The following is a 272,988-nucleotide window of genomic DNA, read 5'->3' on the forward strand; positions in this document are numbered from 1 at the left end:
TGTGTGTGTGTGTGTGTGTGTGACGATGAATTACTACAAACACCGAAAAAAAAACCGCGCGAGCACATTCGTCTCGTTAAGACGTCTTAATTTGTCATCATTATGGCTTCTATAACTGGTTTATTCCACTACTGACCAACAATTTTCCTTTCGCTTTCTCATAACATACTGGCCTAGTATCGACACAAGTTTACTGTTGTGTCCTAGACAATTTGTTGAATTTCTCGTCACGCTTTTGGTTACAGTATATTTATCCTCTGTTGATCCGTGTGAACCAACGAGCGACACATTGTCCGTGAAAATCTTACGCAGACAATGCTTTCAGCAGCGGCATGACAAAATGAATCACGGATAATCAGTACATGCATTTCAAAGGATATTAAGTATAATGGATGTCAGTATGCTCAAGAATCTAAGCTGATGTTAAACCCTAAACCACGCCTTTGGCAGATATGTTTCATTGGCTATGCATATGACAGTGATTATGTAATACACTCGCAGAATCACAGAAGGCCATGGTATCTTTTCTTTAAAAGAGGATTTCAAATGCCATTCATCTGTTGTAATAAATCCTGTCAATGAATATTGCATCTATTAATTCCATGCGAAAAAATGAGAAAGCAATTGGTCTGCGAGACTAACAGACGCTAAGTCACTCATGCGGAACATGAATGAAGAGTCAATAAAATAAAAGCAACCCCGGCTGGTTGGGTGAAATCTTCCCTGGCCATTTTGATGACCTGACGCGCTCCAAACCCACCGGGCCCCCAAACAGCTAGGCAAACATTAACTGCACCCACCATATCAAAGCCAAATGCAGATTCAAGAAACTTAAGGGATGGTATTGGTTGAGGTGATAATTCAGCTTTTAACTTTTTGAAAAATGATTACAAAACCACTTAAAGGGATGGTACAGTATTGGTGGAGATGAGAATTGGGCTTTTAACTTTTTGCAAGATACCAAGAAAACACTTATGATATAGTACAGAGCATACAATTCTAAGAGGAATTCAAAGTTTACACTCTCTTTTATGGAAATTGGTTTTGAAATGGCTGAGATATCCAAATACAAAGTAAAATATAGAGATTGCCTCATTTTGGATGTCTCAGCCATTTCAAAACCAATTTTCTTCAAATAAACTTTGAGTTCTTCTCAGAATTGTATGCTATTTCATATTTCATAAGAGGTTTCTCATTATCTCACATAAAAAAAGAGAGAAAAAGATGGAAACCTGGAGCCGGCCACCTCAACCAAAACTACTACATGTATATCATCCCTTTAAATCATGGAAGTATTAATGGAGTCTTGAAACAAGATATTTCAGTGTCACATGAATACTGTAGTTATATTATTATGCATTATAAACTTGTTTTTGTGATTTTCACACAAACTTTTTTCTTTCAAACCAACTTTGTCACACATGCAACTTCTCCTCTAAACAAATTGGAAAAGTAACTGCATTAAACAGATACAAACAATACAAGTACAGCTGTAATACTTAGTCAAAAAAAAATCAACAAGTTTATTTACATAATTATACATAAAGTTGCACACACATGCAAATTTACAAATGTGTAAAGTTACTTACATATGGAACAACTTGTGGTCTTTAAAAAATATTGTTCAGTAACATAGAGCATTCTACCAGCAATTACCATCGCCACATACATGTATAAACATTTGTATACATATGGTATGGATTCTGTGTTTTGATTTTCACATCATAAAAGATACTACAAGGGTATTTATATACACATACTATAGACCTTTCAAATATACAATTTTCTTTATAAAAACATATTATACGTATATATTTATATAACTGGACGATTACATGCATTGTAATGTGAAATATGTGTACCGACATATTCACACAAACCGTCATTCTCATTACACATTTATTTCACTCACCAGATCTTGGAGAAGTTTGTTGAAGCCATATGCATGAGACAGAAATTTGCCAACAACCTTGTTTGCATTCTTTCACAAACACACACACACACATGAAACTCCATTAAACTTGAGTATGTGAAATGGTTGATAGTGAGTACATAATGTTCCAAAATCGTTGTCTTTCCTGCTTATAGATGTTTTCTATCTCAGAAAGTACTTTGGCACACCAGTAGGAAAACACTAGTATGTATTTACATGTTGTACATGTACGTATGAGCTGGTTTGTACATTTATAACACAAAGGCTCAATTTTCAGTAACATCTTAATTAGCTTTTATTTTCTTTCAGTGCTTACCCTACCAGAAGACCTACAATATTTCCAAAAACAGAATTTGCCAGAACAGTGAAAACTTGATATAATGAATGTATTTCCTTTGTTTTGAAATGTTTAATGACTACTGATATAACACAACATCTGATACAGTGCACTCCCGTTACAACGAACACGGTTATAACGAAATTTCGTTATAACGAAGTAAATCTTTTGGTCCCAAAATTATCACCATTAAAGTCTATGGTACAAAATTCGCTTATAACGAACACGGCTATTGCGAAATTTCCGTTATAACGAAGTCTTTTCCGAGCTCCACAGGCAAAGAGAAACAAAAGAAATGTGCTCCGTTATAACGAAATGCGAATTGCTTTCGAAAATACGTAGCGGAACAAGCATATATAGCGTCTCTGCGTGGGTGAACGCTTCACACCACTGTGAGTTCGCTCCTTGTGTCACGCACAGTTTCTGAGGGGAACTTGCATTTATTATTGTAATACAGTTACCCCATCACATATCACATAGCTTTCTAGTGTATGAATAGTATGATGACTATTCAGCAAACAGGATATGATATATATACGTGGTTTCCTTGTTTTCGTTATAATATTGTATTTGTTCGGTTATAACGAAATTTCGTTATAACGAAAGAAAATTGCCGGTCCCGAGCATTTCGTTATAACGGGAGTGCACTGTATAAAGAACAAATTGTCTCGGTCTCAAGGATCTGGTTATACTGAGTTTCCACTGTAATACATGGACAGTCTATATTGAGTTGTTAATCTATGCTAAAATGTGCCTTAGTCTATTTGAAAACCCAATACTGCTTCATGAATGAAGGCAACACATACTGCTAGCATTTTACACTTAATTCCCTGAGTTTTATGTCATGCTTATTTTGCGAGTGCCAAAGAGTGGTCAACAAGGGGCTTTATCCAGTTGCAGTTATTGGAAGAGGCTAAAATATTAGATGCTCAAGAAAATGCACAACATTGAAGCCTCCTACCAAAAACAAATCTACACAAAACAAAACAAAAGGCAACCTGCTAAAAGTAAGAAATTTGCAGATGAATCGTACTGGTGTGTTCGTCTGCAAATCTGGCTTTTAAAAAATAGATGAATTAAAGAAAAAAATGTATACATGTACTTGGAACACAGCTTATGCACTGTGGTCAAATGTCCAAACACAACAAAGTAAGAGTATCCAGGTAACTCTAGAGCTTCAAGGACATTTCAGCAGGCCCCGATCCCTTGCCACCAGCAATGAACATGCATGAAGTTTGGGCAAATACATGTACATGTTTGCACAACATCATTTTTTTTTTCCACGCAACCTGCTAAAATGACACATTGTGGACCATCCTGATATCAACTACAGTTTTTGACATGTCAGTAAAATGTAGAATCAAACCCACAGTGTGTCAACAGTGTTAAATCCTAAACACAGTTTGGTATTTCACTACAAGATGCACTTGAAGTTACTCTTCGGAATGGAAGATTTCATAACTTGATGCTTTCGAGAGCAGCAACGGCCATCTTGGCGCTAGGCCTCTTACTTGGGTCTTCATGAGTGCAGGCACAGAACAGCTCAATGAGTGCCTGGTATTCTGGGCCTAGGTTCTCCTTTGGCAGTGGAGGTCTGGTCCCGAGGGCAGCTTCGTACTCGGATTCATCGAAGCTCGTTTCGTCATCGTCGAAGTCCCCATCAGTGTCATCACCACCAGAGTCTATTCACACAGGAGAAGGTTATGTGACAATTCTTAGTGATTTCAAAGGGTGAGATATTTTCTCTTGAAGATTTATAGATGCCCTTTGTCAGTATCAACATTGAGATACATTGTATCCTTAAATCATCCCCTTTTGCTCATTTCTATCAAGGCCGCTATATCATATGCAAGTGTATTATAGCAAAGTCCAGTACGAAGTCCTGTACAAATCTCTTGCTTGCCCACAGAGGTGTCTATATACCTTGCCTATACTGTACTGACCAATAGTTGACCATAAAGCAAGCAAGTGATAATTTGCATTAATACGGCATCATTAGACTTAGGAGAGCAATACAACACCTGGAATTTTAGACTATAGGTGTACATGTACTTCCAAATGCACACACACACACACACACAAACATACACATGCACACACTATTCAGACAAAGAAAAAAAGTTAAATAAACACATACACCAGGTACACCAGGGTGCAACACTCAAAGAGAGAGAGAGCACACCAAAGTACATGCACACATGATCACACCCACATGCATAGATTGAGATACAGTGCACTCCCGCTACAACAAACACGGTTATAACGAAATTTCGTTATAACGAAGTAAATCTTCTGGTCCCAAAATTATCACCATTAAAGTCTATGGTACAAAATTCGCTTATAACGAACACGATTATAGCAAAATTTCCGTTATGACGAAGTCTTTTCCGAGCGCCACAGACAAAGAAAAACAAAGAAATGTGCTCCGTTATAACGAAATGCGAATTGCTCTCGAAAATACGTAGCAGAACAAGCATTTATAGCGTCTCTGCACGGGTAAACGCTTCACACCACTGTGTGTTCGCTCCTTGTGTCACGCACAGTTTCTGAGGGGAACTTGCGTTTATTATTGTAATACAGTTATCCAATCACATTTCACATAGCTGTGCAGTGTATGATGAGTATTTAGCAAACAGAATATGATATATATATATGTGGTTTCCTTGTTTTCGTTATATATGGCATTTGTTCAGTTATAACGAAATTTCGTTATAACGAAAGAAAACTGCCGGTCCCGAGCATTTCGTTATAACGGGAGTGCACTGTACACATTATTGAGCCTTTGCATGCTTTGAGTGCAAATTGGCACATAAAACCCCTGGCGCATAATTGTACACACTGTCCAACTAGGTCCCTGGCACAGAAAGGGTTAATCTACATCAGTCACAGTAATTCAAACACAGAACCAAACACATGCAAACACAGAGCCACAAACACACACTAAGGCCTGAATACATGAAGGTGGTTTAAATTTAGACCATGGTTTATGCAGATTTCTTCTGCGTAAATATGATGGACAGATTGTGTACACCAACAGATGTCCAGTAACAAACTCCCGTTGATACGCACATGCAAAAGGTATGCCTATTTCACGCTTATTTTAGTCCATGGTCTAAATTCAAACCACCTTTATGAATTCAGGCCAAAGAGTCAAATTTCAATGAGAACTAACAGAGAAGATCAAGGTGTGGGACAGAGAGGGACATCATCTCCCAGATGACCAGACCGAAAGAAAACATGTCTGTCTTGTGGCTGATTTCACCTTCCATGTGAACCTCCATAGCATTCCAGGGCTGGGAGCCAATGTAGGAGTCCTTGGGGTTCTAGGGAGGACAATTTGTACAAATACACACACACTGTCAAATTGGTGAAATGTAATAAGGGTGTTAAGGCAACATCAGCACTCGCAATTATTATCATCATCATCATCTTTATAATACTGTGATGATGTTAACAAATAGCTATGAAAATGATGATGGTGCGGAAAAATAAATGATTATAAAACTTCTACTTTACTGCTAATCTAATAACTATGATAATTATGATGATAAAATAAGCAACATTATTGTTATCATCATCATTATCAATATGATGGCGTGACCATACTAGTAAGCTAGTAATCATAAGTTATAACCTCAATGTGACTCATCACTTTTATAAGCCATATTGCCCGTCACATAGGATATAAAATGTAAACATTTCCCCCATTCCTTTGTCTGATGTAACTGATTTCCTACATCTGAAATTCCATTCAAACGAGCTTGGGATAAATTGTGTGGAGTATATAATCCTAGGGGTTACCATCAAGAAAGAATAGGCTCAGCATGGTCAGAAAACAGCGTAAATGACTAGTAAGTCCTATAGATCTACGACCCATACCGCTAAACCCTCCATGTCGTCCTTGAGCTTGAGGGCGACACCAAAGTCGCAAAGCTTGATGGACTCAAAGACCCCCTTGATGAGGACGTTGGCACTCTTCAAGTCGCCATGGATGTACTTGAATTTATTGTGGAGGTAAGAGAGAGCCGATGCCAGCCCCATGGCCACCTTGTAGATCTGTGCTGCTGGGAAGGGTCCTGGAGGCAAGGGGTGATAAGAACAAAAACTTGCTCAAATTTGATCAAGCTAAAAGAAGATCCTGTCTGGACAGTACCTCTAGTTGACAAAACCATCATTTAAAAAAAAAAAAAAAATTGAAACATATTTCAGCAAAAGTTGAGATGTTTGTTCCTTTTTGTGCAATTGAAACAAGTGCAAGAATATAACAAACTAGATATATCGCTACGGCTACTGATATGCCTCCGCCATAATGCATGGTTCTCCTAATAGGTCTATAGTACAATGTCTTGACAATGTGTGATGACAGTTTCACACAATTGGCAAAATATTAAAGGGGAAGGCTAGTAACTGATCAGTGGGAATCAGTGGAAATGCTGGGAGATGATTGTTCCAATCCTTATGGGATTCATTCAAGAGTTCATTGTTTATCTATTGTTGTGTGAAAATGATTTGCTTCAGAATGGTCTCATATTCAAGTAATGTGCAGATTAATGCTTCCAGGTTAGCGTCCCTGGTCAGGGACGGAGCATTAATCTGCACATTACTTGAATATGAGACCGTTCTGAAGCAAATCATTTTCACACAACAATAGATATACAATGAACTCTTGAATGAATCCCATAAGGATTAGAACAATCATCTCCCAGCATTTCCACTGATTCCCACTGATCAGTTACTAGCCTTCCCCTTTAAAATGACAGGTTTGACACAAATGTGCTGACCCTTACAAAAAATAACCATGAAATTTACGGTATTACCATGGTAAAACCTCAATTGCCATAGTAAAACCATGGTATCGATGGTATTACTACGAGTACCACAGAAAAACCATGGTGATGCATGGTGATACCACAGAAAAACCATGGTAAAACCTCAATTGCCATAGTAAAACCATGGTATCAATGGTATTGCTACGAGTACCACAGAAAAACCATGGTGATGCACGGTGATACCACAGAAAAACCATGGTAAACTATCAATACCATGACACGACCATGGTACTGATACGTATACTATAGAATAACTGTGAAGTCTATGGTATTTCCATGGTTTTACCATAGGCGACACAAAATAACCATGGTAATAGTATGTTATAATTTTTATACCATAGCACTACCATGGTATTACTACCAGTACCATGGAAAAACCATGCCATCTACTGTATTTGCCTGGTATAACTATACAGGTACAATAAAATAACTATGGTGATGCCGGGTTATGGCCATCATACCATGGCATCACCACGGTATTACCACTTGTACCATAAAATAACCATGGTATATAAGGAATTTCCCCAGTATCGCTGCACTAATTAATCATGGATATACCATGTAATAACCATCATACCATGGCACGGTTCTGGCACTACTAGGCCTACTTGTACCATAGAATAACCACGGAGATACCATATGATAACCATCATACCATGTACTACAACCACAGGGTCTTTAATCGTACCGCAGCATATATAACCATAGTCTTTTTGTCATCTTCTGTATTTCTAAGGGTACACAAAAATAGCCTTGGTGATACCATGGTTCAACAACAACATATCAATTATGATATTCTTATAGCTGAAAGGGACTGTACAGTAGGTACTGGTTGAGATGAGGATTCAGATTTACAACTTATTTTTTTCTGTTAGATGATAAACCTCTCATGAAATAAAGTGTATGAAAGAGCATATACAGCTGTAATTTCAAGAAGGATTCAACGTTTTGAAGAAAATTCGTCTTGAAATGGCTGAGATTACCAACCCCCCCCCCCAAAAAAAAAAAAAAAATCAAAATGAAATTGACAGGCCCCATCTTTTATTAGGAGCTCTTTGTTTTAATTTGTTTTTAGATATCTCAATCATTTCTCAGCCTGTTTTCATTAAATAAACGTTTGAGTCCTCTTCTGCTCTTTATCATTTCAAAGAGTGGTTTCTAAATATCTCGCAAAATGTTACAAGCTGAATCCTCATCTCATCCAGTACTGTATACTCCTTTTAAATGTCAAATAATGACGAAAAAAGGTACATTCTCCACTGGTATCACAAGGAAAAAATGGTCCCATTATAGCTATCCGTTTGACCCAACTTGTTCAAATAGTTGCAAACTGGAAGTAGGCCGATACTCGTTCACATTACCATGGTGTGAATTACCATACAATTAAAGATGAAAATTAATACCAACTCACGCCATTCCAGCTGACACTAAATTGAATGAGCTGGCACACTCTGAAAAAAAAAACCCCAATCAATTCCAGCTGAATATTATGGCCTGGCTCTAAATCATTGATTATGAAGTTTTATTTGTACCAACTGGAAAACATGTCGTTCAACTGGCAGACTCACTAGTTGACTCCACTTAGACAAGTTGACTCCAAACTAACATTTCATTCCAACTGACAGACTGAAACAAATGAAATAAACTAGGCAATTGTCTACCAATTAGAATTCATTGACATAACCTACAGATTCACCACTGGATTCCAATTGCAAGAAACGGAATAAAGTGTCATACTGAAATATCAACTACCCGATTCCTGTATAGATACAATAATTGTATTGAACTTGACTAGACACAACTGGCAGATTTACCAGTTGATTCCACTTGAAAGCGATGGAATGGACTGGTACACTGAGAAAACATAGATGACTCCAGTTTGAACAAATGGATCAAACTGTGATGAGTGAGTTACATGTGTGTAATAACAACATACCTAATAGTATTAGCATAGTGGTACTGGTGATAATAATGATGATGATGATAATGATAATAATAATAATAATAATAATAATGATAATAATAATAATAATAATAATAATAATAATAATAATAATAAGGTCTTATCCAGGAGAGCCTCTCGAGTGTTGTCGCTGCTCTATACCACAGGGCCCTGCCATACCATTAACAGTTGAACTGTTCTAATGAAAATGACAGATTAAAAAAATTAGATCTATTGTGTAAACTGGAACATTAAAGCCTATTGGTTGATTCCAGTAGGAAGAAATAGACCAAAGTATGCCCTTAGACAAAGTGGGATCAACTGGACACAACAAGCAGATTTTTCAGTTGATGATCCACTTGAAAGAAATTGTGTGAAATGGCATACAACAACCAGTTGATTACAGTAGAAACAATGAGTGCACATTCGAGTTCGACACCCACAAATCATACAGCCAACAAATCAAACAACCCATGAATTTGACACCTAGCGAACAAGGCCCACATGACTGCGACACTAGGTAAATAAGGCCCACGACACTTTTACAATAAGCCCCATGATGCAATGTCGAGCTTGTGGGCCGTATGACTTGTGGGATGACCCCGAAAAAATTGGACCAATTTAGTGCAGGTTGAATCGACTGGACACAACTGGCAGATTTACCAGTAAGAACTGGCATACTAAAACATCAACTCCGTGATTCCAGCAGATTCACCTTTTTTGAACCAGGCTCTTGTATACCTGTTGCAAATGACTTGACACAACTGATAGATTTATTCAACTTCAAAGCAATGCAGATTTAACCTACATGCACTTTGATAAAGTTTAGGCTGTAACAGTTAGTAGAACCCAGCCGGGTAATCAAACTGGCATGACTGGGGAAGTTCATACCAGTTCATCAAATCTGGCAGTTTTACCAATTGATTCCACTTTTTAAACGATTATAAACGTACCAATACATTACAGTCAAAACTATTGGACCATTATGAGTATACTTGCAACGAATGGGAAAAATCAAAATATATAACAACCGATTCTAAAGGTAAACCCCTTAAACTCTAAGGGACGTGGCAGGAGAGGGAAGGGCGGAATCCACCCTCGATGTTTCGAGTCTGCGATGGAAGAGACCCTGTCATGAGACATTTTCCTGACTTTTTTTCAAGTTCAACTTCAAATTCATTGTTGTTTTTTCCGCAGCAAAATAATCTATTTGGTGAACATAAATCTCGCTTTCTTCAATGAAAGTAGAATGCATGTAATTTGTACAGAGAAAGCAATAATTGAAAACCTAAAGTAGGGGTACAATGCAGTGGTTGCTGAGGTAACAAAAGTGAAATAAATGAAATATGCATTGTGTGAAAAAAGCAGGGACCCACTAAAAAGACAAAGCTTGTGAAGTACTGTCCCTTCTCCGATTGAAAAAAAAATCGACGCAAAGATTGATTGAAAACAGCAACAAAGAAACTCTTTAAAAATCTGACTATTCTTTATCGGAGCAGATCCAGGAATTCCGTAAATGGGGTGGGGGTGGGGATGGGGGAGGGATCTGTCATGGTGCCACTTCCGCAATTAAAGGGGGCAGACACGCCCATTTTCATTTTGTTTTCTTTTTATTTATTTATTTTTATCTTATCAAAAATTAAAGAAGGGGCCCCCTGGAGCTATCACTGCTGTAACATTAATCACTGCGATTGATTGATCTTATGCTAATTATGGTATAAAAGTGGTCAATGAGAATCTCATAAGAAAACAAAGGAAACAATAAAAAAACAAAGAAATACATTTGAAACTCAAAAAAAATCATATACATAATAAATTGGCTTTTGGAAGTCCTTTAATGTCTGATGCATGGTCTTTAAACATGTAAAAACAGACTTACAAATGATTAAGAAATAGACTCTTAATGCTTTTAATTAGGCTAAAATAAGATGATGGACCTAATTTGCACAAATAATTAATTGATGAATTAAAATTAGAAATTGACAATAAAAAAAATATTATAAGATACATAACACATAATTTTGTAGATTACAATGTGGTTGTAACTTGGGCCAAATTTCGCTACGATCGTAATACTAATGGTCGAGATCTTGTGGGGGGGGGGGGAGGCGAAATTCCCTCCCAAAATGCAATTTTTAGCATTTATAGCCAAATTAGCCTGGCCCGTTAAAGATAAGCAAAGTTTTGGAACTACTGTAATTCACATTGTGTGTTATCTCATACAAATTCCAAGTACGACCCAAAATATTATACCGGTATGTTCATGTAATAAATGTACTACAGCCTGTATTTAGTATATGTGTGAATGTGTGTAGTGTGTGTATGTGTGTATGTGTGTATGTGTGTGCTTGTGTGTGTGGGGGGGGGGGGGGTGTGGGTGAGTGCAAACACCCGGTTAGTACTAATATATCCATGGTACCAAGAACTGACTTCTTCCCATGCAGTTTAAACCTCATTAACCCAACTGGAAAATGTAACACAAGTTGATTCAAGTTGCACGAACCATGTTTTGACTTGGTTTCTGTATCGCTCATGAATATTCATGAGAGAGCATCTAACATGCAATAGGTGAGAAAATAGATAAAAGACATAAAAACCCAAAGTATATATTCTGGGTTTAAACTTTGAAGTATGTTGGGAAATTTCTCTTTTGTTACCAACTATTTTGACTTGTGTTATAACAATGCATATTCATATTTTGATAGGACTAATATTATGCATGACATGTAGTTAGTAACCATGCCTTAAACCTTTTCAGATATCAGCCCATATATAAAGAACTGATACACTAGCAATGTATCTAGGAATAGGATGTATACTCTAGGTATACAGATAGGTAGACCTGTATAGATTAGGATGTAGGTCTTGTACAATAGTGTAGAAACAGGTGTATGTGATTCGAGGCCAGGTTATGTAGGTAACATACTAGTACTGCATGCTGTAAATACATGACCATTAATGTTATTTTTCTTTTCAAATTGTAAATACCATGGTAATACCAGGGTAATACCATGGTAATACCATGGTAAAATCACCTCAGAAATACCATGGTATTGTACCATGGTACCGGTACCATGGTATTTGGTAAGCACAGTAATACCATGGTAATATACCATGGTACATGGTAAGAGCAGTAATACCATGGTATTTTGCCATGGTAATACCATGGTAATGTACCATGGTTTTACCAGGGCAAAATTACCAGGTTTCCATGGTTCATTACCATACCATGGTATTACCATGGTAAAACCATGGTTCTTTTTTGTAAGGGGAATGTTCACTTTTTCTAGAACTAGGTTCAATTGGATGAATGATTAAAATGTCAGAGTGCAGGTATTTGGGGAACTGATGATTTTTACTTGACTTTTGACCCTTTTATAAGTCTATGCATTGAGTAATTTTCAAGGTATTGAGAAAAAGCATAATTTCAGTATCAAATGGGAAAATACAGTAAACCTCGCATGAGTCGAAGCTCTCGGGACTGACAAAAATGCGTCGACTTAAGTGAACTTCGACTCTCGCGAGAGTCGATTTTTTTTCGACTCACAGTTATGTACATGTGTTATAGTACATTTGCATGCATGTGTGTGTGTGTGTGTGTGTGTGTGCTTGTGTGTGTTTGCATTCAAATTTGTCTGTTCTCGAAGATAATGTTCTTGTTCTAAATTGAACATGGAATTTGCATCAATACTGGTAGTTAAACGTAGTTCTGAGAATGTCTGCGCTAATGTGGCAATGTGCATGTGCTATATGTCTATGGTGCAACATAGGTAGCCATCTCTGTTGACCTACCCTGAGACAAACACTCTCCCAGGCCCATCCCACCTCCATTGAACAAAACTAGACAGCCAGCCGGGCACGCACAAACAAGCTCCGCCTACTTGGCCTGTCACCAAAATATTAAAGCAGCGATTGGTTGACCAAGGAGTTCTGGCTTAACATGGATAGTATGGATGTGCTGTGTGTATATGGATAAAGTATGGATCGATGTGCTGTGTGTATACATGTACAGATGTGTATGTATTCGACATGCGTGCGGAGCGGTACGGTGAGTGTGCATGCTTACTGCAGCAGGTCAGGGACGGGGTTCTGCAACATGCCGATTTTTTTGTTCTCCTCTAAATGTAATGAGAATGCCAGATAAATTTTCTTCGGCTCAAGTGATGTAAACTACGTGTATTTTGTACAAAAGGGACTGAATGTTTTACTTCGACACATCCGAAATTCGACTCTCGTACTTCGGCTTATCCAAATATTTCTTAGAGAATATACATAGGGAAAAATCGGGACTTTTTATTTTACTTCGAGTTAAGTGATTTTCGACTCACTCGACGTCGACTTATCCGAGGTTTACTGTAGCTTTATCTAAACCTGGCCTTTGACCTTTGATCTCACAGTTCCAAAGAGAATCACTGTTAGGTTGAACATGCATAAATATGTAAGTTTCATAACGATACCTTGAGTTACTTTCGAGATATGGAGGAAAAAGTGCAATCTAGCACTTTCACTTGACCTTTTACCTTTTGACCTTTGACCTTTTGGCAAGAAACTTCCCCAAAAATATATATTGGGTAATACATGCCATACATCAAGTTTGAAAAAAAAAAACCCTTCAGGCATATTGCATTTTAAGGAAAGTAGTGATATTTTGAGGAGTTGACCTTGACCTTTGACCCCCTGACCTTTGACCCATGACCCCAACTTCCCTAGATAATCACTGCCCATCGGTACAAGCATATATACTAAGTTCCATGAAGATACCTTGAACCATTTGCGAGATATGGAGAAAAACATGAAATTTCAATTTTTTTTTCACAAAATAACCTGTGACCTTTGACCTTTGACCCTGTGACCTTAAAATCCACACAAAGTATCATCCCCCAAGGATATACCCTGATACCAAGTTTGATGTAAAACCACCACACGGTTCTTGAGATATCGACAAAAACAAAACGGGACGGACGGACGTACGGACGGACGGACGGACGGACGGACGACCCGAAAACATAATGCCTCCGACCACTTCGTTGCGGAGGCATAAAAATTGTATAGTTTAATGTACATGTTATATGACACTCTCTGGACACTATGTACATTATAGTTTGATTCTGCAGATTGAAAACATGCAAAATTCATCTCACCCTATCAGAGCATCAAAACTTATTCACATGAAAATGTTCACTTGTACAGTAATATGAGAACTCTTGTAAATTGAATGTAGAGCACAATTAATCACAAACAAATTTTTGTTGACAATATAGCATTTTATAAAAAGATTCTATTTTGTGAGAATGTTTTGCTGCAGAAAGTCACTTTGCTCACCTTCATCTTTTCCATTCCTGTCTTCAATCATGTCCATTAATGACTGTTGACCGTTTTCCATGGACAGACACAACGTTCCATCAGCAGCATGGCTAAGTGCCTTGAACTCAACAATGTTGGGATGGTCCAGTTTCTGGATTTTGTTATCAAAAATAAGCTCAGGGTAGGATTTGGTTGTGCTATGTTCTTGTCTTTTCGTTCACATCATTTTGCATTCAAAATAGGAAAGACATACACCCATATACAATTAAAAATGTCATGATCAGAGCACAAGTACATTAAAATTTGCCATAAGCCCCGAAAGGTGGACTTGTGCACTATACAAGTGCCCACAATTATCTTTATTATAATCAAGTATTTCACATAAGAACTGAGCAGATCCATAAGTCATGGCTATGCAGGTGAATTAATTTCTAAAGATCATCAGACAGAAAAATTTGTGTACATTGTCACATTCTCTCTCCCTACAAAAGGTTGCATCTGTGTACGTATTTGCATAGTAAAAGTGAAATTTCAGGGACATCATAATATTTTTTTTTTTACCAATGTGCATTACCCCCCCCCCCAAAAAAAAAAAAAATATATATATATATACATATACATTCTGTATTATATACGTAACTAATTATTTTTTGTCTTTAACATCTAACATTATCTATTTTAATGAGAGATAACTTTTGTCCCAAAACTGCTTCAAACAAGCAATTAGTATTAGAATTTTTGCCAAAATGGAAATTTTGGGGCAAATGTATGTTATGTTGGACAGACATATGTACTAACATACGAAGGTCAATCTGAAACATTCAATGAAAACTTTGTTTTGACTGATTGGCCTGATACTGATTAGAACAGATTAGAACAGCTCTAAAATATGTTGAATATCGTGTTTTATACAATTCCTGGACTTTGTGGTGAACGGATGTAGATGTACTTGGACTGACTTAACTGTTGCATTTTGATCACATTGGAATGAATACTAGTAGTAGCCATCAAAAAAAGTTTGAGTATGTGCATCACAAAATTGACATCTAAAAGTCACTAACCTGCAATATTTCGGCTTCTCTCTTCATTCTCCCTTCAACATCAACAAGGCCGCCACCACGCTGATATTTACTGCGGATTTTCTTGACAGCCCACGGTGATCGCATGGTGCCATCAGGCCTTGGGCTTCTACAGGAGGGAAATTGTGTCAAAAGCAGAAATTCACAGCTCTAACTCTTCATCATCATCATCGTCATCTGTACGGGAGTGTAGGTAATTCCTGTCAGGTCTCCCGGTCGTCAGCGCTTGGTAGCACGTGTAACAGTCTATATTGAGCGTGGGCATGGATGTCAGACAATTTCAAAACATTTGTCTGACCAGAACTTATTTATGGTGAACAAAATAATCAGTAGAACCATCTATTACAGTAATTATTCAAAAATTGGTTAACTTCAGTACCGTACCAGCATATATAGCATAGAGGTCTTCTGCAGTATTATTGTCATGTGGCAAGCAGGGTGGTCCACAACTTGAAATTTTAGCATGTTGCAAGCTCAGAATCTGAGAATATTGCAGAAATTAAATATGCGCGGAGCGCACACGATGAGTACGTAGTACGCAATATTTTGCTGCTTATCTCTCTTTGTGCTGCTTACATTCAATGTTCTCTCTCGTGTTTTGCACACGAATATCTAAAGTACCTGGTAGTTTGATGTTTCTTGTGTTATGCACATGTTTTGCACATTTTTTAATACTTTTACTTTGAGCTTGTTGCAAATTCTTAAGGATGTTGCATAGCATGTTGCTGGCTTTTTAGGATGTTGCACAAGAATTTTAGCATGTTGCAGCGACATGCTAAAACCCCTCGTGGACCACCCTGGGCAAGTATCAGAACAAAACTGATTTGCAGTTGATTCAATTTTACAAAACATCTTAATATGGTATCAATCATTTACATATAGACTGTGATATTGAGTGTGAGCCAGTGGCAGTGCACTCCACACAGTGCATAATGAGAGGATATCACTAGTGAGTGTAGTATCACTGATACTATCAGATTCATAAACAGTGACACAGTCCTGTCTCTGCTCTGAGCTCAGCCCTGATTAAATACCGGCGCCTGCATTCTAACCAAGTAGCCACAAATATAAACTATGGTAGCATGACCCCCAGCTTACTCACCTTTCAAGAAGAAACACGGAAACACCAGTTCCCCAACCCAACTTCTTCATGAAGGGAGAAGCGGGAATGTTCACGGCATGAGCGGGGGAGTTCCGGGTGGCATTGACGGCGGCTAGTCGGCTCCGCTTCGCGGGGTGTACTGGAGTAAGAAAATCGGGATTTCCCTTCTTTGTTGTGCTGGCTGTTTTCTCCGTCGTTGACATGTTTAAAGAGGTCTTATTCAGGAGGGTATTTGCGAAACTAATTTGGGAAAGTGAGCAGATATTTGAAGGTGGGATTCAGTGTCGTGAAAATGTTTTTTTAAATTCAACTAGGGAACCGCCGAAAAGCAATCGCAACAAATGATTGGACTTCTGCGCATTCCAACAGTGGAGGGCGTTTTTTTTTCTCAGTTAATTAGTCTACAATGCTAAACTTTGGTGACAGATTAGGGAACATTTTTGCTCCATTATACTCATGCTGAACTCATGATAGCAGCTTTTGTCTAAAATTTAGCGGATCTAAAGTACTTGATTTATAGTGAATTATGTTTCAAGCATAGGTAGTCCATTTCGCTCGATCTAACTTTTGCGGATTCGGCAACAAAATAGAAAGTGAATTGAGAAAGCTAGGCTAAGTCTGATGGGCGGAAGGGGGATCCCCATAACAGTATACAGTAGAATTTCGAAGTTTCACCTCACACCCCTGGTCCAAGTGCATGATTCTAAGTGGGTTTGCTGTAAAAACGCCTCCAGTTATTTTCAAGGGGAACCATTCAGTGGCGCTTCCGGCCGGACGATTTTCGATGAGAAGCACATCTCGATAAGAACGAAGATGTTTGCCTCAAAAGTCTACAAAATGGTGACGAGGTGTTCGACGCTGAGCACTCGCCGCATCTCGGAAGGGGTGCTGCCTTCACTACCACAGTGTGCGAAAGCTCGAACTCTTCATGGCCGTACGCTCTGGAGGAGTTACGCCAGTGATGGGCCTGGTGTGGGGCAGAAGACGTTGAACGAACCACTGTGTGGGACGAAATTCCCGAGAGTTGGTGGCATTAGCACTATGATGCGACTTCCATTCCAGCCCAACACAGAAGGTGAGATTTCAGCCTAGAAGTTGAACGCAGTCAGTCATGAGTTTCATGCATCAACAACAGATATCACAGTTTGTTTGTTTCAGAAATGGAACTCTTGCCTTTGACTTTTAAAGTCTTCACTTTTGCATAAATAATTGGTCTACGATTACACTCTACTCATCGTATGTGTATGTTTGTACCACAAGTTACATAAGGCCACAAATTCCAAGAGAAACTACATGTTTGTTTATGTTCCTTTTTATTTGTATTTCTTAATTTAGGGAATAAACTCTTTCTACTTCCCTCAGCTGGTACAATGAATAGGACAAGGCTATCTTGTAGTGAGGATAAAGATCTTAATTCAAATGCTTAAAACCACAAATTTTAATGGCATTTTCACCAACTGTCGTGTGGTTAGCAGTGCTATCTCTTTTTTCTTTTTGAGGACTTGGAGTTATGTTCATTAGCACTTCCCACATACAGGTTTGGATGCATGCTACGTTGGAGTACCTCTGGACATTGGAACTTCTTACAGAACAGGAACTAGACTAGGACCGCGTCAGATCCGATATGAGTCCTTTGTTCTTGGACCTTGCAATTATATGGGTAAGATACCAGACAACATTTTAAAATATGATTTTTTTCTTCAGGTAGTCTTGGTTCCATACTTTTGCATCCTTCAGCCTTCAGACTGTTCAGTATGGAGTGGATGAAAGTGACTTGCCTACCTTTAATTTTAGATAGATTTGCTGTAAAAGAAACAAAAGATTCAGACTGAATCAGAGGTTGTGGTTCTGATAAAAATTGTTTCATAAAAAGCAAATTGTTTTAATGTGTGATACACCATGTATACTTTAATGTACACTCTATTTATCATCTCATCATGACACAGCTTGTAATAATAATGATAATTGTCATGATTTAGTGATGAGTCTGTACTTATATTCGGGTACAAAGATTGAGAAACATGTTGCAGGGGCAGATCCAGGAATTCTGTAGAGAGGGAGCACCTTTACAAAATAAAAGGGGAATGCATGCAACCCCACTTTTCTTTTTGTTTCTCTCATTTTAAACAAAAATGAAGATGGTGAGTGCTCCCAGAGCGCCTCCTCCTGGATCTGCCACTGGGTTGTATGTCTGTCTGGTGAATGTTGGCCAAAAGCTGCTTTGATTATTCAGTGACTAATTTAAAAGCAGAGATACAATATATTTCCTGCAGGGGCTGCCCCTTTTGAGATGCTTCAAGTAGCTGACATCGGGGATGTGACCCTTAACCTTTATGACCTCAAGAAGTCTGTTGAGATGATTCACCTGCAGTACCGGGACATCATTGCCAATGGGTGTAAGCCATTAACCCTGGGGGGAGACCACACCCTTACCTACCCAATCCTTCAGGCCATGAAGGTAAACCTTGAACCAACAGCTCAATTGGAATTGTGTTTGGTAGCCCAACATATACAGTGCACTATAAAGAACACGGTTATAATGAAATTCTCATTGTAAAACAACAAAATCGAAATTCAGGTTCCCAAATTATCATCTATATTTCTTGATACACTGTAGGCCTACTGTTTGGCAATATTAACAAAATTTAAATAAATGAAAGAAAACAGCCCATCTTGAGGACTTTGTTATAATGGGTATGCACTGTATGATATAAATTCTTGTAAATGCCTAGCATAGATGCCAAGTTCAAAAAATTTTTATGAGTGAGATTTTCATGACTCACCACATCTTGGCGCACGCGCATGTGTGTGAACGAGGGGTGGGGGTGTCCGCCCTCCCACAGTCGGGAGCTTTTTCAATTTTAAGCTCTTAATGGTGCAAGCTGGTGCATACTTAAGTGACTATTTTTTACTTATTTTGAAAGGCAAAAGGGAAATATGCCTTCAATTGCAACTCTCACTATAATCCTTTAAGTTATGCTCCCAATGCGTGAGAAAAATGGGTGTCATGCGTGAGATCGTGAGACAGACCCTAAATGCTTGAGTCTCACTCACAATGCGTGAGACTTGGTAGCTCTGGCCTAGGTGAAATCCAAGATCAAGTTACTGAAACTACACACATTCGTTAACAGAATATACATCTTGTCATGTGTGATGGTAACTTCCATTCCTTTCCTATTTTGCAGGAAAAGTATGGACCAGTTGGTCTTGTCCACATTGATGCACATGATGATGTTGCAGACTTGATGCTGGGAGAGAAAGTGGCTCATGGGACTCCATTCAGACGAGCCGCTGAAGAGGGTTGTCTGGACTCTAACCGAGTGGTCCAGATTGGCTTGAGAGGGTCTAACTACAGTCCCCCAAATGAACTTTACGACTTTCATAAAAAGATGGTAAGTAATCAAATAAGTACTCTGAAGCTAGACTTGTACCACTGTAAAAGACAAAATCAAGATGAGACATGCGTGGGCATAAACATGTCCTTGTTTTGGAAATGGGTCTATCATGCTAGTACCCGTTTGCCATTCATCGTATAATCATTAGTTTTTAAAGAGCAGTTACCAATTCTGCTGAACATTTTCATAGTGGTCTAGAGTATGGTTTGTATTATATGTTGATGATACAGTGCACTCACATTATAATGAACACGGTTATAACAAAATTCCGGTTATAATGATTTTTTATTGTTTAATTGTACAGTTATAATGAAATTTCAATATAACAAAAGAAACGTGCCAGTTCCTAGGACTTCGTTATAACGGGAGTCCACTGTACTTCTCTTGTGGCCATGTACAAGACAGTTATTGAATGGACATTTGACATGGTGACTATGGGGAGTATTTTGAGAGGTCCATCATTATTCATGAAAAAGATTCGAGGAGGAAGTATTGACAGATTAGATCATGTGCCTCTTTCACAGGGATTCCGTGTGGTTCCTGCTCACCAGTGTTGGCATAAGTCCTTGACTCCACTGATGGAGGAAGTGAGAGGAATTATGGGAGATGGGCCTGTCTACCTCTCATTTGACATTGATGCCATAGACCCTGGGGCTGCTCCAGGAACTGGTATGTGATTACCCTGCCCTCAATAAGGCAAGAGTGTAGCCCCTCGGATTGAAATTGTGAAGATTCGCAAGCATTATATTACCTTTGACACAGTTTCATACTCACTTTAAAGAGAAAAACAAAATACAGTGTACTGCCATTATAACAAACATGGTTATTCTCTTCAATTCACTAAACCTCAGGTCCCAAACTTATCTCTTTTCTATCTATGGATTATATGTATATATATATATATATATATATATATATATATATATATATATACTGTATATATATATATTTATTTGCTTAGCTCTAGCAAAATTTTGATGTACAGTGCACTCCTGTTATAATGAAGTCCTCAGGACCAGCTGTTACCTTTTGTTATATCAAAATTTCATTATAGCTGAACAATAAAGTACGTAAATGTATAGATGAAATAACCTTTTGACATGTAATAAGCATTTCGCTATAACTGTTTTTATTATAACGGGTGTGCACTGGAGTAAACGAAAACTTGCCGGTCCTGAGGACTTCATTATAACAAGAGTTACTTGTATTCTGTTGCTTGTATTACAGTATTTTAATGTAATTATTATATTTTTTCCAATACACCTAGGTACACCAGAAGTGGCTGGATTGACAACCATCCAGGCCTTTGAGATTGTGCGTGGCTGCAGAGGACTTAACCTTGTGGGAGCTGACTTGGTGGAGGTATGCCAAATGCAAATCTTTAATGTGTGAGATATGATAATTTTTGTGTATACTTTTCATTTCATTTCTTTTCTTTTCATTTCATTTCATTTCATTTATTTCCACTTTCATAATTGGTTTACAAAATTTGCATTAAAAATACAAACAGACAAACAAACAAACAAGAATGCATGGTATCAAAATACTAATCTGATAATGGCAGAACCATGAGAAGCACAAATTAGGCTTATTGAAAATTATCCTGAAACAAATATCATGGTGTAAATATGTATAATCATTTATAATCATTTGTAATGATGACTGAATGTCAAGTGATGTATTTTGTCAAGAGAGTGACATGTGCAGGAGTTCATTGAATTCTGTTCAAAGGATAACTACAGACAGAACAGATGCTTTGCTTTAGAAAGGATTGTTTCTGATTAGTTTTGTGACTCCACTCATACATGTAGGTCTCACCGCCGTATGATACAACAGGAACTACCGCCCTCATAGCAGCCAATCTACTCTTTGAGATGTTATGTGTTCTTCCTGGGGTGAAGTATTATGACATGGAGACAATCACCTGGTAATGAAATTGTAGACATAATTTCCTTTCCTCGATCATTGGCAAGATAAGAAATACTTGTCACCTGTCATTGGTCCTGAAAAAAGGTCAGATTTGTGGATTCCTCCCTCCTGAAGACAAAATCCAGAGCCTACCTCACATTACTGCCTTTTTTTTTTCAAAACTGACAAAGATGCATGGAGGGGTATAAAAGAGTTTGAGTCTGCCCTTTTACTGATGTCCATCCTATCAAGCCTTCGTCACTAGTGTGGCAGCTTTTGCTGCTAGTGAGATGTTATAACGCAAAAATGAAGCGTTACTTCTTGGGAGTTTTTTCCAACATGTATTCAAGGCAATGCTAAAATACTTTGTGTCATAGCGTACTCTTGTTATAACGAGCACAATTATAACAAAATACTCACTGAAAATTATCAATGTGTCTTTCTGCTTTAACCAAAGTTTGATATAACGAAAGACAACTGCCAGTCCCGTGGATTTCCTTATTATGGGAATCGCCAGTACACTGCACTTTGAAATTTATGTGCAGATCAATTATGCAATAATAAAATTGTTATATGAATATTATGCCGCTGATTGCTCCTAGAATACTACATGTATAAAGACATTCAAGAAAGCCATTACCTATTTGACATAGATGCCTTTATGTAGATTGCAATGAAATAATGAAATAGATTATTTTGTGCTTCACTGTATCTGAAATAATGTATTCACCAGCATATTGACAACTTTTTTTTTCTTTCTCTTTTTTGTTGGAACACCAAAATTCCAATGAAGTGTGATATCCCCATACTGTGTGACATTTCATGATTATGGTATAAGACTTTTCATATGATATGTAGTGTTCTTCATGGAGATGACTGTATACTGTAGGTAATGAAAGCATGTGGGTACCAATAGAGTGTATAGAGTACATGTACTAGTATACAATGTACACTTATCATGCAATCTGACAAAGTAGGGATTGTTGTAAAGGTGTGTGAAAACCCGTGGGTGCCATTTATGCTCTGGCAAATTCAGAAATACAATGTATTAATTGTGTGTGTGTGTGTGTCTGTGTGTGTGTGCCTGTATATTATTTTCCTTATTACCTCCGCCAAAGGAGGAAGCTATGTTTTCATTACCGTTGGTTTGTTTGTCCATGTGCAAAATAACTCAAAAAGTTGTGAACGGATTTAGATGAAACTTTCAGGAACGGCTGAGAATGACGCGGAACAGATGATTAAATTTTGGAAGGGATCTGGGAATTTTTATGGATTTTATGAAGGATTTTCGATATTTTGGCCCAAGATTTGCTCATGTTACACCACTTTTAAAGGAATTGCACGGGCTGCCCATTCGCCAAAGAATTGATTTCAAGATATTGATGCTGGTTTATAAAGCTCTGAATGGCCTTCTCCAAGGCCTTTGACACGATTAACCATGGAATACTTCTCGCCAAATTATCTCATTATGGCATACGTGGAAAGGCCTTGGAGTGGTTCACGAGTTACCTATCAAAAAGATCCCAATTTGTACATGTCAACGGCTTTGACTCTCAAAATAAAACAATTGCATGTGGTGTTCCTCAAGGGAGCTTACTAGGCCCACTGTTATTCATTATTTATATCAATGATTTTCATAGATCCTCGGAGAAACTATCTCTCATATTATTCGCGGATGACTCTAACCTTTTCTTTTCCCACCCAGACCCAAATATCTTAACAAGCAAAGTAAATGATGAATTGAAAAAGGTTATACAATGGATATACGCAAACAAATTGTCACTAAATATTCAAAAAACAAAATTTATGCTTTTTAGTAACTCTTTAGACAGCCTCCCAGGCAATATAACATTTGATACTACTCCCCTAGAAGAAGTTTCTTCTTTTAAATTTCTTGGTGTTTGTGTTGATAACAAGCTTTCATGGAGGAATCATATCAATAACATATGTAAAATCATTTCACGTAATATTGGCGTCATGAACAGATTAAAATATTTTCTTCCTTCTTCTGCATTATTAACTCTTCATTCTAGCTTAATATTACCTTATTTAAATTATGGAATTCTTGCTTGGGGTAATACATATCAGATATTACTAGATAAACTTCTTTTATTACAAAAGAAAGCGCTCAGAATCGTTTTTAATCTACATACCCGAGAACACACAGATACTTTGTTTTTTTACCATAAAATACTAAAAATAAAAGATTTGTATGTGTTTCAACTTGGTCAGTTTATGTTTAATTATAACAGTAATTTTTTACCTAAAATATTTCATGACTTATTTCATCGAAACAGTCATGTACATAATTATCCCACGCGACGATCCGATGAATATCATCTTCCATTAATGAGAACCGCACATGCCCAAAGTACATTTCTTTATACCGGACCCAAACTTTGGAATAATCTAGACAATAGTTTAAAAGATTCCCCTAAATTCGTCACATTTAAATACAAATTCAGAAAATATTTACTCTCTACCTATAATTTTAGATAATTTAAATTGTTTTAATTCATGTTTGAGAGCTTTCACCTGTCCTGATGTCGCAGCACTTTGCGTGTTCTGCATGCGGACCTCTCTTCTTTCTTCTCTCCTCTTCCTTTCCTGTCTTTTGTTCTTCGTAGACTTGCATTGTTACCGTCTTCTCTCCTCTCGGTACTGTCTCGCGTCTTATATGTGTGTGAGTAATGTGCGTACGAGTGTGTTGTCCTTGTCATATTTTCTCGGTACACGTGGTTCAGTGAACAGTGTCCAGGCATTAACATTGATATTTCATACACTTTTCTCCCGACCTGCGTATCTCAATATAACTACACATATATTTTTTACAAATGATTTAAATAATCTATATCAAATATAATAGCTATAAAAACCCTCGAAATAATATATTATTTACTCATTATTTATCTAGCGATCCACGTCCCACAAGCTTTGCTTTTTAGTGGATCACTATTTTCCATAATCGATTTTAATTTTCGCACGTCCACGAAGTATATTTGTATTATTGTATATATATATATAAACATATGTTGTTATATACATGTAATTTATCTCGGATATTACATGAATCTTTTGCAAATGTTCGAACAATATCATTTCATAATATGTATACTTTGTACTATGTTTTGATTTCTGTTGATTGGAAATTTGTACTACGTTTCTTGATTTTCGTTGAATGGAAATAAACTATGATTGAACTATGAACTATAACTATGAATGGTCAGGCCCCTAGTTATATCAGTGAATTATTGAACTTTAAATCTCAGACTCATAGCCATAATCTCCGCAGTACAAATGATAGATTGACATTGCAGATACCCCAAATCAAAACAAAAGTTACCTTAGGTGACCGATCATTTTCTTGTGCAGCCCCTAGGTTGTGGAATAGATTACCATTAGACATTCGGAAATTTCAGACTTTAGACAGTTTAAATCAAAAGTGAAAACTTTTTTGTTTTAGCATGGGCCTATTTCTTCTTGAACATTCCCATGCAGCATTGTGCAACATAGGAATTTAAGAGCTCTTGAAGCGCAGTAGAATATATAGACATACATGTAGTTTCTGCGCTTAATAAATGATTTATTATCATTATTATCATTATCATATGCACACTAGAGTGTGTGCTCTAGTTTCTGGTCCAGGGTGAGGCGTGCCGCGCAGCTGGCATTGATGACATAACAAAAGGCTTCTACGTATTTTGGGAAATTGGGCGATTTTCAGGATGCATACGTATGGGTAGAAATCCCTGATCTCTACAGAAGAACAAGATCAGTGGTTGAAATGAGCTGCTTGGCGGAGGTCTGCGCTCTCAGAGTGCTTCTCTAGTTCATATTACAGTGTATTATGTGTTTTACCATGCAAATTATGACAAGGCAGTGAAGAAGCAGGATAACACTAGAAGTTTTGAGATGTTTCAAAGCTAGCTGTTTTAAATGAGATAATGAACGTCACTGAGGAATTGTGGGATACCATCAAGTTCATCATTGTGAATACATACTGATATTAAACTACTTCATAGTCATAATGTCACATCAGGGCCCTGTTTCATAAAAAAGTTGATGTCATAGCAACTCTTGCTGGGATGACAATTGTCATGGTAATGACAAGAATCCAGCTTCTTGATTGGCTGTTGCTACTGGAAGTTGCCATTCCAGCAAGAGTTGCTATCCTAACATCTTTTATGAAATGGGGCCCTGTATGAAAGACCATTCATTCTAGCTCTACTCCTAATGCAATTGAAAACAATACAGGCTGTCAAAGGACAGGAAAGGATTTACAAGCAGGGCCCAGCCACTTTCCTTGTTCATACTTGCCATTTTGGGGGCAAGTACATTGAAAATTTAGGTTGCCTGAAAGCAGCTCTTGGCAATTTTATGCTCTTGGTACATGAACATATCAACTTTTCTACCTCAGTATTTGACACAAGGTGAAGTCACTTTACAGTTTGAGAGTCATGTTCAATTGATTGTCAACTGACATTTAATGGATACATAGCAGTATGTATAAGAATTTTCCCATAGACCATTAACACATTACTGTAAAAAAAGGATATTTTCGTGCGACTAATTTTTCGCGCTCAGTCAGATAAGAGTTTTGCGTGTTTTTAATTCTGTAATATTAAGACATCAACTACAGGAACATGTGGCAAGCAACATGTTTTATTTTCGCGCTAGTTTCTGATTGCGTGAAATGCGTGAAAATTTCAACACCGCGAAAATTTCCACTTTTACAGTATTACACAGAGGTGTAGAGCAGAAGTTTATGTACAGTAGCTGTAATTCCAAACATTGTACAGTATTATCTTCATACCATTAATTCACATGAGAGTGTTCAGGATTGTCTTTTTTTAAGCTATTTTTTTAAATTACTAACTCTTACATTTGATGAGTGCATTAAATTTCACTTTGCTGAAATAAATCATGCTTCTGGTTTGTTTGTGTGTTTGTTTGTTTGCTTGTTTGTTTGTCAGTGTGTGTAAAGGTTGCTCTCCTTCATGAGAAGATATGAAAGCATGAACTACAGCACAATTGTACACAGAGAAAAAAAAGTCATTTATTTCTTCCAAATCAAGAAACGTCTTGTGTCATCTAGTCAGTGACAATATTGCACTATATCATTGTTACGCATCTACATGTACAGTGTACAGAGGAATTTCCTTACAAATAAACAGTGCATTCCAATTATAGTGAACACAGTTAAAAACGAAATTCCAGTTACAATGAAGTAAAAAATTCAGGCCGCAATATTATCCTTTCTATTTATTTTCATTGTTTATTTGTTTAGTTATAACAAAATTTCGATACATCGAAAGAAAACTGCCAGTCCCGAGGACTCTGTTATAACGGGATTCCACTGTAATGACATATTGAAACTCTCATAAACAGTAACTGATTTTGCACCAAATTTTCAAAGTTCCTTTCAAACTTCCTTTGAACTCTATTTGGATTACATGCATTTCAGACTCCAGAAACAACATCATAAAAAACAAATGACCTCACAGGTTCCAAGGAGTTTGTGCACTTTGTATAGGAAGACAAGTGTATAGTCACTTCTCTTTTTCATCAACATTTAAAATTTATCATTTCAAGACACTCAAAACAGGGGCAGTTTTGTTATGTGAAATTGCACCAAATTGCTATGAAACATAGAAATGACGAAGAAAAAAAATCTCATACATATCACATACATGTACATTGTAGACCTTGTTCCTCACAAAGGAATTTGCCTGTGAATAACAGTAGATTACAATATTGTAGCTGCAGCAACACTGAAGGAATCATATGAGTGAATTAACCTTTGCTTCATACACCTGGAATAAATTATATCAAATTCATATTGCAATTGAACTACACTGTACAATTTATATGCAATCGCATGAATCCATCAATGGACAGATGGATCCTGCCACAAAAACAAACAAACATACGTGTATGTCCATATAATGGTAGACAATAAAAAAGATGGACCTAAAACATCGAAACAAAGTTTTGTTAGGATTATCCACCGACCTGCAGAAATAATTCCATATGTAAATAGAATTGTCAAAATTGTCATAACTCTCTAGGCACATTCGCTATGAATTACCGTTTTCCAAAGATTTTGTACTTGCACCTGGTAGGCCCTACCTAGTTGATTGCATTCATATAGAATGGAAGACGTCAACAATGTGTGCATATTTGTGGCTGTGCTAGCAATCATTCACAAACTTACAGTCGCCTGATGATTTAAATGTGGAGTTTTTTTAGTCTTCTAGCAGCACATGACTGAACTGCGATTTACAAGAATAGCCATGGATAGCCAGGTTTGCTTAGGATTATTGCCATACATAGCCTACAATGTATTTCAGATTAATACATGTATAAGCAATGAATGATTCTGGTTCAACATGACTATTGTATTTACATCGTCACACGAGTTGGCTTAAGTCCAAGAACCCTATCATTCCCAGGTAGCTATACATGTACTCTCATTGGCATGCCATAACAATGATAAAGATTCCATGGATATGGTAAACATGAGAAACATGGTACATGTATGACATAGCAGTTGCTTTCAAAACCATAACATTTTTGCACTATTCTGGCTACCATTTTTTTTTTCTCAACACCTACATCGCCTTTTCCACAACAAGTACTGTAAAACCAGAAATTTGTGCATGCTTGACACTAATTTCGAGAACATCACAAGGAGCCAAGATTTGTGAAAGTAAAATGCATGCGAAAGCTCTTGTCTACACAATGCACTGAATTCCAAGGGCAACTCACAAAAGTTTTATGCTACGAGCAGGCTGTTGGCTTTAATTTGTGGAAGTAAAAGTATTACAGTTTTCAACAAAAGTTACACCTTGTATCGGCTATCTGCAGAATACTGGTAAGAGGTTTGGAGTTAATCTGTGAGAACTCTTTATGCATTGTCTGTATATTATAGTGTCTGCAGAATGTATGCTAAGTGTCTGTCAATCTGTATGATGTATTTTAAATGTCTGTAAGGGTGTATTTTGAGTAAAATGATGTAGATTATTATTCATCCTGTTGAAGTGTACTCTCCAAAATTCTTATGAATCACAAAACTGGAAAGACTTCACACACAGAAAGACCATTCTTCCACGGAAGGACACCAGAAGTTGATTGTCAATCGGCGAAACGATGCACGGTGAAGTTCCTTTCCAGTTTTGTGATTTATAAGAATTGTTGACACGTACAGGGCATTTTTAACGTCTGTATGCTTTCCTCCCACTTGTTGGATGTTGATTAATTCAATTAATTAATTAATTCAATTGATCAATCAATTCACATGTCACAAGCGTCTACAAACAGTCCAGCTCTTGTCTCACAAGATGACATCTTCTAGTAGTACTTTACTCCTGGGAGCACACATAGCATTTCAAAGAGCAGATGGGCCCCTGTGTATGCTGTGATACCGGTAGTGTCATAGGGCGGGGACACCTGTCATGGTAACAACATCATGCAGAAGAAAATATATATTCTGTGAACAAAGGATGGGGGGAGAATGAAGAAGGCATATATACTGATATGAAGGCAGTATTCCACCAATCTTATTCTGTGGTGGCAGACTTTTATTTTTCCTTATCTTTATCCAGTTCATTGAATTTATGCAGCAATCTTTTCCCTTTCATATGACACTTTCAGTATACTTTAACCATTCATGTTTAATACAGTGCTGTTAACCCATTGAGGACAAGTCCCGAGTATACTTGGGCAGCTATCTATGGGAAATGTGTGTTGTATCAAAATCAGTCCATCCTCAATGGGTTAATAAGAATTAAGGTACACATAAATGAAGTTTTTGCATACAACTATTACTTCAATATGACAAATGACTAATGGGCCAGCTTCTCTCGCTGGATGTTCAACAGTGAAGTCTGCACAAGATTACACCTAATTACACTGGGCTACACTGGTTTTGCAACTACACTGTACCTCGGTATATTAGCTCTATCATTGCCCCTGCCATCTATACCTCACAAGATGTCAATGGCATTAAGTGCCGATGTCTAGTCGCTTAAGGAGATGGAGACTGGTCTTATACCAGTGGCGGATCCAGAGGGGGGCGCGCCCCCCCTCTTTATTTGTTGTTAAAACAAAAGAAATACAAAGAAAAAAATGAGATGAAACCCAGAAGTAGCATCAGAAATATTGTTTGCGCCTACCTCCCCTTTACAGAAATCCTGGATCCGCCCCTGTATACCACTCATCCCCTTCCATCTCTCAGCCTTGATGTATCCACTAGCAATCAGCTTTTATGACATATAATGGAGGGAAGAGCTTGACAAGAGACTTGTTAAGTTACCATGACAACTACTAACCTCTACCAGATCACACCCGACCAAGTTCAGCCCCCTGCAGCCACGAACAATCTCAAGAGCTTGGACAGATGTGAGCCCACCAATCTCAGGGGTTCCTGTAAAATTATTCCATGGAAATTTGATTTTGAAGAATGCATCAACATTTTTGACAAGAAATTCACTGCTGTTTCAGCATGTTTATACACTTAAAAACATAATTGTCATTGAATATAATTTCATAAAGTATTCACTCTGTGCTATATCTATAAATTTAATGTGAAACACGAAGAGGACACAATTCACGCCACAGTTTTCTGATAATCCATCTAACGTAGGGAGTAAAAAAAAAATTCTACTGGCTTAAGAGTTTATAAAGAGTCATCTCTTTGCAGTTTGCAATGTCCTCTATGCTTTAGCATCCATACGATTGTAGACCATCCATTCATACAGCATCATTTGATTGAAACTGCTTCCATCATGTTTGTGTATATAAATTATATGCATCATTTACAGCTTGTCACTAACAAAGAAACTGTCACTTTTACCTGTTCCTGGAGCTAGACCTGGATCAATGGCATCAATATCAAAGGAAAGGTAGACCGGTCCACTTCCCATCATGCCCCTGACTTCCTCCATCAAAGGTGCCATAGACTTGTGCCAGCACTCCTCGACTGGGACCACTCTGAATCCCTGTATGAAAACCAGGGGCCCGTTTCATAAAATTTGTCATCAGTGACAACTGCCACATTTCTATGACAAAGTTGCTCTCAGCCAATCAGATGCAAGGATTTCAGTAGCTTGTCACACCTATGACAACTTGTCACTGATGACAAGTTTTATGAAACAGGCCCCAGGCCTAAAACCTTACAGCATGCATCAAATATGAAACAGAATGAGTGGATTCTCTTTTGAATTAAGGAAGGGACAGAGATAAAAACTAACTTCAAATAAGAGCGGCTTCTCCTTCTTTTTCTTCTTCTTTACCTCCTCTATCCTTAAATGCCAATGCCAAGATTCTCTCAGTAGGACTGGAGTGATGTCTAGCGTGTTTCTTGATGAGACATAAAAAATTATTGGTATCATCAACATTAATATTTGTGTGTGTGTGATTTCATTCATATATCTCTTAGTCTGGTGCTTTCACAAACTCCTATCATATCAACTTCTTTTAATTCATACTTCTGTGAGAACAGGCATAAGAAAGTAGAAAGAAATAAAGCTACTGGCATGCATGACAATGAGATGGGCTCCCTCTATTGTCTGTTATTTACCATTTCCTTCTGGAAATCTTCACTTCCAAGAGAGGGGCTATACTGTGAGCCCCTCAGCCCAATCTGCACCACCCTCTTACAGTCCAGACATCCGTCCTCCACCGCTCGGCGGAATGGGGTCCCATGAGCTATTGGCTCCCCAAGCATTGATTCACTGACATCTGCGTGGGCGTCTACATGAACCAGACCAACTGGGCCATATTTTTCCTGCAACGAGTCAAAATTTTGTTTGATGGGATAAACTTCTGAAATATATGATACACAAAAAAGAAGAATAAGTGTAAAACTTCTGTCAAACCCTCTGTCAATACACTTAGATGTCAAATGTAAAATTCCACAGTCAATGTCATGGTTTAATTGATATTACAAGAAGAAATGCTGAGATAGCAGAGCATTTATGATGGAAATCGAATGTGAAAGCTATTGTGTGGACAAGCCTTGAATACCAGCACCAGTATACAGAAATGTGATATTTCATTTCTTACATCCAGCCACCCTGAAATATAATAATCCATTGTCATTTCACTGTCCTTTTCATACTTTGTTGTTGCTCTATATTTAATAATCATAATCACCATAATCATCATACTCATTATCAGTCCTTTTCATATACACACAGCATTTATTTGTACCTTTACTGCCTTGAGAATGGGGTAGGTAAGGGTGTGGTCTCCCCCCAGGGTTAAAGGCTTGCACCCATTGGCAATGATGTCCCGGTACTGCTGGTGAATCATCTCGCAAGACTTTTTAAGGTCATAAAGGTTGAGGATCACATCTCCAATGTCTGCAACTTGGAGGGACTCAAATGGAGAGGCACCTATTGAAGAATTTAATTCAACAAGAATCCAAACTTTTATGACTCTTGTATTATGTTTGCTCAACCGGAATATTGGTTATGAAATTACCGTAAACTTAGCATTATTGTCAGCATATACGGAAAGTAGAAAAATCTGTATTATACTTGAATATACTTACTGTTGACTGATGAGCAAAGTCTGCAAAATGCAGACTTTCATCATGCATTACATGAGCTTATACTGCATATACTTAACTGTATCTTGGTTACCCTTAGTTGATGAAAGCAAATACTATGCTTGTAGGATACAACTTTTGGAATAAACAACGGAAAGGCAAATTTAGGCATGAATCTTAAGTCAATTCATATGTTCACAGGTTGAAACATATAAGGTATATGATAAACTTACAACATTGACATCTGCCTCTAATATCTTGCAAATTTATGTTACTTGACAAAACCAAATCTACCACATAAATTATTTTCTTACTGACATATACTTGTAGTCAGATGGCCTAAGGGAGTTTCCTCACCAATGCTGTTGCAATTTCTGAGTAGAACAGATTCAGTGCGGATCTGACGGGGTCCAAACCTCGTCCCAGACCTATTGGAAGTGCCGATGTCAAGAGGGATGCCCACGAAGCAGGCGTCAAGATCTGGAAGACATCAATGCATCAGACAGGCAGAGCTTTAGCAGCAACATTTTGTATTGGTTTTATGCAACAGAAATGAAGGGGCAAATCTATGATGGAAATACATCCACTTGTTGGAATCAAAGAATGCCCAATGTGCTAAATCTTCCTTTCTATCTTCAGTGTAAAACAACCTAATTATCCTCGGCACTGAAACATCTTCCATGTAAAGCATAATATGTTCCATTAGAGTATTTGAAGGGTTTGTTTGCAAAAACCAATAAGTCCATTTTTGAATATTTTGAAGTACGATCTCTGTCATAAAGAACAAAATAATACCTTTTAAATGATATATTGGTCACTATATATACAGGTATATTTTTAAAGTTATGGTCAAAAGAAACAAAATTTTTTTATTATTCTCTTTATTTTTCTTTACCTTTAATCGCAAATATCTCCATTTGGCAAATATAGACTTATAAGTTTTTGCAAACAAATTCTTCATTTCAAGAATAAAAAAACAACATTGTATTAGTGGGTAGTTGGCACCCATATGTTCCATTAGACTATTTCAAGAATAAAACAACATTGTACAGTTGGGTAGTTGGCACCCATGTTATGTACAGCAAACAGCACTGATTCAACAAGTAACCTTTGGATAGCAAGTTTTAACTCTACCCCCCCCCCCCCCCCCCTTTGTCAGTGTCACGTTCTAACAAAGTACACAGCAAAGTGCATCCCACTATGATAAGAGTTTCCTGTGGTATCATACAATGCCATTACACTCGATATCAGACAAAACCCGAGCGTCAAGGTGTTCCTTTAAGTGAATGGGAAGTTTATATGTTGTAGATAGATATAACGCAATATCAACAACAGATTTTTCAAACTTGTGCGTACAATAAACTAAAAATGATCAGAATTATACATGAAGCTCAATATGTGAAAGCTGTAATTCCACACAATGAGTTCCAATTATTGAATCTAGGTATATGAAATGTATATATCTCTATGATCATAGCATATGACTTTTCTGAAGAGCTGTATTTGCCATTCACCCCTCAAATTCTGGTTTATACCCAATAACCAATCTACTTTTTGTTTGTTTTTTGTTAATTTGTTTGATTTTTCAGTGAATGCCATAGTGAGTGGTCAGGTAGGGCCCTACACCGCGAGGGATATACCTTCAGGTATTTCAACCAGCCAGAAGTAAGAAAAATTTGAATCTTGAGAAGGACAAATCATTGCAAGATATGCCTATAAAACACTAAAGTTTGCATTTTTTTTAAGAGCATAGGATTGAGATCATAATGTAGAGGCGGGCTCTTTTTCACTCTGTCAAAATGCCAGAAAATGCATGTCTGTCAAGTTCGTCCAATGCTGCTTCTGCTATTAACTCACTTCTATGCTTCATTTATTGCTTAAGTAAATGTTGTTGTTTTTTTTTCTCTCTCTATTTTTGATATGTTGACTCTGATCTTTACCCTAACTGGTACTGTACACAAAAACACCCAAGGCTACATTATGTTATCATACGGGCCTACACTTAATGTACAACAGCTCACGGCTCTGGTGACCCCAACACCTTTTTACAGTTTGGTACACACCGAGACAGCATCCCGAGATTGATATACAGCTTGCTTTAATTACCAATTGATTTGAATGTGTGAGAGAGACATCTCCCTGCCCTGGCCATACCAAACTAGAAATCAGAACAGCTGCTTATACCTTGCGGATGGGTCCTATAGAACTAGGCCAAAAAATGCAAACAAATCCCATAGATGTTTAAAATAGTAGATAATAATTTAATAAAGTTACTGCACAGTTTATAGTTAGTAGTCTAGATAAACAAACCAGCAAGATGCTTGCATTTAGCCCTCTGTTTTTTAATTGGCACCTGCTGACCTGGATAAATATTAATGTCTGTATAATCTATATCCTACCCGGCACCCCCCCCCCCAAAAAAAAAAAACAAACAAACAAATCGATAGCAAAAACATAACCTGCATACTTTCGGTAGTCTTCTGGTATGGAAGCCGCATCATTGTGGCGATGCCACCAGCCCTAGGCACTTCCAACCCCGACAAGGGCTCGTTGAACTTGTCGAAGATCGAGGTTCGGCGAACGAGCACTGGCCCGGACGAGCTCAGTGATCGGAAGAGCGGCTGCCGATTCCACAAGGCTCCGACAGCACCTCTGGACGACGACATCAGCCGTAGCATTCTGGTTCCAGCTATCAAACATTTCCTTGCAGCAGCCATACTTCATCGGCGACTTTGATCTACGCTCCACGTACTACGACTTGCCTGCCGAGAATACCTCATACGCTGGACTGGTACGACGGTCCGGATGCTCTACGCCTGCCGAGAAAAAAAAAAGGGGGGGGGGGGGGGGGGCGGGGATGAGGGCGGTGACCGTGTAGGCAAATATCCTATCCCGGTGATCTTGCACTGATCAGCTCGCGGGAAGAGGTGACGAACGTAAGCTGGTCCCCACACTCCACCCCTTTTGCATTTGCTGTCTGTGTGTGTGTGTCCCTGGCCCTGTGACTGAGCAGGGAGGTGAACCTCCCTGGACTGAGTGAGTGTGACCCCCCCCCCCCCCCCTTTCTCCTCCTCCCATTCTCTGACTCCTCCCCCATTTCCCTCCCATATTCTCCTTCCTGATTCGTTCTCTCTCCATGAATTCCCATCTTACTGGAGTAGGCCACCCTCTTATTTCTCATAATTACACCCCTCCCCTCCACCACCACCACCTCCTCCTCCTCTTCTTCATCATCTACTTTTATTTCTTCTCCTTCTAGGTCGTCCACCTCATTCTCCGCCCCCCCCCCTCGTAATCTTCTTATACCTCCTCCTCCTCATCCTTCATGTTTAATAGGCCTAAGTATAGACTTCGAAAGGGGCAGTTTTGGTGGAGATAACATCTTTCATAGTACGTTTTCTTCTTTTGTGAAGTGTTGCGAAACTACATATAACATTGAAAAAAAACCTCTCAAATATTACAGCCAAAATAAAATTCATTTTGCTGAATTTTAGGTTTGAAATGACTTGGGCATAATAAAGACCTGTGGTATAGTGTAAGTGCCACCGAGACGACGAAAAATGATTCTTAATTTTTTTTCTTTTTCTTTCTCAAACATCCAAGGATGGTTGCCTCTATCGCATCGTCCCACTTATTTTGTTACATCTTCGTCATGCTATCACCAGTCTTATTTCCTGTCATGTCGTCAAGTCAGTTCTTTTTTTTTACAACATTATATAGTCTTGTTGCTGTCCCAGTCTTGTCTCATGTTTAGTTTGTTTGTTTGTTGCAATGTATCGCTACTGTACGTTTTCAATTATTGTTGTTTTCTCTGTACAAATTTAGGCCTACACGCATTACTTCTGCCATTAAAGAAAGTGCATTTTACGTTTACTATTTTAATGTGGAAAAACGAAATAAATTTGAACTTGAACTTGAAATTCCTCTCCTTCTCGACCTTTTCCATCCCGAGAACGCAAAACGGAGAAGCGCATCACACCTTCTCCTTGAAGCCTTTTTCTGGTTCGAGAACGAGAGAAGGTAGGTTGTGAGTTCGGATCGTCCTCTCGACTTTTTGAATCTGTGAAGGCAAGAATTAAGACAAAATTTCATGTCCAATAGTCGTATCTCACCTTCTCACTCCTCGGGACGGGGAGTTTTCATTTGTTATGAAATTTCCTATTAAAAAAAAAGCATAAAGGGGATTATGTTACGGCCTGCATTTTTACTTCGTTGTAACCGATTTTCAGTGTAACCGATCAATCTCGGAGGCCCCGGGCCGTTCTCCATATCAATTCAATTCAATTCAATTTATTTCACATCTTTCAAAAAAAAAAACCACACACACACACAATGATAGACATACATGTATGTATAAAATGTACAGAACAGAACACAGAAATATACACAAAACAAAGCATAAGCAGTACAAGCACAGTTACAGTGAAGTATAAACACAGTAAAAACGGTAAGATCTGCAGCAGAGGTGTGGGAATGACAAAAGGCCATTGGCCTGTCAAAGGTCAAACCCATGATGGACTGCATATTACAAGTTTGCATTTAAAAATGTGTGCTTAAATCACAGAACATAAACGGAGACAAAAAGAAAGACAGTAAAGACCATGGCAAGAATAAGATAGAAGCACTGACAAGATTTACATGTACTAAACTCAAAAGACAAATACAAACAAGCTATATATGAGCTACAACAATAACAAACAATACATGAACAAACAACAGGCAATCAACAAAACTTAAAGATACCTCACAATATATTGCATATTATTTTTTCTGTAATAAATAAAATTCATACTTCCTTTTAAAATCACTTAAAGCGGAACACTGTTTGAACTTATCTAACATATTATTCCAAAGTACAGGACCTTTATAAGAAATCACTGTTCTTGAGAATTTATATCTATAAAAAGGAATATACATTTTATGGGAATTTCTAGTAACAAACATATTCACATCAAAATTATAAATGAAATAATCATTAAAAGCATAAGGTAATAACTCTTTGGTGAAGGAAAACATAAAAGAAGCAATCTGAAATTCATTAATACTAGATATCCAATAATTGCAACTTTAAAAATAACTCTTTAGTGTGTGCCAAATAATGTGTTTTAGTTATATCGACTTGCTAAGCATCACAACCGCGCCAAAAGAGGAAAAAATAGCATTTTAAGGATCGATGTGCTATCTGTTTACTGAAAGAGTTACTTTATCGGTATTTCCAACGATTAGAAGTATTGAGTGTCATTTATGGTATGCATAACCTATATTATTGTATTGAGTATTCGGGGTATGTGACGTCCTTATCATAGGTTCCAATGAGTACAAATTTGAGGTGCCGTAATGAATACGCCATTTACCTGCAAAAAGTCAAAAGCTGAATTCGCACTTCAACCGTATACCATCACTTTAAGAATCCATTTCTGCGGTGTTTGGACGCAATGAGAGCGAACCCATCACACATGCACATCACCGGCACATAATTATATATGAATTGATAGTCTGCATGGATTGTGGACCTGAGGGGTTCAAATATACAAAGAAATTAATTCGGACTATCATATGTCGACATGTCCATCCTAATAAGAGATGGTCATTATCATTAACTCGTTAATTCAAAATAATGTCATTTTCCATATAGAATTAGGCTAATAACGCAATCACGGTCCCTGCTAACAATGATCAGAATTATTCGGACCGCACAACGAACGCGACAGCAATGAATTTACGCTGGCCAGTTATAAGAGCTTGCTTCCAAAAGGCGCTAAATCCATCATTTTCAATGGATTTAGCGCCTTTTGGAAGCAAGTTCTTCATTTCATAACTATTAATAACAGCCTCCGGAGTCAGTTTTCTAGCTTTGTCGAAAAATGAAAATGAATTTGATTTAAACTGAGTTGAATAACATGTGTATATTGAGGCTTTTCGAGGAAAGGTCTATGGGCACCATATTGCAAAAACAAAATTGATATCGAAATAATAGGCTATTATCAGGTCTACATGATATCATAGCTCATACGTAAAAAAGAAAAAAGATTCATAACACTCAGTGTAGACCTATACCTCCAGCTATTAATAATTCATTTTGCAGATCAAGTTAGTGCTGTCACATTCATCTTACAGAATGTTACGTAGGCCTATAGTTATAGCTGACAAATCTTTGAGTAAACTGATACTGTACTAACACAGTCAACTTGTCTGCAAAACGAAGACTAAAAAAAAAAAAAAAATCGGGCCATTTGAATACGCAGTACGGTCACCATTGCAATCATGGGTGTTCGAAATATATTCTTATAAGCGGGAAACTGTTTTGTCAAACAAAGAATAGACTATTGACATGAAATGAGATCTCGAAGTTTGTTAAAAGAAAAGGAACATTTAATTTTTTACTCCAACCAAGACACAGATGTTCTCCGACACATCCCCGAGCCCCCGTTGGGGGTTGTACAGTATATTCTAGGTGGAATTCAAAGATTTGTTTTTGATGAAAATTACTTTTGAAATGGCTGACATATCCAAAACAAACTGAGTAAAGCGATCCTGATAAAGGGTAGGTCCCAACTTATACTAGGATCACTTTGGTTGGGATATATCAGCCATTTCATTACCAATTTTCAAATTTTCAAATAAACTCTGAATCCTCTTAGAATTATATTCTCCTTCAAATATAATTTTCATAAAAGGTTTATCATTATCTTAAAAAAGCCCCCAAGTCATTATATATTTAAAAAAAAAAAATGTTGGAAACCTAAAGCTCCATCTCAACCGAAACTCTACAATCTCTTAAACGCCATAGTGTTACAATCCTTTAGATATTATATCGTGTACATATTTCACAAGTGTTCACTGCAAAAAGTCCGGTGTTAGATAGTGAACACCGAGCTGGTGTTAAATTTTCGGTGCTCATTTATGGTGTTAAATTAACACCTCCGGGTGTCATTTCCAAATTTTAAACTGTTTTTTGAAGAGTTTCTTAGTAACTGCACTTCTTGTTGATTTTTAATTTAAACAAGACGATCAAGAATTTTACATTACAATACTAGATTTTTGAAAAAATGTGAAAATAAATTTACACCAAAGTAACACCAGCTGATGTGGTCTCTTATTGAAGCTGGACGGGTGTTAAACCATTGATATTAACACCAACAAATATCAAATCAACACCATGTGGTGTCATTTTGAATTAACACCAGTACAGTGTCAAAATAACACCAGGTACAGTGTCAAATTAACACCACGAAGTGTCAGGTGAACCCTTTTCAACACCATCACAGTGCATTTTTAACACCTGTGGGTGTGGTCCTTTATTGAAATTTGATAGGTGTTAGATTTAACACCCGTGGTGTTAAATCTAACACCGATGTTTTTACAGTGTTTAAACCGTCCTGTAAAAAAACAGAAAGTTCGGAGTTTCCTAACTACAGTATGATATAGTTTCTATACTGCTTTGTCTTTTCTTACAGTGTCACGCTTGTTGGTACATAATGAACATAACTGGATTTACACGATTTACGCGATTTATAACGGCCATCATTTTCTTCTAACTTCCACCGGAATCGTATTGTTCTAGCTTTTGCACTTGAAGAATCCATTGTTTTTGTTTTGTTGATACACTAATATTGTATACAGAGCCAAACATGACAGCGACTTTTACTCTTGTATGTCCCAGGCCAACAATATGCTAGCTGGGTTTTGCTGTAGACGCAGTATCATCAATTAGATGTTTGATTGAATATCTTTTCATTTAACGATTGAATTTTTCACATAGATACATTGAAACAATTAAAATAGTATATGAAATTATTCTTTAAAAAGTGATTTATCAAATATTACATTTTTTATCTGTAAATTGTCAATTATATTACAATTAAAATGAAGACGACTGGTTTTGCGGCTAAATCAAGTAATAAACATGCACAATGGATAATACAAGAACGGGACAGAAGAGCAATGGCGTCCGTTCACAAGTTTCCCGATTTCGCCGTAATTTGCTCCTTTTTGGAGCGTTATGGAGAATTGTTGCAGCTGCCTGACCTCACCATACCCGAACTTAAAGAAGCCATAGAGGAATCAAAATGTGGTATGTTATGAAGTTATACGGTTTCTATCTCAGCTAAGAAATAAGTGCTGTATGAATATAATTTTCATGTGTTGTCCGTGGCATATAGGGGACTGGCGCTGGCAAGCAAGGTACAGTGAGTGTAGTATCCGCAATGCTGTGCAAGCAATAGCGCCACACACGCACTCAGGTGAACAGCACAGTTTCGTACAGAATACTGGTAGAGAGTGGTAGATAATATACGGTATCGAATACACTCAGTCTCAGTATGGTTGTTGATGCTGGAGTTGTGCCAGCGTCCAGATTTTTCCCAGTAAGATTAAACTGTACTAAACTCAAATATGAATTTATCAGTCCATTCCTGAAAAAGTTAGTGGTCCGACGGAGTGATTTTTACTGGTCTCACTCTCACCTCGGTCTTTATAATAATTCTTTTTCTCTATATTTTCTCCTCGCATGACATTTCATTAGAAACAGACTTTTGTTGATAATAATCTAATGAATAAAACTGAATGAAATTAGAATCTATTGATTCAGTAATATTTGTCTAGATGTGCCTACAGTGACTAGTGCAGTCCGGGAAACCCGCTCATGAGGACCGCCCCCGCGTACGAGGATGGTCCCTCCTCATGAGGACCTCCCCCCTCCTCATGAGGCCCCCCGGGGAACGCCTCATGAGGCCCCCCCCCCCCCCCCCCCCCTTCACTTCTTATTCATCTCACATCTGACGTATAAAATGTCGCAACTTTGCACGGTGATTTTTTGTTACACACACATGTCCACTATCCATGATGAAAAGAAGAAAAAATCCTGTCTGTTTTTTTTTTTTAAATCGAGTTTTAATCACCCGATGCAGAGCGCCCATCAAAACACGGGCGCCAGCGCGTTCGCACAATGCAAGACTGCCGCACCTAGCGGCCTGATCCGACTAAATATTTTCGATGCTTTTTTCTGCGGCTCTCACCTCTCCGCGCATGAATTAGCCTCGTGAAGCTGAAGTCTGACATCTTTTTACACAAATTCGTAACGAGAAAAATTAAATCAGTACCAACCTGATCTTGTCCATATATTCCAAATTACTATTCCACACTGATAGAGTAGGTGGGTAGATGACATACTCCAGTTTGTTAGCAAAATAATCACTTTGTAGGTATGACGAGTTCACTTTCTTCGTCAATTCCGCCCACGATTCCGCCGCCCGCTTACCGTTTGGGCGCTTTCTCTGGAATCATCCCGCGACGCGACGTACGTCGCATCACATCACGCATCCAGCACATACCAGTCTGGTACTTAGTATGTGCTGGATGCGTGATGTGTGCGACGTACGTCGCGTCGCGGGATGATTCCAGAAAAAGCGCCCAAACGGCGGAATCGTGGGCGGAATTGACGAAGAAAGTGAACTCGTCATACCTACAAAGTGATTATTTTGCTAACAAACTGGAGTATGTCATCTACCCACCTACTCTATCAGTGTGGAATAGTAATTTGGAATATATGGACAAGATCAGGTTAGTACTGATTTAATTTTTCTCGTTACGAATTTGTGTAAAAAGATGTCAGACTTCAGCTTCACGAGGCTGATTCGTGCACGGAGAGGTGAGAGCCGCAGAAAAAAGCATCGAAAATATTTAGTCGGATCAGGCCGCTAGGTGCGGCAGTCTTGCATTGTGCGAACGCGCTGGCGCCCGTGTTTTGATGGGCGCTCTGCATCGGGTGATTAAAACTCGATTTTAAAAAAAAAAAACAGACAGGATTTTTTCTTCTTTTCATCATGGATAGTGGACATGTGTGTGTAACAAAAAATCACCGTGCAAAGTTGCGACAATTTATACGTCAGATGTGAGATGAATAAGAAGTGAAGGGGGGGCCTCATGAGGCGTTCCCCGGGGGGCCTCATGAGGAGGGGGGAGGTCCTCATGAGGAGGGACCATCCTCGTACGCGGGGGCGGTCCTCATGAGCGGGTTTCCCGGACTGTAGTGGGGGGAAAGAAAGGAGAATGGCAAAGAAAATTTCCTCTTCGTGAACTGTAAACACAGAAATTGTCGCGCTACAATGTACATTAATATCCCCATACTTTTTGCTACTTCTGGCTAGCACAAACTTTAAAACCCATGAAAATATCTTCACAATTTTCTCTGCGCTTTGTGCGTGGGTTCACAGTTGCGCAGCGCAATTTCTACAACTTGCAAATTCATGTTTTTGAGCCGTTCAGCGCAAGAAATTAATCACTTGAGAATATTGACTTTACACTTCCGACAGTAATACTTTAATTATGTCATGATTATAATGTCTTACACATGAGCTATATCAACTGCTACTGGGTCACACATAGAAAGCTGTGCAGACAAATGATTTACTGTAAAACGAGGAATGTTCGCGTGCATTTTAGTTTTGCGAATTTTGCAAGAGCCAAGATTCGCGAAATTAAGATTCACATGAAAGCTCTTGTCTACACTACACGCATTGAATGTTAGAGGCAACTCGCGAAAAAGGCCGTAGGCTCCAATTCGTGAAAATTTCATGCCGCAAAAATATTGTGTTTTACAGTAGTTGATATACAGTACTCTCCGCTTAATCAGGTACCACTTCATCGGGTACTCCACTTATGTGACTTACAAATTAAAAAACAGTTCCCGATATGTGTTACATTTACTGGATAATCAGGTAGGAATTTTCCAGATTAACCTAATCTATTCCCATGGTATCATGCTGGAAGGCTTTAAAATTTGTGAAGATAATAAAGAACTGTGAGATGCTGAAAGTTGATAGAGAGCTTACATTTGTAGGTTGATGTTTTGACATGTTAAATGTGCTGTGTATGACCGATTCATCGTATGACTGTTGCAAGTGGACACATTTTCGCATGCCTTGTAACAAACCCTTGCACCAGCTCTACATACAGTACACTACTCAACACACATACACAGCGACACATTAATCACTATACATGTGCCTGTGAGCTATGACTAGCTCTCAAGAAAAATGAAAAATAAGCTGACTCCATGGAGACTCTAACCTTTCTTCAGGCCGTTAACTAAAAAAAAAAAACAACTTACAGTCCCCATGAAACACACGGGGATGCTGCAGAATATGTTGCAGCATTTGGCTTCTACAATGTATATGAATATAGGAATCATGTTTCAAAATGACAGATGTTAAAGGACAAGTTCACCTTCATAGACATGTGGGTTGAGTGAATACAGCAATATTAATAGAACACATCAGTGGGAGTTTGAGCAAAATCGGACAATCCGTCAAAAAGTTATGAATTTTTGAAGTTTCTGCTCAGTCACGGCTAGATGAAAAGACTACTATAGCTTGTGATGTCACATGAGTACAACGATATAAAGAAAGAATAAAGAAAATTCAACATATTTCCATTTTTCTCACATAACAAAAGAACACTCGACTTCTCTCTTTCAGAAGGCAGGGGGAATAATAATGCCCTTAACATACGTCAGTAGCAAGTCGAAGAAATGTGCACTTTATTCAAAAAGTAAAGTTTTGCGAAATTCTCTTTTTATTTTCCTTATATAGTTGTACGCATGTGACATCATACACTGTAGTAGTCTTCTCTTCCAGCAGTGACTGCGTAGATACTTAAAATATTCGTAACTTTTGAACGGATTGTCCAATTTTCCTCAAACTTTCACTGATGTGTTCTACTAATATTGCTGCATTCTCTCAATCCTTATGTATATGAAGGTGGACTTGTCCTTTAAGAAGCATGCATGTGGCTTGATGAGGACTCCAGACTGCAAGCAAATTGTTTGCAGAATTACGCTGCAGACACTAAAACTAAGGCTGTTGTGTGACTTTAGATGAGCTGTGGCTGTAAGTAACATACATTGTACTGTGCTGTGTGTCTGATGCAGAGAGGTGTGTGAGTAGAATGTGATATCTGATTAATTGATAAAAGCTGATTCTGTATGTTATCTGGGTTGTGAATTAATTAACATGCATACCGGTTAGTCGGGTACTCCGCTTAATCAAGTAAAAAATGCTCTGCTAGACACTGCTCGCTTAAGCGGAGAGTACTGTACGTTTTACAAAGTCTTTATGTAAACAAATTGTTCTTCCTTCCTACTGTAAGCTGAAGACATATTCAGTGTTAAACTGGTAATCAAGCTTTCTGTCTTTGTGAATAACATTTGATTTCTTTGTTGCAATTTTGTGTTTTGTTGTAAAAAAAGCCTACAAATGATTAAACTTGTGTAGAAAATGTTGCTATAAATGTACATTTTACATTCTTTCATTTTATGTGTGCTGCTCATACTGTTGTCAGCTTACATTAAAATGCAAGTTTACAGAACTTATCAAGTCACAGCCGCTTGAGAGTGGCAAAATTGATGAACTTTCACCTTTAACTGCAATGGTATGTCTGTGTTTACAGTGTAGCTCTTTGCACTCTTTGACATGTCCATTTCATTTGCTATTGCCACATCCCCAAAGTTAAGGGGTAGCTGAGACTTCATAAGCAAACATCATACTCTACATGATCTGCACTATAAAGAACTTGAATTTTTGGTGTTTTTTAAAATAGTTTTTGTAGTGTATCACCTTTCTCTTTCTCATAAAACAACTTTTGTGTTATATTCTTTATGCCACCATTAATCATAAGTTTTCACATGATTATACTAGCACCTCAGTTGCTTCTGTTATTGACTTACTGTAAAAGTGGATATTTTCGCGCGACTAATTTTTTGCGCTTGGCCCGGTACGAAGAGTTTTGCGTGTATTTAATTCCGCGGAATCAAGACATCATGCGCAGGAACATATGTCAAGCAAAAATATTCGCGTGCTTTTATTTGCGAGCTAGTTTTTGGTTGCGCGAAAATTACAACACCGCGAAAATTTCCACTTTTACAGTACTTGTATGGATCAACTTTCTCCATTTGATTCCAGATGTTCCTATCCTGAAAGAGATGATCATTAAGCTCATGAGGCGGCTGGTGAAAAATGTCAATGTGGACAAATGGGAAAGGCATCTAGTCAAGGTGAGGCAATATTTAATCGATCTGATGCTTGAAGTATTACTGTAAAACCAGAAATGTGCGTGTGCATTTTAATTTTTCTGAATTTTACGAGAACCAAGATTCACAAAATTAAAATTCACCCTAAAATTCTTATTTACAGTATTTGCATTGAATGCAGAGACAATTCATTAAAACTTCACGCTGCAAAAAAGGCTATTGGCTCCAATTTAGGAAAACTTTTTGTAGCAAAAATATCTTGCTTTAGAGTACTTGACAGAGAAAGAAACAATGATATCAGACTTTGCTGTTTTTATTTTATCTTGTATCTGTGGCAACATGAAATCTAATGGATCGGACTAAAGCTGTTGGTTCCATGGTTGCTTATGAGCATTTGTTGCTTTCCAAGCAGCCACATAAACAAATCATTTCAATATTCAATTCAGTTCTGTGTAAATTTGTTTAATTTTGAAGTTAGTATGTTTCTTAACAGAGATTTTGTAAATATGATATTCTTTGTATGCTACAACATTGTACATGCTCATGTATCTCATTTTGTATTTGAAGTCATGTTTCTCAGCATAAATTTCAGAGTATTATGTGTATACTCTGATGATATACTTTGTATGCTGATACGTGTTCTAGTATAAAGTCATGTTATTCAACATAAATCTCAGAGTATAACCATAAATCCACTCTGATGATATACTTTGTATGCTGACACATGTTCAAGTATGAAGTCATGCTTTCTCAACATAAATCTCAGAGTATAACTATAAGTATACTCTGATGATATACTTTGATTGCTGATATATGTTCATGTATCTCATTTTGCCCCTCCTAGATAAGCCGCTACTATTCCAGTATGGCTGCATGGGAAGTGGACACTCTTGGATACAGCCAGAGCAAACTGGAAACCAAGCTTGGGATTCTCAAGGTACAATGTGGTGTCGCTGTATTGGTGATGTACTCTATAATATGTCATGTATTTTGTGAGAATATTTCATGAACTGGGACTGGTAAAGCAATTTTGTAAGTGGTCTAATTGAACAAAACTATCCTTTAACATTTCTTGACACTTAAAGGATGAAAGTAAAATTTGAATATTTTGAGCTTGTAAAGTTGAGAGAAAATATACTGTTGGGAGAAAATTTTTTAAGGCCATGTGAATTTGATCAAATCTCATAAGGTTATCAAAAGGTGGCCATATACATGTATAAGCTTTAAGGTTGATTTGCCTATTTAGATGGGAGTCCATAAATTTCACATTATTATGAAAACAGCTGTTTTCTGCAGGATCTATATTGTTTCTTTTTTTTTTCTCTTTCTGTTTGAACTACATTCTTCCGAGGTAACTATTTGATTTTCTTTTAGAGTAAATTACTTCAAGACATCTCACTTTGGCAGTGCAAGTGGAGGTTTCACTCATGATGACTTCTTTTGTTGTTATTGTTGTTGTTGGGGGGGGGGGGGAACTGGTTGTGTATTTTGTCTTGTCTCAACTTTTTCTTTTAGTTTTTAATGAAGGCTTGATTGATATTTTTGAAAGGTAGACAGCAAATATGCTGCTAATATACAAGATTATCATTGGTACATAACGAGGTCTGAAGACAAAAAAATTGATGTTCTTTTTCATACTTGACATCTGGACAGAGGCACATGTATGTCATTGTGAACTTTGACCTTGTTTCCGCAGTATCTATGTGACTCACAATTTGATGAGAAGTCCAAGTTTAAGGCTGCTGTGAATGAGATGGACCCAGAGCAGATGAGAGTGCAGCCCATTGGTAGGGACAAGATGGGGCTGGTGTACTGGTACCAGAAGGTATGTCCTTTAAAAACTATATCTCAATCATTTCAGTGCAGGTGAAATATGACCAGAATTGAATTTACTACAATTTTAAGTGAAAATATGTGCAGGGATGTTTGTTAAAAGCCATAGATCTGACAGGCATTGATATGTTAATCTTGATGTAGAGAAATTATTACAAAATACTGTAAGTTACAGCTATTGAATTGCAAAGCAACATTTGTAAAGTGAGGTCTTATCCTACAAACAAGGATATCCTAATATGATTTCTGCAAACAAAGTGACTGTTTACCCACAAAATTTTGTCATGGAACAACTATCAAGGAAATTTGCTCAGGGACAAAATCCACATTCGTGTCGTTATCACAGTGCCATCATGCTGAGCTTGTAGAGTTACTCCAGTTTCATCAACATTGTTATTGCATTATCTTTAAGCTTTATCCTGCAGTCAGTGTTTTCATTTGTCATCTGACAGTGCTGAAATACATGTGTCACTATAATTTCATTTCCGTTGCCATGGCAGGACCATGATGCCAACATCCGGGTTTACCGAGAGGAGCAGGATGACATGGATAGCTCTACATGGGAGATGGTGTCACAGTAAGAAATGTCCCTTTTTCATGCCTTTTGTCAGTACTCAGGGCTTAATATTAGTGGTGCCCCAATGGCCCAGAGCCACTACAAGTTCAAATTCTGAAATTTATACTTTCTAGAGACTTGGATTGATACACATTGTAATTCATATCTTAGTTGTGCCTGCAAACATGATGACAGATCCGTCACGTAAATAATCTTGGTTGCAGTCAGGGATGGTGGGTCACGATCAAAAATTGCTGTTATCTACTCTCTGAAAGCAACATTGCTATATAGTGAAAGGACAGAACTAGGCTAAGGTGCATATTGGAGTGAAATTTGTGAACTGAGCCATTGTGCTCTTTGCAGGGATCGGGATGATCTCGCTGGACTTCTTGCAGTGTTGAAGAAAGGATCAAATAAACTGAATCCTTTAGAGTTGAAGACAGATGACTCTGAGTCAACAACAACATCAGTGACCAACGAGGAGGAGGCAGATGTGGATATGAAGGAAGAAGGTGAGAAAATATCTTTTTTCAAGTGATTCACAGATGAGAGTTCATTTCCATTAATGTCATGAACCTGAACCTGTGCATTATTACCTCAACGAAAGAGGTTATGTTTTTGCCGGCATTGGTTTGTTTGATTGGTTGTTTTTCTGTTTACAAAATAATTCAAAAAGTTGTGAATGGATTTGGATGAAACTTACAGGGAAAGTTGATAATGACACAAGAAAGAGATGGTTAAATTTTGGTAGTGATCCAGAAATTTTTTTTTAATTTTTTAAAGGATTTTTTCAATCTGTTTGGCAAATAAGGTCAATGAACTTGGAAGTTCAAGCTGCACATACTTGAGGTTTGCATACGCACAATAAAGTGCATACTGTGCTGCTCGAGGCGCCTCACAGCAGGAAGCTAATGAGGTAAACACAGGGCTTTATCATTGATAGATTGGGCAATTTTCAGTATGTCTATGGGGGAGGAAATGAGCTGCATGGCGGAGGGCTGTGCCCTCTGAATGCTTCTCGAGTTTGTTTGATAAAACAGGTCTATGAACTAATTTCATTTACCTTTGTGGGTGAATACCAGTCAGCTACATGTAGAACTTGCTCAAAAGCCAAGAGGTCAGAAGAAAATTAATGTTAAAAAAAACACTGAATTCTACCATAGAATGTTTACAGTAAATTAATGATCAAACATGTACTGCTAAAGTATGTAAATTGTGAGGTCAGTGAGTGTGCATTATGCTTTTTGTGCTGCACATTTTTTTTCATGCACATGCATGTAAGTATGAAAATAGAGAGCACCTTTGTGACTAATTTCAGCGCTTCTGATTGGCTACATTATTGAACCTATTTTATTAATTACCCTATCAAATGAATGGACCCATTACAAAGGTGGTAGAGAGCCATGCTATGACTTAGTCCAACAGTGAGACCAGAGTTAGGGAAAAATTTGTCACATGAACTACTCTGACATCTTTAATGACTGTGAGGAAGTGACAGTGTGTTGGTAGGTACAGCAGGTAATTTGGCCTATTTTTGTCCCCGCCGAACGAGTTCGAGCAGGGGACTATGAAACGGGCTCCGTACGTGTGTGTGTCTGTGCGTCCGTGCGTCCGTCCGTCCGTGCGTCCGTCCGTGTGTGCGTCCGTGTGTGATCAAAATGTTCAATTTGCTACTTCTCTGTCATTTATGAGCCAATTTTTATTCTGTTTGCTTTATATGATAGCACTACATGGGAGCTTCAAAACTTCTACACAGAATTTAAGTTGTGACCTTTGACCTTGACCTTTGACCTATATTGTACATTTGCTACAAAATGCTACTCCTTCCCCATTTCTAACCCGATTTCGATTCCGTTTGCTTTATGTGATGGCACTAGGTGAGGGCTTCAAAACTTCTACACAGAATTTTGACCTTTGACTTCTTTGACCTTTGACCTTGATTTTTGACCTATATTGTACATTTTGCTACAAAATGCTACTCCTTCGCCATTTCTAACCCGATTTCGATTCCGTTTGCTTTATATGATGGCACTAGTTGAGGGCTTCAAAACTTCTACACAGAATTTTGACCTTTGACTTCTTTGACCTTTGACCTTGATATTTGACCTATATTGTGCATTTTGCTACAAAATGCTACTCCTTCGCCATTTCTAACCCGATTTCGATTCCGTTTGCTTTATGTGATAGCACTAGGTGAGGGCTTCAAAACTTCTACACAGAATTTTGACCTTTGTCTTCTTTGACCTTTGACCTTGATTTTTGACCTATATTGTACATTGGCTACAAAATGCTACTCCTTCGCCATTTCTAACCCAATTTCGATTCCATTTGCTTTATGTGATGGCACTAGGTGAGGGCTTCAAAACTTCTACACAGAATTTTGACCTTTGACTTCTTTGACCTTTGACCTTGATTTTTTACCTATATTGCACATTTTGTTACAAAATGCTACTTCCGGCGGGGACATATATTACGCACCGCGTAATTTCTACTTTTCCTTGTATCACAGAATAGTGTCTAGGAAACTACAAATCTTCTCCATCATGTTCAGTAGTTTCAGTGAACAGGTCATGTGATCTGTTTATATCATCTTCCTCTCTGTGTTACCTTTAAAATGAGAGGCTAATGCATAGTGCCTACCAGACCTCGTTGAAAAAAAAAAATAATAAGTTTTTCTCCAAAGATTTTCAGTTTTCCAGTTGAGTGATAGTGCTGAAGCAATTGTCTTTCATTGCATTTGGTTTGAAGTACAGTGCACTCCTGTTATAATCAACATGGTTATAGCGAAATTCCGGTAACGACAAAATAAAAGTTCAGGCAGGATGAGCTGTATGTATTTTTATTTTTTCTTTGTTCGGTTATAACGAAATTTCGATATGAATAAAGAACACTGTCGGTCCCGATGACTTCGTTGTAATGGGAGTCCACTGTACTTCAGTGATGTCATTTTTTACTGGTATTTTCTTACAAATATGATTTCTTTGTCATGTCCATAGCCACAAAGCCATCGCGCTGTGGAACACCAGTTCCATTTAACATCAAAAAGGAAACGGTGAAGGAAGAGACAGAAGTAAAAGAGATGGAAGTCAAACAAGAATCTGGAGATTTGAAAATTTCTAATCAAACTCCGAAGGAAGAATCTGATGAGAAAACATCTGCTGAGGTCAAAGATGAGAAGTCACCAAAGGTCAAGGAGGAATCGCTAGAGGTCAAAGAGGAATTACCAGAGGTCAAGGAAGAGTCACCAAAGGTCAAGGGGGAAGTACCAGAGGTCAGGGAAGGATTACCAGAAGTCAAGGAGGAATCACCAGAAGTCAAGAAAGAATTACCAGAGGTCAAGGAAGAGCAGCAGGTCAAAGAGGAACCACAGAACACTGAAAATTCGACAGCTGAGGATACAAAAGACCTGCAGGAAAAATCAGTTAATAGGATCAAAGATGCTGTTGAGATAAAGAAGGATGATGAACTTATCAAAGAGGAGATGACAGGGGATGAAAAATCAGTAAAGCGTGAACAGCCAGTGATGTTTGCAGAAAAGATGGAAGCAGAAAGAAGTGTGTCTCCAGCTGAAAGAGCATCCCAAGAACAGACAATCCACATCAAACGGGAGTCAGTGATTGTCAAGGCAGAATCCAAGATTAAAGACACTCCACTAGCTTTTGGCACAAATATAGCCAACTGTGATTTACCAGGCAAAAAAGATGGTATAGATATTGGTGATGTCGGGAAGGTAGAGAGTGAAATTAAAGCAGAGAATGCTCAAGCAAGGGTAGATTCTGTGAATCTTGACAGATCATCACCCAAAATTACCAGTGAGACAAGAAGTGCAGAAGATAAACATGCTGTCAGCGACCAGGGTCAGAAGAGTTCAAAAGATGAAGAAAATCAGGAAAGAAAGGACCTGGATAAAGATAACAAGAAAAGTGAAGATAATTGTAAACAAATGAGAGATGGAGAAAACAAGAAGCCAGATGAAGGAAAGACGGAGCATTCACAAAGGGTTGTCCCTGGAGGAAGATCGGTACCTCCTCCAGCCCCAGCTCCTCTTGCCCCAGCTCCTCCCAGGAGCATGTTCATGAGACCTTGGGAGACCACTCCTGCACAACTTGAGCGAGAAAGGGAGAGGAAAGTGAAGGAAAAACAGGTTGAGGAGAGACAGAGAGAGGAAAGGGAAATCTTGGACAAGTCAAAGGATGTTCAGATGCCAGGACTTATGGGGAGGGATGGTGCCAGGACAGAGGAATTGAAGAGTGCACCAGTAGAAGACACGAAGTCAGTCCTTGATGTCGTTCATGGAGAGGTGGTAGAAAAATCATCAGTGTCTAGCAAGGAGGAGAGTGTAGAGAAACCAATGGAAAAAGCTGATGGTAGTAGAGAATCCTTAGAAACAAACATCAAGGACACTGCAGAGAGAGGACATACAGAAACTTGCTCTCCTGCAGAAAGTAACAAAACAAGTGATTCAAAAGATGATTGTGAGATGGAACAAGAAGGGGAAGCCAGTGGTGCTCAACCTGCTGGTGACGATAAAAGCTGTGACATTGCCAAAAGTGACACTGAGAAAGAGAAAGATATATCTAGTCCAGAAATAAAGAATAAAGAAGAGCATTCATCTGAAACTGTTAATAAAGATGAAGCAGCTGCAAAAGAAGGAGAAGAAAATGTAGACACCAATGAAAATACAATAGAGACAGACCCAAACCAAACAGACACTACCAGTCTGAAAGACTCTGGAAAAGATGGCCTGGATAGTGAAGCAAAAGAAGATGTGGCAGAATCTAATAATACAGGCATTGCAGATGAAGACAAAGCAGTATCACAAGATACAGAAAGTACAGTAGAAGCAGAGAAAGAAAAAGTGGATAGCATACAGGGTGAAGGACCTCAGGACTGTAGTGAGAAAGATTCTGATAAACCAGTTGGTGATGAGTGTGATGGAATAACAGAGAGAGAAGAAGGGGCTGTCGAAGACCAGCAAACTAGAGGAACCCGTTCACTGAGAGCCAGGAGAATTAAAGAGGATGACAAGAAAGAGGAGGATGAAAAGGAAAAGAAGAAGACAGGTCCTCCAAGGAGAAGAGGAAGACCAAAGAAGAAGACGGCCGCTTCCAGTCAGGAGGAGAAAACTAGTCAGGATGATGCTACCAGTCAGGAGGAGGGGGAAGAGACCAGCAAAAAACGTGACCCAGCATCAGTTGTCTTTCAGGAGGAGCAGGATGACATCAAGAGCCAGGGAGATGAGGATGAGGAAGAAGAAGAAGATGATGATGACGATGATGAAGATGATGATGATGATGATGGGTTGCCCAAGAAACGTGGTCCAAAGAAAAAGGGTGTCCGCACTGCCAGGAAGAAAAGGAAGAGGAAGCCAGCCAAACTCCGTTTCACTCCAAAGAGGAAGGCATCCCAGAAGGCTTCTACCAAGATTGTGGAGATGGAGAAGGATGATTATGAAGAGAATGATAACGCTAAGAAGACTAAGAAAATATCAAAGAAAGATATTGACAGTGACTGGTTGTCAGAAGAGAATGATGATACACCATGTTGCAAATGTGGTCTGTACAATCATCCACAATGGGTAAGTCCGTGAATTTAAAGTACCCTATCAATTTATTTTATGTGTTTCTTCCATCATACATGACATGAACAGCAGCAACTGCAGAATTGATACAAAGACCAGATATTTTGACAAAGTGTTGCTTTCTATTATTGGTTGTTGGCAATCTTTAAATGTTTTCATGGAATATATCAATCGTTTTATATATTTCACTATATTTTGAATAAACATCCAGGAAAGATAAATTTGTATCCTGCATAGGCCATCATACCATGTTTTGATTATTGCAAGATGACATTTCCTCCAATTTGCAAAGTTTGTTTGGACCAATTCTTTATAGACGTACAGTTGTGTGACCTTGAACTCCCGCAATGTTACATTATATCTTACCATAATCCATTGTTTCCATTTAACTTAGTTGAGGTTGGTTAAAGTTATAAAAACCAAATGATCATTTAGGAAACATTAAAATGGCTGTAGTGAGACTACTTGTAACAATAGTATCTACGACAAATGATATAATGAGCAGCATTAATAATAATGATAATGATAAAGGACATTTATATTGCGCAGCTACTATAATAATATACTCTACTGCGCATTACAAAGTAATATACATAATTCAAACATAAAATGCATTACTTCAAAAGATGACTATGCAACAGAAGATTAGAAATCACGAGTCAGTCTTAAATGGTAGATTTGAATGCTCAGTCCATTGCTCATGGTGCAGTGTATATGTGAAGCAACGTTGATGGTGGTTAATCCAAACCTACTCCTACCCCCCCCCCCCCCCCCCCCCCAACCTGGTCTCCCTGCCCAGATCTTGCTGTGTGATAAATGTGATGCTGGGTACCACACTGCCTGTCTTCGCCCTCCTCTCATGGCCATTCCTGATGGAAATTGGTACTGTCCCAAGTGTGAGCACGTAAGTCTGGAATCGTCCTTGATTCTTACTCCACATCCAGCACAAATCACTGAAGAGTTAGCACTGTTACCGCTGTTGGTTACATTGTTTGTATAATGAAAATGGTTGTTTAAGATGACGATCGCAAGAGATTTTAAGGCTTACATGCAGGTATGGAATCCCATAATCTGTTATGGTGTATAATGACTGCCAACGCTTCTACACGGCAAGTTTTTTGCTAATTTTGTTTCGTGATAAAAGTACGCTTGATTGGTTTTGACAGAAAAATCGTCTGGTTGTAAAATGATTTTATTTATAATATGTAGTGCTGTAGAGCTTACTGTGTTGTCAAGGCATATACATGTACATGTGTCCATGTATAAAGTAGTATTTATGCAGTTAGTGACCTGTCCCCATGCAATGTATCTTTTGTAATTATTTAAATGCCTGATTGTAATAATGATAATATTTTGTGAAATGTTCATAGTATATCCTTACGATGCTGCTTCACCTGGAAGGCATATTGCCCGTATTTCTAGAGTTCACCATAGGTAGACCACTCTCCATTACCTTTGCTTTGGTTGCTATGATCATGTTTAGGCTTGTACAGCGATGGGATGATAATATTGCAGAGATCACTTTTAAGGTTTCCACATCAATCCTATACTCTATGGCTTCCATCTTGATCCAGGAGTTGTTATTCTCTCACAGCCTTACTCTAATCAAGTTTATTGAATCAAGCAAGGCACGGGATGTGCATTCTAATGAGTTGTTCAAGCTTTTGGGTGTAAAATGACTAGTTTCTAGTTCAAATATATTGTTCATGCTGTTGTCACAGTGGTATATGACAAGGAACAGAATAAAGGAGGACTATTTCTCAGTCCCACCTATGTATGTTCCTGTGTGTGTGCCTCTCTATTTAAGTCCCATTGATTGCACCTGTGAACATCGGTATGTCTTCTCTCCACCATCTCTGCCGACAGGAGGACCTAATTATCAAGCTGCAGGAAAAGTTGGAGGACCTCGATGCTGACCTGAAGAAGAAAGACAGACAGGAGCGCAGGTAAGACTGACCAATATGCAACGCTGCACACTGGCACTGACCAGTAAAAATCACTGTTGGACCAGTAACTTTTTCGGGACTGGACCAGTAAAAGATGGAAAAACTGGGTACCTACTGGTCCTATAGACATGTCCAACCAGTAGAAAAAATGGGTTAGTGTGCAGCCCTGCAATATGTAATGAATGATGATGATGATGATGATGATGATGATGATGATGATGATGATGATGATGATGATGATGATGATGAAGAAGATGATGACGATGATGATGAAGATGATGACGATGATGATGATGATGATGATGATGGTGGTGGTGATGATGATGATAATGATGATTATTGTAATCGAAATAATTATCCATTTTTACAAAGTGCATATAACAATATGCCCCCAAACACAATATTGTGTATTCAGATAAGTGATGTGTTTATGATTGTGTGAAATTTTTGCTAGAAATTAAAAATATATGAAGTGAAATTACATGTAAATATATATTTCATCTCTGTTCTAGGAAGTGAAAGGACAGAGGAAAGGAGACAGTTTGATGGTCAACAAAATCTTGTTATTCAGTTATTCAACATGAAAAAGTATTTAAATTCATGAAGTTCTTCCGTCGAGATGTTTTCATTGCAACTGATTGACAAATTGCCCTACATCGACGTAAATAAGCACTGAATTGATCAGTGTTTTAGTAGTAGCCATGATAAAAAATCATGGGCGTACATACTCGAGCAGGATTCAAACCTACGACCTCCTGATCACTGGACAGGCGTCATTTCCACTAGACCACCGAGCTTTCGCCCGACAGCAAGTGTTGGTTCTAATCCTTATAGCATGCAGCGGGTACTGCTTTGTTATTTAAATTCATGAAGTTCTTCCGTCGAGATGTTTTCATTGCAACTGATTGACAAATTGCCCTACATCGACGTAAATAAGCACTGAATTGATCAGACCACTGAAGCAAATCGAATGGGGTTTTCTGTAAAATGTGGGAAATGAGTTACAGTTTCATACCCTGAAATTGTATTTGGATTGATTGACTATTTTGAAGTTATCATTGGAGAGGGTCCCGTTGTAATTTTTTTGGGGGACATACGGTATTTGCAGATTCCAACCATTTTGAACTTGGAGGAGAGTATCTGAATTTTGACCATTCCCCACTCTTGTTTCATGAAAACTTTCCTACTTTTCTTGATAGTTTTACTACACACTCCAATGAGAACTGCTTTTTCTTTCCTACCTCTGAGCCAAATCATCCCTGTTTTTTTCAGTTACAAAGGTTGGGATGCTCATATCTCTTGTTTTGAATGTGTGTGTCTCAAGACAAGGCATGGCTTCAGAGTGATCAAGAGCTTCATCAGTTTTTACTCTGTGATTTATCTTTTCTATGTGTTTGGAATGCAGGAAGGAAAGGAAAATCAAATGGAAGTACACTGAGGTGTGTGCAGAGAACATCTTACCTGAGGTATGTTTTGAGAAGTCTTTCAATAAATAGACGAGTGTAACAACTCCGCTGTGAGGTCTTATCTCATTACAGCGCTCCCAATTTCATATATTCAAAACTCTTGTAGTATAACGTAGGAGAAATGGCTTTTTTGCCCCATGCCAAGAGGCTTACACAATCATTTTGGGGACCATCTTCTTCAAAGTTCGGCAGCACGCAGTATTTTCACATGTGACCATCACGAAATGTTGTGCTGGTCACATTTCAATTAGGCTAAAAATGCTGACTGTAGGAGTAAGTCAGTATCCTTTGATTAATCTTTAGATTTAATTTTCTTTTTTGTTTTCTGCTAGAAGTGTTCCTGGAGGTCATAGTTTCTATCACTTAAATAAATAGCCAGTTAGGAACATCCAGTTACTATTGTCTTGTATGGTAATTCTAAGCTCAGAATCTTGTCTGTCATGGTTTAACTTAAACTGAAATATGGGATATAGCATCTTCCAGTTGGTTTATTGTTTGGTTTGTATGAACTGAAGTAAAGTCTATTTGTTATCGCTTGATACCATCCATTAAAAACAAAAACTAATGAAGCAAAATGAAGCAAGCTTTGTCGCTAGAAATTTGTTACAGGGTAAATAATGCAAGATTTGCAAACAATGTTTCATTCCTTCAGCTGGAGACTGTGGTGCGTGCCAAAAAGCAGAGAGAACCAGAAGAATCAGACGAACGGTCAAGAGAGGAGCGTCACCGTCACCATCACCGTCCCCGTAGCCACGCGTCTCGCTCACACCGCTCCCATGGGTCCCGTGGCTCACGACATCATCGACCAAGGAGGCGGCGGCATCGGCCTCGGAGTGACTTTGTTGTGCCTGACTACGAAGATGACTACGAGGTAGTGAGTCGACGGTCACAGCGTTCACGAAAGACCATCGACTATAGCTTTAATGACTTTGACTCGGCAATCAAATCAGCAATTCATGAGGAGGTGGAGGAACACAAAAAAGGTGAGTGTGTCTGTCTTTACAAATGTCAACAGTGCTGTGTCCCCGATACCTGTCTTTGGCATGGTACAAAGCATATTTGCACATATACTTTCACTTTCAAAGTTTTGTAAAAGTCTTGTCTATTGTATACCTCTTAAAACATCATTATCAACATTTGATATAAATGACTTGAAAGCAGACTCTCATACTGGGTGATGTTGTCATGAAACGTCATGCATTCCGAAGGGAAATGGCTGAACCTCTGGGGGCAGGCTTGATTTTGTGTAATACTGCTACTGTACATACAAGAAAGGTATGCTCTTGAGATGGAAATGATTCGCAGCCATAGTAGTGATTTCCAAAATCTTTGTCTGTCTTTTCACATTCATTTATTTGTATAATTTGATGTGCGAGACACAGATGCATTATCTTATGACACACTTAAAATTTTGGGATGGTTTTATTCTTGTGAATTTTGTTAGTTGATTTTTACTGTAAAAGTGCATATTTTCGCATGAGTAATTTTTCACGCTCTGCCGAGCAAGATGAATTTGGCTTTTATTTTATTCCGTGGAATGAAGACATTACATGGTGGTACATGTAACAAGCAAAAATATTCATGCCAGTTTTTGGTCGTGTGACATGCACGAAAATATCCACTCTTACAGTATATTTGCAAAATTATCAACACACCAACTACTGACCTCTGTAGCACAAATTCATTGTTTATTATTTCCAAGGGAGAAAATGACGAACTTCATTTTTTTGAAAGGGGATGATACTTATTTCTCTTTCCACTGCTGTGGTTCTTACTTGCAAATTTACTTTTCACAGATACAAGTCTTGATTTGTTCAGTATTATGCTCATGACATATAAAACGGTTACAGCAGTCATTAAGTTGTTTGTGTTGTGATGATGTACAATATATACCATGTGCTCATTGGAGTCTGTTTATACCTTCAGATCTGTCTATTATGGCCACCCAAAGGCGACAAAAGAGTGGCCATTATAGACAGGTGGCCACTAAGGAGACACCTGTCTGACTAGTTTTTTTTTCCTGTTCAATCCCTGTAGCGGAGCAAGAGTACAAATCAAGGCGTGGCATCAGCCGGGGGAAAGACATGTCTACCATCATGGGAGAGGAGGAGGAGGAGGAGGAAGAGAAGGAGGTGGGGCCTGAGGGAGGCAGATTAGGGGCGGGGCGTCGTAAGCGGCGGCTTAACGACCTTGACTGGTCAAGTGATGATGACAAGAATAGTGAAGACTTCCAGTTAGACAGGTAAGATCACAATAATTCAATTTGATATCTGAAAAATTAATGTCCAAGCAAACATCACTTTCTCTTTAAACACTTGCAGATTGCAATTATTTTGTACAATAAACTTTTTATTGTTTTCATACTCTCTAATGAATGAAACTGATACATTTTTGCTTGATTTTCAGTTGTGAATTTATTTCGTGCAGGAATAGCAATACAATTTAATGCTGAGTTAGTGAAGCAAAAAAAGAAAAACACAAAAATACTTGATTTTCCATCTTAAATATGTAATGACACCATAGTTTTTGCATATAGATCAATTTCTCAGAGTGGGTTTGTACTTCTGTAACTTGTCCATAGTCACAGACATAGTGTGATAGGTTGACATGAAGGGTAAAAACTGTGTAGCAAAAATAATGCCACTAGTGTTTGCACATTCAAACTAGATTGTATGTTCTTTGTATGCTCAAATTGTATTTCGACCACCAGTGAGAATGCGAGTGAGTCTGCTGAAGAGAGTGCAGTCAGCAATTTCTCCGATGCCAGCGATGACAGCTTCGCCAACTCTCGCCGTCGGGCTAGTCGGAGACAGGGCGGTAGGAGGCGTGGCCGGCGGTTCATGGACCTTCCTCGCAGGCGGAGTGAGAGGGGGAGGAAACGTGTTCGGTATTACAGTTCGGCTGAAGATGATGAAGAAGGCAGCTTTTACTCCGGGAGTTCAGCTGGCAGCTACTATTCAGGTACGATCTGCTCCTATGTATTTTTTTTTTTCTTTCACAATAAAGTACAGTGACCCTCATCTTGACTATCTATCCATTGCCTTCTCAAATTCCTCCGGTGTTTGTTCATTGCTGTTTAAAGACCTGTATGAGTCAGTAGCTCATATTCCTCATAAAGTGCGAAGAAAGCCATCGACATAGCTGTCTGTGTGATTAGATATTTTTTATTCTTTCTGTCCTAGCCCTAAATGATATGATTTGACTGTTGGAATATACCTTTTCTTCTGTCTATATCAAATAAATTCTGTATTGAGAGTAAAACCAGAAATTTTGTAAGCATGAAACTCGTCAAGATTTGCAAAAGTATTATGCATGCAAAAGTTCAACAAGTCCTTGTATTGATAGTAGACATAGTATACTCATAATATTTTTCATGGTAAAAAGATTGTGAAAATGTCATGCTGTGAAGAAAGCCATTGGCTCCAATTTGTTAAAATCTGATGCCATGAATATTTCAGGTTTTACAGGAATGACTGCATGTTGTAGGCATGCAAACTATGCAGTTCAGCAGTTTTATAATTAGAATGAACTGCTGTCCTTGGCACCATGCACTGAGTCATCAAAGTGAATGACTTCCTCAGTCCTGTTTGATGTGATGTATTTAGCCATCTGTTACTAGACAAATACTGTAAACGCAGATATTTTCGCTCTATCTTTGGCTAGCACGAATTCTAGATCCCTCAAAAATGTCCTCATAATTATCTCTCCACATTTTGAATGGGTTGAATTGTAGCCTTCAGTGGTGCCTCCTTCATACAAGTGTGTGTTTGCATGTGCATGTGCTCTAGCAGTATTCATTTGAGTGCATGTGTGTGTGCAGTACTTGCAGTTTCTACACATCCAAATAGATCAGGCAACATGACTTCTGTGTGAATGGATGAAAACATACGAGTATAAAGGGATTGCGCAGCTAGAATAAAAAAAACCCCACAAATACTGTATGTTTCTCGAGCTCTTCAGCGCAAAAAATCAATACCACGAAAATATTGACGTTTACAGTAATGCACACTACTTGGAATGCTTTTAGTAAGAATTATCCACGCAGTAGTAACTTCAGAAAAGTCATAGACACACATGGTAGAGCAGATGGTGTTTTGAACTATTCACAAGTTAAGGAGGGGTCTAATTTTGCCACCACCTGGTTAAAGGACAAGTTCACCTTCATAAAAGTAAGGATTGAGAGAATGCAGCAATATTAGTAGAACACATCAGTGAAAGTTTGAGGAAAATTGGACAATCGATGCAAAAGTTATGAATTTTTAAAATTTTTGTGTTGGAACTGCTGGACGAGGAGACTACTACAGCTTGTGATGTCATATGAGTACAACAGTATAAAGAAAATGTAAAGAAAATTAAACATATTTTCAATTTTTTCACATAACAAAAGAGCATTTGACTTGCCTCTTTCTAAAGGCAGGGGGAATAATATTACCCGTAACATATGTCGGTAACGAGTCAAGGGAATGTGTACTTTTTTCAAAAGATGAAATTTTGTGAAATTCTCTTTATATTTTCCTTATATTGTTGTACGCATGTGACATCGTACACTGCAGTAGTCTTCTCATCCAGCGGTTACTGCACAAAAACTTCAAAAAATCATAACTTTTGAACGGATTGTCCGATTTTCCTCAAACTTTCAAAGATGTGTTCTACTAATATTGCTACATTTTCTCAATCCTTATGTTTATGAAGGTGAACTTGTCCTTTAAGTTATGGGCATTATTCATCTTATACAAGGATGACATGATTTGAATTCTGTGTCGGCCATTGCAAAATTCCCAGGCCAGCACCAGCTCCAAGCTACATGAACTGCATGCACAAACAATTCAATGCATATCATACTTGGACAATGCAGCTGAGTGCAGACGAGCGGTTGTTATTACCGGTCATTAGTATGATAATGACCAGTGTAAAGTAAAGTAAGGCCATTAGGCAACATAAAAGACTGATCACGTGACAGCACTCAGCCAATCATATGACTTGCTTCCATAGCATGTAATATTCTTGAAAGGCTCATTGCGGCTTTAGCCTGAGAGTACATTCTGATTTGTTTCTATCATCACATTGAACAATTGTCTTCCTTCCAAGAGCTTCCAGAGTAAGATGTATCATTTACAACATTGTAACATGTTTAAAGGAAACCAAACCCCAAAGATGAATGTGGATTGAGTGAAGTACAGTCACACATGATCACATTGAAACATGGATATTTTTTTTTCCATGAAGGAAGAAACAGCAAATTCATGCTCTCATGAAAAGTAAACTTGATATTCCAGTTTTGTGACTATAAAAAGATTTGTGCAGGAAGGAAGGTAGAGCTTACATAAACTTGATGGATCAAAACAGGAAGGTGAAGGGCAGAACACTAAATCTTTCACTTTTCCAATCATGTTACAAACCTTTCGTGCAAATTTTCCCACAATTGTAGCCAGTAGATGTGAGATACAAATACTGATTGTGTTTGAATGTTGCCGCACACTTTAAATGTTTTAGTGATTGGAAAGGCAGTAACGAGTCAGTGATGCTGAAATGGCCTTTATCTGCATAACTTTATTAAACATGCATTATGTCATAGAGTGTAATGAATTCAGCTACTGAAGTGAAATCCATGTCATGAAACTTCCCTGATGGTTTGAATGAATAATCTAATTCCTTCCTCAGTTGAGACTGTTGTCTACTGTAAAACAAGATATTTTCGCACATTGCCACTGGCATTCAATACATACAGTGTAGACAAGAACTTTCGCATCCATTGAAGTCCTCAGAATACCAATTTTGCACATGATTAAGGAGTTAGTAACTTCCCGATTTAATTATGAATTCTATAAAACACTTAATTGTCCCCGCCGAACGAGTTCGAGCAGGGGACTATGAAACGGGCTCCGTACGTGTGTGTGTCTGTGTGTCCGTGTGTCCGTGTGTCCGTGTGTCCGTGTGTCCGTCTGTCCGTGCGTCCGTGTGTGATCAAAATGTTCAAAATGCTACTCCTTCGCCATTTCTAACCCGATTTTGATTCTGTTTGCTTTATATGATAACACTACATGGGAGCTTTGAAACTTCTATACAGAATTTCAGTTGTGACCTTTGACCTTGACCTTTGACCTATATTGTACATTTTGCTTCAAAATGCTACTCCTTCGCCATTTCTAACCCGATTTTGATTCCGTTTGCTTTATATGATGGCACTAGGTGAGGGCTTCAAAACTTCTACACAGAATTTTGACCTTTGACTTCTTTGACCTTTGACCTTGATTTTTGACCTATATTGTACATTGCCTACAAAATGCTACTCCTTCGCCATTTCTAACCCGATTTCGATTCCGTTTGCTTTATGTGATGGCACTAGGTGAGGGCTTCAAAACTTCTACACAGAATTTTGACCTTTGACTTCTTTGACCTTTGACCTTGATTTTTGACCTATATTTTAAATTTTGCTACAAAATGCTACTCCTTCGCCATTTGTTACCCGATTTAAATTCCGTTTGCTTTAAGTGATGGCACTAAGTGAGGGCTTCAAAATTTCTACACAGAATTTTGACCTTTGACTTCTTTGACCTTTGACCTTGATTTTTGACCTGTATTGTACATTTTGCTACCAAATGCTACTCCTTCGCCATTTCTAACCCGATTTCGATTCCGTTTGCTTTATGTGATGGCACTAGGTGAGGGCTTCAAAACTTCTACACAGAATTTTGACCTTTGACTTCTTTGACCTTTGACCTTGATTTTTTTTACCTATATTATACATTGGCTACAAAATGCTACTCCTTCGCCATTTCTAACCCGATTTTGATTTCGTTTGCTTTATGTGATGGCACTAGGTGAGGGCTTCAAAACTTCTACATAGAATTTTAACCCTTGACTTCTTTCACCTTTGACCTTGATCTTTTTACCTATATTGTACATTTTGCTACTAAATGCTACTTCCGGCGGGGACATATTTTACGCACCGCGTAATTTCTACTTTTCCTTGTTAAGACCTCAAAATGCCACCCCTGTCATTATACTTTAGCTATAATCGTTATGAGCAGAATTAAGTCATAGGCAAAATAAATAACTGGTCAGGTCACGTTAAAGCTCTCAACCAATCATTTGATTAGGATCTGCGTCATCAATTTATATTAACCTTTACCCTTATTTGACTGACAGGGAGTGAATCGGAGGGTGAGGAGTGGACGTCAGGGAGGAGGAAAGCAGCAGCTAAAGTCATCTCCTACCGGGAGTACTCCGACAGTGATGCCTCCAACAGCAAGTCTAAGAAGAAGAGACTGAAAGTCAAGAGCTCTAGCTCACCCTCATCCTCCTCATCTTCATCGGAGGAGGAGGACTATACCCAGAGGAAGAGGAAGTTCCGCATCGACAGTGACGATGAGGATGAGGAGGATGCGGAGGACAAGGGAGTGGAGGAGAAGCCAAAGGCCAGGAAGATGCTGGACTCTGACAGCGATGACAGCGACAGTCGCAGGAAAAAGAAGAAGAAAAGCAAGGATCTGCAGAGGACGTCTCTGCGTAAGATGTCAACGCGAATTGATTACAAGAAGATGGCTGGTGAGAGCTCAGACTCGGAGGAGGAGGGGGGTGAGGATGGTGAAAGGTGGCAGCAGGATTCCAACAAGGAGAATGAGGAGGACTCGATGTCTGAGAAAAGCAGTGAGGGAGTGAGCAGCCAGGATAGGGTGAGGACTAGCAAGCAGGAGGGTAAGGCAGCCAACCCTTACTCTCAAGTGGGACAGTCTTACATTCCAACTACAGTCAATGGTGGTGCCAGTACTGGAGAGTATTACAGTGGGACTGCTCCATCAGGCCAGAGGGGTGCAAATAGCGGTGCTAATGGAGGGACTGTCAATGGTGAAGGGGAGGAGGAAGATGACCTTCTACAGGTCACTGACCTCATTGACTATGTGACTCAGGACATATAATGTCAAAGGTTAAAGGCTGTATTTGCTGAATAAGTTATGTGTATATCTTGAAAAAAGCCATTGTGCATATATCTACATTTCATCTAGTTATGCATATTTTTGAGAGTAGTTTATGTTATGTTAAGTGGATGTGATCGTGGAGTTAATATCTAGAAGTGGGAAAGGATGAAATCGTAATTTGATCTGATTTGGAAGGTTCTACATTTATGTCCCTCGTAGTGTTGTACACCATTGCATTGTCTTGTCGCCTTCCAAAGGGAACATATTGTGTAAGCTGCAAACCTGCCTTGAAATTTCATCTGAAATACCTGATTAAAGAGACATGATAATCATGAGTATGATGAGATTGATCAGGGCTAAAAAAATTATGAAAACAATAAGTTTCCTCCATATGATTTTCTAGGAGTTTTAATGCAGCCAGATATTGGAATACCAGTTTGTCATGAAAGAGGAAATTGAGTGGATTAGTAATCAAGGCGAAAAGCCTTACCCTGTAATGAACTTTTACATGAGCAATACAGATTGTAGCATGAACTGATGATCTGTTTGGAAAATTCATCATAGTATTCATGTCAAGGTACTCATTTTACTCTTCCTGAAAGATTAGACTGTTGTGCCACATCAGCTGAAAAACATCGAAAGCATTTACAGAAAGGCTAGAATAATTGAGTCATAACTTTGTTTCGTATTGTCAAGTCCGAGAATAGTTAGTTGGAGGTAAGATTTCACCAATAATTTCTTCCTGTAACCGAATGCTGTCCGAGATGAACTCTGTCTGCGAAGTAGAGGAAAATTTACGAAGCACGGCCGCTCCCATTCATTTTATCATAGTAGTTATCACTATCAGGACTAAGGTAATGATCATGATGATGATAGATGAAATAGACATGGTATTTATAGTTCTTCATTTTATAGTGCCTTTTCATGAAGTCTTGTGCGAGATATTACTTTCTTACTCCAGTCACCAGAATCAAACTTACCCTTATGGTACACTCGCTCTGCTCCCCTTATAGCATTCCAGTTTGTACTGGGAGTGCACGCATGGTGTAACAACCACAGTGAAGTCAAACTTTCTACTGGGCTCCCCATAAACTCACTATAGCATAGGGGAGTATTGTACAGTGGTCTATGTTCCTTCTGTTCCATGTCCCCCTTGCTTGTGAAATAAAATAGGAAATTATTGTAATGGAATGAAGTGACAATTTCCTTCACAATCTTATCAGCAGAGTAAAAACTGTTTTGACATCATATGGGAGAGGATTATTCTTCCCACATTACATTACTGTCTAAGAGCCTGCTTGAGAACCACTTGTGTTCTTACTTGAACAGCTCCTTCAGATGAAATCAAAATGTGTTGTCTCATGTGCACCCTCTGAGGTAGATGATGTTAAAGTACTCTGATCTCACTGAGATGCTGAGAATTAAATCTTGTTTTATTTGCCCTGTCCGGAAATCAACATCTCAAACATTTAACGTGTCCACCTGCCTGCCCAAGGAAGGAAAAACAATTAGGTTAAATGACCCTAAGATGATTGCCATTGGTAGGTATGTGGTGTGTGCTTCTTGCTTTAAAGGGACACAACAGGATAGCATTTGATAACACTTATTTTGTATGTTAGTTACCGGTATACTGTGTAAGATACACTGGTATGTGCAGGTTTTAGCATTTAATTATGCTGACACTCATCCAAATTGGAACTTGTCTTATGCCCTGCTTTAAAGTCCCCAGAAATGCAGCAGCACCACTTCTGGAGGTCATTCCATACCTCAGACACTACAGACTCTATAAACGGACATGGCACTGAGCGCAAAGCATGAGTCTGAGGTAAATCTCGTGCTAGACAACCTAGCACAAGTCTGAGGTAACCTCTGGAGGTTGTGCTGTGTTTACCACGGACAAGAGAATTCTAAAGAGTCGCAGGGTAAATATGGGACAAACTTCCAGTGACCTGCGCTGTCCTTGGCATGAGTAAGCATATGTTCTCACTGAAACTTCCTGCCTGTTACGAGGAAAATTGCACGGCAACTTGTTTCCATAGAAATGTCTGCTGACTTCTTGCTAGACGACCAGGAACTCTAAATAGGGGTTTTTCTCACACCCAGTTTGATTACTTCCGTTCTACAACTTGTTTGTGTCTAGTATGTCCTCCAAAGATTTTCCTGAGGTTCTGGGGGTAATGGGGACTCTAAACAGGGTACAGGTCTTTACCCCGCAATAGATAAATTCTAGTTTTTCAATCAAGCAACCCAAATTGGCTAATAATAGTAATAATGATATGGTGTTCTTTATCCAGGGTAGCCTCTTCAGTGCTGTCAATGCTCTTACCAGAGGGCCCTGCCATTATTATAACCCTAGCATTGCCAGGTACCCATTTATGTACCTGGGTCGAGAGGATCGTGATGGGTAAAAATATCTTGTCCCAAGGACCTGGGCACTTGACGGGATTCAAATTCTGGACCTCAGATTGAAAGTTGAGGAATCTTATCCGCTATGTCACATTGCCCCCGATTCATTGTTGCATGGCATTCATTTCAGCTCATCCTTTACCACCTAACAAGTGTTTGTTTGGAGAACTCGGTGTAGAAGGTGTTGGCCTGGATGTTGATGTATCGATCAGACTCAAGAAATGCAGCGCTTGTCCATGCATGTCTATGCTTGTTCATGCTTGTTCATTTAGTTTATCTTCAGTGACAGGATTTTTTCTTTAATATGACAATAATTATGCGCATAACACTCGTGAGTCCTCAATGACTAATCAAAATCTGTTTCACATAAAGTGTTTGCTTTGTGTGCTAAATGCAGATATAAAATGTGCAGTGACTCATGGAATAGTGAAAATAAAAACCAACTGTGAAGCTGCCAAGTTCAATGCACTGAATGATGCCGTGTTCTGAGAATTAATTCTCTCCAAATGAGGAAAAAGCATTTCTAGTTATCGTGAATTATGTTATTGTACCTTTCTAACCATTAGGCAAAAGTTTACATTTCTATTTCTAATTGTTTCAAGAGCAATTCCTTGAAATGATTTAACTCTTCTCAGAAATTTCATGCTGCCAAATAACCATTAAGCCAGAATTGATGCAGCCCAAGTCTGTTTCTGTTCGTCCCAGGGCTCCATTTCATGAAAGTTGTCAGCCCTGACAAGTTTTTATTCTGACAATTTCAGTAACATCCTTGATTTTGATTGGCTGAGAAGCTGTGATCACTGACTGTTACTATGGTGATTGTCAGAGACTGACAGCTTGTCCGGCAGAACAAGTTTCATGAAATGCTGCCCTAATAATGATTTTGTTGTTGTTGTTTTTGATGGGGGTTTTTTCGTTGATGGTTCACAGAAATGAACTTCCAACCAGATGTGCTCAGCAAAAGTTGTTCATCAATTTGTCTGTATGTCTAATATATGCTATAATGGATTTTATACGGAAGAGAAAGTTGGGGTGTTTATCAGATATGGCTTTAAAGGGGATGGCTAGTAACTGATCAGTGGGAATCAGTGGGAATGCTGGGGGATGATTGTTCCAATCCTTGTGGGATTCATTTAAGCGTACATTATATATCTATTGTTGTGTGAAAATTATTTGCTTCAGATTGGTCTCATATTCAAGTAATATGCAGTTCAATGTTTCCAGGTTAGCATGTCTGTACAGTGACAGGGCGATCGTTTTTAGCCTAAGTCCAAATTTAATTTTTTTTCTATTTTTGTGCATGTGATGAATTTTAATGTCACACTTCCCACTCATTTGTGCTGCATTTATAATTCTGTTCACAAATATCTCACAACTTGACAACTCTATTGGAATTGGATGATCTAAAACCTTGCCTTCCCACTTAACATGTTAAAGTGTGCTTTGTGACAGATGAGGTATAATGGGTGAATAACTAAAACCTTTTAGGCAGACTCGAAGCAGAGTCATGTAATGATGCTATCTGATTTTTGTTTCTAATATGATTCGCATATTTTACATCTCAAGTTTGAAATTTTGTTAGAGGAATTTAAAAGTGAAAGTATTGAGCCACTTGCACTGTGTTTGACCTGTGTGTACAAATGCTTGGAATTATTTACACTGTGCATTCAATGCATGGTCAAAGGATAGGCATATTTTATTTTTAACCCTTTGAGGATGGACTGATCTTGCTACAACATGCATTTTCCATAGACATTTGCCCGAGTATACTCGAGACTTATCTTCAACGGGTTAAGTGTATATTGAATGGCTATAGAAAGTGTTCGAGGCCTGTGTAGTACTACTCAAGTGCAGGTTTATTTTGATTTTATCAGCTCTTGAGTTTAGTGCGATTCCAGATTGTGATGCATAGGCAGGGAATGTAAAGTGGCCTGAGCAATCGGTCAGGCCATTTGTGTGGGTGTGTGTCAACAAATACAAAACATTGTTCTTAACATATGTCCACTGTGCAATTGAAGGCATGGAAACCAAAATAACATTACTGGTGGAGATGAGAATGGAGCTTTAAACCTTTTTTGGAGATACTACGAAGCCACTTGTGAAATGTTACACAGCATACAATTGTAAGAGGAATTCAAAGTTCCTGTGATAAAATAGGTTTTGAAATGGCTGAGATATCCAAAAAGAAAGTAAAATAAAGCACTCCTAAGAAAGAGGTCGGTTACACTTTTTATTCAGATTGCTCTGTTATTAGATATCTCGGCCTTTCAAAACCAATTTTCATCAAGTAAGTGTTGAATCCCTCTTGGAATTACATGCTCTTTCACATTTCATTAGAGGAATCTCATTATCTTATCTAAAAAAAGTTAGAAACTTGAAGCCAGGTCTCAAATGAAACTATACCATCACTTTAATGTCAGTGAGTTAGATGAACAACCTGTGTGCTGTGATAGTTTGGTGCACACTTCATACAAGATGGCCAGAGACTCCAACCCCAAGTACCTTCGGATCGGGAGATTCTCCCGCCTCAAACCCCTAGCAAACGGGAGACTCCACTTTGGCGCACATCATGAGCACAAAGCGCGAAGTTCCTTGCGGCCGGGGTCCAGGGCCCGCTTAAGGGCCCTGGAAGCTCTAGGGTTCTAGATACTCTCTTGTGCTATCTAAGGCTAATTTTTTGACATACAATGATATTAAGTAAGAAATCATTTTAAGCGGGAGACACAGAGCCAGGGCGGGAGAACGGGAGATTTTGCAAAAATGGGCTTTCGGCGGGAGATTTCCCGTCGAAAACGGGAGAGTTGGAGTCTCTGGATGGCTGACTTGCAATGTGTTAGCATGAGATTCAATCCCGCCTCCCAGGAGAAATTGGTAGGCCATTGCAGAGAACTGTTCAGTTGTCAGACATGCATGAAATTCCAGATGATGCATGTACTGTACAGTATATGCAGTAATTTTCGGAAGGTTGTTCTTGTTTTTTTGTTTTATTTTGCGAGTCGGCCCCCAACATGAATGTGAGGTGTACACATACATTTCCCTATTCATGTCATACTCCACAATCGGGATTTCAACCACTGTGCAAAATTGTCAGTACGTCCCAGTTCGCAAAAAAAATTAGACTTTGCTAAATATATGGTGTATACAGCATGCTAAATGTAGGCTTTCATGTTAGAGTATGACAAGATGCAGATCTCCCAACAATTCCAAATTTGGAGGAACGACTCAAATTGATTTGACCATTTTCAGCTCTTGTTTCAAGAGGAGTTTTGTATTTTTCTTGATAATTTTACACACACTCCTTTGGGAACTGCTCTTTTTTTCCTACTTTTTAGCCAAATCATCCCTATTTTTCAGTCAGAATGTTTTGGGAGGTATTAAGATGTTTCTCTTGTTGAGTACAATCTGTAAGGCTTTTATTGAAGGTGGCTAGCCCCTCCCTCTCAGTAATTTCTTTGTAAGCTCAAGCCTCATCTGCCCAATATTTTGCTCACACCATTAGTACATGCTAGCCATTCAATGTACCTTTTTCTAAGATCATGGTATGTGAATGAAATTCATGTTGCTATCTGATGTCATTTATTTTGTCATATTGTGGTGGCGTCACAAATTTGTACAAAGAAATGGCACTACTGAAATGACCATAAGAATTACTGTTCACATGGCCATGCTTAATATCTCCTGTGTTGTGCATTGTGGCTAGTTTTGTTCCCAAACTTTTGCAGACATCCTGTTTTGAGAGCTCAGTTTACACACATGCAGCCTAGTCTGTATACAGTATGTATATGTATATAAAACTTAGTTTTGGGTAAGAAATGTCACTGTATCACAGATTTTGGAGGGTAACTCACAGATCCAGCCAGTTTTGCAATAGAGTGTTGTCATTCGGTTTAGTTGATTCAGGTATGATTGCTGCGGAATTATGAAATGATGAAGCAGATCTAAATCAAATGATTGGTTGAGAGCGTACATGTGACGTTGCATTTGTTTTGCCGAACATGTGATTTTTCCTAGGACCAGTCATTAGCACTTTCACGTCACGATACATGGTAAGCCAACACTGCATACTGACACTGGTCCAATGGTCTGGGACCAGTAAAAGTCGCTGTCGGACCAGTAACTTTTTCAGGAATGGACCAGTACAAAATGGAAAAACTGGGTTCCTACTGGTCCGACAGGTGGGTCAGACCAGTAGAAAAAATGGATTAGTGTGCAGCCCTGGGTAAGCCTATGTGAATGGGCGAGATTTCATGGTTTGGTTTACTCTAAAAAATGGCTGCCGCAGAATTTCATCAAATGACAAGGATCTGCTTCATCATTTTATAAAACAAATAATACACATTTTGTTCACTTCACTGACATGTGTTATTTGCATAATCTGCTTTTTTTTTTTCTGAAATCTCAAATCTGGTTTTGCCAAAAGCGCAGTAGTTCAGTTTGATACAAGTACCATGAGAGCAAATCATGGATCCTATATGGGTCTAACATGTAACCCTGCCTTATGACTATAATGTTACCTCTTCCACTTCTCAAGTGTTCGGTCATCTTTAAGGGTTTACGTTTACTCATTGACGGAAGCATGCTGAAAAAATTGGGGGAAATTTTGCCAGCTGTCCCCTTGTATATAATGTGGGCTGTGAAAACCGGATGAGTTCAGAAATCTTATCGTTTCTTTTCTGTTGGCTTGATGTCACACAAAAAAAGACAATGTTATTGCATATATCTCAAGGTTTGGTTAAGGGGAAAGGCTCATTTATTTTTACATGCAATATTAATCTGTTGATATTGAGATATACTTAGCCCCCAGTGATGGATAAGATATGCTACAATTATTGCATCTTCTATTCTGATATCTCAAGTCATGTATCGCCGGAAGAGTGTTGTTCTTAACGCGAACCACGACAGGATGTTAAGGATTCGAGCCCAATACGTGACTCCGCAATCATGACTGTTTCACCGCTTCAATTGTTGACGTTCCGTCATCTTGATTTAGATATTGGGTTTATATTTATCCATTGATAAAGGCTCGTTCTAGCATGTAACCCTGTCTTATGACTATAATGTTACCTCTTCTGCTTGTCAAGTATTCCGTCATCATTCGATATACTTAGTAAGGGTTAACGTTTACTCATTAACGGAAGCATGCTGAAAAAATTGGGGAAAATTTTACCAGCTGTCCCCTTGTTTGTAACGTGGGCTGTGAAACCCGGATGAGTTCAGAAATCTTATCGTTTCTTTTCTGTTGGATTGACGTTAGTGTATATTTCTCAAGGTATGGTTGAGGAGAAAAGCTTGTTTATTTTTACATGCAATATTGATATTGAGATATACTTAGCCCCCAGTGATGGATAAGATATGCTACAATTATTGCATCCTTCTATTCTGATATCTCAAGTCATGTATCGCCGGAAGAGTGTTGTTCTTAACGCGAACCACGACAGGATGTTAAGGAATCGAGCCCAATACGTGACTTTGTGAGCATGACGGTTTTACCGCTTCCGATTGTCAACGTTCCGTCTTCTTGATTTAGATATTGGGTTTATATTTTCTCATTGACGACGGCATGATTAAAAAGTTTTGGGGGATTTTGTGAGCTGTACCCTTCTTTAAGCCATGAGCTGGGAAACCCTCACAAAGGCATATACCATTTATTTCATTTAATTTGTTTTAACGTTACGTCATAGAATAAAGACATCATAGTTTCTCCAAATAGGGTTGATGAATAAGTCACGTCTACTTTCATATACTCAAGAATTTGTTGATACAAGTACAGAGATATGCGTAGCCCTGGACATGACGGAATTCTCTGACCACAACTAATATCCGATGGCTAACCACATAGTGAGATTGATACTTGACAAGCAAGAGCAATCTACGGTAATGTGCGTGATTAAGGCCTTATTTAGAATATTTACACAACGTGATCGTATTTCTTCAGACAGTTTCGATGCGTAATGAAACCGGATGGTCAAATGTACAGAGACGTCTGATGACCACAGTCTTTGGGGATGGTCAGTTGTGGCACAAGTCCAGTGTATCTGTACTAAATACGCTGGTGAAAAGCTGCCACGTTGCCATGGTTTTCCAATACTAACTATTTCATTCCATTCTAGATTACTGTAAAAATCCAGAGTCCTGATAATTAAGCCATCATTTAGTCAGTTTGACTTCATTTCATATCCTTGTTTCTGGCAATACCCTGAAAAGTTCCTTTATGAAGGATGCCAGCATAATGCTGTGTTATAAAACTATAGTTGCATGATCAGATTTTGGAGACGGTAGGTTGTTTTGTTGATTTTTTTTTTTTTTATTGGGAGGGTGATCAATGTCATCATTTGATTTCATTGAAACCATTCCACCATATTTTTTTTTCTTCTTCTTCTGGAGTGATGGAGAGTAAAAAGTCTTCGCTGCAAATTGAGCTGAATTTATGTCCAGATCTGAGCAATTCATCCTCTCAAACAAGGCTTTAAGTAGCCTGTGACATTGTCAATAGTGAGGGCTTTCTTTGAGGATCATGTTTGCTATTTCTAGTATTGGCTTTTAAATTCTCCCATGCCTGTATAGTCACTTTGTGTGACATACACATGTTAACTAGATTTAACACAGGAACAACTGGTGCTAAATGTTAAACCACCAGTAATATAAGCGTTTCTTTATTTCTGCTTATTTTTGTGGAATGTTTAAAACACATGTTTAAGTACAAATAAGCAGAGGATAGTACAAATAAGCAGAGGATAGGACAAAAAAAAAGGAAAAATATAAATCTTTACTCTCATGGTAAAATCATGTGTAATTTGATTAAAAACTGATTGATTTGGGGGCAATAGCTTTTTGAAAAGTTTGCTCTCATTGATAACTTACCTCCCCCATTTCTAGTTTTGAATTTGGTTTCCAATCTACATGAAATATATATAGGGCCTATGTATTAGGAGGTATTTCAGTATTTCTGATTTTTCTTGATTCCCCTCATGATGAGAGTGTATAGCAGACTTATTGAATCAAAGCTTTGGCAGAATTTAGCCAGATTGTTTCAAATCAGTGATGGTTCACCTTCACAATACCATATCCCAATGCTGTCACAAAATATTTCATTTCTAGCATCTTTGTAACAGATTCACCCATATCAGTCTCCATAGCAGTCTCCCATATTCTGTAGGAGGCTTCCTGAAAATGTAAGATGTATCTCCATAGCCTGAGGAGACTATACAATAACCTCCCTAATTAAGATGCAAAGGGCACACAATTGCAGTTGACCCCACACAAGTCGAAAAATTGGCCGAGTTGAAGAAATGTTCTACCCTGAATGGATCTAAGATGTGTGAATTCCATTGTGTAAGCCAATCAAAGGATTTTCTCATGTCTCTTTGGGTTTGATGTAGTCAAGGTTGACTTATCTCTCTGACTTGTGAATATTGGCGGCCCTGATATAACTTGATGTAACCCAAAGACTGCAAATTGAAAGACATGATGTGTCTACCCGGCAGCATTTCCTGTCATGCTAAAACAAGCATATGACCAAGATATCCCATGATGCTTTGTTCATGAGGGTCATTCCCATGATGCTTTGCACTGAGAGTAATCCTTGCCTTCACTTATTGAATACCAGTATCCAACCTTTTCATCGTCTACAAGTCTGTATTTTATGCTTAGTCGGTAATGACAAAAAGGAGGAACACTGGAAACATGAAAACTGGGTATTACGGCAAAACGAAGTCAGTTCTTTGATCTCGTACATAAGTATGTTAATTGTGTGCAACTTCAGCTTCATGCTCAATATGCAAAAACTTCATTGATTGTATTAGGCAGTTTGATGTCATATTTGAGTGAACAAACCTTGAGCTGGACATAGTCTTACATGTGGTTGCAACAGATGGAATCTAGTGTAGAGTTACTTCTTTTTTTCTTTTTATTTTTCTTGTGCTGGAGGTGAAAATTTTAGGGGATTCCCTCTTCCATGGAGCATCCAACAGTTTCTTGGATGGAATGATGTAATGCAACAGAGCTAGACTTTCTGTTTAAAGAGGAAACTCACATTTTTTTTACTCTAACCAGTGTTTCCTTTTTGTAGTTTCCTGAGCGGACTGGGCATTCATAAATCTACTGGTACATGTATATTGTATTTGTAACACCAGTGTATGTGTTGCTTCAGAAGTCAGGTGATTGATGAATGTGCACTTTTCTATGGTATGGATCCATTTCCATAGATCAATTTCTGTAAATGCCAAATATGTTTCAGTTTCTACAAATGGAAATTTTGTATTCTCAAAGAGAAAGACACTTGCAAAAGGGTGGTAGGACTGCAGCCGTTCCAAGTTTCATCATCTTGTCTCAAATTTAGTAGCATGATTTTTTTTTCCACCACTTAATTTGTGATGCATGATGCTCATATGATAATGATCATTGTCATATTTATTCAATAATATGTTACAATGATAGTGATGATGACTATAAAGATTAATCATCATCATGAAATTATAAATATTTCAACATTTTATATATGTGCTGGATGAATTGCTAAACAAGGCATTACTTGGAGCTTTCCTAAAACAGGATTTCCATCATGTGATTAATATTTCTTTGGCTGATGCAAGACGATGAATGATGTCCAGACAGTTCTGTGGATAGTGTGTAGGTTTGTTTGTAGGCCTAGAGAACCAGTCTTTATGGTATGGAGTGGAAAATATGTTGAGAACAATTCTTGCTTCTCCTCAAGATATAGCATTGCAATAACACTGCCACTTGTATTGCCCTTTTCTGTCAGTGTTCTGAACATGGCAAAGCTTTACAAGGTAGTTGAACATCCAAGTCAGTCATCTGTGTAAAAAAAATAAGTTTGAACAAAATGTGTCCAAAGTGCCAATTGATGTAACTTTTGGAAGTAAGGGAGATTACTGTCTGTCTGTCTGTCTGTCTGTCTGTCTTTTTTTGTTTGTTTGTTCGCTTGTTTGCTTGTTCTTCTATCCTTGTGCATAGAAGTCTTCAAAACTACAGGCTCATTGTGATTGGTCAGAATGTATTCAAACTTTCATTTTGCAGGTCTGTGTCAGTAAGACTTTGTCTGTCTCGTAGTATATTATTTCCTTTCTCTAGTTTCTCTCTTGGCCCAGTCCCTACGGCTTCCACACTAGGGCCAGACACAAATTTGACCATTAACTCTAATTTAATGCCCTTTGTAGGCATTTTATGTACTGTGGCATTCTCTCCAATGTATTTGCCAAGAAACTATAATTCAGTATTTTTCTTTCATTCATTCATTCATGATTTCATTCTTCATTAAATTAATGATGTAATAAGCCCACCAATGCTTGTTCTCAGTAATACAACTCGAGAAAAGGATTGCATATGTTTGTGTAGTATGCAGGTTGTTTATGCAAAATTCCTCACAATGAACATGTAAGCACATCTCTAATCTAATTTTTTCCAATGAGATTTTAATGCCTGTAAATATTTGTATAGTACAATGGACATTAGTGTGGTATCTGTCTGTAAATGGTGTTGTATATATATTTAGTTTTGTAGAAGAGAAATGTGACGATGTGTTTGCGATTGTAATGATTATCTGACATAAATAGCAAGACAGGAACCTCTGCCAATAAAGCTTATTTGTGCAAAAGTGTCTCTTCCCTTAATTCAGTGTCGAGTTAATGGCCTAGAGTTCTTGTACACGCTTCCTGCATGTGGTGTCAGGAAATCAGAGGGAAGTCCCCTTTTTGCTGGCAATCAGGTTGATACAGTGCACGCCCATTATAACAAACATGGTTAGAACAAAATTCTCGTTATAACGTAGTAAAAATTCAGGCCCCCAAATTATCATCGATTTATCTTTATACAGTTAAATGTTCAGCTATAACGAAATTTTAATATAACGGAAGAAAACCACCTATCCCGAGGACTTTGTTATAACAGGAATGTACTGTAGTTCAAGTTTTGATTTTATGTGAAAGTTGGCATGGTGAGTATCTCTGAGTGTGTTGAGTGCAATAAACCACGGTGAAGAGTCCTTTCGAAGCCAAGTGGTGGTTCCTATAGACCTACTACATGTACATTCGGTATTAAAACCCCGACACTTATGTTGGCCATTAGAAAGAAGAAAAGATATTCAATGGGTTAAGCACTGAGTCGGGTGCATTACCATGGACAGTATCATAACAATCAGCACTCACACCAAACAGGTCTGTAGAGAGAACCTGTACTCTAATGATGTGTCATATTACTGACAGTATTATCTTTTCATCTTCAGGGTGTCAACAAGCAGACCGGAAGAATCAAATGCCAGGGTGACGAAAATCAGAACATGATAGGAATAGATTTGTACAGTTTACTGGGAACATGGGATGACTATCTGGTAGGCCCTTTCAGGACCACCATCACCAACAACAAAATTTGCCCGGAAAATGATCTTTATAAATTATTAAGTTGGACAACTTTTTTTTTTTAAACCTCCTGTAAGATTTGGTAGCTTCTTCTCACACCATGGCCCACCTCAATAAAACGAATGAAAGAAAGAAATATAATGAAAAGGAGGCTTTTCAACTTAAATTGTACTAAAAGAAGTCATATTTTGGGACGTTCTTTTTATCTGAATAAGTCAAAATATATGTAGAGTGCCCCAGACTGCATGATTTACAGCTTTAAAAAGCTAAAGCTTCGTACCGTGGGAGGAACCCCCTTTCTGGCTCCGTCGCTTCGCTCCCTTTATCGGGGGTAACGCGCCGCAAAATCTCACGTCCAGCTGCTCTCCGACTTTGCACTCCTTGGGAATCTCTGTACATGCGATTATTATCATACATCTCAAAAGTGACCGGAAGTTGCTCGACTGGACCTTATGTGCGGGGAGGGGGAGGAAGTGATTGGCAATGTATCATTAGGAATATATACTACACTGTATATTATCTAAGATTAATATGGAATACATCGTAATTCGTAGTTTCATCTAACCGCCTGTCCCGGTAATGACATTCTGCTGTATTTCATCTTTCGTGAGTCGATTTTTTTTTTTTTTTTTTTTTTACTTCGTAAGTTCGCTTCCATGACAGACAATATAAGAGAGGGAGGGGATAAACTGAAGGGCTCGATTTGAGAAATGTTACAACTTGCCCTTCTAAAAGTTCTGCTTGGGCAGATTTCCGAAGTCATGCGATATACTCGTATATGTGAACAAAACATTGCCAATTCGTACAAGTGTGTGTTGACCTGCTATGTCTGTGTGCAAAAATTATGTTAGGAATTTTGGTAGAAGTTTGAAGGTTTCGTTGTTGGTTTCTAAAAGTTTCTTGCTGATATCATGCATTCTTGGAAGGAGCATGAAAAGAAAGAGATGGTCACATGCAAATTCACGGCAGTGATTTCTAACAAGATCATCATTATTGTTATTATTATTTGGATACTCCCCCCCTTAAATTTTCACTGTCAAGTAAACCAACATCCTTGTTGAGTGAGTTCGGTGTTAAACGAAATGCAAGCTTGCCTAAGTGAATATTTTCAATCAAAAGGACCAATATAGTAATGGTAATTCCCAGGATACCACACTTACGTTCACAATAGACCAAAGGAAGACGTTGGCTTCTTGGACACGTGGGATGTGGCATTAATCTGTAAATGTTGAGTCTGCATGTTGCAATGTTCGATCAAATTTCGTTCAATGACTGGTCTATACTTTTATCAATCCTATTCATATTATAGACGAACACAGTCATGCACAAAAATCATAGTACAATAGCAGTCCACCACTCACTACTGCTGCTTGATCACTTGAAAATGTGTACGTGCAAAGGAAGAAATGATATAGATTTATGCCAAAAAATACAAGATTTGCAACAATGTGTACTTAAAACTCATTGTTCAATATGATTAACTACCATATCACAGCCAATGCTGCTACTTCATCACATAAAATAGGCCTAATATACATATAAGTACTAAGAAGAAACTGTGTAATAATATGCAACAAAAAGTAGCTAACATGATTCGTTGATCAAACAAAATTCGCCTATCTAAACATTTCACCCTACCTTATCCCTCCCTTTTAATGATTTGTTTCTTTTTCTTTCTTTTGGGGGGGATTTTAATTGTGAGAAAAAATATCATAACCTTATGTGTGTTTGTTGTGTTAACTCACGGAACTGTCCATATCCCCATAACGAATGCATAAAAAGACTTTCCCGTATTAACTCTCCCCTCATCGCATAAAATTAATACGCCCGTGTCTCCTACATTCCCCCAGCAGCTCACATCCCCAATTATGCACAAACCCACACACAGAGACACGCACAAACACATGCGTATGCATTTTGCATATCACATACCAACATATTATAGAGATAAAAGTCTATGTAGACCTAAGTCTTCAAACGGACGAAGCGTTATGTCATCGTCAAACGCTCTTCATTCTGCTCTTAAGTTTCGACAGCCACGATAATTACGATGGTTTAATTGATAATGAAACGAAGAATTATATTACGCACTCCAGAAGTGAGAGTAAGGCGAGCCGTCATTTATCTTGCGATGTGAAAGTGATAGGCCTCTTCGACACCCAGACACATCCTCGTGCTAATCATTACACAGTAATGCAAAGTCACAGTAAGGTGGGTGGGTTAATATGATTTCCAATGTAGTAAAATCCGTATTTACACAAATCCTACGCAGTATAAGAGATAACTTGTGCCTCATTTATATAATTTCATATTTGAAAAAAAAACAACAACAACAACACCCACATAACCAGGCATCTGTGCCTGTGATATACTGTGGTCTAGTGGAATCTTGTCTTTGAAATTGAGGGCCCGAGTTCGAGTCCTACGAAGCGCTTACGTCCGTGGACAAAATTCCTTCACCCACGATATCCCTGTCGATTTATGGAATCTCTACAGGTTTATATCATTTGTAATTTGAAATGAAGAACAAAACAAAAACAAAAGCCAATACGATAAATACTAGAATTTAGAGAAACATCAGAGTAATGAATAGGCTAAAAATTATTTCATTCCCATGCATCTGAATCACTGTAATGCTGTTTGGGTAAACATTCATTCCTCAACCATACATTATCCTTTAAAAAAAAAACCACACACACACACACACAAAACAGCTATCTAATACTGCACAAATTCACATTATAAAGCAACCTCAAACCCCCGGTCTCTGAAAATAAACGCCTGAAATAATAATTGAATAAGTTTGATATGCTGATGTATACTATATGTTTTAGCATAAACTTCATCTACTGCGGAAGATATTTCATTTTCTGAAATGTTTTAGTTTAATCATCCATTATAGGCGGTGATAGTTACGACACTCAAAATAGTAATAAATATGACTTTATTTACAGTAGGTGAGGTATTTATAAAATGCAATCACTTAAAGACTTTACCGTACCATCATTGTGGAATTCTTTACCGAATATGTATGTATAGTTCGAAATGTTCCTAATCCTTATAATAATTATCTTTATGAAGAATTTCAAGACACCTGTTACATGCATGAATTAGGACTATACGGTGATCAAATGTATTTCTCTGTGTATTTATTTCTTTATTAATCACTATACAGTGCTATAATGCAAGATTTACAGACATCCTCATCACCATATTGCACTCCTTTCTTTTTGTTTTAATGTGTTCCTTTGTTTAATGTTGTATCTGTTACAGAGTATTATTTCACTTTCCTTTGGTAGAAAACTAGCCTAACAAAACCTCTGGTCGTTTGTGGTTTTCATTTTTAGTTTTATGAATATCATATGTTATAATATTACATGTCTTTACATTCGTTTCCTGTGTTCTTCTTTTTGTTTTGTTATGCTTTTTTAAATAGAACAAAATAAAGTTCGCAGTTCAAAGTTTGAAGTTCAAAGTTCCAGGTGTAAAAATAGGTATACCTGGCAACGCTGTAAAGGGGTAATAAGGGCCGAGCCCTCTGTAAGAACAGTATTCTACTGAAAAAAAAAGACTGCCCTATGAGTAGGTATACAATTGTATACAATGTATATTGATATAAAGTAATGTTTGGATGCATGTGTTTACGTATTCATGTGTGCGTCTATAAAGTGCGGATTTTGAAGAGACTGAAGAATAATCCAAATAAACGTGTGTATATACTTGTAAGCCAAATTTGATTTTTTTGTATTGACAGAAAACGATCTCCAAGATGTTTACAACGTGTGACTGCACGTAAATCAAAATTTCGTTAAAGCTGGGGTATGGGGACAAATCAACTGCCTTTTCCCGCTCTCTCCTCGACTATCTCTAGGAAAAATGACATTCAAGGAGCAGTGTTAGAGATATCAGAGGAAGAGCTGGTATTCCCCGCTATGTACATTTCAGTCTTCTAGATAAGCAATACATAACGGGTTATGGTGACCAGTCTCCTGTCTTTATTTCATTCATTATGTCGTATAACTCAGGGATCGACATTAGCATTTTTCTCTTATAGCCTTTTCCGTGCACTACAATCTTTGAATTTTAGACTTTGGTGGCTCGAAAAATAAATGTATAGTGGCCTGAAATAAAAGGGAGTATGAAATTTCATTTCGAATTGTAACTGCTCCATCGGGCAACCAATTAATGATTACCCTTTTGGAAATTTGGTGGCCCGACATCAAGTTTTGAGTGGTCCCTTGTCACCACTAATGTCTATATAGTTTTGCCATAAATGGATTGTTGGTGAATGGATTAGATTTAGTGGAATCAAGGAGGTATAAACTTCAATTCAATTCAATTCGTTTATTCATCTCATTTTCTGATAAAACAATACAACAGTATTGAATTTTACTACTAAACAAAAAGATAATCAATCATTTACATATATCTGTGAAAATGAAAAAAGAGAACTTGAATAAAGCCAAAAAGGCCTTGTAAAGTAAGTTCCCTTATGTACGAGTATACACAAAATAATTGATTTTTAAGGTACAAAGTGTAGACATACAACAAAACATAACATAACAAAACAAAACAAAAACATACATGAAATATTATGAGGTAACATATCTTTGAAATAATAAAATCCAAAAACAGCAGTATTATAAGTATACAAATCAATTATATTCAAAGTATTAAATTTACGAAAAAGAGGAGCCGAATGAGCAAGGCAATGACTACCAGTACATACGTAATGCTTTTTTCTGCAATTTATGTAAAACTTCTAACTTTGTTTTATTATATTTGCCCCATACAGTTATACAATAATTTAGATACGGAAGCATAAATGTATTATGCAGCAAAAAAAAAAAGTGCAAACTCCGGAAGAATAATTTTCAATCTATATAATATGCGTACAACTTCCTTTCATGCAAATTAAGACACGTGAAACAGATGTATCAAACACTCAAATAAAGCGAATGAACGTCAAATTTTTATGTGTGGTTTCAATGAATGTATAATTGTTGTTACCATTTTCATCTCTTCAGTTTAAGAGGACAATTTTTCTTTTGAAAAAAAAATGATAAAAGTGAATGGCTGTCATTCAAAGATGGATCAACCTGCTGTAAATTGATAGCATCACACTACGTGCATCGAAACACACACACATTATCATAATTATCATGTATATCCGAGGACGGGTGTTTGATATCCCAGGCATGGCATTCAGCTCAGAAGCTGATTTTTTTTTTTTTTTTTTTGGGGGGGGGGGGGGAGGGTGGATGGGATTTTGATCTAATGAAGTGGGAATCCCACCACACACCTAGATAGTATCTCCATATTGAAACACCGGACATGTTCTTATCTTTCTCTCTCTTTCTCTAAAATGAGTTGGCCTTGTCGATCGTTGCATGACGAAATAAAAAGTGGACATTACAAAGGAATACAGAAAAGAAAAGATAGCATATGACTGCAGAGAAAGCGGGGAAGGTGATCGAAAAGCGATCGGGGTGAGGGTGGGCGTGGGGCTGAGTGTTCATACGTCTATACTTGAATGACACGGTATATTGACATGTTCGACTATTTCTTGATAAGGGTAATTTCATGCTCATCTGTCTGGAGCCCAGAAAGGTTTTATCCATTTCTGCAAACGTCGTGAAACTATAGCTTAGCATGAGTGAAGAATAATGTCTCCCAACATCGTGTATGACATCGTACAGTAATACACCTCAGAGTTGTTTTTTAATGAAAAAAAAGGAACCAAGTTTCACTCGAGAATACGCCCTCCTTTTGAACAGAATGGTCTTTTTTCCTTCTTTTTTTTTTTTTGGGGGGGGGGGGGTCCGAATAGGTTCATTAGAAATCTATAGTGTGTTTTCCCTCTCCATCATTAAGAAGTTTCCAGTTTTATTACTCTGATGAAAGGTCTTATACCTATCGCCTGTATGCCTGTATAATATACTAACTTATGAAAAAAAAAATATTTTCAGGGTAGTGGAGAGGACTTTCCCTAGTATTCTTACATGGCCATGGTGACGACTGTTTGTTGAGGGGGGGGGGGGGGGGTCACTTTCGAGCTGGGAATCCCGCCACGGATCTGGTTTTCCCCCTCCAGGTAAGTTTCTCTCTTTCTCTTCTTCTCTCTTTGTGCCCCCTTTTCTCCTCTATAGATTCTTCAAGATTTTGTTGTTGTTGTTTTAAAGAAAGAAAGAAGAGAGAGAGAAAAATAAGATGTATATAAATAATGATTTGAAATGGCTTACAAAAGAGAAAGAAAACATTGATTCAAAGATAGTGGAGCGAGTGAACCAAAAAATGAATGAAAATGAAATTATTCAAAATGTGTCAAAGTATTTGAATACATCTTCATGCATGTGCATAATAGAGCTATCATGGCTCATCATTATCTTATATCATGATATTGATGACTCCTTAGGGACAAAAATAATTATGCAATGTGTGCAGAACTTAAAATGGGGATGCAGCAGATGTTGTTGCTATTCATTAGTAAAACTCCTTCCATTAACATCATCATGTATTGTTAAGTTATTAGGTGTAGGATGGACAAATAGGAAATGGGGAAAATGAATGAGCGAAGACAAATAGATGTTAAGGTTTAACAAAACACCTTGGACATGTTAAATATTCCATTATTGCATCATTTGTTTTCTAACTTTCACCTATTTTTACCCACTGAGATGTTTATTTTACTTTCAATCATCAAAACAATATGAAACTGAAACTGAAACTGAAATAAGAAAGTCACAAGTTGGACAGACATACAATAGACATGTGATGATAAAACAGGGTTTTCACCGTTATCTCGTTGTGTGAAGACGTAAACATATAAACTTTATACGTTTCCTGTACAGGGTTGGTGTGACGCTCTCCTGTTCCTTTTATGACGTAATTTTATGTTTGTACATACGCACACACACACATACACACATACACACACACATACACACACACACACACAAACACACACACACACACACACACACACACACACTCACACACACACACACACATAGTATAGTTATTCGTTTGTTACTCTTACATTCTTTATACGCTCTGTTATTTATATATGCGAATATGATTTAGTGACATGGAAATCATTATTCACAGTGAAACAATTGGAAACTTGTAGGTAATAGTATCCCTGCAAGGTGTCTAACACTTAATCTCTCTCTGAGGCGGCATAAAGCAGGTGGCCACGTCAGACAGGTGGCCGTTGAAACAAGGTTGGCTGTAGATATATTAAACTTAAAAAAAAAAAAAAAAAAAAATATATATATATATATATATATATATATATATATATTTCGTGCGCTATGATAATGCTTTGCCTGTACGTTCCGTGTTACATCACCGTACACCCCATAACCTTTTCTCATTGACATATCTTTGTGTTCCTGTTCCTATTGTGTCTATGACTTTCTCATACACTTCTTATAATCTTGACAATGCATATCGTTTATCCTTTTAACGATAGATGTTTTCATGGACAGAACGTGATAACGATAGAAAATAGAATCACGTGACCTCTCTGGGAATCCCAGCTGCATTGTTTAAGAACACACTGCATCGTTCGGATGACGCTTTTCCATCTCAAAATAGATAGATAGAGAGAGAGAGAGAGAGAGAGAGAGAGAGAGAGAGAGTGAGTGAGAGTGAGAAAAAAATATATCCCATGTCATCTGGTTATACAGGGGCCGCGAAACGTGTATGTATTTTTATTTATTTTTATTTATTTTTTTTTGGGGGGGGGGATGTACATGTAAGTTTTCATGAGGGGCATAGGAGCTTCCCAGCAGGGGCCCCCATACGTTAACCTTTTGCAGCATTTGTTTTGCGTTGTCTGTTGCTCTTACGCTTATCATCATTAATTAATCCAGAAGAAAAAACGCACAAAAAGCCTTTGATACCGTTCTAACAATTATCTCAATCGATTAATCGTTGCTATTATGATTCTGTAGCATGAAAAAAAATAACCTTGTCTTAACGAAAAAATAAACAAGAACACGAGTATGTGGAACTAACATGGTTTTTTGTTGATTATTGAAAACAAATGACGCGCACACACATTCACGTTTTACACGTGTGCACGCAATACTCTCATTCCATTTTCTAAAGATCACAATAGAATATTGTGATTTTTTTTTGTGAAAGAACAAACGTATTGTGCCTTCAAAGGAAATCACTTTCAGCTTTGTTCTTTCACATACACATTAGATGCCATACCCGGTCTGTCGAATTTTCGTGAATTTTATTGACAAAATATTTCAGACTTATACAATTGTTGTAGTTTCCATTGAGGAAAATTGTAATATCAGAGTGAATATTGATACACATAATATGAGTAATTAGTCTTTGATATTACCTATATAATTTCTTGGGTTTTCTTTCAGTACTTTACATTACATCAATAGGTTTGCTCGGCTATATATGAAATCTAATTAATATTTTTCACATTCAGTAGTTTATCAAAGTCTGCATCAATCAAACTTGAATCCGGTAGGGGAAAATGAAGAGTTAGGTTACTTGATTCAATGTACAATCTATCAATCATGTCTGGTTTAGTATAGGTCTATCAAGATCGTCCTTATCGCTGTCTTCGCTACGATTTATTTTCATGACCAAACAGTCTTACATGTGAAAAGTTTTTTTTTTTGTTTGTTTGTTTGTTTGTTTGTTTTTTACTAAATGAGCTAAGCGCCATTTTAAAAAATTTCCAAGTAAGTCCAGCATCAGATAGAGCAAAATTAAACCTTTCCAGAAATACATCACTTGTAACATAACAAGGAATATTCTAGAAGTTATGACTAAGAATTTCCTGTTTTTCGTATTCTTTCATTTTAGGAGCTGGGAGCCTTGGAAGACTTCTACAGATCAATGACGCTATCACGCTGTTTTATCATCAATCATCGTCATCATTATTTTTTGTGTTTTAAGGAGCTTTAATCACAAATATCTCAACTTAACAAGAATAGAGTTAGGTCGTTTTGCGATAAACTCTTCATGGCTTGACTTGTGCATCATTGTGCTGCATCTGAAGTGATATTGAAACGTGACAAGTGAGAAAGTAAGTGACAAAAGTAGAATTTCTGGGAACGCTTAAAACACTGGACAAGTGTCGAGCAAACATCGCATCTTAAGTAGATATCAAATCAGGGCCGTGTGGTGGCTCCTTTCCGAGTATTGGCTCTTATGTTCTGTAGATATGCTTTCAGTATTTCCATTTTCGTCTTATTCATTTTGGGTTTCTTGTCTCTCAGAAGTATTGCCCTTATGCATCATGGTTATGCAAGTGTCTTCCTAGATGGCGGTTTTCACAACATATAGTGCATGACATTAAACCTTTCTTCTTTTATACTATTCTCAACCTTTTCCAACCTTAGGCCCACTTTGGCCCCTACACACATACAGACAGACAGACAGACAGACAGACAGACACACACACACACACACACACACACACACACACACACACACACATATATATATATATATATATATATATATATATATATATATATATATTAGATATGTATATATATATATATATATATATATATATATATATATATATATAGGCCCAGTTTGATTGAATACGAATCTTTTATATTTCATTTTTTTACTGACATCGCGGCCCACTGGTTGAGAAGCAGGACTTTACAGCATTGAGCCAACTGTTTCGAGAAATAAAACTTTAAATCGGCTAGCAAATATCAAGCGTTCATGCACGTTGGTTGGGACCGGAGGGTCAGAGTTGTACCGATTTCGTGACATTGATTGTATAAGCGAACATTTCATTGTATATCCTTAATTTGTTGGAGATGAAATATAAATCAACTTGAACAACTTGGATTATGTATCGCTCCATATACTTCACATTAATTGTTTCGAGGGATGAGTCGTTACAGAGGATCAACCTGATAAAACATCTCACAAAATGGTGTCCTGAATGTGGAATCAATTTTTTTTTTCTGAGATGAAAATAGGTATATGTTTTCAGGATTGATGCAACCATCATAATGATAGCATAGTACACAAAGTCATTGCCCGGCTGCACTCGTTTACTTACATCTGGTGTGGATTTCGGGTGCACATATCCTATGCGGAAAGCATATTACATTGACGAGAAAGTTTGGTGTTTTTATTTTGTGTATCAAAGCTATTTTTGGTACTTTTCACTTGTCAAATTTCCTTGTCGCTCTTTACACAAACAAGTTTCAGTAAAAAGGTGATTCTTTAAAAAAAAAAAAATCTGATAGACACGTGCGTACTAGACATGACAGGAAGAATGTAAAGTGCATGTTCTATTTTAGCATATTTCGATGAGAAATCAATTGGATATTATCTTATTGATCAGGAAAACTGAAAGTGACTGCGGTGTAAGTTTCTGAGAAAGTAATACTTAAAACACAGACACCAGACACTAATAACATTAATTACTTAGTATTAAGATGAGTGGGAAAGGAGACGTGCAAAGACATATAATACATCCAAAGCAAAATATTGTGAGCAATTTCTGAATAGAAATGAATTAAACGATTTGACCTTACGAAATCCCCTTTTCCTCCTCGTCTCAGAAACTGAGATCTGTTTTTTATACAATTCTAAAGATCAATTACTTCTATTTCTCGTCATTCTATTTTACTTTCGTTTCCTTTGTCTCATTCCTTTGCTCTTCTCAGTCATTTTTTTTTTCTTTCCCTATTCCTTTCTCAGAAATTTAAGTCTGCCATCGGTTGCCCGGTTGGTTGCATGAGAGCCGAGTTATCGGTTATGCCCGGTTGGTTGCATGAGAACCGAGTTATCTGTTACGGATCACGATTCAGATTATATTCGCCATCGTTCGAGCATGGAAAAAATACATTCTCTTTTCTTGTTAACACGTGCATCTGCGGAGATTCATTTAATGGTGTAAGACCTATAGAGGGGAGGAAAGTCATGAGATTAAAGTAACACTGAGCTGTACGTTTCTCTTTGGTACTGCTCACACACACTGTGATGCGAGCCAAATTTAAGATATAAGTATATATTTAAATTATATATATATATATATATATATATATATATATATATATATATATACATATATATATATATATATATATATATGTGAAATATCAAGATTGACTTATATTTGCATTGCGTTGCAAATATATACAAAATATGATAAATGAAATTTATAAATATACAATTGTCATCGGAGATGACCTTCGACCTTTAGAATCCATGAACTCGGAGATGTCTGCACATGTCCACATTGTGTGACGAAAATGAAAGTGACAGAAATGTACAATAAGCACATCACGAATATACCTTTCACCGCTCTATAAGTATGGTTTTGTTGCAGACTTGCTCGTTGCACCACGTATACGAAAACTAACATAGAGAACGTGACCAGAGTTTTTCCGGGGTTTAAAAGTGATAAACCGAAAGGATGCCCAACTTACTGAGATTACCTCAGCAATGACTTATTATGGACGTAATCTCTCCTACCGAACGCTCCGTTGCTAAGTGAATTCTATAGAACACCCGGAGCAAACATTTTGATAATCCCCCATTGGTTAATACAGCGTTGGTAATCCCCATACCAGAAAGTTCGTTCCTCTACAGTGTCGTCACAATGAATATCCTGCTGGAATGATGAATCCCTCCGCAAAGAGAACTCATCTCCAGTTTCAAGTTAAAGAAAGAGAATCAAGTCACACATACAAAGGAAAATCTGACTAGCTAAACATTGAACGTTTCATCAAAAATGAAAAGTGAGTCAGCTTCAGAATTCTAGATTTCAAGTAAAGCATAATTATATATCCTGACCAGCAACAACAGGTTCGGTTTCTTTCGGCAGTCTGGACGACCGAACAGCGCTCGCAACATGCAGCAGCTCAACGGCAGCGGCTGTAGACCTCCCGGTTTACTTATAGTTTTGTTGGCCATAATTATTACTGCATTCGATAAATACCGCTAAGCTGAAACTTGTCACGCAACTTTCAGACAATCGGGGATCACTGAAAGGGGAAGAGCGATTAGCTATCACACATCACTTTATATAGGAGAATACATGTCGTTCACTTCAGTTTCTGTTCAGTATTACTTTATTCTGCATTTTCCATGAACATCATACATGGATTAACAGTACGTTATTGTATTTGAACAAAAATGTACATAATGGAGTCACAATAAAAATTAATGACCACGGAAATTTCTTAAAGTATTTGAACAAATACGAAGAAATCAAAGAAGCCAATGACACACTTATTGAAAAAATGCAGGAGTTTGTCATCTTAAGCAGGTGATTGATGATTGATTAAAAAAACACAAAGAACTTGAAAATTTGCCATTGAATATTATTTTTCACTTACGTAGTGGAATCAACAAAGAGAAGCTATTATAGTAGGCCTATGTTGGGAAGGAAGAAATGACGCAAAGTGAGAAGCTAAGTGTGCACAGAGGTGAATGAAGGGAATTATAGGTGCATTTTTATTAAACTGAAGATCAATTAAAATGTCCTGCACGAGTAGACAGGTATGTCAATTCATAACATTCAAGAAAGCAATTAATGTTGATCACACAGTATACCAGTGATGTTCTATAGAAACCCTAGCATTCATTCTTCACTCTATCTATTTTTATGTCTTTATTCAACATTTTTTTTAACAATGTATAACAAAATACAAATTGAGTACATAGAATAAATCTTTTACAGTGATAACTTTCAGTTACATGATTATGTAGACAAACTACATGTATATCAAGATGACAAAAAAAATCTTAATGACCACATGTATGTTTAAGTTAATCAGAAATCAATCTACCACTTATTAAAGTGAGTGTGAAACTGACCCTTCCCTTCAGCAATTTTGTACTCTACATTACGTTTCAATTGAACCAAATAAAAAAAAACACTTTAAAATCGAGTGAGGAATCTTGAAACTTTGGTCTATAGATATAAAATTTCAAATATAAAAATAGAAGATTTATACTCACATCTTTGTGTGAGTTAACATCAATTCCAATTTATATGTGTTTCTGAATCTTTGCAAGTGCAGATACACCTGCTGTATGTTGCACTCCTATTATTATAGGATTCTATCTCTGTTGCTTCTTATTCATGCTATGTCGGGCAAACCATGCTCCTCTACGCCCTGAAAAGTCGACCTTTATATTGAATTACTGAAACTGCACTGGTCTGACACTCGAGAAACAGTGAACAGTTCCAGCACATTTATTTTCATATTTACTTTACATCTATAACATGTACTAAAAAAAAAAAATACAAACAAGCAATTAGCAAGATACAAAATATTATATAAAGTTGGTCATGACAAGAAAGTGTGTCAGCATATTTTATGAACATAAAAGACAATTCTCTATGATATGTGAAATATGAAGGAACCGCAAAATCAAAGCTTGTGACCGCGGGTTCCAGGAAAAAAAAAGGCTATGTAAATTCGTTTTGCAAATAATGGAGATAGGACACAAAGTACTAATGACGAAACTATGTATATGAAAGCCAAAATAGCAAGGTACAAAGGGCAGAAGAAGAATATAATGGTAGATGCTTCTTAAATGATTTTTTTCTTTGAATGTGACTTCAATGGCACTTTTACATGCAACTGACGATAACAACACTGTATTGTATCATAATTACTAAATACGTGAATTCATGCATCACTGTGATCTATGAGAGTGTAATTTTGTATACGCGTTTGTATGTAGGCCCTATGTATGTATGTATGTATATGTATGTATGATAAGTTGACTTGGCAAGACTAGTGTCGGGATGTTTTTATCATCCCTCTCTTACTCCCCCTCCCCCACCCTCTCTCTCTCTCTCTCTCTCTCTCTTCTTTTTTTTAACCCTTTATTCCACGAACATCATGTTGGACCCCCTTCTTTGCTTTCTTTTGTAGTATGAATGTTATTCATTATTAGTTGCCAAACAGTCAATATTTGTACATATTTTTTTTTTACAATAGTTCTGTATGGAAATCAAGACGTAATGAATACATATATAAGGTAATTACTAAGTAAAGAAAATCTATTACAATCACCTGTTTACAACGGCCACATTTCGTGTTGTTTCTACAGAGCGGACGCTGCACATAACTTTGGCTTCATATACGTGTATTAGGCCTGCATACAATATACATGTACTTGTATCTATGGTACAGTCATGTGCTCACGCGCGAGTAGGCCTATTATGTGCAGCAGCAGAAAGAACAAACAAACATAACAAAACAAAAAACGATTCTGAGGCTTGCTAATTAAAGAGACTATATACTCTCAACGCAAAAGTCTGTAAAACACTACTATTGAGTTTATTATATGGTCGCACTGATTCTTATACTGTGCCAAACATGTAAACTGCTCATTGACATGAATTAAATGAATGAAAATAAGGTAGATATTTCTACAGGAGGCGACAAGATGATAAGACCCACCATTTTGTGGTATACTTTGTAGTTATCTTCATTCAAGTTCGTTATCAAATAATTTAAAGTTTAAATTTTCTGATTGGCTGGCATGATTCCGAATAACATTAATTCATGTTTCTTCTAGCAGCCCAGACCTGCACGTGTTATTCTTACGTGTTATGTATTGTTTTGAATTGTACGTGTAAATAGGCCTACTGATACACTGCATTGTTTTCCGGTTGAAATATCAATATTGATAATAATAATGATAATGATAATAATAATAATAATAATAATAATAATAATAATAATAATAATAATAATAATAACAATAACAATAACAATAACAATAATAATAATAATGATGATAATAATAATATTAATAATGATAATAAGAAGAAGAAGAAGAAGAAGAAGAGAAAAAAGTAGAAGATGAAGAACAAGAAATCATATTGTGCAAAATAGTGGATTCTTCCACAAGAATTACACAATGGTGATAACGCCGAGGTATAGATCTAAATCATCCCCCCCCCCTTTTTTTTTCTCTTGGCTCGAAAATTCCCTAATTTCACGTGAGCTGTCTGTGGATCCATAAACTTACAAAGGTAAACTGCAGTAGAGCTTCTGTTCAACAACAGAGCTACGTCATCGCACGGTAATTCCCTAAATAGCTCTATTTACACTCCCAGTTAAACTTTTTTATCAATGAAATCGCACAAAGTGTATAGAAATGCGCGGGGCGGTTTGTTTGCCGCATAGTTACTAGCTGACGGTATTTCAATGGGTAGATATTACGGTTCAACAGTATTGTTTGCTTCCCTTTGAATAAAGACAGGCTTTGAGTTAATCGCAAGACGAGACTGTAAAACACACACACACACACACACACACACACACACACACACACACACACACACACACACACACACACGATGTTCTATTTATTTTTGTATTTGTCCCGTTCATGACCCGAACAGAAAAGCTGTCAGGAAAGAAGAAAGGAAGAAACGTCTTCTTTCCGGAGGGGCAACGACAAGCTGTTCAACACTTTGTTAACTGTTCTCTCAATTTTCTGTGTTAAAAAACAAAACAAACAAAACAATGAAACACATAAACACATAAACAAAACAACAACGTCCAGAAACTTTTTAAGCACGACTGATAGGCCTATATATCATAAGTCTTGATTAGATGATTAATCAACAAAAGGCTCTTGCCATTCTTGCCTTGGATGAAACCATACATAATTAATGCCTAAAAGCAGGCTGTAAAAACTTTGTTGCCAGGATGTGTACATACACGTATACATGTCACACAAAACAAAATATGACCTTATGTTCGGGCAAGAGATGTTCAGTGATTTAGGCGTACCAGGTAATTGATACGTAAAGATGTCATTACCAGAGTACATAATGGTATTATAGATCGTGATCATCTTCGTTGAGGTTACTTGATTGGTATTATGACGTCATAGTTCTAAGAACACCAAATACACACCAATCACGATCTCCCGAAATCCATAAAACTTCCAGGTGTAGTAGGCCTACTATGTTATTCGCAGGAACTTTAACTCAACTGCAAAGCGACCAGTGATCTGTTTTGTCTGTGGTGTATTATTTATGCGGTCAGCCGCTAACCGCGGTATTCATATGTATTCATGCGTGCATTTATGCCTGATACTACGCTTGTCACAAACGGATGTATTTATGTACATTGAATTGAATGTCAAAACAAAATTGTTGAATACCTAACAATCCATTTCCCATCATATTTTTTCCTTCAACTGCAACTTCACTTTTGTTCCTCTCTTTTCATTTACATTGAATATTTTACCTCATTTTAACCTTACTGTGATCTCAAAATCTCTTTGCAATCCTTTTTCTGCCTGTATAGAATTATTCATCATGATAATATAGTATCTCTATCGGTATAATGCATAAGCTCCCGTTCAGTATTGCTGTTACAAGTACATACTCTTTTTATGTTGTATAATGCCTTTATCTTGCCTCATTTTTATACTATAGTCTTGTACGGTCTAGAACCAGTTTAGGTAATTTACGTCGTTTATTTATTTTACAGAAAAAGGCAATTCGAATTTGTTCAAACGCCAACCACTTTGACCACACCGCTTTATTTAAAAAATGAATACTCTCACACTGTCTGACAGGGTCTCAGTCAAACTTGGTCTTTTTATGCATACATATTCGAACGCAATTTTACCTAATATTTTTGATGGTTGTTTCACAATGAATCTTACATTACAACATTGAAACTCGAAATAAAGATAATATTGTGTTGCCATTTTGTCGCCTGAATATAAAACAAAAAACATATACTTTATATAAAGGTGCTAAGTTCTGGAATGATTTAGATTAATCTTTTAAGAATGTATCTACTCAAGGTACCTTTAAGTCTAGATTTTAAAAATATCTTGTAAATGCCTATTCAATTGTATATCAAAATAACATATAAGTCCATCTTTGTTAGTTTTGTTCTCTCTGTTTGTTTTATTTGTTTAATGTATAGCAGCATGACTATGTCTTTTATTTCATTTTATTTGTCTATGTAATCTGTAACTGTCATTAAGTAGTTTGAATATAATTCTGCATCTGTATTTGTACATTTTCATGTATTCAACTCTACAAAGGGGATCACATTTGTCTTAAGCCTTTGGCTTTCTGTGTGAACTCCCCGGCACATTTTACACTGTATATACTTCTGTTTTTTATGATTATCACTAAAGTGAATTGAATTGAGTTGAATTGAATTATAATACTATACAGCCCTGGTATACAAGAGAGAATCAAGGACATGCTATAATACTATGTGCCATGTGAGATGAGGGGAATCACTACGCCGGAGAGAACGCGAGATATCGGAAGTCCGAATTTCCGTACTTCAGTTTATCACGTAGATAGTCTCTTCCAGAGCTGGAACAACTTTCGTTTTTCTTTTCTTAGATCATTTTATTAATAATTCTTGCTTTTACCTAGCGAGACGGCTGTTATACGTCTTTGAGGGAATACATTTCCCGTGATTACCCCGGGCTGAGTTATTTTAAGAAAACATTGCAGGATGCGTCTCATCGTCAAAAGGAATTAACATACTTGAACAATGAAGTTCATCAGCACAAGTCAACTTTGGAATGAGAAAATAGATTAAACGGGATATATTCGTGCAGTAAACATTATCTTGATCAGTTTGATGAGAAGGTAACATTGTGAATAGGTTAACTGTGAAGCCCACAATGCTCTCATTAAGTAAATCATTGATGTCACATATAAAGAATGTGTTATAAAATTGCAAAGGCATATCATATATTCATATATTAACAATATTAAAAAATATTCAATATTATATGAGAAAGGGTGAGCATACTAGGAATAACAAATCGTAACAGTAAACCAATGGCACGCAGTTCAATCTTTGGGCTCCTATATGTACCATGCATTTCCGTTTGACTAGAATAAAGCTATAATTGCAATAACAACAAACTAAAAATGAAACCCATGCAGACACACACATACAAGACAATGTCTAATATGCGTATACGAAATGATATCCCACCTATAACCGTTACTTCTTCGTCTAATTGTCCTTAAATTACTCGAGCTTTATATTATACCCTATGTAGGTCTTCATCGGGATCGACATTATGTAATACACATAATATTTTACTAGTAAATAACTATTACTGTTTGAGTTCTGTGTCATATAATAATGCATCCTGATGAGGCCTGTGGGGCCGAAGGCTGTAATGAACTAATGAAGATAAGGGAGCTGCGCCTAATTTCTTACGCTTATGCAGTATGTAATAGGCCTATACGTATACATAAATCATAATTGGTTTCGCCTTGAAGTAATTTTCTTATACATGGATGGGATTTAGTAGAGCGTGCAATGATGCCAAGCCAAATTGAGACAGGTGGAAAGAGAAATAGAGATAGTATTTGGAGAATTATTACAGCAAGAAATATATATGTCAATTCATTTATTACCCATCAATGCCAAATCATATTTCCATATCGTATTTTATAACACCGATAGATCCGTGTAGCATATAGGAAATCATATACAATCAAAATCGAAAGTCTGGTGGATATTGCCTCTCAATGGCTCTTTAGTTTAGTTTATATCATTTCTTCAAAGAGCCAAGTTTCTGCTTAATGGTTTCCTTAAATTACAGTCAGATACGTGAAGTATGCAATCTAAATGGAATTTACTCCAAATTATTCTTATGTGTAGGTTTAGTGAATGCATACATAATCATTACATATAGTATACAGACATCATTGAAATTTGATGAAAATCGGATTTTTTTTTTAAAGTTATAAAAAGTGTTTGCTTTGTCACACTAAAAAGACAGGTTGAAGGATTATGCCATTAACACAATGTCAGTGATAAGTCGAAGTAATGTTTACGTTCCAATAAAAGTGACATTTTGCGGAATTTCTATTTCTTTTTTTAATGACGTTGTTTCATCGTCACATCAAGAATTGTTAGTGTGTTCTCATCCAGAGACAACAGCTCTTGGATTTAATCAAAACTTGACACACACACAAAAAAAGTGTTTATAGATTATTCAATTTTCCTTGATGCATCACTTAGGACAATCAGTATTTGCTGCATTCAGTGAGTGTTTATATGAGAAAAATTCCCCTTTAAAGTTTGATCTGACGATCATAATTTCTTCGTAGGTAATCACTTTTTGATTTTATTTTGTTAATCTTAAGTGCAAACCTTTCTAGATGGGCAAGTTTGTGATCACACCAAAAATTGTTTAAGATATCCCATTCAGCGTGAGCGTTCATTGGACTTAACCAAAACTTGTGAAATTCAATAACTAATTGAATAATTAAAAGAATCAGTTTTCATCGAGTGCTCAATAAGTTTCTCTTTAAGCCAAGAGGGTGACACAAACTGTAATGGTAAAATGAAGTTTCATTTCGTTTTATTTTGTATGTTCTTCTATGAGTCCACTTAGTTGTGTTTTCGCGCAATAATGAGATGAATTAATCGAAATGTACATTGGTATAAAATGATTGAAATGTGCAATTGTAAGCAATAATGAGTCTATATCCATTTCCGGCGGATATCAGACAAAAATTTGATTAATGTATTTACAAGGTCAGCCTATATTCCGGGTCATACTGAAGGCGATTTATATGCAGCAACTTTCGGTTTTATTTTTAGCACGACTAAAGATGCGTGGATCCTGGCCTATTAAGAAAAACCCAGTTAAACAAATTATCCAAAGGATGCAGAACGTTGTAAAGTAAAGCGAAAGCGCGCGAGTGCGCTCAAGTAATAGGACAATAGACCGGCTGTGACGTACACTGAGCTTCCTTATACGATTCTGTAGTTTGTTAAGTTTGTCGTACAATACAGTGATGTATATGAATGTGTATTCTTGCGTGACATTTTTATTCTTTGGTTCTCAATGGAGTGGACATCGATTTATTGACATCAGCTTGCGGTTCGTGCGAGCAAAATTCGTAAACAGCCATTCAGCAGCACCTTGACAGGCTGAGAATTAATACCTATATCAAGAATGAATTAACGTTACGAGTTTGTAAAAGACAAAGTCCATGGATCTGTGGTCAGCATGGCCGAGCATGAGTCACACACTATACGGATACGAGGGGCTTTTCTGAAGACAAAAACAAATATCTGAGTAGAGCGCAGATCTGGTTACACTACAAATTTAGATAGTCATTTTTGTTTTCATTGCTTACACACGAGGCTATACATTTTGTGTCGCAAATAAGTAGTCCTGTGTATTAACATATAAAACCCATTTTCTTTGCTCAAAGTTTTCACTATTTATCATTTGTTTCTGGTCAGTTTTCCCTTTCTTTATTTCAATTATGTGTATATATATATATATATATATATATATATATGAATCATTTCGAATATTAGCGGCCCAATCGGGCAACCAAAAGATTTCCTTATATGGAAGTTTGGTGGCCCGATATTCAAGTTTTAGTAGTCCAGGGCCACCGGGCCACCGCTATACCGGTATGTTATGACCCATGTTGCCAACAAAGGCCTCATCTGTCCACACGTCATCTTTGTATTCATGTGGTTTCGCATGCAATCACTTAAATAAATTTTGTTTGCTTTTCTGCAGGATGTTGGTCGCTCTGTGTATATTTTTTTCCCGCAGCAGATTCTCAAACCAGATCGAACTGATGGCTCCATTAACTTGGTTAATTAGATTTTCAAAACTCTTTGAAGAGTTGTTTAATCGAACCAGACTCGTCTTCAGTTTGCGCTGAATTCAAGACCAAAGCACATTGAGCATGTGGAAAAAATCAATACGAGATCTGAACAATTCTGTTCCCGCCATAGAAAGATATATACATACCGGAAGTTACAGCAATAAATGATCATCTCAAAGTCAATTTGAAATAAAAAAGACATCTGTACACTGTAAAAACATCGGTGTTAGATTTAACACCACGGGTGCTAAATCTAACACCGATCAAACTTCAATAGAGGACCACACCCACAGGTGTTAAAAATGCACTGTGATGGTGTTGATAAGTGTTCCCCTGACACTTCGTGGTGTTAATTTGACACTGTACCTGGTGTTATTTTGACACTGTACTGGTGTTAATTCAAAAATGACACCACATGGTGTTGATTTGATATTTGTTGGTGTTAATATCAATGGTTTAACACCCGTCCAGCTTCAATAAGAGACCACACCAGCTGGTGTTACTGTGGTGTAAATTTATTTTCACATTTTTTCAAAAATCTAGTATTTTAATGTACAATTCTTGATCGTCTTGTTTAAATTAAAAATCAACAAGAAGTGCAGTTACTAAGAAACTCTTTAAAAAAAAAAAACAGTTTAAAATTTGGAAATGACACCCGTAGGTGTTAATTTAACACCATAAATGAGCGCCGAAAATTTAACTCCAGCTCGGTGTTCACTATTTAACACCGGACTTTTTGCAGTGTAAATATTTGCTATGCTCAAATCTTTTTTTTTTAATGTAAAAGATTAAATTATACAAAGAATTGAACATCTTTCTTTCTTCTTTTCGTCTTGTCCTGATTTTCATTGTTATAAGCACTGCTGCTATAACAATTGCTGCCTTTTCATTTTTATCTGTATTAGCCTCGTTATTGTATTAGTGCTAATCTATTATCATTATGATTATTTTTATTATAATTATTATCATTATCATCATCATTACTCTTCTTATCATTATTATTATTATTATTATTATTGTTATTATCACTATCATCATCATCATCATCATCACTATCATCATCATCATCAGTTTCATCACTATCGTTAACATGATCTTTCATGTTTAGTCGTAAAACTGATATCTCATAGTCACAAAATTATCACTTGTGAATTTCAGAGTCGTCCATAGAATAATACAGTGTTCAATTAAACTGCGGTGATGTTCGACGTGCGAGACTAAACCGAGCTTAAAAATTCCCCTCAAAGGAAATATATAAGAGAAATAAGAAGGAACAAAGAGAACAAGCAGGGGAAACAGAATAATCTTGGAAGGAAAGGAGATCGTAGGAGGAGGAGGAGGAGGAGGAGGAGAAGAAGAAGAAGATGAAAAGAAAAAGAAGAAATTACACATGCACATGACTAGCTTCTTTTTAGCAGGATTTTGACCTGATGCCAAATTGCTCTGGGAAAAATTCCTGGGGCTAAATTTAGCTGACAGAAAGGGATGAATTCTTTGTAATTTTGTCTCATTCTACAAACCCTAATAGGGACACTATCATACAGATAAAGAGGGATTCACGAATGGGTTTACATCATGTAAGAGTAATTTCTCCTTTTCTGTCCCACTTCCTTCTATTTGTATAAAACATGATGTGTATGTGTGTGTGTGTGTGTGTGTGTGTGTGTGTGTATGTGTATGTGTGTTTCTTCAATCTCTTTACCTCCCTCTGTCTGTCTGTCTGTCTGTCTGTCAATCTGTGTGTCTGTCTTTCCAGTGGTGGATCCAGAGGGGAGCGCGCCCCCTCTTTATTTTTTTTTTAAACAAAAGAACTAAAAAGAAAAAATGGGGGAGGCGTGTTCCCCCTTTTATGTTATAAAGGCGTCCTTTACAGAATTCCTGGATCCCGCCCCTGTCTCTCTAAAACTTGAAACAAGTAGCCGATTTGTGCAAGGAGATAAATGATTTACGTGCTCTTTCAATGCGTGCTTTACGCCTTCATGTGAAACGACAAAGCAGTGACGTAAAACTCGTCATTGTGGTATCTGAGCAGTGATTGGCTGGAGAGAGGCTGAGTGACCATCGACGGTCAGTTCAGTCTTATGTCCTCGCGCGTTTCCAATCGCTTCCTTCCGGATTCCAAATATAGAATATCTAAACGAAACTCTGTCGAGTATGGTGATCTCTGCGATTTGAACAGGAAATATCAAAGTAAGATAAGAGATTGACAAGGCCGTTTTCAATTATATTTCATGGAATTAATAACTTGAAATATCCAACAATGAAAGAATAATACCCATTTCTTTTACATTCACTGGATGCTTCTAAGTAAATCATATAATGTAGGCCCTATCATGAGGCATGATTCAAGAAACTTTTCATATTTCCCCCAGCATTGTCCGTATAGTGATATATCATCAATTTCTTTGACCATTCAAGTGAAAATACAATAAAAGAACAATTTGAAATTGGTATTCAAAAGTTATAATTTGAAGCATTATCATAACATAATAAAAAAAATAATAAATGGCCAATCTTCTGAGGGTCATATTAAAGCTTTTGAATAAAGCAGGGCCATAACTAACAATTAAGGTACTAGTACCTATGCTACATTCAAGCGCGTTTGACACAAGGGGCGGGCCATTTCATCAAGCGGTTTGTCCTGTATCTTTTTTTCCTGAAAAACTTTTTGAAGTTACTGAAATCCTTACATCTGATGGAAAATAAAAATGTTTGACAAAACGCCTGATGACCACCACCCCCCCCCCCCCGTACGTATACAACATATAGATAAAAAAGTGGGCGGAGACAAAGTAAGAGAACCTGGGAACGCGAGACTACAGCTGTGACGTGCGTCATTGATTCCTGTGGTATACAGTAGATCGAGCCGCGTGTGGGGAATTCCCTTTTCAACTGTGCCTGTATGCCTGTACTAGTACTGGGCAGGCATTTTTCCGCACTGAAGATTGAACTCTGAAGTGGGGAAAACCACACTCGGTTACTGAGTATAAATACTGGTATGGTCTGCAGTGTTAGGTCAGTCTAAAAGCTGGGAAGACAAGAAGAAACACTCTCTTTTAACTCAGAGAACTTTGAGGAAAAACGTATCAACTGCTTCTTACAGTTTATTTCGACTTCACAATCCTGACAACAGTAACGACTATTTCTTCCATATCGTCGTGGTAACTGCTCTTTCTTTTCACTGTTTAGCGATTTGCTGAATTTGATCAACGTTTACATTGTGCTACGGAGTTTGAACAGATTATGCACAACGCCTTGTGACATTCCTCGTGTTTTAACTATCTGGTATTCCCCATTGCCTAAGATATTGGTTAAACATATCTTTCGCAATCATAGAGCTGTGAGCACTGGGATTTCCATAAGCGTGGTACCTGTGTTCATGGAGAGCTGCTTGTTTGCGATTGGAGTGGACATCTACACATAATCGCTATCGACGAAAGACAGGGGGATTATTTATATCCCAGACCTGTTCTACTATCGTTCCGTTGACAGGACACTTCAACTATTACCATCACACAAATACCACCGAGTGAAAGAGATAAAGCTCCTTCGTTTTAACGTACTCAACTAATCAGTTTACCAACCATATCAGAACTTGAAAACAAAGGTAAAATGGCTTCTTCAACGGCTGTAACCATCTTCGACGAATCAAAGCCAAACCTTTCTCACAGTAACACACATCTTTTACACAGCATCCCCCATCCTCCCCAGACCCACAGTCATCAATATTTCAACGCTCCGCGCCCAACCCGCCAGTTGAGTGTCAGGAGGCAACTTTCGCGTAGTCTGAGCAAACGCGCAAAGATCATCCAGTCAGCATCTCCGTGTAACATGACAGCATGCATCATCGGTGTGTGCTTCGTCCTCTCCATCATGGCTCTGAGTCTGTCGCTCCTCAACTTCTACTCAACGTTTCACGGCCACGGTGCACTCTTCCACAAGCCAGCCCCATCAGCCAACGAGGAGGGCAGAACGGAGCCGAACACGGAAGGAGACTCCGCACAGGTGGGTCATTTATTGCCAACTCAGTGGTTGTTTTTTTATGTCTAAATATCCAACGTTTGTAGAGAAAATCATAAACAAACGAGTATTTCATTATGACGTATATTATATTCGGCAATAGACGGAACGCTAAGAAAAAAAGGGGGAGTGAATGACGAGCAACGAGGCTAGGCTGTGGCTCTTTGTACAAAGCCATCCGAGTTTAGTGACGGGTTAGGAAAGTAAAGAGAATTGAATTAAAAATATCCAATGACTATTATATGATGATAAACACATCGTAGCATTATCAATGCTGACGGTATAATAGAATCACATTTTGGAGTGTGTGTGTTTTTTTAAGAAGATAATGGACAACTGAGGTCTTCCAACAATTCCCCATACTAAGTGATAACAGGAAAATGTGTATCTATTGTTCTCAGGAATTGACGCAGATTGTGCATTGGAAGCACAAAGTTATAAAGCCAATTCTCAAAATAGATTAACTCTCTTCAAATAGCATCACCCAATCTACAGTGTCTGCTTGCATGTGAAAATAGATTTTCGGTTTCTTTAAGGGGGATGGTCATTGTACTTATGCGCTCGAGCGTGACCACGTTGAATAGAGATTATGCCCGGATGCCGAGGCATTGTACCCACCCAAACCTCTTTGTTGTGAGATGTGCGTAAATCACGCCAGGGAGACAAATGTATACAGAGATTGCAACATGGGTACAACTTTTGGGGGATTTTTACCAAAACTCCAAGGTGACCATGCAGTAAGCAGACTGAGCAGGCAATCGATTGTATACTTCGTGCAGTCAGGCACAGGTTCCAAACATTGGCATCAAATTCCTTCAGTGTTAGTGAAGCATCAAGACTAATACTTTTGTTTTCTTTTTCTTCTTTTTTTTGTGGAATAATTTCCCTGTTTCGGGAAACGTAATCAAATTATTATTCAATACTTCACATCCAACATTCAACATTAATTAACATTGTGTGCGCACCTGTTTCTTTGGTTTTATTTTTGTTTAGATGACTGAAGATGAGTCTAGCAGTCTCTCGACATTGACTCCTCCTACCATGGCGCCCGAGGGATGCCAAGCCTACGCCCACTTGGTTGGCTTCGACCAACAAGAAAGAATGAGTGACGACGATTTGCTAGGTAAGTTTGATCACGCTCCCTCTCTTTATCCTCTTCCAACTTTTAAAATCTTTTCAGCTGTGATGATAACTTTCGTTATTACTTCTTCTAGTGCAACTATTGGTATAGTCTGTATGGCTTACTTCTTTTCTTCTCTCTCATCCTCTCTTCCCTGTTAAACATGTTTCCACCAATGTCACGAGGGCCGCTTTCAATGCAATGCAAAACCTGCCCAAATTTGCATCTTTCTTTCAAAGGAGCCGAAGTAGTGTATTGTAATTACTTTGAATATACCACTTTCTGTTTATCATCGTATAACCTGGTACATTCGTATCCATACTTTCACCTATCTAGTATTCTACCTAGCTGCGTACCGGTATTGCAAATGTTCCCCCTTTGATTATCGATCTCGACTTCTTTCACCCATTCACAGGTCGCCTCCTGATCTGGAAAGAAAAAGCCAGCCAAAACGTTGAATTCAGTCAGAGCAGAGGAGTACTGACAATCCAAAAACCCGGCTTGTATTACGTCTACAGCCAAATCTACTTTAGCGACAGTCCAGATACTGCCCAGGAGACAGACAGAAACGACAATGTTTCACCCATGGTGAGTAGACTTTATATCAAGTTTTATTAACAGCATAGTGACATTTTGTCGTATGGTATTCTAATTGAATTAAAGACTGCTTTTCAAATACTCATCATTGACAATATTAAAGTTAGGCTTATGTTTGTAAGCATTATGAAGAAAATTAAGAATCATGCCTGTATCTTTGCGTGAACTCTTTAAGTGCCAAAATAAATCGCTCCGTCGTGAGATACATGTCGAAACACAACAACAAACAAACAACGCTAACTTGGTGTCAGATGATTTGATAGTTTTTCTTTTGATCTTCCATTAAAACGTCATTGTCCTTTCTTTTCGGTTGTTACAGACTTTCAGCACGAAGTTGAATGGCGAGCACCTGATGCGAAGCGTGGTTCCTTTCGGGCGGTTCTCCACCAAGTACCATGGCGGAGTCTTCAGGCTAGATGCTGGTGATACCCTCGAGGTTAATGTGAAGAACACACAACTGAGGATCAACACGCTGCCAGAAAACTCCTTCTTTGGAGTGTTCATGTTGAGCCCAGTCTCATCGTAACTGTCATGGCCCCTTCTGTATGCCGTTTAAACTCTACCCGGAAGTCACGCCAGAATGAGCCATTGTCAGGTTTTGATGACGAGAACTCAAATTGAATGCATCGAAAGAGATAGTGAAAGTTATGAACTCCAGATACATTTTTGAGGGCTGATCTATTTACATCTCTCTTCTTCATGACGCTGCTTTGAACGATGGGAAAAAGACTGAGCCATCGATTAAACGACAATGGACGTTTGGCTTGATACTGATGACATACCAGTCCAGTGACAGAAAATACTTTCTAATCATATAAAATGGTGATAGATAATAATGACTGTATTTGCATACACATCAGCCTTTTATGCTTGTAATAAACTTCGCTTTGACATAGAGTTGTAAAACTTTTTTTTTTCTCAAAGAGAGATTATGTCTATGGCCCAGACATATTTAACTTTACAGATAGATGACCCTGAAAGTAGATTGATTTGTGTACAACGGTAACATGGTTGTCGGATCCATATAAAAGATAAACATGTCGAATTATGGCTATGTTCAAATGTCTTGCGTGCTTGTAGTAGTCTTCGTTGTATAAGGCATGTATGAAGCACGACATCTGTTTGGCGAGAGTGTCGATGACGTTATATACGTCACATATTATGACTCTGATATGTCTGGAAAAGGATTTCTACAGAGGTATTTTACATCCATTTCAAACGAGAACGAATTTTATTTCATTTTTGTTGTGGGATTGAAAACTTTTGCATTGTATTTGTCTTTATCCTGATGGTAAATCTTGCACTTCTTGTATGCTCTTGTGAGCAAGTTGATGTAACATAGACAGTATTTTGAGGAATTTAAGTCATGTTTTGTCCAACATATACATTATTTAACAATGTAACCATGTACTAGTACTTGTATCTAATCCAAGCTCCGATAATTTAGCAGTAGCTGAACAATTGAGTTAATTCACTAAAAGGAAATGGTGATATTTTGAATTGCTTGTGATCGCGAGGTCTGTGAATCGTTGCCTCCTAACTTGTGTACAGGAAGCACCATCATTTTCTCTCAAGTATCACCCTCAAAATTAAGTGATGTAGCGAAGTAACCTTTTATTTTTATTATTTTGAAGTTTGTTTGTTTGTTTGTTTGTTTGTTTGTTTGTTTGTTTGTTTGTTTGTTTGTTTTTGCTGTTATGTTTATTTGTCGGGAAAGATATAGAGAGAAACAACATTTTGCTTCCCAGATATCTAAAGTGGTGAACTTAGTGCTCTTTAAAATTTCTAGTAATGTGTAGTATAGATGCATACCTCCGTCGTGTTCGTAGAGTAGTATACTTGTAATAATCAAATGAAGACATGATCGTGATTTTCATGTGATACGATGAGTGTATGCAATAGAGTTTGTAGTTTCTAGAGTTTCTAGAATATGTTCCTAGTGACAGCAATCTTCGTCTTGCTCTTGCCAACAAACTACACTGCCATGTCATGTTGTGATGGTTGATCGCTATAAAAGGGTTCATGAAGAATGGAATGACGAAAGATTCATTGTCACTAAACTTTCTTGCTGTCAGACAACGCAATATTTTATATATTCCAGTTTTCTGTCTAAACAAAAGAGACTGCGATGTATCATAATGTACAGAGAGATATTATTGTAAATAGACGTGTATAGATGTGGTCATTTAAACTTTGAGTATTAAGCTTAAAAGCAGAAGAAATATTCAGAAATGCCTAAATGTCCGAATGTAATGAGCAGAAAAGAATGACCAAAAGATCAGTATGCTTTGCTTGTGCATGTTATTTATTTCAAGTGATAAATCAGTACTATGTGTATTGTGAATTTCAACTGTCAGAGATCGCAGAAAAGCTATCTGTGTATGTCCATACTGCTTTTGCTAAATAAAGGATGAAAAGAAAAACGTCTTATTTCGTTTAGGTTTGTTCATTTCAGAAAATGAACTGCATATTTCATTTAATATCTTTCCATTTTATTTATTTCATTTTTTTTTCAGCAAACGTAACACAGAATAGATATTTACAGAAAAAGAAATATATATTCCCCTCTCTCAGCACTGCAATATTACACGTTCGAATTATACACACAGAAATGCACATACAACATTATATATATATATATATATATATATATATATATATATATATATATATATATATATAATCATATATGTATAGGCCTATATAGTCTTACTATATATATATATATATATATATATATATATATATATATATATATATATACACATATACAGATAAATGTGCATATTACATAAGTTGACATACGCACACAGATACATTATATATAGATGTTCAAGTAAGGGGAATCTGAAGAGCGCGTGACACTTTGTTCGAAGCGGCAACAAGACAACCTCTTGACCGATATCTCGTTAAGAGCTGTCATTCAGTGAGACACACTAGGATGTGAAAGTAATGACGAAACGAGACTACGTATGAAGAGCTTGACCAGAGGTCGCATATCCTTTATAGCAAGATATATCACCAGACTGGGAGTATGCAGGCACAGTGGGAAGTTTGTACTGGGGGTGAGGGATGGGGGGGGGGGGGGTAGGGGGAAGAGGGAGGAGGAGAGGGAGTACGTTTCAGAGCAGTCCCTCGAATTAGTAACGCCCCATCCAGCCCCTCGAGGGTTTAGTGAGTTTGTGATATTTGTTTATATGTGTGTGTGTGTTGTATTGTCTTTATTGAGTGTAAATGTACCATCCCTTCCGTTTTTGTAACCAATTGTATCACATTTTCCGTTTGTATATAGTCATCAGTGTCTATAGATTGAGGCTGGGGCTGCGTGTTCCGAGAGAATAATAATAATAATACATTATGTATTTCAGAATAGCAGATCCATTCTACCGGCTTACTTTATAAAGTATCTTATATTTCGTATTATGTTTAATAAGTCCCTGTCAGGTTCATGATATAACGCTCGCAATGTTTCAGAGTGTACAAACTGAACTTACTTTGATAAACGATCGGTTCTTTCCTTTGAGTGTGATTCCAAATAATGTTGAAGTTAACTTTTTCGAGAAAAATGTAATGACACGAACAGAAATGCACTAGCTCCATTAAAAACAAACCTGAATTAAGAAAATTTCAAATCTATTTAGATAACAGTGATATTGTGAACAACCTAGCTGTACAAATCAACTTCTCGGGGCGAGTACGTTAAAACATCATACTGAGTGAGTATCCCATTGACCCGCAGACAAAAAAAAATATATATATATATCGTTGGCATTTTTTTTTTCTTGTTTAGCATTAGCCTATACTCATCAACGATAATCTTCTTTTACTCTACTTCGCAATTAAATGGCAACTACAGAAACTGCATAATTGGAAAGTTGGATCTGTGATTGGAGTGTCGGTTATCATAAATATCAAAACCACAGTGTACACAGGTTGTTCATATTGGCACTTGAAAACGCAGGCAAACTATTGATGATAATGTTATGGTATCATGACCATGATGTTGTGATATCATAGCAATTACATATTCTTGACCGACATAAAACGACATCCCTCAAAATCACGGATGTTTTATTATAATGTTATAAAAGTCTAATTAACATTCTTTTTTGTCTCATCAGGAATACAGAGATGACTCACTACCGCAATTAATTTTGCTCGTGACGGAAATAAAGGATGTACGCCGGAGGCAATGGCTATATAAAGCACATTAAGAGTGAACTGGGGAAAGTTCGTTTGGAACATCAAATTTTAGGCTGACATTTTATGAGCAACATGGAAGGTGATTTGGCTCAGTCGGTAGCGCGTCTGCATCCAAATCCGAAGGCTCCGGGTTCGATTCCCGAGTCTAACTGATGAGTAAGTAATGTTGTATGTAACCAGACCGTTGATCCCTTCTTGTAAGAGGTAAATGGAGGTCCCGTGTGTGAGCGAGTCACAACTCTTGCACGTAAAAGATCTTGCTCCATTTATTCATCGCAAAGAGAAGGGTGCATAACCCGGTGATGTAGACCCACCTCACATCTAACTGTACCCCATGGAAGACCAGCTAGTGCAGATGAATGCGCCCAATCCAGCCATCTTCTCAGATAGAGAATGAAACAAACAAAAAAGAAAACAAACAAAGACAAACGTGCATAATGTCATAATTCACTCATCTATTCGTAAAGGGAAATTCCGGATCAGATTAAGAAAGTTATAATCTTAAAAGAAATATTAAAAGCGTACAAGCACAACCGTAAAAATGTGACCGAAATCTCAGGATTTCAAAGATTCACTAATTTTGGCAAAATCGTCCTCGAAAAAGTAAGTCTCAAAGTACAAATGAATGAGTTGGTGACGTCATCACCTCACAATTTTTCCATTGACAGTGTACAAAAAAAAAATGACAAAATTTTGATTCTGCTACAAATGTATATAACATGTTCCTCCTGGATGAATAACTTCAGAAATAGCAAAAGTAATGAAAAATTAGAGACATTAGGATCTGAGAGTGGGTTATAATATTGTATTTGAACAAAACAAAGCAGAAAAGAGGAAATTTCAAGATTTTATTTACAAACAATGTGGCAAGTTGGGAGCCAATGACATAGCAACTCATGCATTTGCATATTCATATTGACTTGCTGTTAAAGAGTTTTTGTGAAAATTAGCAAAACTTCACAATTTTATAATTTATCTAGTTTTTATCCAACTTTGTTCAAATTTCACCATACTTTTCTCTCTCACTTCAAAAATTACTTTATTTTATCATACTTGCTTTCAAATGGTCCGGGACTGAAAGTTTTAACCCGATTAAAAATGAATTCATGCACCATGTTTCCTGAATTGGCGCGCAGTTTGAGGGCGCTCCTAATGTGTTATGGTTATTTTGTCTAAGTGTATCTTAGCGTGTGTGTGTGTGTGTGTGTCTGTGTGTGGTGGGGGGGGTTACCTTGTATACATTTGTTGATGCGCATGTCAGTGTTTGTGTGTGTGTGTGTGTGTGTGTGTGTGTGTGATAATTTGTCAATTACTAGTAATGTTTGCAGTATATGAAAGTTGCCACGATATGTAAGATTATAACTTTTATACAAAGCAGTATACCACATGACTCGGTATGGAGATAAATATAACAATTGATTACAGCGTGTGAGAATGAGCTGGGAAGCGGAGTTCAGTATAAAACTGGTAGCAATGAATCTTGAATACTTGTGTACTAATATTCCTGAATAAACAGGGGTATACCTATGGCTCGCAATTAAGTGAGAGTACAATATGAAAGATTTGTGTAGTTGCCTGTCAGCCTAGTTGCTTTATGAGTAGAATTCTAAGTTTAGCTACAGTTGGGGTTGCATAATAGCGACGAGAACAAAAAACAAACAAACAAATAAAACAACTACAACAACAACAAAAAACAACAACAAAATATTCCCACTTATGTCTATAACAGGCAGCCATCACCGGTGATTACGAGGTCGGTGACATCTATATTGATGTTGATTCTCTTCAGGTATCCATTTATTGGCTGTATGGAAACAAATCATGGCGCCAAGTGAATGGGAACTTGAGGTTACATCAGTATGTCACTAGAGGGCGTGATGTTACTCTGAACTGCACTCCGTATGAAGCATTCCTCTCAAACTCGGGGCCACTTGGCGACGTTTCATGAAAGTTGTCAACCCTGACAAGTTGTCAGTCTCTGACAATTTCGTAAAATCCATGGTTTTGATTGGCTGAGAAGCTCCAGTCACTGACTGTCACTATGGTGATTGTCAGAAAATGACAATTTATCAGAGCTGACAACTTTCATGAAAGAGTGTCTCAGGGATGCCAAGTTCAAACAAATTTTATGAGTGAGATTTTCATGACTCGGCATCTCGGCGAGCGAATGTGCGCGCAAGCGAGGGTGTGGGAGGGGTCCCCCCCCCCTCGCCCCCCTCGCCCCCCTCGCCCCCCTCGCCCCCCCCCCCCCCCCCCCCGTGGCCTCCCACGGTAGGGAGCTTTTTCAATTTTTAGCTCTTAATGGTGCGATCAGGCGCATACTTAAATGACTATTTTTTAGTTATTTTGAAAGACAAAAGGAAGATATACCTTCAATTTGAGCTATGCTCCTTATTATGGGCCCAAATTGCAGACTTTGCCCGATGCGTGAGAAAAATGGGTGGCATGCGTGAGATCGTGAGACGACCACTAAATGCTTGAGTCTCACTCAGAATACGTGAGACTTGGTAGCTCTGGTGTCTACATCTCACGCTCGATATTTTACTTCGTACAATGTTGGCTGACAATCCTGGAAGGATGAACATCGAATGTGCATTAATTGTACTTGACTTTAGCTCTATCAGAGGGGGAGTTGTCAACAAAAGTAAGCAGAAATGCTGAATGGGTTCCTGCACTCTGACTAAATCACCCTTTCAAAATGTTCAAATACAAAGCTGTAATTAACTGAATATAATAGATCCTTTATTTTCTTTTCAGGAAATTTTTGGTTTTAGCAAAATATGAAAAATAGTTGTCAGGACCCTGTTGCATAAAAGCATACAATCAAGAATAAGTCAGAAAATGAAACATAAATCAGGTAGCCACCCTATCAGCCAATCAGCATGGAGCATTCAAATATTTACAGGTTTGATTTTCTAACTTATGTTTGATCTCAACTTTTATTCAACATGGCCCTAGGTTTCCAGCATTTTATGTTTGCCTCCCCAGCCCCACCCCCCCCCCTAAAAAAAAAAAAAAAAACCCTTGACAAACTAAATTGTGGGCATGGCTCTAGATATTTGATGTCACGGCTGGAAGCTCAAGCTTCTTCATTATCCTCCTCTGCTTCAAGTCAGTCTATAACAGCTGTACGTGTTATTTTGGAGCGCTTTCATCAGTGGCGGATCCAGGGGTGCACCCCTTCTTATTTTTTTTTTGTCAAAACAAAAGAAATAAAAAGATCATATACCTATGTGTGTATATATATATATATATATATATATATATATATATATATATATATATATATATATATATATATATATATACACATATATACAAATGTATATACATATTTGTTTTGTTTTGGTTTTTTGCTTGTCTGCCAATGAAACCCGGAAGTGGCACCAGAAATGTTTTTTTTTGCTCCCTCCTCCTTTACAGAATTCCTGGATCCACCCCTGTTCATGATTACAAAATGTCAAAGGACATTTTCATAATAATTCCTTGAGTTTTGGCAGAATTTCGAGGAACGTTCCTATTAGTCTTCGATTGTTTTTCTTTCTCTGCTTTTGGGTCCTGTTGGATAAAAGTTGAAATCAAACATTCAGAAAATCAAAGATAAGTCTCTGAATACTCTATTCTGATTGGCTGACACCAGCATTGTGTTTAATTTTCTGACGTATATGTGACTGAATTCTTTTTTTAATGCAACATTGCCCTGGTTTCTTGTTAAAATGGCCAGAAATAAGTGCTGAAATGAAAATCAGTGAAGCAAATTATCAATGCAGATGTATACAGAAAGAAATAAGAAATTCTTGATTTCTCTCACCTTGAATTATGAACCCAATTTCCACCTACAATTCCAAAGACACATAATTTTGCATGTTCCACTTTCTTTATTCTGTACTTTCATGTTTTTATCCCCAATGAAATGAGATACCCAATATTTGTATAATGAGAACATCTTACAATGTAGTTGTCCAGAGCAGGTGGTTATTACAAGGTTACCTTTATCATATTCAGTATGCATCAGATTGCATGATTTATAGTTAACAAATGTGAAAACACTTTTTATCACGAGAGAGGGACACAATCCTCCCCCTCCCCCCCCCCCCCCCCCCCCCCGCACCACTCTGTCACTTCATTCCCTTGGGTGGCGCTAGCACATCACAAAATTTCATTCCACGCTACTCTCTGATCTGGGCGTTTGTGATATACATGTACATGTATACAGCTGGAAACATGGCCGGGAAATAAGTTGAATTGGCAATTCCACTGTAAGGATGCCCGTTCAAATGTTAACAATGTTAAAACAGGCAACAAGCTTTAAAGGGGATGGCTAGTAACTGATCAGTGGGAATCAGTGGGAATGCTGGGGGATGATTGTTCCAATTCTTGTGGGATTCACTTAAAGGGAAGATAAACCCTAAGAGCAATGTGGATTGAGTGAAAGCAGCAACATTAGTAGAACGCATCAGTGAAAGTTTGAAGAAAATTGGACAATCAATGCAAAGTTATGAATTTTTAAAGTTTTGGTGTTGGAACCGCTGGATGAGGAGACTATTAGAAGTTATGACGTATGAGTGGACAACAATGTAAAGAAAATATAAAGAAAATTCTACAAAAATCCATTTTTCATGGAAATTACAAATTCCGTCAACTTGATACTGACATATGTTAAGGTAGCAATTATTTCCCCTGCTTTCTGAAAGCGGTTAGTCAAGTGCTCTTTCATATAATGCTACAAAATGAATTTTTGTTGAATTTCCTTTATATTTTCTTTGTATTGTCCTCTCATACGTCATAACGTCTAGTAGTCTCCTCATCCAGCGGTTCCAACACCCAAACTTTAAAAATTCATAACTTTTGCATCGATTGTCCGATTTTCCTCAAACTTTCACTGATGTGTTCTACCTATGTAGCTGCTTTCACTCAATCCACATTGCTCTTTGGGTTTACCTTCCCTTTAAGAGTACATTATATATCTATTGTTGTGTGAAAATTATTGGCTTCAGAACGGTCTCATATTCAAGTAATGTGCCGTTTAATGCCCCGTCACTGTACAGGCATGCTAACCTGGAAACATTAAACTGCACATTACTTGAATATGAGACCGTTCTGAAGCAAATAACTTTCACACAATAGATTCATAATGTACTCTTTAAATGAATCCCACAAGGATTGGAACAATCATCCCCCAGCATTCCCACTGATCAGTTACTAGCCATCCCCTTTAAAGGGGAAGTCCAGACAATTTTCATATTTTCAAATCATGCAATAAATAAATCAACACCTCCATGTACAAATTAGAGGAACTCATTTTGGTCCTTGAGCAAGAAACCAACACATGTACTCTGAAAAACCCTTAACAAATAACAATGAACAAGGATGATGATATAGGAGACTGACATATTTCAGAAATGTAGGAATGTAATCCTATTACAATGCCACTTGCTTAACAATTAACCTGCGTAGAATTTATGCATTTCTCCTTTGTTTCTGCTTCCTCGAGCCCCATTCATGCATTCTTATGGTGAGGCTGCCATGTCATCATCCTTGTTCATTACGACTTATGAATTTTGAAAACATTCTTATTCCCAACCAAATCACTATAAACGTTGAAACTCTATGCCCAGTATAACTACTTATAGTTGCTCAAATGCAAATGTCTGAATATCACCTGTATGCCTCCTTTAAGAGTTTTCATCCACTAGTTCTCTAGATTTCAAGAAAATGAGAAATGATATGGACCTACATCAGCATGTATACACACTCATACATAAGGCAAATAGACACACTTGACAAACCAATGAACGAATAGAAAAGTGTCACTTCAATATAAATTGATTTATTCCAACCTGTAGTCCAAAGTTGATACTCAGTATCATTGTCTATTCCCCCCCCCCCCCCCCCCCCCGGTGCATTACTTGGTAATTTGTGTGGCTGGAATGAGTAGCATCCAATACACTGTATGTCATTCTCTCAGTCTGAAGTTCTTCTGCTTCCCTTTGTCATCCTGTGGCACCAGGTACACGATCCTTTTAAACATTTCAAAAAACTTGTTTGTAAACATGTTTACATTTAAGACACATTTCATGGTTGTCGAGCTAAGTTTGTGTATAGGAGCAGTGTAAAAGCGGAAATTCTCATGCAGGTACAGTAATTTTTTCGCACTTGGCGGGGTAAGATGAATTTTACATGTTTTGAATTCTGTGGAATCAAAACATTAAATATTGCCACGTATGAAACACTAAAATATTTGTGTACTTTATTTTTGGCATTAGTTTCTGGTAGCGTGAAATGCATGAAAAAAATCCACACTGCGATATATCCACTTTCACAATACGCTAGAATCATGCTGCTCAAACGATCTTGGTCCGATTGTGTGTCTGAATCAAATTTTGTTACTTTCTTGCTGAGCATTTTGACCCGTTTAAGATGGAGGGTGGCGTAATGTCCCAGATATCCATACCAACTGCTCAATTCAGATATATGTGTATGGTCTGCTCACCTATGCATTTACTCTCTCATACACGCATGTTGGACAGTTGTCACTCTAACTGACATGTCAAGAACAATCTGAGCAGGTCTGAATACTCCACAACTCTAAACATGATTAGAAACGTGTTCACAAACAAGATACCTTCAGGCGTCTGAAAACAGAAAGAAACCAAAATATCATCCTGAGAATTTTGAACAGATCTGTTTTTTGTTTTTCTAAAATAATGTTTTTGGCAAATCTTGTAATAAACACATGGCAAAGTACATGTACAGACATTAATGTATTAAGGACAAGGTGAAAATGTGCTGGGCATTGCAAAATAATTGTGTAGGGAAATGCTTTGTAAACAATAATGATTTGATGAATGTGCTTTTAAGATTTTAATTCAGTGCTCAAACCATCACATCTTAACCCTAATCAGGCTGGGGGGGGGCGGAATCCGCCCCCCTCAACGTTTCGCGCAATATCTTCGCAACGCGATAAGCTCGTGCCGCGATGTTTCATGATTTTTTTCTTTCAAGTATCGTGCAAATTTTGAGACCCAAATTGTTGCGCCCGCGCGTACCGTTTTGACGTTACGCCCGTTCGAAAAAAATTTGTCAACCTCAAAATTGCTCCAAAACGTGATTTTGTGTACAAATCCAATGCAAATTGTGTTTTTTTCAATTAATTCACATAAAAATTCATATCTTCACTTAGAATGGCCGAAATTAATTTATTTTAGCATAATAATGCTCCAAAAAATGTCTGTGACAAATTTTGGCCAAAAAACAAACAAAAACAAAAGGTCAAAAACAAAGAAATACATAAGAAATTCAAAAAACAATAAAATACATAAGAAATTAATTTCGATACAGATTTTTTTTTTATCCTATGTCTCAGAAGAATGATACAAGAAACATTTTTAAAAAGAAATTAGCTTAATTGGAGCATTAATGAGTGATTTAGAGCCCAAAACTGATTTTATGCATAAATTACAATAATTAATTAATATAAAATATAAGAACAATTTTTCGGAGAAAGCAACCATACATTTTGATAGAATACGTTGCGGGCGTCGCGTGTGCCGATTTTCGGCGCGATCGCGCGTTCCATAGGCGAGATCTGAAGGGGGGGGGGGGCGGAATCCCCCCCCCCCCCCCCGATATAGCATAGCCAAAAAAGCCCAGCCTGATTAGGGTTAAGGGCCGTTAGGTCTTGAGAAAATACATGTAGATATGAACAAGGAGAAAGAAAACATGATCTTTATAACATTTGTTCAGTCAAAAGTTTGCTATTTATTAGATGTCAATGGTCCCAATTTGAACAGATGCCAGGTTCAAGTAAGGAAAGTCGCCTCTTTGTTTGGGAAGGAACATTTTACTATTTCAGTGTCGCTGGAGGCCACAGAGCACAAGGACAGGTCCAAGACAGGCAGTTAATATCTGCACATCATGGCTGTCTCACTCCAAAATCTAGGCAGTTTTGTTACACTTAGTGGCAAACCTGTCTGATTGAACAGTTAAAGGTATAGTACAGTTTGGTTGAGACTTAACTTCAGGTTTCTAACATATTTGAATGAGATAATGAGAAACCTCCCATGAAATATGAAGGAGTATGTAATTACAAATGGAATTCAACATTTAGTTGATGAAAATTGATTTTGAAATTGCTGAGATATCCAAGACAGAGCGATCTAGGTAGGACTCACCTTTTATTATGATCGCTTTGTTTTACTTTGGGTTTTTTTTTGACGTCTTGGCCATTTCAAAACCGATTTTCATCAAAGAAACTTTGAATTCCTCTTAGAATGGTATGCTCTGTGTTATTTCATAAGTGGTTTCTTGGTATCTCACAAAAAGTTAAGAGCCCAATCCTCATCTCCACCAGTACTATACCATCCCTTTAACAATACATGATAAATATCAGGAGTTCACACTGTTGTTAGGACCGGAAGAAAACTCAAGCAGGTAAAATTATAAAGTAGCTCTAGAAATTACATTTGATGCCAAGAAGCCAGGACCGGCAGCTTAAAACATGAAGCCAGTCTGTTAAAAGAAAAAAAAGAAAAAAAGAAAAGAAAAAGCCACAGTCTGCTGCAAACCAGGGGCTAGACCAAGGAGAAAACAGTAGTCAAGAGACCACTGTATAGTGCACAATACTTGAAGTAGTTAAGACAGCAGAAGAAAGAGATAGGAAGAGAAGGAAGAGAACAAAGAACAAACATTCATGAAAGATTCGGGGTCTCCATGCTTGCTGGAATGGCAAATCAATGGAATATTTCAGAATCATAAATTTTCACACATGCAATATTGCCCACAGGTTCTGGTGCCATTGTTACAGGACAAACAAAAAATCTGCAAAAGAAACCTATGTCTTGAGGTGGCATCACCTAGGATTCCATCCACCAATGTACAGTCCATTTCATGGAATAGATTTGTTCTAAACAAAATGCTGTTATTCAAGATCTTCATTGATTCCATGAATTCTGATTAAAAACAAATGACAGGAAAAGATGAAGGACATGACCTGGTATACGCAGACAATCTCCAGGAAAAGTATTTTCACATTGCAGGAATATGAAGACTGCTAGCAGGATAAAGCTATGCATACTGTATACGCCATGTATTTTGTGCGTTTCCATTTTCAAGAATTTTGTGAGTTGGATGATACTCCTGAATTTAACATGCAAAAACATTAACTTTGATCCCGGCATGAAGATGATGTGCACACACATATTTCTCCTTTCATTACTGTACTCCAAAATGTGCAAATTTTCCCCGTTGCAAAACTGTCAGGAAGTTCTGATTCCCACCAAATCAGTCCCGCTAAATACATGGCGTATAAAGTACTCTTCATGAAAATGTCCTTACAAGAGAAGAGTAGATTACTTCTCAGATGCACAGATTCCATCAGCAAATAGTGACACTGAAACAATTTTGTAAGCAGAATCTACTAATAGGACGTTGCATTGTTTTGGCATTGATTTTGGTCTCCCACTCTTAAGGTTTAAACTGATTCCTGTAGTATCATGGATGAATCATGTGTCGTAAACTCTGACCTTCTTCAATGTGAAGGGAAAGAGAAACAATCACGCTGAATTGTAATGATGACTAAAAATGTGACAAGGTATTTTCAAACTGCCAACACGATTTCTTTTCCTCCCTCAAGATTAGCTGACAGATGTTCTTTTGCCGACAGCTGGAGATTGACTTCCTAAAATAAGCTGGATGGCTCTCCTACCACATATGAGGAGAACCAATGACAGAGGGCGCTGCTGACAAACGATGAAGTGACAATTAGATGATGGTCTCCATATCATCAACTTCAGGACAGATCCACAAACAATGAACTCTTCCTCTCCTTTAATACTGGATCACAACACATACCACTACTGTAAAGCAAGAAATTTTTGCCGATCGATGGCTTTTTTGGCGGCATGAAATTTTCCCAAATTGCCACTGGCATTCAATGCATCTAGTGTAGACAAGCACTTTTGCATGCATTTTAACTTTGTGAATCTTGGCTCTCGCAAAATTCACAAAATTAAGGCGCACACAGAAATTTCAGGTTTTACAGCATTTGCCATTTCTCATCCCCCCCCCCAATTCCTGTTCTTCCCAAGTATGAGCTCCCTCTCTTTATGATTTTCTCTTGGAGGGAATAACAATTCTGTCTCTATCAGTTCACAGTGAGTGCACAAGGGCATCAGACATCCAGCGAGACAATGCTATCTGACGTGGTTGGACCGGTTGACATGGTTCTTTTCATACTTGACAAGGGAGTTGCGGTATGTCTGCAGCATGTCTATGAGGGTCTTGCGGCGGAAGCGTTTTGCCTCGTGAATGATGCTCTCGATGAAGAGGTACTTTGTGTCCATGCTGCCTTGCACCCTGCTCAGCTCCTCAAACAGCCTCCTGAAATCTGTGGATGAGGAGGACGACAAGGACATAAGCCACTTGTGCAAACAGATAAAGTTCCATGTCTTACACACTAAGCACCTCTATCAAACACTCGAAACAAATTCACACTCTGTTAACAGGCATTTTGGTTTCCAGGGGAAACACAATACTTTGATGACGAATATTGGCTTAGGATAACATAGTAATGATGACCTTCAATCATGATGTGTCATTTCAAACAACCCGCGGCTTGAATATTTTGGAAATTTGCTTATCATCTACAGACCAATGAGTGGTCTTTGGCAAAGTTTGCTCCCTGAAAATTAAACTGAATATAAATGAGTTGAACCCCTGTTTGCTAAAAGTGAAATTATAGTGAAACACCAGGAACCCGGCTGCTGTCTCTTCTCGTGCTTAATTTATCTTCATTATCCTGATCATGTACACTTCTAAGATGCCACAATGGATTACAACAAGAAGTATGTAGCAAGTGTTTGGTGTGTTTCGTTTTATTCTCACATATTGTGAAACCATCTTTTATATTTTCCTCATTTAGGGGCAAGAAAACAAATCAAGAAAAGAGACTACCTGTTCAAGTCAATTTACTCTATGATCGACTTAGCAGAAGTGTGAGTATATGACATGAAAATCTTGGCATCAGGAAAAAAAAATCAATATCAGAAATATATATTGAAGACCTCATGGACTGCCAAACAAAAATTCTTCAGAGCGTCTGCCTGTCGTAACTTGGAGACATTCAACTTCATTCAAAGGGTCACCTGGTATTTACCAGAGCACACACACCCCAACACTCCTAAAGCCTTCAGGATTGATTGGTTCCAGGATTGGTACCTGGATCCAGTGAGAAGGGACCCATACTCACTCTTGCCAGGTTTCCTGACTTCCTTTATCACGCTTGTCCGTATCTGTGCATTGTGTGCATTCACATCCAGGTCAGAGTTCACCGAGTCCATTCTCTCCAGCCCACCACTGTGGCCATGGTTCCTCCCCGCACCAGACTGCTCCCATGGAAGCACGCTATTGTTGTTCTTTGAAGTCACCATCTTTTTCTTTTTGCTCACATTATTTGATTGCTTGGAGTCCACATGGTTTGTTGACGGTGCTACAGGCGCATCCTCTTCAGAAGATGTGGGGCTACTGGTTTCCATAGCAACAACATCATCCATATTGTCCATAATGATGAGTTCATCTGAGGAGTCATCTGATGGCAGGGTGGGGTCTGGTGGTTTGCCATCAGGTGGAGGTAGTCTATCAGATGGTGATGGGGCTGCATGAAGACAAACAGGTAACAAAATCATTTTTCTTTGCAACTATGACTGAATGAAGCACACTGTACACAGCATAACATTCAATGTGAGCCTCAAATGCTGTGGTGTCATGGTGTATTTTTCCAAGCTATCGTAAGAATATTTTGTGAATTCCACTGAAAATCATCCAATCAACTCAAAGTGAGAGCAGAGCAATCTTCAATACTCTACTGATTGCATTTCAGTAAATTATCATAAATACCTGGACTGTTGGCATAGATATTTTGAACCTGAACCCATCAATTACTATGAATCACATCACTTGATTGAACTTTTATGTTCTGGTATGTCTGAAGATCTGTTAAATATTTCTTGATTTACTACACTTGCAGAGACTCCAACTCTCCCGTTTTCGACGGGAGATCTCCAGCCGAAAACCCATTTTTGCAAAATCTCCCGTTCTCCCGCTTCAGATTAAATTTCTCCCACCCTGGCTCTGTGTCTCCCGTTGGAAAGGATTTCTTACTTATTGCTATTGTATATTGAAAAAATAAGCCTTAGATAGCACCAGGGAGCATGTAGAACCCTAGGAACTTCGCACTTCGCACACATCAACTTGGAGTCTCCCGTTTGCTAGGGGTTTCAGGCGGGAGAATCTCCAGATCAGAAGGTGCTTTGGGTTGGAGTCTCTGTAATGTATGAACTGAAGTGTAAATATCAGTATGGACACAGCAGGCAATACCCTTGCTGCTGGTGTATTGTATCTCTTACTGGAATTTTTGTTTCCTTCTGTACTGTTTGTTGTGCTGGGGCTCTGTGCTCTCCTCTGAACCAGCTGGTGAAGAGGTTGTTTGAGGAGGGCTCCCTGGGCTGCGGGGGAGTTTGGCCGTCTGCTTGGTGGTGAGGCCCCCTTGAGTTTCTTCAGGGAAAGGTTGCTGTCTGAGGCACGCCGCTTCTGAGGCAGACCTGCCATGTGCTCATTGATATCTGCTTCATCCACCATCATTTTCTGATTAAAACAAGAGGAGATATAAGAAACATACACAAGTGAAATGGACCCTGATTCCCTTCAAGCTTTTACTTGGTGCCCATCTTAAAAAATTGAGATCCTAACTGCCTAGGGATGCTATCTGCCAAGTTTGGTGAAAATCTATAACGAGATGTTAAAGAAGAAGATGAAAATGTACAATTTAGGCCCCATTTGGACCCCGCCCCAAGGGGGGCATCCCTGGATCTGCCATGAACAAACTTGGAACTACAGTCATTACTGTACTAACTCATAGTATTAACTTAGCTCTATCACTTCTGGTTCTAGAGAAGAAGATTTTTAAAGATTCCTTAATTTTTTTTAATAATTTTTTTTAAATTTATTTATCTATTTATTTTTTTGGAGGGGGGAGGGGGTTTGGGCCCCCCTGGGTGGGGCATGGTGCCCATTTCAACAAATTGAGATCCTAACCCCCTAGGGATGCTACCTGCCAAGTTTGGTGAAAATCGGTCATGGGGTTTTCAAGAAGAAGATGAAAATGTAAAAAGTTTACGTACGACGCACAACGGACGAAGAACAATCGCAATACAATGTAGCTCACTTGAGCCTTTGGCTCAGGTGAGCTAAAAAGACCAGTTCAAGGAAATACCTTATCTTTCTCCGTTGCCAACTTGAAGGGGTTTCCAAACGTGTGTAGTCTGGCTGGGGCAGGATCAGCTTCTCGCAGTGGACTTGGCATTCTCTTCAGGTACTCCTGGTAGTTCCCCATCTCAGCAATGGGAATATTGTGGAATTTGTCTGTGACAGCAAAAAAGGAGGAAAATGTCACTTGTTGGGGTGAAACTATTTTCCCCCAATTCTTTTTCTTTGTCAAAGAAACAAGGAAAAGTAGAAATTACGCGGTGCGTAATATATGTCCCCGCCGGAAGTAGCATTTTGTAACAAAATGTACAATACAGGTCAAAAAATCAAGGTCAAAGGTCAAAGAAGTCAAAGGTCAAAATTCTGTGTAGAAGTGTTGAAGCCCTCACCTAGTGCCATCACATAAAGCAAACGGAATCGAAATCAGGTTAGAAATGGCGAAGGAGTAGCATTTTGTAGCAAAATGTACAATACAGGTCAAAAAATCAAGGTCAAAGGTCAAAGAAGTCAAAGGTCAAAATTCTGTGTAGAAGTGTTGAAGCCCTCGCCTAGTGCCATCACATAAAGCAAACGGAATCGAAATCGGGTTAGAAATGGCGAAGGAGTAGCATTTTGTAGCAAAATGTACAATATAGGTCAAAAAATCAAGGTCAAAGGTCAAAGAAGTCAAAGGTCAAAATTCTGTGTAGAAGTTTTGAAGCCCTCACCTAGTGCCATCACATAAAGCAAACGGAATCGAAATCGGGTTAGAAATGGCGAAGGAGTAGCATTTTGTAGCAAAATGTACAATATAGGTCAAAGGTCAAGGTCAAAGGTCACGACTGAAATTCTGTGTAGAAGTTTCAAAGCTCCCATGTAGTGCTATCATATAAAGCAAACAGAATCAAAACTGGCTCATAAATGACAGAGAAGTAGCAAATTGAAGATTTTGATCACACACGGACGCACACACGGACGGACACACGGATGGACGGACACACGGATGGACGGACACACGGACACACACACGTACGGAGCCCGTTTCATAGTCCCCTGCTCGAACTCGTTCGGCGGGGACAAAAAAACACACAAGAAAAGACAAACCATATTCAGCTACAAGCACACATGTCATATATTTGCTTAAGCATGGCTTTGATATTAGCTTTGACATTAGGAATACACTGATTATTACTTCTAATTGACAGAAAAGATGGTGTGGTATGAGGGTGAAAGAGTAAGTTACAATGTACTCTAGAACTCTCATTTCTTTTGACTTTCACATAAACAATAAGGTAAAACCAGCTGACCTTCATTCATGAAGCGGATAGTGCGGTTGGTGGTGATCTGGAGGAAGTTGGCTCTCATTCGAACCACTTGGTCCAGGACTTCCTTGCGAGGTATGTCGAAGGCATTGCGGTATGTCTGTGGACGTACATCTCGATCGCTGACCCGTAGCATGTATCCCGGGAACTCTGACACACTGTTGTCGGCTCTCACCGTGATGGTCTCCCCCGTGATGCTCTGTACAAGCTGCTGGAAGTCTCGGCGGGCTGCCAATGACCTCAACGGTGACCTTTAGAGAATGATTACGAACACATTGTCAACTATGCATTAGGTTTTAGGGTCCAAATCAGAATCTTTGGGGGGAAAAAAAGGTTCTATTATATGACATGTATGAGACTTTCATGAATTGTAATACATACGACAATTTAGCATTTTGCTGTCAGACTTGCCCAAAACAGTAACCATCAAACTTAGCTTAGTTCATTTTCTGGCAAAACATTCAAACCTTAAAAGGACAAGTCCACCTTCATAATATACATGTGGATTGAGTGAATGCAGCAATATTAATAGAACACATTAGTGAAAGCTTGGGGAAAATCAGACAATCGGACTGAGCAGAAATGTCAAAAATTCATAACTTCCTCAAACTCTCCCTGATGTGTTCGACTAATATTGCTGCATTCTCTCAATCCACATGTCTATGATGGTGGACTTGTTTGATGGTTACTGGTTTGGTGGTCTGCCTAGAAAACGCATTTGTTTACAGTGTAAGCAAACATGAAGCTAGGTACCATCACTGTAATTGGAATTGTATGTTTTTGTGTACTCTTTTCGTTTTTTGAGCGCATAGGGACATTATCACTTGTGTTATGCGCTATATAAGCACTGTAAATTATTATCATTATTATTATTATTGTTATTACCTCTCTCTCTCGCATCATTTGCCCGTATATCTGAGAGCAGTAGGAAGGATACCTACCTGGGCTGTACCTTGATACCAAGCTCCTGGATGCGGGGCCGGCTGGCAATGAGACTGGCCAGTTTCTCTGCCTCCATCTTACTCTGCTGCTTCAGCTTCTTGAGGTAAGTCACCACGCTGTAGCTGAGGCAGTTCTCTAGGCCGTCTTGGATCAGGTTGGGGGCACCCATGCGCCTCAGTGCAACCTTCAAGGGCTGTGGAAGAAACAAACATACCAGTACATTAATTAAGAAACACATGGTAATAATCTCTTTTATTAGCTTTGCTGTCTCAAGAGCATAAAAGAACTTGGGAGTCTTGTGCAAATGTAAATATTTTATAATGTACTGTTATAGCCATTGTTGGCAGCCCGGCTTTGTTCAACTGTGCTGTGATGGTATCTTACGTCAATTGATCGCAAAACTGGGTCACCATTTTAAATTTTAATGAAAATGTCTGGGTTTTTCTTTTCTGTAATTAGACTTGTCTGATTCAGTTCAGATTGAGTAATGAAATAAATTTGTTTCACATCTTTGTATCATTTGCTGCTGATTTGTTATATCTAATGTAAAGCTGTATTCTCCTTTGAGGTCTAACATGACACCTACCCCAGCGTAGTATCTTGGAACATCCTCCAGGTAGTTGTCAAAGGCTTGCTTCCACTTGGGGGAGGGCTTCAGCTTGTGAACTTTGCAGAGGTCATCCAGCAGTGGAATGAGGGTGGGGTAGTTGTAGGGCATGACGATCAGATTGACACAGGACAGGTTAGAGCTGGCCTTGAGGAAGCCAAAAGGGTATCCAAGGTCCCCCTTCTTGCTGCTGTTTGGCACAAACACCTGACAAAAGGGAAGGATGAGCAGTTGTGAAGACCAAAAGTGGAGCCATTGAGCACATAAGTTTTACCATTGTAGTACTGTCTCAAACAGTTAACAAATCAGAACACTTTTGTGAAGATTAGTTTCATCAGGCCATAAAAGGAGACATGCATTTACAGAGACATTGTGAAATTCTCTACTGCCCCCTTAAAAGTTCACCTTTAGCACGATTTAAACAACAAATTTGGTGCTATCATATCTGGTCTACACACATAAAAGGGAAAATGACTATTTGGTAATTTCTTGTCTCTAGTGTCCTGCTCTACACCCCATATACACACTAAAATTACAGTGAACTATTCAAGCTCATGCTGCTCAATGTGATCCAATTAAAGAGTCAGGCAAAAAGCTTGATTAACAAATGATTCATTGCTCATTAACACAAATGAATGTTAACCACTATAAATAAAATTGTCTACACAAATTTGTTGCATTAACCATTTGATTTACATACAAGTCCCACACATAGAGATTCATATTGGTGAAAGAAACGTCCTACATTGATCTCACCTGCCAACATGAGTTTGGGTTCCGTCTCTCAAGGATGTACTGGGTTAGGGGCGAGGGTTCCAGCTCGTACTTATCAAAGGGAAGCTGGTCGAGAATCATTGGCTCACAGTTTTGGCATGTGAATTTGACTACTGGATGGGAGTTGCGCTGGGGCTGTATTCAGAGATTGAAGAAAAGGATGTCATTGTTATATTAGCTTTAAAAGTGTAGATGAATGTACAGGCATTTACATCAGGGAAGGCTAAAAATTCACAAGTAAATATTCTTGTCTTGAAAGTGAGCATCCAACACACGTGTACCAATAAAACAGTACAATCTAAAACATGCATGGCTTTATGGTTTATGTAAGCAAGACATATTACAAGTCGCACAAAAATTTTGGTAAGACCACATGTAGGTGTACATGATCCAGGACCATGATGTAGGACCTACCAGAGCAGGGGCCTGAGGGTCTGGCCAAAAGGTCTCTGGGATGGGCCAGTGGCCCATTGGCACACCACTCTTGGGGTTGGGTCGTACATGGATCAAGCGGCGGCAGCTGTGCCATGATGTATCCTGAGGGATTGGTGAAGAAGTGTTCTGTCTGCTAGTCGGGGGCACACTGAGATTAGATGAAGCATCTGTGAGGGAGCAGCGTGAAGCAAAGAACACAAAGGGAGAGAGGGAAGGACAGGTAGAAATATGCAATTAGATTCATTTACATAGAACAGATGTGGACCACCAACAAAAATCTGATGATGATAAATAGTCTATTCATCAACAGAAACTCCTTGTGCAGAATTTGTCTTGAAATAGACACACACTTACATGCCTCCTCCTGGCTCATCATATTTATCATTCAGGAAAAAAAATACAAGTATGAAAATACTTTATAGGTCAGGACATCATTTCATATCCTACAAAATACTTTACTTGATAATTCAAACACCACAACAGAGCAAAATACCCCATTTCTATTGGTTGCAGTTTGTGTGCAGTAGAGGACTTTTGTTTTTGACATTCAAGCTCCCCTAACTCAGAGATAAATGACTTGTGGTGACTTCTTAAAATGTTTTATTTTGTTGTGATGAGTCTGAAAGACTCCTTTCACACTGAAAAGATAGCCTCAGCATGTTACTATATCTCAGTAATCTCTACAACCCATGAAGTGGCCACTCAGTGTATACAGCAATATGAGGAGGGGTAACCCTTGTAACACTGCTCACAATGTCTTTCATTCCTTTGCACAGCAGCTTTCACTTGAACATCTCCCGCAAACCAAATGAATATGAATATTGCCCTGGTGTAATATTGCTCCAATTGCTAACAGATTTGAACGCCGGGATACTATTAACAGCATTTTATTTCACACAAATCTGGTCACTCGAAGAAAACAAAAGAAATTCAAAAAGAACATTTCAAATCCCCTGCACTTGTAAAGACAACAATCGAAGATGGATTTCTGCAAATGGTCATTCTAAACAGATCCTCAGGCACTGATAATACTGCATACCTAAGAAATGTTTCTCCACTTGAGTTACATGTACATTTTGTCTCTTATCTTACAGGAATTGGAAGAAGAAATAATATTTGACAGACTTTTCACCGAGAAACTAATACAGCAGCCAACTTGCAATGTTATACACGCACGCTGAAAATCACCCAATTTCCCAATATAAAAGCCTTTTGTTTACATCATCAGCTTCCAGCTACGCGGCGCCTTGCCCGAGCAGAGCACGCGCTTTCAAATCTCAAATATGTCAACCTCGAACTCCTTAGTTCATCTATCTGCAAAAAGATTTTTTTAAAAAATCTTTTAAAAATCCATACAATGTTCCCAATAACTACAAAAATAAAATCATCTCTTCCTTGTGTCAATATCAAGTTTTCCTGCAGGTTTCGTTCAAATCCTTTCACAACTTTTTGGGTTATTTTGCAAACAGACAAACCAACGCCGATGATCACTTAACCTCCTCCTTTCTTGGCAGAGGTAATAAAGCACTAAACCACACAAACATGTTTCAAGGACTTGATTAGTTGATGAATCTCATATTTACATTGGTGACTATGAAACAGATCACCATTTAGATGTTTTACATTAATTAGAGTTACACATTTCACTGAGAAAAACATCAAATTTTTCACTCTCTCTATCAAATCACAATCTACTATTGCCTTTCAAGGCTTACTATGACAATGCAAAAACCCATTTCTACTTACACTGTACATGTGTACATACAGTGTATATGTGGTACTATATGGCGACCATGCCATCACTTCTTTGTAATTTTGTTTTGGTTGTTTTCTTCAGCAACATAATGTTGCTGCTCTTTGCAAGTTGGTTTGAAAGAAAAGAGGAACAATACATGAAATAAAAAGAATGGTAAAGGTTTCACTGAAATCAAACCTCAACCAAGACATTTAGGGAACTCAACAGTTTCACATGTTTGCGTGTAATACTATCATTAGTACTAACTGCACATATGAATATTACGCGAGGTGATGAAATCACCTCACAAGTCTTTTACCTGTTCACACATATTAACTCAATTTCCATTTTTGATATGCAACATTGTTCTTTTTTTTTTCTTATCAAAGTATCATTAACCTGGTGATACTGATTTTTTAGTTGGGAAGGGCTGTAGTTGCTATATTATCAATAAGTTCTGAATAAGTTTATTTTGGAAATTTACACAAATGGTTTCATTTATTGTAACATGTTTAAACAGTCAAAAGGGCATATCTCCATAGAATAATGGATGATACATGTACAATATGAGTGACATACAGTATATTCTCCATACATTGAAAATTACATTTTCAACTTGTGGAAAAGTAATGTTGTCTGACCACCATATACAAACAAAATTGTTTCAAAGTCCAAGTCAATCAGATGCAGAGAGAGATTATTCCACTCCATTGTCTTATGTAAACACACAGCCACACACTTTCCCAGACACATGCACATCAAACCAATCTTCCGATAAAAATGACAGACTGCCAAGTATAGTCTGAAATCTCACAGTTAGATGTAATTTCGGTTTCTCTTCAAAGAGTCATGAACTATGGAGGCAAGTGATTATGATTTATTCAGATGGAACAAGAGGTGGAGTAGATTTACACAGCAATGTTACATTCTACCAACATACCAACATCTCACGAAATCATCAGCACTAGATTTACATATTTCTTTGGTTTCCTTTTTTTTGTCTCTAACTTTAGATCTCCTGAAACACCGCACTCAGCAGACGTCATGATGTCTGCCTTCTTCAAAGACTGAATACAGTTCAGAGGATGGGTGACATGCATGTGTGTGAGTGTGTGATGGTGCCCACATATTGATTGTGTGGTTATACACACATACACACAAACAACAACCCCTAAAACAGGTGAGAATACACACAAACCATTAACACTGAATGATAAATTACCCTTCATCGACGTACATGTAAATAAGCAGTGATTATTCAGTGTATTTTAATTACATCTATGAAGGGCAATTTGTCAATCACTTGCACTAAAAACAAGTTGATGCAGCAATTCATTAATTTGAACAGACAAGCCATTGTTGACATCCATCATAGAGCATATATAACATCAAATGGATCTAATAGACCACTTCATATCTCATAAAGATTGAAGTACAAGATAAATCATGCCCACATGAGTGGTGGAAATAAGTGTGATGAACAGCACACAAAGTTAAATCTATTTTATTTCATTGGTTTTGTTTCAGTAGGGTAGCTTTGTCAGTGGCCAAAAGCACTGTTTTTCTCAGAGGCTCTACACAAATATAAGATTACAAGATTACAAACACATGAAGAGTTTGACCGCAAAATGAGCTTCCTCCATTCTTGTGAACTTGAAATATTTGCAATTAAAGCTGATAAAAAAACAAAGACGACTACATGAAAAAATGGGATATTCATAATCCTAATTTAAATTCCTTGTAATGTTGCAAGTAAGGCATCCCAGGAAAGGTTTTATTTTGCTCTATCTGATAATGGAAGTACTTTAAAATGTTTAAAAATGGCACTTAGCCCATTTTGCGATGAAATGCTTCATATACACATGAAAAAAACAAGTTTAAAATAACTTAATAAAGTTCATGGTGTTTAGGCAAACATATGTGTCTGTGTCAAACATATATGTCCATGGATGGATACACATTTGAAGGCCCTTATATTGATGTTTGTGTAAATGTGTATGTGTGCATGAAAGCAAACATACTGTGAGTTGGGTAGACTAACGGGGGGACAGAAATCCTTTAAAAAAAACAGTTAAAAACCTTACTTTAGACAGCCCTAAGCAGGCTGTATCAGGCACTTTGTGGCTTTACACACACAGATGTTACACATTGGCCACTCTCATGGTCAACCTTGCATGAGTCTGTGAACCTCCAATATTGCACACAAAGGAGACTGTATTATTCATCTTTATAATCGGCAAGGTCTCGGAAGATTTGCTTCCTAAATAACCTGTACAGACCAGAAGTTATCAATTCCTGTCTTGTAATATGAATCTCACACAGTCAAAGAGAGGATTTCTGGTGGGAGGGGACATAGGTCACAGCATTCGTAAGTCTTGACCTAGTTGCCTAGGCTAGATCTTACCCAGCGGTGGCGTGTTCCCGTCCACCCGGTCCACCTCTGGTGGCAGCGGGGACTGGTGTCCAACTGACCTCACTGAAAGACAGAAAACCAGGGAGGTTTAGACTGCAGTGTCCAAGCTCTGGCTTGGCAAACCTTGGTCCCACACCTCCACAGGCTTGAAGTAGCAGAGGAACACTACATCATTGTGCCATGTATCATTACAGGGAGAACACAACATACAAACAACCTCATACCAAGCTTGCCTAAACTGTGCATTTATCCTTGATTTGTTTCAATGGTTAACAGTGAGAGTCCATAGTTACCAAACTTTGGTTTCTCGTTCCTACCTGCTTACTTAACTGCACACGATTGATCACCTTGGATTGTTAACACAGTGGACTGCTAAATTACCTAATCTGAAAAAAATTCATGTTTGTTTTGTCTAAACAATTATCATCTTAACCCGTTGAGGACGAGTCCCGAGTATACTCGGGCAGGTGTCTATGGGAAATGCGTATTGTAGCAAAATCAAACCGTCCTCAACGGGTTAACATTCACTCAGCTCATAAACTTCAATGAATAGACTCATTTCCAAGAGTATCCCACCTTGATTAACATGACCATTTAAAGTAGCCTGATGCAATTCCATTTATTCAATCAAAAATAATAACAATAATAATAATAAATCCTTTCTCTTTTGGATTTTTGTACTGACAAAATGTTGATATGATCTTTCATTTTGTTCTCCATGACGTAATCTCTTCCTTTAAATTTCTCATCTCATCAGAATTTAAATCAAACTATTACAATTTCCTCTGTCTTACTACTTTTGTTTATACATTTCTGAGAAATCAGGAATTACAGGCTGGTTCTTGCCTCTACACATTGGCTAAATCAAGGAGGATGCATAAATCTGATTTTGCTGCTCTTTCCTTTTCAATACCTTGTTTAAAGAGAAATCTGCTTGTCCCATAGAGTAGGTAATTACATTTCATACACATCCCTGCTGCAAGCTTTGTAGAGGTCATTTGTATGCTGTGTTGAGATCACTCAGATTTGTTGCACAATGTCACATGGAAGATGATGTTATCAGGTCTACCGTCCCTTACCATTCCCTTCAATGTTTCTCTGTGTCCAGTATCTACAGTGTGGATTTAATCCTCCAAAGACAGTTACTTCTTTGGCACAAATGTTAATAGGTGACTGAAGTTAGGGGAACAAATGCAAACCATTATCATACTATAGGGGACTACTGACTACTTTGAGTAATTTTGTGGATTCTTTGACAATAGTGTTGAATCATTGAGCAACTGTCCCCCATAGGATGAACACGAGTATTTAGCGAAAATGGTCAGATCACCCTTAAAGGCATTTCAGAACTGAGATTTACCTAAAACTGTATTAAACATTTACCTGGTATACTATACACTCAATATTTTTCTTAAACGAGTCTACTATGTGGGTTAGTGTAGACACAGAGGACAGAAGAACAGAATGAGGTGCTACTTACGCTCTCCATTAGGAAGGACTGGGTCTGGACCAAATTTTTCGAAATGGACGACAACTCCGCTCTGGACTTTCTGGACCAGAGACTCAAGGCACTGATTGAGTGTCTTCATTGATGTGACTGTGTATGACCGACCTACAACCAAACAGACAGAATAGAAAAGCAGAGAAGTAAGAGTCTGATATTGGTGCATTCTATTTCTGTAAACTACAAGAAGGCAGCAAATTTACTGCTACAGGTATATAAAACATGCATAATCTATCATTATGACTATTAGCTAGTGACTCTTGCATGGGGTTGTTGGAGTCTATCATATCAAAAATGTCAAGTACAAATGCAGAAAAAAGACATAGAACTGTATACAGCTTCTAACATATCGTGGAATTACGAAAACATAAAAAATGCTATCTGTGATTTGCCTTAGTAGGTTCCGAAAGGGGAACCTATGCTTTAAATGCTATGAACATATCACAATGTTTTATTCCAACTGTAAGCATTTCCAACTTTAATTTGATCCTGGTGATACAAGGATGCTCAAAGTGCTTTATGGTTTCTAAAGCCCTGTGTAAACAGGGCTTCAAACTGCAACGTTGGGACAATGCCCACAGAACAAACTTCCTTGCCTCAGTCAATAAAACCGCAGGAGAGAGCAAGGGATACCATTCTAATAGACACACACCAAAAGCCTCCTCTGGGTAGGTTTCTATGAAGGGGGCGTGTCCACTGATGCGACTGCCCTTCCCACCAGCCAGCGCCGCCTATTGATCTAGATTGTGCACATCTAGGTAGGCAATCGTGCTAGTTAACAAAACATGGCTAGAATCTCTGATACTGAACTCAACTACCAATAGAGATCAATGGTTACAATCCATGCACATGATCAGCGCTCAGCTTGTCAATCATTCTCTGTCTGCAATGTTGTGCATGTGTGTTGAGTGTATCAAAGGAATGTTACTGCCATTGCATTCTAATAGAGGGGTTGACGGGGTAATGTTGCGGTAATGTCAGGGTGATGTCGAGGCAATCATCCGAGCGGACAAGGGTAGATTTTGGCAGAAGTTACAGCGACAACGTCCGAGCAACATTTTGCAGGGACTGTTTTAACAGGTAGGGTAAAAAATATTACCTGGACACTACCAAGACGTTGTCACGGTAACTAGTTTGAAAGGCTCTGTTAAAACAGGGCTAAGAGTGGGAAGGACATCCAAGCACTAGCATATTTTTTACTCACTGCCATACCCACTTGTACTGTAGCTCAAGAAAAAGAAATGTAAAGAGTTGATGGGAAAAAGGGGAATACAAACCTCCTGTGACATCACACATACTGCTGATGGGAGAATCGTCCACATTCACCAGGCTGCTTGTTGGCCCCATACGCTCCTTCTCCCCGGCCACGCCCGGCAACCGTAGGACCAGAGCAAAGAGACGCTGATCCCACCTGAAGGGCTCTCTTGTCAGTTCACTGCCCGGCAGTGGCAGACTCATTGGTAGTGACAGCTGGGCGGAGAGACATAAAATACTAAATGGTCATGGGGAAAATTCAGACACAAACACTCTCACACCACTATTCATGGCATTACTCTTTACTATGGCATTCACCTAAACTTGCCTTGACGAAAAATGGTTGTCTTCATTCGTGAGTACAATTTCAAAGTTTTCTACCTCACACAAGTTCTCATTTTCTTCCTATAGAAAGTAGAAAGTAAATATGCAAAAGATACCCAATGGCCCAATAATGCTGACAGGCTCTAACAACTGGATGAAAAATTCAAAGATTTGGAATCAGCAGCAATTACAACTGTATGTCTTTCAAAATCTTAATACATTGTACAGTAAAGTCTCTCTGCAAATAAAAAGAGAAGTTCCTTTCCTTATCTCACCCCATAGTATTTTGTTTCATGTGACTGTACTGACATCAGATGGGCTCTCTAGCCAACAATCACTTTTAATCAATTGAGTACCAACATTCACACACACACATGCCTATAGATGCATTATCAATTCTGGTACAATGATCTGATAGATTTGTGCAAATTTACCTCAACATTTCTTTTAAAAAAAAAGGTCCCCAACTATGGCAAAACACATCTGCCTATAATGCTTTACTTTGTAACAAAAACTAGTTTTAGCTCAAGCATTATAACCTTCATTTTAAAGGGATTGTACAGTTTTGGTTGAGACCTAATTTCAGGTTTCTAACATTTTTTGGTAAAATAATGAGACACCTCTTATGAAATATGAAAGAGCATGTAATTCATAATTTTTTGATGAAAATTGGTTTTGAAATGGTTGAAATATCCAAAACAGAGCGATTCTAATAAGTGTGGGACCTCCACTTTATTACGATCGCTTTGTTTTACTTTGTTTTTGGATGTTTCAGTCTTCCCAAACCTGATTTTCATCAAATAAACTTTGAATTCCTCTTAAAAAGGTATGCTTTGTACTATTTCATAAGTGTTTTCTTGGTATCTCGCAAAAAGTTAAAAGCCCAAGTCTCATCTCCACAAATACTGTACCATCCCTTTAAAGGTAATGAGGATTCTTTATTGAGGAATGTTAATGACAGGAAAATATTAGTAGTAAACATAAGAAAGGATAGACTCACCTCATTTTGAACTCCTCCATTACTTGTCAACTTATGTCCATCAGTGATAGTAATGATGATTGCAGGCTCCAGATAGAACGGATTCCGACCCTAGACAAGTATGATAATGATATAGTGATAATACTGGGATGAAAGCAGATTCAATACTGAGTCCTCCACAAATAAGCAGAATATATTTCTTATGTACAAACCATACAATTTTATCATAATTACCAAGAAATAGGCATCATGTTTACCGGTCCTTGGAATTTAACTGACAGACTTTAAATCTGCAAAAGCTCTGGGTCTGTGTAGAAATATGTATGATCACCAAATCTGTGTCTCATTGCCTTGAAAAAAAATATGAAGTCTCAACCAATGGATGTTGACAGGAAGACAGACAACACTGGAATGATAGTCTCCTGTGCCCTTAGTCCCACCTGTCATGTTTGGATGCTTGAATTGTCTGTATTCTATCTCCCACTCACAACATGTCAGTGTAGAAACACAGGGGAGATTAACGGACATTCACTCTGCTGTTGCTAACATACCTGTCCATAATTGTCTATGCCTGAATAGAGTCTGTTGACATTGAGGAGGTCAAAGGTCTGTTTGAGGGCGTGACCCATCGTTGTCAGTCCAGTTGCCTGGAGATTCTTCAGCTCACTCATGAACACTGCCAGGTTTTCTTTCCAGCCAACCTGCATAGGATACAAACAAACCAGTGCATAATACTTCGGATTATGAAACACAGCCTCAGCCCTCAGCGAACAGGCAGATAGGTTTTATCACAATATCGACTTCGCAGAGCCATATGCTCTTCTGTTCCTAGTCACAACTGCCTCTGCAAACCTCCAAGCAGGAGGGCATCCCACTTCATTCAATAGGGAGCATTTGTTTTCAGCTGCACATGGCAGAGCTACCAGAGCTACAAAGTCTCACACATTCTGCCTGAGACTCGAGCATTTCGGGGCCATCTCACGATCTCACGCACGACACCCATTTTTCTCACGCATCTGGCGAAGTCTGCAACTTTGGCCTATAATAATGAGCATAGCTCAAAAGATTAAAGTGATAGTTGCAATTGAAGGTATATTTCCCTTTTGTCTTTCAAAATAAGTAAAAATAATCACTTAAAGGGAAAGGCTAGTACCTGATCAGTGGGAATCAGTGCGAATGCTGGGGGATGATTGTTCCAATCTTTGTGGAATTCGTACATTATATATCTACTGTTGTGTGAAAATCATTTGCTTCAGAACGGTCTCATATTCAAGTAATGTGCAGATTAATGCCCCGTCACTGACCAGGGACGCTTACCTGGAAACATTAAACTGCACATTACTTGAATATGAGACCATTCTGAAGCAAATAGTTTTCACACAACAATAGATATAATAATGCACTCTTGAATGAATCCCATAAGGATTGGAACAATCATCTCCCAGCATTTCCACTGATTCCCACTGATCAGTTACTAGCCTTCCCCTTTAAGCATGCACCTGATCGCACCGTTAAAGAGCTAAAAATTGAAAAAGCTCCCTACCATGGAAAGCTACAGGGGGAAAAACCCCTCCCACACCCTTGCTCGTGCGCACATTCGCATGCTGAGATGCCGAGTCATGAAAATCTCACTCATAAAATTTTTTTGAACTTGGCATCCCTGCACGATGTAGAAATATTTTTTAAAGTTACTGTACACACACCACACCAGACCTACCCAATAGTACGACCATGGACCCAGGGTCCATGGTACGACTATACACCCAGTGGTGGACTGTATTTTCCAAGGAAAAGAAGAAGACAGAGAAAATTCATTCCGGGCATAATTGCTCGCCGTAGGTCATGAAATATCTCAATTATTTTAGACCATATGGTCTAATGTTGTATCAGGGTACAAAAATAAGGTTTAAACCAGGTTTAGACCACCTTTGTAATTTCTGACCATTGTGTCTGACCATTTACTATTTTTCTTATGATCGACAATTTCCCAAATATTCTACCAAAAGTCCGTGCCCCCGCATCATAGAATTTCAAAAGAAGTTCCCTTGTGTGGGAGAGGGATGCCGCCCCCCCCCCCCACCCCCCCCCCCCCCACCCTCGGCTCTGCTCTATTCCCTCCCTGGCCTTGACCTTCTCTGTTCCAACCCTACCCCCTTTGGAAATACCCCCCCCCCCCCCACACACACACACACACACAAAGAAAAAAATCTGCAAAATAGCAATGTTTGTGAATTTTGTTTCTTGACAGTTTGAAAAAGAAAATACACACATATACACATAAAGAACGACAAGCGGCCGAAAAACAAGAAAAATCACGATATCAAAATTTTCAAATTAATCCACAAGTGTCAGGCATGGCAAGTGCGCCACACACAACACAAAGTTGTGAATATTCATACGTATCGCGCAGATCCGCTGCGTATCGATTGTCGTAGTGTCGCGCGCGCTACTGCTGACGACTCGACTGGCGATCGACTCTGTTGATCTGCAGCACGCACTACGTGCATCATGTTGGCGCAACGGCAGCGCACACACACACGTCCACACACTACACGACCACGTACGTACACACCCGGTACACACACACAAATCAAACTAAACAGCATAGAAAAATAAAGGTTTGTAGTGGCACAAGATGGTCGACTGCGAGGATAAGACGGAGTCTCCTCCTTGTTTTATTAAAAATGGTGCGGTAAGGGCCGCGAGAACAGAAGAATGACTGCATAATTAGCGTAGAATACGACTTCAGCAATAAGAAATTTGACTTCCTGAGGATTGATAATCGTGTAGTGTGAAATAAAGAGCGAAGTTTAGCCTACCTTTATTGTTGCTGGCGTCTCGTCGCAAGTGACCAACATGTATCGATCTGTCCGACTTGCCTGATCTCGGAGTCGGAACTAAAAATACAAAGACAAGGATTTATTTCTAAAGTTAGTGCCCTATAATCAAACCACAAGATAATATGAAATTGCATTATCGGCGACAAAGTAGGTGACAAATTTCAAAATGCACGTAATTCCACATGGTATTGAGGTAACCGGAATAGCCAAATAAATTTTGTGAGGCTCGATAGCCTCCCATGATGCATTGCTTTTTATCCGTACCTTCATGAACGTCTCCACGGCTCCCTTCGCAATGTCGAGTAATGAAGTGCCCAAATGTGTGCGCTGATTCATCGAAGCACTGGTATCAATCAGAAAAACTAGCACCGGCATCTTGATCCTTGTTGGTATATTTACACACAAACGAAAAATCACGTCCAAATATGGCCTATAAGGCCCAAAACAGCTCTTTGTATCCTCTCTCCTCTTTTCCGGCAGCCTCGCACGAGCTGCCCGAATTCAGCAGCGCCGATCTTCGTCGCGCAAAAATAATGGAACAACCAGGCAGCCGTATTTTACTGCCTTGCCTGCGCTCTCTCGCAGCAGCCACATATCTAAGTCACGTGACACCTTCGCCATTATTTGCTGATTGGCCAACACCGGGCAGTTAGTTTGCATCTCATTACCATAACAGAATACGCTAAAAATAACACTCGCTGGCTGACCGAGTGTGTACCATGCACTCGTACTGCAGCAAGAGAGGATTTTGTGTGAAGACAGTCGAGTCGTACATGAACTGATGAAATACATAAATACAAGTACTAGTCTTGCGTTTAGAGTACATTATGGTATTGAGTATTATGTTTCCAACAGATTAGTGACGAACGCGGGCGTAAAAGTAATAAATTAGCTAAGGGCATAAACAGAAATATAACAGTGATTACAATAATCATGCAATTTAGTTTCAGTTATGTTAGTATCTGCTTACTAACTCTTGCTATATGAGAAAGTACATGACTTTATATTGTGTCTTCCCTGCAAATGTTGGCAAGTTAAATACCTGCACAGTGATGAAACAGGAGTATTAACCAATTAAATTTGCGAAAAATAATGGGTACTTTTTTCTTCTTTTTTTCACTAAGGTCATGCACATTCTTTACATTGCATCAATCAACATACTCTCTGCCACAGTGAGTATAAGGGCACAGAGACATTCTGTCATCAATACGCCTGGCGGAGAGACCGCGGATCCTCCTCCATCCGTGGAACCACGATCCTGCCTGTGATGCTGCTAGAATCGAACAGGTTTTACGTCAAGAGTAATTTATGTTATCACTGAAACCTTCACCGCGCGGTATTGTTATTTCATGGTTGAAAGGCATCGTCACATTAATGTCGTTTAGAAACCGGTAATGGTACTTCGGGAAACTTTAAAACAAACAAAATCTTCGTGATATTAAGCAACGACATCTCCAAATACTACGAAGTACACAGTGCTGCCTCAACCGAACACCCCCATTCGTGAAGTTTGTAATTTCTGACAAGGCCCTATACGCCATCCGTAAGAACTAACATATTGAAGAAGAGAGATACTAAAATCTGTTCACACAAACACACTTCCACCCACACACAAACACGCATTGTATAAGCGCTGACAAAACACCAACGAAGGACAATATTATTTCCATTGAGGCATGTATACATGGGCCGTTTTTGGAGTTTTTGGATGACGGTGTAAAAGTTACACAGGCCTAGGCCTATAGTAGTATAGGCCTAATACTCTGTGACCCAATTTGGTGAATTTATACATGGAAAATACTTAGTATATTTCTCGGCCCTCCTTTTCAAGAACGCATGATAATTAGGCTTCAAAGGATGAACCATGAAGTAAAACTTAAAAGCAAAATTAAATTGATTCAGCATGGCCGCCAATTTATGGACCACCTAATGCAATGTTATACCGTTGGCATGTCCCCAATTGACTAGGTGGAATGCAAACACCTGTGAAGATTATATCAATTATATACTTATATAGGACGTAAATAAAAATATATCAATAATATGATAAACGAGTATTGCATAAAGCAATGTAGGTGGCGTATACAGCAGATATATAGTTCACTATACAACAAACTTTTGAGAGTTTATTGCAATTAAGGCACACCCTGTCGGTATGGCCTATATAGTAGTTCATTCATTCATTTATTTTATTTCCACACGGTTACTTGCTTCAGCCACAGGCTGTTCTTCAACAAGTCCGTGCATCTTAAACAACAGTTTTTATATACAGAATACAAAAACATCATAATACACAAAGTCATACTTAAAAAAAGAAGAAGAAACCACTTGAGCTTACAGGCTACAAATCACATTCCCTATCCCCCCTCCTCCCCCGACACAAATTACTAGACGCAAAATCAATTCAGGTTTGGACTTTTACATAAAAATAAACAAACAAATACTAGTATATACACAAAACACATGACTCCATCACTGGAAACAGTCTTGTTAAACATTAAGTAGTAAATGTTGCATGTTCCTCTAACACGTGCATGGTAGAATAAGTTTGTTTCCCCCTCCTCTCTACCGGAGACTCAACATTTTGATCAGCTTAGATTTCTCCTTCTTCTTCTTCTTCTTCTTCTTCTGCGTTGAGAGTGAATCAGATATTAAAAAGGTAAAAGTATTTAATCACATCTTTGAGACAAAGAGCATGAGAGATATTATTTCTATACACGAGCGTCACTCAATCACTTGGCAGATAATACCTTCGGAAGTCTGTACTTCTGTGCTGGTACATGCATGTAGACCTTGCTTTTGAACAACTAAACGTGTTTCAATGCAGCAACTTGCCTCACTGCCCTGAAGTGTCGCCGGATACAGTAATAGCGAGCCTTTGATCCGTAGGACGCGAACGCTATAAGACGACTTTAGCCAGGCCTCCCGTGCTGTGATGGACAATAAAAAAAGCTGTCTCGCGCGTGTGGAGAACACATTTATTTATTTTTTTTTTTGCCTGATTAGCGTCGTATTAACGTTCGCGTCACAGATCTAAATTCCTTGTGGTTGTCCGTCCGTCCGTCCTTCCGTTTGTAATTGATTCGTCGATCCATTTGTGACTGTGCATCACAGAACCAACAAAACGTCGGACACAGTCATGTATGACGTAAGACCTACTGATTTTGTGTCAGGACTCAAAATAGGTGAATTATAGGTCAACCTTGTCATTTTTTGAATTTTTCATATTTCTTAAAAGAGCAAGACTTCCTCTAATCATGACCAAAGTTTGGGGTCAATAAAAGAATGGGAAATTGTATGTTTTTTAGCACTTTTTTTTCGGGGGGGGGGGGAGAATAGTGTTGTGCCTTATACAGAGTCCCCTTCTTATTTCTTTAAGAACCCTTTACACACTCTTCACTTTCAACTCTAATAACTTTTGAAAGGATGATACTATACTGCTTTGAAAGTTGATAGTGGTCATGGATATAATGTGTTGATAGAGCGTGAAATTTTACTCTGGTAATGCCTTCATTGTTTACACTGCAGAGTTTTAGATCCTGTTCATTTTTTGTCCCTTTCATTGCATGTAGCTGGTTATAGTACGTGTTGGTAAGATTAAACAGTTGAATAGATACGTCAGAGCATCTTTTCTCAGCAATCACGTTTTCCTTTTAATATTTAGATCTAGGAGAGTCCATTTGAAGTGATTTAAATATCATTTTAGTGCTTTAAGTCTGCTCTTTCAAAATCAGTCCCAAACTAAAAATCCATGTCTGGCGACTTTTTGTTGGTTTTGTGGTGCAGGGTCACATTATGTTTTCAAATGAAACTTGGCATATACCCATATGCATTAATGGACGAAACTGCGCCCACTTTCAAGGTTAACGATGGGGGGGGGGGGGGGGGGGGGGGGTCAAGATCAACTTACTAAGTATACTCTTATAATAATTATTCATTGCAATCATTTCTCTGCAATGCCTGAAGATATAATCGTATGTTGGCAAAGATTCTCTAGGAAAAGTTTTCGACCTTTGATAAGAGTTCAAAGTTCAAGTAAAAATGCTATAAACTGTAACTTTTTTCCATCCCTATCTCTGATAATGGCTAAAAGTATCTCGAAGCTTTGATATACGAATACATGATGCCTGATGATGATTCTCTTGGGAAATTTTGGTTACGAGGGCAAAGGTCAAGGTTCAAAGGTCATGTCAAAATGCTGAGATTATGTATATCTCCATACCTCCAAATGACTCAATACATGCACTTGATCCAAAATGCATCATCGCACTGTGCTTCTGCAAGGAAGAACCATAATTAGAGGGCAATGTGTGTCAAAGTTAAAAAGTTGAAAAGTTAAAATGTCACTATTTCATTAGTATTTTGAAAATGGCTCGAAGCTTGTTACAAAAATTGATGCGTGCTATATACCATCAGTAGTGATTATATACTTAAAGAAAGTGGTTGGTTATGGGTCAAAGGTCAAAAGTGAAAAGTTAAATGAGACCTGTAATGGTTTAAGAAATGTATAACCCCGCAACATATTATATTTGGGATTATACTGTTATGCCATCAAACTTTCAATCATGTCATTAAACTTTCTTGTCAATAATATACGAAACCAACGTCTCACATTAGATCGTGATGCGATACGTCGCCATTATAGTAACATTAATCATTTTTCTTATGAATATAGAATATTATAGGATTATAGCCTGCCCGCGGCCCACGCAGGATTACTACATAGGTTGTCGCAGGTGAAACACAGAACGATGATGATTGAAATCAGATTCTCTTAATGTTTGTTGGGCCAAGCAAACAAAAAAGATAATGACAAATAAAAAACAGGAAAAATATTTTCTCGTCTCGTCTTGCTTGTTTGTTGGTTTGTTTTTGGCGCTCCATAAAAGAAAGTTGTATCTTATTAACGCTTTAAAGAGAATATTTCGATTCATTTCCTCTGCTTTCAGCCGCTGAACCTTGCATACACAACCTACATACGACACACTTAACACCGACTGGAAATTAGACTAGCCGGATAGTGTTGTGCAGAGGATCGGCCATTTTTAAATCCATCGTGTGAGGAAAAGTGCCCTAGCTCGTTTTTTTTTTTTTTTTTTTAAAGTTAGGACAATAGACAAATATCTTTGTTTACTTATTGGCCTAAGTTTTTTTGTCCTTCATTTTCTATCGGTGTGGTATGACATGCAAACATTTGGCATATTAAAAAAAACCCATTAAAACAAAAGTGAAAGTGATACGTTCCATTGTGATATTAGTTTAAGTTAATTAGTTTTTGCCAATATTTTGATAGAAATTTCCAATGAATTTTTTTTCTCAATCTATGCAATATTTTTTTTTTGTAAAATAGATTCATTCACAGTGAGTTTGTCTATTGTATTCTTTGACTTGAGATGTTGCTATGTTTTGTATGTTTTGAAAGTTGAGACGTTCATGTGGAACGTATATAAATGAATGAAATGGAAATAAAACAAAATAGCTCTATCATACAGAAAAAGTGTCGTATGTACATGCATGTACTTTTGTACAGTATTCATAATGTATGCGTGTAATACTGGGGTGGGGGGTAGAACATCTCTTTTGTTTTGCGACTGAGGCAAGTTCCGAACATCACAGTAATGCGATAGTTACAGCCTCCAGAGGGCAGCATATCATTTGTCGAAAAATCGTCTAGCCAAATAGACGTACTGAGGTGAGTGACTTGTCTGTGATATTTTACATTTTACCCCTTCGAATTGATGTTTTAAGTCATAATAGTTGATTAATTACTGAGGTAAAAAGCAAATAATGTTATATGCATTGCGGATGACTTTTATGAGCGTTATTTCTTTGTTTGAGCATGTTGTAATCATAAGTATTTGCCGGATGCTCGTATGCAGCGCAGTGCAGAGGTCATAGGGCTAGGGCCGTGTGCTGCCTGCGTAGATGCCAAATACTGCTGTGTGTCGTCGAGAGAACACCGGGAATCTCGCCTGCCTGTGGCATAAGGGAACTACGTACCAACCTTTCGTTCCACAGGCATAGGGCAGTGTTCTTTCCCTTTTGCCTGCACGTATTTGGCGCATACGGAAAGAAAGAATCGAGGATTGACCGAACGATAGAAGTCATCCATTGTTCCAGAAAATATTCGAGGCCTAAGTCACAAGCTGAGTGATGATACTGTGAGCTGTGTGAGTTTTCATTTTGCCAAGTGATGTCAAACACAAGAAGAATTCTAACTTAGTAACTAGTGTAGTGTACTGTTACCAATCACCATATAAATTTAAATTAGAATCTATCTCTAACGTTAGAGACTCTAACATTAATAGTCTACTCTGGATCTGATCTCTGTGTCTAACTTTAGAACTAGATTCTTCTAGATTCTACAACAAGTTCTAGACCCCTGGGCCAGGCCGGGCCTGGGTGGGCCCTAGTTTGAGAGACTAGTAGAATTCTAGACCTCTCTAATTCAAAGCATTGTAATTTACCATTTCCAATCGAATTAGAAATAGATTCGATACGCTGTTGCCTGAAACATAGAAGTTGGTATCCTGGAGTAGCGTTTATCATATGAAATTCAGATATACACCAAGCCATGAAATGAGATCAATTATCCGTAGATTGATACATAATAATGTAGACATGAACAGTGTTTAGATCAGTCGATTTTTTTAATTTTCTTGAAAAAATCTCGCATTTTAATAACTTTTCGCGTTCATGATTCTCCCATTGTAGTGGCGGCTTCGATTCACCCATCATCGTAAGTAGAGAGCCCGCTAGCGCTGAGCCAGTGCGCGGCGTCCGCGGGCAGTCGTAAATCACACAACACCCATAGCGACTCCTGCGGCGGCAACCGCGAAGCTCTTCACGGGCTCCGATCGGACAGCCAATTTCACTGAAACAGGCATTGCAAGGCCCACTTCGTGTAGAGTCTACCGTTCTTACCACATGTGCTAACATGCGGTCAATAAATCTTCCTTTCAAAAAATCAGAAAACATTTCAGTTTTGAAAAAAGTGAAGTTTCGATACTGCCATATTTTGCGCAATGTGGATTAAGTACAAAATACACCAAAGGTCACGACAAATAATGCAAAATTTCGACCTAGCTTGCTGAACAGATCATCCTCTTCAGGCTACTCTTCAGGTAGCAGACGCAAACCCACGTACAGGAAGGCAAAAGTAGATCAGGTTTGTGATTCGAACATGTTGTTTGACATACGGCCACATTACTTTTGAAAAGAATGATATCAATGCACCCTTGTCATAACTGCTACAGCTAGCGATCGTCGCGAATGGGCTCTGAAGTTGAGCACTGCGTGTGTAGAAAACAATGTACATGTGCGAGAGCGCCATCTAGTGCTGAATGACGAATGCTACCTTGAGTAGTTTGGTGAGGCCAATTATTGAATATTGAATTCTATTTTGCTAGCCATCTAACAATGGTTAAAGGGACTGTACAGTACTGGTTGAGGTGAGGATTGAGCTTGTAACGTTTTGTGAAGATATTTAGGAGCCACTCTCTGAAAATGCTAAAGAGCATACTTACTAAGGGGAATCAAAAGTTTATTTGATAAAAATCGGTTTTGATATGACTGAGATATCTAAAAACAAGGTAAAATGAGATCCTTATAAAGTTGTGGCTGTCAATTCTATTAGGATCACATTTTTGGATATCTCAGCCATTTCAAGGCCAATTGTCACCAAATAAATGTTGAATCCTTCTTGAAATTATGTGCTCTTTCATATTTTATAAGAGATTTCTCATTATTTCTCACACACACACAAAAAAATGTTATTTAAGATAAACCTGAATCCTCACCTCAACCAGTACTGTACAGTCCTTTTAAGCATGCTGTACTCTATATAGCCCCCTTGTATGTGGCAACTTTGTGAGAAGGGCAACAAACTGCACATGGAAGTGAGGAAGGTTTATGTACATTGATAATTGGAAAAATGACTCAATAAATTTGGTAACTGGATAGCAAAATGTGCCCAATAGTCATTTGATGTCCTTTGTTTCAATAGTAAAATTTGTAGACGTTTACCAGCCGTAGTCTATTTACAGCTGGCAGCTAGGACAGGATAAGTGGATGAATTCGCAAGTTTCCCCCAAGGTGAATAATTTGTTTTTTTAAGTCATCCTCTATTCACAACCTGATTAAAATATTTGTTTGGATAAAAGTTGGCTTAACTGAAGTGATAACATTTGAGTGATCCTTATAAGAGGTGAGACCAGAATTAAATTGAAAAGCATAATTTCAGTAAGTTGTGAAGTAGAGTCCAATAAGGACTGTCCAAAATCCGTCTCGATCATCTGACTTGCTTTTGAGACTCTGGTCCCAGTATTGTATAGAGAGATTGTACACTGAGTGTTGCTTATTGCACATTATACTTTCAAGAGGCAGATTTTCTGCTGACACATCAGCAGAGAGAAGGGAAAGTAAATTTCAAAGAGGCCTGAGACAATAAGTATTTTGTTCTTTTATTATACACAAAGAGTGTCAAAATCATGTACTGCAGTAACCATGATATTTGGCATTCTAGGGACTCCTGGGTAACCTTACTATTTATGTTCAAGGAGTTGGCTTTTCGCTGAGTGATTAGCATATTTATTCAAAATACTGAATAACCATCTTTAGGTAGAACATTTTTTTTTTCACAGAATTTGTGTGTGTTAACATTTCCTGCTTTTAATATGCAGTAGAAGTAAAACTACTTCGGATACTTTTTACAACATTACTAGTGACAATTTTAAAACAAAAACTTTTTGATATATTTCTGATATTTACAGCTACCAAATTGATATTCCTGAGACTCATTTCCATATCAAGTCAGTTTGATGATTATTTATGTCATGCTGCTTATTGTTAGTAGTAGATTGTAAAAGTCTACTGCTCACAGCCGTAAAGGGACAAGCAAGAGTCCTGAATATCAGGTGATCCATGCATCAAAATGTTTGTTTAAAAGGAAATTACACCACAATTTGTAATTTTTTGGAGACCTTTAATACCATTATTTTATTCTAGTTGTAGTATTATCTGTTTTCAATAGCCAGAGTGAATCATGTAGATTTGTCAAAGACCAGAGTTGTTCATGTTTAGTCTTTTTATTCTGATGTAAATGATATACTCAGTATTGAAGTTAAAACAAGTTTTTATGATTCAGACATCATGTCATGCAGACCCAATGTGCTCAATCCAAATCTCAACAAACTATACCAGAAACACATTACTCTGGCTATCACCCACACTGAAGTGCTGACCTACAGCTATATCAAGAGTACCCATCCCTGCTTTGGTTGTTTGACAATGGAATGGACAGGATGGGGCTTGGACAAAGCCCCTTCTACTCTCAAACTGTTACACTCCAGTAGCTGACCTGTTATGCATTGCTCTTCACAATATCTGAGTCTACAAAGGCATGAGAGGCTATCCCTAGCTATGCAGGGCCTGAACACAATTTAAACTCATTGGAAGGGCCTGAGTATGCCTTACCTTTGAAAATTCGACCTGTGACCCACTCTGTACCCCCCCCCCCCATTTGCAGTTGTATTTCAGAGAAAAGTAATAATATACAGTTGGCATGTAATATTTCCTGTGCTGTGCATCCTTGTCCCTGCATGTGCCCATGGGTTCTTCATGCATGCAAAGTACCAATTATACAGTTTATGGTTTCATGTGATGTTGCATACTGGTTAACGTCATTGCATACCACAGTGAATGGTGTGGGATTGACAACAGTGCGCTGTATATCAGTATACTGTTTAAAATGACATTTGCAATTTGGTCCTAAGTAATAACGTGAAAATCATCATCATTATTTCATCATTTATGGTCCATTTTTCCCACTCAATTAACTCATATTGATCTTTTCTATGAGACAGTGGGTGATTTTAAGGAGCAAGATCACATGATTTTGTTCTAATTTATCTCTACCAGAATTATTCACTATGATAGGGCAGTGATATTTGCCGAGTCCTACTTCTCGACTTGTTTGTTATACCCCCGCCAAACGAAGTTTGAAGGGGGTATATAGGAATCAGCGGACGGTCGGGCGGTCGGGCGGTCGGGCGGTCGGGCGGTCGGGCGGTCGGGCGGTCGGGCGGTCGGTCCGTTGCAAATCTTGCGTCGCGAACTACTTCCTCAGTTTTCAACCGATTCCCATAAAACTTGGCACAGATGTGTGCCTTGGGTTGTAGATGTGCAAGACGTATTTTTTGACAGTACCCAAAAGTACGTTGCCATGGTAACGGCATATTATGGGCAAAAATGGGTACAAATCTTGCGTCGCGAACTCCTCCCACAGTTTTTGATCAATTTTTATGAAATTAGGTACAGATGTTCATCTGAATATGTTAATGTGCAAGACACATATTTCCGCAGTGGCAAAAAGTGTGTTGCCATGGTAACGGCATGTTATTGGTAAAATATAGGGCAAAATGCTTCATGGCAAAACTGCTTCATCAGTGTTCTTCCAATTCTCATGGAATTCATATTGAATGTTTGTCTTAGGATATAGGTCAGCATGACACATTTCTTGACAGTGACAAGTATGTTGCCATGGTAACAGCTCACATATTATGAGCCAAAATGATGGAAAATTTTGTGTTGCAAACTACTTCCTCAGTTTTTGCCCAATTTCCATGAAACTTGGTACAGATGTGTGCCTTTGGTTGTAGATGTGCAAGACGCATTTTTTGACAGTACCCGAAAGTACGTTGCCATGGTAACGGCATATTAATGGCAGAAGATCAAGGAAAGATCTTGCGGATTTAACTACTTCCTCAGTTTTTTGACCAAAGCTTATGAAATGTGACACACACCTTGATCTTGGTGGGAAGATGTGGAAGACATATTTTTCGGACGTGTCGGAAGCTGCGTTGCCATGGTAACGGCATATAAATGGCAGAAGATCAAGGAAAGATCTTGCGGATTGAACTACTTCTTCTGTATTCGACTGAAGCTCATGAAATGTGGCACACACATTGGTCTTGGTGGGAAGATGTGCAAGACATATTTTTTGGACGTGTCAGAAGCTGCGTTGCCATGGTAACGGCATATTAATGGCGGAAGATCAAGGAAAGATCTTGTGGATTGAACTACTTCCTCAGTTTTTGACAAAAGCTTATGAAATGTGGCACACACAATAGTCTTGGTGGGAAGATGTGCAGACATATTTTTCGGACGTGTCGGAAGCTGTGTTGCCATGGTAACGGCATTTAAATGGCAGAAGATCAAGGAAAGATCATTCCTTGGGTAAGACTGTCGTCACGGGCGGGGGTATTAATCACCTTAAGTGATATTTCTAGTTAATACTGTCATAGACATCATAGGCATCCCTATGATCATAGGGTACAGTATCATAATGATAATTGATAAGTACATGTACAATGTAAGTCTTTCGTATGTGGTGCCTTTTCTTCTCATGATGTTATGTAAAACCCTTTGCAACGTAGCAGTTGGGTCACTGGAATCAAACTGAGTACACTGTTGACAGATCTGTTAACCCGTTGAGGACGGACTGATTTTGCTACAACGTGCATTTACCATAGACACTTGCCCGAGAATGTATCAGGACTTGTCCTCAACGGGTTAACAGTGAACTTAGTCCTCCTGGAGAACAGTCAATCCATGCTGCAGTTTGGGTATCTCATGTTATTAGTCATACTCGTGAATTTCCTTTATTTCTTTTGTCAAGCTCATGTGGGTTTCTTCATAGGAGGCCTGAAGCACAAGTACATTTAACCCTAAGGTATCTATTATAAGCTGTTACTATTACCTACCTGCAAGTTTGTACCAAGAGGTGCTGTACTATCTGAATCATAATGTGTGTGAGCGATTAAAATACAAATTTTGCAGGTAATTCGGTGATACAATTGCATTTGTAATCAAACATACAAGTGTGGAGACACATCAAACTAATACATCTTCTGAACAGGTTGTGTGCTAAATGAGACTGTGATGTTCAATACTTCAAGTACAGCTTATCTGTGTCACACATTGACATGTGCATGGACACATGTGATATACACTCAAGTCTTTCACACACACACACACACACACAGAGACATGCACACACACTCATGCGCATGTACATACAATGTAGTGAAGTATTGGCACTTGATATTGTGCTCTGTTTGAATTTCAACTTGTTCAAGGGGAATTCCAGACCAGTTAACATCTACTGTAGTGTACTAAGGAAGATTAAAAGTTTAGGAATACAAAAGTGAAAATTTCATCAAAATAGGATAAAAATGAAGGAAGTTATGAAATTGTGAATATTTGCTAATTTTCACAAAACACTTCTTGAACAATTAATATGAATATATGCAATTGAGTATTAAAGGACAAGTCCACCTTCATATACATGTGGAGTAAGTGAATGCAACAATATCAGTAGAACACATCACTGAAAGTTTGAGAAAAATCTGACAATCCATTCAAAAGTTATGAATTTTTAAAGTATCTTCGCAATCACTGCTGGATGACAAGACTACTACAGTGTATGATGTCACATGCGTAGAACGATATAAGGAAAATGAAAAGAGAATTTTACAAACTCCACTTTTTGAATAAAGTGCACATTTCTTCGACTTGTTACTGACGTTAAAGGGTAATATTATTCCCCTTGCCTTCTGAAAGACAGAAGTCGAGTGTTCTTTTGTTATGCGAGAAAAGTGAAAATATGTTGAGTTTTCTTTATACTTTCTTTATTTCGTTGTACACATGTGACATCACAAGCTATAGTAGTCTTCTCATCCAGCCGTGAATGAGCAGAAACTTCAAAAATTCATAACTTTTGAACAGATTGTCCGATTTTCCTCAAACTCTCCCTGATGTGTTCTACTAATATTGCTGCATTCACTCAACCCACATGTCTATGAAGGTGAACTCGTCCTTTAATGATGTCATTACCTCACAACTTCCCACTGTATAGTTTGTATTAGTGCACAAATTCTTGAAATTTCCTGTGTTGTTTTTTTTTTGTTGATCAAATACAATTAAGACCTTGTCTTAAATCATAATGTATCTGTCTGATCATTATTTTGAATATATTTTGCTAAGAATAACAACAAACATGTATTTTACACTTTTATTGCATCAAATTGTTGTTGTTTTTTTTACACAATCAGTGGAAGAGGGGATATTATGATCATCTCATTTTCATATATGCTACATGTACAAATTGTATTTCAGCCGTTTGACAAAACTTTGCAATTTTATTCCTTCTCCAATTTTTATCAGATTTTGATCACATTTTCATTGTTGTGCATGTAAAATTTTATTATTTTTTTTAGACTAACTTCTAACTGATGCGGAATTTCCCTCTAAAGGACCCATGAAATCATAGATGAGGGTATAAAAGGCAAAGATCTTATAATGACCTTTCTAGCTAGACTGATTAACGTAAAACCAGAAATGTTCGTGTGTATTTGCATCTTCCCACATTTTGCAAGTGCCAAGATTTGTGAAATTAAGATGCACGCAAAAGTTCTTGTCTACACTGTACTGTATACGTGGAATATTTCACGAGGTTTTTATTTTTGCGAATTTCGCGAGTCAGGTGCTATTCGCGAAATTAAAGACACGCGAAAATATCGACTCTGATCCCGATTTGAATGTGACGTACATTGTACTCATACATTTCTCCGTTCACTACAGGACTCCACGATCCCTAATTTAACCACTCGCGAAATCATCGAGAAGTCCCGATTCACAAAAATTTAGACTCGCTAAATGGCGTATACAGTAATTGTATGTGTTTAATGCCAGTGGCAATTTGCAAAAATTCCATGCCATGAAAGCATCTTGCTTCAGAGTATCTTTTTTTATTTCTGCAAAGCATTCCTTATGTAAATGGAACTGACAACCTTTTTACCAGAAAGCGTACGTGCATATAATGCTCGACAGATCTGTCAAAGACCTGCCTAGTCACACAGTGAGTCTTAAAGATAGTATTTCTCATGAAGTTATCTGCTGAATTAATGTACAATGTAGTGCAATTTGGGAGAAAATCGCTATTATAGTAGCCCGATGATGACAAATAACAAATTATCCAGGCCTAGAATCATCCATGATATTTAGGGTGAAGTCTACTTATTAGTAGTGCTGTAGATTGCACAAATAAAATGTGAAAGTGCAATCAACATATTTTCAGCATCTTTTATGACTCAGTACTGAAAATATATGACCTTACAGTCACATTTTGTGTCTTTACTTTTCATGATAGAGCTTGTGTATAAATTTTACCCTCTGACTTATGAGGATATCAAATTTTGATTAGCAGTTATTGTGCATTATTATTATTTCTCTCACCTATTCATTAAGCAGATTACCATTTAATGGTATACTGTACTTAGTTAATGACTGGAGATATTATACAAGTACTATCTTTTACAGTTTCTTTCATGCATTACATGAGAATATGTAGAAAAGACTCAGTTGCGCTTGCTTTCCTGTACAATATGTGCATTGTGAATGTTATGCAGAGGTATCTCATGCATAATGTAGCATGACTGTCCTTTTTCTTGGTAGGGCTAAGTCGCAGAATGACAGTGGATGTACATGTAGATGCCTAGAAGTGCAATTTGTACAGCATACTGCACTCACTGGTTTCCTGAATGATCAGTAATGCACATCATGCTAAATGCCGTTAGTATAAACAGTTGTTATGTACTTTAAAGGAGCCCTTGCATGCTAAAGGGTGGTTGAAGTTTTACTTTTTAGTATCAGATTTGCATATTTGTGTGTTATACTGTTACCGAGTGTATGCATGGCAGTGTACAAACCATGCTTTTCTGTACATATGGTCCACATGCATTACTATAGTTCATCAGGAAATTTGAGGATATATTTGTAATTTTCTCAGGGATACCAGTGTATCATGTGTAGGCCCTACTTCATCCCATAGTCTGTTGTTTATAAAAAAGGGAAAAAAAAAGGGGAAAAAGATCAAATATTGTCTTGTGAGAAATGTAGCAAGAACATAGAATATAATAGACATGTTGCATGATATCACCCCACTTGGTCAACACAGAATCTTCAAAGATTTTTAGCAAATATATATTTATATCTGATAGTCAAGCATGCAGTCACATTGGAGTTCAAGTGCAGAAATCATTCCAAAGTATTAGCATGTGGTGGACAGTCGTGTTATTAGTGACTGCTTCACTTGCAAAGGATTATACTTGCCATGTAGTCCAAGGAACTAAAAATCTACTTTTGGCCACTTGTCCTGGACAGCTACAATGCAATACTCAATGTCTGACACCTTAATGAATGGCCATTTGTCTGTTTAGAGTATGGTGTTCTTGTCCATGCACTCATTTTTGCTAGTGGGAGAAATATCTTGATAATAATGCAAAGTAGTCACCTCACAATTTCAAGCTTTTCTTATAAATTCTCTTCAAGGCTTTTAACCTGTACCATCACGTATCACATGTCAAGCACTAGTTCAATCTACCTCTTTGTTTTGTTTCAGAAATTTTCACATATTCTTGGAAAGATAAAATATTTCCCATAAAGTACTTCTACTCAATGATAACATGTTATACAAGTAACAGGCAAGATAAGGAACATAAATCTGTCACAGAAATCAAGAAAGAATGGTACATATATGGCACATTACATATCTTTCTGTGCAAGCAGAGTTCGTAACAGATGCAGTTTATGCCAAAGAAAAGATCAATATTGAGTATGTAGAGATGTGAGGAAAGCACTTAAAGGTTTTGTATCAGTTTTAAGAGGAAGCTTTATCAGGGATTTTACTATTGTAACATTTTTAGTTGCCATCAACATGTAATTCTGTATAATTACAGTGCATCAATTACGTGTTTCCATGATAGAGTCTTCAAAATGTACTGTATGTGTGTATTTGTATCAAAGCTAGACCCACGGGGCTATACTTTAGGTGCAAGATAAAGGACATTCCTGTAGGAATGATGTGTGTTTGGTGGGATTGACTGGTATCAGCCTAGCCTTTGAACCTTGTCAGCAGGAGGACAGAACTGATTAAGGTCAAGTGTCAGATCTCACATCAAAGGCGAGAGACTTCAGCTGCAGCTGGTTTCATACCATGACATGAGGTGCAAAGCAGTATAAGGCTTATACAAACAGTACGTTGTGCTTACACCAGCAAAGGATACTGGAAAAAAATGCACAAAGCAAGATTTTGGCCAATTTTTTTCATGATCTTTCAGTGCAAGAATGTTTTAAAAGCATGCAGTAAGGAGTCCAGTGCAGGGTCAATGAAGATGACAGCCGAACTCATGTCTTAATAGGAAGCCTAAAACAAAAGGCATGTCAGATTAAAATGCTGACCAAGAACTGATATGGGGCCCATCATTTGGTATTCATATATGCAGCAAAAGGGTTAGTCATGTGCCCTCATGAACTTCTATGTGAGGATTAGATGACTTGCCATTTTGATATTTGAATAATGAAATTACGTAGTTGTACTCTGGGAATAAATACATAGGATTGTCCAGGGTATTTATGTCATCATATCAAGCAATTTACTTAACTTGTTCCAGTGCAGTCTTAAACAATCATGCTTGTGCCAATCACCACATGCACTATAGATACATGTACAGCTGTAACATGTGTCTCTGACACATGGAAAATCTTAGAGCAGCCTATGCAGTGAACCCCATTTATGTACAGTGTAGGACCCTAAGTAATTTCTGAATTCTACTGCTCCATGCTGTTCCTTCTGAAGGATGATTTTGAAATTGAACAGGCAAGTGTAATGAGCCACATTCCAATTATCTTTTCACTGGTGTAATCTTGAGTAGAATGTGCTGTAGTATTTTGTCATTGACACAACTTCATCAATTTGGGACTTTTATGGTTGTACCAACACTTGTGATGCAATATTATAATTCTTGCGGTCGGCTACACGTCACTTCCGGTTGACTGGAGTGAAAACAAACAGCTTGCAAGCGCTAAGCCTGCATATTAATGCGCATACTGCATGCTGTGCACGTGCGACGCGTATAATTCATGCGCAACTCTACGCAGACATGGGGACTGTTTTTCATTATTCATTTTGTCATTTGTGCCATCATTCATGAGATACATGCATCATGTCTTGCCAGCAATATTCTAAAAATCTGGATCCTGTCGATCGATCGGTCCCGATATTTTGCCAAGCCGGAAGGCATGCCGGACTGGACCTGTGCCCGTATGAAATCGCGGCAGGACTCTGGATCAACGAACCGACAAAATGGCCAGATGTGCAGTAGAACCTCTTTGAGTAGGCCCTACCCCGATATCTACGCTTACTTTTACCTCATAGAAACTTCAGGTAGGTCTAGTATTAGGCCTAACGTTAGTACTGTAGTGCTTAGGGTAGCGTCTAATTTAGAGTAGGCCTAGGGCCTAATCCTGCCGCCCGCACAGCTGCAGTACCAGCCTGCGCTAGCGCTATGCTCGCGGGGCGCCCCGGCAGAAAACACGTACAGAATACCACTCCAGGCTCACGCGACTATAGACTATGGTTTGTTTTCACTCCAACGCTATCCATGACCCCGTGACACGCAAAATACCCGGATGTCCGACCATGAGAATACCAAGAATGAATGATTGAATTTAGAAAAAACAAAACAAAACAAAACCCAAACACCCCCAGAAATAATGTATAATTGTGAATCGAGACTGATCATTACATTTTAGACTTAATTGAAAAGCCTGATATTGTAAGGAATGAAGATTTCATTTTTAGTTGGAAGATTATGCGTGCATGCAAAATTATGACTCTTTATTTACATGACTTCAGCTGTTATGAAGAAGACTCTTCTGTTTGGATTGTTCATTGGTTGTTCCAACACTGCACATTGTTTGTCTTTACACTGCCTACACCTCATTGCATAGCCCAAGATGACTCGTTCTTTGTCAGCATTAGTTGAATTCTGGCGTTTCAATGAGTTTTGTGTTTGAGTGTCTTCACTCTGCCATACACTGTAGACACTTCATTCTACCATGTGTAGCCTGACTTCTTCCAGCTATGGTATTTGGAAGTGCTCCAGAAAAACACTGCATTAAGAATAAAAGGGGAATTTACCCCAAAACACTGCATTAGAAATAAATTGGGGAATTTATCCAAAACACTGCATTAGAAATAAAATGGGGAATTTATCCAAACACTGCGTTAAAAGTCAAATGGGGGATTTACCGGTACATGTATGCCAAACACATTCATGGGTTCAGGAGTCAATGAGTGTAGCATGATAAGGGCTTTTTACACTTGTGTTTCTTAACCCCGGACTTTCTCTGACCCAGGACTATCGTTGGTCCCGTACCAATTATTTCAGCTTTTTACACTCGCCAATTAGTCCCGTACTATCTCTTGTCCGGGACTAAGGAGAAAACTGACATTTTTACACTCGTATTTCTTAGCCCCTGACTTTCTAAACCACATGAATATTCATAATTACGCTGTGTACTGTACACGTACACGCACGCACCGGCAGCACTTGATTACCTCGTTTCTGATTGGTCAGTGAGGGTCGGACCTCGTCTCCGTCGCTTAGCCCAGGATTTTTTTTCGTTCTGTTTACACTCGCTTGGCACCGCAATTGCGGTGCTAACCCTGCTATTTTGCAGGGCCAGATAGTACCGTACTATCAGTGGGGCTAGCCCACTTTGGCAAAAACGAGTGTAAACAGAAAGTGGGCTAAGGATAGTCCCGTACCAACGGTGGGGCTAAGGCCCCCCCTTAGCCCCACCGTTGGTCCGGGGCTAAGCAAAAATTTACAAGTGTAAAAAGCCCTATAGATCCTATAGACTACATCAGTGGGTGAAAGGAATTTAGTAAGCAGTAGGTGATGCTGGTTTATATGCTGGCTAGTTCTGTCCTTTTCACTTGGTTTTTATAATAATAGAGATCAAACACATGGCCTTACTGTAGCTGCAGATGATGATAGTAATAGGAAAACATCAGTAGATTAGGACAAGCCATTCAAAGGTTTGGCACTTTAAAATTTCGGTTCAGTCCATGTATCATCATTGCTGCATGGGAAAATAACAACATGTGATTTCATGATAAGACAAGTATGTTTAAAGAAAACGTGAAAAGTGCCGTACATACCCTTGACTTGTTACAGATATTTATTATGTTAAGGGAGTGGTATTCTTCCTGTGATATAAAGGAGTTTTATGTCAAGTGCTCTTCCCTTATGCCAGAAAACTGGTAATGTGTGCTTTCCTTTGTGTGTAATTTTATTTATAGAATAATGATGTTTTGACATAGCAGACTGTTGTAATCTTCCCATCTAGTGATGATGGTTAGATGGATTTTATCAAACTTTAAAAATTAGTAACTTTTGAACAGATTGTCCATTTTTTCCTCAAATTCACTGACGTGTTTTACAAATATTCTGCATTCACTGAATAAACATGATTATGTGTGTGGGGCATGTTCCCCTATTAAACTTAAGTGTGTAAGATGTCCCCTTTGAACATGATCTGACTAGGACTGCACATATTTGTGAGTGAGAATGGTGTTTATGATTTTATATGTATACATCATACACTGTTACAAAGGGAAGGTATGATCTAGCTAGTCCAGAAATAAAGTTGTTGGTATATCCTGTCAAGGTTAGGGTCAGAGGACAAGTTTAGTTTTCTTCATTTTTGCCTGACATATCAAAACTGTAAGTATAACTGTCAAGTATTAGGAGGTGATGGTTGTAGAATGACATTACATGAGACTGATCAGATTTGTGGCAGAGACAGTAAAGATTAAAGGTCAAGGACAAATTTTGATGATTGTGAGATAATTTGATGTGATTCAGTGGAGTAAACGGTGAAAAATGGAAATTTGGGCATAAAAGATTAAAAAGTTGCTTTTATTTGTGATGTTATGTGAATCTTATATTAATTTATGTGGCTTTTTGAGAAGCTGTTCCACACTAATTTCATCATTCAGAAATATCAACTTTCCTTCATCCTTTCCTTGTAGTGATCTTTAAATCCTTTACAGTATTTCCTGGCTACATAATGTACATGCAATGGCTGATTGTCAAGCACCTTGGACATAAATTTAAAGTGTATATTCATACATGTTAATTTGTAATTTTTCTCCGAGCTCAATAAAGGACAAGTCCACCATCATATACGTCGTGTGGATTGAGTGAATGCAGCAATATTAGTAGAACACATCAGTGAAAGTTCGAGGAAAATTGGACAGTCCATTCAAAAGTTATGAATTTTTGAAGTTTCTGTGCTGCCACTGCTGAATGAGAAGACTTCTACAGATTGTGCTGTCGTATGCGTAGAACGGAATATAGAAAATATAACAGAAATTCAACATATTTTCACTTTTCTCACATAGTAAGAGAGCTCTTGACTTGCTTCTTTCTAAATGCAGGGGGAATAATATTACCCATAACATACATCAGTAATGAGTCAAGGGAATGTGTAGTTTTTTCAAAATATGAACTTTTGTTGAATTCTCTTTATGTTTTCCTTATATTGTTCTGCGCATATGACATCATACACTGAAGGGGTCTTCTCATCCAGCAGTGACTGCGCAGAAACTTCAAAAATTCATAATTTTTGAACAGATTGTCCGATTTCCCTCAAACTCTCACTGATATGTTCCAGAGACTCCAACTCTCCTGCTTTCGACAGGAGATCTCCCGCCGAAAGCCCATTTTTGCAAAATCTCCCGTTCTCCCGCTTGAAATGATTTCTTACTTATTGTCATTGTATGTTGAAAAAACAAGCCTTAGATAGCACGAGATAACATCTAGAACCCTAGAGCTGGACCCCGGCCACAAGGAACTTCGCGCTTCGTGCACATCTAGTTGGAGTCTCCCGTTTGCTAGGGGTTTCAGGCGGGAGAATCTCCAGATCAGAAGGTGCTTGGGGTTGGAGTCTCTGATGTTCTACTTATATTGCTGCATTTACTCAATCTACTATATGAAGGTGGACTTGTCCTTTAACTTCAAGCTTGTAAATGCACAGTATTGATGGTCATTACACATGGTACAAATGTGAATGATGATCTTTTTGCATATTCCCCTTTGTTATGCACTAAAAAAGTGACATGATTGATGTTTTACAACATGACAAATTCAAGACATTGTTAAAATAATATGTTGCTCTGAAGACATATGATTATGATGCAACTGTTCATGTTCTGATACTATATGAAATGGTTGAGTTCATGTCATGCTTAAAGGCATTCTCAGCAAGTTGAACTTTGGCCAAGACCTTGGCTGTATACATGTAGGATGCTTGTAGGTGCCTTCCTCACACCACAATGGCTGATTCATGCCCTGTGTCCCTTTGCTAGCCAGGCCTGCCTAAATGCAGGCTTCCTCATCTACGTTGAACTTCCCATCATGTATTCCGTTTCTTCCTCACACTCTTTTTTCACACTGGGCTTTAATAAGCTAGCTAGGAAGGCTGAGGGATGGGTAGGGGTGGGGGGTAAGTGGGAGGAGCTGAATTGTATTTACTGCATACCTGAGAGTATGAATACATGAATGTATGCTGTGTTCAGACTTGGGGTGGGGGTGGGGGAGTATAGTAGGACAAACAGGATTTTATTTACTGCATTATACCTGAGAGTATGAATGCATGGATGCATGGATGCGTGGCTGTGTTCAGACATGGGGGGGGGGGTAGTGGTGCAAACAGGATTGTATTTACTGCATGTACTTGGGAGTATGAATACATGGGTGCATGGCTGTGTTTAGACCTGTGGGGGGGGGGGGGGACAAACAGGATTGTATTTACTGTATACCTGAGAGTATGAATGCATGACTGCATGGCTGTGTTCAGACCTGTTGTACAATACAGTATACACATAGGCTAGGTGATCACTTCTTGAACAGTCTATTGTACTGTATCCCTATGTGATGCCTTCCCTTGCTTTGCAAAGGAGATTTAGTGTTACAGGAAATACTGTTGAACTGAGACAAGGCTCACAGCACTCAACTCCAATACCATCTCTTCTGGCTGTATACATGTAGTATATAATTACACTCCCTTAGAGGATTGAATACTTTTATGTGCTCTATACATTACCATGGTAGATAGCTTACTGCCATCAAACTGTCATGACTTGTCTTAACAAGGGAAGTTCAAATTGACTCATAAACTATAGAATTTATCTGCCACTGCGATATGCTGTTGTCCTTTTAATTGACTCCCTTTGAGGTTAATTTCCAGTCAAGCAATTTCTAATATTTCAAAGCTTCTTAAATGTACAGTACTTAGGAAGCATACATTGCTTAATTATGCTGTAATAAAGATAAACTTGGTTTGCATCTTAATGTTAAAGCCACAATGTAGTTCTCATGTTCTTGCAGAACTATCAGTTTTTGCTCTAATCTGTACACTTGTGCATAAGAAATGTGTAAAAGAATGCCATGATAACTTGATTACTACTTGGTAAAGGCAAGAAAGTGAAATATTTACCAAAAAGGTTCACTGGATGTACTACAGCTTCAAAGCTTACGCGATCATGGTTGCTGCGGAGTGTTTTACATTCAATAACATCGATTAAAATATATCAGGCCTTAGCGGTCTCCATTGCTTGTGCAAGTGAATTGCGTGCAGTTTGTTCTGTGTGGGATTCATTACTACTGCTACGTTGTAGGACACGATTCGATTATTGTACTAGCAGCATCTTACACCTTCGCTACTGAATGGAGGAGGATGCTTCCGGAATAAAAGTTGGTATATGTATACCGACTTTTATTATTTCACACTCTTTGATCTCAAAATACTACAAAACAACTTGATATCCAGGCAAATCGCACCAGCCAGACAAGTTTCTTGGTAGATCTTTGATATTTATAAAGCAAATTCCAAATGGTGGAAAATGAATGTGAAGGTCCTGCTGAGTACTATATGTTAGCTTTATTATACAAATAATGCACATTACACAGGGTGTTAGGAATTAATTATCCACCTGATAGTAACTTTGGAACAGTTGGAAACACACAAGGTGAAGCTGACTGTGCTTGGGACTTAATGAAGGTGGATAATTTTCTGAACACCTGACCAAGTAATGGACATTGTTTTTTGTTGTAAAATAGTGACATGATTTTAATTGCACTGCAGCCATTTTTGCAAGAGACACAGGGCAGCAGAAGCCCCCAAGCAAACTGAACCACTCACATACACAATGCATTTATTATTGGTCACTAGTATGCTAATGCCATGTGAAAAGTAATTTTAGGCCATCAGGCCAAATGAAAGACTGGTCAGCCAATCATTTGATCAGGATTTTCAGTGTATCACCATTTCATGTTTGAGGATAAAATAGGTTACTGTTACTGTTTTGCAAATTAGGACTCATGACACAATTTTGTAAGAGAGAACCCCATTGAGGGAATGGAAAAACATTTTCAAGAGAAGAATTACGGGCAGTCAATTTCTCACCTTGCTGTGATATTATCTTGCATTTGAATTATGGGAGGCAATTTTTGTTGTTTTAATTTTGTTAATTTTGGTCCACTTGTGAAATTTGTGAAAATAAAAAACACAGTAAAATGTACTGTGTACACATGGAGTATTGAGATAATGTAGGGCTAGATGTGTTTAAGGTCATCTATGTGAAAGGTTAAAGAAAACCCTGAGGTACTGATGGGGTTGAGGTACATTGTAATGACAAAAATATTTAACCAAATTATATTAGTGTTCCTGAAAGATATGAATAATTACTGCTGATTGAAGTTATATTGTTGTTTCAAATATCATGGGTCAGAGATCATTTTGGCACATGTGACACAACTGCTGTTAGTTGGGTATTGAATGTAGCAAAATCATACACAAACATTTAAGGTTGATAAGAGATACTTGGTGTCCAAATTGATATTAAAGTAGACATGCAACGCAGAAGTCATCAATATTGTAATGTTTGACTTTAGAAATGGCTTTACCATAGCAAAGGCCAACTCTGTCAGTTCATTGATCTTATTTAACCAGGGGCCTTTATTATGCTTAGCTTTTAATTTTATTCTACTGGGCCATTTTAAGCACCCCTCTCTGATAAGAGGGTGTCATTGTATTAAAGGGACTGTACAGTACTGGTTGAGGTGAGGATTGAGGTTTATAACATTTTTTTGTGAGATAATGAAAAACCTCCTATATGAAATATGAAAGAGCATGTAATTTCAAGAGGGATTCAATGTTTATTTGATGAAAATTGGCCTTGAAATGGCTGAGATATCCAAAAAAGCGATCCTAATAAAGTTGACAGGCCACGACTTTTATTAGGATCCCATTGTTTTACCTTGTTTTCTCAGTCATTTTAAAACCGATTTTCATCAAATAAACTTTTGATTCCCCTCAGACTTGTATGCTCTTTAACATTTCATGAGTGTGTGTGTTAGTTGTTTCTAAATACTGTAAAACAAGGAATTTTTGTTTGCACTTTAATTTCGCAAATTTCGCGGGCGCCAAGATTCGCAAAATTAAAATGCACGCGAAAGTCCATGTTTACATTATATGCATTGAACGCCAGTGGCACTTCGCGAAAATTTCATGCCAGGAAAAAGGCTGTCGGCTCCAATTCGCGAAAAATTCATGCCACGAATATTTCATGTTTTAGGCCAAAAAAAAAAATTGTTGCATTGGCGTAACATGAGATTTTCAAATAGGGTCGGTCGGGCGGATTTTTTTTTTTTTTTTTTTTTTGCTACCTGCATTTTACGTGTATAGCTCGTGCTCAGTAAACAGTTACAACTGCTGCACCGTATGTGCTGTGTTCATCTATTCTACAAATCATTTATGAGGCCGATATTACTCGAATTATACCCCTTCACAGAATTTAAAGATGTTGAAATCCCTATCCTGAATGTTTTCACTTCATATTTTACTATTTTGACTTAGATAAGATAGATGCAAATTGACCCATATGTACGATCTTTTCATCGCACACGGCGATCTCTATTACAGTCCAACATATACAGATTCATGTAAGTTCTCCACACAAGAAACCTATGGCAAAACTGTGCACAATACATTGCAGTCTGAATGCTAAGTATACACTGTATAAATCTTGATAGAGTACGCGTCCGTGTTGGAAACAGATGACCTACTGATCAAGCGAGGCTATGCGAGGCGCTAGCGAGATCTCTCCCTCGTACATCCGATATCCCCAGAGCCGTTTGCACTTCCGGGTTTTTTGTGATCGCGATCGCAGTCAAGAAGATACTTGATATCGATAGCAAAAAAAATAATAAAAAAACATAGGGTCGGCGGAATTTTTAGGGTCGGGCGGGTAACTCCAATGCAACAATTTTTTTTTTTTGGCCTTACAGTATCTTGCAAAACGTTACAAGCTGAATCCTTACCTCAACCAGGGCAGTCCCATTAAAGGTCTAGATCAATGGAACAGACTTCTGTACAGGTTCATTGGTTTCACAGAGGGAAAATGTGTGACTTTATAGTTAGGAAATCAAAACTGTAATTTCTTCCCATGCCATGAAAGCATCTAGGTCAATTTCTTGTTTGATTATTGCCATGCTAGCTTCAAGAAAGAAGCCCGAGATCTATAAGGAAATGATGTTGTCCTATGGCTTAATGTCGTGTGGCAAAGAAGCCACTTGAACATGTATCTAAAATTAGACATAATTTATTAATAGTACTAGTGGGTTTAAAAAAGGAAGATGTACACTGTACACTTGGACTTTCATGAGTTTAAATGCTTAAATTCAGAGATACAGTAGTCTTTGATGTCCATTTCATTCCCCTACAGTCATAGCCATGTAGTTTCACTTTGATAAATTTCAGATAGCATGTAGGAAGTGAATGACACTTTTGTTTAATCCTTTAATCTGCATGTAGGGGAGCTTGAAAGTAGACTTGATTTCAGTGTTTATTTTTTTTTTGGAATAGTGATTATTAGCCATCAGTTCATCAGAGTGTGAGTGTGACTGGAACCTTTTAGTGCATTTTTTGCTGTGTCAAGCTCACTGAAGGGATCAATAGATTTCATTGACTTTCACACACACACACACACATACACACACATACACACACACACATGATGGCAGGAGTGGATGATTCAAGCGTTAAAAGGTTTGTAATAGTAATATTATCAATGCTGTAGAGGTGAAAATTTTCACACATTTTGCACAACATAAAAGCTAAAGTGAAAATATAAGGACATTAAGTTCTTGTTGTAATACTAATTCAAATTTTAGTTCCTCATTGAAAATACATGAAATTCATGTTTAAGACCCTGCTCAAAAAAAAAAAAAAAAAAAAAATCCTGCATGCAAATAAGGCCAAGTAAAAAAAGAAAGTAGTTTCTCGTCCGGGTTTTTTGAGCAAGGCGATGAGGGAGGTCCTTACTATTTGATATCTTACTATTTTTTCGAGGATTGTCAAAATGAAAGTAATATGTGTTTATAAACCACTTATCATTTGAGTGATGCACAATTTAATACCAAATCTGCGTATATTGCTGTTTATGCATGACAAGTATACCAATTTAACTACACTGTGACTGTATTCATTCAGTCATATCAAGGGTATGGAAAAAAAAACACATGTTTTTTAAACATAAAATATACACATTTATGCATCACTTGTTGAACCTATGAATCCAACCATTATCTCTGGAAATGCATAGCATTATTTTTGCCATTCAACACAACACAAACTTACTGAGTTAGATCTTTTCTCATATGAAAACTTATTCGCTCAAGGATTTAAAATGCCGCAGACAGTACTGCCAATTGTCAACCCTGTGAAACAACCACCTGATTTCCTTTTTACTGAAAGACAGAATACGAACCAGTTGAATACTATATTCACTATTTAAAGCCGTTCGCTGTGCACACGTGCGCTTGAGATCGGTTCTCTCCATCACTCCACGATTTTTTTTTCCAGCTCCAGAACGCATGCTATGCTGGCTGGCTGGTCTCCTCTACTACAGGGAAACCCCGTTATAACGAGTTCGGTTATAACGAGGAACCGCTTATAACGAGGTGATCGCGTCGGTCCCGTTTTCCTTTGCGTGTAATGGCAGAACGAATCGGTTATAACGTGTTCGGTTATAACGAGATTCCGGTTATAACGAGGACAATTTCGGTAAATCATGATAAAGAAAAACACAAGCAATTTGATCGGATATAACGAGGTTCCATTTCTTGACCAAATTGCCGCTTTCAAACACGCGACAAATGAAACATTGGAAACCGAAATCTCGCTATCCACGTCTTTTCCCGTTTTGCAGGGAACCGTTCCATGTTTTCTTCTTAATCACGCGATAAGACACAGGAACACCTTCCGATGTTCCTAATAATTATTAAACGTAATCATTCGGTTTTCTTTTTCGCGAGAAACGCGTGCGTGATAAATATGAGGTCAGACCACAGCGCAACGAGAAAAAAAAAATAGATAACGCATTCAAAAACTTTTCATGTAGGCCTATAGCGACAATAAAATTTGACCAAAAATGGACAATTGGAATGCGTGTGCAACTCGACTCATCATTATATCCTTTCCAATTTTAGTTCCGACTTCCAGTTCTTTTGCTGGTTTTGAGCAAATATGAGTTTGGATGATTAAAGCCGAAATAATAAAATCATCGCCCCGATCCCGCCGGGTGACAGTAGCGTTAAAATAGTTGAGTAACGCATGTTAACCTATACTTAATCGGTGTTCAGAAAAAGAAGCAAACGCATTTATTAGTTGGAACAGATCTGGATTTGTTCATTATCATTTAACAAATGATAATTTAAATATGATGTGTATGATCAAAGCAGAAATAATTAGTGAAATCATCGCGATCCTGCCAGGTGACAGTAGAGTAAAAATAGTTGAATAATGCATGTTAACCTAGTCTTAATCGGTGCTCGGAAAAAGAAACAAACGCATGTATTAGTTTGAATAGATCTGGATGTGTTAATTATCATTTAACGAATGATAATTTAAATATGAGTGTGTATGATTAAAGCCGAAATAATGAATGAAATTATCGCGATCTCGCCGGGTGACAGTAGCATAAAAATTGTTGAATAACGCATGTTAACCTACTTAATCGGTGCTCGGAAATAGAAACAAACGCATTCAACAGTTCAAGAAGGGATGTACAAAACGCGAAGAGATTTTCGGAAGAAAATAAAGAACGCATTTTTAATCCCTTCGAGCGCAACGATCATACATTGTATACAGCCAAATGATTCATGAAATTATCGAATTCCCGCTGGGCACCAACAGCGTAAAGTACCTCGCAAGTTAGTGGTAAACAACGCACGTATGTTACTCTGAAATCATCGCGATCTCGCCAGGTGACAGTATAGCGTAAAAAAGTTGAATGACGCATGTTAATCTAAATCAGAAAAAGAAACAAACGCATTTATTAGTTTGAATAGATCTGGCACAGATTTGCGTAAACAGGATGACAACCTCCCACATTCAATCCTGTCACATATTTTCAAGAACGGTCGTACAAAACGCGAAGAGATTTTCGGAAGAAAATAAAGAACGCATTTTTAATCCATTTGGGCGCAACGATCATACATTGTACATTGTGTACAAGATTACTGCCGAAATGATTCATGAAATCATCGCATTCCCGCTGGGCACCAACAGCGTAAAAATACCTAGCAAGTTACGGTAAACAAGGCCTGTATGTTACTCTACAGTATATATTTACCCCCATATTTGCGCTGGTGTTTAGAAAAAGCGTAACAAACAAGAATTACAATAAAGAATTAACTTATCATTTCAGCCTCTATTTCTTTGTCTAATTCACAAATAATCTCCCTTTATTCTCTCAATAATAACGCTCAATTGTGTAATAACAACGCAAAGGATATGTTTAAGTTTCATGGATGGGTATATGACGTCATGCTTATGTTTTTCTTTGGTTTTAATGAGTATGGTTATAACGAGGTACCGGTTATAACGAGGTAATATCGCTGGTCCCACGGATCTCATAATAACGGGGTTTGTGGTTACATTGCGCAATCAATCTAGCAGCTCATGAAGCAGGCAACAGCACGAGAGAAATGTACAGAAGGTGCTCAACGTCCTGTCTACATCACGACGTACCGAGTGCGCTGTACATCACAGCCCAGGCCCGCCCATCCAACTACAGTTCAACTGCTTTGTGGGTCATTTCTTCTTGCCGAGCTCGAAGTGTGAAATGCATGCATTATTACATACGCACTACAGAAGCTACAGCTGTACTACAGCTAAGTAGAGGACGCAAGGCGTAATTAGAAATAAGACATCACGATTGGTAGGTGAATTGTTGATTTGTTTTTTTCGGCGGCCGAAAAAATAGTAAATATCAAAAAAGTCGATGAGGCAACTGAAAATCGATGCGGGCGGGGAGCGGGCTGGGACGAGAATTATGAATTTCTTGGTATTTTCAGCGCCATTTTGAAAATAGTAAATAGTAAAAAAATCGATGCGGCGGCCAAAATCGATGCGCGCGAGGACGAGAAACTGGTTTCTTTTTTTACTTGGCCTAATGTGCACTCTTTTTGTAACTGGCTATCAAAAAAGGCTTGTCAGCTACATGATTGTGTGCAAGGTGCTCAATAACATTCAACTTTATTTCTAGTTGTCTTTATGTAAATTCATTAAATCAACTTCTGTTTAGCTTGTAAAACCTGTAGAGTGTCCTACATTCACTATAATGCAATGTATCTTTATTAGCTATCTCATTAAAGGTATATAAATGTAATTTATGAGTCCATAGGAAGAAATGTGATTTTTGTAAAACAGTTCTTATCTTATCTCACTTTGAAATTGGGACAGATTGAAATCAGGAATTAGAATTAGAAGGGTGAATTTGTGTCAGATATAATCAAAAACATTGAAAATCATATGGTATCTAGACATGCATTGAAACCCTGTTATCATAATGTTCACAAGCTGGATCAGTGTGATTAAGCAGAAACTCGTGGCCACTTTAATACAGTGTTGTATTGTGTTCAAAGTCATATAGTCAGTCTGCAGAGAAGAGAAGCTCTTCAATTTGATGCCATTGTCATATTACTAATACAGTGCAAATGTTAAAATATAGCACTTGCAGTATAAACATAGTGCAATAGTACTAATCTGCAGTAATTCAGCAGTTTTGTGGAAAAACAGGAGAAAACAGTTGAAAATAAACACATGTATGTGTGTTCCTGCTGCACCATTATTCTTAGCTATATTACAGCTGGCATTGCAGATTTTCATACATACCAGGTATGTCATGTTACGAGACCACATTGCACACTTTGTTGAACACATTGTGTGTGACTGCATCATTTATAATGCTGTGTAAGCTACCATAATCCTTTTTCTCTTAGCTGTGATATTCTTCAATTCATTCTCTTTTATTGTCTGATACCGTGTCATTATATTGTCATCACAGGTACAAATATGTACTATGCAGGTCCAAAATTGCTATAAGGCCAGGAGGAAATAAAGAGTGTGTTTGCCTGCATTGCATTATGGGTTAATTTACATCCCAAGGCTAGAGGCAGGTACAGAGTGTATGCAGACATGTAGGCTGACTGCACTGATGGATAAAGGTCATCATCATCATTAGAGATCATATCTCTACACAATTTTCATTGGCAAATGATACCGGTATTGGATGTGATGTGAGCTGGGCTTAACCCATTGAGGACGAGTCCTGGGTACACTCGGGCAAGTGTCTGTTGGAAACGCATGTTGTAGCAAAATCAGTCTGTCCTCAACGGGCTAATAGTCATCTTTGTATGCTACCTTCCAATATGGAAAAAGGCTGAGATGATGATTCCTAACACTTTCATCCAGCTCACAAGGTCATATGAATTTCTTGGAGAAGAAATTCAGTGAGTGCATTCTTTGCCTGTCCCATCTATACTCTTTTATGTCAGCTCTATGTTGGGATTATGCACTAAAAGCTTTCTTCCAATGTTGTGTCTTTGTATTGCAGGAAGGCTGTGCATGTGCTGCTCGTGTTAGTAGGAGTAACCCGTGGGAGTAATGTTCATGTCATGTTTGGAGAAGTAGAACGTTGCAGTTGGAGTATGACCGCATAATGTGAGTTTTTGTCTGCTTTTTTTTTTTTCGTTGCTGCTTTTTTTCATCAGTTAGAATTCAACTAAAAAAGAATGTAAAATTTCTAAATTTTACTGATTTGCAGTCATTAGAACCATGGCTTGCTACTGTGAGGCTTCAGTGTGCTGGTCACTTGATGGAAAGTGAGGAAATCTTCAACAAAAAATGGATAAAGATGGAACGTGACCTGAGTGTATTATATTCAGCCAGAACCAGGGCAAGTTTGTCCCCTGAGCTGTCCCACAATGCATCTAAAAATGCTGCTCTGTGCACGGCACCTAGGAAATGGCAATACCAAGAATTGTAGGGCTCTTGAAATTGAGTACTCATTGAATTTTTAACTTCTTCAAACAGTAGCATACATGTGTAGGCCATGGCATACAACTTATTAGCCTTGCAAATGTAGCATTTTGATCTCAATTCCCAAATTTACCGGTACTTGAACTGCATTTAATAGACACCCAGAGCACATCCATGTTCAAGATATTGTAACATTTTCATATCTTTCCACTAAGCCTTATTATAATTTGAGCAGAACTTTAACCCATTTATTTTTATACAAGTTATCAAGTTTTTAACTTAAGTGTATCTGCATTGCATTGCGAGCTGACGGAACTGTGATACTGCTACCCAGTGTGAATGCAATGTCTTGCAAGACCTCAACAGTGCTGCAAGTCATGCAGAATGCAATCTATATTTCAAAGAAATGCTCATAATGCTTCTGTGCCAACCATAATCTGTTCCAGTTTACTAAGTGCCATTGTTGTTTTTTCTCAAATGGAAGGGATGATTTGGCAAATGTTTTTGAAGAATTTACCAACAGCGCATGTTGCTGTATAGAACCCTTTCCACCGAGAGACGCATTTTAGAAGCCATTATGAAGTGGTTTTAAACGGGTTAATTCAATATCAGTTTTGAATTTATTGATTCTCTCCTATCCTATGACCCCAGTGGTTTAGAATTGAGCATGGCATGATCGTTAACAAATTAGAAAATAGTTGAAATGCAGATAAATGACAGTAGACACAATACAGCAATGAAGTGACTAATGTGTTGTATTGTGGTGATGGTAGTAAATTCAATGATGATTTGAATATTTCCACAGATTTTTGTACGTACATGTACATGTACATGGGTATTGTCTCTTACATGGTCATAGCTATGTGAATACCTCTATGCCCCCACTGCCAAAATTTTTCTCAAAATGCTCAGATATATCAATGAAGAAAATAAAAGAACATAAAAAATATCATTCCTATGAGCAACATTTAAAAGTTGTGTCTTTATTTTTATGAGAGTTGTATGGCATTATTGATCTGAAGGAATGTGTGCTTGCCAGTTATATAAGCAGAGTATGACATAGCTTATGTCACACGTCTATAACTCCACAAAGGTGAATAACCTTCATATCCCCACTAGTCACTGTATAGGATTGGTGTGGGTTGTCCCATGTGGTCGAACCTACAGTCATTGACACACATGGCCAGAACTTCCATTAGGTCTGCACACTGCACCATGACGTAGTCGGCTGTGTGTTCAATTTCTGGAAGGGAAGTCCTCACTGCTAAGAGTTTTGGAAATGGTGCTGTAATACACACAGGGTAAGACTGAGAATATCTTTTTAACACAAAAGAAAGGTAACATATTTAAAGCTTCCATTTAAAAAACAAACACTATAAATAATACTGATATCCTCATTGCAAGATTCTGTGCTGAGAGTCCATGAAACACTCTACAGTACATCTTTGTTCATCGATCACTAGGTCACAATCTTCACCAGACTATGTACAATTTGTAGATGTTCAATGCATGTCATAGATGCTATGTGATCAAACTTTTAGAAATTCACAAGCCATGTTTCATTCTTCTGAATTCCTGTTTAAACAGAAATTTATCTTAAGAACAACACAATAAGGGTCTGTAAAAACAAGACAGCAAGCATTCTTTATACAAAATTGAGGCTGTTACTGATACATGTACTTGTGCAATCCCCAAAATGAAGAAGTTACCATTTTATTTAAGTGAGATATTCCTTGTAGAAACTAACAGATGTGGTACACATTTACATACTGTACATATTTATGTGGATTTAATGTTAGCAAAGTGAGAACAAATTACATGATGTTTTTAGCCAGATACACTACTTACTTGTATCTATTGTCTTTATTCAAAGTCTGTAGAAAAGGGGCCTCATGATGTCGGCTGTGTACCTGTAATGTCATACATTTGTCACTCAAATAGCACTTCCTTTTCTCAAACAAATGGAATGCTTCCCAGAGAGGCACACATTGTCAAGGTTATATAAACTATCACTTGAGGGAAGTTGACATCCTTTAAAAAGGTTTTGTCTTCAAACCTGTTTGGTGTATTATACTACGGGATTGAAGAAAACCATGTGTGAGATAATCTACAGTCATATTTATTTGTGACAGAGGAGGGGGAAACAGCAGTCTGTAACAAGCCTGGGGCCATGCAGGGCTATGCAGGGCTATGCAGGATGTGAAAATCTACCACCTATAGGCTATAGGATCACTGCCTTTTGTACCCATAGCCATTGTCATACATGATACTACACAAAGACACTGGCACATATAAACCTTCCTTGCTATGGGTATTCATGCATTGCAAGTTACATACATGTGTACAAGGTGTTCTTAGCAGTCTTACAGTACACATGATTCTGTGTACATTGCGAGTGAGATGCCTTGTGCTAGGCAAGAAATCGGCCAGCAGCATGAAAGGCATGCACACAGACTCATGTATGTAGTAGCCAAGGGTGTAGTGTGGTACTGACTGTACAGGCCTACAATCTGAAAATTGATGGATATTATCCAATCCAGTAGAACATTTTTGTCAGACGTCAACCTGTATGCATATGATATGTACAATTTTATCAAAACAAAAGGTGCACATTTTCCAACTGAAAAGGAGGCTTACTCAACTAAGCTTCATCTGCTATTATATCACAGGTACATACTATAGGTAAAAATAGTAAATTTTACTTTTTCATCGTATTGTGTAGTGCATACTACAATGTACTATTTGTAACCAGCAACTCGCTCAAAAGACCCTTTGATAGGGTGTGCAGGTGTGTGCATCTTAATACAAAAGCAAACTAATGAAGTTCTTTGCATCACATTTTAGGTAACAATAAACAACCAGCTTCATACTGTGGTTGGAGAAAAGGAAAATCCATGTATTCCACAACATCATGAAAAGGTCATGCTTCCAAACTTGAGATTTTCTTGGCTGTATCTGGCATATGGTTGTTGCTACATGAGATATGGAAGGACTGATTAGATTTGGGTGAAATTCCTCGAGGTGAAGGGTCAAAAGTCAGTAATGAATTGATAAACATGTCATTTGCAGCTGTTACTAGGAATGTTCAGTAATGAAGTTTTTAAAGAAGGTTATTAATACCTTAGACAATCATCATTTGCATGAATATGATAATGAAGATAGGTCAGAGGTCACTGTGCTTTTGGTAGAATGTTGTTCTCTAGCCATAACTGAACTTCAGTCAGGAGTGTTCAGTGGTCAGTGTTATTTGGTATGAAAGATAAAAATACAAGGGCAATAATTTGCATGAAACATAAGCAGTGAACATTCAAGGTACAAGTAATCGAAGGTAGTTCAAGGTCATTAAGGAGAATGAAACCCCAAAATACATGTTGATTGAGTGAAGGGAGCAATATTAGTAGAATACATCAATTTAAGTTTGAGGAAAATCAGACGATCCGATCAAAAGTTATGATTTTCTTTGAAGTTATGGTGATCAGACTGCTGGATCAGAATGGATCACATTGGTTTGTATGCAGTACCATTTATACATAAAGAAAATATGAAGAAAATCAAACATTTTCCTTTTTTCACTTTTCTAGCATAGTGAAAGAGCACTAGATTTACTTCTCTCAGAAAGCAGGGGGAATAATATTACCCTTGACATATGTCAGTAACAAGTCCAGGGAATGTGTACTTTTTATATAAAATTATATTTTGTGGAATTTTCTGTATACATCTAGATATCATAGTAAATATGTGTGATGTCAAGATCTGTAGTAGTCCTCTGATCCAGTGGTCTCGACACCAAATTTTACGTTAAAAAAATCATAACTATTGAAGGGATTGTCTGATTTTCCTCAAACTTTCACTGGTGTGTTAACTACGGATATTGCTGCATTCACTCAATCCACATGTATCTTGGGTTTGAAACATATATTAATTTTCTAGCCATAACTTAATGTAGGAATATCCAGTGGTGATATTCTTTGGTATAAGAGATAGAAATAAAACAGAAAATTTACATGAAATGATATAGGTGGAAGGACTAATAATATCGAGGTCAAAGGTTACTGAAATTGAGTTGTGAAGGTCTACATGTCTCTCCTCAAGGTTCCTGCTAAATTTAGATACTGTAAGAGTGGATATTTTCGTGTGACGAATTTTTCGCGCTGGGCGAGCTGCGAAGAGTTTCACGTGTTTTTAATTCCGCGGAATCAAGATATCGACTACTGGAACTGCTTTTATTTTCGCGCTAGTTTCGGGTTGCGCGAATGCGCGAAAATTTCAACACCGTGAAAATTTCCACTTTTTACAGTACCTTCCATCTTTAAAGGACAAGTTCACCTTCACAGACACGTGGACTGAGTAAATGCAGCAATATTAGTAGAACACATCAGCAAGAGTTTTGAGGAAAATCGGACAATCTGTTTAAAACTTTATGAATTTTTGAAGTTTCTACTTAGTCACTGCTGGATGAGAAGACTACTACAGCTTGTGATGTCACATGTGTACAACGATATAAAGAAAATACAAAGAAAATTCAAGATATTTTCATTTTTCGCGCATAATAAAAGAACACTTGACTTCCCTCTTTCAGAAGGCATGGGGGAATATTACCCTTAACATATTATACGTCAGTGACGAATTGAGGAAATGTGCACTTTTCTCCAACAGTAAAATTTTGTGAAATTTTCTTTCTATTTTCCTTATATCGTTGTACGCATGTGACATCATTGTGTACACTGTAGTAGTCTTCTCATCCAGCAGTGACCGTGCAGATACTTTAAAAATTCATAACTTTTAAACAGATTGTCCGATTTCCCCCAAACTTCCACCGATGTGTTCTATTATTGCTGCATTCACTCAATCCACATGTATATCCACAAGGTGGACTTGTCCTATAAGCAGTGGCCAAAGCTGCTATAAAAAAAATTACCAAAAAAGTGCCAAATTTTTGAAAACCTTTATTGAAATCACAACATCAAAATGCTATCTTACCATTTGAATGCCAATAGATGCGACATGGCTTCATATGGACCATCATTACCGCAGCTGTTCTTGTCACACAAAGAATGGCATCTTTTATACACGGTTAACATGTCCCCAGTTGCTTGTTGAGAAGGTGATTCCATTACAGGAATGAACATATTGCAGTGAACCACTAACAAGTCTTTTCAAACTGGATTTGTGTTTATGCACATAAATGCCATGATTGAACAAGGGGATTATCTATTGGTGACAACTGTATTATGACTCTGAAGAAGTCTTCATTTAAAATGGATCTCTGTGTTTGATTGGGTGCAAACCGTTTCCAGGCTGTATAAAATCCATCAGGGCCTGAGGCAATATTGCTATAGAATTAGAAAGTATTCATTGTCAGTTGTCAACAGTTTGGCAGTGTATCCTATTTTGCATAAAGACTACCAGGGTACTTTTGATGAAAATCAGTACATCTGCATGAAATAAGAAAGATATAACAAGATTTGCCAATGTAGAAAGAAATAATTAGCTTTAATCTCTTAAATTGTTTTGCCAATAAGAGCTGATGATTATGAAGGTTGCAATTTATGGAATCTATATAGTTTTGTAATCAAATCTTTAAAAGAAACCTGTACTGACATTTTCTACTTGTCTGATAATTCTGATCTACATTTTTTGATGCCTACAACTGGAAAGAGAGGATTCTAAAACACAGGATAAGCCTGTAATGATTTTTTGAAAAAAATGAAAACCAGCAAGCCAAGGAACGATCCACACAATTTGGCATACGTCACAGGTGCCAACCTCCGAATTTAGCAAAACGAACTAGAAAGGTTCTACACATGTCAATTTACTGATGAAATCTCACACGAAGTACTGCAAAAACTGTTATTTAGTAAAATTGCAATATGGAACTGAAATAAACATGTTAAACAATATTTATTAGTTTTTAGAAGGAATCTCTTCAAAAGATTTTTATTTAGATAAAATTTGTGGGGAATATTCCAGATATGGGCAATTCCACGGTAACTAGGACACAGGTGCCAAAAATTCAAAATGATATTTGTTTCAAACACCATACATTTTCTGACAGTACTTGAGTTGAAGTTTTAAGAATCATTATGTTTTTCAATAAAAGCGGTCATTTTGATTTTCAAAATGGCTGCCAAAATATGCCTATAACTCAATGGTGAAAAGAGTGTATTGTCGCATAACTTACTCTCTGTATATCCACCTTATTAGTACTCTGAACAACAATCTTTCATATGTATGCAGTTACCAGAGAAGTCTTTTACCACACGATAGAAAAAAAAGCTGGTAGCTTTAAAGAATTTGATAAAAACTGTTAATTACTTTGATAATGATGGATGTAACGTCAGTTACCAAAAACAAGGAATTTTTAAGTTTAGTCATCAAAGAAAGTGAGCTGTATGATGTAACTTGGGATTTCTAATGTATGCCCATATGCCTTTATTTTAATACCAGAAGTAAGGATACTTATCATACTGGAGAGTCAAAATGAACACTACAAAATGTGTAACGTCAGTTACCGAAACGACATACACGAGTATGTAACGTCAGTTACCATGACAGTAATTATAACTGAGGCAAATTTTTTGACTTTTGGCCATTTCAATACATCTGGGAAGTCAACTTACAACAAAGAGCAGCAATCCCTTTCATAGGAAATGATGTCATTACCATGGTATGTCCATGGATATTTTTTTAAATTTTATTTCATTTCTAAATTCATTTATTCATTCATTTACCATGAATATTATTATTATTATTTTTTTTTGGGGGGGGGGGCTTGAGCTTTCGATTTTTGATTCAGCACAAGTTTAAGGTTAAATCATCAGGAAGTTTAGTTTGCCACATGCAGTATATGCACTCAAATTAGTACATTCCCCAGTCCTACGGGATGATAAAGCTACCAAAGTTTGTAGGCCTAATCAGTGACATGATTGCATGTTAACCACATTTTCTATAAAAAAACAAAACAAACAAACTTCTGCACAGCTGTATATCAACAGTTTAACAATCTTCACCAATGTTTGCTTTTGCTGGCATTTTTTTTTCTTCAGGAAACTTAGTCAAGTTTCTACCTCAAGGCAAATGCACGAACAGATATTTCTTCTCTTGCACTTAAATGTGTGGTGTAGTTAACATGGCTCATCTTGTATTATGGTACGTAAGGCATGTACTCATCTATTGTTTGAAACTTAACACTGATGTTGCTCAAAGTGAGAGAGGATTCTATAGGGTTTTAAAAATTGTTTATACAGTGTGTATTTGTTGATTACTTTATTCTATTCATGCAGGGACGTTTTGTAATACAACACATGATAATTATGAACAGTAAGAGTTTTTTATATTGATTTTAGTATTCTTTCGTTGCAAAGTCCGATTTCTTGGTATCTCGAATGTATTTGCAAGCCGTGATATATCAGTGAAAAGGAAAAGAAAAATAGTTAAATTACTTCAAGCTAGGAATAAAACAATAATGCTCTTTTGACCAAAAAAGCATTTATTTTTCTTCTTCACAGAGAAATATTAAAAGTGTGACACTTTTCATTTAAATCAATTGATGATGGAGATCATCAGGAGTAAAATAAAGAAAAGAAGGAGAAATATATTACAATAGATTTCATACATATTTATGCATATTTATGAGTCGATACATGTTTTTTTCCCCATGACCTGGAAGATATTTTGATATTTTTTTCAAGCACAAAAATATCCATGTTTTGTGTAGTACTACAAGGTATTATGGGTGGAGCAATCTATGTAGATAAAAACTTTCCTGTTCATTAAAAAACAAACAAACAAAAAAACAAACAAACAAACAAAAAAGCCCTTAGTCATGTCAATATATAATACTTGGAACTGCTTAATCTATTAATGGCTCTGTGTAATCATAAATGTTGAATAAAAATTAAATCTTCAGACAAATGTCAAGAAATATCCTCTTGTGCATTTACATTATTTTTGCCCAACTGTGCTATGGCATGGGGGGGGGGGGGGTGCCCCCTAAGGGCCCACCCAATATTATTTGTGTCTTTACATTTTGTTTTAATTTGTTGCTGTAGTTGCCTGGGATTGTCACTGGTACATTGCTGCAGTATAAAACCTGTTAAATAAATTAGTTCTCTGTAAACCCCACGGCAAAGTATGTGTAACGTCAGTTACTGACATGTTTACCTTTAAGTTTTCATAGAACACAAAGAAAATGGACTACTGTTTCATTTCATTGTGTATTTATGACTGATGAACCAAGGTATGACTCCATATCAACCAAATCATTCTGAATGGTCAGAATTATGAAATATCACATAGTTATTCCCAATCATGATTTTGCATGTGTAAACCCTATATGGCAAATGTAAGCGTAACGTCAGTTACGTAACGTCAGTTACCGTCATGCCTTCACTGAAATTGGCATGGTGATAAAAGGAGACAACTAAAGTGCACATTATTTTGCACACCTGTTCCTAAGAACCTAGGTGTATTGCCATATTAAACACATAAAGGCTAAAAGTCAGGGACATGAGATATTTCCATTTACATCTACACCATAATTTCCCATGTCCTTTTTCCGTAACGTCAGTTACCGACACATTTTCACTTGCTATGTGATAAGAAATGCAGTTTGAGAGAAAAACTTTCCACCTATTTCTTCATTCTCATGAACTTATTCATCAATGCTAATTGCAAGCCCAAGGTGCTTTCATTCACAAAACTACAAGGTAAACAATTTCATGAAAATCCTTACGTGTAACGTCAGTTACTGTAGAATTGCCCATATGCAGAATGAAATTGGCATCATTGTCCGAACGTGCTGCCCATAGAAAACTGTGTGTAAAGTAACGTTGCACTAACTATGCATTGATGATAAGCGATAATGGTTCGACATCACAGTTCAAACTATCTAACGAAGATGAGGACTGAGTGATTCTTAAAATCTAAATCCAAAAAATAGTCAACGGCAATGACGGTTTACGCCTAGTTAGAACAAAACAGCACCCAGTAAATATAGACTCTAGACTAGGACTAGGACTAGGACTAGTGAGCAGTCAAGGACCGAGAAGATTCTACTCGCCGCCCCATCGACAGCTGTACGTGCACAGCGCTCAATAGGCACAGCGTAAACGTTTAGTATGCAATACAGTACATACCCCTGCTGCCAGAACTTGAAGAAAGTCCAGACGAAAGTCCAGACTCCAAGGTCTAGCATTGCCACTAGATCTAGGCACTTGTCCTGCAGGCCCTGTTGTTTCTGTGCTGAATTTTGCAGGTAAGGTATCTGCTTTATGGATTTTCAATGTTTTTGTAGTCGAGATAAATCTCATTGTGGTCGTATTAACACCATGGACTAACTTAGATCTAGTTTTAGTAGGACCCATACCTCGGAAGAGTGGCCTGACCACGTAGATACAAACAGTGCCACCGCTTCGTGATCCAAGCGCTGGTGTAACGCTAGGCATAGTGCTAGAGTACTTCTGTATCCATGTAGATATCTCAAAATTCACTTAACCAAATTGCACCAAAATCACAAGAAATATTTTATGACTCATGTCCACTTGCTCACGCTAATTGGAACCAAATCGCAAGTCGGGAAGCATAAGTAAGTGAAGTTGTCGAGTTTCCTGTCGTCGCTAAAAACAATCTGCTCTGTAGGACTAAACAAGAGTGATCGCGGCGTAGTAGCCCTACGGCCTGCGCACGCACAGACTGAAGGTAGCCATCTGATATCGTGAGACAAATCTTTCGAGTAATCGGGAGCAAAAAATCAATTTATAAATTATTTGAGCTCAGTTGAATGAAAAATAAAGTTCGTAAATCACACAAATCGCCAAAATCATGAAATTTTTAAGTTTAGTTCCCGCGTAAATTCCCCGTTCGCACAGTACTAGTCGGCTAACTTCAGCTCTAGATTGTGCATGTTGTGTTTACCGAGATCTCTCGCAAAGAGTGAGTTTTTTTTTTTTTGACAACTTGAAAGTCGGCGTCAATATTGATACTTCTCGATTACCGATTTCGTTCAAATATAATGCAGTATTTTGAAATATGCTTAGAAGTTTATCCTGTAATTTTGGTGCGATTTGGTTCAGCGAAATTTGAGACAGCTGCATGGATAGGACAGTACACAAGTGCCGCCTGCTAGCTAAATTGGGCCTAAGTGTCGTCTGCTACTCGGCACGATTTAACGCACGCGTATGCGAGGGCTTGTAATCAGAGATATATTTGGCACCTGTGACATCACAACATCCGGGCTCGTCAACTCATTAGCATAATTCTCGCCAAAAAAGTTCCATTTTCAACATGAAGTTACGGGCTAAATCGTTATGAAATTTTGATTCTGTTTGCACCTCTGGGTCTTTTAGAATTAAAAGAACAACATATAAAAAAATAAAAAACAGGTACAATGCCCTTTTAAATATAGATAAGAGTACATGACCAAAATAGGGCTGAAACTAAAGAAAGGTTTGTAAATACATGAAAAATTAAACTGAAGTGTATAAGGAAAATTATAATAAACAGATATAACAGTGTGGCACAGCACCAAACCACAGAAATGTACAATGTAGTTTCTAGGAAGTAAATTAGACTGACCAAATTGGTTTCCTTTTGAGAAGTCATTTTTGTTACTGTTGTTGACAGCCCCAATATCAGTGTCATGTACTGAGTATATGCGTCACTTCTTTACTCCTGTGGAGTGAGACCTTAATCATTGTAATTCATCAGAAATGTCACAATCAAAATACATCCATAAATGCTTGTTGATATCTGTAAAGACCTAACTTTTCAAACCCCTAGGGTTCCACATTTTGATAAACAAGAGGATCAGACTTCTTTGTGGTACAGTGAACATCAAGAGCATTAGAAGAAATGATCTCCTGATTTCTTGTGTATTTTATTGCCATGAATATTTGAAGCTTATTTTCGTTCCCCCACTTCATGTCTGTAACCTAGGAAAACACACCCACACAGAAGCGCTCATCAATATGCATTAAGGTTGATGCACATTTCTTTTGGGATTGTATGCCAAATGCAATACACTGCCTTGACACTCACTACAGTGTGAATCTTGCTACTCTTACTCTGTATCCACTTGTTACCATGCAGTACACATGTGACCTTTTAACCATGACTTTGCATGGGAGTACTAGTTGTGATATTAAATTAAATGGTTCCAATGTACAATGTAAATCTCCGAATGGATATTTCTCCCCCATCATATTAAGTTTTTGAAAAGAATCGTCAAAGAGTTTATTGTGCTTACTGAATATGTCTTGGTGTGTGGATGTTATTCAACCAATTTATCTTTTTTGTGTGTTATTTCCCAAAATTTTGATGAGAAGAAAAATCATTGGATTACAAGAAACAACAAAACATTTTTGAGAAACAATGTGGGAATAAGGAATATGATTTTGAAAATTGGAAATTACATTGATAGCAATTTTAATGATAGTTTCAAAGGAACGATTGCTTGATCAAGTGAAATTGGTGTACTGAAAAGTCATGCAAAATAATATAAGATTCCAATCTTTATCATACAGGGGACTCCTGTTGTAATGAACTCCTCAGAACCGGCAGTTTTCTTTCATTACATATCGAAATTTCTAACCGAACACTTAAACAATGAAAATACATAGAGTGGATAATGTTGTGGCCTGAATGTTTACTTTGTTGTAACCAAAATTTGGTTATAACCATGTTCGTTATAATGGGAGTGCACTGTAATACATATTTATGGGTAGGGATGGAATGTAGGTGTTTGTATCAAATTCACACTACAGTGTACCTCTACATTGTGTTGTCTACATGCGGTGCTTTGTTTGTTTTAGAAAACAGAAAAGATCCCCCAAATTTAACCAGAAATTCAGCAAAAAGTTTCTTAGTTCAGTCTCTCTGTTTGTGATGTATGCCCTACTGAAGTAAGATTGAATGGAGTGCGTATAGGCAGGGCTCGACACTAACGGTGGCCCGGTGGCCCGGGGCCACCAAAAACGCACGTCGGGCCACCAAAATTTCAGAAATGAACAATTTGGTGGCCTGATCGGGCCACCAGAAAAGGTCGGATGTTTGCCTTTGGGCCACCAAAAATAAAAATTAGTGTGGAGCCTTGCTATAGGTCTTTCCTCTTGGCTTTCTAGCCAACAAGTGACTAAAAACACCTGAAGGAAATTTGCTGAGGGCATGATTCACAGCTAGCTGACACTCGATGCATACCCACTGTAAGAGGATCCAAATCTGAAAATTGGATCATCCCCAGCATGGTTTGGTTGCTGCTGTAGGAAAGAGTTGCAAGGTGCCCATTATACATTGTTTTATGCACTTTTCTGATGTCCAGTACACAGTGCTATGTATTCTGCACCAAGTTGGAGAAAAGAATACAGGATTATGCTAGATGTTTGCAGTGATTACAACACTAGGCAAATCTGTTTTGTATGCAGATATACTATACAGGTTTTCCTGCTGATACATGTAAATGTGTTCCTGAATCTTATTGTTTACTTTATATTCAGTCCAAAATTTTTTATGTCATGATGTTGATTCATTCTGTTTCCTTGAAGGTCATTGTATTTTTCAAGCTAGCAAAGGTGAAACCAAGAGCAAGTAAAACATGTTTCAAGTTGTAATATGAATTGATACTGTTTATACTGTGTTTGTATTTCTGTTTTCACAGAGAGCAGATATTACTTGCGAGACCTGCGTAAGCCTTTGGGAATGTCTCGTCCTAGGACAGGTGCCTATTATGGCCGACCAGAGCCCTAGCTGCCACCAATTAGGGGGGTCCAAACATCGCAGATCAAAGCGAGGTGCTGCCGCCGCCAATAGCACCACTACCACTCCTGCCGCCTCCAGCGCCTCTGTAGCGCCCTCACTGGCAGCCACTGCAAGTGGCATTCAGGATTTGTCCACACACCAGAAACAGCTGAAGCAAGAGGCGTGCATCAAAGCAGGGTATGAACACTTAACTAACTGAAGTCGCAAGAAATGAGACTGAAGATCAGTCATGATTTTGCCTAATGTGATGCATCTCTGCAATGCATGATGTTCACAATGCAAAGATAACTTCTGTACTCTCTGTTGGTATCAAAATATTTTGCATGGAACAATCTAATATGTAGGATCACTTCATGTAAAGAGAGCTGTGGGTCTGTGAGAGGAATACATGATGTACATGTGTGCTGTTTGCTGTGAGGTTCTGAACACAGAAATGTGTAAGACTGTTGCCACAATAAAAGAAGTCATTTTGTGCCTCATGTAAGCTGTAAAAAATGTATTCCCCATGTCTTGTGCACGACTTATGACCACTCTTATTATAACTCTTGCTCTATCAACAGAAAGAAGCAAGGTAGCTCAAGTGCCAGCAAACGTAAGGCTGCTTCCGAGGTCCAAGGGGCACCACCTTCCAAGCTGTCATCAGGCACCTTGTTGAATGTATCTGACCCTGACAGCTCTGAAGGACAACTTGTGATTAAGAACAATCGTCACCGCCACGAATCTTGCATTCCAGTCACAACACTGAAGAGTAAGCGCCACAGCTCTTCCAAGAGACACAAAAAGCTATCGGAGCTCTCAAAGCGAAACCTGCTGCAGAGCGAGGACACAGTGCAGCACAGTGCCAGTGGGAACGAGAGTGCGCCCTCTAGAGACTCAAAGCAGCGTCGTAGAGGAAGTACCTCCTCTGCATCCTCTGCGTGGTCATCACTTTCAGCGGCGTCCAGCAGATTTAGCCTCTCGGATTCGACAAGCAGTGTTGTGTGTTTTGCAGCCAACTCCTTCTCCAATAGCTCCACTCCTACTGAGGAGCTGGATCAAGTGTACGCGAGTGTTTCAGCTTCAGCTCCTAGTGGCAGCAAAAACAGTGAGCCTGTGAATGTGAGCATCACCAGCCAGTCCCTCCGTTCCTACTCCAGGTACCACCCCTACCAATTTGAGGCCTTGGACTATTACGCACCTCGTCGTGCAGGCATTCGGACTACCACAACTCTTTCTGCATCCTTTATCAAATCGGAGGACCACAAAGCAAGCAGTGCTGTAACAGATTCTCCTCAGCTGAAAGGCAAAGACTGGTCAGCTGGTGCTCCCAAATCCAGCAGCTTTTCAACAGCTGAGCAGGGGAGCTCTTCAAAAAGAGCCAAACTTTCAGACACTGCAAAACACAAAACATCTGGGAAAAAAGCAGAGACCAAAAAGAAAAGCAATAAGAAAAGCGCGCCCTCTACTGCCACCAAGCAGGCAACCGGAACATCCCCTGCTGCTACTCCCAAGCACAAAGGACAGGGCAGTAAGGTCAAGGGAGCTGCTAAAGGTAATCACATCTCCTTCATACAACACAGTGACAGAAATTTACATGCAGCTATTCACCTTGCCAAATGTATGGGTAGAGTGCAGTGTTGTGTACTTGTGAGTCTTTAGGTGGGGTAAGCATTCACAATGTGCAAAGTGATAAAAGTTTTGCCGAGATGATCACACATTGTTACAATTGGATATCTAAAGCTAGGTGATTGTGGTGTCATAAACACTTAGATATGATGGGGATTTGTGTTATTGATTTTCTCTGAGCTGATATTTGCAAAGTGAGAAAGAAATTAAGACAGATGTAAGAACAGACAGCCAGCCAGATTGACTGAAATAGAGATAGACATGAAATCCATAGAAGTACTGATAGTTTGTGCAGAGGAAAGATCAGTTGTCGGTCTTTGTTGTTGTTTTTTGTTCAATCCTAAAAAAAAAGCAACCATCAACAACAAACAAACAAAGACAAATAGAGTGCTGTATGATTCTCATTAAAGTGTCGGGTGGTCTGTTGTGTTTTGAGTATCCAGTACTATTACATTTATGTCATAATCTACAGAATGAGGGCTTGGCTACATACTCTTTAATAAAGATTCCTTTATCTTCTGAGAGACCAGAATGAACAATCAACATGAAAACACCTCAGTCACACTGAAGAACACAAAATAGGGTGTTGAATTAAAATAGAATAATTTGTGCCAAGCAGTAGATTTAGGCTGTACATGCAATCACAAACTTAATTTTGTTATGTATTCAAGAATTGTTTTTTATTTGTAAATTATCTTTGTGTTCATATTTTAAGGAAATCAAGCATATAATGCATTTTGACAAAAATGAAAGTATAATTTCCATGAAAGGATTTTATATGTTATTGTCCACATGTAATCACTCTGGATGCATATGATCAATTCAGTGCCAACATTTAAAAATTGTTAGATGTTAATATGTTGGATTCAGGAAATCTGTTGATGGCCATACACATACTTTTCTCTCAGTCTGTGCTAGAAATTATTTGAATTTTGTGAAATTCAATTTTTTTAGTTTGATTGTAACAGAAAGTGCTTTACAACCTGTGTGTGACAACAGAGATGAGGTATTAGGACCGTTTTTTTTTTCTTTTTTTTTTTAGCTCACCTGAGCCGAAGGCTCAAGTGAGCTATTGCGATCGCTCTTCGTCCGGCGTCCGTCATGCGTCGTCTGTCGTGCGTAAACTTTTAAAAGTTTCATCTTCTTCTTGAGAACCCCTTGACCGATTTTCACCAAACTTGGCAGGTAGCATCCCTAGGGGGATAGGATCTCAATTTGTTCAAGTGGGCACCATACCCCACCTGGGGGGCCCCCAGAGGGGCCCAAACCCCCCAAAATTAAGGAATCTTAAAATAATCTTCTTCTCTAGAACCAGAAGTGATAGAGCTAAGTTAATACTATGAATTAGTACATTGATGACTGTAGTTTCAAGTTTGTTCATGGTGGAATCAGGGGTGCCCCCCTTGGGACCCGGGGGGGGGGGGGGGGGGGGGGGATGGAGAGGGGTCCTAATGGGGCCCAAACTGTACATTTTCATCTTTTTCTTGAGAATGCCATTATGAATTTTCACAAAAGTTGGCAGCTAGCATCCCTAGGGGGAAAGAATCTCATTCCCATCAAATGGATACCATGCCCCTCCTGGGGGGCCCCAGGGGGCCTAAATTTGGACCGAAGTTGTACATTTTCATCTTTTTCTTGAAAACCTTATCACAAATTTTCACCAAACTTGGCAGGTAGCATCCCTAGGTGGATAGAATCTCAATTCCATCAAACGGGCACCATGCCCAACCTGGCGGACCCCCAAGGGGTCCCATTCCCCCCCCCCCCCCCCCTGTAAGGAATCTTTACAAATTTTCTCTAGAACCAGAAGTGATTGAGCTAAGTTAATACAATGAGTCAGTATATTGATGACAATTGTTTCGAGTTTGTTCATGGGAGAATCAGGGGTGCCCCACCACCTTGGGACCCAAGGAAGCGGTGTGGGATGTATGGGAAGTTTCTAATGTTCTCAGGTAAGAGTCTGCAAGAATGCATGGAAGGTGAATTTGCAATACTCAGGTGAGCGCGTGACCCCCGGGTCTCTTGTTTCCTTCCAAGTATGAGACTAGTTCAGTATTCCCAGAGCTTTGTTTATTCTTGCACTGTGGATATATTATAGCTCTTGTGTTGTGGTATCTTTGATAATGCTTAAGTCTAAACTAGTCAAAATGTGATCACTCAAACTTCAGCTAGTTTCTCTTAAAAGTATTTCCCCCCAAACTAGAACTGAAACTTGCAACAGTTAGAACAAATACTGAATAGAGCAAAGTATACTGTAGCATTGATTAATTGAAGTACACTTGTAATAAGGCACTCCTATTGTAAGATTTAATTTACCATGTAATTAATTCATGAAACTTGTGGTTCCCGTAAGCAGTTGGTTAAGCTGTTTTCGTTTTAGATTTTAACATTTGAAACTTGATGCCTATTGCTGTTTCTTACATCACAGGAAAAGGCAAAGGAAGGTCATCAACCTCACGCTCTGATTCTCTCCACCAGAGGTCAACAGACTCCACCACGGGAACGTGTGCAAGCACAAGGTAGCATCCTGCACCGCCTATTTTACATGACAACATTGTTTGCATGTAGTGTGATCAAAGCAGATATAGTACATGTCTCATATCTTTTGAGTTGTGGTCATGTTTTATCAACAAATCTAATTTCTCAGGGATGTGTTGGTGATTAAAAGAAGTGTGCCCAAAGCTCTGAAATAGACAATGGAAGTAATATATCAAAAGAGCAGAAAGATGGACAAGTGGTAGAAAGTTTTACTGGAACAACCTGCCAATGTGGATGGGAATTTTCATTATTATTGTTTTTTACTGACTTGTATGAATTAAATAATTCACTTTCTTAGAAGGCAGTTTGTTTGTTGATGTTAGTTTAACACCACCGAACAAGTATACAATGTGTATGATGCACCGTATGCATGCACAAATGCAATGACTAGCCATAGCATATTGCAGCAACTGGCCTGAAAATAACTGGGTTACTGATACTAAATGCAGCCTGGTAGAAATCCTTTAAACGTTTCTTGAAAATTAAATGTTCTAATTACACACACGTTTCAGCTCCTAGACATTTATATCCTACTGTATTCAAGTGATGAAGATCAGAGGCTCTTCCAAATTTTGAGCTGACTCATTTGAAGGGGGTGGGGGGGGGGGTGGTGGGAGTTACTCTTTAGAATAGTTGAAGTCATTTTATAGAGTACATTGTACTTTTTATGTGACAAATGTTAATGGTAATGTTGTTTCTCTATGTTCTTTATAAAGAGGTTAGTCAAGTGCCCTTTCAATATATGCATGAAAAGTGAAAATTTGTTGAATTTTCTTGATATTCTCTTTATAGTGTTGTCCATATGTGAAGTCACAAAAGGTTGTAGTCTTCTCATCCAGCAATAGTTTCAACAAAACTTTAAAAATTCATAACTTCTGACGGGATTGTCTGATTTTCCTCAAACTTCACGGATGTGTTGTATAAATATTGCTACATTCTGTTAATCTGCATATGTATTTGGATTTCATTCTCCTTAAAGTGCAGTACCATCCTCATCCTTAATATGTCACTGTGGGAAGTAGGTACAATTGATAAAATGAGGGGCAATCAGAACAGCTAACATTTGTTCTGAAGCACAGGATTTAAACTCAGTGGAATGGAATACTTTCATGGGCAGATTTTCATTTGGAATGTTTGAACTAAAAATCAACAACAAGTGTTGAACACTAGTGTGCTGTTTTGATTGTGTGGCGGTGCTTTGTGTAGGAGCCGGCGCAGCTCGGGCATGAGTAAGCGAGGGCCAGGGGGGGCTGGCCGACAGGAGGGTAGGACTGGACGGGACCCTAACACTGACAACAACCCAACCAATGCTCCACCCGCCTCGGACGAGTCAGCACAAGGAGCCGCCGGTGAGTGCTAGAGGCAGCTTATCTTGACTTATTTCCCAGCTTTAGAATTCTATCAAGTTTGCTGTACAGTGGACTCCCATTATAATGAAGTCCTTGGGACCGGCAGTTTTCTTTTGTTATATCAAAATTTTGTTATAACCGAACAGATAAACAATAAAAATGCATAGAGTGGATAATGTTGCGGCCTCACTTTTTACTTCGTTGTAACTGGAATTTCGTTATAACCGTGTTCGTCATAACGAGAGTGCACTGTATACCTATGTAATGCTTTTATAGACCGTTGATAGTCACCTAGTATGAGCCGCAAGGGGCTTACATTTCAAACCTTGTAACTAGCTTGTGTAAGTTGATGACAAATTTTGAAGGTCTACTCATATGAAATATGGAAAGAAGACTGACTTGTATGCATCACTTTTCACTCATCATTGATCTGTGTGAGGGACAGTGTTCGGCCTCACTGTAGAGTGGATGACATGGTTGTATTGAATGTTTGACATCAAAAGCTTCCCGTAGGTATTATGGTTCATTTCATTTCATTTCATTTATTTATTGTCCATAAAATGGAAAATTTTAGTAGAGTGAGCAAGCAGTACTATGATTGAGCAAGGCAGACAGAGCAGTGGAGAAACATTAGAAATTCAATTTCTATAATGTACAGAAAAACCTTTGATTTTCATATGCAGAACAATCATAATGTTAGCTGCTAATTTATATGTGTGCATAGGTATAATGTGGCTCATAGTTAATTCATTAACGAAACAGAGTATGTTGTGTGTATGTGTGTGTGTGTGTGTGTGTTGTTTGTATCATGTGTGTGTTTGGGAGAGGGTCTCAGGTTATGGGCATATTATAGTTTGATATTACGACTCATCTGAACAAAAGTGTATTCCAGCAGTGAATCAGTGATCATTAGTGACCTCTAGAACCCAAGAAAATCACTTCCTGCCAATTCTTTCTTTGTTTTGTTTACTTGGACATTGTGTCATGCGAATAAAAAGTGTGGGGTGTTGGAAACTTTTAACGTTTTGCGAGATATTCAGAAACCACTTTATGAGATGTCAAAGAGCATGCAATTCTAAGGGGAACCAAAAGTTTATTTGATGAAAATCGGTTTTGAAATGGCTGAGATATCCAAAAACAAGGTGAAACAAAGAGATCCTAATGAAAGTCGTGGCCTGTCGCCTTTTATTATTATCACTTTTTGGGATATCTCAGCCATTTGAAAACCAATTTTCATCAAATAAATGTTGAATCCTTCTTAAAAGTACGTGCTCTTTCATATTTCGTAAGAGGTGTCTCATTATCTCACTTAGGAATGTTATAAACCTGAATCCTCAACTCAACCAGTACTGTACAGTCCCTTTAATATCGCATGGTAATTTTTCTAAATCAAATTGTAGCATGTCCAAACTTGCCACCGTCCAAATGTTTGTTTGTTTGTTGTTGTTTTTTCTACATGGCAGCTGCAGGATCAAGTACCGGGGCCTCAGCCCTTGCGCCTGGCAGTAAGGGTGACGCAGACGAGTCTGAAGTCACAAGACTGCAGGGTGAGTTTCTTTGGTGGCGCGTATGGTCACTTGATCAGTTTGAGTGTGACAATACAGCAAAGTCAAGCATCATTAATCTGTGCAGGGCTGCACACTAACCCATTTTTTTGTACTGGTCCAACCTGTCTGTCAGACCAGTAGGTACCCAGTTTTTCCATTTTTAGCTCACCTGAGCCAAAGGCTCAAGTGAGCTATTGCGATCGCCCTTCGTCCGGCGTCCGTCGTGCGTCGTCCGTCGTGCGTCGTCCGTCGTGCGTCGTCCGTCGTGCGTCGTGCGTCGTGCGTAAACATTTTACATTTTCATCTTCTTCTTGAAAACCCCAAGACCGATTTTCATCAAACTTGGCTGGTAGCATCCCTAGGGGGTTAGGAACTGAATTTGTTAAAATGGGCACCATGCCCCACCCAGGGAGCCCCCAGGGGGCCCCCAGGGGGGCCCAAACCCCCCCAAAATTAAGGAATCTGTAAAAATCTTCTTCTCTAGAACCAGAAGTGATAGAGCTAAGTTAATACTATGAGTTAGTACATTGATGACTGTAGTTTCAAGTTTGTTCATGGCAGAATCAGGGGTGCCCCCCTTGGGACCCAGGGGAGAGGGGTGGGAAAGGGTTCTAATGGGGCCTAAATTGTACATTTTCATCTTCTTCTTGAGAACCCCATAACCCATTTTCACCAAACTTGGCAGATAGCATCCCTAGGGGGTTAGGAACTCAATTTGTTAAAATGGGCACCATGCCCCACCCAGGGGGCCCCCAGGGGGGCCCAAACCCCCCAAAATTAAGGAATCCACAAAAATCTTCTTCTCTAGAACCAGAAGTGATAGAGCTAAGTTAATACTATGAGTTAGTACATTGATGACTGTAGTTTCAAGTTTGTTCATGGCAGAATCAGGGGTGCCCCCCTTGGGACCCAGGGGAGGGGGTGAGGAGGGGTCCTAATGGGGCCTAAATTGTACATTTTTATCTTCTTCTTGAGAACCCAATCACCCATTTTCACCAAACTTGGCAGGTAGCATCCCTAGGGGGTTAGGATCTCAATTTGTCAAAATGGGCACCATGCCCCACCCAGGGGGCCCCAGGGGTCCCAAACCCCCCAAATGAAGGAATCTTTATAAATCTTCTCTAGAATCAGAAGTTATAGAGCTGAGATAATACTATGAGTGAGTACATTAATGACTGTAGTTTCAAGTTTGTTCATAGGAGATCCAGGGGTGCCCCTCTTGGGTAGGGGGGGGGGGGGAGGGGTGGTTGGAAGGGTCCAAATGGGGGCCTGAATTGTACATTTTCATCTTCTTCCTGAAAACCTCATGATGGATTTTTGTCAAACTTGGCAGGTAGCATCCCTAGGGGGTCAGGATCTCAATTTATCAAAATGGGCACCATGCCCCACCCAGAGGGCCCCAGGGGGCCCCAATCCCCCCAAATTAAGGAATCTTTAAAAAATTGGGCCCTTATTGTACATTTTCATCTTCTACTTGAGAATGCCTGGTCAAATTTTGGTAGAGCTGTGAATAATTTAGATTAGTGACTGCGTGAAAAGTGAACTTGCGATACTCAGGTGAGCGCTAGACCCGCGGGTCTCTTGTTTCTTGGTCCATTCCTGAAAAAGTTACTGGTTCGACAGTGATTTTTCCTGGTCCCGGACCGTCGGACCAGTGCCAGTGTGCAGTGTTGCTCAATATACATTACCTCTGGATTGCCTCAAACTAAATAATCTTTTATGGATTGAAGGTGTTGTTTTGTATGCTACATCTTTTCCTATAGCCCGAGTAAAGCTGAAGACAGATTAGATGCGAAGAAAGTAGAGTTAGACTTGTATTAGTGGATTTTAATTAACAATAGAATTTGTTTTCCTGTCTTGTTGATAAATCTTCTTTATTCATGTAGGTTCATACAGCATACTGGGCTGTTGTACCTCAAAGCCACTGCCTCAGGTTCTCACCACACTCTCCATGGATGATGTAGTGAATTATGTGATATGTTATACAAATGACGCACAGGTCTGAGTGCGTCAGTCGGAATTATGTGCATAAGGGAACTATGGAATGCTTAACCCACGAGGCGAAACCGAGTGGGTTTAGGCTAAATTCCATGGTTACCGTATGCACACTATATTCCGACTGACGCACGAAAAGACATGTGCGTCATCTGTGTTATAGAATGGGTGATTTTCTTGCCAAAAATCCATTTTTCTATCATGTTACCCGAGGACAAATTTACTGGATGCATTTTCTTTTGGCTTGCCATAGATGAGAGCCCCGAAAATCATGCATCCTGTATTTACTGGATGCATGATTTTTTCAAAACCATGCATCCCAACAATTACTGGATGCATGATTTTTTAGCCAATAGGCGTCTCGTACTGAGTGCGCGAACGCTTGCTTAGTGCGTGAACCTTTGTTACAAGTGTGCATACTCTTGCTGCAAGTGCGCGATAACATGTTTACCACTGTGACTCGGCGTGCGGCCAGAACAAAATCGACACATAGCTCTCGACCAATGAGATTGCAGGATTCTCGCTACCCATTCTATAATAAAAAGTTGTATAGCCAGTATCTACATCCAGTATTTCATGTGAGGAATAAGCCTTTTCCCAGGAACACAATAGGATTGAGGAGAACTTCAATATTGCATACAAAGCCCACTATCACTGGAAAATGCACCATTTTTTTGTTATTGTTGTTGTAATTACATCATACAGATGCTCTACTGTGAGAAAATGTGTTGGAGCAACATGTATCTCTGTACTTTGGTTAATGAATTTACATCTTCTCTGTTTATCACCTTAGACAATTATATGACAGAGGGGGGGGGGGGGGGTAGAGGGGACCATGTACAGCAGTATCATGTATTGTCAGAGACCCTGTAGTGAGGGGATTCATGGAGTGAGAAGGCTGGCCTGGCTAACATATATTTGAGAATCCCTGTAATGACTTGTGTAAAGCTTCATCACTGATTTCTATATAAGTACACACCAAAGAATCTTGACTGGAGTCCACCGCTACCAGTGAACATATGCTTTGTTGCACATATTGACTGATAAGTGCTATTTGAGGTTTTTCAAATGTACCCGGTGGGCAGCGAATGAAGATTGATTCAATCAGACCACCCATGTTTCCTCATTCTACCGGGTCTTTAAGAGAGACAGGGAATAAGATGCTGACTGCATTTGCACCACTTTGCCACCAGTTGCATACCAGCTGGCTGGGCACGGACCAGCTGAAGAACAGCCATGGGCTGAAGCAGGTTCCGTGCTAAATAAAATAAACTGAACTGAGGGCAAGTCATGTAGCCATCTAACATGACTCAGCATAACCTAATGGATGTGTTGGGTCAGGAGTACATTTATTCCATGGGTAAATGCACTATTCAAAAATTAGGTATTTTTATCTTCTTCTTCGTAACTTTATTGTAGCATATTTTTGGATTGAATATGCAGAGTACTTCTACTAGATTATGTGTTGTTTTTTTGCGTCTATATGTCACAGCAGTTTATATCTATTGTGGCCATGAACATATTTATGTCCTCAACCTATGTAGTCATGTGTGGACAAAACCAAAACTAGCTCAATTTGTCTTTTCTCCACGTATTTCAGCTCTTTTGGAGGCCAGGGGTGTACCGCCGCACCTCTTTAATGCTCTAGGACCCCGCATGCACCAACTTCTTCAACGCAGCATGGGAACCGGAGCAAGTGAGTCTTTTAAAATCCCTTGGCATGCTGAATTGTGTGGGACTTCAATCACCTTTTGAGTCTTGCCTCTGTATTGTAATGTTACATGTATTGTGTATCTATTTTGGAAGCTGCAGTTCATGTAGTATAAATTTCCAGTTTGGATATGAAGGATATATTTGATTTTTAGATTGCCTTCAAAGAAACATCAAATATCACTCATGTTGAATATGCACATGTCACAACTTGTAATAACGATTTATATTGTTTTTTTTTCTTATGTATGCTAATAACATAGACAAAGGATAGGGTTTTAGTCAAAGAACTATCTGATATACGATATTTTTTTTCTGCTTTTTACCTAAGCCATTCTGTTATAATTGTACCCAAAAATGTATTCATTACTAATGAGATAGAATGCATTATTTTACCAAGGACAAGGTTTTGTGTGCTTTATGTGGACTTAAAATGATTTGTGTGTTACATTGATAGTTTGTTACTAAGAAGAGAATAAGAAAATTGAATTGTCTGGATAATTCCCTCCCTTTACCTCCTGATGTCTTTAGGTAGCAAAGCCCACCAGCTTCTGTCTGGACTCCAGGCCAGTGGGGATGAGAGCCAGCAGCTCCAGGCAGTCATTGAGATGTGCCAGCTGCTAGTCATGGGCAATGAGGACACTCTGGGGGGATTCCCCGTCAAACAGGTGGTACCCGCCCTCATCAGCCTGCTGTCCATGGAACACAATTTTGACATTGTGAGTCTCTCTTCAGTTTTCTCCCTGCCCTTGTATTCAATTCTACCTTTGTCATTATGCGAAACATGAAGTATGCATCACTGATTTGGTTATAAGACATGATAATTAAAACATTTAGTAACATGAAAAGAAAAAAAAATTAGAGGATTCTATAAAGACATTTTTTTTATCATTATTATTTAGATAGAGCTCTGCTAAAAGAAAAATGCAGATTAAAAAAAGAAAAGAATCTTACATGTCAGTAACTGTCAAGTGTTGCAGTAATCATGTCATGGTGCCATATATATTTAGCAGTGAGAGAGTTTGTCCGTTAAAGCCATTGCATATAGGGGAAAAATGCAATGGATGGGAAAAGGTATGTGTCTGAGACAGTAGAAATGTCCTTATAGACCTGCTATAAAATATCACTACCATCAATGCATGGCTATACATTTATCAGAAAATCACGCTGTGTTCATTGTATTGTGTGTCTGACTTTAAATGAAATGATGGTTTTCTCCTGAGGGTATACCCAATTCATGCATCCAGTAGATTGAAATATCAGTCAATGACGGAGATTTGTATTTCCACCTCAAAAAGTGCTGAAGGCATTATTTGTTCATTCGTTGTGAGTAATATGTTGCAGTGGCTTTTAATCTTATGTTATGCGTGACAGGGAGTGACTACTTCCTATTCAAGCAAGTTGTTACGTAGTGGTTTGTTGAGCATATGCCAGATTGCCTTAGGCAAGAAAACTAAGTACCACAGTGATGATTGATTTAAAGGTGTAAGCTTCATTTGCAATGTTAGGTACTGATTGTCAGTTGGGGCCTGACTGTAATTTATCTTCAGTGTTTAGGGAATCATAGTTATGTAGAGTTAATGACCGTGATACAAATTGAAAATGAAATTTAAGAATGTCAGCTTAGGAGTAGCTTGAAAATGTCATGTTTTGAGGGGCATATCGCTTTCAGTCTCAACTTTTCTGTGATTCTACCAGTTGCAGCAGAATATCACAGGAAAAGTGTTGAACTTAGGCTCCTACCTTTAAAAGTGAAGACGGATTTGTGAAGGAAAGCTAGTAGGCAGAATGAGTATGCTATCTTTCTATCTTACCACTAAAGCCAGCTGTACTCTGCTATTTTTGTCTTTAGATGAACCATGCATGCCGGGCATTGACTTACATGATGGAGGCTCTGCCGAGATCATCCTCCGTCGTCATGGATGCAATCCCAGTGTTTCTAGAGAAGGTAAGTGAACCTGAAGACAGTCTGAAGCAGTTACCATGGCAACATGGTATCAGCTTGATCTGGTGAGATGGCAAAACCAGTGTGAATAGTGCAAACTATATGGTTTGTAACCATTTGAGTTCTGAGATTCATTATTTTATGGGTGGAAATTAACTTGTTAGAAGAATTTCAATTTAGTCATCAGTTATTTCAGGAGTTTGGAGGCTTGGTTTGCAAGGTTACTTGGACTCAAATCAGAATACAGCAGAAAACTTTCATAATACTGGTTGTGTTAAAAACAAAGTATAAATTCATTTATAAGCATTATTTAAACACTGTTTTTACTGGTGATATTGTGAATGCATCAAATTGTAAACTTGGTGACAAGCATGTATACTTATTTCATGTCAGTAGAGGAACATAATTGGAATGAAATTAAAATGTATCACTAGATTTTGTAACATGCTATGAGCATCATACCCCCGCACACGTCACAAATGTTCTCAATGTCTTGAAGAGTTCCAATGTATAGAATAGTATATGGATGGATGGAGCACTGTGTTCTGCAAAGATGTGGTTGATGTGTACATCAGGCTCTCTCTCTGCCTGATAATTAAGATGATGACTGTATTTCTTTTACATTCACACCTGTGCTTGTGAAATGTTACACTGACATGTGTTGGAGTTATTCATAGAGCTGATTCTTGTATCGAGTGTGATGTTGTTTGTGGAGCTATCCTTTAAAGACAGTAACTTTGATGGCTTCCCTCCCACACAGCTACAAGTCATCCAGTGTATGGACGTGGCTGAGCAGTCTCTTACAGCACTGGAGATGCTATCCCGTAGACATAGCAAGGCTATCCTCCAAGCGGTAAGAAGGGCTGGAACCTGACTTAGTAGAGTTTTTGTCTGAACACTGTCACTATGAGATGGCATGTAACAGGGAAAGGTTATTGTGGCCCAGTTCTGGTGTGAACAAACCAAACATGTAAAGCTGCCATATTGAATGAATTAATGAATCCATATTTTTCTTTGTAGGTTCTACTTACCATATCATCTGGGATATAATGCTGGCAGAATTTTTTTGAGAGTGGAACGCTTTAACTCTTTATAAATGTAAACCGCCATTCTAGCAGACATGTATTAGGTCTTCAAATGAAATTGTGACGTGACATATCCTAACATGTGGCTTTTGTGACTGATTTTGAATTTTCTTTTGTTCTCGTTTTTAATGATCTCCTTCAAGTGAGGAAGGATATGTTGCTCCTCATATCTCTTGTCTATTCTCATTATTTGGTCTCTCTCACTCTCTCCATCTCCTTTTCGCTTGCCTTTGTAGGGAGGTCTATCAGCATGTCTTCTCTACATAGAGTTCTTTTCAATAACAGCCCAGCGAAATGCTCTGGCAGTGGCAGCCAATTGCTGTCAGAGTATTGGCCCTGATGAGTTCCACCTTGTGGCAAACTCCTTACCCCTCTTGGCTGGCAGACTCCAGCACCAAGTAAGTCCTCACTTCTTCCTCCTGATCCAGGACAAACTGACCGAGGAGTTTCGTGATATGTTCAATTTAGAGCAACATATTAACCTCTTTCTTAATTTTGTAATTTCTACCATAATGCAATGTCTTCTTTTTGTTTTATATATAATTGACTTCAGAAGACTGTAACCATATTTCTGCCTTATTTTTGTGCATAAAGAAGTCATCAGTTATACTTTAGGAGTATTACTACAGTGCCTTTGTTCAGACACTCAGTTACTAGTTGTAACTTCAGTTTGATTAGTGAACATGACAGACTTACGTTTGCTCTTCATTAAGGTTCAACCCAATTTCCTCAGGCCCACACCTATCACTGTTTCAAGTCAGGGTTTTGCCTAATGTTCAAGTTCTGTCTAATGGCAAGTTTTTGTCTCTGTATGAAGTCAAGTTTCTCTATACTTTGTGATGACATCAAATTTCAATTTGAAGTGTGGGGTCTGTCTTAGGTTTGTCTCATGCAATTTATGTCCACTGTCATATTTCTGTTTGATTTCAATTTTACGCCAGTCGCAGAATTTCTCATTTGACATGTTTTTTATTTTTCTGATGTCAAGTTTCTACTATATATCTCAAATTTGTGTGTGGTATCAAGTTTCCATCTGATGTGGAATGCTTCTCTCAAATAAAACTTTCTGACATGTTCTTCTCAAATACCAACTTTACTTGAAATGAGAAGTTTGTGTTCATCAATATTGTGTCTCTGAGGTCATGTTTCCATCCATTAATTGATTCTCTTCAGTGAAGTTTCTGACATCTTTTTGTATGAATGTACATGTATATTGATCTTATTCATACGCAAAGTTTTGTTTAGTGGACAATTTGTATGTGAGGTCAAGTTTTGTGTGACGTACACTGTGTGTCTGAAGTCAAGTTCCCATCTGATTTCCTTCATAGGACAAAAAGTCGGTTGAGAGCTGCTGTCTCTGCTTTGCCCGTCTTGTGGACAACTATCAGAATGATGAAAAGCTCTTGCTACAGATGGCTGAACACGGCCTTCTCACCAACCTCCAGCAACTGGTAGGTAGAGTGTAATCACTGACACTGAACATAGACAACATTGTATCATGATATGCCTTGAATGTGTTATCTGTGGAGGGACTCTTTATTCACTTCCATTCAAAATATGCAGAATTTGTTTTATCACTTGTATTCAGGAATTATTGTAAATGTTGATAATTCTCCACCTTGAATATTCTGGCCTTAATGCTCTATATATATATATTTTTGGACGCACCAACAGCCTTGTTGATGTGCATAAGGATGCAAGATTTTTTGACTGTATGCACAGTTTATGCCCTTTTTATTCTCAAACTGGCAATGTACCTACTAAAAGTGCTTACCGATAAAGGTATGATTGTTTCTATGGTAATGCCTTTCTTTGTCTTCTAGAAGCATGTGATAATGCTTTCAATTTAATCAAATTCAGTTCTTTTATTCCACATGCCAAAAAGAATACACAAATTCACCTACACATACTGCACGTTGCGTTTACAGGGAAAACAGAAGAAAGAGACAAAAAGCACTCATGCATAGGCACGCGAGAGAATTGGAAAGGCCATATAAGACCTTCAGAGGTTGATTCCCTTACAATGAGAATGATAATGACCATGTTGCAAATGCCAATGAACAGGAAGTATTGATTCTAGTTTATTCCCTTACCAGTGTCGTCATGGTGCGAGAGAGTTGATATATGAATTTATCTCAAGATGAGAGTGTCAAATTGTTTAGGTCCCGAGGAATGCTGATTGCTTTGTAAGTCAATCATGTGTGTAAAAGCCTGGATGTATGTTGGTAACAGGCTTAAGAGAGACCGTAGGAAAAGAATTTTACGACATATGTGGATTTAGGTAATTGGGAAACCCTGTAAGTCAAAAGTTTTTGTTTTGGTTTGACTGTATCTTCACAGCTTGTGGTCACTCCACCAGTTGTCAGCACAGGAACGTTCATCATGGTCATCAGAATGCTCTCCCTCATGTGTGCAAACTGTCCTGAGCTGGCCGTAGGACTGCTCAAACAGAGTGAGTTTCTTTAGCCAAGCAGAGTGATCACTTTCTGCCACCAGAAAGATGATATGATACTGTTCTTAGGTACCATAACAATACATAGCTTTAACATGCAGCTGTGTAAGCATATATGACATTTATAATTTTTAATGATGGTGCTATGTTGTCCCTTTAATTGCAGACCAGCAAACATGAGTGTCTCATGTCTGGATGAACGTTGATAATCCTAGCTAAAACACTTGTATTCCTGTAGTCACTGAATGGAAAGGACAGCACAGCAAGGGTCCACCACTTCTTTTTGTACTGAAACCTGTCAAACTGTGCCAAAGGCCTTAGACTAAGTAGTTCAATCAGGATAGGATTTTACATAATATTTCATCTTGGCATAAACTGTTTGTTTTCATATTTTTATAGCTTGAAAGAAAGTATATGTATGGAACAGATTAATTACAGATTTACACATAGCACACTACAGACATGTTAAACAACTTGGCAGGGAATCAGTGTGAGTGAATAAAGTGTGATATCCTATGCATACCTTCTAATTTTTCTCTCTCTTTTTTGTTTCGTTCAGATATTGCCGAAACGATAAGCTACCTCTTGATTGGAACATCAGATTCAGCCACCCAAGACATTGAGGTAACCCATCATTCAGAGTACTGTGTATTGTCTGAGTGTGACAGCTGCCCTGCATAAGACTGTCACCTACAGTTTTTCCAGTATACTCAGTATTACGAATGACAGAGTTCTTGCCATGATGCATATGTCCCTTTCATCATTCTAACTCTAACTGGTTAGTTCAGTGAACTGCAAATGAAGAAAATAAATGAATTATTTTGTGTATGCTGTTCTTAATTTTGAAAAAAAAAACCAAAAAACAATATTTGAGTTTTAAATACTATCTGCCATGGTTAATGTAAAAATGCTCAGATTTGAAGTTGATCAGTGTAAAATCTGAAGAGAAACAACTCCATGACTCCTAACTAATGGTAACTTTGAGTTTCTGTGGATCTTGTCCAAATTAGTCTTGATTTATCTAAAAATCACTCCAAACAGGAAAAGCTATTTTTTTTCATTATTTTTGGTTATAATAACATGTGACTTTGGTATGACACAGTGTGTCAGTACATTGTTATTTACTTCAGGAAGTTACAAATGTAGGTAGATATTTGTAGTTGAGTACAGAACCCTTCTTCAGTAATAAAGTATTGGGAATTTTTCTTTTTTGTCTACAGCTTGTACCAAGGAGCCCACAGGAACTCTATGAGATTACTTCTTTGATTGGGTAAGTGCAGCAGACCAAAACCATACTCAGCCACACATTATTGTATACAGAATGTTATGATATAGGTTGACATGTTGGACATTTTTGCTTGCATCTCATCCACTTGTAAGATTGCAGTTTTATTGCTCATTTGTTGTTTACTTTTCTTCATTGATTATTCCTCCTTACAATGTGCCAACTATGCATCATGCCTACATTTTCACTCAGAAATGGTGCATTCAAAGGTGATGCTTGTACATGACTGTACTGTAACTTTTAAGATCCTGTAAACAGGGCTTGCAAATGGCTAATTTAGGGGTTACAAGGACGAGTTCTGTTGGTGAAATAAGCAAGATTGATGTCTACAGGCATTACAATTATTTTGATCTGAAAGAGTGTAGGCTTCGAGAAAGTTTGTGCAATGGGTTGTACTACAGGGTGCATTCCAGTGCTCTAAAACGAACCAAAGCGTACTGTACTGTACTGTGCCAGATTTTGAGTGGTCAAGCACTCTATTGAGAATGTGTACCTCATGAGTTATTTTTAAAGGACAAGTTCACCTTCATAAACATAAGGATTGAGAGAATGCAACAATATTAGTAGAACACATCAGTGAAAGTTTGAGGAAAATTGGACAATCGATGCAAAAGTTATGAATTTTTAAAATTTTTGTGTTGGAACCGCTGGATGAGGAGACTACTACAACTTGTGAGTCATATGCGTACAACAGTATAAAGAAAATGTAAAAGAAAATTCAACATATTTTCACTTTTTTCGCATAATAAAAGAGCTCTTGACTTGCCTCTTTCTAAAGGCAGGGGGAATAATATTACCCATAACATTTGTCGGTAACGAGTCAGGGGAATGTGTACTTTTTTCAAAAGATGGAATTTTGTGAAATTCTCTTTATATTTTCCTTATATTGTTGTACGCAAGTTATTCATACACTGCAGTAGTCTTCTCATCCAGCGGTTGCTGCACAAAAATTTTAAAAATTCATAACTTTTGAACGGATTGTCTGATTTTCCTCAAACTTTCAATGATGTGTTCTACTAATATTGCTACATTCTCTCAATCCTTATGTTTATGAAGGTGAACTTGTCCTTTAAGAGGGGGTCACACATTTTGTAGCAAGAGGGTCATTCACCTGGTGCGCTTGAACTACTTACAGCTGTCCCGGACAAAGCGAATGAACTCTTTGCATTATGACGTATGTGCATGTTATTCGCATTCTTTACACGCAAACTTTTGGTACACTTTTGGTGCTCTTTTTGAGCGCATCGGGAAGTGGTCCACTTATGGCTCGGTTCATTAAGGTTAGGTACACTTTAGGAGCATTCCAGTGCTCCTCTGGCACGGGTACGGTACAATTCAGTTCCCTTTAACCCGTTGAGGACGAGCTGATTTTGCTACAGCACGCATTTCCCATAGACACCTGCCCGAGTATACTCGGGACCCATCCTCAATGGGTTAAGAGAGCGCTCGAATGCACCCATAGACAGAACTGTTCTCATATCTTTCACTGTGTACTCTCCTTACAGAGAGCTCCTGCCCAGACTGCCTAGAGACGGTCTCTTCTCTGTAGATGCCTTCCTCAAGAAGGCTCCGAGCCAGATGACGGAGCCCGCCCTCTGGCAGTGGAGAGATGACAGGGGAATGTGGCATCCTTATACTCGCATTGATAACAGGATTATAGAGGCAAGCCATCTCTGTACTCTTGTCTTAGAACTTCCTCCTCTAATGCTTATCTGTGGTAACATGAAATATGTCACATGGTACCTGATGAAAACATTTTGTCAAAAATAGAGGTAGAAAGGTTGGAGACATTGAATTCATACTGTAGTACCAATGATTACGTAAACCATGGCTAATGCAGATGTAAGTATTTTAAAGTGGCTGTCACCCATTTTGCCTCTTCTGTGGAATCTCTATTCCTTACTGTTCATGTCAATACCCATTTTTGGTATAAGGGGGAAGAATTGATGATCATAAGCAGTAATTACATATTGTCAAGAGTCCATTGAGCATACACACACATACACACACACACACACACACACACACACACAAAGAAATGAAGGCGAAGAACAGCTTTTATATTTGTCCTTATAGGAGATTCAGTATGATTATAATGCTTTTATTATGCTCTCCTTTCCATTAAAAAGGAAATGATGTTTGTATACATATAGATCATCTAAATCATGTCAAATGAAATGAAGCATTTACATGAAAGACATAAGATTTAATCACACTTCTGCTTGACTTATGATAAACTGTTGTGTGTGATACAGGCAGCACATCAGGCAGGTGAGGACGAGGTGACACTGTCCACCATGGGGCGTACCTACACCATCGACTTCAATGCCATGCAGCAGATCAATGAAGACACAGGCACCGCCAGACCCGTCCAAAGGCGACCCAATCCTGCTGCCGGTGCTGGCCATTCAACAAGTGAGAGATATTTCTGATGTGTAGTGTGTCTTTGTGGCATGAGGTGCTATTCCGTTTAACTCGTCTTTGAAATGGTGTAAGGCTTACTGCCAGATTTATTGTGTGAATGAAAAAAAAAAACCCAACAAAATAAGTTGAGTGTTATATTCATATCTCTGTATTCATATGGTAATCTTATTGAAAAAATGAACTGTGATGCAGAGAAAAAAAATGACTATTATTTGTATTCCAGGGTCCCGTTGCATAAAACTTATTGTTGAATTTCAATGGTAACTACCGTCAAAATTAGGCATCACAGCCAATCAGCATCAAGGATTATAAAAGTTACCGCTAATTTGAAGACTTACCGCTAGAAAGGAGCGGTAAGTCCAGCGGTAAGGGTTTTATGCAACAGGAGAGCTAATGACCACAACAAATGCAGATTTTTGCGGTACATTAATTTCATAGTATTTCACTGTACTTTTGGCTAGCACAAATTCTAAAACTCGCAAAAGTATCTTCACAAGTTTCTCTGCACATTTTGAATGGGTTTTTCAATTGCACATCGTGAATTCAAGAACCAATAATGAGCCTCTCAGTGCGAAAAATGAATTGTGTGAAAATATCAACATTTACAGCATTTGAAGACACTGCTTCTTTCAAGTTGCATTAGACATGTAAAGTGAGATGCTCCTTTATATCCAGCAAACAGTAAATGTTTTTGGTCTTCTCTCCTAATCCCATACCTCCAGCATCCACATCAGCAGCACCCAAGGAAGACCCTCGAGCTGTCTTCATGAAGGAAGATGGTGACCAATCAGCAGCCTTCATTAAAGCTCTCTTTGCTGTACTCTATGAAGTCTACAGCTCCTCGGTAAGGACCACATTATAAACTAACAGATGTCTCCCCACTTAACTTAAACTTGAGTGCAGAATCTGGGGGGCATTTCATGAAGGAACTTGTCGGATAAAATATCTGACAAGTCAATTATATCCGACAAGTTTTGAGCAATTCTTTAGTCTGATTGGCTGATTTCTCTGAACTTGTCGGATATAATTGACTTGTCGGACATTTTATCCGACAAGTTGCTTCATGAAATGCCCCCCAGATGTTAACCTGTTGAGGACAAGTCCCGAGTATACTCGGCAGGTGTCTATGGGAAATGCGTGTTGTAGCAAAGTCGGTTAATGATAATAATAATGATAACAATGGTGGCTGCTTATATATCACACAGGCCTGCCTTCAGATATTCATAGTGCATCGATGATTAACTACACATGACATGATTCACAGTAAAAGAGGAACGATTGAACAAAAAATTGAGAAAAAATTAAGGATAAGCAAGGTTTGAATAAGTATGTTTTCTGAATAGATTTAAATGTTGTGATGTCAAAGTCCTCCATAAACCTTCTCTCTCATATTCAGAAATGTTTTCTCTTTTTATGTATGTTTATGTTCTTTAGGCTGGACCAGCTGTTCGACACAAATGTCTAAAAGCTCTCCTGAGAATGGTTTTCTTTGGGACCCCAGACCTCTTGAAGGATATGCTAAAAAATCATGCTGTCTCAAGGTAAGAAGTGGACCGTATACATAATAATTAGTTTGGGTTAAAGTGTTTGACTTTTGTGTGTTTGTTTACTTTATGACATCAAGTCAAGTAAAATTGTGATAGAACCGCATGTTGCTGTAATTGATGCAAAAAGAGACACAGGCTTGATATTCAAAACTCATCAGGAGTGAATTTATTTGATTATGTAACACAGCCTAATCACCCAGGGCTGACAGATAATAAGGTATCCATTGTCAGCTTGGTGCATTGAACTATACAATGAATTGAGTAATCTCCGTCTCCGAGAGCTTTGGAAAGTTTCTACCATATATATTCTGTTAGGGGAGTAAAATTTTGATAGAGGAAAAAGTGAAGATCATGCAAACTTGTGTAATAACGTAAAAGGCCTGTGATCTTATTGTAGGGAATAAAGAGTTAGTTGAATTTCTCTGTTAAATGGCTTGAACTCTGAGTCAAAGACCAATTATTGTAGTTTCATTATCATTGCTGAATAAGAGATCCATAAAATGACCATTGACCATTTGTAGATACAAGGAGTGACCATCATGAATGTTTTTCTCTTGACTGACACCTGTAGCCACATAGCTGCGATGCTGTCATCACAGGACTTGAAGGTTGTGGTTGGTGCTCTACAAATGGCTGAGATTCTCATGCAGAAACTACCAGACATCTTCCACATCTACTTCCGCCGGGAAGGTGCGACCCTGTCTCTCTCAGCCATTTTTTGATAATAATAATGATGATGATGATGATGATGATGATGATGATGATGATGATACAGGCGACTCCCGTTTTAACAAAGTCCTTGGGACTTGCAGTATTCTTTTGTTATATTGAAAGTTAAAGCTCAACAGTACAGTATGTAACGATAAATAGATGATAATTTTGGACCTGAATTTTACTTTGTTGTAAGGAGGACGAGGAGTTAGTTGTAACGGAGTATAGTGTAATAAAAATTACATTGTGCTTGAAACAATGTCTAAAAGCGTGTAGATGCAATGACCCATGTTGATATGTGATGGATACACCCTTACTGCTCACCTATCTTCCAACTTGTTGGCATGCTTACATCACCGATTGCTGAAAATATCCTGACTCTGACCAATAATATATAGGTTGTACTTCATCCACAGTGTGTAGAGTGTCACTTTGTTACAGTAGACTTGTTGACATACATAATTGTTTGAGATTTTGAAGTTATTAACCAAGTGTTAGTGAAATAGCTTTAAGGTACATGGGAGTTTTTGTAGCGTCACCAGGTTTAATTGGCCGTCCAGAGTTTGTATTTCAGAGAAGCAACTCGAGTTATAAGTATACCAGCATGATTGAATTTGAATTGAATGCTGTATTCCAGCTATTCAGTGTTGAGTAGTAGAGTTGATGTGGTCTGTTGTGATGTCTGTGTATCCACTTCTCAGGTGTCATGCATCAGGTCAAGAACCTAGCTGAGGCCACCATTGTGGCTGACCAGTCTCCACCAACCAAGGAGAAATTTCCCTCCTCCAAGACTGTCTCTGACCCATCCTCCTCCACACCAACCTCTGCATCGTCCGCTTCATCTGCATCGTCGGCATCGTCGGCATCGTCGTCAGCTTCATCCACCCACACACCATCGCCAAGAGATACGGTCAACATCAATGTTGGGCTTGATTCCGATGGAGTGCCACAGGGGTAAGGGGCGTGTCCTCTCCACATGGTGTCCATTTCCTACATTCAATGCATAGTGGGATAGACTGGGAAAGGCAGCTATCAATTTAGAATAGGGCTAAAGCAAATAGTTTAGCATTGACTCAAGGGTCCTTTTTAAAAAAAAAGAAATTGCTGTCAGTCACAGTGATGATAACTGCCATGGCAATGACTTAGATGGTTACAGATGATTGTGTAAAGCTAAGTCATGGCTATGGAAATTGCAATCAATGTAAGTTCTCACTAGATTAAGCCTGTGAAGAAATGGGGCATACAGAAGGTGTAAGCTGTAAAACATTTACATCTATTAACATCAGTGAGACACAAATGTGTCAAATGGTTTCTTGGGTCACTTTACTCAGTATTGCGATGAATTCAACCAATAGAACAAAGTTTATTTGCATGTTTCCTTCTCCTAAATTCTTGGAAATTCCAGTCGTAAAAACAAATATTTAATCTCCTAATTTTTAAGCACCAGTAGAAATATTACTAATAATTTTGTGTCTGAACTTTGCATTATTAAGGTATCTTCATCTAAATCTTTCTTTCACACATATCACATTTTGTCATCTTTGGTGCAACTATGATAAAAAGCAAAGATTTGCGGTATTCTTAATGCTTCCTAAAGGCTGTATGTAAGCTAAAGCATTCCCTCTTGCACATGCAGACGGCTGAGTGATGCCCTCAAATTGAAGCGGGCCACGAAGCGTGGTGCGGGCAGAAAGAGCAATCGCTACACTAGCAGTGATGATGTGCCGTCTCCAGGGAGTCATGGTCACCACTATGAGGTGATGGACACCCCTCCAGGTCGCCTGAGTGCTGTGTCTGTACCCATGCCTCCCTCCTCCAGACCTGTAGGGGGCAGCAGTGGGGGCAGGACCGGTGTCAGCAAGGGCAAGGGATCTACAGGTGAGTTTGGTATTTGGTGAATTTGTTGAAGGTGGAGGATAATGCTTAGCTATCTACTGCTTTCTTGTGACCAGAGTTCTCTTGTAGTTAGTAACTTTGTTCTGCTTCTTTTAGGTAGTGAATTCTGAAAGGATAGACTTGGTATTTGCTTAGGGATGTGCAAAAAAAATTCAATTTGGCAATTTAAAGCCTTCCAAAAGTAATGGCATGGAATTATTTTTATTAGCTGTTGTATGAGGAGTGTTTATTTGATTATGTTGTACATGTTTACTTTGATATAAGCAGAGATATCAAGTGTTTCATGATGGGCTTAAATTTCATCTTGAAGGGAAAATGGTGAGTGGAGCCACATCCTCCTCCCGTTCCTCCTTCCTAGCGAGCCTAAATCTGTCTAGATGGGGCAGGGGGGCATCCAGCGGCGGAGCCTCAGCCAATGCCACGGCTGCCAGCAATACATCCCTAGGATCCGACCACCACCATCACCACCACCACCACCACCACCTGCACCCCGCCTCGGGGCGCGAGATGGGGATGCAGAGGGGCGGAGCTGGGGCCATGGCCTACGCCTCGGATCGCATCCTGGGTCATGGTGAGAGTTTGATGGGAGTCCAGAGGGATACGAGTGGCTCGCAGAAGGAGAAAGTCAGAGCATGGATCAAACAGCAAGGTGAGGCTCCTCAACACACTGTCATTGCCTTGGACTACTAGGCTCCTCTACAGGTTATAGGGCATACTTTACTGAGTATTACTGAATACACTACTAAATGCACCAAATGAAGTATTGAGTTTGATTTTTATTGTGATATGATATCCTTTTGAACAATTTTTTTCTTATAGAGCATCAAAATGATATGAAAATGGCCATTCCTAGAGGTCATAATCATTTATGTGATAATTGTGTGGTAGCCTATTGGACTTGAGTTGCATATGTGTGTGTTGTCAATGTTTGAACATAAAATGACTTGTGAATCATGCTCTTGATTTCTGCCAGTACCATTGAGAAACTCTTTTTTTTGTGTGTGTGTATGATTTGGTTTGCAGCCTCTCAGTTTATCAGTCAGTACTTTGGGCAGACAGACAATCAGGGAGAGGCCCACCCCGCCCTCACACTGCTCAACCAGCTGTGCACTGATGCTGACAGCCTCACACTGAAGGTACGCACTCAGTCTCTATGTGATGGAAGTGTTTAACACTGCAATCCGTAGACTCAGAAGTCTAATGTCAAGATATATTACATTTAAAGAAATATGTGTAGCTTTCTATTTTGTAGGAAAGCAAACAGCCAGATGATTGCTTATTCAACAGTGTTTTCCTGTACTGAAATTTTCACCACCAGGTTGTTATTTGCCACTGCCTGTGGGGGTTATCCCTTGTGTAAATTCAACTCCAGGAAATCATAGAGACGTTGTGACTATTCAATATATGATCAGAATCCGATTTCAAAAATAGTATGCTACACCAACCTGAAAGGTCCTATAGCCCAGAGTAATTATTCATAGGCGCATAGAAGTGGTGTGATCTCAAATGTTGCCATGTGTAGACATGTTTGGAGTGACATACATGCCTTGCATGAGGGGTTAATACAGTAGAACTTTTGGCATTTTAACTATCCTAGCAACAGCCAGGTAACTTGCATGAATTAGAGTTGTTTTGCTGCTGTTCTCATTATAATAGTAGTAGAACATTGCCATTAAAATTATCTAATACAATATTGTCCTCAAAACTTTGGTTAGAATAAAGGAAACAAGATGGAATTTAGATGTTCTTTATATTTGTAGCTGTAATTTGCATGGTAATGTCACAGAGTGTAAAAGTCATACATCTTTTCAATATTAAAAAAATCAGAGTAATTGTAGAATATAAGACATCTAAAGTGGGCTCAGTGAATGCTCATATACTCAATAAGCTGTCAACCTCACCTGTTTTCCCTGCAGCGAGATGAAGGCTTGGCCATGTTGGAGAGCATCGCTCGTATACTGACCACTTCGGACATCTCAGCCTTTGAGATCCTACACAGTGGACTGGTGCACAAACTCCTTGCCTACCTGACCAACAATGGCAGTCAGAATGCCTTACTGAGGGATCTTCGGCTCCAACGGTTCCTCCATGTGTTCCTGGAGTGTCCTGTAAGTCAAGAGTAACTTGCCTCTCAGAATGCTGGATCCAGGGTCTGCTTTCATTGAATATTAAAACATTTACAGCACAAATCAGTTGCATATACTGTATAGGCCGAATATTTCGCGAGGTTTTTATTTTCGCGAATTTCGTGAGTCGGGTGCTATTCGTGAAATTAAAGATACTCGAAAATATTGACTCTAATCCCGATGTGAATGTTACATACGCATGTACAATTCTCCATTCAGTACAGGACTCCACGATCGCGAATTTAACCACTCGCAAAATCATCAGGAATTCCTGATTCGTGAAAATTTAGACTCGTGTAATATATTGCACATACAGTATCATGCACTGTAGTAGTTGTAAATTTCTTAGTGATCTTCAACCATGATCCAGAACTAAGTTTCTTCGTCTACTATGACACAGAGTAGTAAAACTGTGAGTCATATTTGTGTTGTTGCAGAGTTTTGCTGGATGGAAATCAATTTGCTGTCCACCTTGAAGAGCCACTGGCTGCTAGTCCTTTGTTCACTTTGATTTGATTGATTTGATTTGATTTATTGAACCTTGAATGATGACCGCTAAGTCACCGACTTATGCATTCTATTTTATGTTAATTTATGCTGTAGCAATCTGAATACTCCCTGAATAAGGAAGATAACTGTGTTCAATTGTCACTAGTCAGTCATTGTAGATTTGATTTGTAATGATATCAGATTTGTGTCATATTCTAATTCCTGTGTAGGTTTAAATGTTATCAAGTGTTAGTCTTGCACGTTATAAGAGGGCCTTGATGTTTTTTTATTTGTCTGTTGACTTGAGTTTCATGGACATGTTAGGAATGAAAAATTGTTCATCCGTGGTATTCTGTGTGTTACCAGGCACCTGGCAGTCCTCCCTTCACCACCCTGGAGATCCCCAAGGCTCCACCCTTCCAGGCTCTTATTGCCAAGGTCAATGGCTGCATCAACCACTTGGAGCAATTTCCGGTCAAAGTTCATGACCTCCCAGGGGCCAGTGGGTCATCCGGGACCCGAGGCTCCCAGGCCCTGAAGTTCTTCAACACCCACCAGCTGAAGTGCCAGCTTCAGCGCCACCCTGCCTGCACCAACCTGCGCCAGTGGCGTGGAGGTCCAGTCAAGATTGACCCCCTGGCTCTTGTCCAAGCCATTGAGCGTTATCTGATGGTCAGGAACTATGGCCGTGTGCGACAGGTGAGTCTTTGTGCTGCAGATCCATAAAGTCCTTATCAACTGCCAATGAGAATAAAAGCCTCTCCTGATTCTACCAACTTCACCACCACATTTACTACCACTCCCATGACATCTTGCTCAATGAATACTTCTACTGTCATCTCTTGTTACTAATTGATTGTTACAGTATCCCCAATCGCAGCTTCTTTGAAACTATAGCAGGATGTAGATCATGTCATCTCCCTATCAAAGGTGCCACTGTTCCAAGTTTGTGCAGTCTGTCTTATGTAGGAAAAAAAAAACGAAAAGAAAGAAAAAGACGACCAGAAAGGAAAAACAAACACTGAAAACATACTAAGATACTAGTGGTGTGTAGTTGTGAAGCAGAAGTTCTGATCATGGTGTTTGATTTAATCATGAAAAATCTGAAGCTGCATTTAAAACTAACGGAGAAACCACTCTTTCATTTAAGATTCTGGAACGTGATGGTATGTGGTCTGATGCTTTGCTACTTCAGTAATGCTACATGAGTTGAGAACTTAGCTCATGTTAAAAGCTCCTGACAAGTGGCATCAGGCACAAAATTGTGATGTTGGCAGAAGGCCTACAATACATTGAAAAGAAACTGATAGCATTAGTAATTATCTATGCAAGTACTGGTGTAAGTGTGATTTTCTGTGAATTTTTTGTTGCTCTTTATTTCAGGATGATGAAGATAGTGATGATGATGCCTCTGATGATGAAATTGATGAGTCAGTGGTGAGTAACATTCCTTCTATCAGTCCCCTTTTGGATTTCAATAGATCTGAATAATACTGGATATTTGATGAAAGTTGATCACCGTAACTCTTTTGAGTTTATGTGCCTATGTATTTATCCAGTACTTGTCTATAGTACAATTTCATAAAGTTATCCCTTGTGAATTGATTTGTGATTAAAGTGATACACATTTTTATGACAAAGAAACTTTAATGGATATGCTAGGTGTCGGCGTGCAGTTTACATTAAGAAGCAACGTCTTTTAGTTTACAATCAGAGGTTGATTTTACCTTTGTGAGCATTCGCCTACTGTTTTTTGCAGGCTTTGTCAGACTGGCCAGTCTGGCGAAGCCTGCAAAAAACAGGCAAAAGCTTTGACGAAGCCTGGGAAAAAAAAAAGGAAAAGAAGAAGAAAAAAATGCTTACGAACCAAGAAAGTTTGCTTCTTATGGAGAGTTACCAATGAGATGAACCTCTTCCAAGATCTGTAGTATGCTGTTGCGTATTGTATATAGAATTCCTGGATGTTGTAAGGATATTTTCAGAAGTTTAATTCAAGGTTTATTGTTGCTGTTCTTGCTGTAGCGATGTACTGTAAAAAAAATCAATTATTGCGCATTTTGCGCAACCAGAAGCTAGTGCGAAAATAAAAGCACACAAATATATTTGCACGCCATGTTCCAGTAATTAATGTCCTGATTCAAAGGAATAAAAAACATGCAAAAGCTATCCTGTGAGCAAACTCACGACACCCAGTGAGATGACGCACAGCCAAACCTGGCTGTAATGGTCCCTGTGATCAGTAGAAATGTAATTTCCACAAGTAGATAGCCATTTACATGGATTGTCTTCCTGTGTCAGGGAATTAAGTACTTGCTCCAAATTGGTTGATGTAGGGAGGTGGTTTCAAAGTTAGAATTGACTGGACATAGACATACAAAGATGAAGACAACTAAGAATTCAAGGATACAAATACATCATCTCTCTGTCTGTCCCCTTCACTCACCCCGTGCCTTCAGGCTACCGCCTTTTCAAGTTCCAACACCAACATCAAACACAAGCTCCAGTTCCTGATAGGGGAACAGGTACTCCCATACAGCATGACTGTGTATCAGGCCATCAAGCAGTTTGGTGGCAACTCGGCTGGATCCACTGATGATGACAGAGATACAGACGATGAGAGTAATCCACTGGGGAGGGCTGGGATCTGGATCAAGACACATACCATCTGGTGAGTGACTCTAGCCATGGTGGTTATCTTGACACTGAGTGAGACCTTGTGTTCACTGTCAGCTTGATTTCATCTCCAGAGATCTAATGACGATAGATGTTGAGTATCATATTAATAAGCATATGAATCATAAATGCAATACAATACGTTGTGGTTTTGTGTTTTTGTTGTTTTTTCAAGGGGGTATTAAGTTCACCCATAATCAGGGAGGATAAGAGGTGCTACCATGTTGCATAAACTCATTGCAAAGTGAAATCTTTCTTTCATCTAGTTTTGCTGACAGGTTGTTGAATAATCAATGTTATCTTCTTTCTTAATCAAGCACTGATAGAGCTTTTCTTCCTTTCAAAATTTGTGGTGTCTTCGCTCTCCATTGTCGATTGTGATAGTTCATGTTTGTAATGGTTTATTGTAAAATGCACCGCATGAGACTTTTATATATATATCAGGTAGCAGAAAAAATGTTTAGAAAAATTATTTTCAAGAAAGGAGGAATTAATACCAGTGTTGGTGCTGTGAATGTACTGTGTATCAGGTATCGGCCAGTGCCCGAGTCTGGTTCAACGTCCACTCAGCGGGCAGCAACGTCCAGCAGCACTAGCAGTGGAGCTAGCAGCTCTCGGAAAGGCAAAGCAGGAAGTTCATCCTCCAAATCATCGTCCAAAGGGAGGAAGCATGATGAATTGTGGATTGGTGAGTGTAGCTGTGAGGTGTGTGATGTCATAATGGATTGGTGAGTGAAGCTGTGAGGTGTGTGTGATGTCATAGTGGATGGGTGAGTGTAGCTGTGAGGTATGTGTGATGTCATAGTGGATTGGTTAGTGTAGCTGTGAGGTGTGTGATGTCAGTGGATTGGTGAGAAAAGCTGTTGGGTGTTTCTTATGTGATGTCATAGTGAATTGGTGAATGGAGCTGTGAGGTGTGTGTGATTTCAGTTTCAATTTATTCAATTTTTCACATCAGGTAAAATATAAACAAAATATGATTGTAATTACAAACAAACAATACAATACTGCATTTAAATGACAACTCATATGTACATACATATAATCATCACAAAAGGCTGTATAAATACAAGAAAGTGGATGGGGATAACAAAAGCAAAGTTGCTTTTCGAGGTTAACCCCTCAAACATGTCATAATGGATTGGCAAGTGAAACTGTGAGGTGTGTGATGTCACTACAAACTAAACCAAACATCTTCCTTTCCTACCCAGATGGTACATGCCCAGCTACCCAGAAGGAGCTAACAAAATATCTCCAAGGCAACCTGCCGGGATCCGTCCCCATTGACGACCCCTCCTGTGAGGCCATTACCTTACTCAGGGTTCTCTATGGACTCAGCAGACACTGGAATAATGTCTATGATGTGAGTACCTCAATCCTGCATCATCTCCATCTGTACCCTTGGAGGAATCTTTGACAGTTCATGATTGTATTTGGCTTTGTAACTGGCATTCTGTTTTACCTAAGATCTTGGCAGCACTGATCCTCATACAAAGGTCTATATACAGTACCTACATTTCCACATATTGTAGTTTTACAGACAAGTCATTGTGGCCTCCAGTAGTTGTTCATTGACTTGTGACATTTTTTCAGGTGCTAGCATAAACTGAACAGTTTTACACTAAAGTTGCCAAAGCATAATTTTAGTTTTATCTGTGCAACTATCTCAACTTTTTTGCAGTCTCTTGTATGAATGAGAGGATTGTATTGTTTTTGTGTGATGTGAACATTTTCTAGAATGTTAGTCCACAGTTGTGTATGCCTGATGTAGTGATTTCACTCAAATACAATACTTAGCATTGGTGTTAATACAGCTGGTGTGACTACAGGAATGTGTTGTATTGGTGTGAACACAGCTGATTGACTGACACTGATTACACATCCCTTGGATAAAGCTAATGATGTCTTTTGATTGTATCTACAGGGTGTGTTCCCACAGCAAGCCATTAGTAGCAGTGAGTTTGTCAACAGTAAGCTGACAGCTAAGGCAAACCGTCAGCTACAGGACCCCCTGGTGATCATGACTGGTAACCTGCCATCCTGGCTCAATGCTGTGGCACAAGCCTGGTGAGTCTTAACTCTCTCTGCCATCAACGACACATTGTGCACTTGCACTTGTTTGCTTTACTTATCTACTATGTATACCAGGGCTCGACACTAACTTTTTTGTTTGATGGCCCATTAAGGCCGCTAAAATCTTTACATCTTAAATTTAGGTGGCCCGAAAAAGATATGTAGTGGCCCGAAATAAAAGCAAAAGTGACAATCAATTTTGAATCGTAGTTGCCCAATCGGACCACCAAAAGATAAATTTGGTGACCCGACACTAATTTTTAGTAGCCCTGGACCACCTGGCCACTGGGCCACTGGTAATGTCGAGTCCTGTCTAAACATTACTTCAGGCTCATGTTTGCAACAATTATGAATAATGACAGAATTTTAATGCACATTTGATCTTTACATGGCATCATACATAACAAATGCAGTTGAATCTCAGTTCACCTCAACATTACCATCTTCTTAGAATCATGGTAAAAAGTCACAGCTTTTTATGCACAATCATTATGGGTGTATTTTTGTCATATGTTGAACAAGGCCATTTTTATTACATCTGATACCAAATGAGCCAGTTTTTATATCTGAATTATGGCATGTTGTTGGAAAGGTCAATTGTATTCTTAGTATTTGAGTTAGTATTGAAGAGGTAAGTTTAAACCCAAACTATGTGATCTTGAGGTAATAATAACCTTGATTCTCTCTTCATCTCCCAGCCCTTTCCTGTTGCCATTCGACACCCGTCAGCTGCTCTTCTACACCACGGCCTTTGACCGGGACCGAGCCATGCAGCGTCTGCAGGACAATAACCCTGAGATGTCCACCTCTGAAAACAGTGAGCGAGTTGCCCCAAGATTGGACAGGAGGAAAGTAAGTATGGGTAATCAGGGAATAATTTTCAAATTCAAATTTGATTAGCAATTTCAGCTGATGAACAATATTTCAAATGGTATTCTGTACACTTCTATGGAAGAAAACTGCTACACAATAGATAGTTTGTGTAGTTGTGTAAAAATGCATCGCAAATTACGATGCGATACCAGGAAAGTTATTCCCTGGGTATTGATGGTAACAGTATTTTATGCACTTCTGTGTTGTCTTTAAAATGTGTCTTGATCCATTAAATGTCTATCTGTTCTCAGTGAAGATAAAGCACTTCAAACATTCGTTCTCCTAGAAGGATTGATATAAATACCAATTGTTTTCTTGTGTTGTGTCTTCATGACATGTCCTTCCTCAATTCAGACTATGTGTTATCATAAGGGTTTGTAGGATTTATAACTCTATCTGGAAAATGGAATAAAAACCCAGAAATTTTATCATTTTTTCTAAGTTGTGTCTATGATGTTTGCATTTGTAACAGGCATGTCTTGCCTCTAATAATGCTTGGATGATTTCTGTGATATATTGTTACGTGTAGTGAGTAAAGATTTCAGCAACAAAGGATCCCTTAGTTGACTTGTTCATGTTGTGTATGCCATCATCTCTTTGACACCAGACTTTATCTTGTTTGTTTAATACATGGAGACATAGATACATTAAATGCTGCATGAATATATTCAATGTACATTGATATTTAAATGGACATATTGATGTGTGAAATATTCTAGTGACAAAGGAGGGCCGTTCCTCTGTGAACTGAATGATGTAACCATGTCTTGTGTTTTGTCTTGGCCTTGTAGAGAAGTGTGTCTCGAGGAGACCTACTGCGTCAGGCAGAGTCAGTGATGGAAGACTTGGCAAATTCTAGAGCTGTGCTAGAAATACAGTATGAGGATGAGGTATGAAGTCATGTCCCACCTTCAAAGGCATTAGGGACACAGCAGAGGTCTTTTCTCTCCTATCTACTCATGTATTGCACTGCAGTGATTTGTCACGCAGTATGTGTATTAAGTGATGTAATGATACCAGTGTGTAGGAGTGACTGAAGACGGCTGCTTTTGTATTTGTGCCATGATAGAGATTAATAAGAGATTAGTTTACCTCAGCATGATAACAGATTTGATTTCAATCTGAGTTAGTTTTGTTTGGTACAGTAGTGTCTTTGATTTTTTCTTTAAAGCCTACACTCAGTGAGACATGCCACTGTAGTACAGTTTAATTTAGTCATATAATGAAAACACCTAATCATTAAGGCACACAATTTATTTTCTCTACAGAGCTGTTGTCTGTACTATGTCTGTATGTCTTATCTGCTTGTGACACTTGGTTCTTCTAACCACAGGTTGGGACTGGTCTTGGACCCACTCTAGAGTTCTATGCTCTTGTGTCCAGAGAACTTCAGAGAGCTGATCTGGAGCTATGGAGGGGAGAATCAGTCTTACTTCCAGACCCCAAAGGTGACCAGTTTGTATAATATCAAAAAATATGAGGCAGAAGATCTCTTCCTGAGCATTTTGTGGTCATGTTTCTGAACCTGATAAGGTTTATTGTTAGCAGACAAGTGAAAAGTATGTTTGAAGTCAACTGCTTAGTAACAGTAGCCCAAGTACGTACTGTAGCAGTTGGAATAATGTGATACACCAACTTTTATTGTAATTGGATAACTTTAATTGCTAGAACCTTTCCTCTAAAGTAATGACATCAGTGAAATACAAATCTATTATCTTGTCAGGAGATCCAGCATCCTTTCCTTTTCAATTGAATAAATGTTTTGTTTGTCTAATTTGATAGATGAAGAACAAAAGACTTCTATTTGTTGACTGTATCGATGTGTTTTGTCCATCAGGCAAACAAGCCGGTGTGAAGTACATCCATTCTCCCCATGGTCTCTTCCCATCCCCACTGGGGCGTAATGCCAGAGCCTCACTGGTGGCCAAAGTGAAGGCTAAGTTCACCTTCATGGGACGCTTCATCGCCAAGGCTCTCATGGATTCCAGGATGGTTTGTGCTTACAGTCTATTTTCATCTTTCTTTGCTGCAACCTTTCACAAGAAAAGGCTCATAAATCAGCCAACATCAAATTTAGCATCATGGAATTCTTTATTCTCTTAAGCTACCATGGGACATAATTTAGCCTCCTCTTGTTTCCATAAATCTGCCATGTTATTGGTCACAAAGCCTGCCTGTAGACAAATGCAGCATAGAAGTTGATGCTGATTGTCAAAGCTTTGGATCCTGATCTAATGTTAGATGCATTTAATGGTTGCAACTGATTGACAAATTTCTGTGCAGTGACGTAAATAAGCACCGAATTAATCAGTGTTTGGTAGTAGCCCTTATAAAAAAAAAAAAATCATGGGTGTGCATACTTGCGCCGGATTCGAGCCTATGACCTGATCACTTCACAGGTGTCTTATTCACTAGACCACCGAGTTACCACCCGACAGCCAGTGCTGGTTCCAATACCCTCAGTGGGTACAGCGTATCTATTCAAATTAATGAAATTCTTGCAACTTGACAACGCAATGCAAGAATTTCATTAATTTGGACAAGTAATGATATCGCCAATTTTTGTTTTTATTTACCAACATGTGAGTAAAGGCCCGTCTTCATTGTCTACCAAAGTTTTTCTCTGGTCATTTTCTGCCCAGATTGACATTCCTCTCAGCCTACCTTTCTACAAGTGGCTCCTTGGTCAAGAGTCCAGCCTGACCTCATCTGACCTTCAGTTCATTGACCGTACCCTGGCTCGTTCCTTCCAGCAGCTAGAAGAGCTTGGGCAGCAGAAGAAGAGACTTATAGAGGACACCTCACAGGTAGAAATAATAGGAGCACTGGTAGTGGTAGTGGTAATTGTGATGTTGGTGGTGGTGGTAGTGGTAGTGGTAGTGGTAGTGGTGGTGGTGGGTATTGGTAGTGGTAGTAGTAGTGGTGGTGGTGGGTATTGGTAGTGGTACAGTGCACTCCCGTTATAACGAACACAGTTGTAACGAAATTGTGGTTATAACGAAGTAAAAATTCGGGCTGTAACGTTATCCACTTTATGTAATTTTATTGTTTATTTGTTTGGTTATAACGAAATTTCGATATAACGAAAGAAAACTGCCGGCCTGAGGATTTGTTATTAGGGAGTCCACTGTAGTAGTAGTGGTAATGGTGGTGGTGGTAGTAGTGGTAGTGGTAGTGGTAGTGGTAGTGGTAGTGGTAGTGATGGTGGTAGTGGTGGTGATGGTGATGGTGGGGTGGTAGTGATGGTGATGGGGATGGTGGTGGTGGTCGTGGTAGTATTATTGAAAGTAAATGAAGGTGATAAGGAAAAGGAGGTCATGAGCAGGAGAGGACCTAGGGAGACAAAAGTAGGGGGAGGGGAGGGTGTATTCAAGGTAGAAATAGTGATTGTCATCTTCACTTCATCGGTTGAGAATGAGAAGGGCCTTAAGATGCCTTGAACGCTTTGGCTTTAGTGGCAACTTAACGCCCTTATCATTCTCACCCGATGACTTGTGCACTCAAGAATCATTGCCACATTACAATAGAAATGATACATAAATTTCAAAAGAAATACCCACATTTCTGTGCTTTTTATGACAATGTGTAGTGCTGCGAAGATTTCAGGTGAATTGATCAAGAAACTGATTAGTTTTCTTTTACCCTGGCTTTGCAAAATATAATGAATTTAAAAAGTGTTAAGGAAATCTCCATACTAGCCGTTACTGTGCAGTGATTTCTGTACAAATACTAGGAAAGAGTACTAAAGATGCTTGAAAGAAACAATACAAATCATGGCAAAGACATGAAAGTCAAGAGTACTTCAAATTTGGTGTGAATCTGTCAGATCTAATCTGCTTTGATGTGATCGTGTAGATTGATCTTTAGACTCACTGAGATCTATTAAATTTGATTTAATCTCTTTTGATTAGGCTCCGGCAATGTGTAGATTGTTCGTTAGACTGACTGAGATCTATTAAATTTGATTTAATGTGTTTTGATTAGGCTCCAGCAATGTGTAGATTGTTCTTTAGACTGACTGAGATCTATTAAATTTGATTTAATCTGTTGTGATCAGACTCCGGCAATGTGTAGATTGTTCTTTAGACTGACTGAGATCTATTAAATTTGATTTAATCTGTTGTGATCAGACTCCGGCAATGTGTAGATTGTTCTTTAGACTGACTGAGACCTATTAAATTTGATTTAATCTGTTGTGATCAGACTCCAGCAAGTCTTCAGCTGGCCCTGGAGAGTCTGAGTATTGATGGCAGCCCAGTGGAAGAGCTTGGTCTTGACTTCACCCTCCCTGGCTACCCTAATATTGAACTCAAGAAAGGAGGCAAGGACATTAGTGTCACCATCCACAACCTGGACGACTATCTCAAGGTCAGTCATACCCTGTGGTCAGTCATACCCTGTGGTCAGTCATACCCTGTGGTCAGTCATACCCTGTGGTCAGTCACATCCTGTGGCCCGTGTCTTTTCTCATCTGACCCCTAGTGGTCTGAAAATTGTTTCTTTCTCAGATTTAACTCATTGCAGTCTTGAAACTGTCCACATCCACATTTTACCTACTTAGGTTCACCAGGAATCTGAAAACTTCAACCTCAGTCATTTAAATCTTGTAGGGCTTTGAACAGAAATTGACTATTTATAGCTTCATTGATCCATTGTGTGATAAAACAGAAACAGCATTTAATTCGTAACATCATATAAGTAGGTTGAGAAGTTTTATGTGTGTATATAAACATGAACATGGGTTTGCGGTTTATTGTGTGGAAAGTCCTGATAAGTCAAGCAAACCTTCAAAGATCATGAGATATATGCTGGTTTAGGATTAGCTGGGCAATTGCTTGTACCTATCTGGGAAAGTAAGGTGGAATTTACCAATACTTACCAGTCCCAATACAAATGTGGAGGTTGCGCTTGGTTTTTCTTCAAATGCTTTGTAGTGATGTGTGCCACCTGAAGCTAATTCATTTTAAAGTGAGATTTGCTTGCAATAGAGTGCTACTACATCATTCAGTGGACTATAAATTTGTGTGTTTTGTTTCTTTCTGAACAGCTTGTAGTACACTGGACTCTGGTTGAGGGTGTGTCCCGTCAGTTTGAGGCCCTCAAGGATGGATTTCAGTCTGTCTTTCCTCTCTCTCATCTACAAAGCTTCTATGCCGAGGAGGTAAGTGTTCAGAGATACATGTCTAGTTTACAGCCAGACAACATTTTCATGAGTTCACCAACATCGTTCCAAGAGGAATGGACAGTTTCGATAATATGCCTAAAGCCCTGATGTGTGTATGGACAGCAGCCATTGTTACAAAGACCGCTGTTCCAGCTTTCTGGAGAATGTATGTGTTAAAAAGCCTAATAGTGTTACTAAATTACCCCTTTAACTAAATTACCCCTTTAGCAGGACTCATGAATGCATCAAGTAGTGCTGTATATGCTGTTCAGATATTTCCATATCATTGTAAAGTTTTCAAGTATCTTGTAGTACCACTTTTTCATACCACCACCTTTTATCTTTCATGTATATTTTAATTGAAATGACTTCCATTGTGTGCAGGGGAAAAATGTCTAGTGTTTTAGTGAACAAGAATGTAGATGCCCAAAAGTGAACAAAACAGTACAATGTAGGAAATGTAAATTGAATTGTATGGATAGACCATTGTTGAGAGTATGTAATGCTTGACACACACTAATGATTCTGACAAGTGAAGTATATTTAGTGATATGCCATACATTCTGGGCAGACAGCTGGAGTTACTTAACCTGTTGAGGACGGGTTGATTTTGCTACAGCATGCTTTTCCCATAGATGCCTGCCTGAGTATACTCAGGACTCGTCTTCAACGGCTTAATCTCTGACAATGGGATGTCACAAATGCATACACTATTGAGTCATGTGAATGTTGGGTCTTAGTGCTTTCAAGACTTGTGCCTGACAAAGCCTTTTCTCCCACACAGTTGGATCAGCTGTTTTGTGGTAACAGCATAGAGCCATGGGATATTAAGACACTGCTGGAGTGTTGTAGGCCTGACCATGGCTACACACACGACAGGTAAGTCTGGTCTCTACATTTCCTTTTCTCTCTGTTTGCCTAGTTCTGTGCCAGCAGAAATATTTGTCTTTCTTTACAGGCACATGGTCCCAGTGGTTTAGTCAAATGCGTACGCAGGCGCATGGCGCAAGTTTCCTAATAGAGACCTACGCTATCGACTCTTCTTAAGTGCTTACGCTTTGACCCATTTCCCCAAGTCCGGAGAAGTCCGATCCACTGTAGTCAGTGGTTTGATCACAGTTTGGCTCATGATTTGGCTGAGGGGGATGGCAGCTTAGCAAACTTCTTTTGTGATATCATATTAAGAAGCACGTATATATGCACGCACCCTAGTATCACTACAGACTGCGTGATGCACAGAGAAGACAACGAAGGCAACGTTACCTAGCAACACCTACGCGCTTTACTCTTGATGACAGCTCAACTTCGGCAATCTTGGTATAAATGTTAACGGTGATCGGCAGTATCATCAACAGCACCCTCTTACCCACTGGGACTATGCGCCTTTAAAGCAGAGAAAGTGTAATACCCTATTCTCTGTCACTGTGTAATGCTGTAAAAGTGCAAATTTTTGTGCAAGTAATTTTTTGCGCTCGGCCAGGTAAGATGAATTTTGCAGATGGTCACGAAAGTTGAGCAAGAACTTCAAACAGCTTGCCGCTGCCATGGGGGCTAAGAGTTTGGGCTGTCTTCATTATTAGGAAACCTCATTTTGGGAAATGTGTGTAATGTCATGAACGAGACCAGCTTTCCATATAGATTATGAAACAATTCTGAACTGAATTGCCACTCGTGTCTACAAGTGATGGTAAGAACATTAGCTGTACAGTGCACTCCCGTTATAACGAACACGGTTATAACGAAATTCTGGTTGCAACGAAGTAAAAATTCAGGTCGCAACAACATCCACGCTATGTTTTTTATTGTGTTTTTGTTCAGTTATAACAAAATTTCGATATAACGAAAGAAAGCTGCCGCTCCCGAAGATTTTGTGAACGGGAGTCCACTATATTCCATATGTTACATTTAAAATGTTGAAAGAAAGTCGATGTGTGATCGATTACTCTAACCTGTCTCCTTACATATCTGTCATGTTTTCAGTCGAGCCGTCAAGCTGCTGTTTGAGATTATGGCTTCCTATGACGACAGCCAGCAGAGAGAATTCCTCCAGTTTGTGACAGGGAGTCCCAAGCTGCCTGTTGGAGGTCAGTCCATACCTAGCAACACATTTAAAAGCTTTCAAATATATGTGGTACAATTATCCATGCACTAATTTTTGGTTTATTATGTAAAAGTCTACATTTTTAAAATCAAAAGTTTGGAGTCCTGTTTGATAGTATCTCCAAGAGTCCCCCAGTAAGTCAAAGGAATTTCCACTACACATAAAAGAACAAATAAAAGAGCAGTGTGTTGAACATGAGAATATCACATTTGCATCTTTATTCCATTTGCTTAAGACTCTTAATATCTATATAAGCTTTTCACTGCTCAGTGTTATATTTAAAATGTGTTATTTCTCATTCTAATGAAATTTTCCTCCATGTGTTCTTGATTTCCAAGGTTTTCGCTCCCTAAACCCTCCGCTGACCATCGTGCGCAAGATGTTTGAGGGGTCAGAGAACCCAGACAAATTTCTGCCGTCGGTGATGACCTGCGTCAATTACCTGAAGCTCCCGGACTATAGCACCAAAGATGTGATGATGGCCAAGCTATCTACAGCCATCAGGGAGGGACAGCAGTCCTTCCATTTATCATAACAAAGGCCCCACCTACACCCTCCTCTCTCTCACCCTTTACCCCCATTCTCAAAGATATATTTATAGGACATTGTTTCATAAAATAGATAGGATATGTATTAAAGAGATGGTGAAAAGATGTAAGTTTTGCATACTGAAGAATCTGACGGTTGTCAGCTGAGCGCCATACACAGGAGTCTATTTAAGATGTACGTAAAACATAAAACATGTAACTTACTAGTTTGTACACTCTGAAGCTTGTTCAAGATAGACTCCTTGATTGCGTCAAAGAATATTTACTGAGTGGTGACTCTTGCATAGGTAGTGTATGTAGTGTAAAGTCTTATAGCTAAGGTAATAATAGCATTGGATGGCAAATACAGGTAAATCTGGCTATATCACAACTGAACGGAATATCAGATATGCCATGCGCAAGCCCATAACATTCTGCTACAGTATACAGAAATTGCTAGTATTGAATCATGCACTATTACTCACTGAATGAAAAAATGGGCTGGAGCAGGAATGGCTTGTGAAGTTATTGGCAAGCAGTGTGTGATAGGAGTGACAGAAGGCCATCCCAGTGTCATTGGCTGCTTCAAGTGGGCGTGTCCATACACACACTTCTGAATGGTCGATGGTACGTACTTGAGACTCATGCTAAGACAGTTGTCAACCAGCTGTGTTTCAAGTCTTCACCTCTATCTAAAATAACAATGGAAGTCAGTGGGAATAGGTGTGAAAGGATACTGTGTGACCTCATTTGATACTGTGTGTATGATAGGACCAGGTTTGACTCTTCTCAAGGTACTGTATGAATAGGTGGCACACTCCTTGAGATGAAGATGTCATACTTTTAAAGTGCAGTGCAAATATATTCTCAGAAATGTGACTGTACAGATGACAGAAAATTTGAAGGAATACAGAAGAGCTTATGTGACTTCAGAAACAAAGGTGTCAGCATCTTTCCATATTCCTACCAGAAACAAACGAACATGTTAGAGTGCTATTGGAAGAGGTATAAAAGTGACATGGCTAGAGTGTGTCAAACTGAGAGTCAGGATTCTGAAGGTCCTAATCCTGAATCCAGGCATTCCTTCACTACCAGAGAGAGATGGAAAAGTGTTAGTAAGAAGAGAAGCCTACTGGATGGTGAGTAATGTGCTCTGGGTAATGTTGCTTGTCTGTGTACTCCATGTGAATATTTTCATTTTGCCAAAGGGATCCTAAAACTGGAGAAAATTGTACTAAGAGGTAAGTGTTACAGTCCAAATGCTGGAGCTGCACTTTACATTAAACATGATGTATTTAGTCTTCGTCAGACATTGCAGAGAATTTTCTACAGGCATACCTGATCACAAATATTGTAGTCTACACTGAAAATATATGCCTGCTCAAGCAAATGAAAGCCATATACATGTACGTGTATGCTACACATGTAAAGTTATCTAATGTGTAGTATGGAGTTTTGTCACACTTTCTCTGTGGTGTCAAATAACCTCCATCAAGAGGCAAGTTAAAGTTACATACAGTACAGAAGCCATTTATGACCATTGCACACCATGGATAGGTTTTTGATTTACTCTTTATGTGAAGTACCGGTAAACTCTATTTCTGTGACCTTGAATGTGATGTATGTATTCCCAGGTTTGTTGATTGTTCAAAATGTCAGGAGTCAACAGAACTGAGCGAAGGATGGCTGTACACTGCTAGAGAGACAGTAAGATGTGCATCCTATGTGTGACATATGAGTTGTGTTTCATTTCAGGTCTACAGATGTACTCTTTATTCATGGTATTAATTCCTTCATGGTATGAGAGTTGTAAATTTGTTGGCAAAACTTGTTATACTTTAGATTTATTTCGATATTTTTGAGAAGGAAATTCAGCAAATTCTCAACCTGTCTGTAAGGAATGGATAGCAGAGGTGACAGTAATTCATTCCTTTGAAGTGTTTAACTTCACTACATTTTATCCTTTAGATTGTTGATGTAGAAACCCAAATGAAGCTTGAGAATCCTTCTATAATGCCATCATGATTACAGCCTCTTTGCTACTGTATATCCCTTTATTTGATCCTTTGAAGAAAATTACTTCAGTCAACATATTGCAGGCTCAGTTCATCTGGCATCAAATAATATTAGATGTAGCTTGAATACCTACAGGTGTCTGGTGCGGACCAGACAACATTCTGCATGATGTCTTAGAAGTCTTGATATTGCCCCCTTTCCCCCGTCATATAATGTAGTGTCCTATAAGTTTGTGTAACAATCTCTGGTAGAGTAAAGTCTTTTATTTTTAGAGGTCACTGTCAAGGCATTGCCATTTGTAGAAGTCATGAAGATTGGATTGTTTAAAATTATAGACATGCAACAGTCTATTCACTTCTGTTCACTTTTAATGTTATTTTCATTTTAGTATAATTCCATATGCCACTCTCTCTCTTAACAGTTCAAGAATACATGCCTGCCTAAGGTGGCTTGGACTATTACACAGTATGTATAAGTTTACCTTCTGATGTGCCATATGTTGTAACTCACTATGCTTCACACACACATGTCTATGTATCTTCTTTCATGTGTGTTTGATACAGACATGACTTTTATTAAGTACGCTCAGATGGAGCCTTTATTGCGAAGGTGTATTGACATATACATTGTAGAGGTATTGATACATACATGTAGTTTGCTAGGATCTTGCAAGGTTCAAGATGATCTTTGTTGCTGTACTCCATGGCTGGTTCCTCACATTGAATTTGATTGGAATATTGTCTGCAATTTGTAAATGAGCAGTGCAGGTTATAGATAGCAAGAGCCAGCATTTATTTTTTTTTTTCAGGCAAATTAATGACGAAAAGAGACAAAAAATTGTGCTTTAACATGTTGTGGACACAGCTGACATGGTAGTGCTAATGATATGAGGTGAATATGACTCTAAATACTTAATTAACAAATAAGCATGTTCCTGTATGGAGGGGAATTGACATGGCCACATTTTATTCCAGTTGTCAAATTGTCTTGAGACAGGTGTTAAAACTCTGATCAAGATTTGAGTAGAGTTTGGCTACAAATTCATTGGCCTTCACCTCCTATGTCCATGAGTAGAGTTGATTTTATTGTAAAGGCAAGTTGTCACCCGAATGAAGAATGTTAAAGAGAGAAATCCCTGTCACTTAGAATTCTTCTTGTGAGCAACAAGGTGATTAAAGGTCAGGCACCATTCTGTGGCAGCTACAGGTGTATGTACTGCCTTGTCTTTTGATTTGAGTAAGGAGAGAATCTAGCTCTGGTTTACATCTAATGCCTTGTTAACTTGTTTTACAGTATGTAACTCTGAGCATTTATCTTGTATTGCACAGATGAGCTCTCTAACTTCTTTCTAAATTTCCTGAGTAGGTTTTAGTATCTATGGAGTACCAAACTCTAACCAATATTCATGCATATGTTGTCATTGCATGTTCGCAAGTATGCTATGGCATACTGTGTGAGAGAGACAATATTGCAGTCAGACACTACACACAATAGCTTGAGAAGACTCATACAGTGCACTGAATCAGAATTCTTGTGGACAAGTATTGTATATGGTTGCCAAGAGTTAGACATAATGACATTGTCACTGTTTTCATGGAGACCAGTCTCACGTATTAAAGTTAGCTGTACAGTACCAGCTTATGTCATTGCTCACTGACACAATGAATACTTAATGTAGAGAATGGTCAGAAAAATTACTGACCATGTCTAAATTACTTGAGAATAATTGCAACTACGTTAAAGTTTTGGCTCGTGTACACGTTTGGTTTTGGTTGTATTATTCTATTTATTATTTTCTTGATTTTGTGTGTGCCTCGGTTCAATTTGTTAAAATGAAAAGTAAGTAAGGTGTGAATAGAGGATAAATATGAAAGCTATCTGAAAATATATCCCTGATAACATAAAACTTTGATTCATTAATGATGGACATTTGCATAATTATGATGACATGAAATATGTGAGCAGTGCCACACACTGTGTCTCCAGGGCTGTCTCAGTCCAGGTGTATCATAAATATCTGTGTGTCTGTGTATGTCTGACAAGGTTGTACACTATTCATATATAATGATCCAGTTATGTGTACATGTATGATTGTATATCAATATTTTTGGTTGTCATCTATTACATGAAGATCAAGTAAATCAAAAGAGAGCCGATGATTGTTTATGGTGTGGTGTGATATTATCTTCAAATGATTTTTTATGATGCTTTCCATTTATTGTAGTGCAACCAAAAAGAAAAAAAAAAAACGAATTTTGTTCTTTTTTTGTTTCTTTCTCCTTTAACTCTTTTCTTAAGTATGTATGAGTTCAATGATGATGCTGTGTAGACTCTAAGAATAAACAAGAGAAAATGCACTTCATGGGTTCAATAAAAAAAAGAGAAAAATATGAATGGTGTCAAGTTGTGATTGTTATGGACTTGGTTGTAGTCTGACAGTTTTGTACAAACTTGATTTCATTGCAACTGATTGACAAATTGCCCTACATCGACGTAAATAAGCACTGAATTGATCAGTGTTTTAGTAGTAGCCATGATAAAAAAATCATGGGCGTACATACTCGAGCAGGATTCGAACCCACGACCTCCTGATCACCGGACAGGCGTCATCTCCACTAGACCACCGAGCTTTCGCCCGACAGCAAGTGTTGGTTCTAATCCTTATAGCATGCAGCGGGTACTGCTTTGTTATTCAAATTCATGAAAATTCTTCCGTCGAGATGTTTTCATTGCAACTGATTGACAAATTGCCCTACATCGACGTAAATAAGCACTGAATTGATCAGTGTTTTAGTAGTAGCCATGATAAAAAATCATGGGCGTACATACTCGAGCAGGATTCGAACTTACGACCTCCTGATCACCGGACAGGCGTCATCTCCACGTCGATGTAGGGCAATTTGTCAATCAGTTGCAATGAAAACACCTTGACGGAAGAAATTCATGAATTTGAAAAACTTGATTTCAAGTGCACATTCCTAATATTTTTTTTTAGTAGCACCAAAAGTCCAAATTGTTAATCATCTCTGTTGCCCTTAGTATTATACTTATTATCTTAAACATCATCAGAATTATCACCAACATGATTATTGCTGTATCGTTTCTTGTGCTTTTATGGGCAAGTCTACCTAGGCATATGCCTTGAAGAGAGAAAACTGGTTTGCTGTTTGAGTGTTATTTTTCACATACAGTAAACCTCGCGTAACTTAACATACATGGGACTGGAGAGAATCTGTTGACTTGTGCTAATGTCTAATAGTGCTAGTCAACTTTTACACATTACATGCTCTTACCCTTGGCGGAATCTTCATTTACCTTTGGTCATTGATGAACATATATAAGTCACTATGACAGTAGAATTATATGACCGTTGGAAAAAAACAAAAGGGCAAGTTCAGCCACAAATCTTTTGAATCAATCCATGTATTCACAGGCTGAAATGTCTGATCATCTACATGTACGTTGACATCCTCTCGTAATATTTTAGTCACACAAATGTGTTTAACTGGTGTGTTTCTGTTTTGATGTGAAAACTGGAGAATGGACAAGACACCAATCTGGGAATGTGTGACTCGACTTGGATTCATAGTGACATCAATATAGCTGTGCTGCTTTTCCTCTGCGTTGAGGGAAACGGATTTACAACGTCAAGAACCAAGAAAATATTAGACACATTCGAAATTTAGCACTTTTCCCCTGTGTGTCCATTTCTTTTCTTCTCACGAAATTGGCATTGTGAGAGTATTGAAATGACATTTTAATGAATCATTAAACTGAAGGATTACCTACAAAAAAAAAACAACAAAAAACTTAGTTTGGCAACAGATTCTTTGGAATGACATTGATGTTACCTTGGGCACACTAATTGTTTTTAGAGATGCCAAAATGATAATGCCTTATGTGAACCCGAATTGCATTATAAGTTAGAAATACACATACATTGTAGAAATGCATGGGAAATGCATGCATGCTTGTCAAAAAAAAAAAGAAGAAAAAAAAAAAGACAGCATGCTTGTAAGAAACCAATGAGTTTTGGTGTGACTTGTGTCTAACTTTTCTCTACCCATGTCAAGGACCATGAGACATACACACACACACACACACACACACACACACACACACACATGCACACACTCACACACACACACACATACACATGCACACACTCACACACACACACACACACACACTCACACACACACACACACATTCACACTGAAGCAATCACACTCATACTTCTAGTATCTGCATGTAACATGTCCATTCATGGGTATAGGTTGACACCACAGAGATTTAAAACACATTTTACCAATGATCAATCGGTCTTTTCATTCATGTTTTTCATTGACATTATTTTTAGAGACAATTAATACAGGATTTCCCCAGTAGTGAACAAGAGATTGTGTCTACTTAGGAAATTTGTTGACTTGTGGATAGTAACTTGCACACAGATTTTCATGAGAAACAAGCAGAAAAATCAGGGTTTTATTATTGCATCGACTTGTATGATTTGTAGACTTATGTAATGTTTACTTATAAATGCGAGGTTATGGTACTCTGTATATGTATTCTGTGTCTGTGCCAAATACTGGCATAATATCTATTACCTAAACATTCAGTGGTGTTTACAATGTACAATGTAATTCATTTTTGTGGAGATATGATATGACTTGAAATCCCAAACTTGGGACGCAAGTGAACATGAGATTCAAACAAGGCAGAAATATCACATACTTTTCTTCTTATATAATTTATTGTTATAAGCTTCATAAAGCACCATTGAAGCATTTACAATGTACAAAACATTTTTTTTTCTCACATTGTAATCACAACGATGAAAGTAGGAGACCATCACTTTGCTCTGGAATTTACAATCTATTCAAGGTAGTAGCACGACCATTCCTTTATACGGACAATAGATCTCTCATTCAAGAACTGCGGAAATATTGCATATTGTAATAAAATATATCAGAAATACCAAGAATAGGGCAGTCTATATTACGTGTGAAACAAAATCCATGAACACAGCACGTCTTGATGCAATAAACATTGGAATCAATGCTGCTCCTCTATAGAATATTTCCCTATAGCATGTGTACAGCTTATGAACATGTTTTCTCTATTAAAATTATACCATATGGCTGGAGCTATAAGCCTGTTACTAAGGTATGGAGAAGAAGTAACAAGTTTTATTTGGGAATATTGCCTGTTTACCATTTCTCGCTGTCTCAGTTTCAGTTACACACACGTACACCTGTACACACATTATGTATGTGCAGTTACTAAACAAGTACGTACAGCAACTTGGTGATATACTGTACATGTATATCACCTGCTCATATTAGACAAAAAGCCACCCTCCCGACAACAAAAGATAATTCTCCAAACATGCTACATTAAACATAGACGGATATCTTACACTCAATAAAAAGACAGGAACTTGTGTTGTAAAGCCATCCTTCTCCAATGGCTAAAATACATGTAACCCTAGAACTCCCATTTGTATATAATACACTCACCTGTATTTAATAAAACTGTGACTTGCCAACACTGCTACAAGTTAACCTGACAAACAAAACTCACCACTCAAAAATATTTCAAGTGTAGTTTTTCTTTATTCTTTCCTGAAAATTCAACACTTCAGTCATACATACAATGTACAAGAATATGCTGCAATGCAATTTCTCCGCATAGGAGAAAAATATATTGTAAAACAAGAAATATTTGTGGCGTGAAATTTTCATGAATTGAAGCCCATGGCCATCTTTTTTTTTTTGGCATAAAATTTTCACGAATTATCACTTGCATTCAATGTATTTAATGTAGACAAGAACTTTCATGTGCATTTTAATTGTGCAAATCTTGGCTCTTGTGAAATTCATGACATTAAAATGCACATGAAAATGTTTTGGTTTTACATTTAAAGTTCACATAAGAAGCCGATCGCCAAAAACTGGACTGTTTGTGTTTTTGAAAGGCTTATTAACCATACTTTCCTATCTCACATCTTTCAAACCCCTAAAAAGGTTGGTTTTTGAGGAATATGCGTTCAAATTTCGTCAAAATATCGAAGCCTTATTCCCCGTTGAGTCAAGACCCCTAGATTATGATGTCACGTAAGGGTATTCCCTCTTATGTCCACGCAAATGCAGTGCTGTCAAAGCTTTAAAATTGCGTCATATCGCTCTCTTATGATGGATTTTATGTTCTAATTTGTTTAAGAATTATTAGAAAAAAATGTTCTAGTGAACGATTTTTTGATACATCACATAATATTCAGAAAATTTAGAATTTTGAGAGGACTTTTTTAGTTTTATTTTGGTTGGAAAAATAACGTCCCGCGTAAAAGATTAATCCGCGAGTGATGCGACTCTGTACGTGCCAGCGCGCGGTACGGTGCGGACGCCAGATGCTGCCACAGTCAGTCCGCAGCGCGAGCGAAAACGCACGTATTTATTCAAGTCGTATGCACGGCTGAGCGTTGCTTGCATACGTAATGAGCAGATACATAGTCATGAATAAATCCGTGTAGAACGAGTATTTCTCGTCAGTTTTCGACACTTTTAGTGTCGACTGAAAGAGAAAACATAAGCAAATATGCTCATGATCAAAATAAACGGAAAAGAAGAATATAGAATATCAAAATCCCTCTCGAAGTTCGGTATTGTATTCAAAAATATTCCTTCACGTTTGACGCCTAAAAACTAACCTGAAATCTTTCATGCCCCTCTAAAATATGGCGAAGACTATGTCCGCTAAAGTATATAGTATCACAATAAGGGCACGTTTTCCCATCTTCATTTCAATACGGGTCAGGAACTAGCAAAATTCAGAGACATGTCTAGCGTCGAGTTTAAAAAGATTATCCTCGCATTCGCACCGGAATTCCGGGTCTGTGATTGGTCGAAATCTGTCGCAAGACGCGGCGTGTCGCATTGCGTAGTATCCATTGGCTGCTGACTCAATGCTGTGAGTTTTAAATGTTAGGTTCCAGATTGTGATCGAATTTTCACTCTCTATACAAAACTTGAACTTTACACCAGAACCAATGATGTGTATGTGAGTGTGCACTTACAATGACCCTGAACAATGGACCTGGCTGCCACCTGTCCCGAGCTCTGCTGCAAGGCACATGAATGCCAAATCAATTATTCATGTGGATTGCCCCGAGCACTGCTAGTCTGAATTCTTGACACAGGGTGAAATGCATGCACATGAAAGAAGTAAGCACATGTTTCCATGTGCTTGCACACACCACATTTCAGAATGAACAAAGACTACCTGCGATAGTGGAATTCCTCATGAAACATTCCAATCCTGGCCATATTGTCCACGACCATTGTCTGGGTATCAACAACACATTCCACGCGTATTCATTCACTACCCCACTTCCAGTAAGAAAACATAATTTGCCTTGTTTTCAACAGGAAAATTCACAACCTTAAAAATGGTGCCCCTCTTCGTTTTTTAATTGATCATACTCGCTCAAGTTTCACGATTGTGAAATCGAAGAAATTGCGGAGATCTATTTTCAATACCTGTCAGGAACTAGCAAAACATCAAAATATGATCTAAAAGCTTCTTGAACACTGGCAAAATAATCGTTTACTTTGATGCTAAAATGGACTACTATATTGACATCAAAAATAGGGAAATTAGGTATCAAATTAATGAGCATAATCAGCTCTATAACTTACCTAACCATCCTGGGTCAAACAATGCACTGCGAAAGCTATGAAATCTGTTGCTGCGACCTCTGCAAAAACTCTCGCAAAGTATCGCGAAATCTCGTCAGTCTCAAGGGCACAAACTGCGTAAACGTGATTCTGAATAAAATTGTCGTTCGTGCCTCATTATCGCACACGCTGCGGACTGACTGGCCAGCAAAGAGCTACCTCTGTGTGTGTGTGTCACTACGTGTGTGTGTGTATGTGTTGTGTATGATGTGCATATCGAGGCAGGAAACTGGGCTGGTGTCGCTTGCGATAGCTCCTATAGGCCTACAACACGCATCACAGCATAGCACGCACCCTGTACTGTACATATCGGATACAGTCACGCTCACAAATCACGTACGTCTTGCAAAACAACCAGACTAAATTTCTGTCTACTATTATTAGTTTACTTGTGGATTGGTTATGATCTTATCGTTGTTCATTTATATGGCATTTATATTTCGAAAGTGCACTCGCGATGCTCGAGTCACTGGCACTATAAAGCCGAGAAGTCGGTTGTGAATACAATCATGTCCGCTTAGCCAAAGTGCGAACGTAACCATGCTCGCCATGCCGGCTGCCCTGGCTTGCAATCGCGATGCTCTCTCGTCCGCTCGGCTCCCCGAATTTTACCGGCGGGGCTGCCTAGCTGCTGCTAGCTAGCTGCGCCTGCATACATACGCGGGGTTCGTACGTGTTGTAGGGCGCTCAATACGGTACATGTGAATCGAATGTAAACTGAATACCGAGCACGTACGTACGCACGCAGCGCACACAGGGTATGACAACACATAGGGGGAGTGGCTTCTGCGCTTGTTACGCGTATTTTCTAACCGCTGTACGCTCATTATCTGATCGCTGGAGATCCACACGCGAATGCAGCTTTTCGGCGTTGTTTGCAAACATGATTTGGGTCACATTTTCATGCGTGCTCGTAAAAAAATGGGGTGATATTGCTGTGATTTCAAAGTTAAATTTCTCAAGATAGAAACATCATTTCGCCATGAAATTTGAAATATGTCTTAATGAATATGTCTAAAATCGAGACGAGGAGCATCCCCGTCGTTTGCCATTCCATCTCCATCGAAAGGCAGCGGCTCATAGGGTTGCGGCACCCGTGGCCCTGCCGCTGCTTCCCCGGCTGGATTGACGTCGACAGCACCTTGCTCTCCCACTTCTCCATCGTCCTCTCCCCAGCTTACATCTTCCCAACTTCCATCGTCCTCGTCTATATTCTCGTCCCCTTCTCTGCTTTTGTCGCTTCATTCCTCTTCACTAACGTACTCCTCAAAGTCCATAAAAAGATCACTCTGATAACTCACTGTTCTCGGCCATTTTCGGAAGGAGTGAAAGCTCAAAATTGATCGACGCGAAATTTCGAAACGAACCGCTATGAAAAAGTTACGATGATACAAATGTGAACCGCACGTACGTACGTACAATGCATACGATACGAGCTGCGAGGTGATACGTCATACCGACCGACGGCCGACCGGATCTACTTTCGCACCAAAACTATGAGGAGAAAATTGTGATAATTGTGTGAAATTTGGGCTTGTTGCAGATCATAGTAATACAAAATAATTGTTTGAGAAGAAGCAGTTCATGATAATACTATTAAGTGTAGACAAACAGTAAAGAGTTGGTGTCAAAAGTATAAATAGCAGAGATTTCAGACTTTGAAAAAAAATTGACAGAAATTCTTTCCCGATGCCAAATGCTTTTCTACAGAGCATCCGGGGCCCGTGGCTCTAACTACCCTGGCGTGACGTCACAACTTTTGGAGTCCCGTACTGTGGCTGGTTTTCGAGGGGGAGGGAGGGGGATGTTTGGGACTTGCAAATAGCGGATATCTAGATGCTTGCGGGGATTTGAGCCAAACTTTTTGCATAATTGGTCAATTACCAACATATATTTCATCTACAAACGAATTTTACGAACATTTATTCCCTTCATATAGGATCTTTAACTATTACTGCAACATGACAGGAAGACCAGGAGTATATGACAACATTTCAATGTGCCTGGGTATACAAAAAATAGTTAATCATAAATCTTCAACCTGAAAATTACAATGTCTGTCACAAACAATTTGACAATGCACACTGCTTTGAAAATATATATTCAAAATGTTTTCTATATACAGCTCTCACTGCAAGAAGTAATTTACACTGAATACAGGTTAAAAATGAAAACAATATCTTGAAGTCTGTGCAACATGCCTTGCAAATTTCAAATAGGCAAACGAGATAATATCACAGCATCACTGATCATTCGCATTAATATAAATAGATACTGTGACAACTCATGGTACGTTGTAAACAAGAGACCCTATAGTTGCAAACACATAATTTTTCCCTCATATCATCTACATCAAGATGTGAACTTCCACCGACAGTTTCAACATCAATCCTCAGCATCTTGATATAAAAATACAATGACAAAAAAAAAAATAGATGAGGTATCACATGAAAGAAATTCACAGCAATAGACGCTGATAACCTCTGACAATGGGTCCTTTTTTTTTTCTCAGAACTATGACTACTTAGTCAAAACTTCTTAATGAGATTTGATATAGGAGCAAGAAGCTCACCTCAAATAATCTAATCCTACAAACTTTTATGGACACTTTGCCTCAAATAAAGACAATTAACACATTCTCACAGATGAACTCCAAATTCAAATGTTAATCTAGCATAGGAATCATTATGAACCTTTTTGAAAGTAATTTCTTTTAGGTGTAAATATCATAACATGATATCCATCACATACTTTGTTGAGCTTCTGCAGTGGAAGATATCTACAGACTTTTGCCACATATTCAAAAGACCACAGAAAATAAAGAAACTTCTGCAAGCAGATATGTCAAATCTTGACTGTAGACGAAGTTGAATGTCCTCTGGTCTCAACACTGTAAGAGAGAGAATACAGAGCTGAGGATACTGGAGAGCTGCTCAGCTTGCTCCACTTCATCTTAACCCTTTCTGTACTAGAGACTTTGGACAGTGTGTACAATGCCATGAAGTTCTCCATGTCAATCAGCACTCGGAGGGCACAAAGGGTTAAAGAGAAAATCTGCATCCCATCCAGACTTCCAGAATGTTCTTGTCTACAGGACAGCAGATTGCTTCCAGAATGTTCTTGTCTGCAGGAAAGCAGATTGTCTGAGGTCATTTAGCGATTAGCAGCAGACTCAGCAGCAGCCACCATCCCACTGAACATAGAGTTTGGATCGGCTAGGAGGGCACTTGGCTTGTCAAACTCAGCAACCTGATGGCACAAGAAAAAAAAAAATGATTTGAAAGTGTTGGAACTGCATGGGTAGTGATCACTATGTAACACCATAGCCTTTGACTCTATCTTTTTATCAGTCTGGACTATAGATTCAATAAAATCTTGGTGTGATGTACACTGAAAAAAATTATATATATATATATATATATATATATATATATATATATATATAAGCAATGTTACAAGTGTAAAAGGTAAAATATCAACTAAACCCTCACTGATAAGAGATTCAATGAATGCACCATATACACCTTCATTATCATTTGATGTTTACAGATGCTTTACACATGACATTTTCTCCTATCCCTTCATGTAAGAACCGCATAAACCAAGTGCTTGCACTGTCAAATATTCAAAAAAGAAATCTGCTAGTACCATTATCTTCAAATTTTTGCTTTTGCATGTTACAGATACAGTGTTTTGTTGTGTTTTTTTAATTTCAAAATGCTCACGTCATTTAAATAGATTGTTTATTTCAAGGATTTCAGGAGAGACAAAGGCAATCACATTTATTATAGTGGTAGTAATATCCTGGAGTACTGGCACAGAAATAAGGAATACAGTGTATGCTCCCTAGTCATTTAATCAAACATACTCCACTTATTATATTTATCTGTTCATAGGGATATGAGTTCTTCTGTTTTGTATCATTGTTACAACAATTAAAACTGATTGTATCACATTGTATATTGATACATAATAATATTTCATATATAGATCTTGTTAGGAATGCAAATGTATCAATCCCAGCAGGAGCAATTCCTATGACACAAGTATGCAAATAGTGAGATAGATATAATATTCTACTATCTTATATTTCTTGTATTCCTATTTGCTTCTTTGCTATATCTGTGTCTTCTTTGAATGTATTATATATAGGCATGGAGACAAAACAAATGTCCAGAAAAGGACAATAAAATCAAATAGAATGGAATGGAATGGAATGGAATAGTATACAAATAATGAATGTTTATGAGTGCAATGGACAGAATATTTCATGAGGTGAAAGATGAAATGATCCATTCAACGAAGCGCAGCCGAGTTGAATGGATCAAACGTTTCATCTTTCACCGAATGAAATATTCTGTCCATCGCACGAATGAAAAACATTTATTATTTGTTTTATATAACGCCTAAAATAGATCCTAGCTTGTCATTTGATATTTCATTAATCTAGAAACAAAGAGAAAATCTGAGATTGCGCGAGTGCTCACTGAGCGCTTTACGCCAGTGCGCTGTCGCATACACACACTGCAAACGCAAGATTCTAGCGCGCTGTCGCATACTACACACACTGCAAACGCAAGCGTTTTACACGCGTGTGTGCCGGGCTCTCAGCGAGCGTGCAATGGACCAAATCGTATGGATCCAAAATTGCACTGTAAATGGAGCCACAATTGCATGGATGATGACGTCATAGTGAAATGGGCCGAATGATCAATGTCAAACAACCAATCAAATGAGAAGGATCTCTCAGGCGTTATATAGAATAGAATAGAATAGAATAGAATAGAATAGAATACAATGTAGAATAGAATAGAATAGAATAGAATAGAATAGAATAGAATAGAATAGAATAGAATACAATGTAGAATAGAATAGAATAGAATAGAATAGAATAGAATAGAATAGAATAGAATAGAATAGAATAGAATAGAATAGAATAGAATAGAATAGAATAGAATAGAATAGAGTAGAATTGATTTATGCATTGCTAATCATACCTTTCCATCGTCCATGACAAGGACCTTGTCTGAGTCCAAGATGGTGTTAAGACGATGAGCGATGGTCAGCATGGTGCAGTCCTTGAACTCCTGTCTGATGGTGGTCTGGATCAGAGAATCAGTCTCTGTATCGATGGCTGCCGTGGCTTCATCCAGCATCAAGATCTGTGAGAGAGAGATGAATTTGATATCAAAATACTTATTTTTCACCTGACAAGATAAGGTTAAAGAACACAGTCACAAAATTGGGGGAGTCAATTATCAACAGTAATTGTGTTTATGTCATTAAGTTTGTGAAGCTCATATCTGATAGAGCAAAGTGAATGTTTCTTAATTCATCCCAAAACCAAACCCTGCTATCAAAACGTTGATGTTGTTTAAAGCAAATGAAAATGAAAAAGTATACAAATATTAATGACAAATTTGTCATCCAAAGTACTAGGCTATCAATGTGGTGCAAGCATAGGTTTTTAGTTATCAAGATGATATTCAAGCATATTGACTCATTCAATAGGGATTGCCTTGATGATTGATCATTCATTTCATTTCAGACTATGCAACGTGAGACTTAATTGTCTTTGTGCAGAAAAGGCTACCATCTGAATTATGAGGAAAGACTGGATATAAGATTTGATTGACTCCAAGTTGGTCACAAGCCGTAAGGAAAATAAGCAGAGAAATTGTTTTGTATGACCACATATCTGGAGAATAACAACAACAAAATGCATGACTGTCAACATCTGCACTTGAAATTCACACTGATGAATATAAAACGACATATTTACAAGGCAAAACTTATGATATGGTTGAAAATGTTGAAAATTACACATTTCAAGCATGCAAAATAAATTTTCAGAAAGAAAAAAATCATATAAACTATACATTATCTTGTACTTTTTATGAAGAAAAGACATACTGAATATTACACTCAGCAAACTAAATTGGCAGCTCTGATAAAGGGAAAGACTTGTTTGAAATGTGATTAATAGTGAGATTTTTCCTGCAATATTTTTTATGAATGAAAACATGGTGACCACTAAGAGAAAGCAATAGTAGTGATGGAAGCTAGACGACTAACCTTGCTGTTCCTGAGGAGAGCTCTGGCCATACACATCAGCTGCCTCTCTCCCACTGAAAAGTTATCTCCTCCTTCAGTCACTGGGGCATCAAGGCCACTCTCCAGTTGACGGATCTAGACAAGGAGACAAACGATTCATTACTCTCTTCATCAACACATCACCATGGATACCAAACATCAGTGATTATAGGATAGAAGACAATAAAATGTTGTTTACATCACTAATGATGATGATGACGACATCAATAACTTGTCATGCAACAATTCAAGTTAGTGAGTTACCCAAGGCACAATACAGACTGGAACAGCAACAGTACATGCTAAAAATATATAAAGTTATGTATGAGTGGACTATTGAACCATAGTGTCCGCACACATGTTCATCTATAAGTGTACTCCCGTCAAAACGAAGTCCTTGGGACCAGCGGTTTTCTTTCACTACCATACATCAGAATATCTTTAAAGCCAAACAGTAAAGCACATGAAGATATAGAGATGATAATGTTTGGGCCTGATTTTCACTTCATTGTAATGAGAGTTTCATTATAAATCGTGTTTGTTATAACAGAAGTGAACTGTAATGGATTCACTGTTTATATTGGGTTTCACAAGGGCAGTGGATATATGAATGTCTATTGTTTAGGAACTGGGTTGACACTCAAAGCAGCCATCCACATCTGACCCTATGCCATTTTCTAAATCACACAAACACACAATCCTTCACATTTTTCAAGACTCACATTTATAGTGATGTGGGCAGGTTGGTGAATACACCATATGAATCAGAGGTAAAATAGGCAAATCAATTAAGATGATAAATAGGCATGATGGGTTGTCATGGAAACCCATTATTCATTCTTCCTCACCTTATCCTTCATATAAGACCTCTCTAGAGCTTCCCACAGCTCCTTGTCACTGTGCTCCCTGAATGGATCCAGATTGTATCTAGGACAGAAAAAGGCAGACAATGAGAGTATAGACATGTGAAAATCAAGCTACTTTCATTATCTTAACCCGTTGAAAACGAGTCCTGAGTATACTCGGGCAGGTGTGTATGGAAAATGCATGTTGTAGCAAAATCAGTCCATCCTCAATGGGTTAAAGGGTAGCAACTGTCTATCTGTCTATCTATCTACCTACTGGGGGGCATTTCATCAATGAGTTCGTCGGAGTTTTCACCAACGAATTTGCTATCAGCCAATCAGATGCAAGGATTTACGCTGACAACTGTCAAAAGCTAATGAAATCCTTGGTCTGATTGGCTGATAGCAAATTTGTCGGTGAAAACTCCGACGAACTCATTGATGAAACGCCCCCCAGGTGTATATATCTTTCTATCAATCCATCTACCTACCTATCTATCTATCTATCTATCTATCTATCTATCTATCTATCTATCTATCTACCCATCTATCTACTGTATCTATCTATCTATATACCAATTTATCTATCTGTCTATCTATCTATCTATCTATCTATCTACCAATCTATCTATGTATCTATCTATCTACCAATCTATCTATGTATGTATCTATCTATCTATCTACCTATGTATCTATCTATTTATCTATCTTCAAAAGTATCCATCTGCCCATCTATCTTATAATCTTTATCATCAATACATTTCTTATTCATCTTTCTTTTTGTCTCTATTTACCTACATGTACATATCTATCCATCCATCTACTCTATTTTCATCATGCACATCATGTACGAGACGTTAACAAGCACATAATTGCTTAATAATGAGAAGGATAATGTAGAAATCAGCTTTGGATATTCCAATGACATGTAGAGAGAGTCACATGAAAGATACAATGGAAAGACAATGATGGAGAAGAAAAAGAGAGAGACTAGAATTCAAGTTTTAGATGCATGAGGATGATTTACATGAGATTAATGGTCCTTTGTTAGACACAGGACCATTACTGAGCAGACTCTATCTAATAACTCACCGCACAGTTCCTATAAATAGTACAGGATCCTGTGGAATGATGGCTAGCTTGGAGCGAAGATCATGGAGACCAATCTTAGCAATGGGAATACCATCAATGACAATATCTCCACCAGCGCCCTCTACCAGTCTGAAGAGTGCAACACCAAGAGTGGATTTGCCTGCAAAGTAAAGCATATATATATCAAATAAGAGCACATATTGACTTTGTATGTAAATACCTCCAGACTGATGAGGTGTGGCAACATTTTTTTTTTCTTTACACCATTCAAAATACTGAAAGTACTTTTAAAAGTACTGTGTGAATATGTGTTTGTTGAGCACATTGATTAGTTCAGTAATCATAAATATCCTATTCTGTGACTTTATTTCAGACACAAAGTGGATGCTACAAAGCTAGCACAAAACATTTCAGTGGGAAATTGCCCATTTTGTATATGTACTATCATTTCTTATTTCCTTTTTGAGACTCTGCGGCTGCCATCACCATCAGGCACGAGCTTAAAGACAGCAGACGCCTGCATTTTCTTCTTCCTCTTTATTTGGAAACAAGTGTATCGTCGATTCCTTTGATCTCATGGTTGTTATGTTTAAACTTTAAAGATAGTGATTACGATGCTATGAATTTAATATTGCTCAATCTCTTATTCTGTTGTCAGATACACATGTTGTCATTTTCACATATGATTTCCATGAAAAAATGTAGACATAAAATCGAACTGAACTGAACTGAACATCACAAGAAACACCACTTATAACAGATGCATTTGTGGCATGATAGCACATTAAATCCTGATATTACTCAGCTACTTGAGCTATATAAACAATATGAAATAACTAAAAAACACAGATAATTCTATAAAAAGGATAATCAAAAAACTTGAGATGATAATAAGGAAATTGTATTCTGATATTACTCAGCTACAATTAAGATAAGCTAAACAAATGTTTAACATAGTTAAAAACCCCTCTATAAAAAGAAAAGATAATGAAGCCCACAAACAAGCAAATGCAAAGTTACAATTGTCATTACCTCTATGTAAAGCTACAATTCATCATCAGCTAGACTGCAAAACAGAGTCAGTCCTGAGGTAACTACGCACCTGATCCTGTTCTGCCCACAATGCCAATCTTCTCCATTGGTTTGATAACCATTTTGACACCCTTCAACACAAGAGGGAGCCCTTCCCTGTAGCGCATCTTGAAGTTGTTGAACTCAATCTTTCCCTGCTTGGGCCATCCTTTTTCTGGGCGGTTGTTCTTGATGACGCGAGGTGCTTCCGCTACCAAATTCTGCAAACAATAAAAAAAAAAAAAATAAAAATCATGTTTCATCTACAGGGATGGATTTCATCTACAGAGACAGGCAGTAAACACCACCACTAGATATACCATCAACAACAAGGAAAAAAATACCCCCACCCCTAGGATCACATTAATATCTTGTCCTGAGCTGTGTGTAACTAAATTTTCAAACATATACCTTGTATAAAGTTCACAGAGAAATAGATTTGTTTCCTATTTGTTCCTGTTCTGTTATTCATGCGTACATGACATATTCAAGAATCATGCATGATAAATAAATAGCTGACGTGGCCAAAATCTTTAACTGAATTATATAGGGACATTCCACACTCAGAGATTTTACACACATACAAATATTATAGTATTGCATCAGTACAAATAATTCTAAAATCAACAATTCATGTTCAAGTTCAAGTTCAAATTCAAATATATTTTCATTTTCATTAAATAGAGAAAATTATATAAAACGTATAAGCAGAACATATGTGTAATAATTGCAAAAAATGTAAATTAACAAAATACATGAGATGATGAGTAACAAAACAAAGAAAACATAATTGTATTTTTTTTTTAAATACATACACACATTAATTAAATAATGTCTCTTGATGTATCTTATTTTGTTTAGTACCAAAGAGTTCGACTCTCATGTGGTAATTAATATCACTAACCTTCATGTAACTCTGGATTCTTTCCACTGATGTGAATCTGGCTTCTGTCTCTGATGCCATCAACACCAACATCTGGAACATTCCTGTCAACTGGAGAGACAAACATTCATCACATTGTATCATCTCATTATTACATGATAAATCAGAACCTAACAATTTGGTGAAGGCAAGCACATCTTGATTTTCCAAGCTTTGACATCCTTACAAGTTCTATAAATCCGGCGAATGTTACAATCATTACTTTTTTTCATGATCAGAGAAACAATGGCAGATTCGTTCATATAATAATAAGGGGTTTCATTTCAAAGTAAAAACTACTGGCGTTATAATTTGTACTTGATGGTGAGACAACATTTGCTCATGCGACAATTGCTCCTGTCTTATTTTCTCCAAGGACTTAGGGTTAGGGTTAGGGTTGTGATAGGGTTTTAGGTTTAGTTTGATGTGAGGATTAGGATTAGGGTTAGGGCTTTGCTTGTGGGTAGAACTTATGATCAGCTTAGCATGCATATATTTCATGGGGGCAATTGTCGCAGGAGCAAATGTCATGGAACTGTACTTGATATTGTCATAGTTACATGAGTAAAGAAATCTCATCAATCAGATTGCAACAAATGGATTTCAAGACGGAGAGGAAAGGGGAAGATATCAAGAGAGGGAGAGAGAGCTCACTTGGATGGTGTAGGACACAGCAAGACCAGCAAGAGCGGAGTCGATGTCGCCATGGTAGATGACCACCAGAATGTGGCAGAGGAAAGCAAGGAGGACGACAAGGAGCTCGAGACGAACACCAGCCCAGCGTGCCGCCATCCTGAAGAACATGTAGGGTAGGGCGTTGCCATCAAGCAGAGTGCGGAATCTGGCGATAAACTCTTCGGTCTTGTCGTAAGCGTGGATGGTGGAGAGACCCTGGACGGTTGCAGAGATGTGGGAGAACCAGGGGGAACGAGTGATGTTCTCTATCCGCTTGAGATCACGGATACCCTTCCGGTAGTAACGCAAAATGATGAGGAAGATGAAGAAGATCGGAATGACGGCAGCGAGGAAGATGGGGAAGCAGATGATGATGACGATGAGAGCGAAGGAGACCAGGAAACAATTCTGGAGGAAGAGTTCCAGGTTGAAAGGCAGGAGGACATCGACTGTGGAGAGAAAACAATTAATTTAGGATTTATAAAAGGGGTTGAAACTATGACATATTGGGCAACATAGATCATAAATTAACTGTGCTTATGGGCAAGGCAAGTATTGATCAATAATTATTAATTGTTTGGATGCACACATCAGAAGTCAGTAGAATAAGAGTACAGACAGCACATAAGAGTTCGACTTTTTTCTTCAGATTGTGATCAATAGTGGTCCTATGCTGTGTTTAACAGATATCCATTAGCAAGTTGCCAAATGATTCCCATTACCACATTATTTTTCCTGGTGTCTTCAATATACAAATATACAGTCTTAGATTTGAACACCCACTGATTCATTTTTAATGAGGAAAACACAAATTAACATTGAGATTTATTCATGTTTTGTACATACCTTCATCCAAATCTTTGGAGAACCTATTCAGAATACGACCAGTTGGAGTGGTGTCAAAGAAGCTCATAGGAGAGCGGAAGACGTTAACGAACACTGTGTCGTGCATGTGAGACGCCGCTTTCAGAGTCACCTGTTGGAGAGGTCAAATGTAATAGCTGTTACTAATGTTCAAATCAGCTTCTAGTTATAGCTAGTATCAGAGTGATGTGAATTTTGCTGCTTTTTCTGTTCTGCTGTTGCATCTTTAAAAGTAAATCTCTTTCTTGGCTGCAACTGCTTCACAGATCACCATCAACAAGGTTAATTATTCAACTAACATTAGAAATTGGCGAATTTGAAACACTTTTACATTTGATTAAACATGAATAAAAATGTGTTGACTTGAAGGTGCATGGACAGCATTGCAAACATAATTTCTTTTTAAAAAGGTTATCTTGAAAGAAGTATGAACTGCAAAATAATTCTCTCCAAGATGAAGGAATCTGTGAATTTACATCAAGGGTGGAGGAGAAAGATTTAGCAGAAAAGTAATCACATTCCTCTCAAAAAAAGAAAGAAAGTATGAGAGTGGGAGAAAAGAGGAAACTGACCTTCATGAAGACGAGACTCTTGAAGGCACCAAAGAGCATGATAACAATCAGAGACAGACCGTAGATGAGTTGGTATCTCTCAACGTCAGGATTCAATCCAATATCACCATCTGGGTCGGTCTACAAACCAGGGAGAATCAAACAAGAATGTTATCATACATTTTCTTTTAAATTCATATATACAATCTTTCTTTTCAGGATGTAGTAAGTTGTGATAATTCTGTCTTTATCTGATATCATGATACACATGTATGTGTTTGCATGCATGACTGTAAATATACAACTGTATGAGTACTATGTAATTGTGTTTATTTCCTATTTTGGTTTTGATGTAACAAATGTACAAAACAAATGGACTGCCATTTCATTGGATAAATGTGAGAACTGCAGACCAATTACAAAGTGAACAAGACAAAACTAGAGTCATAGGTGGATTTCCAAAATGGTAATAAAGCATATTATTTACCTATAAGCATGAGTGTGCTTGTGTGTAGGGGTGTGTGTGTTTGTGGAAGTGTGTGTATATAAGGTATAGCAATTAATGCCAAACAACTGTCAAACAGTTGTAGCAATGTAAAACAAATGAGAGTGGCCGGTAACTGAAGCTAATTACAACTTACATGTACAATTTGAATTTGAAGTGATAACATGGTCTTGTTGTACCCTACAATGGGCTTGAAATAGTCTAGATGGTATAGAGTATGACCTGAGAATGTGATTTCCTTTTTATGCCTCAGATTACCACAGGTACCATACACACCAATTTAACTGTACGAAAATAAGGAGCATCTTTGCTGTGATATAGCATAATGCAACATGCTACTCTGAGATGTAGGCCATCAGCAAGAAGAAAGTGGAGGGGATGAGTGGGGTGAGGGAAAACTTACTCCATTGCCTTGGTTGAGCCAGTAGGACAGATACATATTGTTGAGAGTAATAGAACCAAACATAAGGATAAAACAGAAGAGGACGAGAAGTCCCATGTGGTAGCCTCCCATGGACTTGAGGTAGGTAGCGTAGGTTCCCCAACCAACGGAGGCATTACTTCTTTCTTCACTCGAGATCAGCTGACCTAAAACACACATCATAAAAGAATTGATCATCAATAATGATATCTTATACAGATGAATACCAACACGAAGTATTACCTACCATTCTGTAGTCATCTAAATTCAGGTCTTTTTATGCATACTTTGACATACATGTATATGTTTATTCAAAACTTTGATTTTGAACTGTATTGTATAGGAAATCTCCATTTCCAAGCCCTATAGGCTTTTGTGTAATTTCCTCCCTTGACCCACACATCTCTGTAAATATTCATATACGTGATTTTATGAAATGAATAAATTGAATTGAAAAATATTGAAATTGAACTATAAAGTACCACAGTGCTAATACTTGTATATACTAAAATGAGAATAGGCAAGTTGATTAATCTCCTTTGGATAGGAAAGGCGTTGTGTATGTACGGCAAATATTGAATTCTATCTACAATTACTATGAGATATAAGGCAACTTCTTTTACCCATTGCAAATGGTTGGTTTCACTTCATTTAAGAGCAACAAAGTTTAAGCAATGTGAGTACATGGCACTGTCATATCAGAATATAGGAAATTATAGCATTATTCCTGTCTCATATTCACCCCTCGTCCACTGTTTTTGGGATCTAGATTGAGAAACAAATAAAGATATATATCTCCCTCATGCCTCATTAGTGATGGCTTGGGATGTCTTCAAACTTACCATCAGTTGTGGGAGACTGTTCCACTTCTGGTTCGGCTACCTCTGAAATGAAGCTAGAAGTCCTTGAACGAGAGCTAAGCTGTGATAGCGCCCTCTCTCGTCTCTCACCCATCGTCTCCTTGTCTTGTTCTGGCATCTTCTCGTCAGCTTCGATATTCTCCAAGTCTGCTTCCTCTCCCTCTTGCTTGGAGTGGAATGTTCGGATCAGGTTGGCATACACACCATCTACTGCCATCAGGTCGTCATGGTGACCACGCTCCACGATTCGGCCATCCATCATCGTCATGACGATATCACAGTCCTTCAAATACTGGTTGGACAAAAATAAAAAGGTTTGAAATGATTTTTTTTTTTAACTTACCGAAACTCCAAACTCTCAATTTTACGACGTGCATTTCTTGACAGTAAGATCAACATTTTATCATGATATGAAGAAATATCAACATGTGATGACAGAGTGACATCACAACATATCTTTTTCTAGTACTCTATATTAATATATAAAAATCTCTCCATCTATCTACCTCTCTGTCAGTCTGTATCTGCATGTCTGTCTATCTATTCATATGCTTTCTAAGAGTATTTCAACAAACATTTCAACAACTATGTCTGACTTGAAGACAAAAATCATGTAATGAACACTTTGCTTTAGTGCTGTCTCATAAAATGAAGGATTTCTGAAATAATCTTTCCTTACCTGCAGCTGATGAGTGACAAAGAGAACAGTCTTGCCCTTGAGGGCGCCATTGATGCAGTGAGTAAAAATGTGAAGACCAACGTGAGCATCTACAGCACTAAGAGGGTCGTCCAGGAGGTATATGTCTCGGTCTGCGTACAGCGCCCTCGCCAAACTAATACGTTGCTTCTGGCCTCCACTCATGTTGATTCCACGTTCTCCAATCTGTAAGATCCAGCAAGATACTCATTTTTTTTTTATTGCGAATCTTTATACAGAGTGGCCTGATCAGCATTATATATACATATATAGATGGCATAAGATGGACAAACAAATTTCATAACGACGCAAGGTACATGATGTTGTAGACACACATCAAGCATTCAAGATAAAATAAGATTATACAATCATGCAGATTTAAAACAGACTAACTGCCGGTCTTTCTCAGGGCTCTGTTGTTGGTTAAAATCCATTGAACATGAAACAACAACAACAACAACAACAACAACAACATTATATGACCACATCACTCTCTATTATATGCACTTTCCACTTGAAATCTGATCACAGTTAAGATTATACAAAAGATTCTAATTCATCTCATCTCGAATTAATCACACACTCAGATGATGCTAATTTACAGAACGCTGGTTGTGATATGCATATAATTACTATTAACCTGTCTGTTTATATGCCTACTACCACATATATCTAAGTGACATGCATGCATTTACACATAGTCCTCTAACATGGAAGATAATAGGAACCTTATCATCACACTTGTCTTGACATACTTGTACATTGTACACTTGAGAAAATCAACTCTCAGGACTCAAATTAGGAGTCAGACCAAGCCTTAATGCAATGCACCCAAACTCACCTCTGTTTGGTCTCCCATGGGTAAAATGGCCAAGTCAGGTTTGAGAGAGCAGGCTGTGATAACCCTGTCATACTTGTCTTCATCAAACGGCATACCAAAGAGGATGTTGTTCTTCACTGTGGCGTTAAAGATCCAGGCTTCCTGAGCAGCATAGGCAAAGGTTCCCTGGATGCAGTTGTCTCCCTCGACGTTGTGCATCTGACCAAGAATAGCCGAGATGAGGGAGGTCTTGCCTGCGCCCACTGACCCACAGACACCGGTCAGCTTGCCCTGTAGTGGTCAGGAGAGTTCCGAAATTAGTGCCTCTTTGTCACTTAAAAAAAAAAAAAAAATCCTATCACTTTGAACTCCAATTATCTTCCCTTACAACATTCCCTAGTCCATGATGATATCCTGGCTACCATGGTGATTACAGCAAATATCATCAGATTATAGATGACATCTACTGGGGCTCATTTGGGTGCATGACAAAAATGTATAGTATGAGCCATTATGTATGAACATACAGTGTACTGTGCTATGCTCACAAAATTTGGAATAGAACTAATGATGCAAGAATATTGAAAGAACTATGACGATTTCACCCATTAGATATCTACATCCAAGGTCAAGAATTTGTGTGAAATTTAATATAAACAAGCTGAAATGTGATATATCCACACGTTATCCATGCTCTAAAAATCACTACTATTGAGATACTTTCATTTATCTTTTCAACATCTTTTTATTTGTATATTGTTGAGAAATGTATCTTGTATCAAATGATCAGTCCAGGATGATAACCATACCTTCTCAAGACCAAAGTTTATGTCAAAGAGGACGCGAGAGATTTTGTCCTCTGTAACCTTTTTCCGTGGGTGGATGTTGCTCTTCTGGACAAGTTTGTCGACAGCGATGGAGCCCAGTCCCGCCTCCTCCAAGTTGAGTGGCCTCATGGCCATGCTGAAACGACGATTCTCCTGAATATCACCATTCTGTTTTGCCGATTTCTGGGGCTCGATGATGGTGATGGCTGACTTGCTCTTCTGACCCGTCTCTTCTTCCTCATCAGCATCCAAGTCAACCTGGAGGAAGAGGAGGAGAGAGAGATTATTTCATATGTTCTCATAGAAGAGAGAGAGAGAGAGAGAGAGAGATATTATTTCATATGTTCTCATAGAAGAGAGAGAGAGATATTATTTCATAAGTCCTCATAGAAGAGAGAAAGATATTATTTCACATGTTCTTATAGAAGAGAGAGAGATATTATTTCATACGTTCTTATAGAAGAGAGAGAGAGATATTATTTTATATGTTCTCATAGAAGAGGGAGAGAAAGATATTATTTCAGATGTTCTCATAGAAGAGAGAGAGATATTATTTCATATGTTCTCATAGAAGAGAGAGAGAGAGATTATTTCATATGTTCTCATAGAAGAGAGAAAGATATTATTTCATATGTTCTTATAGAAGAGAGAGAGATATTATTTCATATGTTCTTATAGAAGAGAGAGAGATATTATTTCATATGTTCTCACAGAAGAGAGAGAGAAAGATATTATTTCATATGTTCTCATACAAGAGAGAGAGAGATTATTTCATATGTTCTCACAGAAGAGAGAGAGAAAGATATTATTTCATATGTTCTTATAGAAGAGAGAGAGATATTATTTCATATGTTCTCACAGAAGAGAGAGAGAAAGATATTATTTCATATGTTCTCATAGAAGAGAGAGAGATATTATTTCATATGTTCTCATAGAAGAGACACATATTTCATATCATGAACCTGTTGAGAACGAGTCCCGAGAATACTTGGGCAGGTGTCCAAGGGAAATGCGTGTTATAGCAAAATCAGCCTGTCGTCAATGGGTTAACAATCTATGAAAGTATTATGATCCTCCACTTCCACTCTTTTATATGTTCCACTCTCCAGGAGATCCTGGAACTTACTTCCTCATTATGTGAAGAACCAAAACTCTTCACCTTCCTTAAAGCACAACCTAAAGACTTACATTGTATTTGTTTAATTGTGAGTGCTGAATGACTGACATTTCATCTCAAAACACAGTAATAAACATTCTCTTGATATTTCTGTTTATACATTTTCCTGTTATGTCAACAAGTCATTTTTTGTTTTGAGCAGTTAAGAAAAATGGATTATGTTCTACACAGATATCACATGCAGTCATCATTGTTCTATTATACATTAAAGAAGGAGAAAGAGAAAAAGGAAGGATACAGAAACCAAAAGCAAAAGTTTGATGAGATAGAGAGATGCTGCAAGGAGAAATAGAGAGAAAGAGATTCGAGACAAGAGTAGAAATTATATTATGATGTTGTCTATTGTACTTTCAGTAAAATAACCTAAGAAGTTGGGAGGAAAAAAGAAATGAAACTTACAAAATCAACCTGTACATGCTAAATAAGCAGCCTGAAATCAAGAAACCCTTGTAATTGATGTAAGTTACGGTTATGAAAAATATCAGTTTTATTTCCAGCACATATAGCAGCACCTGCATAGCAAATGTATACACACACACAAAGGTTCTGTCAGAAACTCATATTTCCAGTAAATACCTCTATACCACTATGCACATGTTTGCTGATGTTGGGTGTAATTGGCACCACTTTGTTGTTGGGAGATGGAATTTGAAACAGACAATAAACACAGTTTTGATCAAGTCTACGAAGACTTTTTATTCTAAGCTAAGTTTTTTTGTGCATCTAGACAAAAATGCATACATGAATGCACATGCAAACACACAGACAGATAGAGACACATTCTACAAGAACACCTAGTGAAAAAAAAAGACATCAAGTGGACTAACCTGCATGTTAACCTCTCTGGTCTTGACATAAGACACCTTGGGTGCATTGTTGTTAGCTGTACCATTCAGTTTGATCTCCTCTTCCTCTTCCTCCTCCAAGTCTCCCGTCTCCAGTCTGTCCCAGGCAAAGACTCCGTTACGGATGATGACAGCATATTTGTCATTCCTAGGCAAGATGTCTAGAGGTCTCTGTTCATCCATGACAAATACACTCTGTGGAAAGAAACAGCATCAAGACTTTATCATATTTGTTATCATTTGTGATCCTACTAATCTTGAATCTTAATAAACCATTCTCGGAGAATTTGATCATTTGTCAGATTCATTGGATTTTTTCCCCCAAGTTCACTCTCAGTTCTGGGACAAGACTTTGCTTAATCATTCATTTTAGGTCACTCGTCTCAAGTATTGACAAATATAGTACAACATACAACCGTTTGCTAAACTATCGATGTACTTCTAATCCTGACCTATATTATGATGGACTTTGGGTCTAAGTATGAATGCCTTTACTACCATAAACACATGCACAAATGCTATAGGACTTGTTCTCATGTGAGTTTTAGATGTCACTACATTTAATTAGTTTAGCTTGAACATAATACATGCTCATTGGAGAACTGTCTAGACTTAAAACACTCTCACCTTCAGTCTACCAAGAGCGATGTTTGCCTCAGCCAGGGAACGGATGGCCCAAGGGGTGGGACCGATCACAGCCCTCAACGTGTTCAAGATTGCCACCAAGGTGAATGCCTAGATGACAACAAATCATGTGATAATGTGAATAATTTTAATAGATATTCCTTCTTTTTTTTCACCATAATCTATCTTAATTCTAGGAAAATGCTCAACAACAGAGAAACGATTACAGACAAAACAAAGATGGAGAAAAAATAAAGGATAATTGATAAGCTCATACAATGAAATATACTCATCATTTGACAAAATTATCTAATCCCATGCAACGCTGCACACTGGCATTGCTCCGACGGTCCCTGACCAGTAAAAATCACGGTCGGACCAGTAACTTTTTCAGGAATGGACCAGTAAAAGATGGAAAAACTGGGTACCTACTGGTCTGACAGACAGGTTGGACCAGTAGAAAAAATGGGTTAGTGTGCAGCCCTGCCCATGTATCATTGAGATTACACAAGGGAGTTTATTTATGGAAAAGAATGATTTGGAGCAATTGAATGATAAAGAAGAAATAGTACAGAAAAAGTGGCTGCCATCACATCAGACTATTCGATTATGTGTTCTTTGGCAAGTTCATGAAAATAATACCTGTGTAGACGTGAGTGGTTCAGTGTAGTTTGAAGACAGGTAGATAACGATGGTGAGTACGGTGGCGATATTTGGAGTGATTGGCGAGATGGAAAGACTAAAACTCTGCATGTAGCCAGCTTTCTCCAGCAGAGAACGTTCCAGGTTCCTGATGGCTGTTAGTGAGAGAAGGAAGAAGGAAACATAGTCCAGTCGTTTTCATTTCACCTCGGTGCATAACTCACTCGAAGTTTCACACTTCTATAAGTACACCACACGTCTCTCATAAAGTTTGAGTAGTTTTACAACTAGATTGACATCACAGTTTACAGATTTCTCAGTGTCCAGTTGACTGCTACAATTGTATGGCCCATTTTTGGCAACCATGGTAAATAAAAGATTTATATAGCTGGACATCTTCTTTAGCACTTCCAAATATGCTAATAATATTGAAGTTATCTGAATGCTTTAACATTTCTATTTCATCAAGGGAATACAAATAATGAGATTTACATTCTATTCATATCTTTCGCTTTCTTTCATTGAAGTAAAAGATGTTTGTTCACATCTTTGTGGATTCAAACATGATCTTTTCACATAGAAAAAATGCAGAATTTGCTATTAGGGGAAGATCTTACCAGACACAGCCTTGGAGAAAGGGACTTCCCAGGCATACATCTTGATCAGTTTGACGTACGTCAAAACTTCGTTCATCTTCTGGACGCGTTCATCAGTGACTGAGATACAGCGATCACGGAGCATGGAGGTGATCTTACCAAAGATCATCTGTGAGAGAAGGAGAGAAATCTTTGTTGAATCTCTCAGGCAATGTCAACCCGTTGAGGACAAGTCCCGAGTATACTCTGGCAGGTGTTAATGGGAAATGCGTGTTGTAGGAAAATCAATCCGTCCTCAATGGGTTAAGAAAATAAAATGGTAGCAGGTAAGACAGGATGAACATCATAGCTACACTGTACATGTGACAGTATATAAAGTGTGGAATATGTGTCAATTCAAGCAGTTGGTATTACATAATCACATATATCAAACAAACAGCTCACAGCTTGACATATCAAAAAAAAAAAACGATTTTATACATGTCTGCAGACAAATTTACAGCAATCTTAGAATAGCTGTTCAGATTTGATTTGATTTGATTTGATTTGATTTGATTTGATTTGATTTATTTATGAAGATTACCTAATACATGTATTCTCTTTTGACAGCTTAATATGGCACATAACTTCCAGCACTTAATCTTTGGCTGTACAGAAAAGCTAGGATAAAATGATTCCAACCATTTTTCACATCTTCAGTAGATTTTCCAGCCAAGCCACAAAATATCTGTTAATGTGCCATGTAAACTCTAGAACTTTGAGCATTATAACTATCTTTTATGATATAATGTAGGCTAAAAATGACATGGCAGGCCATGGTGCTCAAGCTGCTGAGGTTGATGGTAGGAGAAAAAAAATAATGACCTATTTGCGCGCCTGGTAAACTAGGGACTGCGAGCGACGGAGAGCGACACCCAGCGACGGGGACTTATTGCGAGAACAATGAAGTGCGTCGCAGTATGTTTTTACTCCGTCGCTAAGCGTCGCTCAAAGCATTACGCGCCACCATTTTGATGATACCGCGACGCTTGCCGATGCTTGCTGACACTTGCCGACACCTTCAAAAGAAGCTGTATTATTTCTATGTTGTGTGACCTCCGCTCACGCAAGCGTTCGTTAGTGTGGACGTTTCGGGAGATGTAGCGAGATTTCTGAATGGTCACGGTCAATGCTCAAATTGAATAGCGAGCGACGTGTCCAGACGCACCTCTCCTGATGAATGAAAGAAGTAACAGGCATTACAAATGATGCTTGTGTCCTCGTGATAGCCCGACGATGAGCGACGTGTCCCGACGCTTTTCTTAGATCTCAACATTGGTTATGAGTTGATTTGCGTTTCGTTTGAATATCAGATGGTGACTTTACGAAAAAGGAAACGTAATTATGGGGTGCAATATCTCACTGAACGGGGAACACTGAAAGTAGCGATCGAAGAGGGTTTATGAAAACACATGTACAGCGAGAACACGCGAATGTATGTCTATTCATGTAAAATTTTGCATGCACGAGGTGTGATCTTTTTAATCTGTCAAGTGACTCAAGAACGAAATACAGTGTATTACTACGATCTTTGGTATTATGAAGTCGTCCTATTTCTCCCGTAAGCCTAATGCCAAATAGCGGAAACGCTAGCTGTGATGTTGAACAAACTAATCAGCCATGGCATGTGCCTCAAGCATCATCGCAGATGTATCGGTGCGGCGCGAGTCCAAATCCCACGTTTGTTTGGGACGCTACTATAGGATGCCCCACGACCCGTGATTCCGTCTCGAAGTGTAAAAATATTTCAGCCTATCACAGAACCCTTACTGAGACATAGTTTTTTAAGCAAATTACCTATTTTAGAATGCTTCTCATCGATTATTTTACTTCAGCTCCCAGGGGCACCAGAGTTACAAGCCTGTTGCGAAGGAGATAGGTATTTACATTTCTAAAGGTCGCGCGGCATCCTTATGTTGATTGAATTTAGTGAACTGTTTTGGGAGGAAGTGTGTTGAATTTTGTGTCATGATAAAGTAGGAAATATACAGTAGAATGCCCAACGAAAAGGAAAGTATTTTACCAACATTCGACGTAGGTATGACCGAATGAGACAAAATGAACAAAATAGAAGAGAAGGGCTTGTTCTCTGTTATTTAGTTGTTTGTGACATGTTCTTCCTTTGGCAATGGTGCGTTCAATTGCCTGCTTTGAGGTTTGTTTGTTTGTTTTGTTGTTTTTAATCAGAAAAACAACATCGACAAGAGGAAAAATATTCAAAGCATGATAATATGTTTTTTCTTAGTTTGACATTGACATTTTTTTTTGCGTGGTGTTCATTACTAATATTGCCCCCTCCCAAAAAAAAGAAAGAATAAGGTTTGTTTATTCCAAAAGTTCGTCATTCCGAATCAAAAGCACGCAAAGTCCCTGTGCGTATAGATGTTTGTTCATCAGAAAATGTAATAGATTTCGTTGATCCGAACAATTTGTGGCATTATTCCGAAGGTCCGTTAGTCCGAAAACTCTTCACCCGGTACGAAATTTATTTATCTATTTATTTATGTTTTTATGTATTTATTTATTTATTTGCTTATGGTATTTATATTTTAGGATTAAGAACGTTGAGAATACCGAACCCCTTATTTCGAGTCGAAGATCCTTCAAAAAACGAAACTTTTTTTCCGCCTTCGTTATTTTGGGATTTACGAGCCTTCGAAATGACTGCAACTATGTCTGGTTTGGTTTTTTTTTTTCAGTCGAGCGGGGGGGGGGGGGGGGGGGGGGGGGGGGGGGGGGATGGGTCATTCAGGAAAAAAGATATAGGCGGAAGGGAAAATCTTGAGGCAAGAAATAAGTTAAATTCCCATTTTGACATCGTTAATTTTTTGTGTGATGTTTGTATTCTGGAAAGAGTTATATACTTATTCCGTTGGTTGTCGTTCTTCCGAATCCGAGCCTTCGGAATAACGAACTTAAGTAACGAACTTATCTATGTTTTGTTTGTTTGTTTGTTTTTTCAGTCGAGCAGTGGAGGGGGGGGGTTATTCAGAAAAGAAATATAGACAGGAGGGATAATTTAGAGCCAAGAAATCACTTTAATTCTCAGTTTGACATCGTTAATTTCTTTGAGTGGTGGTTATCATTCCGAAAAGAGTCAGGTAGGCCTACTTATTTCAGTGGTTCGTTCTTCCGTATCCGAAAAACCCAAAATTCCACGTGCCTAGATGTTTGTTACTATAGTAATCTGAAAATGTAATAGGGTTCGTTAATCCGAACATTTTGTGACATTCTGAAGGTTCATTAATCTGAAAATGGGAAATAAGGTTCATTTATCGGAAAACGAATAACCTGGTACAAACTTTGTTTTGTTTTCGGATTAACAGCATTTAGAAAACCAAACCTTCCTTCGTTTTTTAATTGACCACTCTTCAAACTAACAACACAATTTTGTTGTTGCTGTTATTCTTTGGGTTTTTTTGTTATTCAAGATAATGATAAAGCTTCTCTTCTTTGTCTGCTAGTACAATGTAGCGCTTTCTATTCATTAAAAAACAGCAGTGGCCATTCAAAGAGGGACGCCTCGGGACACATCGGGACGCACATTCTACAGAAAGCAAAATAAAATGTGATGAATGTATGCTGGCTTCAAGTTGATGGGACCAGGCCCTGTGAGAAATTTGACTTGCAAGTGCAAGCATGTATTGCCTGAAACATTGCGTTGAATCAGAAACAAACGCAAAGTTGCATTTAATTAATCAAGGTTACGTTCGATATTTGCCTACAAAATCAAGCTTCCGTTTAGCAATGAACTTGCTTGCATTTAAATGCAAATTTGCGTAATTGCATTTCTGTTTTAGCTCTCACAACTATGGGCCTCACAAAATTTCATCTCAAGCTCACGGCTTAGATTATGTGCGTACGTATGCTCGTACGCTATACCATACATATTGCGTATCAGGGATTCGGATCGGGAGTAGCGAGCGAGTAGCGCGAAACGGTAAATTCGCGATTTTTGTAAGCATTAGGCAATATTTATGGCAGGGCAGGCATTTCTTCCTTGTTTAATGCTGAATTTGGTTCGCAATTGCATTGCTGAGGAGCTGTATCATGTCACAATTCATTTCTGTAACCTAGAATATTAGTAAGTGTAATTTTCAGGTCAAAACAGTGCATGGCCCCAAACCCTGTCCTATTGCCGATGGCTTCTTCGCTTTGTTTGCTAGTAATATGTAGCACTTTCTGTTTCATTTGATTAGTCAAGGTTGCGTTCGATATTTGCCTGCGTACGGAATCAAGCTTCCTTTTAGCAATGAACTTGCTTGCGTTTCTATGAAAATTTGCGTACGGTTCGGGGACTTGAATTTGATGTTTTAGCTCTCACAACTGTGCTTCATAAAATTTCATCTCAAGCTCAGGGCGCAGATTGTGTGTATAAATATAAATACTAGTACTCGTACGCTATACTACACGCATGCGTATCAGGGATTCGTATCATGAGTAGCGAGCGAATAGCGCGAAACGGTAAATTCGCGATTTTTGTAAGCATCAAGCAATATTTATGGCATTTCTTCCTTAATACTAATTGCCGAATTTGGTTCGCAGTTGCATTGCTGAGGAGTTGAATCATGTCACAATTCATTTCTGTAACCTAAAATATCAGTAAGTGTAATTTTCAGTTCAAAACAGTGCGTGGCCCCAAATCCTGGATTGCCGATGGCTTCTCCGCTTTGTTTGCTAGTAGTATAAGCTTTCTATTCATTACAAAACAATAGTCGCCATTCAACGAGGGACGCTTCGAGACGCATCGGGACGCATCGGGAGGGTAGATTACGAAGGAGCTTATTTTGCGGACGTAGCGCGACGGCCACCAGGTAAGCGCCTTTTCGTACATGCAACGTTCCATTTGTGAGGGCTCGTCTTTTACAAGTATACTTGGGAATTAGCCGACGCTTTGCGACGCTCGGCGGCGCCCAGCGACACGCAGTCTAAACTAGTGATTGTACACCGTCGCTAACCGTCGCTGGGTGTCCTTTGACGTCGGAAATTGAAAGAAATTTGCAGAAGCGTCGCACCGCGTCGCTCTCCGCCTCCAATTTACCAGGATACTGGTTATCTGCTAACAATAACCAAGTTAGCATGGACTTGTGTCTACACACCATGCGGCAGAGTTTAGGTATGGAGGTTCAAGTTTTGTTGTCTTTTTATCTGATTATTACCTGGAGAGGCCAGAAGAAGATGAAGGTGAGGAGAACTCCAGCGATGGCTGCCCAGCCGACGATGAAAGAAGCAGCCACCAGGATGGCCAGAATAAGGATGATTGCAGTCAAGAGGAAGTTACCATAGACACAGACGTCAAACAGACGCTGGCTGTCATTGGCACAGATGTTCACAATCTGTCGAGTTTTTTGTTTGAAATGATGAAACATAATGACATGGGAGATTGTGACGAGGACAAAAATTATGGAAAGTATGAGCATTTATGAGTGAACCACAACTAAATTTACCACATACTTCTACATAAGCAGAAATGAAAGTCTACTAACATTTTGATTTACAAAATAGTTCACGTTAAGCATTAAGTATTAATATAAAACAAAAACAAAAAACAAAAAAAGTTTAGTTTTATGATCAGTCTAACCAGATCATGGAAAGCCTGGATAAATACATTATTAAACTAGAAATGTCGCTATGGCGACTGGTATGCCTCCGCCATAATGTATGGTTCTCCTAATAGGTCTATAGCACAATGTCTTCATAATGTGTGATGACAGTTTCACATAAGTGGCAAAATATCAAAATGACAGGTTTGTCAAAAATGTGTTAAATGTTCACTTTCCTTGACCTAGGTTCAATCAGATGAATGGCTATATTGTCTAAGAGTGCAGGTATTTGGGGATGTGAGGATTTTTACTTGACTTTTGACCCTTTTATAATTTTATGCATTGAATAATTTTTAAAGGTATGGAGAAAAAGTGTAACTTCAGTTTTGAATAGTGAAATTTTAGCATTTATCCTGGCCTTTGACCCTATAATTCCCAAGAGACTCACTGTCAGGTAGAACATGCATAAATATGTACTACAAAGTTGTAAGTTACATGATACCTTGAGTCATTTCCAAGACATGGAGCAAGAAGTGAATTTTAGCACTTTCACTTGACCTTTGACCTTTTGACCTTTTACCTTAATGGCAAGAAACTTCCCAGAGAATCTCTATTGGGTAATACATGTATATATTAAGTTTCAAGAAAAATCCTGCAGGCATTGCATAAACCTGAGGGATATAGTGAAATTTTGAGGAGTTAACCTTGAACTTTGACCCCTGACCTTTGACCCATGACCCCTAAATTCCCTTGATAATCACTGCCCAGTACATGTATATGTACTAATTTTTAAGTTCCATGAAGATACCTTGAACCATTTGCGAGATATGGAGAAAGAAGTGAAATTTTAACATTTTCACTTGACCTTTTGACCTTTGACGTCATGACCCAAAACTCTCTCTGGAGAATTTTCATTTGGTAGTACATGTATACACTAAGTTTCAAGAAAATACTTTCAGGCATTGCAAAGATATGGGGGAAGTAGTGAAATTTTGAGTATTTGACCTTGACCTTTGACCTTGAGCATGTGCACCTAAAAGTTGATATGCCCAACTTCACCCACTCATACATATACATGCCAAGTTTCATTAGGATACCTCAAACGGTTTTTTAGTTACGCTGTCCACAAAATTGATTACGGACGGACGGAAGGACGGATGGACAACCCGAAAACATAATGCCTCCGGCGACACTTCGTGGCGGAGGCATAAAAATTTCTAACACAGAGAAACATCCACTTGCTAATAATTCCCCACTTTGTTTTCATGGACACTATCAAAGATTTTAGAGATAAAAAATAATACTAAATGATATTTAGTATAAAATCACTCAAATCAGAGTTTGGCGCTGTATCCATACACAATACTAAATCACTCACACAGGTGCACTGGCACAACCTATATGGTTGCACAAAAATACCCTGGGAAATCCTCATTGTGCTTTCTTGTACCTTTGATTTGGAATACAAAATATCAACACTGGAAGTACAGAATATCAGCATTTGAAGTAAAATCGATTGATCGATCAAATTGATGCGAAAGACTATCTACCAGCTCTCGTCTGTAAGCACACACACACACCAACACACACACACACGCACACAAATGAGTGTGAAATCATTTTTAAGATACCAACCTCTCCAACACTCCGGTCTTGGAGGTTGCGGAGGCATGCAATCTTCTTGAAGACGAAAGAAAGAATACCACTACGGAGTCGGGTCGCTGTACGCATGCTAGTCATCCAAAATGTGACATCACTGATGACACGGATGAAGTTGACTCCCAGAATGCAACAGACGATGATGTAACCATCTGAATCTGGAGCATTGTGGTCGTCGGTGAAATTGAGCAAAGCCTGAACTAGGACTGCCTGTGGTTGTAAGTGTAGGTGCAGAGGAGAATGTGAACATAATCCTAAAACTTCCATCTCTGTAATATGATATGCTTATATGCATTCATATTTGACTGAAAGGAGACAGACAGACACACACACACACACACACACACACACACACATACATACACAAACTCACTTATCAAAATCGACAAATCAATCATATGCATCTATTCATTTATACCTGAATTCCTTTTTTTAATGTCTTCAGCATCATGATCTTATGAAATGACGACAATAATCATGCAAGTATTAATAATGACAAAAGAAAATTTTTTTGTGTTTGTATCTACAGGTGGGCATAGAGACAATATCCCATTGCCCTACAAACTCGAGAAAACTACATACCCCTTAAAACAATGTTATGTAGAGCATGGAAAAAAGTAATTATTCATAAAAGTGTCACAAATCAAAATATTTAGAGATTTTTTTTTTCTATCTTTATTAGAGTACTTTATGTCTGGCAAACTGCAGTCAACCTCACCAAAGTCATCCTTGCACAAGGCAAAAAATTGGTTAAGTGAGAGAAAATTGTATGCAAATAAATATAATTGTGCGTTGATCTCATCGTTTCGGTCAAACTCATGTTAAGTCCAAGGATTTTTTTCTAGTTTCTTTGGATTCACCATAGGATAGCAAGCCCTATGTTTTTTCTACAATTTGTATGAATACATGAACATTTTAAATTTCAAGTAAATGTGTTGCTGTCTGATATGACAAGAATTCTTGCGTTCGCCTTAGGTGTACAATGAAAAGTGCACTTTACTCACAGATATGGTGATGAGGCAAGCAGCGTAAAAGAGAAGGGCTGTGACAATGACGATCAGCCGAGTCCTAACAAACTTCATCGCTACTCGCCCCATGCTGGCCTTCTCTTGCCCCTTACGAGCAACTTCCTCATTCCACATCTTTTCAAATCTGTGCATTAGTGAAAAAATTAAAGAGACTAGTTAAGCAGACGGAAGAATGACAGTAAGCCTATAACTAGAACAAAATGAAGTACAAATAGTTTGTAGTAAACTTTAAAAAAATTTATTATTAGCCTTTAGTTTTGACGTTGCAATTTTACTACACTAAGAGAAACATATCACATGAGGCAATTTATTACCAACTTATAAAACTGTAAATATATTATATATACACATGCAAAATGTCCATGTATCACAGTGTCACTACACTGAAGTCTTCTCAATCAATTCTGTAATACATGTAAAATCCGTTTTGCTCAAACACATTTTCATACATAGCTGTAACTATAGATATGTGCAAGTGTATATACGTGTGTGTGTGTATATGTATATTTATCTATGTATGCACATACATACACTTGTATGTAAAGATCGATAGAGGAGAAAACTTTGTGTATATGAATATTAAAGAGAGAGTGATATACAAATTACAATTAGGCATACACTGCAATACACATACATGTATAAAGAGTTAAATCTGTCAACTAATCACAACATTAATACACACTGCTTATCTAGATAGACTGCTAAACCAGACATTCTTTAATTTATTAATAAGTCAAACATGACATGTGATTTAATTGTCAATGAATTTTATATGATTGAAACTTCCATTGTTGCTGCAGATGAAAGAGGTAACATATTTCACGCTCAAAGACTGGGTGTCTTGTTCTCACCTCAGCCCATTGAGGTATCCAGTGTCCAGCTCAGAGTTATCAGGAATGTCTTCAAATTTCAAGGCATTCTTGATGGACTGAACAAACATGGATGTCATCCAGTTGACGGTGAGAAATGAGAACAGTCCATAATGATCGAGGGGGGAGTAGGTCTCTTCTCTGAAAAGTGAAAAGATCGACAGAAGCACAATCTTAAATCAATATCTCTTGGTGCATTTCCATAGAGCATCCATTCCCAATTAGTACGATTGCTTTTTTCCAACCCGGCTCCTTAAGGAAGCTCAACAGGGAAAGCCTGACACTTTGTTTTCTTGTGTTTTGTTTGTTTATTTTGTTTCTCTGTTATCACTTGTATTGTTTTGCAAATGCCGAATAAATAATAATAATAATAATAATAATAATAATAATAATAATAACAATAGTAACTACCACCTGAAACCAGTGTTCACTATTAGCAAATATTTTTGTCTGAACTGAGCTGTTTCACAAGCTGAGTGCCAATAAAAAAAATGTCAACAAGTTGGCACCTTCAAGTGATTTACAGACAGCATGTAAACACTTAATAGGTGTGCGAATACATGTGTGCATGAGACATGTACACTACATGCAGTCGAAATGAAGGGATATCTTCAGCAAAACACATACATTTGGATCAATGTGTCATTTCTGACTGCTGGTAAATATTTCCTACAGTCTTCTGGGCAAGATAATTCTACCATTCCACTTCCCAATATGATTTTGAACAAAGCCTGGTTCAAACTTGTTTTAAAAAACAAAATATATCAAGACTGAGTGCCATTGCCCTCACACACAACTTATTTTGTTTTGGATATACACTTATTTTCTTTTTTTTTTTTTTTTTTGCTTTCACGTAAGTCAAAGAAGTTAAAGTCTGCATGAAAATGAAAAAGCTGTATGAAGAGAAATATACAACTACATACTAATTGTTTTTAATCAGGCTGGTTTTCAGTCTTTTTTTGTTTTACCTGCGGTGTATGCATTTGTGCTCTGCTATGTGTTAACATCATACTTGTCAGATAAATCAGACAATATTTTCTTTTTTCTGATGAGTCATCTGTTTCCAACACCCCCTGTGTCACTAGATAACAGCCATGCCTAACATTCCTTCACTGATGCTGTTATAAGTCGATTTCAAAGCAAACACATTATGACTTAATTTTTCAATATTTGCACAGTACCATGCCTCTGTATTACCAGTATTTTCCAGCGGCTCCCAGAATGTGAAAGATAATGACTATTAACGTGACATCATGACCAAACCTCACCCCAAAGATGCCATAACATCTCCTTCCCTTCAAAATGCAACATTTGACCACTTCTTGTCTAATTCTAAGAGGAGCCTGTATAGCTGTATGCTTTCCAAACTTTTATATACTTTTGATTTGACTTTTCATGCACTTCTTTCCAAAATGAAGTGGAAAATCAGGGGGGGGGTGGTGAAAGGATGGGGGAGGGAGGGGGAGATTGAGTGTTTGATATTAAGATTAGTGTACATTGTACTTTGATGGAAGTGAGACATTTGCTTCCATTCTGAAATGACACTCTCAGAAATGTCTTACTGTATAGATATCACAAGCCAAACTAAGTGAAGAATAATCCAAACGAGAATGCAAATGACAAATCAACAGGAGAGTAGAATTGTGCTTGACTCACACTCTATCTTCGGTATTACCTAGGACATCAATAATTTCACTATTTAAGAAAACAGAACAGTGTGATGTGGATTTATTCATAAACAGACAATGAAGGGGGAATACATTCACAACTTTACAATACACATTCAATTTGGCTGTTCATTTCTTCTACGTAACATTAAATGGTTTAGATTTATTTGTCTGCATTTACAGTGTAGGACTTGCACAAAAATTGGACAGTCATGCAATGCCGTGCCAGTTCAAAGAAAAACCCAAACAAAAGACACATCTGTTGTTTCACTCTTGGACTTCACTGCCTGTACACTTGTCAGTTCACGGAAACTAAATTTTCACACTAATCGAGTTTGGCCTGGGGTCTATTGAGCAATTTACCACCAGACTGTGTTAAAACAAAATTACATCATAAAACACTTCAGAAAAACCAACAATGGGAAACTATGTGTTTAAGAAGGCTAGTTGTGGCTGCTGAAGCCGACCTTTGGCCAAATACTCCACTTCAGGCTTAACTAGTTGTACTATCAGGGGCTGTTTACCAAGCCAGCTACTTATAAACTAAACTCCTATTTGCATTTTCCTGATAGAGTGGGTACTGATTAGAAACTATTAAGAAAGCCTTGTAACTCCTGGACTGGGTGAGTCTCTCTCTCATAGGAGTTAACCCCTTCTGGACCATCATCTCAGAATGATTTTAGCTTTACACACAAACAAGCTGCCGATGGCAACGAAGAGTTAAAGAGCAAATCTCTGACACATTTCAACCAGGAGGTGACTTGGTGAACCTGAATTTTGTTTTGTTTGTTCCAACTTTGCCTGTCTTGCCTTGTAGTTATCTCATATTGTGTGTTTGCCATCTAAATTAAGACAACTCCACCATATTTTGGTCCTTAAGAGAGTTTTGATGAGAGCTTACGATAGAAGAGAACTCAGGTAATTTACTGCATTTAGTCTCTCACAGAAGTAGATTTTTGTTTCCACTCTTTACACAATGAGCTTTGTGTCATTGCCAATTGTCTGAGACTCTGAGTTGTTTTGTGATGACAAACACCAACTTTTCACTAACTGTGGTGAAATAAATCACCATTTTCTACGACCACTCTTACCAACAGTAAACTGACATTTTCAGAAATCTCTGGATAATACATTTTTGCTGAAGTGATTCCCTACATAGTCTATCTCAGATTTGAAAAGATGTTATTCCATTTCCATAGCATGAATCATATCATAAATGCATTGATACGTATATAATAAACAATAATTGAAATCATAAGTCCAGCATCACTGCCTCAAAAGTTTACAAAATGTCAGTAACACAGCAGAAGTGAGAGTAGAACACAACATTACAGCCTGCCAAAACCGTCCTATTGAATATTATATGAATACATTTATAAGCATTTTTTTTTTTCATTTTGCTTGCTGTCTCAATGAAAGCAAAGCTGTTGTAAAAACTTCACTACCTCATCTATCTTGATGGTGATTTTTATAGATATGTTGTAAACTTGACATATTTCCTTTGATTGTGACAAAGGTCACAGCTCACTTGTGATAATTCCTTTGTTCAATGATTCACACTCTTACTGGAATTATATCTAAGTGAATGCATGTGCGTTTTCACACATCAAATATATCAGAAAATTTCAAAGGGATAAAAGTTCAGATTTTCTATGCAATTATTAACAACTGCATGCACTAAACTAAACATTAAATTGTGTACTTACAAAAACACTGTAGCACAAAGTAACAAAAAGAAAAAAAAATATTCAGTATTCAGAGTCATGAAATCAGCTGCACACATTTACAAGACAAGGAATAAAATATGAAAGAATTATGGGACATATTGACTTACTTTGGCTTTTTCCTGATTGGGATGAAGACTTTCAGGGGGTCAACATATTTTTTGATGCCCTTTTTGCTCTTCAGGTCCCTGTAGGTTATCTCTGGAATCAGCTCCACCCCCTCCTCCGTCTCAATGTCGGCTAGGGCAGCATTGTCGATTAGGTCGGCTGGGAGAGCCGAGATGAAGCCTCCGACACCAGAGCTCTTTCCATTCTTGTCTGCCTTCTGCGGTGGCATGCTGAGATCTTGTCACTTTCACAACCCCAGCTGCCTATATGAAGACCAGACAAGCAGTGTGTCAAGTCATGGCAAACTCAGGTGGCAAAATAATCAGACAAAAGTTAGTGCAGCTCAGCATTCCAAATCTCCTCCATGTCCATTAATACACAGACAGTCAGTTGCACTGTGATATGCCTAATGATTCTCATTTTACTTCATATGAAAACTTGTTATCAAGAAGTTACTGCCAGTAAACATCTTTATACCATTGATATTTTTTTATATGAAATGAAACACCATAAAGACTGAATAAGGAAGACAACATATATTCATTAAAAGTGTACGCAAAAAGCAACATTCAACAGAAGTAGTGGAGATAAATGAGTAGATGGAGAAGTCATTTCAGAAGACAATTTGTCAAGAAAGAAGAAAACCGAATGAAATTAAAACAGGATACACAGAAAATACAAAAGGATATGACAGTAAAACTTTGTGAGAAAAGAAAGAGAGTACAAATTTCCAAACTATTCAACTTACTTATCAAGGAGTTGTTAACACCACTAGGTTGAAAGATGGTTTCTGCAATGCTCAGTTCTCGTAATCACAATTTCTTGCGTCTTTAATCTCTGGAAAAGAGATTCAAGAAAAAGGAAAAAAATGATTTTAACAGAGTGCTGACTACAGATCTAACTTAGGTCCTGAGTGACTTGAGTACCTTACAATTTGCACATTCTTCATTTTACGACTTTATATTGCAGTACAGAATTATTCAGTCAGCAATTACAGCTACATTGTCAATAATTTTCACTTTTTTACTTCTAATTTGTCACTATTAAAGTGACAATTTACTGGCAAATTGTTTCTAAAATGTGAATGAAAAATCAATAAATTATCCGCCCATTCTAATGCTGGAAATAGACCCTCACCTTTTGGTAAATGACACATTACAGGTGCTTATAATTGGACTGAGAAATGATGTACCTGTAGATCCTGTAAGACAGTGCCTTCCCTTTGGGAGATAATTAACAAACCAACAATGGTTGATTCGCTGGAAGTCACCTCTGTACAGAGTGAACTTTGGACAGCATGCTAATGGATGAACTTCCCTTAATCAGTATCGTCAGATACTTGATCCATCACCACAACTTATCTCTCCTCAACAGAAGGCATTTGAGCTTTAAGGTACCAAACGTTTCTCTCCTTTTACCTCCATATGATATCACTACTAACACAACTGGTTCTTATTCTCTCCCTCTCCCTCTCTCTCTCTCTTTCTTTCTATCTCTCTCTTCCTATCTCTCTATAACACTTTTTTCTCTGTAAGAAATGAAAATGATAGTATGGGGGAGTTTATGGATTTGTTTACTTCCTTTACATTACTAAAATACAGAGTGTGTTTATATTTCATAAGAGGCTTGTTAATTGTTACAAAGACCACTACTTCATTTAATATTTCTTCAAGAAATGAAGATTAATTGATATTTTGTACTGAACAGCCCTTTAATATTTTCAAGATTTTCTGAAAAAGAAGTTCTGTACATTACATCAATATTTAAAGAAATATATGAACTGCAAAAACGTGAGATGCAATCAAGCACACAGGAACATTGATTTCTTACATGCGCTATAGAACTCAACTATAATTCTGCCATTCCTTGACAAAAGGAAGCAACTCTGTGGAATGAGTTTCTTAGTAAATGAAGAAAAACGTCATTGTTTTACGAGGAAATCTGTAGAGTTGATTCCTTTTGATATGTCTATATTTCAGAAATTGGGGGTCATGTGTCCTCAATTTCTTTACAATCATGTAAAGCATGGCAAAATACCCTAAATCAAGAAAAAAATTAGACTTTGATAAAATTTACAGTTAATTCCTTTTGTCATGGGATGGCAGAATTATTATCATTATCATTGATACTATTATTATTATTATTATTATCATTATCATTATCATCATTATTATTACATGTATTATCATTATCATTATCATTATCAATATCATTATTATCACTCTTCTTCTTCTTATTATTATTATCATTATTATTAAGTATCACTATCATTATTTCTACTATGATTATTATTACAATTATGATTACTATTATGCCCTTTAAAGCACAAATTTGATTAAATACATCAAAGGTTAGCTATAAGCAAAAACAAAGGTAGAAATAAACCCAATATCATCGTTATTATTACTCTTATCAGGAACTCAAATTTAAAAGCACTGTTTCAAAATGATGAGTAAGAATAAGTGATTAAGATTCAGGAGAGTGAGTTGATATGGTATCTCTGTTAGAGAGTGTGGGAAGGTAGCTTTGTTTATGTCGATTCACCTTTGTGACGACTTTCTCAGGCAAACCACTCTCGTTTCCTTCCCTATGATTGATGCTACCTCAGCTATTGAGACCAGGATGTGTGCATAAAACAGCCTGAGACTCTAGACCCGTGATTCTCAGGTCACCAGGGCAGTCATCAATCCACTGATTGGCCATAAAATAACTCTTCCTAAAGTTTTTAGAGAGGAAGCTGCAAATCTGAAGCTGATCTCTTGGCAATTTTGCTGTTTTTGACACAATACAACTTAAAAAAAAATTAAATCAATTATCTTGAACAATGAGCTGATATGAGTATAATTATTTTCTAAAACATAAAGGCATTTAAAGAGTGTATATCACACGTAAGAACATTTCACAGTAATTCAAATTAATGATGTTGTGAGAATCACTTTGTCAGCACAAACAAGCATTGCAAATAAACTTATTAGGAGTAATGCCAGACATAGGGCCTACAGCAAACTTGGTGATCAAAATTGAATCTAAATTTTTTAAATGGTTTGAATGAATCTTTAAATTTGGAAAAATTTCAAATTATAAGTACATAGAAGATAGAAGAATTGAACTGGTATTTCATAGATGATTAATCTTGATATTTGGATCAAATGTCTTCTAGAATCTGAAACGATGTAATTAGACTTGTAGCTACCAAAATGAATGTCAGTCAAAGAATACTATTGCATGTGCACACAATCCCAACAGCATCCTCTTCAATCATTCTCTTCTTTAAGATTCATAAAATAGATAGATAAATAGATAGATTATCTAAAATTGAACAAAGATAAAACAAACATAAATGCAGAGCATATTTCAAATCATTTCCAATTTAACACCTGTGAGAGATTACAGACAGACAAACCTTGCTCCCCACTGTTCCCCAAGTCACTATGTTTTCATATCCAGGAATTGGTTAATCTGATTTATGTTTCCTATTTAGAGTCCTTGAGGATTTAGGACCTACTATTTCCCTCTGTCGGTCATTTCCATTACACTTCCTGTAAAATGGTTGGCTGATGTTGGGGGGGGGGGGGTGTAGACAAAACCAAGAATGGGTGACTTGGCAGAGTAACCTTAAGACAGATATATATCCATATGTTTCTTCTTCTCTCTTTCCTACACATTTAATATTACATGATAGCTTCATCTACTTCACAATATATTATGCCATTATGAAAATATTGTGTCAATATATTGATAAACAGTCTGTTCGGCAGTCATTTTCATCCAATATTGACCAATATTAGTCAATATGTAAAATCCCAAATTAGCCAAAGACAGTGATACATAAAAGATAATACTGGTAATAAAAGAAAAGAAAATGGTTTGAAGGGGAATTTGCATGAATAATTTGTGAAGCAGGTGAATGCAAAAATATTAGAAATGTACACTAATGAAGCTTGGGGGAAAGCCTTAGAACAGTAGATTTAAAAGTTTCATTAAATCTATATTCTGTCACTGCTGAATAAGAAGATTACCACAATTTGAGATGTCACAGTAAGCCAGTAATACATGGAAAATACATGGACAATATAAAGACATGATTTAATATTTCTTGCATGATGAAAGAGCAGTTGACTTACCATTTTTCAGAAGGCAGGGGGACTGATATCACCATCAACATACTATGTCAGTAACAAGTAGAAGGAATGTGTACTTTTCATTAAAAGAAATACAATTTGTCAATTCTCTTTATATTTTCTGCATATCAGTGCCCTCCTGTGACATCAGAAATTTTGGTATTTTTCTTATCCAGCAATGACACGCGGCTTTGAGCAAAAAATTTAAAAAATTGATATTTTCAAATGGGTCATATCTTATTCCTCACGCTTCATTAATATGTACAGTACTAATAATGTGTTAGCATTCTATTCACTGACACCATGTGTATGAAAGGTTACAGCTCGTTATTCCGAAGGTTCGTTATTCCGAAGGCTCTTTAATCCGAAGATTCGTAATTCCAAAGGTTCATTTTTCCTAATTTCATTTTCGGATTAATGAATCTTCAGAATAACGAACCTTTGGAATAATGCCACAAATGTTCGGATAAACGAACCCTTTTTCATTTTCGGATTAACGAACCTCTAGGTGCAGGGAATTTGTGTGTTTCGGATTAACGACCCTTCGGAATAACGAACCTTCGGAATAGCGAACCTTCGGAACAACGAACAGCACCCGTATGAAAATGTAAACTCCCTTTCACATTTCTCATATTTATGTGGCTAGATAAGTCATACTTTGGAGATTGTGTACAAAATATATGTACATACCACAAGCCAAATTCAAGAAAAGTTAAACATCTTCACAAGATATGAAAGTGTTTATACAAGGATGCCTTTTGCTTCTTACGTCACAAACTTTACAGCCTCCTACCCAACAAATATCTGTGATAAAAATGCTGAGTATAATCTAGTTGGTAGTTCTTAAAGGTGCTCATCTAATCAACACAAACAAAACCAAACTAAAGACCTGAGTGCTACCAGTATCACTTTTGTCTATGTGACAGTAATCTTCTTTTAAGAAATAACATAAATGCAGAAATTACGTGAGCCACAAATCAAGTTAATAAACATATTAACATGATTAATCAAAATAATGATACAATGTTCTCAGATTCATATATCTTAGTGACACAGTAGCCAGATAATAAAACACTAACACAAGAGCATTACTGATTCTTGTTAAATGGGTGACATCAACCATACATACTTTTTTTGGTAATTTAATTGGCAAAATAATTGAGTACACTCACCACTCGACGACTCTTCAGTTTTATGGCACCTAAGGCTGCACCCTTGAGTATATCGACGATGTTTACACTAGATTTCCCATCCTTGATTGTCGCTGTAGAAGAAGAAACACTGAGGGAGACACATTGATAGCAAACCTCCCTTTCGTCTTGTTGGAAGAGGTGCTTAGATATGAGCTACAACTCTCAGGTATGACACAGTTTTGTAGAGATTACTGTCTGATTGCACAGGCAGGAAGGGCTAAAAATGTGCTTGAGAGGGCTGGGTTAAACCATTCTCGAAAAGGGGTTTCACCATCAAATCAAAGTGTGATGTTATACAATAGAGATTGAATCTACTAACTTATCGATCTAAAATCAACATAAATAATGTCAGCTCCAACAAGCTTTGTCAAACATTGCAAAATTGTTTGGTTTAGTTTGCAGATCAATATGCACTTGATCTTACTTGTATTTGCTACACTTTTTGCATTTCTAGCCAATTTCTATGTACTTATCTCAAATGTAATATTAGACTTCACTTCATAAGCATCTCTTCATAATTTGAGTATTACCTTGTACCATTTTGCTTTACAAGCTTGAGACTTTTCTTACATTCTTAAATTTGCATTATTCATGTCATTATATAGGATAATGAAATTCTGGTATTATAATTCACCTTTTGAAATATTTCATGATTCCATATTTGCTTATATATCTTAGAACTAATATCATCCATTTTTTAGAAATATATTATCGTGTTGAGACAAAACTCATTGGTTCTACAATTCAGTATATGGAGATGAATAATCAGAATGAGTTTACAATCTGCATGAATAAAGCTATGTGGCCTACTTTGAAAAGAAAGGTCTTGCATAAAGTTCATTGATGCTTACTACAACTCAGATTATTGACAAGTGCTCTATTTAGTATCCTCTTCAAATTTACCGGTACCCCTCTAAATGTGTTCAGCTCTACAATTTATATCTCCCCTAACAACTACAATGGTACAGTCCAGTAGCTACCTTGGCGTGGTTAGCTTCAGAGCGTACTCTGGATTCAGACCTTTGCTGGTTAATGAGTGAAGGAGGAGGGGAGATAACGGGAGGCAAAGGTTGGAGAAGGGCGTCACCAAAACCAAGTCACACACTGACCGACCTACAGGTGGTATACATAATCATCATCTTTGTCTGAAGACCAGTTCTTGGGGAGGAAGGCAGGGAGGGGAGGGGAGATGAGGGTATCAAAGAAGTGCAGTTTACCCCCAAAATTGCATTGTATGTACTGATTAACATGTTCTAACAGAGATTTAGAAATGTAGTTCATATACATTGGGACTAGTGAGAGAGATAGAGCTGTTACCTAATAAAGAGTGCACTTCACCTAACTAATAGGGTCAGTAGACTTTATGCAGTCCGCACAGACGGCAAGTCTGTTTACATGGAAAGCAACATTTGTGTTTACTGTTAGGTCTGTATTCTACTGGCTGCAACATGTGAAAAATAGTGCAAAGTAATGACTAGGCACTTACGACACTTCAATATTTATTTGGTATTCATTAGATTTGGTTTGATTTGATTTGATTTGATTTGATTTGATTTGATTTATGCTCTGTATTGCATTGCTCTACAATTCCATCACTTTCAGCACCTTTAGCAAACATTATCTATACACATATTGTACAAAATATTACATAGTACTGTCACTTTGTACAATTTCAACAATTTTCATTACATATACATCTGTAATCATGTATCATAATCATGTCCATTACATATATCAATTTTCATACAGAATGGTCGCCAAGAATAAGCAAAAAGCTTGACTGGTTTTGTACTCAAACTGATAATAATTACCATCATTACAATAAATCAAAGGGATTCAACAAGATATTCATGGAAGAGAGAGGGAGAGAAAATGGGGTGAGAGCTGATAAAAACCTGGCAATACTCATCTTACCAGATCAACTTGCCAATGATATTGATACATTACATTGTCATCACAGTAATGATACAATGTACTGGGTTCTTCCTGGTGAGAAACCAAGTTTCCTATTTCACATGCGTAGATTTAAAAACTGCGTACCTGAAAACAATTATTTTCTTAACATGGTTGGGTACTGAAAGCAGATTGGATTGATATTATATGAAGGTGGTGGCTTGGCAGTGAGGTGACTCTTTAATGAAAAGTAAATATTTTAACTCCAGTCATGCTTAAGAGGGGATATGTAAATATAATATTCAATATGAAAAGTTGAAACAGAAATGAAAACAAATTATTTCACATGGATGGTCACGTAGTCACAACGGTGCACACCTGAGCAGTTATCCCTCCAAATCTGTAATTGCTGAAGTTTGAAACTTTTGCTGCACTGCCAGATTTCTAGTTTGCACAAAGTGTCAAAGTAATGTGCTGGGATCATTTTGAACAAGTTTTGAGTGTTTTTTGTTCAGCATAAATAATACAGAAATTGAGAAAATTATCTAATTCAACAAGAATTGCACAGCAACCATTTTATGGTTTTCCTGCATGCAACTGGGGGCTGGAATATGCTACAGACTTGGGTATGAGTAGGTGTATTTAGTATGTATGTACTCATTTATACCCCATTTTATAGATTTTATTGAATTATGCCTCATAATTTTCATAACATTTCTTTTTTTTATTGTACCAAAATTGCATTATCATTTCATTTCACTTTCAATTTTCAGGTGAATTTTTATATTTTCAATTGTAGTCACGTTTTCTACATAAATGTACTTCTATTGTAACACATATTCTCATTCTACTTTCTTATGGTATTTCTTCATGAATGATAAATCTTTATGTGTTTTTACATTGCAAACACACTATTTTCTGCCCTTGGGCTGCTAATATTTCTTTTTTTTTCATATGAAATAAATCATTACTTGAGCTTGATTCCCTGTACATCAAAATTCTGTATTTCTTATTGAAACTGTTCCTCTTAGTGTTAAAGAAACATCCCTACACAGATTTCTTTCTAACAAATTTGGAGAAAAAAAAAACTTTCTCATTATGACAACAAAAGATTTGATTTAACAAAACCTAAACATGAATACCAATTACTAAAAATTAAAAAAAATCACATCATTTAAAACTCACAACACATAAAAACGGGATGGTGGCTTAATACACAACTAACATTGAGATATTAATAGCAGTTTTCTGAACCATACTTTTTTTTTTTCCACACAGGCACTGCTTTCATTGGAAATAGAACATGTTTTCATTGATACTTCTGCACAGCACACTTCAGTGACCCTAACCTTAAAATCCTCTTTTCTCCTTTTTTATGAAACTGCGCCTCTTAACTCTCTCTTATTTCAATCACTTTTTGAATGGAATATGATGGTCCAATTCTAACAAATTATATATTATTTTAAAGCTTAGTGCTTACTTTTTTGAAATATGCAGAAAAGAGCACATTCTTTTGGTCATACTTTTGTTGGTTTTCAGCTGGGTAGTCCCAAATATTCTGAACAAGAGATCATTTTATTTTCATCACCACCACTTGAATGCATACATATTAAGACTTGATTTACAAGTGACAGGAATAAAGCCACTGCCATACAGCCATATAACATATTTATCCCAATTGACTACATCGTCTCGTGTTTCAGGAATTCACACATTCATCATGCTAAAATTACCTGTAAGGAGCATGAGCTATACCAATGAAATTCTTGTGTTCTGTTGCAACTTGAATAAATAAGAAGCGGTATTAGAAGTTTGCAAAATTACCCTGACATCATTATGATCCTAAAGAGGAAATCCACCCCAAAAATACACAAACTTCAAAAGAAAGAGAAAAATATTTCTTATAGAATGATACAAAACGACAAAAATTGGATATGAAATAAGGAAGATGTGACATTTTGGAATTTCACATTTTTACCGAAAACATTTCTTGACTAGACCAGTTGACGATGTCACGCTCTCACAATTTCTTATTCATTTCAGATACAGAAATAACAAAAATCTCATATTTCAGCTGTATAAATATAAAACTTGTCGTAAAAACCACCCAAAATAAAATAAAAACAAATGTTCACTCTGATATATCTTGTCATGGGAACATGCTTTTACTTGCATTAGCTAAAAATTACAATTTTTCAGAATTTCATATAATAACATAAGTGAAATATTGTGAGGGTATGACATCATAAATTCACTTATTTGAATATTCTTAAGGACTAGTCAAGAAGTGTTTTCTGAAAAAATGTGATATTCAAAAATGTCATATCTTCCTTATTTCTTATCCAATTTTTGTCATTTTTGTATCGTTCTGTAGGGAATATTTTTCTCTTTCTCTGAAAGTTTATCTATTTTTGGGATGGATTATTTCTTCAATGTGGACTGGGGAAGAGAGAGGGTGCTGAATAAAAAAAAGTAAAAAAAAAAGCAAAAGAACAAACCCAAAATATGTCTCTAATATGATTAAATTCTTGGTCCATGACAGAGAAAACTGGCATGTGAATAGAAGAAGGCATGAACAAAGGACAGCAAAGGATAAATTAACAAATATCTTGTTGGGTTATCATGTACATATGACTGCAAAGACCAAAGATTACCAAATATCAGTAG

At 38.0% G+C, this 272,988-nt stretch overlaps 8 protein-coding genes across 9 annotated transcripts; 4 read left to right on the top strand and 4 right to left on the bottom strand.

Annotated features, from left to right (window-relative positions):
• Positions 1 to 3,723: 3,723 nt before the first annotated feature.
• Positions 3,724 to 16,729, bottom strand: LOC139730759 (lymphokine-activated killer T-cell-originated protein kinase-like). The gene is made up of 6 exons (XM_071641620.1): positions 16,527 to 16,729; positions 15,407 to 15,533; positions 14,364 to 14,496; positions 6,150 to 6,346; positions 5,443 to 5,593; positions 3,724 to 3,952 (listed from the first exon to the last, which is right to left on the bottom strand). The coding sequence occupies exons 1-6, from the start codon at positions 16,727 to 16,729 to the stop codon at positions 3,726 to 3,728; spliced, it is 1,038 nt and encodes a 345-aa protein (XP_071497721.1). The 3' UTR covers positions 3,724 to 3,725.
• Positions 16,730 to 17,229: 500 nt separating this feature from the next.
• Positions 17,230 to 22,076, top strand: LOC139730760 (guanidinobutyrase-like). The gene is made up of 7 exons (XM_071641622.1): positions 17,230 to 17,601; positions 18,064 to 18,186; positions 18,800 to 18,984; positions 19,712 to 19,918; positions 20,446 to 20,590; positions 21,189 to 21,283; positions 21,733 to 22,076. Exons 1-7 carry the CDS (start codon positions 17,340 to 17,342, stop codon positions 21,850 to 21,852), a joined length of 1,137 nt encoding a protein of 378 aa, XP_071497723.1. The 5' UTR covers positions 17,230 to 17,339; the 3' UTR covers positions 21,853 to 22,076.
• A 7,087-nt stretch (positions 22,077 to 29,163) lies between these two features.
• Positions 29,164 to 35,057, bottom strand: LOC139730761 (guanidinobutyrase-like). The gene is made up of 7 exons (XM_071641623.1): positions 34,849 to 35,057; positions 32,739 to 32,861; positions 32,042 to 32,226; positions 31,410 to 31,616; positions 30,684 to 30,828; positions 30,160 to 30,254; positions 29,164 to 29,278 (listed from the first exon to the last, which is right to left on the bottom strand). Exons 1-7 carry the CDS (start codon positions 35,045 to 35,047, stop codon positions 29,180 to 29,182), a joined length of 1,053 nt encoding a protein of 350 aa, XP_071497724.1. The 5' UTR covers positions 35,048 to 35,057; the 3' UTR covers positions 29,164 to 29,179.
• Positions 35,058 to 40,318: 5,261 nt separating this feature from the next.
• LOC139730751 (uncharacterized) lies at positions 40,319 to 65,501 on the top strand. Its single transcript, XM_071641613.1, has 15 exons — positions 40,319 to 40,455; positions 45,341 to 45,432; positions 46,253 to 46,345; positions 47,105 to 47,233; positions 47,742 to 47,818; positions 48,161 to 48,309; positions 50,794 to 52,368; positions 52,429 to 53,375; positions 54,178 to 54,282; positions 55,245 to 55,324; positions 56,730 to 56,790; positions 57,443 to 57,773; positions 58,828 to 59,032; positions 59,501 to 59,751; positions 63,940 to 65,501. The coding sequence occupies exons 1-15, from the start codon at positions 40,326 to 40,328 to the stop codon at positions 64,707 to 64,709; spliced, it is 4,995 nt and encodes a 1,664-aa protein (XP_071497714.1). The 5' UTR covers positions 40,319 to 40,325; the 3' UTR covers positions 64,710 to 65,501.
• Positions 65,502 to 101,160: 35,659 nt separating this feature from the next.
• LOC139730762 (uncharacterized) lies at positions 101,161 to 105,522 on the top strand. The gene is made up of 4 exons (XM_071641624.1): positions 101,161 to 102,128; positions 103,137 to 103,266; positions 103,679 to 103,851; positions 104,180 to 105,522. The coding sequence occupies exons 1-4, from the start codon at positions 101,736 to 101,738 to the stop codon at positions 104,384 to 104,386; spliced, it is 903 nt and encodes a 300-aa protein (XP_071497725.1). The 5' UTR covers positions 101,161 to 101,735; the 3' UTR covers positions 104,387 to 105,522.
• A 12,281-nt stretch (positions 105,523 to 117,803) lies between these two features.
• LOC139730773 (integrator complex subunit 6-like) lies at positions 117,804 to 136,887 on the bottom strand. Of its 2 annotated transcripts, XM_071641636.1 has the most exons (16): positions 136,699 to 136,887; positions 136,414 to 136,491; positions 134,146 to 134,295; positions 133,616 to 133,705; positions 132,315 to 132,507; positions 131,014 to 131,145; positions 129,525 to 129,596; positions 125,365 to 125,552; positions 124,933 to 125,085; positions 124,156 to 124,383; positions 123,569 to 123,762; positions 122,613 to 122,878; positions 121,334 to 121,482; positions 120,468 to 120,705; positions 119,312 to 119,716; positions 117,804 to 118,450 (listed from the first exon to the last, which is right to left on the bottom strand). In XM_071641636.1, the coding sequence occupies exons 1-16, from the start codon at positions 136,807 to 136,809 to the stop codon at positions 118,257 to 118,259; spliced, it is 2,841 nt and encodes a 946-aa protein (XP_071497737.1). In that variant the 5' UTR covers positions 136,810 to 136,887; the 3' UTR covers positions 117,804 to 118,256. The 2 variants fall into 2 exon arrangements, with proteins under 2 accessions (XP_071497737.1, XP_071497736.1); XM_071641635.1 differs by lacking the exons at positions 129,525 to 129,596; positions 133,616 to 133,705; positions 134,146 to 134,295; positions 136,414 to 136,491; positions 136,699 to 136,887 and having other exon boundaries at positions 132,315 to 132,503.
• A 5,214-nt stretch (positions 136,888 to 142,101) lies between these two features.
• LOC139730774 (E3 ubiquitin-protein ligase TRIP12-like) lies at positions 142,102 to 220,657 on the top strand. The gene is made up of 42 exons (XM_071641637.1): positions 142,102 to 142,126; positions 167,306 to 167,412; positions 180,383 to 180,660; positions 181,044 to 182,014; positions 184,517 to 184,607; positions 185,833 to 185,975; positions 187,439 to 187,522; positions 191,118 to 191,213; positions 191,759 to 191,946; positions 193,080 to 193,175; positions 193,933 to 194,025; positions 194,494 to 194,655; positions 195,586 to 195,708; positions 196,598 to 196,709; positions 197,269 to 197,333; positions 197,930 to 197,979; positions 199,500 to 199,656; positions 200,250 to 200,409; positions 201,141 to 201,262; positions 201,853 to 201,959; positions 202,537 to 202,655; positions 203,378 to 203,630; positions 204,313 to 204,554; positions 204,883 to 205,221; positions 205,596 to 205,708; positions 206,489 to 206,680; positions 207,554 to 207,886; positions 208,571 to 208,624; positions 209,644 to 209,855; positions 210,391 to 210,548; positions 211,072 to 211,223; positions 211,785 to 211,927; positions 212,632 to 212,785; positions 213,598 to 213,696; positions 214,140 to 214,254; positions 214,644 to 214,798; positions 215,449 to 215,613; positions 217,010 to 217,174; positions 217,854 to 217,967; positions 218,755 to 218,849; positions 219,951 to 220,054; positions 220,410 to 220,657. The coding sequence occupies exons 3-42, from the start codon at positions 180,452 to 180,454 to the stop codon at positions 220,604 to 220,606; spliced, it is 6,702 nt and encodes a 2,233-aa protein (XP_071497738.1). The 5' UTR covers positions 142,102 to 142,126; positions 167,306 to 167,412; positions 180,383 to 180,451; the 3' UTR covers positions 220,607 to 220,657.
• A 12,575-nt stretch (positions 220,658 to 233,232) lies between these two features.
• On the bottom strand, positions 233,233 to 268,604 carry LOC139730776 (ATP-binding cassette sub-family C member 5-like). Its single transcript, XM_071641639.1, has 26 exons — positions 268,408 to 268,604; positions 263,863 to 263,951; positions 263,117 to 263,377; positions 259,598 to 259,756; positions 258,723 to 258,870; positions 257,695 to 257,928; positions 255,676 to 255,852; positions 250,499 to 250,646; positions 249,882 to 250,036; positions 249,243 to 249,350; positions 248,598 to 248,810; positions 246,576 to 246,851; positions 245,788 to 246,057; positions 244,929 to 245,132; positions 244,232 to 244,541; positions 243,372 to 243,556; positions 242,485 to 242,604; positions 241,895 to 242,024; positions 241,028 to 241,497; positions 240,356 to 240,445; positions 239,483 to 239,672; positions 238,381 to 238,540; positions 237,292 to 237,370; positions 236,426 to 236,539; positions 235,348 to 235,512; positions 233,233 to 233,599 (listed from the first exon to the last, which is right to left on the bottom strand). Exons 3-26 carry the CDS (start codon positions 263,341 to 263,343, stop codon positions 233,504 to 233,506), a joined length of 4,428 nt encoding a protein of 1,475 aa, XP_071497740.1. The 5' UTR covers positions 263,344 to 263,377; positions 263,863 to 263,951; positions 268,408 to 268,604; the 3' UTR covers positions 233,233 to 233,503.
• Between the last annotated feature and the right edge of the window lie 4,384 nt (positions 268,605 to 272,988).

This window comes from Diadema antillarum, unplaced genomic scaffold (assembly GCF_040938485.1).
Source record: "Diadema antillarum isolate AM-2024a unplaced genomic scaffold, OU_Dant_1.0 seq00000333_RagTag, whole genome shotgun sequence".
NCBI lineage: Eukaryota > Metazoa > Echinodermata > Echinoidea > Diadematoida > Diadematidae > Diadema > Diadema antillarum.

Excerpts from the sequence above, each read along its gene's own strand:
- LOC139730759 (XM_071641620.1), bottom strand. The coding sequence starts at position 16,729 with ATGTCAACGACGGAGAAAACAGCCAGCACAACAAAGAAGGGAAATCCC. Across the intron at positions 14,497-15,406 it reads GAGAAGCCGAAATATTGCAG|AAACTGGACCATCCCAACAT; the intron begins GTTAGTGACTTT and ends AACAAAATCCAG. Across the intron at positions 6,347-14,363 it reads CAGGAATGGAAAAGATGAAG|GACCCTTCCCAGCAGCACAG; the intron begins GTGAGCAAAGTG and ends CCTTGCCTCCAG.
- LOC139730760 (XM_071641622.1), top strand. The coding sequence starts at position 17,340 with ATGTTTGCCTCAAAAGTCTACAAAATGGTGACGAGGTGTTCGACGCTG. Across the intron at positions 17,602-18,063 it reads ATTCCAGCCCAACACAGAAG|GTTTGGATGCATGCTACGTT; the intron begins GTGAGATTTCAG and ends TCCCACATACAG. Across the intron at positions 21,284-21,732 it reads TGGGAGCTGACTTGGTGGAG|GTCTCACCGCCGTATGATAC; the intron begins GTATGCCAAATG and ends TCATACATGTAG.
- LOC139730761 (XM_071641623.1), bottom strand. The coding sequence starts at position 35,047 with ATGTCGTCGTCCAGAGGTGCTGTCGGAGCCTTGTGGAATCGGCAGCCG. Across the intron at positions 30,829-31,409 it reads AAGATTTCCAGAAGGAAATG|GGATTCAGAGTGGTCCCAGT; the intron begins GTAAATAACAGA and ends GTTTTCATACAG. Across the intron at positions 29,279-30,159 it reads TCGGGTGTGATCTGGTAGAG|GTGTCCCCGCCCTATGACAC; the intron begins GTTAGTAGTTGT and ends TTACCATGACAG.
- LOC139730751 (XM_071641613.1), top strand. The coding sequence starts at position 40,326 with ATGGCGTCCGTTCACAAGTTTCCCGATTTCGCCGTAATTTGCTCCTTT. Across the intron at positions 47,819-48,160 it reads ACATGGGAGATGGTGTCACA|GGATCGGGATGATCTCGCTG; the intron begins GTAAGAAATGTC and ends TGCTCTTTGCAG. Across the intron at positions 59,752-63,939 it reads AGCTGGCAGCTACTATTCAG|GGAGTGAATCGGAGGGTGAG; the intron begins GTACGATCTGCT and ends TTTGACTGACAG.
- LOC139730762 (XM_071641624.1), top strand. The coding sequence starts at position 101,736 with ATGGCTTCTTCAACGGCTGTAACCATCTTCGACGAATCAAAGCCAAAC. Across the intron at positions 103,267-103,678 it reads GAGTGACGACGATTTGCTAG|GTCGCCTCCTGATCTGGAAA; the intron begins GTAAGTTTGATC and ends ACCCATTCACAG. Across the intron at positions 103,852-104,179 it reads ACGACAATGTTTCACCCATG|ACTTTCAGCACGAAGTTGAA; the intron begins GTGAGTAGACTT and ends CGGTTGTTACAG.
- LOC139730773 (XM_071641636.1), bottom strand. The coding sequence starts at position 136,809 with ATGCCGGTGCTAGTTTTTCTGATTGATACCAGTGCTTCGATGAATCAG. Across the intron at positions 134,296-136,413 it reads AGACGCCAGCAACAATAAAG|GTTGGCTGGAAAGAAAACCT; the intron begins GTAGGCTAAACT and ends TATCCTATGCAG. Across the intron at positions 120,706-121,333 it reads TGGCAACGGAGAAAGATAAG|AAAATGATGGTGGATGAAGC; the intron begins GTATTTCCTTGA and ends TGTTTTAATCAG.
- LOC139730774 (XM_071641637.1), top strand. The coding sequence starts at position 180,452 with ATGGCCGACCAGAGCCCTAGCTGCCACCAATTAGGGGGGTCCAAACAT. Across the intron at positions 202,656-203,377 it reads CATCTACTTCCGCCGGGAAG|GTGTCATGCATCAGGTCAAG; the intron begins GTGCGACCCTGT and ends TCCACTTCTCAG. Across the intron at positions 208,625-209,643 it reads ATGAAATTGATGAGTCAGTG|GCTACCGCCTTTTCAAGTTC; the intron begins GTGAGTAACATT and ends CCGTGCCTTCAG.
- LOC139730776 (XM_071641639.1), bottom strand. The coding sequence starts at position 263,343 with ATGCCACCGCAGAAGGCAGACAAGAATGGAAAGAGCTCTGGTGTCGGA. Across the intron at positions 245,133-245,787 it reads CCATGGGAGACCAAACAGAG|ATTGGAGAACGTGGAATCAA; the intron begins GTGAGTTTGGGT and ends TGGATCTTACAG. Across the intron at positions 241,498-241,894 it reads CTCCAAAGATTTGGATGAAG|TCGATGTCCTCCTGCCTTTC; the intron begins GTATGTACAAAA and ends TTCTCTCCACAG.